Genomic DNA, 288,358 nt, shown 5'->3' on the forward strand with positions numbered 1-288,358 from the left:
AAACTAGATCTCGCGTGACTCAGCTGTAAGAGTTCCCATACTGCAGCTGAAGATCCCACACGCAGCAACAGAGACCTCTCGTGCTACAAACTAAGGCCAGCTGCAGCCCAACAAATAAATTGTTTTTAAATTCCAACTTAAAAAAAATTTTTTAAGATTTACGATGTAAAGAATCCTTGAAAATCAGTAAGAAAAGTAATACAGACTAATTTTGAAAAAAATTTACATATCATGATACGCAAATATTTTAAAAACTAAGATTTCTTTTATCTATAAGATTGGCAAAGCTTAATTTCTTAATAAAAACATCCAATGTTGGTGCAAGTACAGAGAAACAAACATTCCTATACTGCTAGTGAGAACTTAAAATTTTCTGGAGAAATTAACAGTGTATCAAAACCCTCAGAAATCCTCTCTCCAGTACTTTATCCTAAGAGAATAACCAGAGTTTTGAAAAAACTAATTATTCAACAGTATTAGGTTGCTAAAGTAAATTAGATTATTAATTTTCTGTTAAAGCAGCTACATTGCATTGGGCGTTTCATACAGCATTTCACATTTAAGCAAACAAGGCAAAGGTCAAGTAATAAGTCTGATGGCAAGACTTTTAGGGAACAAAGTTAGGGGCACAACTGAAATCCTCATACACCTAAAAATTAATATTATGCATCTTAACTATCATTGGGTTGCACCCTGAAAGCCTACAGGGCCTGTTCTTGCCCAGTTTTAAGACCAAAGAAAGAGCTCAAAGTCAGCAAAAGAGACATCAGGGGTTTGGCGATGCTTACAGGTCTGAAGCAATGTCCTAGAGCGACTCTCCAGGGTCAGCGGCGGGCAGGGCAGTATATGGCGCGGGCTATCCTTCCCTGGGGGGTGTAGGGGGAGGGGTCGCCAGTTTTAGGGGAATTAATATTAGGTGGACTCAGTTACCAGGGAAACCAGCTGAGGGGCACGCCCCTCACAGCCCCTCTTGAAAAGGAGAGTCACTAGCAGGTCTGTGAAGTGAGTAGGGTGTAGGTGAAGCAGACACTGGTCTGGCAGGGGGTGCACAAAGAGCAAGAGAACAGTCATCCTTTTGTTGTTGTTGGTTTAAAATATGTATTTATTTGGCTGCGTTGGATTTTAATTGCCATTGGAGAGATCTTTCCTTGCAGCGCAGGGACTCGGCTCCAGAGCAATCACTCGCATTCAGTTGTAGCGGTGCTCTGGCCTCGTTGCTCTGTGGCAGGTGGGATCTTGGTTCCCCAATGAAGGATCAAACCTGCATCCCCTGCATTGCAAGGCAGATTCTTAACCACTGGACCACCAGGGAAGTTCCTAGAACAATTGTCTTGAGTGGCATGACCGTAGAACTAACAGCCTTCATTATCAAAAACAAAGCAAATTCTAACAGTGTTCCTCTGTTTACTAAGGCCCCAGATCATGCTCTTTGGTTCTGAATTCTATTTCTTCACACCATATACAGTCTTTCCTTGTACATTTCCAATAAAAACTAAATTCGTCACCCTTTTAATGTGTTTTTGTTCAAAGTTTCTATAGATATTGCCATGACCCCATATTGTGCTGTTTTATCTCTTGTACATCACTTCAGTAGCCTTCTCATTGTTCTGTTTCCCTTGCCCCTCCTTGGTGCAGCACCATACACTCAGCACTCTTAAATACTCAGCCCTTAATACGGCCTTCATGTTCAAGTGTACAAGGTTGGTCGCTCAACGCCTCTGTGAGTTTCCCCACCTCTAGCTTGAGCCTGGCACCCTTCCTTCAGCTTCTCCAGCTCACGAGGCACATGCTGTTTGCAGAAGCTGCTCCCAGCGCAGTGAATGGACTTCTCCCTGTCCTCCCCACCCACCATCATCTCCCTCCTTCTTACATTTTTTTTTTTAATCTTTCATTTCAAATCTCACTTTGCTGTTGTTTCCTCCTCAAAGAAACCTTCCATGACCTCCCCAAATATTCCAGGCTCTCCTAACCTTTCTGTCAGGGCCCCTGTTGTCCCACCTTTGTGGGAATTCAGAAATTTGTCCCTCTTCCTGATGATAGCTGGAAATAGCAGACAGAGCTCTGGCTGATGTTCAGGCATCACTCACCCATTGGTCTGCAGCTTCCAGGTGAGGCCCAACCTGTCCTTATTTAACAAGTATCACAGTTTTCACTTTTACTGGCCCAGTAAAAGTCACTTTTCATTTTACTGGCCCAGCCTCTTCTAGTCTACTCACTAGAATCTGTAAATTTCAGAAGGTCAGTGACCTTGTCTGGATTTGCTTACCATCGTATTCCCATTGTCTCACACAGTGCCTAGCTCAGAACAACCACTTAATAAGTATTTACAAATCAATGAAGGAGTCTAATCTTCCTTTTTGTCATTGTTATTATTCTCTCACCGTTTCCACTGCTGATAGTCCACACACAAAGACTACTTAAACCTATCAAGAAGACTCAAAAATTGACTTTTTACACCAAAATTACACTGGGAATAGGAGTCACTTAAGAGCCTCAAAAGAAAAAAAAAAAAAGGAAACCACCATTTCCACAAGAGATCTGCAACACGCATTGTCATTATTCAGCGTTTCATCATTTTTAACACATATTTAATTTGCATTGTCGTTTTTGCTCAGTTGCTCAGTAGTGTCCAACTCTCTGCTATCCCATGGACTGCAGCACGCCAGGCTTCCCTGTCCTTCACCTGTCTGCATTTTAAATGGTCAACGAAGAGAGAAATATTTAGAAAATGTAAGGATGAACTTGCCTGGTGGTCCAGTGGTTAGGATTTCACGCTTCCACTACAGGGGCATGGGTTCAACCCCTGGTTGGGGAACTAAGCTCCCTCATGCCCCGAGGCATGGCCAAAAAAAGAGAAGGTTTCAGTCTAGTTTGGCAAATAATTTTAAAGCATTTCTGAACTAACAAAAAAGGAATGAGGAAGATGACAACAGAAATGACTAGGTCAAAATCACACTGAGGAAGGGAAAAACCTAAAAAGTAAGATTTACCAGTCACCAGTTGTACTTAAGATTGACTAGGGTTTATAGAAAACTCAAATCCAGTCCCTCTACCCGCTTTTTTTTGGCCTCAAAACATGCAGGATCTTAGTTCCCTGACCAGGGATCAAACCCGTGTCCCCTGCACAAAGTCCTAAAACTGGAACTTGTAACTGTAACTGTAACTGCTAGGGAATTCCCTGAAATCCAGTCTTAATCTTGGCAGGTTGCAAAGAAATATCAGATTTCACTGATTTGATAAATATGAAAAAAACAACTGGATTTCAGCTTTAGACAAAGAATTAAAAGAAGACAACTACATGTCTATAATCTTTATAGATGTTTTATAATTTTCTAAACCATTTCTCAGAAATGGCACAATTATTAGTTAAGATAGGTGGAGAAAATACAAGGCAATGAACACATATCAATTTAGATAGAAAAGAAGAAAGAATGAGATTCCATGTCTTGGACTAATTGGATAAATGCAAAATTGGTATTACTGTCCTCTCCTCTTTTTCTCTTGATTTTCTAAACATAGCATATGGGTGAGTGAAAGTGTTTAGGAAGAGAGCCAGTTCATGACTAGAAGGGGAATTCTTAGTCCTTTTACTTTGAAATCCAAATCCTGTTGGAAATACAATACACCTGGGGGAAAATGGGATGCTTATAGAAAATATAATCAAAGTGGGAAGGAAAAACCCCCACTGTGTTGGCCTAAAGTCCTTTTAGATAGGTATATATTGGGAGTTCCTTGGTGGTCCAGTGGCCAAGAATCTAAGTTCCTAACGCATGGGGCCCAGGTTTAATCCCTGGTCAGTGAACTAGATCCCACATGCCACAACTAAGACTGAGAAGAGCCAAATAAATATTTTTTTAAAAAGATAGGTATATAAACTTATAAAATCAATGTCATTTAAATATTTTACATTCCCCAGTGAATGGAAAAATGTAACAGGCAACTTTTAGAGATTAATAATGAAAATGAAAATCAAGTCTTTTGACTGATTAAATAAGTTATAGCACATATTCTCAGAGAAGGCAATGGCATCCCACTCCAGTACTCTTGCCTGGAAAATCCCATGGACAGGGGAGCCTGGTAGGCTGCAGTCCATGGGGTCGCAAATAGTCGGACATGACGGAGCGACTTCATTTTGACTTTTCACTTTCATGCATTGGAGAAGGAAATGGCAACCCACTCCAGTGTTCTTGCCTGGAGAATCCCAGGGACGGGGGAGCCTGGTGGGCTGCTGTCTCTGGGGTCGCACAGAGTCGGACACGACTGAAGTGACTTAGCAGCAGCAGCAGCAGCACATACTCTATACTTTCATCATCAACTAAGATCATGTAGTAATTGATTGAGAGGGAGACAGGAGATCTTGTCGACGAGCCTTCCCTGATCTCTAGCTGGCCTGTTAAATCATTCACAGTACATGGTTTGGGTGCCTGGTTTCTGCCCCCAAAACTGTGGTGGGTGCTGGGGATTCAACAGGGAACAAATCAGAATCGCTGATCTCAAAGAACTCATGTTCTAGTTGGGAGAGGAGGGTAACGTACAAATGGAGCAATGTGTAATAGGTCAGATGGCACTGACAGAGATGGACAGTCTGTACGTATGCGTGTGCTTGCAGGCACAGGTGTGTATTTGTGTGTGAAGTAGATGTGCTAGTGAGGTGAGGGAAAGCATCTCAATAAGGGGACATTTGAGTAGAGATTGTGGTGAAGAGCGTCCCTGAGGATACATGACTGCAGAAAATTCCAGGGAGAGGGAATAGCAAACACCAAGAATCAAGTAAGAGAAAGTAGGCCAGTGTGGTTAAAGCAGCCTGAGCAAGAAAGAGGGTAGTAAAAATACAGCTGAAAGGGTAGACTCAGACCCTAGAGTCCAAGATAATCCAATGCACTTTGGATTTTATTTTGTATGAGCTGGGATACCTTAGCTTATCAGTCACTAGATCTGACAATGTTTTAAAAGAGCCACTCAAGGGAATTCCCTGGTAGTCCAGTCCAGTGGTTAGGACTCCATGCTTTCACTGCAGGGGGCAGAGATTCCATCCCTTGTCACTGAACTAAGATCCCACAAATATACACTGAGTGGGAGATTATTCTTCAACAATAGGTAACACATCTTTTGAGTAATAAAATGTGGCTTGATTAATATAAGAAAGTATAACACTCTGTTTGTATCTTAAAATATCTGGAAAATCTTCAAGTTTCTGCTGTGTAGAAAATGACAGAAAATCTGCTGAAATATAAATACTATAAATAGCATTCTTTTCTTCTTTTCATTTTAAAATTAATTATTTCATTCCACCTAGTACCAAAAACGATTTCATCCAGCTAAAATAAATGTTGTCGTTCAGTCGCTCAGTTGTGTCCAACTCTTTGCAACACATGGACTGCAGTATGCCAGGCTTCCCTGTGCTCACTACCTCCCTGAGTCTGCTCAAACTCATGTCCATTGAGTTGGTGATGCTACCTAACCATCTCATCCTCTGCTGTCCCCTTCTCCTTTTGCCTTCAATCTTTCCTAGCATCAGGGTCTTTTTCAATGAATCAGCTCTTTGCATCAGGTGGCCAAAGCATTGGAGCTTCAGCTTCAGCATCAGTCTTTCCAATGAATATTCAGGGTTGATTTCCTTTATGATTGACTGGTTTGATCTTCTTGCATTCCAAGGGACTCTCAAGAGCCTTCTCCAGCACCACAATTTGAAAGCATCAGTTCTTCGGTGTTCAGCCTTCTTTACAGTCCAACTAAAAAAATATTAATACTGTTTAATGTTTTTATGGTGCAGATGTCTATGTGAGTATCACTAAAGTGAAATTATACATATATTTGTCCAGTGAACTACTACCATTATCTCAAGGAGCTATATTTCCCCCTGATAACCAATATGTCTTTATTAAATAGATGCTAGATCCAAGTCTTTGTAATGTTTCTTTACTTTCCACAGGGAGCTTATCCCCACAGATATTCCTGTAATTGGCAACACAGATCATCTAAAGTTCTGTTTCTTATTCAGGAGCTCAGCTATTTGAAACAAACAAAACACATAGTGGCAGAATTCCCTTCCAGTCCAATGATTAGGACTTGGTGTCCTCAGTGCTGTGGCCCCGGGTTCGATCCCACACACTGCAAGGCACAGCCAAAAAAAAAATCCCATAGTGGCAAGCAATTATATTAATAGAGGATTGACTAAAGCGCAAGCAGTATATCCTGTTCTCTGGGTTGTCCTGGAGGAGGTCAGACCATGAGAAACATGTCCATATAGGGACATTACTTTTCCTTTTCTAGAACCACTGTCAACTAATCTAGATTTGGCATTGTCCCACCAGCCTAGTCAGAGGCTGCAGATGAATCCACAGATGCAATGGTTCTCTTAAGTGTTTTGAAAATAAAAACAAACAAAGGCTTGTTTTGCCTTTATCTGCTGAATGTCATGTCACTAATCATGTGTCCTACCTGTATGGACCTTTCCTAGACACAGGAGCCTATACCAGGCATGTCTGCATGCTATCTGAGCATATATAACCATCTGTCTCTCATACTATGTAGGTCAGATACTAACTTAGCTATGTGACTGCATCTCTGATTGAACAATAATAATAAAGGAGGATTGATTAATGAATCTATTCCAGCGTGGAAGAGGTCATTGATAGTACAGTTCAAAACTCCTCCTTTGCCTTGGTCTTTCGAAGAGTCACAAAAACATTGGGCTTTGTGGATTGAGGATTCTGTAAAGCTGGGAGAGATACTTAATAAAATGGAAAACAATATCAAGACTGAAAAAACATTAGGCAGTCTGAAATGCTAAGCCAAATTAAAAGATTGTATTTAATAAAAATAATACTATAGTCTCAGTTTAAGAATTAAGAACTTGGTCTCCCAAGTAAAGTGGAGGAGAAAATCAAGACATATGAAACAGACTAATATTTGTTAAAAAAAAAAAAAAAGTGAGGTGGGACTCCCTGGTGGTCCAGTGGTTAGGACATGGGCTTCAAATGCAGGGGATATGGGATGGATCCCTGGTTGGGGAACTGGAAAAAAAAAATGAGGGGGCTCTGAGTGGCATTATGTTGACTTAATATAAGTAAATAACATGACTGCAATCAAAAGCTAGAGCCACTCGTGCAAATATTAATTGAAGTTGACATTTAAATGAAAGTCAGTTAAACCTCCCTGTACTACTATAGCATTAACTTCATTGTTTTAGTTCAAAACCCTGTCTCTTAAGGACAGCATCAGGTACACATCTGGAAAAAGAATACTGAGATTGTGGAGCTCTGGAAATATAGCACCAGATGAAAGAACTGAGGCTAGCCAACGTGAAAGAACAAAAATTTCAGCCAAAGGTAGAGGGTTTTTTGAAAGGGGTGGAGGATGGATTTTTTTTTTTTTTCAGACTATTGGAGAGCTCTCTGATAGAAAAGCAGGTGACATTCTGTGCTCTTCCAAGGAGAAAAAGCAAGAGTATAAACTATTTGAGGGTGGAAACCATGTCTTCAACATTGTTGTACTAGTGGTAAGTCCAGTTACATTGGAGGTGTTTTCTGATGCTCACTGAGGTATGGAACTGATGCTCCAAAAAGGCAGATGCCTGCACTGTATAGGAAACACCTGTGCAAGACATGAAGCAACAGTCTTTCAATATATTGAGTTTCATATCATTAGAAAGGTGAGTTCAGATTAAGAACATAGGCTCTGGGATGAGGCCGACGTGAGTTTGAATTTTAGCCCTGTGAATTAGCTGTGTGACCTCATAAAATTACTTAACCTCTCAGAGTCTTGGTTTCTGCCCATAAATCATGAATAGTGGTAACTAGCTTTCAGTTTTGTTGTAATGCTTAAGTTGAGAAAATCTATGTGAAAAGTCAGGCAGTGTCAGCAACAGTAGTAAACATTTAATAAATCATAATTATTATACTGGCAGAAACTATTTTACAGTCTTCCAAGAATGTTGTGGAAGGGATTCTTGCATTAGATGGAAAGTTAAATAAATAATGTCTTGGTCTTGCTCAATTCAGAGATTCTCTAGTTCTGTGATTTCTCAGCACGATTCTTCTTTTAATATTTATTTTTTTGGCTTTACCAGGTCTTAGTTGCAGCACTCAGGATGTGGGATTTTTAGCTGCAGCATGTGAACTCTTCGCTGTGGCATATGGGATCTAGTTCTCTGACCAAGGATCGATCCTGGGTCCCCTGCATTGGGAGCGCAGACTCTTAGCGACTGAACTGCCAGGGAAATCCCACTGTTCTTTATTACATCCTTACAAATGCCTTCAGAATTGAACTCATCTCACTAAACTGAAAGCACTAAATTAAACCTAACCTCAAGTTCCTCAATAGAAAAGGCTATCTCTTGTCCATCTTCATCCAACCATCTCATCCTCTGTCATCCCCATCTCCTCCTGCCTTCAATCTTTCTCAGCATCAGGGTCTTTTCCAATGACTTAACTCTAACCTCAGCCATTTAAGAAACCAACACATACTTGTTGAGCACCCACTACGAACCAGGTGTTTTTCATATGTAGTTTCATTTAATCTGTTCATGAAGTTATGACAGAAATATTATTTTACCTACTTTGTAGATAAAGAAGGTGAGTCTCTGAGAACTTAAAAATATTCAAGTCACACAACTATGAAGTGATAAATATGGGATTTGAACCGCAGTCTGTTTAATCCAAATAATCAGCTGTCCCTTTTTAAACATTTTTAATTGCAAAGGCAACATGATACATGCTTATTTTGAAAAACTGGAGCAGTTAGAAATGCACAGACTACAATATTAAAGCCCCCTTATAGATAATTTTCCCCAACCCCATGCATTATATTAATATCCTCCAATCTATAAGAAATCATTTGTGAAGACATCCTATTAGATACTATTGTATGCATTTGAATACTTACATGATATAATATATAAACATAAAAATTTTAAGATAAATATATTAAATTTATAATATAATAATAAATATAGTATAATACAATATTAAAATGTAGCTTTAAAAATATATGGTAATTTTTTTCATTTCATGATATATCTTGAAGATCTTGCTATGTCAATACAAACAGATCCATCTAAATTGTAATGGAAACACAAAAATTTGTTAATAGCATAAATTTACATGCTATAATTTATGAAATAGTTCTACTATTGTTGGGTATTTAAGTAGCTTCAGATTTTCTTCTATTAGAAACAATACTACAATAAATAATTTTGTGCACAAATGTAAATATTTCTATAAGTTGGATTCTTAGAAGTATAGTTTTTGGGTCAGAAAACAATGAATATTTTAAATTATTAAAAGTATTTTTTAACTTGTTTTTTAGCCATAGAATAAACACGATTCTAGTTCTCTAACCAAAGATCATACCCCTGTGGAGTCCCTACCACCAGATCATCAGGGAAGTCCCTGAATATTTTTAATTTTGATAGATACCATCCTATTGTCCACCAAACCACTACACAGGTTTACATTTCCATAAACCTAAAACTTGTATATCCACATCAACACTAAATAGTATCAATTTTCAAAAAATATTGATGATCTGATGAATGATTTTTTTCACTTTATAGTATTTCATTATATTTTATTACATTATTTTATTTATATTATTTTATCATCATATTTTACCATTATTATAACTTTCACTTCCACAATTATTATAGATAAGATTTCTTCCTAATACATATTTTGCCCTTTTCGAAGGCCTCCTGGGCTTGATGATACCCTATGTTCATTTAAAAATTGTAGATTGTCTTTTTCTTATTGAATAAGAATAATAATATTTACCCTTTGTTAAATATGTGGTAAATATCTTCTCCAGGTCTATCATCTGGCTTTTCACTTTCTTCACCTATAAAATTTATTATGTAGATTAATTGGTCAAGCTATGTCATTTTAGAAAATCTTTTCACACCCAAGATTATAAAAATATTTCTCAATGACTCCAGTATGCTACAGTTTTGTGTTTCTGTTCTTATAATTTTAATCCATCTGGAATTTATTTTTGTACATGGTGTGAGAAAGGAATATGATTATTTCTTCCCAAGTGGAGACATTTTTCCAAAATTAAATCTAAAATAATCAATTATTTCCAACTGATTTGAAATACTAAATTCACTATACACTAATCTTCGTGTGTACATAGGTGGCTTTGAGTTTGTATTCTTCATCGTGCTCCACTCTTACTTTGCTATTTATATTCTATTCTTGTGCCAGTACCACACTGTATTTGTCACTGTATCTGTATAATAGTTTTGATATATGATGAGGAGTTAGGCTTCACACTATTCTTATCTTTAAAAAATTAAACTTTGGAATCAGTTATCCGGACCAGTTTAAAAAAAGAAAAGGGCCATTTTTTGATTGTCGGACGCACTACTAGGTTTGTAGGATTATTATATAAGAAGAATAAAAATAAAATTTTTACCATATATTGAGGATTTTTGTATGAGAGCATGATGTGTCTCCATTTTTCCCAAGTCTTATAAAGTATTTCAGTAAAATTTCTTTGTATCATCACATAGGTTTTACATATTTCATTGCTTATTTATTTTAGAAATGTTATGAATTTTAAAACTTTATTGAAGTATTGTTGCTTTATAATGCTGTGTTAATTCTACTATACAGCAAAGTGATTCAGCTATACATATATATGTTCTTTTTTCATACTCTTTTGTTATGATTTATCAAAGGATGGTGAATATTTTCCCCTGTGCTATACAGTAGGACCTTGTTGTTTATCCATTCTAAAGATAACAGTTTTCATTTGCTAATCCTAAACTCCCTATCTGTCCCCTGTTATGATTTTCATATAAGTAATTGGGATCGTCTATTCTTTTCATGTTTTCTGCTTGGCATAGCGACATACTGTGGGAGTCATCTACCAAGTAGTTCTCTGATTACTTGTCTGTTGCTAACGAAATCTTAATTCTATTTGAGGTCAGCAGTGGGCCCATTCCCAGAGGATGAATCATCCAGCTTCGGTCTAAGCCAGTCATGGCAATCCAAATGATTGTGACTTCTGCTACTTGCTCACATTTCCTGGCGCACTTGCTACCAAGGCTGGCCGTATTACCTAGCATTATGCGAATTATGATACTTATTCCTCCTTGACCTAAGTAAAACCCCTTTGTTTCTGCCCTCCTGTCTTCCTACTCTCACTGCCAATGAGCAGGCATGACACCTGACTGGGATAGCCGTAATGTGACCATGAGGCCCCAGACACGAAGAAAGAAAGGCAACAACTTGAGATGATGGGCAGAAAGATACAAACTGCCTAGGCTCTTGAAGGCGCTATGGGGCCGCTGAACATACCAGTCAACTGCCTTCTTCCACATTCCCTTTTCAGTTCTAGTGGTTGCTTAGTTGCTAAGTCATGTCTGACTCTGGTAAGCAAAAGTTAAACCTCGAGTATTTCAGCATCCTCTAACTGAAGCTGAATGCAACCAAACCTATTTAAATATTACTGGAACATGGGAATTTTATTGATTTCTGTGTGTTTCCCTTGTCTTCGGTGTTCTTACAAAATTCTGAGTTCTGCTAATTTTTAAGAGGTTTGTTTGAGAGTTTCTAATTTGCTTTTGCAAATAATGACAGTTTGGCCCCAATATTTCTGATACTTATTCTTACATTTCTTGAATTATTTTGAAGGTTGAGACTTTACTGAAATGTTCAGTTGTATCTATGGATAACAGATATTTTCCTTTTTAGTTCCTGACTTTAATGGGAATGCTTCTCATACTTCAGTAATAAGATATTGCTATCATTTTTGAAAAATATCCTGGTAATAATTTTAAAAAATATCCTTCAAGTCATTGAGCACTAAAAATTCAATTTTGTTTTTTTTTTAAATCAGAAATAGGTATTACATTTTATCAACTACTTGTTTAATGTCAATCAAGTTTATCACATAGTAATTCTACAGTGTTCAGTTAATGTGATGAACTATAGATATCCTGGTTTTGAACATCCTTGCTTTCTGGGGATAACCTTATTTATTTTCATTCATACGCTGTTGGATTTTTATATAAAATAATTTATAGTGACTTTTGTATCTATATTTACAGGTCGCATTCTTATTAAGTTTGGTGTATTTGGTTTTCTTTGTTGGATGGTGGGATGACAGAATAACAACATAAAGAATGAGCATAAACTGTTTCAATAGCATAGGACTTCTATTTAAAAGTTTCTGTATTTTAAAAAAATTTTCTGTGAATATCTATTACTTTACAATAAGAGTTTAAAAATAAATACATAAATATATGCATATATTTATAAAGAGGACTTATCAGTTTCTACAATGTATACTAGAATTTACCTAGTACCCTGTGATGTGGTGGAGAAGGCAATGGCACCCAGCTCCAGTACTCTTGCCTGGAAAATCCCATGGACAGAGGAGCCTGGTAGGCTGCAGTCCATGGGGCTGCTAAGAGTCAGACACACCTGAGCGACTTCACTTTCACTTTTCACTTTCATGCATTGGAGAAGGAAATGGCAACCTACTCCAGTGTTCTTGCCTGGAGAATCCCAGGGACGGGGGAGCCTGGTGGGCTGCCGTCTATGGGGTTGCACAGAGTCGGACATGACTGAAGCGACTTAGCAGCAGCAGCAGCTCTGGTGTGGGGTTTGGGATTTATTTATGTTTTCTCTTTTCCTTTGATAATTGGTTCATTTTTCTTATTTTCTTCCTCTTGAGTCAATTTTCATTATTTTGTAGATATTTGGAAAATTATCCTTTTCACTTGAGAATTTTAATTTTATGAATACAATATTTTATAGCTTTAAAATCTCCTCTATATCAATAGTTATGTCTCCTTCCTTCCCTTAATATTATATATTTGTGTTTTCTTTTTTTGACACATCTCATTTTTGTGGAGAGTTTAATGGATGTTTACTTGTTAGTTTTCATAAATTTTGCTTGAACATCAGTGTTTTCTACTTATCAAAATAATTTTTAACTCCTTCAGTTGAAAGGAGTATATTTTAAATATTTTGCTTTCCAACTACTACAGTTAATGATATTAACTTTTATTTGACTACAACTAGGGGAAGGCAATCGGAGAAGGCAATAGCGACCCACTCCAGTACTCTTGCCTGGAAAATCCCATGGACAGAGGAGCCTGGAAGGCTGCAGTCCCTGAGGTCGCTAAGAGTCGGACATGACTGAGTAACTTTACTTTCACTTTTCACTTTCATGCATTGGAGAAGGAAATGGCAACCCACTCCAGTGTTCTTGCCTGGAGAATCCCAGGGACGGGGGAGCCTGGCGGGCTGGCATCTATGAGGTCACACAGAGTCGGGCATGACGGAAGCGACTTAGCAGTAGCAGCAGCAGGTAGTATCACATAAGCTTCAATATTTAGTATTCTCTCTATTGTTCATATTTAAATAGTTTATGCTTCAGTTTGCTTTTCCCTTTGACTAAAGGTTATTTTGAAGTTTCCTACTATATAGTTTGTGTATGGTGATGTTTCCATCCTTTGGCAGTTGTTTATAGTTTTATTACTGATATATGTGTACTGCTTTCAATAGTTTTTTTTTGGGTACACCACTCAGCTTGTAATATATTAGGTCCCCAACCAAGGATGGAACCCAGGCCTCTCTGGCCGTGGAAGTGTAGAGTCCTAACCACTGGGAAACCAGGAAATTCCTGATTTCAATATTTATTGAGTTTTTAGAGCTTTTATTTTTGTGGCTGAATGAATAGCCAATTTTTGTAAATGTTCCATGAGTATTAGAAAAAGAGTATCAGGCACATTGTTCTATACATATATCTATGATGAATTTTAATGATTTTGTTATTCAGTTCTTCTATATCCTTTCATATTTGGGGGCACTTGTTGAGACATGTCAAAGAGCTACAATTATTGTTATAGTTTTGTAAACTTTCTGGTGGATATAACAGACTGCATATATTTTAAAGTTGTATTATTAGATACAAAAATGGTAATTATTCCTTTTATCAACTAAAATGTTTTTTTGGTCTGATGTTTTTGGTCTTGAATTTTATTTTGTCTGTTATCATAATCATATTTTCTCCTGCTTTCTTTGTGGTAAAACTTACCTGATTTCTGATTACTACCTGTTATCTTCAAAAATTTCTGGTCATTTACTTTTATTTATGACCTATTTAAGTAGCTGTTTACCCATTCTATTTCTAGGACTACCATGTTGCTTAACATCTAAAAACTGACATATTCTGTGAACTTCAGATTTAAGAAGGGATATAGAAGAATTATACAACCCATTTAATAAATTTGATTAAAGTTCAAGGCTACTTTGATTTATTGGTATGAGAGTTTCTATGTCTTAATAGAGAAATTTCATCCATTAAGATTTATTCTGAAAATTGACATGAGCATATTAACCAGTTTTATTTCTGACATCTTATTCTTATTCTGACATTGTATTTGTGTTTTCTCTTTTAATTTCTTCTTGTTTGTTTACATCTTTCTTCTTTTACTGCCTTGATTGTGGTTCAGACATTAAAGCATCTGCCTGCAGTGCGGGAGACCCAGGTTGGATCCCTGGGTTGGGAAGATTCCCTGGAGAAGGAAATGGCAACCCACTCCAGTACTCTTGCCTGGAAAATTCCATGGACTGAGAGGCTCCTCAGAGCCTGGTAGGCTACAGTCCATGGAGTCACAAAGAGTCAGACACGACTGAGCGACTTCACTTTTACTTTTACTTTACTTTAACGTTTATCTTCAAAAATTTCTGGTTATTTACTCTTATTTATGACCTATTTAAATAGCTGTTTACCTTATTCTATTTCTAGGACTACCATGTTGTTTAAAATCTAAAAACTGACAGATTCTGTGAACTTCAGATTTTAAAAGGGATATAGAAGAATTATACAACCCACTTAATAAATTTGATTAAAGTTCAAGGCTACTTTGATTTATTGGTATGAGAGTTTCTATATCTTAATAGAGAAATTTCATCCATTAAGATTTATTCTGAAAATTGACATGAGCATATTAACCAAACAGTTTTATTTCTGACATCTTATTCTTATTCTGACATTGTATTTGTGTTTTCTCTTTTAATTTCTTCTTGTTTGTTTACATCTTTTTTCTTTTACTGCATTGATTGAATTTTCTTCTTCCTTTTTCCTTTATGAATTTTGATTCTCTATTACTTTAGCTGACTTCGTATTGAGATGAAATAAAGTTGAACAGTGAAGGACAGTGTAAGGGATTAGATTCAGAGTCCTGAACCTAACTATATTAAGCAAAAGCTGAGAATTCTCTGGTGGTCCAGTAGGTGGGACTCTGTGATAATTGCAACAAGCACAGGTTCGATCCCTGTTTGGAAAACTAAGATTCCACATGCTTTGGGACATGGCCAAAAAAAAAAGAAAAAGAAAAAAAAAAACTGATGTAAAGTTTGAATGTGCCTATAATGTGCCACTAATGTGCCTATAATTTTGTGAAATGATAAAGCCACCATTTAGGGGCATGAGCTAAACAATATCCTATGTTCTTCTTGAGGGAATTGGGACCGAGTTATACAGAGGGAAATTTTGCTTAAGAAATTAATAATATCTAAAGAATACTGTGATCTTTTCAGTTTAAAGGAATAAATCTGAAAATAAAAGAGTAAATAAAAGCCAAGAATAAAACTGACACACATCTCCTAAGTTCAGTTCAGTTCAGTTCAGTTCAGTCGCTCAGTCGTGTCCGACTCTTTGTGACCCCATGAATTGCAGCACGCCAGGCCTCCCTGTCCATCACCAACTCCTGGAGTCCACCCAAACCCATGTCCATTGAGTCGGTGATGCCATACAGCCATCTCATCCTCTGTCGTCCCCTTCTCCTCCTGCCCTCAATCTTTCCCAGCATAAGGGTCTTTTCCAATCAGTCAGCTCTTCGCATCAGGTGGCCAAAGTATTGGAGCTTCAGCTTTAACATGAGTCCTTCCAATGAACACCCAGGACTGAGCTCCTTTAGGATGGACTGGTTGGACCTCCTTGCAGTCCAAGGGACTCTCAGGAGTCTTCTCCAACACCACAGTTCAAAAGCATCAATTCTTCAGTGCTCAGCTTTCTTTATAGTCCAACTCTCACATCCATACATGACCAGTGGAAAAACCATAGCCTTGACTAGACGGACCTTTGTTGGCAAAGTAATGTCTCTGCTTTTGAATATACTATCTAGGTTGGTCATAACTTTCCTTCCAAGGAGTAAGCGTCTTTTAATTTCATGGCTGCAGTCACCAACTGCAGTGATTTTGGAGCCCCCCAAAATAAAATCTGACACTGTTTCCACTGTTTCCCCATCTATTTGCCATGAAGTGATGGGACCAGATGCCATGATCTTCGTTTTCTGAATGTTGAGTTTTAAGCCAACTTTTTCATTCTCCTCTTTCACTTTCATCAAGAGGCTCTTTAGTTCTTCACTTTCTGCCATAAGGGTGGTGTCATTTGCATATCTGAGGTTATTAATATTTCTCCCGGCAATCTTGATTCCAGCTTGTGCTTCCTCCAGCCCAGCGTTTCTCATGATGTGCTCTGCATGTAAGTTAAATAAACAGGGTGACAATATACAACCTTGACATACTCCATTTCCTATTTGGAACTAGTCTGTCATTCCATGTCCAGTTCTAACTATTGCTTCCTGACCTGCATACAAATTTCTCAAGAGACAGGTGAGGTGGTCTGGTATGCCCATCTCTTTCAGAATTTTCCACAGTTTATTGTGATCCACACAGTCAAAGGCTTTGGCATGGTCAATAAAGCAGAAATAGATGATTTTTCTGGAACTCTCTTGCTTTTTTTAGAAAAGGCAGAAGAACCAGAGATCAAATTGCCAACAACATCTCCTAAAGTAGATAGATAAATGGAAACAGATGGATAATCTAAAACCTAATGTCACTACATACAAAATTATAGTGAGCAACAAAGGTGACCTTCCAATTAATTGGGTAAAGAAAGAATATTTTTTGAAATAGTTCTGAGACAATTTAGTTAATGATTTGGAAAACAATTACATTTAATATCTACCTCATATCACATATTAAAAATTAAATTCTATATCAATTGTAGAATTAAATTGGAAAATAAAAATCTTGGAATTAGTGAAAACACAACAAATCATGCAAAAGAATTGTTGTCCTATTACGGGGAGTGAAAACCTTTCTTATACTATACCAACTAGAGACACCATAAAGAAAATGATCAATAAACTTAAGCACACATTTTTAAACTTTTAGTTATCTAAAAGCATTATTAAAATTAAAAGTAAATAAAAACTAAGAAAAATATTTTACTACATATTAGAACAAATTAACATTTGTAATCTATAAAGTGAACACCACAAGTCAATGAAAGATACATACACAAAATATACATAAACAAAAAAAAACACATAAAAAAAAGCAAGAACAGAAACTGCAACAGGAGAAATATAGAGAAACACAGAAAATAATAATAATTCTCTCTAAGTTTTGGAACTAGATTTTAAAATTTTTTCTGTGTTTCCTACATTTGCTAAAATATGTTACTTTTATAATCAGGAAATACATCTATAAATAGAAAAAACATACTACTATGTCATATTGGGAGTTTAACACTTGACAGTGTGGAAGGATGATGCTATCTGGAATCAGAAGTCCTGAGTTCAAGTCCAAGTGTTCGTTGAATGATCTTGGGCAAAGTTACTGGACTGATTTGAGCCTTGGTTTCTCCAAACAGAAAACAGAAGAAATAATCTTCATGTCATGAATTGTTGTGAAGAACAGATTTTTAAAATGTATGTGGGAAATGCTTTGTGAGATCATTTAGAGATGTCAAAGATTGCTATTTCTGATCTAGTGCACTGGGGCTTTTCCCAGCTTTGGGCAAAATCTGTGCATCTTCTCATAAATACCGTGTCCCTTTGCTGGATGAGGGCTTATGTTTCAGGTGACAGCTCACCTGAGATGTCTTGGATTCTGTAGTCATCTCAGTGGATGGGACAGGAGCATCCACTAGATCTTCGCAATAGTCAAATGAAGCTGTAATAACAATCACTGTTGCTGTTCTTCTTCCATGTTATATGTTTTACCATTTAGCTCTAGTATCCACAGAATTAATCTGACAACCAAGTTGATACTATAATTCCAAGTTCATGACGTTTAAAAAGTCCACACTAATTTCAAATTCAGGGCACTGTTGTAAGTCAAATGAGACCACCGGCCAATCTCCTTTTCCAATGGTAGAACTAATTCACAATTCCTTTGTGAATGCTGCATGATATCGCCTGAGCACAAAACGGCCAGAACAATCAACTTTTCTTCTTTCATATGATCCTCAATAAGCAGAACAGTGCTATCTTTCTACATTTATATCTCTACGAGAAATAAAAGCAGAATTATAATTGTCCCGGTGAAAAACCTTACACCACCTTTGTCTTTTTTTTCCCCCCTCTTGGTCCGAAGCCTATAAGAACCCTTTTAGAGTGAAAGATGAAAAGAAAAAGGTGAAGGGAAATCCCTAAACATCACCAAGGAACAGCAGATGTGATCTATGGAGAACACAATTAGCTGTTCTGCTAATCCTGTGAGGTTAGAAAAAAAGGATGAAATGAATTGAAAGTCATCAAAATAATTCACAGAAAGCATTAAATTATTTATTGGTTGACTAAGCTGTTAATTACTGCTGGTTATACAGTTTCTCATGTCTGGGAAACCTTAGAAAGGAAGAGAGAGAAGGAGAAGGGTGGGAAGAAGGGATGGAAAAGTTCAATAAGCTCCAGGAAGTCTCTTTTGCTAGGAGAGATAAATTAGATGTGATGGAAATTGCCATGAAGAGGATCTGGGTAGGTCTGGATCTTTAATCACTTGGTCTGTAATCATGGGCAAATCACTTTTCCTTGAAACCATTTTCTCATCTGCAATAGATCAGTGGTTTTCAATGTGCTCCCACAAAACTGTGCTGATCCAGAAGCTAGACTAATGAACAATGGTGATCTCTATACAACTCACAGAAAAGTGAAGTAAAAGAAAATGCTCCCCATCTGCTATAGTTTACTCATTTACATTTATTATAACAATACCTGCATTGTGTGGACTTTTCTGAGCATACACAACCATTTCTTGGATTTCAGATATCAATAAAAAAATATTTTTCATGATTTTAAGATTTTTCTTTTCCACTTTCAAAAAAACTGTGACCCTACTGTCGCATGTCTGGTGGCTGAGCTTTAGCAAATGACAAAGTAACCTAATGAAAAGAAATAAATAGTGAGAGAAGAACTTAGATACAATTAATCATACTTAGGTTTTCTATTTCAAATGACTGCTGTTGATTTTTAAGATTTGTTTACAGAGTAATGAATTTCTTTCATTATGTGTTCATATTCTGCTTTTGATTTCCTGGGCTAGATAACTAACTCTTGACTCCAAATTTAAGGCTATTCACCTATGCCATCTCACATTAAAACTTTGATAACACAGTTCATATTAGCTTCCAGTTACAGATCTTCATATTCTTTACATGCATTAAAAAAATCCTCATAACTATAACATTGTAAATCAACACCAATGAAATTAATTAAAAAAAATCCTGATAGCAGTTCTATAAGTATTTAATTATACTTCTCTTACAGATGTGGAAACTGACACACAGAGCCCAGGGTTAACACTTGTAACACCAGGAGTTGGAAACCAGTGAGTAGATGTTCATTGTCAGAGCTGGATCTGTCTTTAGTATAAATATTAAATCAATAAACACTCACTTAAAATCTGCACCTTGGAAAACATCAGAAAGATACTAAAAAATAAACTTGTTCTGCATTCGAGACACTTAAAAGAACGTGTATCCAATGACTAACTTTTGTGAAATACTGTTTTTAGCACTTGCTGGGAAATTAAACCTCAACGTGGTAGACAGGAGAGAATGTGTGCAGATTCCACTTTATCCTGAAATAGCAAAGTGTATGAAATCTACAAGGGTCAGTCACCAAGTGGTGGGTGGTAGATGCAAGGTCAAGTTACCTTGGTGCTGACAGTTATCCAAAATCTGTTCTGGAAGCATGGGACTCTCCGTAAAGGCTGTTTGGGAAGCTAAATGAACGGATGCAAAAATTTCTAGGTGTGTGCATTTTAATTAATGATTAATAAACTCATATGCTAGTAAAGTAATGCTCAAAATTCTCCAAGCCAGGCTTCAGCAATATGTGAACCATGAACTTCCTGATGCTCAAGCTGCTTTTAGAAAAGGCAGAGGAACCAGAGATCAAATTGCCAACATCCGCTGAATCATGGAAAAAGCAAGGGAGTTCCAGAAAAACATCTATTTCTGCTTTATTGACTATGCCAAAGCCTTTGACTGTGTGGATCACAATAAACTGTGGTAAATTCTGAAAGAGAAGGGAATACCAGACCACCTGACCTGCCTCTTGAGAAATCTGTATGCAGGTCAGGAAGCAACAGTTAGAACTGGACATGGAACAACAGACTGGTTCCAAATAGGAAAAGGAGTAGGTCAAGGCTGTATATTGTCACCCCGCTTATTTAACTTATATGCAGAGTACATCATGAGAAATGCTAGACTGGAAGAAACACAAGCTGGAATCAAGATTGCCGGGAGAAATACCATAACATCAGATATGCAGATGACACCACCCTTATGGCAGAAAGTGAAGAAGAACTCAAAAGCCTCTTGATGAAAGCAAAAGTGGAGAGTGAAATAGTTGGCTTAAAGCTCAACATTCAGAAAACGAAGATCACGGCATCTGGTCCCATCACTTCATGGCAAATAGATGGGGAAACAGTGGAGATAGTGTCAGACTTCATTTTGGGGGGCTCCAAAATCACTGCAGATGGTGATTGCAGCCATGAAATTAAAAGACGCTTACTCCTTGGAAGAAAAGTTATGACCAACCTAGATAGCATATTGAAAAGCAGAGACTACTTTGCCAACAAAGGTCCATCTAGTCATGGCTATGGTTTTTCCAGTAGTCATGTATGGATGTGAGAGTTGGACTGTGAAGAAAGCTGAGCACCGAAGAATTGATGGTTTTGAACTGTGGTGTCGGAGAAGACTCTTGGACTGCAAGGAGATCCAACCAGTCCATTCTGAAGGAGATCAGCCCTGAGATTTCTTTGGAAGGAATGATGCTGAAGCTGAAACTCCAGTACTTTGGCCACCTCATGCAAAGAGTTGACTCATTAGATAAGAGTCTGATGCTGGGAGGGATTGGAGGCAGGAGGAGAAGGGGACGACAGAGGATGAGATGGCTGGATGGCATCACTGACTCAAAGCACGTGAGTCTGAATGAACTCCGGGAGTTGGTGATGGACAGGGAGGCCTGGCGTGCTGAGATTCATGGAGTCACAAAGAGTCGGACATGACTGAGCAACTGAACTAAACTGAACTGAAAATCATATATACGTATATTTACAAACTAGACAAACATTTGATTTTGTCAGTCTTTGTGGTAGAAGAGAAATCTGGTGGGACTTCCCTGGTGATCCAGTAGCTAAGAGTCTGCGCTCCCAGTGCAGGGGTCTCAGGTTCAATCCCTGGTTGGGGAATTAGATCTCGCATATGAAAACTAACGATCCCATGTGCTGCAACTAAGAGCTGACTCAGCCAAATCAATAAATATTTTAAAAAAGAGAGAGGGAGAGGGAGAGCAATCTTGTAAAGCTAGCAAACTTTATTTGGAAGTTCTAAAGTTTTATCTTTCTAATTGAAAAAGAGATTCATTGTACAAATGTTTAAAAATCTAAGAAGCCACAGCAGAAAATGATATATAATGTACTCATAATTACATCACCTAGAAAAAATTACATCACCTAGAAACAATTACATCACCTGGAAAAAAACTAGTTAACATTTTAATTACACTTTTCTAATAATTCTTCAATGCCTAGATATACACACATATTTACAAATATGGGGCAATGTTATTATACTGTTTCAAAATCTATTTTTCTCCTTATCAAAAATCATGTAACTATAATTTTTCATACAGAATTAATAGATATATAATTTCATACAGGGACTTATCTGGTAGTCCAGTGGTTGGGACTCAGCACTTCCCATGTAGGAAGTACAGGTTTGATCTCTGATCAGGGAACTAAGATCCCACATGCTTCGGGGTACAGCCAATAAATAAATAAATCTTCCTGTTACGTGAATGAACATAATTTAACAATCACTTGTCATTGGGTATTAATGCCATAATTAACTCCTTTGTACAAAAAATTTTGATGATAGTTATGAGTTTTCCTAGGTCAATTTTTAAAAGATAATTCCTGGGTTAAAGACCTCTATCAATAAGCTTAGATATGCAGATGACACCACCCTTATGGCAGAAAGTAAAGAGGAACTAAAAAGCCTCTTGATGAAAGTGAAAGAGGAGAGTGAAAAAGTTGGTTTAAAACTCAACATTCAGAAAACTAAGATCATGGCACCTGGTCCCATCACTTCATGGGAAATAGATGGGGAAACAGTGGAAACAGTGTGAGATTTTATTTCCTTGGACTCCAAAATCACTGCAGATGGTGACTGTAGCCATGAAATTAAAAGACGCTTACTCCTTGGAAGGAAAGTTATGACCAACCTATAGCATATTCAAAAGCAGAGACATTACTTTGCCAACAAAGGTCCATCTAGTCAAGGCTATGGTTTTTCCAGTGGTCATGTATGGATGTGAGAGTTGGACTATAAAGAAAGCTGAGCACCGAAGAATTAGTGCTTTTTGAACTGTGGTGGTAGAGAAGACCCTTGAGAGTCCCTTGGACTGCAAAGAGATCCAAACAGTCCATTCTATAGGAGATCAGTCCTGGGTGTTCATTGGAAGGACTGATGCTGAAGCTGAAGCTCCAGTAATTTGGCCACCTCATGGGAAGAGCTGACTCATTGGAAAAGACCCAGATGGGGGCAGGAGGAGAAGGGGACGACAGAGGATGAGATGGCTGGATGGCATCACTGACTCGATGGACATGAGTTTGGATGAACTCTGGGAGTTGGTGATGGACAGGGAGGCCTGGCGTACTGCGATTCACGGGGTTGCAAAGAGTCAGACATGACTGAGCACCTGAACTGAACTGAACTGAACTGAATACATCGAGAAAGATTGAAATTTTTCATATTCCTACTAACAGTGAACTAGAGGATCTATTTTTCCATATCTTCTGGAACTGGGAATTATATCCATGCTTAACAAATGGAAAATGTAAATAGACATATATATATATATACACACAGTATATATTCCAATTTTTAGATATAAAAGAGCAGCAGAGCTTTCATTCACACAACTGATAAAGTTAATCTTTTATCATATAGGTCATTAGAAAATTTCCTTTGATAATATTTGGTAATACTTTTGAGATTATATGGAAGTCTAGATTTCAAAATATAAGAGTAGAAATTGGGAGAACTGGATTTTAGCCTTCTTTACGTTATTAGGTTTCTCAAGAGGCAGGTCAGGTGGTCTGCTATTCCCATCTCTTTCAGAATTTTCCACAGTTTATTGTGATCCACAAAGTCAAAGGCTTTGGCAAAGTCAATAAAGCAGAAATAGATGTTTTTCTGGAACTCTCTTGCTTTTTCCTTGATCCAGTGGATGTTGGCAATTTGATTTCTGGTTCCTCTGCCTTTTCTAATACCAGCTTGAACATCAGGAAGTTCACGGTTCACGTATTGCTGAAGTTGGGCTTGGAGAATTTTGAGCATTACTTTACTAGTGTGTGAGATGAGTGCAGTTGTGCAGTAGTTTGAGCATTCTTTGGCATTGCCTTTCTTTGGGATTGGAATGAAAACTGACCTTTTCCAGTCCCATGGCCACTGCTGAGTTTTCCAAATTTGCTGGCATATTGAGTGCAGCACTTTCACAGCATCATCTTTCAGGATTTGAAATAACTCAACTGGAATTCCATCACCTCCACTAGCTTTGTTCGTAGTGATTCTTTCTAAGGCCCTCTTGACTTCACATTCCAGGATGTTTGGCTCTAGGTGAGTGATCACACCATCGTGATTATCTTGGTCATGAAGCTCTTTTTTGTACAGTTCTTCTGTGTATTCTTGCCACCTCTTCTTAATATTTTCTGCTCTGTTAGGTCCATACCATTTCTGTCCTTTATCAAGCCCATCTTTGCATGAAATGTTACCTTGGTATCTCTAATTTTCTTGAAGAGATCTCTAGTCTTCCCCATTCTGTTGTTTTCCACTATTTCTTTGCATTGATCGCTGAGGAAGGCTTTCTTATCTCTTCTTGCTATTCTCTGGAACTCTGCATTCAGATGCTTATATCTTTCCTTTTCTCCTTTGCTTTTTGCTTCTCTTCCTTTGACAGCAATTTGTAAGGCCTCCCCAGACAGCCATTTTGCTTTTTTGCATTTCTTTTCCATAGGGATGGTCTTGATTCCTCTCTCCTGTACAATGTCACGAACCTCAGTCCATAGTTCATCAGGCACTCTATCAGATCTAGTCCCTTAAATCTATTTCTCACTTCCACTGTATAATCATAAGGGATTTGATTTAGGTCATACCTGAATGATCTAGTGGTTTCCCCTATTTTCTTCAATTTAAGTCTGAATTTGGCAATAAGGAGTTCATGATCTGAGCCACAGTCAGCTCCTGGTCTTGTTTTTGTTGACTGTATAGAGCTTCTCCATCTCTGGCTGCAAAGAATATAATCAATCTGATTTTGGTGTTGACCATCTGGTGATGTCCATGTGTAGAATCTTCTCTTGCGTTGTTGGAAGAAGGTGTTTGCTATGACCAGCGCATTTTCTTGGCAAAACTCTATTGAGAAACCTATATGCAAGTCAGGAAGCCACAGTTAGAACTGGACATGGAACAACAGACTGGTTCCAAATAGGAAAAGGGCTGTATATTGTCACACTGCTTATTTAACTTATATGCAGTGTACATCATGAGAAACGCTGGACTGGAAGAAACACAAGCTAGAACCAAGATTGCCGGGAGAAATATCAATAACCTCAGATATGCAGATGACACCACCATTATGACAGAAAGTGAAGAGGAACTAAAAAGCCTCTTGATGTAAGTGAAAGTGGAGAGTGAAAAAGTTGGCTTAAAGCTCAACATTCAGAAAACGAAGATCATGGCATCTGGTCCCATCACTTCATGGGAAATAGATGGAGAAACAGTGGAAATAGTGTCAGACTTTATTTTGGGGGGCTCCAAAATCACTGCAGATGGTGACTGCAGCCATGAAATCAAAAGACGCTTACTCCTTGGAAGAAAAGTTATGACCAACCTAGATAGCATATTCAAAAGCAGAGACATTACTTTGCCAACAAAGGTCCATCTAGTCAAGGCTATGGTTTTTCCAGTGGTCATGTGTGGATGTGAGAGTTGGACTATGAAGAAAGCTGAGCCCCGAAGAATTGATGCTTTTGAACTGTGGTGTTGGAGAAGACTCTTGAGAGTCCCTTGAACTGCAAGGAGATCCAACCAGTCCATTCTGAAGGAGATCAGCCCTGGAATTTCTTTGGAAGGAATGATGCTAAAGCTGAAGCTCCAGTACTTTGGCCACCTCATGGGAAGAGCTGACTCGTTGGAAAAGACCCTGATGCTGGGAGGGATTGGGGGCAGGAGAAGAAGGGGATGACAGAGGATGAGATGGCTGGATGGCATCACTGACTCGATGGCCGTGAGTCTGGGTGAACTCTAGGAGTTGGTAATGGACAGGGAGGCCTGGCGTGCTGCAATTCACAGGGTCACAAAGAGTCGGAAATGACTGAGCGACTGAACTGAACTGAACTGACATTATTAGGGTTGAGAAGGTCTTAAGTTAAATCACTGGTCCTAAATTTCCTTTTATATATAAAATGTACTCAGAATACTCTCTCAAATGTTCCTATTGTCCCTGTAAAAAGCAAATTAAATTATCTTTGTGAAAACCAGATACGGCGACACTGTTCTATTAGCAGTATTAATTAGACACATTAATATTACTAGATACACGAAAATGGGTTCCACCATTTAACTTTAAAATGTTTTGAAATATTTGAACAGATAATTGATAATTCAGTTCAAACAGTAATACCATGCATGCATATGTATATATACACATATATATGTATATATGGTTTCATATTTATAGAATTTATAGAGATCATTTAGAATTTCTACAGTTTCTAAAATTTTTATAAGTCAATTTACTATTGACATCCTTTCCAGGTGATTTCTGAGTGCATGCCTTATGAAAAAATATTCAGTGATCTTAATTTTATATCTAGTTTTTTAACATGAGACCATTTTTCTGTTTAATTACAAAATCTCCATAAATAATTTTAAGCTGCTTAATACATCAGAGTGAGGATTTATTGACTAATGATTCCTCTTCTCTTAATCACAAGTTATTCTCAATTGTTTGTTTTACTGCTATCATTGTTTTTAACATAAATCTTTTCTACATTTTTGACTGTTTCCTTAGGGTAGGTTCTAAGAGATGGAATTAAGGGAATAAAAAAAGTGAACATTTTAAGACTTTAAATATGTATTGTTAAAATTGTACTGAAAAGCCTTGTGCTAATGTTTAACTCCTCTGAGAATGTGTAATGCAAAGGCTTACTCTGGGGTTATACTAGCGACCACTAGACCGTGCAATCTTTTTCTTATTTTTTAAATTATAAAAATGATTCCTGTTTGTACACCAAAAAGTAATTGAAACAGTTTCCCTTACACCTTTCTCATTCCTTACGATTAAGAGTTCGGCAGGTATACTTTTAGACTAATTTTTTCATCCAAAATCTTTTCTTTCTTTATTCTAGTTTTAATAATAAATTTCTTTTGATGTGTATTGACATTTTATATATAAATAGCCCACCAGATCTGTGATTTCATGAGTATTATTATTTTTGTATTATTTAAAGTTTATTTTAAAATGATATATGTTAAGTAAATAACAGTACAAGTAGTATGGAAGCATGTCAAAACAAAAGAAAGAAAGAAATCAAAACGATAACTTTTAGGATGCTGTGTTCCTGACCAGGTTACATCCCTTCTCTGAGCTTCAGTTTGAGTGTGAGTGGTAGGAATCTGGAAATACTGGTGTGTCTACTGGATGGGATGCCTCAAAAAATGGCCAATCTTTCAGCTGTGTCTTTTTCTTATGAATTTCAGTTAATACAATCATAGATGGTCTAACACAGCTCCTTCTTCCTAAAAAGATCTTCTCTAGTTAGAATTTCATGTTAAATAATAAGTTAAAGCAAGTCATTGGTTTTAAAATAAAATCCTCAAATTTTAACAGAATATTACTGCCTAATAACTCTGTAGTATAAACAAAAATGTTTGAATTAATGTTTCCTTATTGGCCAATGTCCTGTATTGTTTTCGAGTGAGTAAAAATCTAAAGTTCTGTATAAGTCCTCATAATGGGATTTTAAAGCCAATGGTTCCTAAAGAACATCATGCATTTAGACTTTGACTTATTGTCTCTTATTCATCTTTGTACCACTAGTATTCAGTTGAGTATGGCATATCGTAAATGCTAAACAAATATTCAATTGTTGATGGGTATTCCACCGAATGTTTCATACTACAGAACCTAGTTTGGTAGGACTGTAAATTTAACTTCTACCATTTGGGGAAAAGACTTTAAAAAAAAGAAAAATTAGAACATTGGTATTGAAACATCTTTGTTATCTACAGGTATATATGCAAAGATTCACATAGGGTAAGTTTAATATTAGTTATTGCAATTTCTCTTCCTTTGAGAGATATTCAGAATCATGAATTATCTACGTTTGTCTTCTTCCAGTCACTTCTTGCTAGGCATGGACACCAGTCAACTAGTTACATGTGTTTAGATTTGGGTTTATGAGAAAATACTGATTTTTCTGTAAGAGATCAGAAAGATGTGTTAGTGACTTCACTTATATGATATCTGAAGTCCATAGTTATCCAATTTGAAGTCTTAAAAAAAACTTTTTAAAGACTAATTTTCAACAAGAGTAAAAGATTTTGAAAATTCAAAATAAATAGCCCATTGAAAATAATAAATGCAAATAGTAAAATGACTATATTGAATTGAATGGAAAAGTAGTTTTACATAGGGCAGGAAAGAAAATACCTCCAAGTTCAAGAGGTGTGTGGTCAAACGTTTAAAGATGAAATATTGTTTTGCTAAAATCATCAGCTTGAACAGTTTTCCAGCTGAAATTTAGAAAGTGGGATTTATAAACTGGAATTTTTTTTGCATAGTTTTCAGGAAGCAGGGCTTTTTTTTTAACGATATAATGTCAGTATTGAACCAATGACATTAAAACATTTATTCACTCTTGTTTCGGTTGAAATTCTATCTTTTTAATGGAGCTTCTGGACCAACTCTTCCTTCTTTCCATGATTCCTTCCTACAGCAGATAGACATACCCTTTCCCTTCATAAACACTTTTTTTTGAGAGGTTTGGGTGCTTTCCTTTCCTAACCTTTAAAAACCAAAATGATTTATAGTTTATCTCTATCCTGCTAGGGTCGGGCAAGTAAGTGGATCATATTTGCATGGGTCACTTTGATTATAGGACTCTACTATTTCTTGAACTAAAATTGCAAGATTTATTATTCTATTAATGCTCATAAAGGCACTCTTCTGATGAGCCATAATTTCCCTTTATGAGGAGTGTGTATGCTAGTCACCCATGATAAGGGAGAAGAAGGTCCGGGCTTCCCACATATTCCTATTTCCTGGAACATAAACAGAGTCCTGAAATACCATATGACTCCAGGGGAATAATGGCATAGGGTACAGTAACAAAAGGCAAATTTCACGGAGTCAACATGTCCTCAGGAGACTTGCTTCACATTGTTGCCTGTGTACAAAATCTAAGCTTTTCCATTTTAATTAAGAATTTTATAAATTAACCCTCCTGGTGGAGGAGAGAGCCCACCAATGAGCCTTCTATTATCTTTGTGAATATTCTTAGGGAATGAAATAGCAGGAGGTGTGAACTTTCTCCTGTTTATCTTAATGGTCCGCTAATGGCAAAGCATAATTACAGTTACTTAAGCGCCAAGTCTGTCAAGGTTTTCACTAAAACCTTCAGCTTCAACACTTTACTTGAGTGACCTAGCTTTTATTTATCCAAATAACTTTCTTATCATTTGAAAGAAAACCACCCCCAATAAAAACAAGCAAGCAACAAAAAGCACATTCCCCCACCGTGTTTCTTTCTTTCATGTTAATTTCTTTCGACTATTTTTAGATGGATAGTTCAGGCACTCGTGACTTCAAAAAATGTCGAATAATTTGTGTATGGTGTCATGAATTGAATTTTTAGCCTTCTCACATTCAAAAACCAGGGTATGCAAGAGTTTTCCAGTAGCTTGCTTCACGGCTTTGGGAAGTCAATTTGCTTCTAAACCAGAAGATGGTCTTCTCAAGAGTATCCTGTATTTGGAATGGAAACTGAGCCATTGTCCCTTTCGCCCAAAGCGCCCATTTGAGAAGCCCGAAAAGCCACCTATCTCTCCATCGGTCTCTGGATCTCCTCGCTGCCTTTGTCCCTTCTAGACGTGGAGGCTTGGAGAGGAGGTTTAGTTTCCAAGGATTGGAGCGTTTGAAGGGCGGGGCCATCTCCAAGTCCATCTCCCCTTTTTGTCCTCTTCTCCTGGGACGGGAGGGAGGAGCCAGGTCCCCCCGCGGCCGGTTCGGGAGCTATCTCGGTCGCTCGAGGTGAGTCTGAAAGGGCGGCAGCCCGTTTAATTGCAGGGCAGGTTAATTTCTTGAGTTCACCGCAGTCGGTCCGCCAGCCGCTTCCCCGGTCTTTGCCAAGTGGGTTTATGAGGTCTGAGGCGTGTTGGGGCGCGCTCACGTTCTCGCGAAAGGCTCCTCCCCAGGGCTCATTCCCCGACTGCGGGAAGCCCTTTGGTGCCCCAGGAGCCCTGCGTTTCCTCTGACCTCGTCGCTTCCTCCTCTCTCCGCACCGCCGGGTTCCCCGCGCCCCTGCCCCCCTGCCCCCAGGGAAGAGCGGCCCCCATCTTAGGACTTCCGACCCAAGCCATCCCAGAAGGTACCTTCACGTCGATGAAGATTTTATCACAGCCTCCAAAACCCGACAGTGATAGGAGCTTTCAACCTGAAATACGATTGTTATTTTCCCGGTGCAGAGCTTGACAGAAAAAGTCAGCTTTTTATTAAAGACAAAGAGGTAAATTATCAGCCGGGGCAGTGGAGGGACGATGGAGACCTGGCGCGCTTCCTCTCGGTGCCACGAGGAATTTATGGGGGAGCGGCGGCCAACGCTCAGACATCCCTGGGGTCCTGTGGGGGAGGAGCTCGGGGCAGAAGGACTTCCCCAGGTCCCTCCAGGCACCTGGAAGGGGGAGTCCTCCCAAGTCTGTACAAAGCCAGGGTCACTTCACTGCCGAGTCTTCCCGTCCTCCTCTCTCCTTTCTTCTTTCTCGGATTCCCGTTTCCCTTTCGCCTCGGAGCTTTCTCCTCCAGGTTTTCCTCTCCCTACTTTTTCTCTTCCCTCTCCCTCCCCCCTCCTTTCTTCTCCACCGCACGCGTAGAGTGTCATTTATTTATTTATTTATCACCCCCGCCATCAACACCCTTTTAGGGCTCCCAAGCTTTTCAATGTGAGTGGGAGGAGAAAAGGGCAGGAAGTGTTGACTGGAAGGGGTTGAAATCGTGCCTCTGGGTGAGAGATTCTGCCCCGGAATAAACGATTGGGGAAAAGCTGGGAAAAGGAGTCAGATCTGTTTATAAAACCCCGCTATCTGGTGGGAACCAACTCCGCGCGCGTCTCCTCCTCCCCTTTATTGTATGGGCTTATGGGGATGTCTGCCCGGACTGTTGTTCGGGGGGTGGGTGGGGTCGGGGGGAAGTAGTGAGTATTACAGAGGACAGTCTTGCCTTGGATCCTCTACACCGCGCCTTCTCCACCGGATGCGCGCTCCCCAATGCAAAGGAATCCAGCAACATCCCCCAATTCAGACGCGGACAAAAGAAACTTTAATTAAGGTCTCTGCCCCTCGCGCTGCGTGTTTCTCTCTCTCTCGAGACTGTTGATGTCCAACTCGAGGATGCGAGGAATAGAAGTGGTACAAGCAGCCCATGCCCTTGAACTTCAATTGCTTCTGACTTGCTGTATTGATTTTTTTATACTGTAGGCACCACCTCCCGCCCCCTCCCGCCATCAAATTAAAGCCTTAGGAGACGTTGGACTTAGAGAGGAGGGTAAACGCACTCCTTTGCAAAATAAATAGTTCAGAACGATTTGTGGGGAAATACACGAAATAAAAATTCAAGGTGTGAAAGCTTCATCTTGGTTCTCTTGTCTTCAACACCATGACACCTTATCATTAGGAGCTCTGATTGTTACTTTCTGAGCTTTTAGATGATCAGCCAGAAAGTGCAAACAACGCCGGGCTGGAGGGTGTAAAGTTATTTAAGTAGGCTTTTCCCCCCTTTTGGTGCGCCGTCAAAACACTTAACAAGTTAGGAAAAGAAAGTGGTGGTTCCGAGGCTCAGAATGATGGGTTCTTTCGCTCCCCCAGCCCCCCTCCCATATCAGAAAAGAAATAAAATGCACAATGAGTCTTTATTTCGGAGGAGAAGACTTCAAAATACGTGCCAGTAATGGACAATTTGAGCTTTTCACTGGAGATACTCACACCGCAAGCTGGAAAGGGATTAAAAAGCCCCACGTGGTTGATCTGGGTTTAGACTTGCAACCTCTAGTTCCCCGTGTATGTTCTTTTGCAAAGATTGGCCTCTAGATGGATGCGTGTGAGGGACTCTCTGGGGCCAAGACTCGGCTCCTCGGGCAGGGCTGATGGTGGGAGCGCTATGAGCGGCCGGGCAGGGTCCTCACTGGGGGCTTCCTCTGCCGGCCGGGGCGGCCGGGTGCCTCCGGGACGCGAGCGCGCACGCCTCAGTCCGGTCGCCGCGCTCCTCGCACCGCCTTCTCCGCAGGTCTTTATTCATCTCATCTGCCTCTTCCCCTTCTCCTCCTCCTCTGCCTCCTTCTCCTCCTCTTCCTCCTCCTCCTCCACCACCTCCTCCTCCGCCGCCGCCACCGCCTCCTCTTGCATCTCACTGGCCTGGCTCTGTGTTGCTCTGAGTGACAAAGACAATGTCCCAGCCTTAACTTTGCAACCACCTTGCCTCCTTCTGGGGTTCAGCGAGGGGGAGGGGGGGACAGCAGCCGCAGCCTCAGCATCTCCTCCACCTTCTCCTTCTCCTCTTCTCCAGCTCTTGGATAATTCTTCCCGTTCCCCCCCACCTCCAGCCCTTTCCTCATTTCTTCCTTTTTTTTTCTTCTTCTTCTCTCCCGCACGTTGTTGTTGTTATTAGAAAGGCTTCGCGCACCCCCTGGTGCTCCGGCGTTTTGTGTGGCAGAAGATTGTCTGCCTTCTCTCTTTCTGTCTTGCTTTCTCTCTCCCTCTGGTTGCTCATTATTCAGAGAGAGACACAGAGGGAGGGAGGGAGAGAGAGAGCGCGCGAGGGAAAGGGAGAGGAGAGAGAAGAGGAGAGAGAGAGAGGGAGAGAGTGAGAGGGAGAGGGAGGGAGGGAGAGAGAGGGAGAGAGAGAGACGGATATCTCGGGTCATCTGCCGCTGCAGCGAGTCTGAGGAGCCGAGGAAGGCAGGGAAGATGGCGATCCTCCATTGCTGAGACCCGGCAGAAGCACATGAGACTCCCAAACAACTTCCACAACAATAACCCGAGCAGGAAGAGGAGAAAGAGAAAGAGGATAAGGAGGCGGTGGGGCTGGAGAACCCGAAACACCTCCCGGCGCCGGGACGCTTCTTCTGTAAGTTACTGCAATTAACCAGCACCTCGGGGTGGTCCGAGTGCTGCGGGGAGGAGAGCGCGGGGTGGTGGAGGCACAAACGCGCTCATTCATTCGGCCGAGGAGGGTTGGTGGAGCCGGGAGGAGAGGAAGTCCCCTGCATGGACTGGCTGTTGGAAGAGGAGAAGAAGCAAGAGAGAAGAGGGGGAGGAGGAGGAGGGAGAGAGAGCTGGAGGGGGAGGAGGAAGAGGAGGAGGAGGAGAAGCGAGGGAGGAAGAGGAGGAGAAGGTGGCGGTGGTGGCAGTGGAGGTGGCTGTGCTTTTCCTGCTGGCTGCTCCTTCTGCTGGGGGTGGGGGGGAGCGGAGCGCTGTGGCTTAATTAATTTCGTGTAGTTCTAGGGAGAGAAGAGAAAATGAAAGATGAGTGAGAAGAGAGCCGGAGGCTTAGGACGGATGCTCCGGGTGTGGGGACAGGAGTAGGGACAGAGAGGGGGGCGGAGGGCGGGAGTCGAGGAGACCTGAGCCGAGAGAGCCAGAGGGAGCGAGCGAGGGGCAGAGGAGGGAGCGCTCCCGGCCGCCCCGACCTGAGCGGGTTGACCTCTTTCTTTCTGTCCCTCTCCTTTCCCCCTCTCTGTCTGCCTGTCCCCAGCCCGATGGCAAAGCCGTGCGGATTGGCAACCCCCCTCTTCCTCAGGTATTTGGCTCTCTCTCTCTCTCTCCCCGAAGTTGGGATGCGGGGTCGGGATGTGTCGGGGGGTGGCGGCGGCGGCGGTGGTGAGCAGAGAGGCGAGGAGCGGGGGGCGCCGGCCCGGTGGCGGGGCGGTGGGAGTTGGGGGGGGGGCGCAGGTTCAGGAGCCACTGAGGAGCTGTCTCCAGGCTGGGGGTTCAGAAGCGTCTGGTGGAGGAGACAACGGTTTCTGGAGAGGAGAAGCCATTACACACGCTTGGCTCTCCTCTGAGGAAGGGAGAAAGGACCCCCAGGCAGAGGCCCGGGGGTCGCCTGACTCCTGGTGCAGTTCCCAGGGGTCTGCCCTCCTTCCAGGCGCGAGGGGAAGCCGCAGCCGCCCCCCCATTGGAGCAGCCCCTCTCTTTCCCTTTCTTTATCTCCCTGTCCTCCATTTGCAAGCTGTCTGCTTTGGTTCCAGTCCAGACTCCAAAACACAAAGCTTCTTCTCACGTTCATTCTCCAGGCTTTTCACCATTCCTGGAGGAACCCTCATTTTCTTTTCATTGTAGCTTCTAACCTACAGAGAGGGAGGGAGGCTGCCTGGAGTTCCTTTTATATTCCTCCCCTACTTTAAAAAAAAAAAAAAAGTTTCATTTTTAAGCACGCGTCTGGGATGGGAAAAGACCAACCAGTTGGGGCTTTCTCCCAGGGCTCCCGGGGGCTGTGTCTGAGTGTCTGTGTTGGCTGTTTGGTTTGCTTTGGTTTTGTTTCTGGAGGTGGCTTGCAGGATTTTTGAGGAAGTAACTAGTTTGGTTGAGAGCTGGGAACTGAGTCAGGTAAGCCCGTGTCATGTTGTAACTCCACCAGAAAATGGAGGAGAGCTGGTTTCCAGGAGACAAAGCTGAGAAGTGTTTATAAAATTATGGATGTCTCCATTTTGAAGCTCTGTTGGTGATGGCTGGTAGAGGAGGCTTGCCTGCCTTCTCCTTCTCCCTTTCTAGGGGGCGAATCTTGTGGTGGTTCCTCGCTATCTGTTCATTATGCAAGGAAATGAGGGGCTTGGAAGGGCTTCTCAGATATTTCTCCCACCCAAGGAGTACTTTCACAAGTTATGGAGGCATTTGTTTCCATTTTAAAGTAAACTTTTGGAATTTTTTTCTCCTTTTGAGTGGACCTGTAGGGTTTTGACCTCCTTTGGGAAAGGCAAGGCAAAACCTTAAACATTTTCCCACTGAGGTCCTTCACAGAACTTTTAAGCTGCTCCAGGTCTCCTGCAAGTCACCAGGAAATGTGATTTCCTCATTGTGAAGATGGTGGTGGCCCTGAGCTGAGATTTTTGGAGTTCTGAGGCTTGATTATCATCATGTTTTGATGCACTGCAAGACTTTATTGTCTGGTTGAGGTTGATGTCTGCAAAACAACAGCAGCAACAGCAAATCTTGCAAGATCTCAGAGGAACTCTTTAAGACTGGCTGACACCAGTTTCTGGAAGGTCTACATTTCTTTTCAGGATGCTCCATTTGTGTGTTAGGCCTTCTTTTCGTTCCTTTGTTTTCCCTCTTCCCTTCCATTCTGCTGTTTGGTTTTTTTTTTTTTTTCTCTTCCCTTTTCTGTGTTCTCAAGTAATATCAGATGTCTTCTTAACAATGTCACTATGGAAACAAAATTTTAAAATATTATGTCAGTTGAGAAAACCTTCTGTCCAGGTAGCTTCACCTTTCTAATTGGGAGGAATTTATTAGTCTTAGAGGAAGACATTTTGTGAGGATGATTTGAAGAAAGGACCCAAATCTACCCAGTCCACACACACACTGATTGGAGTTCTTCACGGATTAGTTCTAGAGAATGTATGTAATCAATCGCAGTAAAGAACTAAATCCTGAAATGCTTGAGGAATTTATAAAAGCCAACCATGAAGATGTTGCTTTTCCATTAGGTAAGGTAGCCATCTTGAGGATGAGGGAAGATGTTGGAAGAATATTAGATGGACTCTTGAAGATAGGCGAGAAATGCTCCACAGTGGAATGGAGGAGATTCAGAACCAGTTAATTTATTGGAAGGAGGCTGATTGGACCTTGTTTTCAACTAAGGAGGAATATAGAAAGGTACCAGCTTCAACAGAAATAAGGAACACATTGGTGAGCGACTTATACCAGCTTTTTTCTGGCTTTGCTTTCTCATTATATGTCAGATTTGTGTGTGTATATAAAGTTCTTTATGTCTACAGTATTTTTGTACAGATCGAGGTGGTTTTAGATTCCAGATGTAATTATATTCTGTTGAGTAACTGGGAGCAGTGTCATTCAGTAAATGCACCGTGCTGTATATGACAACATCACATTTTTCTAACCAAACTGTTGTGTCATTAATTGAGGGTTATTGTTCTTCTGAGAGGTGTGAAAGGAGAGAAGAAATACATGGTTCTTTAGCTGATAATTGTCCATGGCCAATGAAGTAAAATCCTGCTTTTGCAGACATAGATGTATGGTTTTCAGGATTCTCAGTTGATGTGTGTACTCATTTAAAAATACTCTTCAGAACTCTGCTTCTTTATTAATAACCTAGGGCTCTCCAAGAGCACTTAAAAAAAAAATCTTACTTGCAATTATCCCTTTAATTACTCATTTTTGAATGTTATTTTTGATATCATAACTTTTGCTCTTAAGTAGAATGTCATCAATGTTAGATTTAAATTTGCTAATGTATATATGTATATATAGGCATGCTACATGTTCAAACTCAAGTTCAAATGCGATGGGATAAAGAGAGTTATTTGGGGAAGTAATTACCAGATAATTTTGCACCTAATTAACCATATATGATTATGTAAACATAAATAAATTATTTGTTGATCTTGAAGCAAACTTCTATGATATCTTTGTTGTTGTTGTTGATACCAGGACAACCAGTTAATTACTTCTCTCAGTGGGGGGAAGAATCTGACAAACTGGTTGCCAGTCTAGCAGTTTGATTCGTATTTTTTACTTTGCAACCAAATATTTTGGTGTTTTTGTATGTAGACAGCCTTAGAGCTAAGCTTTTCTGGGGGAGAAAAATTAGGTATCTAAGAGGCATTTTGGAGTTTCCGAATGTATTCCAACCTGAGACTCATCCATCTCTGATGCTCATCAGCAAGAGAAGCACCATTATATTCGAGACATGGTATCTTGCTTCTTTCTAGATATGTACGTTCGAAATGGGACAGTTACTTTGGATAAACCACCATGAGAGAAATAAAGAAAGTGTCCAATGGAACCTTCTCATTTGATGTCAAAACTCAGAGATCCTTTTTGTTTTAGAGACACCAAGTTGATGAGGCTTGGTAGGCAAGCTGTTACCTAATTTGCTCTGATATAGTCACAGAGAGAAGTCATTCTGGAGACTGTGAATTGTGATGTACCTGCCATAAAAATATTCTTGCTGGGTCTTCGGATTCCATAATTTTCCTCATATTTGATTTATGTCCGCCTAATTCATTGATTACATTCTCCCAGGACTTGGTTTTTTCCCTTAATCTTTGGAATTGGAGATAACTTTTATCTATTTATTTATTTTTTTGGAGATAACTTTTAGATGAAAACATTATATATATACACATATATACAGTAATATAATATATATATATATACTCTTTTCTTCTAATGAGTCTTCTGTAAGACAATAGGGGAAAAAGAAATCCAGCTCTGCTAGTGGACTTTAAAGAACTTGGGGTAGTTTTCCTGAAAGGAAAGAAGGGTAACGTTGCCTTGGGAAAGAGTCCCATTTTCTGTGTGATGGAGTTTAATAAGGTCTAGTCTGTCCTGGATTCTTCCTAGTGTTGAGATTTCTTGGTTAAGGTAACCTTACTTATCTTCTCTGGTATGTGCCTTTATCAGTCTTACAGTTTACTGCCTCTTGGGACAGAACATTGACAAAGCTGCATTGAGTGTTTCGAGTTGAAGGCTAGGAAACAAGCTATTTCTCAATGCCATACTCATAAATTAGGAAATAAGAATGAACTCAAATTGCAAAGGATCTGACATGGGTGGATGATTGGATGGTTGGTACATGGAAACTAAGTAAATTGAGAGGAAATGGGGGGAAATATTTCCAGTGTCTATTACTAAAATCTAGTGAACTGAAAAAATAAAAGTTATTATCCATGAGTGTGTGTGTGTGTAAGCAAGTATCTTGTGAAGTTCACATACTTAGGAAGTTGGTGGCTTTGAGAGAAACATTAGGTGGGTGTTGGTGACCTGTTAATTGATTATGAGAAAACAGAGAGGAAAGTAGATAATGTTAGAAGAAAATTCCTCTTTTTGTGTGATATGCCAAGACATCTGGCAGATGTTATGTTGGACCCTAAGGAATGGACAGTTTAATTTTAGCGCTAGCAAGGAAATGGGAAGTTCTAAGCTCTTTTAATAGCACAAGTCTTAGTTTGGGGAAGGTTGCTTAAAAAAAGAAAGGAAAAGAGGCATTTATAAAGATAAAAGAAGGCTGGGGAACATGGGGATTAAACTGAGATTTTGGGGGTGGTGGACAAATGCATTATTTCCCAAGTAGAAATTAACACTAAAAATCATGTCAAAGCTGACTGCTTGATAACACCCTAAACAATGAATATGAAGTCAGAACTTCTCATTGAGTTGCTTTGTGCCTTAGAGAGATCTTCTCCTTCACCCCTGCCCCTCCCCCTGCATTGTAAGGAGGAGGAAACTGGCACAGAGACCTTGCACAGGTCAGAAAGTTCATTTGTAACAAAGCCAGGCCTAGAACTCAGGTCTGCTGACTCCCACCCCAGTGCCCTTTCTACTGCCTGTGAGTGTAGCAGTTTGTGAAACATCAGCTCTGCTCTCCAGAGTGCAAGGCTGTCTCAGAAACTCTGAACCATATGCTAGTGGGGCAGGAGTATTGATTTTTTTTTTTATTTTAGGTAGTCTAGCATGTTGGGGAGCCTGAGGCCGAGCGTGGTCATTCACAGGAGTAATACGCTCCAGAGGCCTGTTTTGTTCATGGGACTTGTAACTCTTGGGTTTGAAGCTGTGCCTTTCTTCTGATTGTCCTCCTCCCTGTACTTCTGTCATCCAGGGATGGGGAGTCCTTTTCAAATGCCCTTCTTTGGAAGTTTGTCTGGGTCTATTGCAGCTTCCCAAAGTGCCCACAATTGGACTCTGAGGATCTGTTTTGCAACCTGGTACAGATTTCAACTGGCTTCTTGCTGAGATGCCATTTTGTAATACTGATGAATGGCCAGGAGGGTGAAATCCAGTCTTTAGTGGTGACTGGTGGCTTCCCAGAGTTCCAGACTGATCTAAAAATGTGTCCTCCATGTATCTTGTCGAGACCCAGTTCTCTCCTGAAGACCTGTGACCAGCTATTTCCTGTGCCCCAGTAGACACAGCGTCTTCCTTAAAATGCTGTTTGAAAGGCACGTGCCACATTTAACCATGAGAGAGGGATGGGATAGTGCTTGAAGGGTGATCATGGGTTTCCATTCTCCATTCCACTTGGACAAGTGAGAGTAACTTTGTAAAGAAGAAGAGGGATGTTTGGAAGTTTCCACATTTTCTAAGCTTCTTCCAAACGAAAGCATAAATTCTTAATCCAGGAGGCAGTCTGGAGAAGGTAGGGCTGTATGTGGACTTCTGGCAGAAACACAGTTAACGCTATAAACAGTTGGACCTCAGTGTGGCACTCCTCCAGATGAGTTGACTGTCGAAAATAAAATGTTCCAGAAGAACTGGGAGAACAGGAAAGAAGTTAAAACAGCATGGTTTGCATGCCAGTACTGAAGGAAGAAAAAAAGTGTGGGGTTGGGTTGGTTGTGGGGAGGTGGGGGGGGATTGGAGAGAAGAAATTCTAAGTGGAACTGTCTCTGAGATTTATAAAAGGAGGAGAAGTTTCCAAGTGAGGGGAAAAGGCATTTTTATGAATTTAGGTTGCATTGACAGTTTATTAGGAAGCTCTTCGGAGTCTTTTGTCCCCTTGAACTTTGTATCGGGAAAACTGCACATACTGGGAATCTGGATGGATGTTTTCTGCTCTGAAATGCTGTTGTCAAATGTCTCTATTTTCTAAGGGATCCTGTCCTTATCAGTTGACCCACGCCTAGGATTTGTAGCCTTGGGCTGCGTGGCTCCAACACCAGATTGGATTTTTCAGGGCTTGGAAGGACAGGAGGTAGAGTAGTTTGGGGTGAGAGGTTCCTCGTATGGTTCACCTGCAAAAGCATTGTGTTTTTTAATTCTGGTGAGCAGATGACTTGGTGTCTTCAAAGCATTCTTGCCTAATTCCTAGCTGGAGACAGTTTTTTTCTTCTTGGGTTATTCTTGGAGAGAAGGTTTCTTTTTGTGCCAGGTCATGGGTATTTTGGTATTGATTTCCTTGCTTTCATGTATTTGCTTGTGTAGTTCACTGCATGTTGCTTCTGAATATTAAGAAAGCACTTCTGTTGGGTCTGACCACAGCTTATCCCCCTCCAACTTCATTCAGAGAGCAGAGCCTACTCCAGAGGGTAAAAGGAAGATGAGGGGAGGGACAGTACTTATTTGTCAAAAAAAAAAAAAAAAAAAAATCTTTGAAGGCTTCTTAATTCGAAAAGTGACTTGCCAGGCTTTCTAGTAGGTTTTCCCCCAAGACCGTGCAAGAAAAGATGAACATTCCACTAGCAAACCCATGGGTCCTGATGAAAATGTTTTAGGATCACTTAGTGGGAAATGAAGCATTTGTCTAAGATGAGGAGGCCAAGACTTACCTTTGGATTGAGATTGGTTTGAACACAAAAGGAGCTGGAAGCCCAGGCGAGACAACTGTGTCAGAAGTAATTAAGCCCAGGATCTGTGGAGAGGCTTAGCTGCCGCAGAGCCCAGCTGGGGAAGGCCAAACTCGCTCCCTAAGCCCTCGTCTGGCCAGTTGAACCAGAACACGAGCTAAAGCCTTCATATTTTGGAATTCTTCTCTTCCCTGTTCAGACTTAAGACTAGGAAAGTCCTTCAGTTTTGGTCCCCATCAGCTGAGCGCTCTTCTCTTGAACTGGGAAATACCAGAGGCTGGTGGGGGGCGGGGCGGGGGGAGGGCGGCGGTAGTGATCTGCTCTGAGGGAACATTCTCCCTTTTTAACGTGACAAATGTGCCTCTAACGTTGTACTTATTAGTCAGACAATAATTGTGCGGTGGCACAATGTGGGATACTTGAAAGATGTTTGCTGCACAAAGGTTCCCATACTCACCTGCAGATTAAGAAATGGGTTTCTAAACCATCTCATTTCTCTTGCTAATGAAAAGCTTTGGAAAGCACCTGTGAATCAGAACTCCAGCTGCTTTCATGGTAGGGGAAGTTAGGCCTTGAAAGGATACACGGATTAGCCCGTCAGAAAAGCAAACAGTGGCATCAGCACAAGTAGAAAATAGACAGGGTTGTTAAGCTAACAGAAAAGTAGGCTAAAGCGTTGCCGTAATTACGTGGTGGATATTTGCTGGGGAGGAGAGACTGCTTGGATAAGAGGAGGAGAAAAAGAGAGGTGGGAGAATGATTGACAAGTCAGAGGAGACAGGGCTGTCCACTGGGAAGAGCCTACAGGAAGAAAGACATTGCTTTTAAAAAAACAATAAAGCAAGTGGAAAAAGACCTTGTAATTTGGTACCTATTGCACGTGAAATATGAAGACCAGGGCTCAGATCCACATTCTTTGATCAGTCCTTATTGTAAAAAAATAGAATTGGTCTTGGGAGACAATTTATGACTTTGGGGTTAAAAATACAGCGTTGCTGGTAAAGGACAGATGGAAGGTTGATGGAGCTGGTTAAGTAGATGTTGGTGGAGATTTTCCTGGAAAAGGACTGAAGTCGAGAATAGAGCACAGCAGAAAGCAGCTGCATTATTAATGGGCAGAACATGTGATAGTCCTCGCTAAGGTTATCCATAGAGCTTCTCTACCTGCATTCTGGATGTGAGAAGACGTGAGGAACAAAGAAGTGCTTATTTCAGAGGCGAAAGGCATGGAGCATGCTGACTACCTGTGTCCAGCTTGGGATTAAGCTGTTTGCTGGAGCCAGGCATCACAGACTGGTCTGTCAATCCAATCCTGGTATTTTAACGTCCAAAACAAGGCCACCATGGTCCAGAATGTTCAGCTATTCTAATCCTTAATTACGTCATCCTCTGTGTCATGACCAGTAAGTTTGCAGCCGAGCATCAGATCAACCAACCCAGACTGTACCCGATCTGGGGGTCCTACCTGTGGGGTAAAACTTGAACACTGAGTCATAGGCTGAAGATGGCCAAAATGTAGATACCAGCTAGAGATTATGTAAAGATTTCTATAAGAAGGTACTTGTCACCCAGAAATTTTTCTCTTCAATGGTTTCTATCTTAAGTGGTCTTCTCTGAAGACTGTTAATTAGTATTTCATAATGATAACTGGGGAAGGGGTCTGAATGGAAGAGACCGTTTCCATTTGAATGTCAGAGTTCAGCTACAAGAACTTCTGGGCTGGTGGGGGTTGGGGGTGGGTGGGGGGAGGGAGGAAGCGGAGGTGGATGGGCAGTCAGGGGTTAGCAGATGTAAACTGTTCTATTTAGAATGGATAAACAACAAGGTCCTACAGTATAGCATGGGGAGCTATACCCAATCTCCTGGGAGAAACCATAATGGAAAAGAATATAAAAAAAGCAAATGTGTGTACAACTGAGTCACTTTGCTCTAAAGCAGAAATTAATACAATTACTATACTTCCATTGGAAAACAAATTTCTCCCCCTTCTGCTGTCAACTGAATATTGTCCCTTCTGATGCTGGGCAAGAAGACCTTCCAAAAGGAGATTAAATATGATTGCTTCATCAAAAATTTCGGCCAACTTCTCTGTAGAGTGGGAATATCACATCAACCGTTAACAAAACGCTCACAGTTAATATTTAATACGAGGTAACATTTGTTTAACATTGAATATGAACCAGGAGCTGTTCAAATGGTAGAGAAGGCTGAGGTTTGGGGAAGTAAAGTAATTTACGCAAGTTTCATGGAGATAGGGGGAGCCAGGATGCACACACAGGGGGACCACCTCCTGACTCTCAGCTGCTGGGAACTGGCCTTGGTTATTACTTAGTATGCTAATAGCTTATGTTCCTGATGGTTTATCTCTTACAGTTGCTTATGCCAGGAGTATATCCTGGTGTTCTGGAAGGAAATCTGAGCTTAATGGAAAATTAATTGTAATATATTAGTTGATGTGAGAGATATAACTTATTGTAATAGCTTGACAAAGTGTGTTTAACTAGAGTGCCCTCTCTTTGTTCTTCTGAGTTACAGAGGAGATGGTGGGGAAAAAAAAAAAAAAACACCAAAAAACCCAAGAGACCATGTGGGTGGAAATTTAGAGAATAAATATTTAAAAATTGTACTGTATTGAACTCAGTATTATAATGTAATTATACACCTGGCTGTTTAAAAGGTGCCCCTCCCTGTTACAAGCAGAAGGATAATGCTGTGTGACTTTTTTTTTTTTAGGAAGAGATGATGGTTTTTCCTTGTGAAGGCCCCCTTTGAAAGTTTCAGTGCCCTATGTTGGCTCTGTTTACTGGAAGCACAAGAAATGTTTTTCAAAAGCCACACAGACATATTTGAAAATTAGTTCCACTGTCTAAGAGTGATTTTTGGAAAATAATGCCGGTACTCTTCAAAGCATGGGTGCTAGTATCCTCCAAGCCTTTGGTGATCACCATGTGCTCTGCTTAGATCCTGGAGACATGATGGGTGTTTTGGTTTTATTTGCCTCTCCCTGAAACATCACAGTACAGTAAGGAAGCTGTTGTTCAGGGATGACCACAAATGCCCTTAATAGAGTAACAAGCTGTGCTAAGGGCCATGGAGCAGGTCCAAAAATCCCTCAGATATCTAGGACAGTAGCTTTTCTGTAGGACAGACAGTTGGGCATTAATTGCTGAGTAGACTCTTTAACCTCCAGGCAGCTCATGGTGGTTTTCTAAAACCTTTTTAACTTTGCCATGGATCTTTTCAGGTGATCGTCTGTCCTTAGACAGACTTCGACCCAAAACCTGGCTAGGAGGATAAGCATGTGTCCTGTTTATAAAGTGTCCCAGAGGAGTCACACAGCCATTCGTTTTTAACCTGTCATCTGTATCGTTATCTACCAAACTTTTCAGAACCATTGTTTTCTTAGATAAAAGCTTGTAATGGGAAAAAGGCTCAAAAACAACAACAACAACAACAACAACAAACCCCAAACAAAACCCCAACAGATCACAAAGTTGAAGAGACTAAAATCGACCTGTACCAAAGCATGGGATTCTCTGGGTGGAATTTCTAACGCAAGAATCACAAAGACTCTCTTTAGCCTTCACCATAGTGCCTAGATATCTAAGATGCTCCCTCACACCAGCCTGTCTCAAGGACCAGACCTTCAAATATTTCTTCAATCTTCCTCTTAATTCTTTAAACAGTCATCTCCCTAGGCTACCCTCAGGAGCATTGCAGAAAGTGTAGGTAAATTGAGTCAAGGTCTCTCTATGGGTGCAGTGACATCCACTTGGGAACAGGACATTGCATTTGAGAATACCCAAGAGCTAGGGAGGAAAGGGAGCTTTAGAATGTGTTTGAGGAAGTAAACGTATAAAGTTTATGTATTTCGGGCTGGTGGAGAAATCTTCCATTATCCTGAAAAATAAGACAAAAATCACTCATCTTAACACAGATTGCATTATAATGTGAAAAAAAAAATACACGTTGTATAGATCACATAAAATAGCACGTGCTTAAGAGAACAGACCTGCATCCTTCCACTGGTGTGAATCCCCATCATTCATTCCATCTTCTCCCATGGTCTTGCCTCTCAGTAATTTTGGGTGTGCTGAGCAGCGAAGTGGAATTGAAGAACAGATTTCAGCCGTCCCTGAATTTAGTCCCCACCCCTTGGTTGCTTCTCATGTTTGAATCCCTCATCCAGTCTCTCTGACCAGTGGCTATTGCTTGTTAATAGTGAATGAACATCACCCATAGGTCCTAAAATGAGCAAGTGTTAAATGTTATGTGATTATTAGGGGAAAAACAAGATAATATAGTCAGTGAGCTTAATTAGGTTGTGATTGCCCAATTACTGCTTCATGATAATTATATTCATAACCCCGTTTCTAGACGTCAACTACAGTTATCAAAATTGACCCCAGCTCAGGTAAGTGTTAGCAGTCTTCTCTGAAGCAGCTTCTAAAGGGTGAATTTCGGATGTTTCCAGTATTTTCCTCCTGGTCCTTTTTCCCTCGTTGCCAACTTCCCATCATCTTTTCCCCTACTTTAGTAAAGAAGTTGGTGGCATCATCATCTTGTCTGTGTGCCCGTGCATACATTATATGGCTTGAACTGATGTCTACAGAAAACTAAACTCTTCAGTTTTTAAGAGTCAAACATGGCTGAAAAACATTAATAAATCAGCACATGGGACTCTTGAAGCATAAAAAAATAAAAAAACTGGCTAGATTTTCCCCTCAGGCCATGATACCTTTTCAGTGGATTTGAAGTGATTCATTTGAATAGATCTTTTATTTTATAGGGCACAGTCTTAAAGTGAAGAAGAGAGTTATCTGTGTTTAAGATGCTGCCTTATCCACAGGATCATGAAAGTCTGAGGAGTATCGAGCAAGGGCTTTTAACTTTACAGGATCCTCCCCCTCCTTTTTTGCAAATTCATGACATTTGCTGCCAGTGTATTCCAAGAGAAAAAGAACATGTCATTGCTAGGGGACGTCCTTTACTGTTACCTCTTACATGAAGTCAATGATTTCTAGGAAATACAAACAACAACCTGTATCTGAAGTGGGTATGTCAGTGTGACACTGTGAATCACTGGGCCAGATTGTCACTTGGCAGCCTTCCCTTTCTGACATGCAGTTTTATGGGGAAGTCATGCAATTAAAATTTGCACACTATGTCTGAACTTCATTGCATTGAACTGTCTGAAGAACAAGTAGGAACTTGGCTACCATGTCTATGGGTATATGGGTGTGTGTGTGTGTGTGTGTATTAATATATAAATATGTGTAAGTATGTAGATATATTTTACATAGATAGGATACTCTTTTTGGGATAAGGTGCTTATTTTTTGCTGAAGCATCAGGAATGCAAATTTCTCAGGTTTTCTATGTGAACATGCAGTTCTCTGTGCTGGCATCTTCGTTATGAAAAGTGGTGTGTAGTGGGTGGAGCATGCTCTTTGAATCTTGCACAGTCGCAGGATAAAATGTGTCTATGTTCCTTCCTAGCTGTGTGACCTTTAATAATCACTTAACCTCTCTGTTCCTGCAATTGCCTATCCAGTAAAATGGGGATAATATTATGAATCTGTAGAACTGACATAAGGGCTATAATGTATTATGTGTGTAAGGATTCTCGTTTATAATGGGCCCTAGGAAAATGATAGTGTCTTCCTCATGGATAGAGAAACGGAGGTAGAGGTCTGCTCTGAGGGTTTTTCAGGTGTGAATTGTTTTGTCCTTGGTCTTAGACTCCATGTTTGGATTAATTTTGCACCATTTCTGTCTTATGTGATGAGTGGTCCTCATTGCTGTGGTCCATTCACAGGTAGACTTTTCCAGATTGTGAACCTCTGGTCTGGCTGGCTGTGGACCCCGCCACACTCCACATGTGCCCATGTGCTCAGTAGGGATTTTGTCAGCCACCCGAGGATGACGCCACGTCCTCTTGGAAAAGTGTACTTACTGTCTCACCTTACAGAAATATTCCCTGCAGAGTTGTGGGAACGATTTTTAATCAATGTGAACTTCTTCGAGCTTTTTAGGAGAAAGGTGTCATTCCTCTTTTTTGGCATCATTCTTGCAAAAATGATCTAAGAATACCATATTTGTTCAATGAGAATACTGGGCCGTGCTGTCTTTTATAAAGGTTGATTGCTTCTGTATGGCTTCGCTGGGGTAGGTAGCTCTGAGCCGGCTGGAGGGCTATCCTGTGGCCTTGCTTTGAATTGCTTTGGTCCTCTCTGTGCAAATGTTTATTTTAATAGCCCATGTCCACTTTGTCTTACTTATGTCCTGTAATATCAGATGCTTAGAGATCTCAGGGGTAAGGAGGCTAATTTTAGAGTGCCTTCAGGGTAGATGATATTTCAAAATGTGGAAGGGTGTTGGTAGGGCCTAATAGGACTTACCTAACCTGGTCTGCTCCAAGTCACAAGACCATTCATTGGTAGCTCCTTGGTGGCAGTCTGGTGGTGATGGTGGCAGAGATGGAGAACATGTAAGTGGTTCTTGGGTAGGTCACTTGTGATTCTTCACCTTTCAAAGTGGATTACCCATGGAGCCTTATGTATTTACTTTTACATTTTGAACATTTACAGAGACATAAAGAAATGTTTAATTCTTTAAAAAAAATTATAGTTGCTGCTTTAAAATTGTGTGCAGAGACTTTTGAGGAGGAGGAAAAAAAAAAGTGACCATTCATTACTGTTTACTGGTGTTCAGATCTTTAGGATGATCTCAAATGAGAGCTTTTTGGTCTCAAGGGGTGGACCCCCAAATTAAAGAAGTAGTGGTGACTCTGTGGGTGTAATCTTTGGTTGTAATAATGTGGAATGCCCTTAGGAAAGTAAGAAATGTGGGAAGACACAGGAGGGGTTGTAACTAGGCCTTCCTGGGCTGGCAGAAAAGCTCTGGGACTGGAACGATCTTTCCATTTTCCTGGAGACCTCAGGCAGGGATAGTTTGGGGGGGGGGGGAGGGGCGGGGGCGGGGCGGGGGTTGCGGTTTGCCACCTTCATCTGTGCCAGTTCTTTCCAAGTTGTAAGATCCTTACTCATCTGTGACAACCAAGTAGTAGAAAAGTGATGTACTTCACTTGGGTCAGGTTCCTCATTTGCTCCTGGCCTCTAGTTTATCTTTAGAGTGGAATTCCCTCTCTGGTGAAGGCTCAGAGGCATAATGTATGTAAAATACGCAACATCCTGCCAGGTACTCAGTGGACGGCCAGCCACCTCTGCAGTTCATTTGCAGTGATCAATCACTGGCCATCCACTGCCTTTGGCACAGATGGCTTGCTTCTTGCCATTTATCCGCTGCCTGGCTTTGCGCTCCTAGTTAGTAGTTGTGGGATGATGATAGAGCTGGAAAGAATTTAGTGTCTTCACTCTCATAAAATGTGTTTTATTGATGCTGTTATATTTAAGAACTACGTGCCCATTCATCTCTATTCATTCATCAGCCATTTACTGAGGGCCCTGGGAGTACCTGGCATGCCTGCAAGAGTGCCAAGGTGGTCAAACCCAGGGGAGGTGGGATCTCTTAACCAGTTGTGTTAGCTTCTTTGTTTTGGTAATTGGAGTGATTATGGTGGAGATGGCTGTCCTTAACCACATTTAACTGCACCAGAGGGTGGTAAACCCTAGGCTGGAGGCTGGATTCCTATTTAGATGTGTTTATTTCTGAATCTGTGTGTGTATGTATTTACAATATAATTTGCTAACCTTGTCGTTAATGCTGCTGGGGTGTGGAATCTGGCAGATCATTTAAATATTTACTCCAAAATATCTTGTTCTCTGTTGGTGTGAAGTCGAGTTTCCAGTTATTTTTAGGTCATTTTCATCTTAGCAACCCTGTTGGAGATGAACCAGACACACTGCTGTAAACTGTCCCCACATTTTGGTAGAATTTAATAAAGTAAAGTTGAATGGTTTGGTCCCAAGAGGCAAACAGACCATCTGGTTAGCAGAAGGGTTAGGTTGAGTATTGCATGGCTGCTGAGAGGGCCACAAAGCAGCCCTGACCGACGCACTGGTAATATGTCCAGTTGCTGAACGCATAAAGCATTGAAATGGTGCTTTCAAGTCTGCCGAGCCAGCAGTTCTGTTACCACCGCTGTGACGCAGGAGATAATTCAGCTGGGCAAGCGGCAGCATGGGGGTGGATCTACAGTACAGGATGTGTAATGTCAACATGAAGGATTGGAGCTGGCAGAAGGAAGGGAAGCACTCATTTCATGCCAGTGCAGGAAGCCTAGAGAGATGCCTCCCGCCCCCACCCCCACCTCCCCTTTGCATCTTGTCCTCTTCTGGAGCTTTCCTATGATGTGTTAAATGACTACCTTGTGTATGGTCCATGGCACAACTTCAGCTGATTTTCTGCCTCTTTTGGAATCTGTCAGCATAAACAGAGTGAAGCACATTCCACACACATGTAGGGCGGGCAGAGGCAGGAGTTCGCCACACAGCCCAGGAGGAAGAGAAAGGGCTTCATGAGGCCAGAGCATCTTTGCGCTTGAGATGGAATCCCATTGTACATCCCTTTGTGCTCAGCTTTGAGACCGGCCATCCGTTCAAAGGCTGCAACCATCTCGGAGCATCGTGCTGCAGCTGTAGTCAGGAGAAGGCTGCAGAATGGTTCCAGAATGATTCTGCAGAAGCTCGGCAATTACATAATTGCTATGTAACTGGAGAGAGCCATCAGGGTTGTCTAGTTCTTCTGGAAAAGAAAGCTTCTACAGTTCGAGGGGGAGATTGTTTTCCCTTGTGAAACCTGAAAGCTGATGAGCAAGTACAGCAAGCCACCAGGCTGGAACGGGGTCCTCTCATGGGCATGAGAGGGCACGAAACGCACAAGTGCACTTGGCTGGACACTCAGTGGACTTCGCAGCTGTGTTAAAGGAGGGGGGGGGTGAAGTCACTGACGCTTTGAAAAGTGGATTCTCATATCAGCTGAACTCGCTTCTCATATCTGGGACTCCCTTCTGTATGCATTTGAAGTATATTCCAAGCTCCCGTTCCCAGGAATGGGACCAGCAGAGTTGCACTTGATCACCAAGAGCCCTCTCAATTTCTGCTGCCTGCTTCTCAGAAGGATCTCACAGCCTCTCTTGAATGAATACTCCCAAATGCAGATCAGCAGAAGGCCTGTGAGACCTGCCTCTCATCAGCTGTTCCTAAATGCTGCAGCCCTCTTGGGTGTCAACTCCTGGTACAGCGCTCGGCAGCCTGGGGGCTGGAGCAGACCCGACAGTTTGCCTGGGAAGACCTCACAGTCAGAAATGAATTCCTTCTTTCAGCCACCTTACCACTTGTTTTCCCCTGTGGAGAAAATACTGAGGTGGAGTTACTTAGATGTAGGCTCGAGGGTTGCATTAAACCAGTCAGAAAGCCCAGGCTCCAGATTTCATCAGATACATGGAGCAGTCTCCTAAAATTAGCCACACCTCCTAACCCAAGTGTGGGTTTCATGTTTATTTATGTTAAGTAGCTCTAAATTTCACCAAACCTGCCTTTCTAGGGTCAGTTTTGTGGGGCTGGTAGAGTAGAAAGAGGGGTTGTTGGGGCACATTTTTATTAATGGCAGAAGCTAGGCCTTTCATAACTGTGATACTCATCTATAGTTTTCTATTTCAGTGTGTTTATAGTTAGAACTTCAGTGCAAGGGAAAATTGTACATTACAACTCCTTTGTGAATTAAAGAATAGCCAGCAAGCAGTATAAGGACTTGGACTTCCAACATGGTTTAGGTCCATAGATTCCTAGACCTTTTACCTTTAGACTGCTGCTTGACTCTGTACCCCCCGGGTTGAATGCTGAGGTTGACGGATGCAAAGAGTTTCTCTCAGAGGTTTGAACCCTGTGAACAATGCTGGTGGGTTTTCAAGGAGCCAGCCTGTTGCAGCACCGAGCTTTTATTTTGTAGCAGTCTGGAAGGGTATAGAATCACCCATGGTGACCCTCGTCTGCGTCATTCCTGGCAGGCCTTGGCATGCTCCAGCAGATGAGTAAGGACGAGGGCAATTGGCAGGAGGACCTGCTGAGTTCATCTTGCTTCATATCTTAGGAACTGGCCTGACCTTGTTCCATCATCAGTGTTTGGGTACTTTGAGAAACACTGGACCCTCTTTGAAGAGTCCTGGAGATTGTGTTGGGAGCAGTGTGCTCTCATCCTGGGAAGGAACATCTGACTCTAATGCAGAGATCCAGCAGAAGGGAACCCTTTGCTATCAGTGTTTGGAGGCCCCTGAAGACCTTGGCAGTGAGGGCCATGATATGTAGTGGGAAGAACTTAGGCCACAGAGCCAGTGAGTAGCTGTGTGACCTTGAGTGAATGATGTAATCTCTGATCCTCAGCTTCCTGATCTAGAAAGAAAAACTCATTTTGTAAGCTTTTTCTGGGGAATAAATAAGATCACAAATGTCAGCCTCTGCACAGCCTGATACATTGTGGGCACATAAAAATACTAATTCCCTCTTCTACCCTCAAGTTTCTATAGAACACTGATTGTAGGTTGGGCACTGTTGAACAGTGACTGATTAGGAGTCAGAACACACTTGAATCCACATGAGATCCCTGTGAAGGGGCTCCCTGAAGCTTGTCCTGGTGGGACTGATAAACATTTAGCTTCTTGGCTACAGGAGCTGAGCAGTATCTTTTATTACATGGTGACTTTTGAGAGCCAGAGTGCTCCTCAGTGAAACAGGACTCCAAAATCTGGTAAAGGGGAAGAAAAGTAACCTTAACCTTTGTTTGCACCATCTTGAGCATTCTATGTAACAGATTATTTATTAAATTCCTTTGATGAAGTTCTGGTGTTTTCGTTTTGACTGAGTCCTTGAAAAGATAAACCTGACATTTCCTAAGAAGAGCACTGATGGAAGAGATTTGGGTGTCCAGAATTCAAAAGATGGCCCAACACAGGTGACTCTTATGGGCTTCTTTTCTTTAATCTCCAGCCTAGAGTGTCATTCCTTAGGTTGGTGCTCAAGGAACCTTATTGACTGTTTCCAGGGAAAAAACCTTACTTAGTTAAAATTTAGCTGTATCAGTTCGGAAGGCCAACCACTGGTTTGTCTCATGGTCAGTTACTGAATGGAACCAGCCAGAAGCTGCAGAAGGGTAGGTGCAGGGTTTCATGTCTGTATGTCAGTGCCTTGCCGAGGGCCTGGCCAGATATAATTAGTGAGTATGGGTTGAGTTTAACCAAGTTGTTAACCAAGTCTAGCACTTTTCAAAAGGTTGTATTGCTCCTAAATGTCTTGTTCCCCAAACACATCTAGCTTTCTGAAAACAATCATTTTCTCTTAGTTGCTTTTAAGCCGTGGTGGCTACTGAAAACCTCCTAGACATCCAGCATTCAATTTTAGTAACTGGAGTTTTTTTTAAATGGAGATTTGGCATTGACATTTTAATTGAAAAGTGAGAATTAATATAAATGCTTAATCAAGGGAAACTGCCCAACTCTACGATCTGTATTAAATATGTTTTGGAAGTAAGAATGTGTAGATTGCAGTCTAGGTCAAAGAAGCCGAAGAGAGTTTGATTGTTGGTAGTTTCTGAAGACTGCTAATTTGAGCATGACGGTTTACTGGTAGGGTCTTAAATGACTCTGCAGGCCATTGTAAAGTTAGACTTCTTAGAGTTGAGCCTGAAACATTGGAGACGAAACGTTCAAACTCAGGAGTACTCAATGATTCAAGGCCAGTGGTTCTAGAGGAAATTCATTTGTTGTTTTATATGAAAAAAGAAGACAGAAATTTTCCCAAGACTTTATTTGGCTTATCAAGCCTAAGTGGATCATGGCATGTATTTCATGGAAGCTCAAGGAATATAGAAAAGTTATACAGAGAAAAGATGAGCATGCAGTGTTTCCTATTGTTTAACAGAATTGGAAGAATGAAGCAGGGGAACCAGGATAGTAGTCATGCCCCTTGAAGATGGTCAAGCAGGTTCAGAAAACATGTTTCCTCACCTTTGTCTTTGGTTCCTGGACACTTCAGTAGAATGTTTAAACCACTGGAAGTCTAGGATGTGCAGAAGCCTTCTAGGTATGAGGTGACCTTGCACCATTAGAGAAACCCATGGATCCTGTTAGTTCCAACCTCACTGAAGGACATATTCTGAAGAGCCAGCTCATTAAGCAAGCTTTTGAAGGGTGTGCGCTGCAGAGCAGTTTCCTGTTATTTGGTTAATGGTTGACCTAGTTCTATTGCCATATGCTTCCTGGAACGCATTCTAATATAAAGTATGTGTTAAAGCAAGACTAGGATAATAGCAGGAAAGTCAAAGCCTTTCTGAAGCAGAGACCCTGTGAATGTTGGCCCAGTGAAGGCAGAAGAGTGTATGAACAGAAAATGAAAAGACTTCTCTTCATGGTCTTATTTTCTGATTCTGGTTTTAATCCCCCTATTGCATCCCAGTCTGTTCTCAGGAGTTGCATTTTCCCAGGGTACCTCGTACAGAAGCTCTGCATCTGTGTCCTTAGTTATTTCCCATGCAAGTTTGATGTTGAAGTACCCTGAGAAAAGTTGTTACTTCAAGGGAAGATGTGATTTGATGTGCCTAAGGACAGTTGATTTTATTCTTGTATTCTTATTTCTGTTTCTGTATGGCCAGCAAGGGATTAGTCCATCTTTTGGTCTGAAATTTGGTTGGAATCCAGTCTAAGTCTGAGACTCCTTTGATTTTTTTTTTTTTTTTTTCATTTTACCTGGACTCAGCAGCCTTGGTTGGTTCATTTAGATGGATAAGGGAGCCCACACAACCCCGGGGGCTGCTGAGCAAACTTTGCACCAGACACAGTGTTTGTTTTAACAGCTTCAGAATGTGAAGAATCTGTGGGTCTCATGTGCTGAGTGCTGGATATTTGGGTGGTGGTGGAGGCGACTGCTGTTCTCTTCGTTGCTCAGAAAGCAAATGTTTGAGGAACCACAAATGTGGGAAATCAGGTGGGAGCGGGTGGACAGGTCCTTTTAAATTTGTTTTTTGGTTTTTGAGTCACCATAAATTGTATAGAGCGGTGATTCCTACAAACTGGGCTGATCTTCAGAATCATTTGAAGAACTTGGAAACAAAAAAGATTATTAAAAATAGATTTTCAGTTTCTACCATCGGAGAGGGATTTATAGGTCTAGGGTGGGCCCCCGGAATGTGTGTTCTTTGAAGTCAGGTTTAGGAACCACTGGTCTCAGAAATCATTATGTTGGCACGAGGAGAGAAGCAGCCCCTGGTGCTTTACAATCTCACATGCAGGATGTAGGAAAAGGAAAAGAGATGCTGTCATAACTTGGTATTTGTAGCTGCCGATAATTTGAGCTATGGAATACGCTTTCGTCTTTCCTTCCCCAGGAATTCAGTACCTCCAGGGCACCTTAAGGGTACAGTATACCAAGTGCTTTAGGTTTGGGGAAATGTCATCTTAGTGGCAGGCTACTTACTATGCTTCACCACCACTGTTATCCCCCATCCCCCTTCCCCTCCCTTCACCATGGAGGCCATGTTAGCAGAATATCTGTCATTCATCAATTAAATTGGATGGTTTTTTTTTTTCATATTAGTGTCTTTGGCAGAAACAAACGGAAGTTACATTGTGCTGATTTCTGTATACAAAGAAATTGCTGCTGAGCCATCCAATTAGCTGTGTGTGTTTCTGTTAACAATAAAGAGATGCACCTGTTGACCAAGGATTTGCTCCATATGACTGCCTGCCTGTCCTGTTCCCTCTGATATTGGGCCACAGCTCACTGACCCATTTGTGAATCCGAATGACCTTGACTACAGGATCACCCTCTAGTAATGTGCTTGATAAGTGATAGATCTTCAGTGGTTGGTTGGTGGACAAATGAATGAATGAACCAGTTAAGTAAACATTGCCCCCAACAGAGAAGAGGTAGCTTGGAGAGAAGATTCTGCTTCAAAGCAATGTGTTTGGTCAGTGTAACCCTTTCAGGGTGTTTCTTCATTAATCTCAACAAAAAGGAAGATGCTCCTGTTGCAGAATTTGACTGATCAGACACTTTGGCTTCCTGAGAAAAAGCAAGGCAATTATTTTTCTTTTTCAAAATTGTATTGAAGAGTAGCTGATTTACAATGTTGTGTTAATTTCTGCTGTACAGCAAAGTGATTCAAGTATACATATATGCATATTCTTTTTCATGTTCTTTTGCATCATGGCTTATAACAGGCTATTAAATATAGTTCCCTGTGCTAAACAGTAGGACCTTATTGTTCAAGAAAATTATTTTTTTTCTTTATAGTGTTTGTCCCCCAAATAACCATCAACATTATGGCAGAAAATCCCCCCACACTTAAAAGAGTGGCTACAGAACAAATATTTTAAAGATGTTTGATGTTCTTTCTCCATTCTTCCTCTGAACTTTGAAGGTCTTCTCGTAGGGAGTGAGAAGCAGGTTGTTTTAGAAGCAGCAGAGAAGAAACAATTGAGCAGAAAGAGAAAAGTTGAGTGTCTCTTCTTGACGGTCGTCTGTTAGGAACCGAGAACAGTGATCGTGGCCTCAGAACTCATGGTCGTGTCCTTGGCATGCTCAGAAGCTCCAAGAATGGAAGAGAGTCTCTTCAAAGTTATTTTGAGGAGTTGGACACTACCTACCAGGCTTCTAACGCTTACCCAAGTTAAGAGGTTGAAGTGCCTCCAAGGCTTTAAGTAGCAGCTGAACATGTGATCTTGTTAACCCCGAGATGTTGCTGAGCAGTGACTCAGATCACTGTGGCAAGCGATCCTGGCCCATTCCAGCTGCCCCAGCAGAAATCAGCATGAGGTCACCCTTCAGGCATATGGTACAGAGCTCATGCCCCCATCAGGACTTTAGAACCAAGACAACCTGAATTGGCTCTTCTGCACGAGGGACTGCTGTTGAGGACCGCTTGGTGCTTGGGACCCATCTGATTCCTCAGTGTTTCCAGTTCCTTCCTCCATCCCTGACCCTCTCCCCTCACACACACCACCTGAAGACACAGGGAAGATGCCAGGCAGAGTCAGGAGTCCTCACAGTGCTTTGCTCTTTGGATGTCTCCTCATCTAGCTAGACGGAGGCTTGTGTTTGCCCCGGAGAAGGTAAAGCATGTTCAAGGTCGCCTGACAAATGTGCGATGCCTGTTTGGGATCAGATAACAGCCTTGAACCGTTTGGCTTTTACTAAATACTAATCAACTCATACCCAAGGTGCTGGCGTGTTGGTCTTCTCAGGAGAGATGACTCATGGAACGTCTTCGATTTTGTACAAAAGACAGAATGGGGGGTGGGGTGGCAAGAAGGTAGCTGAGGTGGTTTACTCACCAGACCACCCTTGAAACTTTCTCTGCCTTTTCATGATGACTCCAGTATGTGTGTGTAAATCTGAAATTATTTTGAAGCTTGAAACATCTTTCTGTTGAGCCGAGTAAATGTGTGCCTGTTTCGAAAGTTGATAATGACTCAAGGGTTTCCAGCTCTCAGAATTCAAGCCACTGCATGTTGGCAGTGACATTGGATCCCAGTTTTATAAATAAAATGCTGGGGTGCCGCCTGCAGGATCCAGACATAGTCTGTGAGCACATTCTAAATCTTGACCCATGGGTACACAGCAGGTGTCAACTACAAAAAACAGGAGGAGATAGGGTCCAAAAGGGAAAAGGAGTTCCTGTCTTTCTGCCTTGAATGTCAAGTCACTGGTTATATTCAAAGGGACAACATCTCAGGCTAGAAGAGGCCCATAAAATCATTGTGGCCAACCCCCTTATTGTGCATTTCTGGAGAGGCTATGGTGATTTGTCCAAAGTCCACAATGTAAGGTTAGTTAAGAAGCCTGAGATGGAATTTCACTTTGCTGTCTAGACCATCTATGCATATTCCCCTACCATAGTGCTGCCAAAGAGCTTCTAGTTCTTGTGCCAATTTTAAATGATTGGTGGAGACCGCCTGGAGCTCCACTTGGAGGAGTCTGTGCCTTGTCTAGGCTAGTTGGGAAAGAGTGTGGAGATGAAGCAGAGAAGGAGAAGCTTGCAGGAGAGGGGAAATCCTTGGTGGGGGCACTTCCCCATAGTTGCAAGTATGTGTTTTAAAGTCACAGACTCACTCCCTCCCAAATGCCTACTCTCTCAATTCATCCCACCCTCCCCTTAGTCCTGTCTCTGTGTCTGTGTCTCTATTCCTGCCCCCGCATATAGGTTCATGAGTCCCATTTTTCTAGATGCTATATCATACTTGTGTTCAGTCTAGTCTGACTCTTTGTGACCCCATGAACTGTAGCCCGCCAGACTCTCTGTCCATGGAATTTTCCAGCCAGGAATATTAGAATGGGTTGCTATTTCCTACTGCATAGGATCTTCCAACCCAGGGGTAGAACCTGAGTGTGTTGTGTCTGTTGAATTGGCAGATGGATTTCTTTACCATTGTGCCACCAGAAAAGCCCCAGATTCCATATATCTGTGCATCAATGCTGTCTTCTTCTTTGTTCTTACATGTTGTCCACAGCTTGCCTTTCATTGCCAACCTGCTGGAAGGGACCTCCCAGAACATCTACATTAAATCCCTTCCTCTGTAGATGGTTCAGGAAAGTTGTAAACTTGTCCAGGGTCAAACAGTTAAGTTGCAGAAGACAGCCAAGCTGAGATCCCTGGGTCCTGACCATCATGGGGCCAAGATATTACCTGATAGTCTTCCTACCTGTTACATGAGATTTTGAAAGTAGGTGGAACTGTGGAGATCATTTATTTAATCTCATTTTATGCCAGAGAAAGTGAATCCAAGATTGAGCACTTGCCCAATGTAATAACTAAGTTGTTGAGAAGCACAAAAACCCTCTAGATCTTGAGGAACAAAGCCAAACCCACAGTGTACACTTTGTTTCTCTCTTTCCTTTATTTTAATGAGAAAAATGAACTGTTTATCACAGAATCCACTGGGGGTGTGATTGCCTTGCCTCATATTGGAACCTGTAGATGTTATACCATTAGAATGACCAAACTGTGGTTAAAGAGGACTTTTAGAAGTTATTCTTCGGTAATTGACCTAGTAAATTTGGAAGGAAAAACTTTGGTCATAAATTTTCTTGTGATGTGACCCCTCATGAGGTTTTAGATGTAAGTTTAGAACCCTTACTGCCAAAGATGAGCTGTCATTAGGACCAGTGGTAGGTATACATGTGCCTGGGAATTTCAAGAGCATTGTGAGTTTGTGGCTGTCAAGCCCAACTCTAGGCAGGCAGGGGAGTGGCGGTGTATGGATGCAGCTTTGTTTATCTGCAGGGTGTGGATCATCGACCACCAGAACTCTGCCATCGTTTTCCTATGTATGAACAAAGTGTGATAATTCTTTGCCCGGAACCGGGTCAGCATTTGGCAGGGAGGGAGCTCTGTTTCACAGGCAGAGCAATCTGTTAAAGTGTAATTTGAGATCACCGCTGTTGATAACAGCATAGTAAGGGCTCTGTGATTTCTCATGCAGGTGCCTCCATCGGCCCCTCTTGGCTGTCCGGAAAACAGAATTGAGGCGTTCCTATATTTCAGCATCTTCAGCGGCCAGTAGCTCCTCTTAAGCAATGCTGCTGCCAGCTGTTCCCATTGGCCATCTCACATCTATCCCTGTTCCTACCGTGTTAGCCAGTGAATAGGGAAAGTCATCCAGATCTTGATATTCAAAAGAATGTTGACTCCCAGACCTCTTGGCAAGTAGATGAGGTAGCCCACCTTGGTGCTTTTGCCCTCCGCTTTAACATTTCCTTTAGAAGCCTTGCCACTTTTAGAATCATCAATAAAAAAACGTTTCTTTAGCTCCTTCTGGAACAGCCATCTAACCTTGAGCCTTTGTTTTGGAAGATAATGGTCTAATTTCTGCACAAACCTGGGAAACAAACCACTCTTAATTTCTTTCCCTCCCAGTCAGTTGTTTCAGCAAAATGATCCCCTTTCACTTTAACAAAAAGATTCCCTTTCTAGCTTAAAATATTCCGGATATGCTTTAACTTGCCTTGGGGTCATAGCACTTGTCTTCCAGGACTGATGAGTCTTGTCAGTTGCCCCAGGGTGAGAACTTTAATAAGCAAATTGCACACACCTGGTTTTGCAAAATATTGGCCTAATGGGGCACCTAGGTGGAAGTCAGTACTTCCCCTCCCTCCATACACACCCTTCCTCCGCACCCCCTTTAAAAGAGAGGGCTCAGAAACTGAGCCTCCCTGCCATTTGTCTTGTAAAACTTGCCTGTCTCTTTGCTCCCTGTTGGGATTGTTAACAAGCTCAGGTTGCTGCCATCCCCGTTGCTGTCTTTTGGATTTGAAAGTCATGCCCATGATGGGATATGGTATGTGGAGAGGACAGTCTGGTTAAAAGGGAACAGGGCTGGTGAGCCCTTCTTCGTCAGCTTGTGTAGCCCCTGCCCTGCTCTTTGATTTGGGGTTGCCCTTGGTGCTGCTGCTGCTGCTAAGTCACTTCAGTCGTGTCCAACTCTGCAATCCCATAGATGGCAGCCCACCAGGCTCCCCTGTCCCTGGGATTCTCCAGGCAAGAACATTGGAGTGGGTTGCCATTTCCTTCTCCAATGCATGAAAGTGAAAAGTGAAAGTGAAGTCGCTCAGTCATGGCCGGCTCTAGCGACCCCATGGACTGCAGCCCACCAGGCTCCTCTGTCCATGGGATTTTCCAGGCAAAAGTACTGGAGTGGGGTGCCATTGCCTTCTCCACCCTTGGTGCTAGCATAGTCTTTCCTGGCTCAGACTCTTGGTTTGTTGAAGAAAGAAAACCTGGTAACCTGACTTTGAAGGCCAGACACCAGACTGACTTGTATTTTACTGATTCATTTTGTCATTCATTCAAGCATTTACTGAACGTTTGTGCTAACGTTGGAGATGGACAGAAAGACCAGCTCCTGTCTTCTAGAAGCTCATAATCTAGTGTTGCTATCTCCCTTAGTCAGCAGGTATAACGCATCGCCACACCTCGTAGGGTGCACTGTCATGAATTTTCTTGGGCTTCTGTGCTCTCTCCCCTTGCTGAAGATCAGCCCCCTCAATAAAGAGATTGGATGTCTTTCTTGTGATCTGTTCTTTCAGATATGTCAGGACAGCCAGGTGATCAGAATGCAGGATCCCTTTATTAAGAAGCTGCATGTGGTATTGATGTAGAGGTATATCCCTACCAGTGAGTGGACATCATTCTCTCCTTGAATGCTTTATGCTCTAGACCGATTTCTGCATTGACTGTGTTCCTTCTGCCCTCTTCTCATATGCCTGTAGGATTCTTTGTTGTTAAGCTGCTGAGTCGTGTCTGAATCTTTTGCCCCCCATGGACTGTAGCCCACCAGTAATCTTAGGCTAGGCTCTTTCTGTAGAGGGCAACCCATGTACATGTCATTGCTTGACATTGTGCTAAAAGTTGATAAAAATCTGGTGATGGCATGCAGTTCTTTAGGCAATTAAAGCCATATATAAGGCTTCCCTGGCTCTGAGTAGGCTGTGGATGACCTTCCTCTTCAAGTTTGTTGTCAGTCTGTGTTCCAGCCTTATTTGCATGTATGTACCTCAGAAATTCCAGTCATCACCCCAGCAACCCCTGAAGTACCTCTTTCAGGAACAATGGAGGTTTTTCTGGTTTCTTGCTTTGAAAGAGTTTCCCAAACATCTTTAGGAAAATTTGTCCATCTAGAGTCCCTTTTCAGGCATAGAAAAAGCTGGACACTGTATAGCACATGAAACAGTTGAGTTCAGTAATCTAGATCTATATCCCACAGTTCTCTGTGTCCACAACCACAATGGGTATACATTGTTTTATTATGTGATTATGAGAAATAGCCGAGACTTGCCTCCGCTCACGGGGCTACATTTTGGCTTACCTTCATTGTATGGGTGAGTGTCTCAGGCTGGCCCAATGTGTCCAGGTCAGAGGGCATGTGCTTTGCTATGGAATTCCAGAGGTCACTCTCTGCCTTTGTCCTCGACACCAAAGCTCATGTCACTTGCATCATGCTGTGACATGAAACAATATTGCATCGTAGGGAGTGCATAATGGGGCTGTGTTGTCCAATTATCATGAGATTACCAAATACTTTTGCCTGGAAACTTGCCAGCAAGAGTGAACAGAGAGATGCCCCAAGCCACTTTCTCATCTTTATTCCTGAAGACTAAATGGCATTCCTAATATCCTCTGTACCTTTCTAGTTAAGTAGAAGAATGAGGCCTTTTTTTGGGGGGGGGGGGTTGGGGGACAAAGAATGAGGCTAGTGCAGGAAACCAAGATTTTTTTTTTTAAGCTAATTTGATGAGAATTAGTTTAAAAAGTAAAAAAGGTGGGACAGAGAATTCACTGGCTCGAAAAGGAGATGATGGATTTCTAGGAAGTGGGAGATGGAGATAATTACCATATTGAAGAAAAGTTCTTGCTGGAATAAGAGTACTGAAGAAGTAACAAAAAGAGGCAAAAGAAAGCATTTTTTGCTAGCACACAAACTATGAAACCCATCCTTTTTGGTACTGGAAATTCTGACATTTCTTGACTTCTCCCACTTTCTTGATTTTTTAATTCTAACGTTGAATTCCCAAATCATCTTTCTTCATCTCTGTGTTTTCATCCTCCCTGAGTTATCTGTGTCCTTGGAAAGTTTAAAAACAAGTGGTATTTTTTTTTTTCCCTTTCTTTTCTCTCTTGGCGGAGACACACAATGGGCTGCCTTTCCTCTTCTCTGTGTAAGAATGGAAACAGAGTCAGCCGCCAGCGGAGCTCCATACGGATTGACATTCCTTGCTTCTGCTTTTGAAGTTAAGATGGTCACGAGAGAGAAAAATATTTTCGGTTCCAAGCCTAAGAAAAGGACATTCCTTTCCGTCTTGGCACTCTTGTTTTCATGGTGTTGATTTCTCTGCGAATCATCTTTGGTCCCGTTAATACATCACATCTGAAAATGAAATCACTTGTGTAAGTTCTTTTCCTCACCACACCCTTGATTATAGACAAGGTGATGTTTTCTTAGATTTATCTGAAGTTGCTTAAGATACATTTTCCTGGCCTTTTTTTTTTTTAAACCCTGGATCAGTTCCCATTGTTGATCAAGCACATTCAGAGTTTTCCAGAGCCCTGAGAGACCCATCCGTGAATTTTGTTCTGTTAAACAAGGAAGAAAAAGGGGGGAAAAAAAAAGTTTTCATTTTCACCTTGCTGTAGAGAAGGCAATCTCAGAGGAATCATTTTCCTTTCAGGAAAATTGGGGTTTGTAGGTTAAATTCCACATTACACAAATTCCCTGATGACAAAGAAGCCATGCGATCAACAGTCTTTCTTCAGAATGCATTTCTCTGTTGAAAGAGGAGGGGATTCCATTTGAGGCTGTTGATTAAGACATGAAGATAAGGTCTGAAATTGGTGGTGGCCCAAGGTCATTGGTAGAACGAATGGACCATTTGAAAATTATTAGCAGCTGGTTTAATAGAGTTGTAATAACTACAGCTGTGTGAGAAAATCCATGCACAAGCTATCTGGAATATCCCCTTTGAGGTCCTTTCCTATTGTTCTAGAATGATCCTGGCATCCATTTAACAAAAGCGCAGCTTCAATAGAAGATTAAGTAGCTTTATGCATGAGTATGTAATATAGGCTTTATTTGCTTTAGATTTTGGACCATCTTTGTATTTTTTTAATTTTAACTGAAAAAAAAATTCTGGCATTATTAAGCCTCTCACACAACCCCATATATCCCTGTGTCCCACACACTAAACCATGACTTCAGAGGCTCACAACATTTGAGAATTGTAATGGCTTGTCAGAGGAGTTCTCTTCCTTTTACCTAACATTTTTTATTAAAAATATTTAATTTGTGTAAAAGGATTTATGGTGTTTAATTTGCCAAGCTCCGAGGCAGTGAAGAAGACACCTGAAGAGACGCTATACTTTCTACAACCCTTTTCTTAAAACACAGTGTTGATTTCTGGTTTTATACAACCGAATAGATCTTGACCTTTGTAGCTGCAGGCAGGTGCACACACATGCATTCATGTATGTGTGCCTATATAAAAATTTGGTCTGCAGAGAAATAACACCTGTTTCCCCCCTGTGTCATCTGTACCTTGCTAACCCAGAGACTTGACAGGGAAGAGAAATACAGAGAGCATTCCACCGGCTTAGGAATTCCACAGCCATGAGTCACCCTGGCCTCAGGCTTCTTGCCTGTTGGCCTCATCCTATTCCTGTTCTCAGAGTCAGAGGTCTGGATCTCCAGTTCTTAACTCTGGAACTGGGAAAAGAGGTAGAAGATGATACAGCTGACATAAGGCTATTCCTTATCTTAGAACAAATTTCCAAAATACGCTACCAAGGCAGTGAGGTATGGAAGTCAAGTTCATGTTGCCTTGTGTGTTGATTTGCTGAACCCTTTGTCAGTGAGATCGAGGGCACAACGCTATGAAGCACATGTGCTCTCTTACCCACAAAGGTCAAGTGACTTGCCCAAAGTCACAGTTGGTGGAAAGCCAGGACAAAGTCCCAAACCTTGCCTTCTGACCAGTCCTTTCCAGGACACCATGGATGACTCACCCATGAATGACAAATGCTTTGTAGGCTTTTAAAGGAAGTTGAGGATATTCAGGAGACATCCTCTAACCTTGTGAGAATGTATCATTGTGGAAGGAAATTGCCATGCTCTTCATAGAATAGTCCTTCTTGCAGCCAGTGACTCTCTCTGATGGCTTGCTGTGGCTTATGTGGAATGGATTTTGGTGATGATTAAAGACAGGTAAAGATTTGATAAGACAGCAGATGCCCACTGAAATAGTAAACAGTCCTGTCATAACGGTTTCCCTTTGCCTTCACTCAGAAGAGGTGCACCCTAATTCATTCCCAAATTAATGTGTTTTGTTAGTTAGGCTCTGATGGAGGAGGGGAAGGGAAATGTAAGTGGTACTCAAGAGAGGCCCTATCGCTTCTAAGGGCCAGATGACCCACTCTGTTGTGTAATCTTCACCATTATTATTCAGTGGATCCTATTTAGCAGGTGAGAAAACGGAGGCTCGGAGAGGTTAAGTAATTGTCACGTGGTCACATCTGTGTTAGGTGTCAATGCAGGGAAGGTCAGCTGTGCTCTTGCCCTTGGGCAGTGCTGGTACAGACCTCTGAGATTGTTGAAAAACATGGTTCTGGTGTTTCTGGAGGATCAAGGAGTCCTTGAAAATAATGGCTAAGAATTCCTGGCGACAGACTACGTGCCCAAGTAGTTTTTATGTATTACCTCACTTGATCCTCATTTAATACTATAATTCTATGAATAGTACTGTCTTTTTTAAAACATTTCTTTTTGCAGGTGAGGAAATGGAGGCATAGAGAGATTATACAATTTACTAAGACCAGACAATAAGTAAGTGGGTACAAACTCAGGCAAGTGTGCTCTGAGCCCATGCTATAAACTGCCATGCTGGATGCTGCTGGGTAGGCCATTTGCTAGGTTCAAAACAGCCCTCGTTGGCCCAAGGTGTTTTTCAGCTGCATCAGCTCTGGGGTTGGTGCATTACAAAGCCAGCTTGACTATATAGGTAGAGAAGAGTGTGCTTTAAGGCAGATCTTTGTATCTCTATTCTTATAGAAGATGTCAAGATGTTATTTCGGTAATCCATAAAACTTAATATGACAGACTCTCCTTGAATGGAAGAGATCCCTAACTGGTTAGTCTTCAGGAAAATGTAAAGATATTGTAGGGCTGTAAGTCACGGAAGTGATGTGATTAGATTAGCATTTAAAAATCTTTTATACTCCAGATGTTCAGCTGCAGTAGAGGCTACCTCAAGGTGAATTACAGTGAAAACCCAATTGAATAAGTGCTTTGTTTTTGGACCCCCCATTGTCCAATACAGTAGCCCTGAGCTATTTTGAGCATTTGAAATGTGCCTGGTCTGAATGGAGATGTTGCTGTAAGTCTCAAATAGACTAAATTTTTGAGACTTAATGGAAGAAAAATGTAAAATATCTCACGAATGTGTTTTTGTTATATGTTGAAATAATACGTTTGGATGTATTAGGTTAAATAGACTATATTACTGAAACTAATGACACCTGTTCCTAGCTGCCAAAAAATGTAAAATTTCTATATCCGTGGCTTGCATTTATTTCTTTCTGACAGTGCTAGTCTAGGTAATTTCCTTGCTATCTTGGAAAATACATGAAAATGCCATTATCATATGTTGATGGAAAGTATTATAGCTTGATGAAGTATCTCTGAGTACCATCCAGTTAAGTATTCCACCCTAAAGACGGTTGCTTCTTAAAGTTCTTGGATGATAGTCTACACCTTCACTGGAACTGTTCTTTTTAAAAATGCAGTTAAAAAATACAATTTTTCATCAATCATTGAAGAACTAACTCTTCTTGACAATATTGAGTAAAAATCAACTGGGACCACATCTTGATAGTTACTCCAGCTGGGTCACAAAGTGTTGACCAGGTGGTTAGATCAGCCCTCAGAGCCTTAGCTTTTGTCATGTCTCCCTTCTAAATGTTGTGTAGGTTTGACCACCTTCTCCTCCCCTCCAGAACATCTTCCTGGCCAGTCCTACTTTGTCTCATCCCTGGACCATCTCAGCAGCTGCTTTAGCAGCGTGTGTCTCACCATCCTTGCTTCCTCCCCTCCTCGCTCCCCTAGGAGTCCTTCCTAGTGCTGCCAAAATAATCTTGAGAGGATGTAGCTTTCATTATATCACATTCCCCTGATTAAGGATGGTAAGAGTTCCCTGATGCTCTCCCACTGAAGGGAGGGAGGGAGGAAGGAACCTGACGTTTGAGACTCCATGGACATTATCTTATTTCATCCCTATGAGATGGATATTTTTAGTCCCATTATACAGGTGAGGAAGCAGTTGAATATCTTGCCTGAGGTCAGGTGGTAGGCAATAAAGCTAGATCCTAACTTCTAGGGCGAGATCCTTTTATCTCTCTTTGCTCATACCTGGGCGAGTTCTACTGACCCAGCTGGCTGCTTAGCTATCAAGAACATTCATTATCAAACCCATGGATCCACTGTGTCCTTTGCTTTCCCAGCTGTTCTCATCATCTTTGTACTTGGAAACTGTACCATAACAATCCATGGCTCATTATCAAGTGTTTAGAATTCTTTATTCTCTAATTTCTTTTCTGTTAGTCTTGTCCCAACTATATTTTAATTTACATGAGATGGAGCATGGCTTACACCTACCTTTTGTCTCCCCATATACCGCCTTTCATACCCCACCCCCCACATTTCTTTCTTTTTTCTCCCCAGGTCTAGAACCGTACTAGCTATCTAGGAGGCACTCAAGTGTTCAATAAATGTTTGGTGTTGGCACATGGTAGCTGGTCAATAAATGTGTTTTGGACTCAGTTGAAAATGATTTTTCTTTTAAATGAGGGCAGAGAGCTCCAGGTCAACGACTCCCTTTTCACCCGCCTAGATGTGTGATGTAATGGTCTTGGCAATGAGAAGATACTTCTAAGCCAGACTTTACTTCACTGAGTCTCAGATTTCTCACCTTATCTCAGTTGTGGGATGAAGTGGTCATGACTGGTGTCCCATGTGTCTCCAGGGGGCTGATGGATTATGTTGCCTCTAATATTTCCTGGAGGGACATTTAAGATCTACCTGTTTTGAGGTATAAGATAAAGGGTGCAGTCACTACAGTCTTTTGTCTTTCTTGGGCCTCATGGAACAAAACTGAACATTAGATGGAGTGGTTTGTTAACTGGGTTCGCTGATTGATTAAAGTTTGTGTTCCAGCTGAACCTTGCTTTCTCAAGTAGTAGAGGATGCACCTGCTCCTGTGTGAGGCTCCTGTAGAGAGCTAGCTAAGCATTGCCACTAGGCCCATCTGCTAATAGGCAGTTAACATTCTGTGGTCAGTCTTGGCTGTGCTGCTTTTGTTTACGTGCCCACATTATTATGTGGACACATATTAAGTATTTACACACCAAAGTGATCACAAACCCACATGTTCCCTAATATGTTGGACCTGGGGATTTTTTTTTTAAGGGGGACTGTTTTGCTTGTTTCTTTCTCTGAAAAACACTCAACCTTTTAAAAAATCATCTGCAGCTCGTAAAACTGACATACTAATAACAAATATACAAACATTCTAGAAGCTGGAATTCAGGGAAAGTGAAAGTCCTTTTTAACTCCACTCCCAACGAAAACTTCACTGTGGAGGCTTTGGGGAATATATTTTCTCATTGTTTTGCTATATTTATATACTAACATCATTGTTATTACCATCATTATGTAACTAGCAAGAGACAGTGCATTCTGTTGTGCAGCTAATTTTTTCATTGATTGATACCTGTGAAAATTCCTTAGAATTTCCCCCTAAGAATTCCTTAAGGAGAAGCACTGGCTTTGTAATGCAGGCCAAGGAGCTGGATGCCTGGGGTACTTAGCTTTGGAGACAAGAGAGCTTTGCCTACTCTGTACTGAACCTTGACCATCAGTGACCTCATTTCTGTTTAGTATGTGGGTCTTCAAAGACTTTTTTTTTTTTTTTTGAGAAATTCCATAGAAATAAACTGTTTGCAGACCAGTTAGTTCTTTTCAATCCTGACATTTCCCATCCCTCCAATACATCAGCTTCCTGGAATACAGCAATGTTTTATGAGTGAAAATGGTATTTTGTAAGGACACTCTTCTTTGTCTGAAATTTCATTGCCAGAGGCAGGGACAGTATAAGGAACATAGTAATGCGCACAAGGATGTGAAGGGAGGAGGATGAAGGTAGAAACGTATCAGTAAGTTTCAAAATTTCCAAAGCAGCCAGGAAGTCTTAAGACAAGGACAGCATTAAGATTAGGAAGGAGATGGCTTAAACTTGAGACTACAGAGGGAAACCAGCAGAAGGGTCCTGCTGATCTCCTGGTAGAACAGGCCCCTAATTCATGGCCATGGAGGACTGAGGCTAAAGCCCATCTCTCATTCTGATGCTCAGCTCATGCATTAACATTCCACCTGCCCCCGCCAGACACATGCCGCCCTTCAGTCCAGCCTGACGCCTTATTTTCTAGCTACTGAGACACTTGCCCCCACATTTTTACAAGAAGGATGCATGTTACAATCCAAGTTTACATTTTTTGCATGGGGTTTTCTAACCTTGAAAATCTATGTTAAAGTTTGGGGTGTTGTTTAGTCGCTAAGTCATGTCCAGTTCTTTTGGGACCAGCTGGACTGTAGCCTGCCAGGCTCCTCTGTCCATGGAATTCTCCAGGAATACTGGAGTGGGTTGCCTTCTCCAGGGGATCTTCCCAACCCAGGGTTCAAATCCATGTCTTCTGTGTTGGTAGGCAGATTCTTTACCACTGAGCCCCCAGGGAAGCCTATTAGAGTGTATCTTATAATCAGTTTGTTTTCAGCGGTAGGAAGAATAGTATGTGGGTTCCAGACACTGGCATGGGCTGAGGTTGAACCAAACAGTCCTGGCTGCCAAGGAATTTATACTGCAGTGTGAGGAGACAGGCAGTTAGGCAGACAGTGCTGTGTGGGAAATGCTTGGGAGGGTTCGGAACACCTAGGAAGGGTCTCAGCTCAGCCCTGCATGCTGGACAGGGTTTCCTGGAGAGAGTGGTTCTCAGTGGGGATGATTTCCCCCAAGTGTCTCCAGTGAGACCAGCAGAAACGCTTTGGTTGTCACTACTGGGGGTGAATGGGGGAAGGGAAGGAGATGCCACTGAAATCTATTGGGTGCAGGCCAGGGGTGATGCCAAGCATCCTTCAGTGCCCAGGCCAGCCCTCCAACAACAAAATCTGGCCCCAGATGTCAGTGATGCTGAGGTTGAGAGGCCCTGGTCCCAAGTGAGACTGAAAGATGAATTCAGTTCTGGGGGAGACAGGTAGTTCTGGGGGAGACAATTCTTCTGTATGCAGGGGAAAGAGTTATTTTAAAGGAGAAAGCAGGTTATGGTGGAGAATGGTGCAGAAGTGAAGGTTAAGTTACATAAGGAGTAGAAGTATTCTTTCATTGGTCCAAAGAAGGTCATTCCTGACCATGGTGCGTTTGTTTCTGCAGAATGATAGTTACAAATACCAGATGGAGAGGACTGAGGGAGAAGTAAGGAGCATGAAAGCAGCTTGTCTGTGAAAAGGGGGAATTCTTGGTAATTATGGCAATTACAGTTACATCTTCCTATATGCCAGCTACTATGCCAAATGCTTTGTGGTCATTATCCAGATTATTCGACACACCAACCCTATGAAATGTGGATTTCTGTGTGTGGATGAGGAAATAAAGGTTTGGAGAATTTATATATTTGTCAAGAATTCATATAGCTCATAAGGCATAGAGTTGAGATTCAACCCTAGGTGGTTTTGACTGTACTTGTGTTGTTTTCCCAGGGGAGAATATAGGTCAGAGGGACGTGGAATGTATAAGTGTGTTTGTATGTGTTTTGAGGAGGGGTGAGTTCCTCCTCGGAGAAGGCAATGGCAACCCACTCTAGTACTCTTGCCTGGAAAATCCCATGGATGGAGGAGCCTGGTAGGCTGCAGTCCATAAGGTTGCAAAGTCGGGCACGACTGAGCGACTTCACTTTCACTTTTCTCTTTCATGCATTGGAGAAGGAAATGGCAACCCACGCCAGTGTTCTTGCCTGGAGAATCCCAGAGATGAGGGAGCCTGGTGGGCTGCCGTCTGTGGGGTCGCACAGAGTCGGACACGACTGAAGCGACTTAGCAGCAGCAGCAGCAGCAGAGTTCTTCCTGGATAGGAGACTGTAAGATGGGAATGACTTAGCTGTAATCAGAGAGAAACTGAAAATGCAGACCAGGTGGGCTCCCAGGTGAGGCAGGAAAGGATTGGTCAGAGCCCAAGTCTTAGATAGAAGGGAGTGGAGCCTGCCTTTGTGGCAAGAGAGGACGGAGACGATAGGTACCCATGGGCAAGAGAAAGGGGAAGGGAGACAGAAGCTGGAAGCCCTTCCACTTCTCAGACTGTAGACTGTGGGTAAGTTTGAAACCATGAATTTGCAGGGATACCACTGCAGAGTAGGGAGACAACACTGATTCACACAGATCCAAGGCTGAGATTCTTCTAGAGGGCTATGAGGGAAAGGCATTGGTTTGGGCCTCTTAATTTGATTTCAGGAGGTCATCCTTACAGTTTTCCACCTACTTAAAATTCGTTTAAGGAGGAGATAGAGTATAGCTTCAATACATGGGTGGAGAAACCTGTTGCTTCAGACTTGATTATATGCAGATCTAATCCATTAAAAATTGTCTTTCTGACCTTAAAGCTGGAGTTCCTGAAATTACTGGATAGGGATCATCTGACATTATTGACTTAAAGAGGCATTAAAGAGTCCAATTGGGTAGACAGTGGGATGCCATGGTTGGCAGAAGAGTCAATATTCTTGGTGAACTGAGGTACAAACCACTGATAACTAACAATACCTTGCCAGCTCATGCTAGTGCTTGACATTTCATGGTGGTTTTAAATGTTTAAGTAATAACGTCTTGTTGAAAGAAAAATATGTTAAATTATTAAGTAGAAAGTGTCGTTCACTTGGGCCCACACTCAGGTGAATTATCTGGTAAATATTAGAGACTTTATCTCATTTTTTCCAATTGTTATGTCTCTGTTTTCTTGTACAAGTGCATTGGCTAGGATTTCCACGATGCTAAGTAATAGCGATGATCCTTGTCTGATTTTTTATTTGAATTTTTATAATATATTATTATTAAGCATGCTGCTGAGTTTTATATATATACATTAAAATGTTTATATATATCTTATTAAAACATTTTAATAATAAATAGTTTTGGAATTTCATTAAATGCTATCTAGTCTCTCTTTGTTGATGAAATCGCTTTTTTCTTCTTTGACTTCCTAATATGGTAGAATATAGATTTTCTTTCTTGGCTGTGCGTGGCTTCCGGGATCTTAGTTCCCCAACCAGGGGTTGAACTGTGCCCTCAGCAGTAACAGTCTTAACCACTAGACCACTGGAGAGTTCCCTAGATTTTCTTGTACTGAAATATTGCCTTCCTGTAGTGAACCCCACTGGATCATGGAGTGATATTCCTCTAATGTGCACCTGGATTTTATTGTGAATTTTTTCCCCGATGTTTATAAGTGCATTGGTCTTTTATTATTTTTATATTACTATTTATTGTTCTGGCAGTGAGCTTTGATATTTATGCTACACTGCAGTGTGTTTGGAAATAAATAGGTGAAACTCTTATGCTTTAGATTTTGGACCAATTTAAAAATCATCTGATATACTGAATTTTTGAAAACCCTTCTCTGGTTGGGTTTCTTTTCTTGGATTAATTTTGGTAGTGTATGTGTTTAGAGACAATCACCTCCGACACTTAGGTTTACAAATATTATTATGAGTTGTACATAGTAATTTTTAAATTATATTTTATTTTCATTTACATTCATGGATGTTTTCTGCTTATTATTAATTTTTTTTATATCTGTGTTTTGCCTTACCTCCTCTTATTAGGCTAGATAGTGGTTTTTATTTAATTTTGCACAGAATTGCATTTTTAAAAAATAAGTGGTTACTCAGTTTTATTGGGTTTTTCTTTGACTCCTGATTTTTTATCTTTATCTTAATTCTTTCTTGCTCTTTTTCTTTTTCTTGAGTTAGGTGTTTAATTCATTTAGTCTTACTTCTTGATTTACAAGAACTATTATTTGTTCATAATTTTCATAGAGCTATGAAATTTCCTCTAAGTACAGCTTTTCTAAATTCCACGTTTTACATAATAAGATTTTTAAAGTCACATTCTGTAGTTGAGTTTTTGTTTCTGGTTATCCTGATTGTTTAAAAGAATGTTAACGATTTTTTTCCAAGTGTTTGGAATTTCTGCTGCTGCTGCTAAGTCGCTTCAGTCCTTTCCGACTCTGTGTGACCTCACAGACAGCAGCCCACCACGCTCCCCGATCCCTGGGATTCTCCAGGCAAAAATTCCTAGTTTTCTTTTTTCCCCAGGTTTTGCTGCAGTGTAAACAGAAATGATAGACTATTTTTTTTCTATTTGTAATTTATTATCTCTTAATTCTGGCATTATAGACACTTGTAAGCCTCCATGGGCATTTGAAAACCTTTGTAAATGTGTCATGCTGCTGCTGCTGCTGCTAAATCGCTTCAGTTGTGTCCAACTCTGTGCGACCCCATAGACAGCAGCCCACCAAGCTCCCCCATCCCTGGGATTCTGCAGGCAAGAACACTGGAGTGGGCTGCCATTTCCTTCTCCAATGCATGAAAGAGAAAAGTGAAAGTGAAGTCGCTCAGTCGTGTCCGACTCTTAGCAACCCCATGGACTGCAGCCTACCAGACTCCTCCCTCCATCCATGGATTTTCCAGGCAAGAGTACTGGAGTGGGGTAAATGTGTCATACTTGTGTGAAATGAAGATGTGCTTCCTGTTTCCATGATACGGAATTTGAAATGTAGCGCAATTCAATTTTATTAATTCTGTTAATTCTATCCTTAGTTTTCTCTCTCCATTTAACATATTAAGAACTTGTATCTGTTTCTTCTTGTATCACCTTTTTTTCTTTCTCCAGTTGGTGCTGTTGGAGGCATAAATACTCATGATCAATCTTCATTGTGAGTTTTTTACATAATTTTTTACATTATTAAATATTCACATTTGGGTTTTTTTTTTTGGCCATGCCATGTGGTATGTGGGATCTTAGTTCCCTGACCAGGGATCGAACTTGTACCCCCTACAGTGAAAGGGTGAAGTTCTAACCATGAGACAGCCAGGGAATTCCCTAAATGTCCACTTTTAAACTTTTAAAAAATTTCCTTTACATTTGTTGTTATTTTATCTTTCTACTTTTGCAAAAATTTGAAGCTAAGCTGTAGGCTTTTTTATCTTGAATTTAACCATGATTAATATTTATCAATATCTCTACTTTTCTTGATATACTTTGACCATAATTTCAAAGCATTTGTGTCATTTTGCTGTATATGTGTCCTTTGTAGAAAAAATGCATTTGGAGTTTGTTTTTGAATCTAGTCTTGGAGTCTTTTCCATAGTACTTGTCCAGTTCACATTTATGGTTTATCTTCTGTACTTGATTCTAATTAATTTTTTGCAAGTGCTTGTATATTTCTATGCACTTTCTTTGCTGTTTTTAACTCCATGGGCTGTGTTTTCTTTTATCAAAAAGAAATTAAAAGCTATCTAGTCAATTTTTATTTTTATTATTAATTAAATTTTTAACTTTAATACCTCTGTTTATAAACTCTAGAAAGAATACTATCACATATTTGTATATATTCTAATGTGAGATTTGAGAATGTTCTCCCACTTCTGTTTATCTTCTAATGCCTCTTCACCCCCACATCTTTATTTTTGTTGTTATGCTTGAGGATTCCCAATTCTATATAATTTTATTGTTATTATTATATGGAATAATCTACTGTTATTATAATTGTTCCCCTGAAGGGACTGTAATTTTGTTTTGTAATTATTATAAATTGATCAGTCTTTGTTTTAAATGTAAGTGGATTCAGTGTTCACATCCTTTCCTTACTTCTAAATTCCCCGTTCTTGAGATCTTGATTTTGAACTTTCCCTTGATATACTACATCATTGAATAGAAATAGATTCTGAAGAAAACTCACCAAGTGCTACATTCTCTTACCACGCTGATTGGAAAATGTGGGTTTTTTTATTATTATTACTTTTATACATGGTTGTGAATTCAGTTGGGAAATGAATACTCTGATCATGCTCTTTCTGTGTAGACATCCACTCACTTTTTTCCATCATTGAAAGTTACTGGGAAGAACTCTGTGGCTGTCTTGACTTTTCTCCCTGCAATTGACTAAAAATCTTGACTTTATGGAAATCAGTGTTTATTCTAGAAAACTGTAACTTTATCAGAATGTCTCAATTTTGATGATTCTGTTACTTTTCTTTGGAACGTCAGATATTCCTTTATTTCAAGGAAGGTAGTTTCCATCATGGATTTGAGCATATTTTGTTTTTCTGTCTACTTCGAGAATACCTTTTATCTGTATGTTGGATCTCTGTTTTCAAGCCCTCTTATCTGTCATCTTCTTTGTTTGCTTTCATCTACTTGTCCTTTTCCTCTGCATTTTGTGCAGCGTTTTGAAGACTGTTTTCCATGTCATCAACTCTGTTTTTGGTTTGTGGATTTTGCCTCTTATTACTTTAATGTATTTGTTGGTTCTGCAGTGATATTATTTTTGTTGTCAGTTTCTTTCTTCAACTGCCAGCTTCTCTTTTATCTCATTCTGATGTTTTATCACCCTATCTTTGATATCTTCTTTTATATTATCTGTTGTTTTATATAATATTCTTCTGTGTCCTGTTCTTTCAAAATAGATTGTTCATTGGTCTTTTCCATGCCATGCTTCTTTCACTTTTTTTGACCTCAGTTCATTTTTTCCTAACTCATCTTTAATTAGGATATACCTCTGAGAACCTTCTTTTGCCTTCCAAGTAAGGAGGGTAATATCTTAAATTTCCTCCTGAAGTCCTGCTTAATTCTGCTTTCACAACCTGAATCTGGGTGTTGATGGCTTGTCTTTCTTCTGTAGCCTTCAGCAATCTACAAAGGTCCTGGTTAGATGCACTGGTACGACACAGTTGATGAACTCTGTGATTCTAAGTTTTAAATCCTGCTTTTGATTTGAGGGTCCCATAGATCTGCTGGTTTGGGGTGGGCAATTTTTTTTCTTTGTTTACATTTTCCTCTTTCTTTTCCTTTACTCTAGCCTTTGTTTGTAATTTGAGACAGTTAGCCACCATTTTTTTTCTGGAAGTCCCTTGGTCAGCTGAAAGCACATACCCTTCTTTTGAGGGATTTCCAAACACATTTATGTTTTCAAATGTTGATTCTTACAATGGATTTAACTCAGAACTGCAGCTTTAGTGTGATAATCAAATAACCACTCCAAGTTTGAAAGTGTTTTCTAATAAGATTTGTTTACTAAGAAAGCTTTCTGTTATGGAAGAGTCCAGGGTCCTCAGGATTTACCCAACTTTTTGTATTTTTTGGATGAAATACTCCAATTCTTTCCTTTGTGGATTGCCACATTCCACTTTAGAAATATTAAGGACAGCATGTCATGAACAGTTTGAAATTATTAAGCGAGATGAATACCAGTATCAGCATCGTCTTGGCCACTCTTTCACAGATATTAACACTGTCTTTTATGGGTGTGCTCGTACTAACTTCTGATGCTAGAGTCTACAACTTAGTATTTTCCCAGTTATTGCTAAATAAGAAGTGAAATATTTGCAAACATTAGTCCTCTCCTAGGCTTTTTAAAAACTGCATAGCTATTATCATATTTACTCAACAGCCCTTGTAAGTAGGATTCCCAGTGCGAAGAGAAGGAAACTCAGCATTTTAGCTGGTGGTCTCAGGGACTGGAAGGAAAAGCTGAGCTTGATCTTAAAACTGGAGTGAACATCAAAATCACCCTGAGGGCTTGTTAAAAATATGGATTGTGGGCCCTACCCCAGAGTTTCTGATTCACTGAGTCTGGAGTGGAACATGAGAAATTCCATTCTTAATGAATTCTTGGCGGATGATGATATTGCTGGTCTAGGGACCTCTCTTTGAGAATCATTTACTTAAAGGATGAAAATTATGTGGATCTTCAAAATGTCAGTGCAAGTATTCTATGGGAAGGAAAACATGGACAAACATGGAGATCTCTTTTCCATCTCAGCATCTTCCTGATTTCTAAGTCATTCTTTTCATTATGATAAGGGACCCTTTCCTAAGAGATTTTACAGGGAATATTTGAAAAGTTAAAGATGATTTCTGGCCTTTTGGATACATTTAGCTTTTTAAAAAAAATTATTTATTTTTGGCTGTTCTGAGTCTTTGTTGCTGCACATGGGCTTTCTCTATTTGCGGCGAATGGGGGCCACTCTCTAGTTGCGGTGCGCGGACCTCTCATTGCAGTGGCTTCTCTTGTTGTGGAACATGGGCTCTAGACAGAAGCCCACGGGCATCTGTAGTTGTAGCACGTGGGCTCAGTAGTTGTGGCTCCTGGGCTTAGTTGCTCCGTGGCATGTGGGCTTTTACTGGATCAGGGATCAAATCTGTGTCTCCTGCGTTGGCAGGCAGATTCTTTACCACTGAGCCAACAGGGAAGCCCACATTTAGGTTTTCATATCCAACAAATGGATAGAGAAATCTATTAGGAATATAGCTAAATCTGCATACTTAATATATATAGTATTAGTAAACATGGTGAAATATTCTAAGTTGTGGTTGGTTCTAGGACATGATAACATGATTTTGAAGTGATGGCTTTACCAATATTCTGGAATTATTGGTCTGAGACACTTACTCGTTGTGCCACAAGGAGAAAGCTTTCCTGCCAGTCGTTTGGAGGACTGACTTCTCTTCCCCTTTGTTTAAATGAACTGACCCTGATATTTCCAGATACCCGTAAGACTCATTCAGCCAGCCTCTTCAGTGACTTTGTTGGCAGAGCACATTTTCCATAAGAAACAAGACGATGTTTCTCATGGGGTAGATTTGGCGGGCATAAAGCTACTACATAACCTTGTTCTGATTCCACGAGGTTGGATTCTGAGGGAAGATAATTCAGTGTTATAGCTCACGTCCTTCTGTGTATACCTTTGTCAGCAACTTTCAGTCTTCCAAATGTGTTTCCAAAGCAGGGGCACACTGCTTGCATGCCTAAGAAGATCTTTGAACAGTCAAACTGCAGAAGATGGATTTTGCACCTTTTCAGTTAAGCTCCTGAGTATAGAATTCAGAGTGGAGGAGACACTGGGGGTTATGCTAGAATCTGCCTCCTCAGTGAAGAAACACTCCTGTTAGTGAGAATATATGGAGCAAGGACTTCAAGTGTGAATAGCCATTAATGAACTGAATAACATTTATAGAGCATTTTCACTGCTGATTTCCTTTCCCAAATTATGGAATTCAACAGATTTTTTTTCCCCTGCTCCAGAGAATATGTTCCAGAAACCTTAGGCAGACTAATTTTCCTGAGGCCTTCAGTTTCACAAGCGGAAAAATGAAAATATTGGGTCATGTTGGACTAAATGGTCTTTGAGATCGCCTCTCATAATTTATTGTTTCAGTATTTTTAGGGAAGGCAAGGAGAGAAAACTCTAAAGTTTTAGTCCACTCAGTCATGTCCAACTCTTTGGGACGCCAGGGACTATCACCCGCCAGGCTCCTCTGTTCATGAAATTATCCAGGCAAGAATACTGGAGTGGGTTGCCATTTCCTTCCTCCCAGGGGATCTTCCTGAACCAGGAATCAAACCTGGGTCTCCTGCATTGCAGGCAGATTCTTTACCCTCTGAGCCACCAGGGAAGAGCTTGAGAAAACTCTGCTTCTGTCTAATGTTGTTACATTGTTTTGGCCAAAAAGTTCATTTGGATTTTTCTGTCCCACCTTACAGAAAAATCCTGAATGATTGTTTTGACCGACACGATAGTTCCCTCTACTGAAAAGGTTTGTACAGTTTTGAGCTACAGGGGAGAATCATTCCTCCGGGTTTCCAGAATCTTTGCAAACAAGAATTGAAAGGTTTTTTGGTGGAGTGTAGGCAACAAGACTGGAGAAGGCAATGGCACCCCACTCCAGTACTCTTCCCTGGAAAATCCCATGGATGGGGGAGCCTGGTAGGCTGCAGTCCATGGGGTCGCACAGAGTCGGACACGACTGAAGCGACTTAGCAGCAGCAGCAGCAGCAGCAGCAGCAGCAGCAGGCAACCAGACAGTCTAGTGAAGACCCAGGTGATGATTCCAGATGATTCAGGGGAGCTGAGCAGTTCGAACTAATGTGGTGGAATGGTGTCACCAGAGTACCTTCTCCCTCTTGATCCTTTTTGTTTCCTTATTTGGCTGCACGGGGTCTTTGTTGCTGCATGTGGGCTTTCTCCAGTTGCGGTGAGCAGGGGCTACGCTCTAGTTGTGGTCCGCAGGCTTCTCGTTGCAGTGGCCTCTCTTGTTGCAGAGCAGACTCTAGAGCGTGAGCGCAGTAGTTGTGGCACATGGGCTTAGCTGCCCTAAGGCATGTGGAATCTTTCCAGACCAGGGATAGAACCTGTGTCCCCTGCATTGGCAGGTGGATTCTTAACCACTGGACCACCAGGGAAGTCCCTTTCCCCTCAGATAGTGAGGAAAAGTAAGTTGGCCAGTTCACATATGACGAACAAGTGGGAACTTAGAAGTCTTACTATCTCAGTCGTTAGCCAAGCGCTGTGATGTGGCTACATGAACTTTATTAGTTGACTAGGGGCAGGATCATATAGTGCTAAATTTTATTTTCCTTTTTTGGTCATGGAAGCTCTCTGGAATTGCTTAGGTTCCTAAATGTTTAGTTTGTGTTAGTACCACTGGTTTAATTTCCTCCTGGAATGCAGGCTTGCATACACTCATTCATCCCACAGATCATGTCAGGGAGGGCCAGATCTATGCTGGACCCTGGGGATATAAGAACCAGAAGGAACACAGTACTCATCCTTTGAAGAGTGATTTTGATTAGCCTGGGGCCCCGTCACTTTGAGGGAAGATAATTTTTTATGTTGGAGAAGAGAAAGTGTGCATGACATTTTTCATAGAAATTTTAGTTGGAGGCCATGTGCTAACTGTAGGACTTGACAATTTTTAATGATGTTAAGCCCTTATCCACAAAGCCCATAGGGTCATCATCAGTGCACGGGGCTTATCACTAAAGAAAGATGGACCAGTAGCATGCCTTAATGTTGGATTTTTCTTGAAACATTTATAGTAAAATGCCCAAATCAGAAAAATAAAACTAAAAAACTCATGATATCATAGGACAGGAAGGCTGCTAAAATCATTTTGAATCAGAATATTTGAGCTTGCTGATCATCTAGTCCAGAGTTTCCCAGGCCAGGACTACATGAAAGGCTTATGAAGGCAGGTGGCTTATATTCAGAAACTGAAAATAACCTCAAGACCACTCGTGACAGGGTTTCCAGCCTCCCCATTTTTGTCATTTTGGACCAGATCATTCTTTCTTACGGGGTTTGTCCTGTGCGTTGTAGGATGTTTAGCAACATCCCTGGCCTCTCCCCATTAGATGCCAGTAACACCACCTCCTCAACCAGCTGTGAGAACCAAAAATGTCTTGAAATAATCCTGGGCTGGAGTCTGTGGGGGCAAGATTGCCCCTTCTTGCGATCACTGCTCTATGACAGCATAGGATGGTAGAAGAATCTAAGTCTCACGACCAATCTTTTTATGTTCATTTGGAATCCAGTCATTCCTAAGGTCTGATTCATTCATTCATTTGTTCATTCATTCAACACATTTGCAGAGTACCCGTGGTGTGAATTGTCTCCAGTGCTGAAAACACCCATGTAAATAGACAGGCCTGGTTTCAGGGTGCCTCTCTTCTTGCAGAGGGAGACACCCACAGGTGTCCTAGCCGCAGTGAAGCAACTTACAAGGTACTTACCATGGTAGAGAGGACGTGAGTACGGTCAGGGACGTGTATGGGGACTCAGTTTCATGGGAGTAGGGAAAGCAGGCGAGTTAGATGGAGTTGTGAGGAAGCTCCTAGCACTTTGAGCCCAGAACTGCATGAGGAGCAGGCAGCCATATAAAACAGGGCATTTATTTGCCTCTGAGTATAATAAAAAGTGAAGGATGAATTAAGTCAGAAAAAAAAAATCTTTCAAACTGTGAGAAGAAAATTTCATAAAACCCTCCCATTTTACAAAAAAGGTTGACTATCATAATCTAATCTCTTTATTTAGCAAATAGTCCAAGTAAAGGCTTCCAAAGACTTGTTCAAGGTGAAGGTGGCAGGAGAGGTTGTCACACCTGCTGAGAACAAATTCTTTTACTTGGAGAAGCATTTCTGTATCCTTGTCATTTTTTTTTTTTAAGCAGCTCGATAGTGAATAAGCTGAAAAGTTGGTTGCAAAGTGAGATTTATCATTAAGGATTTATGGAATGTGGGGCTTGGTCAAGTTCCTGAGCCACTGTAGTGTTTTCACATGGTGATAAAAAAGAAAACTCTGTTGTGTTGGCAGACAAATGTCTTAACTTTCTGCTTAGAAGTTCTTGAGGTGCAGCAAGTAAACTTAGTTGCTGAGAATAGATTGAAGATTGCAAGAGAAAAGAAATTCCTTCAGTTTAGCTCAGTCGCTTAGTTGTGTCTAACTCTTTGCAACCCCATGGACTGCAGCATGCCAGGCTTCTCTGTCTATCACCAACTTCTGGAGCTTACTTGAACTCATGTCCATTAAGTTGGTGATGCCATCCAACCATCTCATCCTCTGTCGTCCCCTTCTCCTCCCACCTTCAGTCTTTCCCAGCATTGGGGTCTTTGCCAGTGAGTCAGTTCTTCGCATCAGGGTGACCAAAGTATTAGAGTTTCAGGTTCAGCATCGGTCCTTACAATGAATATTCAGGACTGATTTCCTTTAGGATAGACTGGTTGGATCTCCTTGCAGTTCAAGGGACTCTCAAAAGTTTTTTCCAACACCACAGTTCAAAAGCATCAATTCTTTGGTGCTCAGCTTTCTTTATAGTCCAACTCTCACATCCATACATGACTACTGGAAAAACCATAGCCTTGACTAGACGGACCTTTGTTGGTAAAGTAATGTCTCTGCTTTTTAATATGCTGTCTAGGTTGATCATAGCTTTCCTTCCAAGGAGCAAGCATCTTTTAAATTCATGACTGCAGTCACAATCTGCAGTGATTTTCAAGCCCCAAAATATAAAGTGTCTCACTGTTTCCATTGTTTTCCCATCTATTTAAATTCCTTAGCTATCATTAAAAATATATATATTCCTAATTCTTGGGTATCTGCCAAATCCGTACATAAACACATAGTGTGTTTTTCCTATTTTCCTGGAATAGGGGTGGGAGAACCAGTGGATCTGAATGGGCTAGTTGGTTAGTTTAATAAGAGGGAAGACAGCCTTCCAATGATTTCTAATTGAGGTGGAAACCAAGGGGAGAAAATAAAAAGTCACAATCTTCATGAACAGGAGGACTTCAGAGTGTTCACAGTTCACGATTCACACAAGCCCAGCCACTGTTTACCTTTCTAGAAAGCAATCTGCTTAAGGCTTTCATCCTGACAGGGTAGTTAGATCAGGAACTATGGTGTGATTATATTTTGTCAAATATAAGAAAGACTGGAAAGGTCATTGCCTTGCCTGAGTCAGGGCTTTGTGTACCACAGATAGAGGCATTCTTGGGGCAATTCTCATTTAAAGGAAGTGACTTGTCTGAATCTTCTGAGCGAACCATGAGCACAAAGCCATGAATAAGTCTTGCAGGGATTAAATTGGGATTTTTGTGGGCTTTTCCTCAAATACAAGAGGTTCTTCCTTATACTTCCGTATACTTTCAAAAGCCATAGATCCTTTCATTTTGTTTTCTTTTTCTCCAAAAGTAATAGGGAGCAAGGTAAGTTGTTCAAATGGTTTCTGGATTCATTCACTCTGTGTGTGTGCTCATCTCTCAGTCGTGTCTGACTCTTTGTGACCCCATGGACTGTAACCTGCCAGGCTCCTCTGTCCATGGCATTTTCCCAGCAAGAACACTGGAATGGGTTGCCATTTCCCTTTCCATTTCACTCACTGAAACTGTAGAATTTAGACTTGGTGGAGTTGGCCTGACTTCCTGGCCCAGGCACAGATCTGGCCCTGAAGACAGGCCCAAGGCCTGCGGTCACGGAGACCTTCAAACCCACAGAGGAGCTGCTCAGAGCATGGTTTGGTCTTTCACGTTGTGGAAGATGTCTTTGAATGCAGCTTGTGCTTACTCTGCGTCTTAATCAGTTCTGTAATGAAGACCCAGCAGCATATCTGCAACTTCCCTTTAATTTTACAATTTTTATAATGAGAGTTCTTGTAGTGTGCAAAGTGCCTGTGGAAATGCAGCCAGCATTCTGAAGAGTCTATGAAGGAACACCGTGATTCTCTGTCTCCGCCATTGGGGCGAGGTTTGGCTTTAGAGGAGAGAAATTGGGTCTTTCTTGGTCTCCAGGCTCAGACAAGAATGTCTTCAGAGTTTCCAAGGAACTTCCAGATGGACCCATGACATTTCAGAGAATTCATTCAATCCAGAGAATAGTTTTCTGTCATTTGGAAGAACAAAATGAGCTGGGATCTCATTTGTCATGGTTGCCTTTTGAGAATTTTAGCATGTGGAGGCGTCTTCATTTGTTTTGTTTCTTAAGGAGAATATTGTTGAGACGCTTCTCAGAACAGGATTTATCTGGCGAACTGCAGGTTCCCCTTCCCAGACAATGAAGTCTAAAGCTCCTGAGATACCACCCTGCTTCCTCCCTTTTTCTAGTCCCTTCTCTCCTCTTTTATCTTCTTGTTCAAATCACACGCTTCCTTTTCTAAGGACAGGAGAGCTGGCAGGCTGCCTATTGGCCTGTTGGCCTCAATTAGCCTTATATCATTGCAAAGGAATGCATGAATTCTCCAGAAGGTATGTACTATCTCTTTCTGTATTAGACACTCACTACCTGCTTTCATAATAGATCACTCAGAATGGCTTCTTGTTTACATATCTGATACTTTTCGGCGGGGGGGTCACTTGGATTAAATCATCTTATTTGAATAATGATCCCCAAGGTACCTGTTATGAAATATTACTCCAGCATGCTCTGTAAAACTTGAAAACTTGATTCAGGAGAACAAAGCTAAAATAAGAGAGAACCTGAAGACTAGCATCCTTGGTGGGAAGGGGGCTGGGGTTATTAACCTGCAGACTGTCTGCTTCAGACTCTGTCCTGGAGATATACCAGGCCAACCACATAAAACAGAGGCCATCCATGGGCATTGGCAGCACTCAGGGTCACCTGGTATTTCTTTGCTGCTATTTAAATTCTGTCTCATCTTGAGGGTTACATATGTGATTGCAAATTAATCCTTTCTCTTCTGAAAATTTGGTTTTGAGGAACAGCTGTGTCTCCCTTCTGAATTCCTTAATTATTTATCCTTCCTGATATGTTAAACCTTTCATTAGTGTGGTGAATTGCCAAGAGTACACAGAACTGCTTAGATCATGTAGCAAGCAGTATAAACATTGGATAGGATATTTGAAGACACCACATGGTGAGCCAGGATCTATAGTTGTACCAAATGTGGGATTGATGGAGGTAGCTTGTTGAAAGTTCTTTGTTGGTTTATTTTGCTGGCTTATTATTTGGTTAAATCACTATACCATAGGAAGAATATGTATGTCATTGGTAATTATTCAGAAGTGTTATAACAGAACTCCTGCTAAATTTGGAGGGCACATGCCCATGTCTGAGTTCAAATTAAATCAAGAAAGTTATTTTATATCTACATACACATATGTATATATGTGTGTGTAGAGAACAAGCACCCTATGATACATGTGTGTGTATGTGGGCATGCATGGGCTCTGGGGTGTGTGTGTGTGTGTGTGTCTGTGTGTGCATATTCTGTATTTACATTTGTAAGTATGATTCTATAACAACTGTTCCTTTTCCCGAAAGGAGGTTTTACCTCCATTTCTTGGAACACTCCTGGTTGGAAACATGCTTTAAATGATTTTTAAGTTATTAGCACTGCCACTTGGACTATGACAAGAGTAAATGATAAGTAGTGATACACAACACACCTTGTTGCTGAAAGTAGCAACCCACACATGCAAGTGGATTCGTGATTTTTTTCCCCTCATTTTTCAGCCTAAGCATGAAAATTCTTCTTTCTTCCCAAATCACGTTCCTGGGGCTTGACATGAAAGGTGCTAACCTCCCAAAACATCCCGCAGCTCTTTGACCTCATCATAGCAACAGTTTCTGATCTCAAATACATTTGCATTGTAGCATGATCTTTTAAGTTTCTGATTTTTCTGTCTTTCCAGCTGAACAGTTCCACAGTTTATGCATTCCACTACCTGACCTTGGGTAATTGGTTTTTCCATTCATAGAAAAGGAGAAAGTGAAAGCACAGACAACAGGTGGTCACTAAAGCCTTTTCTCAGAGTTATGATTCAGGAGAACTGGGAAGTTCAGAGTCTTATAAATGAAACTGGGTTTCTGGAGTGGACAGAGGAAAGGCATCTTACAGTGTTTCTGGTTCTATTTCTCAAAGGCTTTGAAGCATATAATTAGTTGCTCCTGAATCCCTGTGGCTGCAGTGCTTCACGGCTTTATTTCTGGTCTGCAGTCCTTCAGTCAGGGAACAGTGTAGGTCCAGACAAGGCCTGCACGTTTTCACGTGGACACTTCCTGGAGACAGTTGGGATTTTGATTGAAAATACTCATGCTGCAAGCAAGCTTGGAGAACAGTGCTCCTCTGGCTAACCTGGGTGCAGGTTGGTGGTGGCAGGATTGTGGAAGCACCCTCCAGCAACCCAGGGTGCCTCCCTTCTCCTGTTGGGTCTGGGCAGTGAGTGGGGAAGACACAGCATGAACCCTGGAATGTAACCTTTCACTTTCACAGGAGGAAAACAGAGGCATAATGGGCCCCTGGAAATTCTAAACACAGAACATGGTGGGCAGATGGTAGAAATTAAAATTGGTGATTTTAAAGAATTGAAGTATAGTTGATTTACAATGTTGTGTTACTTTCTGATATACAGAAAGTGATTCAGTTATACATATATATGTATAATATATTCCTTTTCAGATTCTTTTCCGTTAGAGTTTATTATAAGATATTGAACATATTTCCTTGTGCTGTACAGTAGGACCTTGTTATTTCATATGTAGTAATTTGCTAATCTCAAACTCCTAATTTATCCTTCCCCCCACTCCCCTTTCCCTTTTGGTAACCATAACTTTATTTACTATGTCTTTGAGTCAGTTTGTTTGGTAAATAAATTGACAATTGCTGTTTTTAAGATTGAGAAAGAGCAGCCAGTGGCCATTCTTTCCATTTCCCTGTTGTCAAGTGTATATTCCCAGCCTTTCACAAGATCTCTGGATTTTCCTTAAAAATGTCTTCAAGAGTTTATATAACATGAAAGTTAGGTTTTGGGTTTTCCATCAAAACCCCACCTCATGAAACACCCAGCCTATAAATGTAAAGTGAACAAACCAACCAGTGGTAATCAGTAGTACTGCAGAGTCATGGAAAATTGGAATAGCCTATATCATTCAGGTATGACCTAAATCAAATCCCTTATGATTATACAGTGGAAGTGAGAAATAGATTTAAGGGACTAGATCTGATAGATAGAGTACCTGATGAACTATGAATGGAGGTTCGTGACATTGTGCAGGAGACAGGGATGAAGACCATCCCCATGGAAAAGAAATGCAAAAAAGCAAAATGGCTGTCTGGGAAGGCATTACAAATAGCTGTGAAAAGAAGAGAAGCGAAAAGCAAAGGAGAAGAGGAAAGATATAAGCATCTGAGTGCAGAGTTCCAAAGAATACCAAGAAGAGATAAGAAAGCCTTCCTCAGCGATCAATGCAAAGAAATAGAGGAAAACAGCAGAATGGGAAAGGAGAAGGTAATGGCACCCCACTCTAGTACTCTTGCCTGGAAAATCCCATAGATGGAGGAGCCTGGTAGGCTGTAGTCCATGAGGTCACTAAGAGTCGGACACGACTGAGCAACTTCCCTTTCACTTTTCACTTTCATGCATTGGAGAAGGAAACAGCAACCCACTCCAGTGTTCTTGCCTGGAGAATCCCAGGGACGAGGGAGCCTGGTGGGCTGCCGTCTATGGGGTCGCACAGAGTTGGACACAACTGAAGTGACTTAGCAGCAGCAGCGGCAGCAGAGATGTCTTCAAGAAAATTAGAGATACCAAGGGAACACTTCATGCAAAGATGGGCTCGATAAAGGACAGAAATGGTATGGATGGACCTAACAGAAGCAAAAGATATTAAGAAGAGGTGACAAGAATACACAGAATAACTGTACAAAAAAGATCTTCATGACCAAGATAATCACAATGGTGTGATCACTCGCCTAGAGCCAGACATCCTGGAGTGTGAAGTCTAGTGGGCCTTAGAAAGCATCACTACAAACAAAGCTAGTGGAGGTGATGGAATTCCAGTGGAGCTATTTCAAATCCTGAAAGATGATGCTGTGAAAGTGCTGCACTCAGTATGCCAGCAAATTTGGAAAACTCACCAGTGGCCACAGGACTGGAAAAGGTCAGTTTTCATTCCAATTCCAAAGAAAGGCAATGCCAAAGAATGCTCAAACTACTGCACAACTGCACTCATCTCACATACTAGTAAAGTAATGCTCAAAATTCTCCAAGCCAGGCTTCAGCAATATGTAAACCGTGAACTTCCTGATGTTCAAGCTGGTATTAGAAAAGGCAGAGGAACCAGAGATCAAATTGCCAACATCTGCTGGCTCATGGAAAAAGCAAGAGAGTTCCAGAAAAACATCTATTTCTGCTTTATTGACTATGCCAAAGCCTTTGACTGTGTGGATTACAATAAACTGTGGAAAATTCTGAGAGAGATGGGAATACCAGACCACCTGACCTGCCTCTTGAGAAATCTGTATGCAGGTCAGGAAGCAACAGATAGAACTGGACATGGAACAACAGACTGGTTCCAAATAGGAAAAGGAGTCCGTCAAGGCTGTATATTGTCACCCTGCTTATTTAACTTCTATGCAGAGTATATCATGAGAAACGCTGGGCTGGAGGAAGCACAAGCTGGAATCAAGATTGCCGGGAGAAATATCAATCACCTCAGATATGCAGATGACACCACCCTTATGGCAGAAAGTGAAGAGGACCTTAAAAAGCCTCTTGATGAAAGTGAAAGAGGAGAGTGAAAAAGTTAGCTTAAAGCTCAACATTCAGAAAACTAAGATCATGGCATCTGGTCCTATCACTTCATGGGAAATAGATGGGGAAACAGTGGAAACAGTGTCAGACTTTATTTTTTGGTCTCCAAAATCACTGCAGATGGTGACTGCAGCCATGACATTAAAAGACGCTTACTCCTTGGAAGAAAAGTTATGACCAACCTAGATAGCATATTCAAAAGCAGAGACATTACTTTGCCAACAAAGGTCCGTCTAGTCAAAGCTGTGGTTTTTCCAGGAGTCATGTATGGTTATGAGAGTTGGACTGTGAAGAAAGCTGAGTGCCGAAGAATTGATGCTTTTGAACTGTGGTGTTAGAGAAGACTTGCGAGTCCCTTAGACTGCAAGGAGAGCCAACCAGTGCATTCTAAAGGAGATCAGTCCTGGGTGTTCTTTGGAAGGACTGATACTAAAGCTGAAACTCCAGTACTTTGGCCACCTCACGCGAAGAGTTGACTCATTGGAAAAGACGCTGATGCTGGGAGGGATTGGGGGCAGGAGGAGAAGGGGACGACAGAGGATGAGATGGCTGGATGGCATCACCGACTCTATAGACCTGAGTTTGAGTGAACTCTGGGAGTTGGTGATGGACAGGAAGGCCTGGCGTGCTGCAATTCATGGGGTTGCAAATAGTCAGACACGACTGAGCGACTGAACTGACTGACTGAACTGAGAGGTTTCACATTAGGAGGACTAATCACATTAGGTGTTAGCTTATTTGGGAACAAACCCATATTCATCTGCCTGCCAAGGCATCATCCTGGATGGTGTTGAGAGTCTAGTCTTCCGAGGCCTGTTTGACCTTGAATGGTCTGGAGATATTGTATTGGGACTAGGAGATGGGGGTGGGGGGTACTTGTTTGATTTGTAGATTTATCTCATGACCTTTTGAAATAGCATTTCTTTCTAGTTAGTTCAGAAGCTTTCTCTTCTGCTTTTGATTTTGCTGATTTGGTCAGTAGGAAAAAAAAATATTGCTAATAATCTCACTATCGCAGCTGTATTTTTAAATAAAGTAGATAGGAGATCAAGGCTGTTAACTTTAAATCATCATTTGGTAGCTATCAGTGTCTGGTTTAGCCTTTTAGGGTTGCTGTTCTTTCTGGGTTGATGAAACAGTCAAATATGCAGGAGCGTATTTCTCATCTTTGTTCCCATCTTTGTTGTTGGCTTCTCAGAGGATTACCATCTGCTGCAAAAACATCCTTGGGTTGATGAATGGGTCATCCTCAGGTCCAGCTTTCCTTGTCTCTCTCCTCCCCTCTTCCGCCTCCTCCTCCTCTCGCTTCTTGCCCATGTGTCCGTCCTCAGTCTCATAAACACATCAAGTCTCTGTGTCTTTGATTGTTGAGGCCATGCTGGCAATTTCTGTTTTCTTCTTCTGTCAACGTCTCCAGGAGCAATATGTGCACAAAGACAAAATGCCTTTCAGAGGAGGCTACATCCTCATTTCAAGACATCAAATTGAAGGCCGTTCAGCCGTACCTGACGCTGGTTCTATCGGCAGCCTGGAGATTAACCTCTTCCAAGGCTCTGCGCTATTTTTGAGGTAGAGTCTGCAACAACATTAAAGCTAGAACCCATTAGGAAATCACTTTCATCATCTCTTCTTTTTCCAAATCAGGGCCTTTTTTTTTTTTCCTGATCTCCTAACCCTTTAATCTCCTTTGTAGCAGAACAAGAAGGCTGTTGATTTGTGTTTGCATCCAGTGAAGTCTGAATCCTTGATAACAGCTTTGGAAGACACCAAGATATTAGAGACCCATGTGGAGAGATGAGTTTCATCTCTGGGTGGAGGACTTAATGCCGAAGGTGTCCTGCTTTCCTTGAGCAGAACTGTCATTTTTTGGGTGGATGTAGTGAGAATGAGGCTCAAACTTTCCAAAAGACACACAGCAGAAAGCCTTCTGTTACATTATGTCTAAAGGCTTGAAGTTTTGAAGGGAAGAGATTTTGTTTTCCTCTCGGCTACACAATGGAGCTTTCAGAGAACCTCTTTTAAAAGGAATAGCTACAGCCTTTGTGTTGAAGGGTGTGCCTGTTGGCAGGGTCTGCTGATGCAGACAGACTGGCTGGTGATTAACAAAGGTCATTAGACTTTGGAATCCGGCAAGCAGAGTCGGATGGTATGTCTTCTGTGTGTGGAAGGACGACTCCCAAGAAGCCAAGGCATTCTGGAGGTTCCCCCCCTCCAGCACACCCCCAAAGGCTGCTGGAGAACAGGGTCATGTCCAGGAACGTCCTGCAGTAACCAGGGCTGTGCTGGGATGAACGTACCAGCCCATCAATCATGGGATAAAAGAACCTTCGGGAGATCCTTGGTGAATGACATGTGAGGAGGAGAAAGGTGCTGCTTTTTCGGGAAGGAGTGAAAACAGTTCCTTCTTTGTTGAGAGGAGGAGGGCAGAGGAGGGGCCCAGACTGCTCCTCTCCTGTTTCCTCTGCCTGTCAGCCTGGCAGCATCCATCCCAGAGAAGCCATGTTGTGCTCGGAGGGGAAGCTCTGAGCTAAAATGGCCGCTCCTAAAGCTCAGAGGACTAGGGCAGCTTAGTGAGTCTTAGAGCTTCAGTGACGCAGGAGCTCCTATCTCTTGAAAGTGTGATAAACACATTCAGCAGAGCTGTGGCTTGTTTGGCTGAGATGAAAGGACTAAGCTGGGGGGATGGGGAGCGCACCCTGGATGATCCGCCTTTTTGCTGTGAAGTGTTCTAAATGCAGGAGTCGTCTGCACTATGGAAAAATTTGTTTTCAGGTCTAATGGGCTGTGCGAAAAGGAGAAGTGGGGTGGGGCGTCCCTGTCGGCTGTAATTTGATCCAGAGCTGATAGCAACCTCTTCCACACAATTTGGGTTGGTGCTGAGACAGAAAAAAGCTGGTGTGGCCTGGAACATGGAGGCTGAGTTAGCTGAAAAGAAGTCTGGTGCACAGTTCAGGGTTTATTGAAAAAGGAGAAACTGCTGGGTGAGAGAAGGTAAATAAGTGCCTCTCGCCCTACGAGCTCAGGCTGTCCAGAGCTGGACTTGCCAGGAGTTATTTTCACAGGCTATCAGCAGGAGCATTCTTTCAGAGAAAATCCTCCTGTCATAGCGCCTTTCACTACATTGACAGAGTCCTCAACTTTATTCCCCTTGCAGAAATAATTGATCTTTTACAATAAAAGTATAGGAAGGTGCTAAATACGATCAAAGTAGTGAAAGGTTTGGCTGTGGCTTTTGTGCTTGGACATCTGGTTCTAGATTTCATTGGCTTCGTAGAGTCTGCCATGAGCTCAGTGAAGTAACTCCATCATTAGGATAATAACAGGGTATCTCGATTCAGGATATACATGAAGATAGGAAGGGCATGCCTTCTAATACATTTTTAACTTCTTAATGGTGAGTCTCTCCATTGAGTTTATGGGAAGCTCTGTGTATCTTTCAGTCACACAGTAAATAGCAGGGCAAAAGTGGCCAGGGCAAGTTTTGCCTTATTCGAAATCAGCTTCCCAGCTTTTTATGCCCAAGTATGTACTTCACATTCATAAAGGGGAAAAGTGGAAAAAGAGGAGGTCCTGCCTTAGAAGCCCTTCTTCCAAACCACATGTGTTTCTGTTGCCTTAGTGTGAATTGAGGTACCAAGGTGCAACTTGAAACTAGAAACTGGATTGTCATCTAGAGTTGGTTGTTTGAGAATCTCATGAGAAATATTTTATGACCTAATTAGATTGGAGAAGCTGTTAGGTTATAATTGGTAGGTAGTAAAAAGCAAATAACCATTTAGCTCATGAAAAAAAATAAAAACCCTGTGTAGGAAAGGGAAGGAAGAAGGAGGTGTATCTTAATATCAGTTAAGATAGTAGAAGAATGAAAAGTACAGTAAAAGCTTTTTCCACTGCTACTCTGAGGTTCCACACTGTTTCACCATTGGCTGGTAAAACATTGATGTTCTTGTATTAAAACTGCTAATGAAGATTGAAGTTTACTCTTTATGGGAAGTCTCTTTACTTCTGAGAAGATTCCGGTTCAAAAAGAAAATAGGTCTCAGCCAGAATCAAAGTCAGTATTAACTTACCGAGAAATCTGAAATCAGTCAAGACATTGAGAAACTACAACAACTTTTGAAATATTAAGGGTTTTTGTGACAAATGGCATTTGAAGATATATCAAGCTAGAAAAAGTTTATCTTTTTTTTTTTCCTCCTTTCTTTGAAGTTATGATGTCAAGGACACCATTCCTATTATGTCTGATTTCCTTTCTTTGACCACTGTTGCATCTGGCAAAGTCCAGTGAGAGAAATTGGCTGATACTGGAATTCCTCCATTAGTGGACTCGTAGCCCCACCAGCTTGGGGGTATGCAATGAGTGCAGGCCTTAAGACGTTTTGTTCTGCCTTCTGCCCCAGGTTCCTAATGTGAGAGAGTAGACCCAGATGATGGAGGTGCTTCAGTGTGATGGCTGTGACTTCAGAGCCCCATCTTATGAAGATCTCAAGGCACACATCCAGGATGTCCATACGGCATTTCTGCAGCCGACGGACGTTGCTGAAGATAATGCGAATGAGTCACGATCTGGGTCCATGAATGCCAGTAACCAGACAGAGGTGGAGTTTTCATCTATAAAGGATGAATTTGCAATCGCAGAGGACTTAACAGGTAAATCTGTCCTAGGATTGATGCGTCTGGTGTATTTCACTACCCTCATCTATTTTGAGCCTATAGCTGTAGTTCTTTTTTAAAATGTTTTGACAGGAAAGTAGGGTTTACTGGTGGGCATGAGTAAGGAGGCGACAGCATCAAGACTCTAATGAGTGCAGAGCCCGCCATTTGTCCAGAGGGCCACGATAAGGGGTGTATTTGACCCCACCACCATCTGGGATGAGCCACTTTTCTGCACCATATTTCCAGATTCGTCTGCAGGAAACTTAGTAAACCCCCACTTCCTGGAGGAGTGGCTCTTCTAGTGGCCTGGGAACTTGAACTTGGCCCTGTGGAGGGCCTCAATCACATACTCCTTGTTCTACAACTTGGTATGAATGGATATTATGACTTGGCCAATGTGAACCCTGGCCACTGTGTCTTGGGGCTTTCTAAAGTCCCAGCACATACCCTGTATGGAGCCTGGCTTGGGGTTGGCATGCCAGTCAGGAATGTCCCCTGGAGGGGACTGTCCTCAAGTTCCTTAGAGCAACCTGTATAGGCAAAGGCTGTGTACCCTACTGAGGCAGCTGTAGCCATGGTTCTTGACATGCACAGCTCCTACAAAGTTTCTTGCTCCTTGTGAGCCATTTTTCTTTTTTCTTTCGCTGCACCATGCAACTTGAGGGATCTTGGTTCCCTGACCGGAGATTGAACCTGGGCCATGGCAGGGAAAGTATAGAGTCCTAAGCCCTGGAGTCCCCCTTTGTGAGCCATGTTTGTGATTTGGGCATCATGTTTCTCTTATTGAGTAGCCCAGGCAATAGTCCTTTCAGCTTCCTTATGTCTCTTCGCTTCCTTTCAACTTGGAGCATAAGGTAGTATCTTGGAAAGTTCTAGAATGAATATCGCAGTTTGTGAAACTTGCAGAGCTCTGTGGTGCATAGAGATGAGGGGAGTCTTGCACCTGAAGCCGAGCACTGCCTTCCATCCATGAGAGGCAACATGTGGATGTTCATTAACACCGTTACTACTCTTCAGGGCCTCATCTTGAGATGTTAGGCCTTTTGAATGTGATGTTTATTAATGAAGAATAATTGAAAAGCAAACTGGATTTGCATGATTGAGTTTCTTGATTTGCTTTTGCTTTGCTCTTCTCTTCCCACTTACCTTATGCTTTCTCTTTAGGTCAAAATGCAGCTGCACTGGGGACTGGAAGTTACTATGGCCATAGTCCAGGATATTACAGTCAGCATATTGCCCCTAATCCCAAACCAACAAACAAGTTTTTTCAATGCAAGTTCTGTGTACGCTACTTCAGGTCAAAAAACCTCCTCATTGAACACACTAGGAAGGTCCACGGAGCTCAAGCTGAAGGGAGTTCAGCCGGACCCCCTATTCCAGGATCCTTAAATTATAATATCATGATGCATGAGGGATTTGGAAAGGTCTTCTCTTGCCAGTTTTGCACATACAAGTCACCAAGGAGGGCAAGAATAATTAAGCATCAGAAGATGTATCACAAAAACAATTTGAAGGAGACCACTGCTCCCCCCCCTGCCCCTGCTCCAATGCCAGACCCGGTGGTCCCACCCATGTCCCTGCAGGACCCCTGCAAGGAACTGCCAGCAGAGGTTGTGGAGCGCAGCATCTTAGAATCAATGGTCAAGCCACTGACCAAGTCTCGAGGCAACTTTTGCTGCGAGTGGTGCACTTATCAGACTCCCCGCCGAGAACGCTGGTGTGACCACATGATGAAGAAGCACCGCAGCATGGTCAAGATCCTGTCCAGTCTCAGGCAGCAGCAAGAAGGGACAAACGTGCCTGAGGCGCAGAACAAGAACGACCTCAGCCCCACTTCTAACTCCACCTATTTGTCCATGAATGCTGCCAGCCGGGAGTTACCCAACACTAACGTCTCCAACTTCAGGGGCTCCATCGGCAACTCCATCATGAGACCCAATTCTTCTTCCACTTCCAAGTTTTCGCCCATGTCTTACTCTCAGATGAAGCCGAAGTCACCTCACAATTCTGGCCTCGTTAACTTGGCGGAGAGATCCCGTTACGGAATGCCCGAGATGACCAATTCTTCTGCTGACCTGGAAACTAACAGCATGCTGAATGACTCCAGTTCTGATGAAGAGTTAAATGAAATAGACAGTGAAAATGGCTTAAATGCTATGGATCACCAGACAGTAGGCATGTCTGCAGAACAGCTGATGGGCTCAGATGGCAACAAATTATTGGAGACCAAGGGGATCCCATTTAGAAGATTCATGAATAGGTTCCAGTGCCCCTTTTGTCCTTTCCTCACCATGCATCGACGTAGTATTTCCCGTCACATAGAAAACATCCACTTATCTGGAAAGACAGCCGTCTACAAATGTGATGAGTGTCCGTTTACTTGCAAGAGCTCGTTAAAACTTGGGGCTCACAAACAGTGTCACACGGGTACCACATCAGATTGGGATGCTGTGAATTCCCAGAGTGAAAGCATTTCCTCCTCGCTGAATGAAGGTGTCGTGTCTTACGAGAGCTCAAGCATCAATGGCAGAAAGTCGGGGGTCCTGTTGGATCCCTTGCAGCAGCAACAGCCGCCCCCGCCTCCGCCTCCACCGCCACCACCACCTCCGTCACAGCCGCAGCCGCCGCAGCTACAGTCACCCCATCAGGTGCCAGCCCAGCCCCAGCTGCCCCCGCCGCCTCCCCCGCCGCCCGCGCAAGCCCCACCCCTGCACCCCTACAAGTGCACCATGTGTAATTACTCCACCACGACTCTGAAAGGGCTGCGAGTTCATCAGCAACACAAACACTCTTTCTGCGACAACTTGCCAAAATTTGAGGGGCAGACCTCAAGCCTGCCATTGGACAGCGAGACAGACAGCCACCCCTCTTCCAGCAACACTGTGAAGAAAAGTCAGACCTCAATTCTTGGGTTGTCCTCCAAGAACAATTTTGTCGCCAAGGCCTCTAGGAAGCTCGCTAACGACTTTCCACTTGACTTATCGCCCGTGAAGAAGAGGACCAGAATTGACGAGATAGCAAGCAACCTGCAGAGCAAAATTAACCAAACAAAACAGCAGGAAGATGCGGTGATCAACGTGGAAGATGATGAGGAGGAAGAGGAGGACAATGAAGTGGAGATCGAGGTGGAGCTGGACAGGGAGGAAGACCCACCGGAGCCTGTCCTGGAGGTGCCCACGCCCTTTTCTGCCCAGCAGATCTGGGCGAGAGATGCCCCTGAGCCCCCGAAGGAGCCCAACTTCAGAACTGTTGCTCATGACTACAATGCCACCAATGGAGCTGAAATAGAGCTCACCCTTTCTGAAGATGAAGAGGATTATTACGGCTCCTCCACCAACATGAAAGATCACCAGGTTTCCAATACGACTCTGCTCAACACCCAGACTCCGATCTACGCAACTGAGCACAATAATGAAAATACCGACTTTAGTGACTCGGGAAGGCTTTATTATTGCAAACACTGTGACTTTAACAACAAATCTGCCCGGAGTGTCAGCACCCACTACCAGCGCATGCACCCATACATTAAGTTCAGCTTCAGGTACATCTTGGACCCCAATGATCACAGTGCAGTGTACCGGTGCCTGGAATGCTACATCGATTACACCAACTTTGAAGACCTGCAGCAGCATTACGGTGAACACCACCCAGAAGCCATGAATGTCCTCAACTTTGACCACTCGGACCTGATCTACCGGTGTCGGTTTTGTTCCTACACAAGCCCGAATGTCCGAAGCCTGATGCCACATTACCAAAGAATGCATCCCACCGTGAAGATTAACAATGCCATGATATTTTCGAGCTACGTGGTGGAGCAGCAGGAGGGGCTAGGCACAGAATCCCAGACGCTGCGGGAGATCCTGAATTCGGCTCCGAAGAACATGGCCACGTCCACTCCTGTGGCCCGTGGTGGCGGTATGCCAGCTCCGTTCCCCAAAAACACTCCTTCCAAGACCTTTCCTCCAGAATGTGAAAATCAGAAGGACCCCTCGGTCAACACCGTTGTCGTGTACGACTGTGACGTTTGCTCCTTCGCGAGCCCCAACATGCACTCTGTGTTGGTTCATTATCAGAAGAAACACCCAGAAGAAAAGGCTTCCTACTTTAGGATCCAGAAAACCATGCGAATGGTGTCTGTGGACAGGGGCTCTGCCCTTTCTCAGTTATCATTTGAGGTGGGTGCTCCAATGTCTCCCAAAATGTCCACCATGGGTTCCCCACCCCCCCCACAACCCCCGCCACCAGACCTCAGTACTGAGCTTTACTACTGCAAACACTGTTCCTACAGCAATCGGTCAGTTGTGGGAGTCCTTGTCCACTACCAGAAAAGACACCCAGAAATAAAGGTTACTGCCAAATATATCAGACAGGCTCCTCCCACAGCTGCAATGATGAGAGGGCCGGAGGGGCCCCATGGCTCCCCCCGGCCACCCGCCCCTATGCAACAGCTCAACCGGAGCAGCTCCGAGAGAGATGGCCCTCCCGTGGAAAATGAGATGTTTTTTTGCCAGCACTGTGATTATGGGAACCGGACGGTCAAAGGTGTCCTCATTCATTATCAGAAGAAGCACCGAGACTTCAAGGCCAACGCGGACGTGATCCGGCAGCACACAGCCACCATCCGAAGCCTCTGCGACCGCAACCAGAAGAAGCCTGCCAGCTGCATGCTGATCTCCCCCTCGGGTGTGGAGCGGGACAAAACAAAACTGCGAGCCCTCAAGTGTAGGCAGTGCTCGTACACCTCCCCTTACTTTTATGCCCTAAGGAAGCATATCAAGAAAGACCACCCTGCCCTGAAGGCCACGGTCACGTCCATCATGCGATGGGCATTTCTAGATGGCTTGATAGAAGCTGGCTACCACTGCGAGTGGTGCATCTATTCCCACACAGAGCCAAGTGGCTTGCTCCTGCATTACCAAAGGAGGCACCCCGAGCATTACGTGGATTATACCTACATGGCCACCAAGCTCTGGGCAGGGCCAGACCCGTCCCCTCCCTCTCTCACTATGCCAGCTGAAGCCAAAACATACAGATGCAGAGACTGTGTTTTCGAAGCCCTCTCCATCTGGGACATCACCAATCACTACCAAGCATTCCACCCTTGGGCCATGAACGGGGATGAGTCGGTGCTGCTGGATATCATCAAGGAGAAAGATGCCGTGGAGAATCCCATGTCTTCCTCTGAAGACCTGGTGGGCCCTGTGAGTTGTGAAAACAGTATGCCCGGCCCGCTCCCTGAGCAGGAAGCCGAATGCCCCGAGGATGCCAGGCTTTCCCCTGAGAAGACGATCCAGCTTGCCTCAGCGAACCCCGCCATCTCCTCCACCCCATACCAGTGTACAGTGTGTCAGTCTGAATATAACAACCTGCACGGCCTTCTGACCCACTATGGGAAGAAGCACCCAGGCATGAAGGTGAAGGCTGCCGACTTTGCCCAGGACATCGATATCAACCCCGGCGCTGTCTACAAATGCAGGCACTGCCCTTATATCAACACCCGCATCCACGGGGTCCTGACCCACTACCAGAAGCGACATCCGTCCATCAAGGTGACCGCAGAGGACTTCGTGCACGACGTGGAGCAGTCCACCGACATAGCCCAGAACGACGTAGAGGAGACGAGCAGGATCTTCAAGCAAGGGTACGGCGCCTACCGCTGCAAACTGTGTCCTTACACACACGGCACTTTGGAGAAACTCAAAATCCACTATGAGAAGTACCACAACCAGCCGGAGTTCGATGTCTTTTCCCAGTCGCCCCCGAAGCTGCCCATGTCCCTCGAGCCCGAGATAACCACTGAAGTGAGCCCCTCCCAGGTCTCGGTGTTGGAGGACGAGGTGGGAGAGGAGCCCGTGTCCACGTCTCACTTCGCTACCTCGCACCTCGTGTCCCACACTGTGTTCCGGTGCCAGCTCTGCAAGTACTTCTGCTCCACGCGGAAGGGCATCGCCCGGCACTACCGTATCAAGCACAACAACGTGCGCGCCCAGCCCGAGGGCAAGAACAACCTCTTCAAGTGCGCGCTGTGTGCCTACACCAACCCCATCCGCAAAGGGCTGGCTGCCCACTACCAGAAGCGCCACGACATCGACGCCTACTACACCCATTGCCTGGCGGCCTCCAGAACCATCAGCGACAAGCCCAACAAGGTGATCATCCCGTCCCCACCCAAGGATGACTCCCCGCCACTCAGCGAAGAGCTGCGGCGCGCCGTGGAGAAGAAGAAGTGCTCCCTGTGCGCCTTCCAGTCCTTTAGCAAGAAGGGCATCGTGTCCCATTACATGAAGCGCCACCCGGGGGTCTTTCCCAAGAAGCAGCACGCCAGCAAGCTGGGGGGCTACTTCACCGCGGTCTACGCCGACGAGCACGAGAAGCCGATGCTGCTGGAAGATTCGGAAGAGAGAGGTGGCTTCGAGAAAGCCGAGGTGGAGGGAAACGAAGGGCAGGACATCGAGTGGCTCCCGTTCCGCTGCATCAAGTGCTTCAAGCTGTCCTTTAGCACGGCTGAGCTGCTGAGCATGCACTACACGGACCACCACAGCCGGGACCTCAAGAGGGACTTCGTCATCCTGGCCGGCGGCCCCCGGCTGCAGGGCTCCGCCTACCAGTGCAAGCACTGCGAGAGCAAACTGCAGAGCACCGCCGAGCTGACCTCGCACTTGAACATTCACAATGAGGAATTCCAGAAGCGTGCCAAACGTCAGGAGAGGAGGAAACAGCTTTTGAGCAAGCAGAAATATGCAGATGGTGCTTTTGCAGATTTCAAACAAGAGAGGGTAAGGATATGTTTTGATTTCCCTTCCCCCAGGAGGCCTCTCATCACTGGTGCCCACATGCACTTCTTCGCTGCCAGCCAAACCGCTCCGGGCTTCCTAGTGACTTAGCTTGCCAGAGAGCTCAATAAGTCAATTAAACATTTCGAGCTTGATTATCTCCCCCATTCTCTGCTCACCCTTCTCCACGGCCCCGGCCCCCCTCCCTGTGGTCCCTCCCAAGGCTCCCCAGGGGAGGGTCGGGTGGTTTTCCTGTATTATCCGAGGCCTAGTTCACGACAACGGCTCGCTCTCTTAACCAAGGCAGTTGTGGGCCATCTCTCGTGTCCTTAGTGCTTCTCAGCCACGCCTTGGTTTGCAATGTCGGCTCCACGAACCAGACATCTCCAGGAGTAGATTTTTGTTTTTCTTTAATTTTTTTTGGTCAAGAAGTTCACTCATGGCATAGCTCATGCAACGTTTCACCTGCGTAGTTGAACAATGGGTTTGAAAGCCAGATAACTGGGTGGCAGTGACGATGAGGCTTCTGCACCGAGAACTTCTCTCCTTACAAGTCATCACCTATTGGGGTTCCGGAGACTTTGCGTAGTCGGCAGCGCGCCTCGCCTCTGATGAATTCATTATGTAAAAATGCTCGCATATATCTCCCTTGGTTTTTAACCTGCTAATCTGCTGTAACGTAAAATCTAGTAAGCTGCAAGAATAAATGCCGGCCATTGAGGGAGGGCTTGGAGTACTGATGGCTACCACTGTATTTTACCAGCCTTTTGGTCACTTAGAAGAGGTGCCAAAGATCAAGGAGAGGAAGGTGGTGGGCTACAAGTGTAAATTCTGTGTGGAAGTGCATCCGACGCTCCGAGCCATCTGCAACCACCTCCGCAAGCACGTCCAGTACGGCAGTGTCCCCGCTGTGTCCGCCGCCGTGAAGGTGAGCACTGGGAAGGTCTGGATGAGAAGTCTTGTGTGTGAGCCATTTGCATTCCTAATCCACGCCGCTGCTCAGAGACACTCAGGAAAGGGAGTCCCAGACGTGGGCATTCCTGAGTTACACTGGGGTCGGTCTGGCTTGTTTTGATTTCTTTACAGGATGGATCTTCCTCATCTGTGGTTGCGTTTCGATCTGGTTCCCTTCCACGCGGATAGTTCAGTGGAAACAGAAGATCCGGGCCTCAGGATACAGGAGGCTTTGGGTCATCTTTCTGTGCTGTGTTTGTCTGCGCTTCCAAGTGTTTCGAGCTCTTCAGAGGAGCCCCGTGGGTTCTCTCCCCATCCTCTTCTGCTCCTCCCACTGCCTAACTTCTTGTCTGTCTTTCTCCCATGGTAATGGTACAGAGAGCCCAGGAGAATCTGTCTTTTAACTTCTTATTCTGGGTCCTCGGAGGAGCATTAAGAAACGTTAAACCTAAAACTGAAAGCCTTCAAGTCACAGGTGGCCCTGTGAGCCCTTTGGCCTGATTTGTCCCCTTTCCCTATATGTTGCTGACAAGCGCCTCCCCTCTGCCTCCGACGTGTTATCAGGTCACCTGTTTTGAACATCACAATCTTAAATACTAGCCACTGTTGTAATAACCAAGCCGCCATCCCTGCTTTCTAGGATATTGTTAGCCACCGATCAGTTTCAAGCAGAAAAGTTAGTTCAGGGCTCTGCCCTATCTCTTTGGATACATGAATGTGTTTTTGTCTTCGGCCCTTCTCGATCTTGCGTCCTGTTTTGCCATCGTGGCCTGGAGGTAAAGCTTCCGCTTTTCCCATTGAAGACTTGGAGCCTTCCTGCTGGCGACACAGCCGTGAGTGGTGCAGGGACCAGCAGTGGCCAGGCCATCCCGGTGTGTCCCAGGATAGGACACCGCCATCGTGGTGTGTCCCAGCCTTGCGTCCCCGAATCGCTCCAGGGAGACAAAGCACCTCTTCCTGGGTAATCAGTAATCCAAGGAACCACCTCAAAACATAAGCAACTTAAACCCAGGCTTCTCCTTAATTTTTGTGTTGACTTTATAGCAGCCTTTGGTCAAGGGATGACATCACCATCTGTGGGCTGGAGTTGAGCATGGTGGCAAAGAGCTGGATCTTTCAGTTTCCTTCCTCTCCTGAGGGTGTTCCAAGCCTCCTAAATGCCCAAACCATTCTGTTTTTCCTTCTTCCTGCCTCTCTTCCTTCCTCAGAGCCATAACCCTAACCTGCTTTGTATCAGTTTCAGTAGGATCCCAATTAGAATTTTCTTTGTCAGATGGGAGATAAGGGAGTGAACTGTCTTCAAAAGTGGGAGAGCCCCTCCCTCACAGTTCTCAGACAGTAGCAACCTATGTCCAGATGTTGCCCTCATATCACCACCACCACATGAGGATGGCATGTGGCTGTGCCCTTCCTCTAGGGGGAGCCAGAGAGGCAGGGGAGGAAGCCTCGCCAGGAAATGCCGATGAGTTTGGGAGAATGAAGGGAGAGGAGGAGAGCTGGGGGCAATGATGTTGGATATTTATTTTGTTGGTGGGGCATGTGTGTGTGTGTGGTTCTCTTAGCAGGAGGCTGAAGACCCTTCCCACTTGTTCCTGGATGGACTGGAAGCAGCCACAGATGCCGCTGGCGCCCTGGTGGACCGGGTGGATGGTGAACACTGCTTGCTTGATGGAATGTTGGAGGATGAAACCCGGCCGGGGGGATACCATTGTAGTCAATGTGACAGAGTGCTGATGTCCATGCAGGGGCTGCGTTCTCACGAGAGGAGCCATCTGGCCCTGGCCATGTTCACCCGCGAGGACAAGTACAGCTGCCAGTATTGCTCCTTTGTCTCTGCTTTCAGGCACAAGTAAGTGCTCACCGAGGGTCCGCAAGTGGCAACTGGGGAGGGGCGCAGAAGGCCCGAGGGGTTGGAGGAGTCGCAAGACCCCTTTCGTGGTTCACGCCCACTGTTTAGTTGGCTGTGTTACCTTGAGCCTCAGTGACCTCATCTGTCAAATGGGGCTGAGAACAGGAAACTGTTCACTTGATACCAGACTTGGCAAAATCAAGCATTTTTTGAAAAACTGGAGTGTACTTAATTTACAAGTTTGTGTTAAGTTTCAGGTACATAGCAAAATGATTCAGTTACACACACACACACATACCCAAATAAGTACACATATTCTTTTTCAGAATAGGTTATTATTATTATAAGATACTGAGTATAGTTCCTTGTGCTATGCAATAAGTCCTCGTTTACGTATTTTATATATAATAGTGTGTACTTGTTAATCTCCCTACCCCACCCCCAACTATCCCCTTTGGTAAAAATAAGTCTGTTTTCTATGTCCATGAATCTATTTCTGTTTTGTAAAAAATTCATTTATACCATTTTTTAATATTCCACATATGAGTAATATCACATGATGTTTTTGTCTGGCTTACTTGGCTTCGTATGGCCATCTCTGGTTGCATCCATGCTGCTGCGTGTCGCCATTTCATTCTTTTTTATGGCATATGCCACATCTGCTGTATCCATTTATCTGTCAGTGGAAATCTAGGTTGCTTCTGTGTCTTGGCTGTTGTGATCATTGGGGTGCATGTATCATTTCTAATCAGAGTTTTCTAAATTGGGCATTAAAAAAAAAAAAAATGACGGTTTGGGAGGAATTGCTATGATCTGCACCAGGAAAGACCAGAGAGTACATGAATTTACTGGTGCGTCTGTCAAACATTCATCCAGGACCTAGTCATCATAAGAGGAAGTAAGTTTCCATTTGGGAAATTAAGTGGCCAGGGAGGTAAAATTAGGACTGGTAACCCATGTGACCAGAGAGTCATTGCTTGGCATTTAAAAACAAAACAAACCTGGAATGGTAAAGAAGTTTATCGATGCTGGAGAGATGCTTGAAATGCAGTGGGGTTGGGAGAGGGAGCTTTCCACTCCTTGGCACAGCTTTGAAATTGCACATTGGGTTTTTGTGTGAGGCCGTTCAGAGTGACAGGAAGAGGGATGGTTCTGAGATGCAACAACCTTTTGTTGCCTTTCTCTCACAACTGTATAAGAGAGAAATATTCAATAACATGTTCTACAGTCTTGGATGAAGGTGGCTGATTGTGAGGCTGACATGCTGTTTATTTTTATCATAATTGAAAATAACTGATGGGCTGTTTGCTTCTTCAAAAAGATAAAGTGCTAGTTAGTGGTTGTTGAAAGGCAAGAAGAGGCGATGCTTCTACGGAGGTTAGGGAGGGTTGAAATGGCTTTGATGATTAAACAGGACCTAGTAGTATCTAATCTTTGTCATCAGATTCATGCCCTGGCCTCAAACTAGTGTAGTTCTCACCTGTTGAATAAATGTTTGTTGAACAGTGACTCTCTTTTCTGACACACAGAACCTCAGTAAGTTGTTGTGAATAAATGAATATGCTCTGTTGTAAATGCTTTGGGGGGAATATAAAGATGAATAGGACATGGTCAGTGGTCTAAGGGAACTCAGGGTCTAGTTGGGTTATAAGTAAAGCAAGCATACAAATGACCTGAGGCACATGTCTTTAAAAAATGTATCAATAAAATGTACAAAGTTTCAAGGAAGAGAGATGGTACATCCACTTTTGAAGAATCAGGAAGATTTTATGGAACAGGGAGTTTGGGAGTCCAGTCTTCAAATAGGAAGGTGGGACTTGAAGAGTTTGGAAAGAACATACAGTATGAAAGGAAAGATGAGAGGCCAGGGTCCTGAGGAAGAAGGTGATGTTCAGAGGCACTCAGCTGTTGGACTTTCTTGGGTGGAGGCCACAAGATGCACAGGATCTTAGTTCCCTGACCAGGTATCAAACCCATGCCTCCTGCAGTGGAAGCATGCAGTCCTAACCACTGGACCGCCAGGGAAGTCCTTGGTTGGACTAACTTTTAAGTGATACAGTGGAAGGTACTTGAGACCATATTTGGGGTCTTTGAATGCGGAGTGCGTGCTTTGTAATTTACATTACTGGTAAAAGGAAGACTGTAATGAGTAGGACATCTTAATCACTGACATTTATCAAGCCTCACTGTGTGCCAGGCGTTGTGCTAAGTGCCTTCAAGCATTATCTCATTTTATTGTCAGAACAGCCCTATGAAGTATGGTCCCATTATTATCTCCATTTACGGACAAGAGAAGTGAGGCCTTTTAATGTAGAAAAGTTGTGTAACGTGCCCAAGGCCACTCGGCTTATGAGTAATAGCTGGTGTTTGATCCCAGGCGCTTTTGAGTTGGGAAAAAAAAATGGGGGAGACCAATTGGGAGGGTCATGATAGATAGCTGAGCCACCGGGTTAGAATGGAACTTTGGAAACAGTTAAGGGAAGGATGATCTTGATGGCTTGGAAAAATTGACTTCTTGGAGGGAAGATGGGACAGAGTACAGTACAAATGACATGAAGGTTTCCAGTCTGGTTGGCTGACAGCATGGAAGTGTTCTTTCTAAATACAAGGAAATGAAGAGAATGTGTTTTGGATTTAAAAAAAAAAACAAAACCGACACTTCTGTTTCGGGTTGGTTGAGTTTAAGATAGCTGAAGGACATCCAGAAGGAGGTGTCCTGAGGCAAGGGAAAAGTGCTGCTTGGGAGCTTGGGAGAACATTATATATTTAAATGCTAGGAAGCACCATTCCCATATGAGTCATTTAGAATGGAATCTAGTTCTCTGGGGCACTGATACAAATTAGAATGTCTTCCCATACCTTGTTTGGTAGATTTATTATTTTTTTTAACAGTAGTAATTATTATGAAATACTGGGAGTTCATTATAATAATTTCTGTATAAGTTGCTTCTGAAAGACTGGTATACAGCAAACATTGTTCTATCAGAAGGCAAGACCAGCCTTTGGATCACACAGCTTCCTGTAAACATACCTGCCCTGGGCCTCCATATTTATAAAGGCTTTGGGAACAGACAGCCCATCGCAGATAGTTCAGCTACTTCGAAAGCTCCTTGCCCTGCACAGGTGGTTCATGGTGGAGTTAAGATTTAAAAAGAAAGTCAGCCCTTTTTACATACAAAATTTCTCTAAATCTCATTTTTTGGGAGGAGGTGGGGAATAAGTTCAAGGCGTCTTTGATAGACACTCCTCACTGACTGCAGAAAACTTAAATTTGTCTGTATTTCACCTTTTGTTTTTGGATGTCCTCTTCTACTTTGCAATGCTTTAGAGAAGGGAAAATAAGTCTACCAAGACCTGTTTCCCCTGCCATGTCTCTCAATCCAAAAATATTTTTGATTTCTTCCTTCCTTTAGCTTCCCCAACTCTTGCCAATCTTTTTTTTTCCGGTTAAGTGCCATCCTTGGAAAGTAACAAAATTACTTTGAACAGCTTAGAAATGGGATTTCTGGAAAAGGGCAATGAGAAAATGTTGGATGCTGTTTTTAATCCTGTCATTTCCTTTTTTTTTTTTTCCTTCTACATCAAGTTTGGATCGCCATATGCAAACCCACCACGGACACCATAAACCATTCCGATGCAAGCTTTGCTCCTTTAAGTCCTCCTACAACAGCCGGCTGAAGACACACATCCTCAAAGCTCATGCGGGTGAGTTGTTGTTCGTTGTACACTAGTTCTCTGAATTTGAAACCCAGTAGTCTTTAGTGAGGGAAGTTTTAAGTCTCTTGCTCCCATACACACGAAAATAAGTTTTCTTTGAAATCGTCATGTATTCAGTTTTATCTCAATCTAATAAAAATTAAAGAATGGCCCAAAGGCAAAATAATACCGAGCCCCATGTCACCCATGTCATAGTCGATTGATTCAACTAATAGGTATCCACTAACAGACTTTTGCTACTCACGGGTTCTGTTTTTTTTTTTTTTAAGAGAAATTTCTAAATTCTATAGACTTTCTAATGGAAGTGCAAGAATTGGTACATCTACTAAAAGTAATTTCCAACTAAAATAAAGTTATAATCTTAGACATGTTGGAAGGGGCAGAGAGAAATCAGGATATCTGAGATTTCTCCTGAGATGCCCTTAGATGCATTTCCATGCCCCAGATAAGAAGAGACTTTGGGTCCTGAGTGTCCAGGAGCTGTGCTGATCTCTTACTCTGTCTTCTCATCGTGCTGGTTTCATGAACATCCCTTAACTGCTAGGATCTGCTCTAATAAGATGTGATATTCATCATCTGATTTAATCCTCAAAACAGCCCTAAAGGGTGGATGCTGTTGTCACTCTTCACTCTTCAGGAGACGCTACAGAGACTCAAAATTAAGTGTCCTGCTCATGTCCACCCTCGTGACTCAGATGGTAAAGAATCCACCTGCAGTGCAGGAGCCCCTGGTTTGATCCCTGGGTCAGGAAGATACCCTGGAGAAGGGAATGGCTAGCCACTCCATTATTCTTGCCTGAAGAATTCCATGGCCAGAGGAACCTGGCGGGCTATATGGTCCGTGGGGTCGCAAAGAGTCGGACACGACTGAGCGACTGACACTTAACACTTTGTCAGCCACAGAGCCCGTTCACTAAGAATTTGACTGCAGAACAAAAACCAAACATCCTTGCACTCACATGGTGCTACCTTTCTGTTTTGCTCTTCTCTATTTGGCATACGATGGAGATGCCCACAGATAGCTAATCAGAACTCAGCCGAGAGAGGAAAGAGGCCTGAGTAGGAAAGGCAGTGGCGAGGGGGCCCGGGGGCATTTCCCATGATTCCTCAGTCCTCTGAGGAGCCTGACTGTACAGTGGCCTGTGGCGCCCTCCCAGAGGTGTTGACAGCCCTTCAGGAACTTGCTTCAAACACAGAGGGAAATGGGGGAATCAAAACACTTTAGAAGAGCTACCGATACTATCAGAGATTCTTCTAGAGATCAAGACTCCTCCATGGGTTTCTTCAGCTAAGGTATTTAGAATACTAGTTGAATTCTTGGAGAAGGCAATGGCAACCCACTCCAGTACTCTTGCCTGGAAAATCCCATGGATGGAGGAGCCTGGTAGGCTACAGTCCATGAGGTAGTTGAATTCTAGTTTTATATTTTTTACTTTTTTATTGGCGTATAATTGCTTGACAATGTTGCATTAGTTTCTGCTGTACAATGAAGTGAACCAGCCCTATATAAACATATATCTCTTCCCTTTTGAACCTCCCTTCCACCCCTCCCCACCACGAATTCTAGCTTTAAATTTTTCAGTCAGCTAGAACTTTTCCGTCTCATTTATTAAATTCTATTGTATGGTTATAAAAACTCGTCTCTTCATCCCTTGTGGAAATAAGACCATCTCTCTGTTATTTCCTGAATGTTGGGTTCTGTTGAACTGTCTTAATGGAGTAAATCTGCTGAAGCCTTAAGTTCACAGCAGTTGCGGGGTGGCGTGGGGGGGTGGTCAGCAGATCAGCTGTACAGGCTCTTCTCTGTTAGTATTTTTATATCTCCCAGAACATTTTACTAAAGTCCAAGGAGTAAGAGGCTTTGGGGATCAAACCACTCTTTTCTACCTGGTGTATATTGTAAATTATTCAGCTGGGACACTATCTTCAGAAGTTTTTCCGATAGATCTCAGCCTTGTCAAAAACATTTTACCAATGGGAGTTGGGTAAGTGATTTGGCCTGTGGAAAGGACTTAAAAATAAAGTGCCAAAGGCTACACACTGACTCTAGAGCACAGAGCTGAAGCGTATATTCTTGGAGCTGACCAAGCAGACTGGCCTTCTGTGCTCACTTGTTGGCAAGAAGAAAGCGTCCAGAGAGAGTGGGAGCAATGTTATCTGGTTCTCCACACACCTTGGACCACTGGTATCTATGACACGGCTCGAGTCAAATCATTTTCCAAAAAGACTCTTGACTTGTCTGTTCTACTCAGTAGACTATTTTATTTTAAAGGGTAAAAAGTAGTGTGTACTAACTAGATACTTGGATTGGAATTCTCTCTCAAGTTATGCCACTTATGACCACCCGCCAAGGTTCATGTAGCCATCTTTGCACTGAAAAATTGAGAAGTGAAATAAGAAGAGCAGTAGTATATAAAATGACATATATACTTATTATTTTAACTGTTTATTAAAATGTTTATTTATTTGGCAGTGCCTGGTCTTAGTTGCAGCATGAGGAATCTTTAGTTGCAGCCTGTGGGATCTAGTTCTCTGACCAGGGATCAAACTTGGGCCCTACCAGGGAGGTCCCTGTATTTCTTATGTTAGTAAATATCATTGTTCATGCCGAGCATTATCCTGTAGCTCCCAGTCATGGTTTGAGGAGCGTGGAATTGTTTGGGTCCTCTGACTTCTTTGAGCTTCCCTTCTGCTTTGGGCTATAGCATGTTGCTTCATTCATGGTTTTGTGTGGGTCTCTTCAAGGCTTTCTTGGAAATGCATGCTGTGGGGTCATCAGTTGTAAAAAGGAGGCTGAATGCAGGACTTTGGATGCTGGGCTCGTCTTACATGAAACCACTCAGTAATTTTCCACTTAGTAATTAGGTGGCAGGAAGGTAACCATCACAACAGGGTGAAAGCGAGGATGGACGTTTACCTGCTCTTCCTTGCCTTGCTACAGTGAGCGTTTGTCTGTAGCATATCAGCAGCATCGTCCTCAGTTCTCATTCACAGGTCCTTTCCTCTGGATTTTACATTTTACCTTAAAAATAAATTTTAAAAATACGTGTTCATTAGAGAAAATTTGAAAATGAAAGAAGACATGCAGTAGCCATTCACAACCTATTATGTAAAGACACTGTTATTAATATTTGACAATATTTCCTTTCAGCCATTTCCTCTGTAATTATTTCTTATACTTGTGATTATAATTTAATGTATTATGCCTTTCTATTTATTTTTCTGAGTATCAGAATTTTATTTTCCTATGTATGACCAACACTTTAAGAATTAATTTTAATGAATAGTAATTTATCAAGAAGATATACCCACATTTACTTAATCATTTCCCTGGGGTTGGAGACTTAGGTTGTTTCATCCCTTTTTTAAGCATAAATAATGTATATTTCTAAATAGAGATTTCTAAGTATTAAAGGATATTTCCTTAATATAAACTCTCAGAAGTAGAATTATTGAATTTCAAGCCTGAGCTTTCTAAATTTATTGTTGTTAAAAGCAAAATTGCTTTCTGAGTTGATTGTACCAATGTTTTTCTGTCCAGTGACGTATGCATGGCCATTTTACACCCTGCAGTTCATTTAAAAGCTGGCTTAGGGCAAAAGTAAATCATATTCTCATTTAACTTGATCATATGATCTGTGCTGTATTTCAGTGGTATTAAAAACAATTAAAAGGAAAGTACTTTTAGAAAACAAACTTATGGTTACCAAGGAAAGAGGGGGGATAAATTGGAGATTGGGATTGACATACACACTACTATATTAGATAACTAATAAGAGCCTCCTACTGTTTAGTGCAGGGAGCCCTACTCAGTACCCTATAATGACCTATGTGGGAAAAGAATCTAAGAAAGAGTGTATATGTGTATATGTATAACTGATTCACTTCACTGTACAACAGAAACACAACATTGTAAATCAACTATATTCCAATTAAAATTAATTTGAATAAAGCAAAAATACTTATTTCTACTTAGGGAAGTGAAAGTCGCTCAGTTGTGTCTGACTGTTTGTAACTCCAAGGACTGTACAGTCCATAGAATTCTCCAGGCCAGAATACTGGAATGGGTCGCCTTTCCCTTCTCCAAGGGATCTTCCCAACCCAGGGATTGAACCCAGATCTCCCTTATTACAGGCAGATTCTTTACCAGTTGAGCCACAAGGGAAGCCCAAGAATACTGAAGTGGGTAGCCTATCCCTTCTCCAGTGGGTCTTCCTGACCCAGGAATTGAACCGGGGTCTCCTGCGTGGCAGGCAGATTCTTTACCAACTGAGCTATTTCTATTTAAATGCCCTTTATATTGAAAATATACAATATTTATTTTATAAAAATATAAAATAAATATAAAAATATATGAGCTGCACACAGATGCACACATATTTATATATTTATACACCTCTGTTGTTTAAGAAATCACTTTGACCCCTTTCTGTACTGTTGATCAGCTAGGGAAATAGAGTTTTGTTCTCAAGTTTGTGACCTGGTCCAAAGAAAACCCCACACATAGGATGTGTAAAATCCAGGAGGCCTAGAGTCATCGAGGAAGTGAGTTAATGAGGATGGCACAATAGTTTGCACTGAGTGACTTGGTGCTGGGAAAGCCACCCATCAATAAGCCACCCTTGGAATAAGAATGAAGTGTATTATTTTCTGTGGATGATGCAAAGGCTGAAATGAAAACTGAAAGAGTCACTGCTGTTGTACAGACAGAGGGAGAGAGAGGGGAAGACTTTCTGAAGGAGCTAGCTAAACATTTGATTTCAGGCTCTGCTGGAGAATCAATTATAGGCTCCTTGCCATAAACTGAGCATGGGATGAAGAGGGACCAGGTCACTTGATGCCGGAGGGTGGGGGTCAGGGGGTGTTGCCGAGGGGTTGGTCTGAGAGGTTCTCAGACCAGGCAGCTTGAGGCGTGCTCTCTGGAGTGAACTAACCGCGTTGTTTCCCCCCGCCTCCCCGCTTCTCCCCTGCTTCTCCTCTGCTGCCCCCGCTGTCTTCCTCCAGGTGAGCATGCCTACAAGTGTTCTTGGTGCTCCTTTTCCACCATGACAATCAGCCAGCTGAAGGAACACTCCCTCAAGGTCCACGGAAAAGCCCTGACCCTCCCCAGGCCACGGATTGTCAGTCTCCTCTCCTCGCATGCCCACCACTCCTCCCAAAAAGCCACCCCGGCCGAAGAAGTGGAAGATTCCAATGGTAAAACCGGGCTTCCAAGCGGGCATCGACCATTGGGGTGGGGGTGGACGGGGATTAACAGCCAGGCCTTCTTTTTAGAAGAAAATCGTACATGAACACGTGATGGTTCAGGTGAAGGAAGAAACGTGCAAAGGTTGGAACAGTATAGACATTGGAGGTGGAGGGTGAAGTGAACTGGGTGAGCATCTGTTTGGTTCCGAGACAAGACCTGTCTGCACGGCTGTGTGTGCGCAGCTTGTGGAGAGAGCACGTGTGTGCTGGGTTCGTGTTGAGTTCTTCCGCAGTGGTTGAGCGCAGGAAGGTGAGGAATGCTGGGCGTATTTCTTTGTTTACTTATTGGTATGTATGCTGTGAAGTGTTTGAGGGTACCAGATGTATACGTTAACACAGTTCAGAGTGGGAATGGAAAGGGTGAATGAAGGGGATGTGTTATTTCGGGGTCACCTTGTGATTTTTTTTTTTTCTTATGGCTGAAGAATGATGAGGAACCATCAGTTGAAGGGAGGGAGTAACTGCCCACTTTCGGAGCTTCAGGCTACATCCCGGAAGCCCTGGAGGGAGTTTCCTCATTAGTGGTGTAATCAAAGCTGTACGCCAGAGAGGAGAGCGAGATGGCCGATGTGGCAGAGCCGAGCAAAGGATGGTTTGTTTTGATCAGCCCAAGAAACAGAAGGGTGTTGATTGCTCACCTCAGATGACTGCAGAGTCACATGCTTAGGAGAGGAAGAAGTCTGTAGATTCTTGTTGCCGTAGGAGACCTAGGAGCCGCTCTCTTCCGTGATCTTCTGGTGTTGACTGCCTTCTGCAGCATCTCTGGTAACCAGTTATCTGCCGCCAGCCTGAATACTTCCCAGGTCAGGGAACGGGCTGTTTCCCAAGCAAGGCCTATCGTTATGTCCTTGGTAGGAGCTTAGAGGGCTGGCAAGAAAGTTCATGGGCTCTTCGGAACAAAGGCTTGGCTTTGAGTCTTACTTTGCTCAATGCCAGTTGTGTTTTCCTGGGCAATCTTAGCTTCCTACACTCAAAGGTCAAATTGGATGATGATACCTATCCCTTGATGGCCTTGAGAGATTAATGAAAAAAAGATATACATTTAATAAATGGTCATTTTATTCAGTAGTTTACATCCTTGGGTTGCAGTTTTGGTCTTTGAGGCCGAAGTATGAATTTGGGGTTATGTTTAATGTAAGGGTTTAAAAAGATAGACTTCTTAGGTTACCTGAAGATCTGACAGCCCCAGCATGTCCACGTGGTCTGACTGTCTGATTAGCAAAAGAGTAAGTGATGAACCTTCATTCACAAGGTCTGAGCAGAGAAAACTGGGAGGAAAAGGAAAGGTAAGTCCTGGGACTAAAAGCTCCCTTTGTTGAGTTGCAGAATTTGGTGGCCTTTCCTTTGCCAATCAGTAAACACCAGGTTAAACATAGTAACTCCTTGCTGGTATTCCTGTCTTAAAGGACTTCTGTTTAACAATGAAGGTTTGTTATGATGGTGGCTCCTAATGAAGTGAGCACACTTACCTCCTCTGCCGATGTGTGGCAATTTAGCCTGTTTGTTGTTGTTGTTGTTTTCCAGGAAAACTTAGAGTCTCAAAGCTAAGGGGGGTGGGGTTGGGAGATGGGTGCGGGGAACACATGTGAAACACCACAGAAAGTGTCCCCTTTGCACCTTGAGATTCTGTTCCATGGAAGATATTGGTATATTGCAACAAAGGGCAAAATAGAATTTTATGTAATTGTAAGGTCTTCACATGATTGTTAATGAGTTGCTTTTATCGGAAATGGAAGCTACGTTTGTGTAGCCATTTGGGTAAAATGGGGCTTCCCTGGTGGCTCAGGTGGTAAAGAATCTGTCTATAATGCAGGAGACCTGGGTTCAATCCCTGGGTTGAGAAGATCCCCTGAAAAAAGGAAAAGCTACCCACTCCAGTATTCTTGCCTGGAGAATTCCGTGGACTGAGGAGCCTGGTGGGCTACAATCCATGGCATCACAAAGAGTCAGACATGACTAAGCAACTAACACTTTCACACTGGGGTGAAATAGATCCATGCAAGCACCATTCCTCACAAAGGCTTTTCTTGGCACATTTGTCTCCGTGTTTTCCCTTCTTTCCCCTTTGTCCTCCTCCCTTGGAAGGTGGGTCTTAGTGTCCAGCACGTGGACATCCTACAGACCACTCAGGGCATGGCTCACCTTCCTCTGCCGCGCGCTAGCAGTCACGTCTGACTCTTTGTGACCCTATGGACTGTAGCCCACCAGGCTCCTTTGTCCATTGGATTCTTCAGGCAGGAGTCCTGGAGTGGGTTGCCATGCCTCCTCAGGGGATCTTCCCGACTCAGGGATCAAACCCGTGTCTCATTATGTTTTCTGCATGGGCAGGCGGGTTCTTACCACTAGTACCACCTGGGAAGCACTGCCATCCTCTACACAGGCTAAAAAAGAGTCAAGCTCAGTCAACTTCCTGAGCCTGTACTCTCTGCCAGGAGCTATGTGATGCACAGAAGAATCATAAATTAATACAGTGTCATTCTGAATGCCCAGAAGTTCAGAATCAAATGTTTAGAAGATATTATCAGCATGGTATTGAACTAACCGCAGCTCATAGCCTGAAGCCTCACCTTTTTGAGGGGTGATTTCTGGTTCTTGGAAGCTAGACAAGGTTAGGACCTTGGGAGAAGGGTGGTTGCAGAAACATGATGAAATGATATTGGCTAACTCTCTGTGTAACACAGGTAGTCTGTTAGCCACAGGGAGATAAGTTGCAGTATTTAAAAGTGTTTTTCTCTTTCTATAGAAGAAAGGATGATGAATGTAAACACTCTGGGTGGCCACTCTAGTGAGGCTTACACAGAACTCATCGGATCTGTGCTGATTTCAATGTATGTAAATAATCTGGATCAGTGGGTCAGGAGTGATTGTTTAAGTGGGATGAACCTAAAGGTTTAAGGTGGGGTAAACAGAAAAAAGGTTTCAAATGGGCTCTTCTCATTAATGGATAATATGGAAAGAAAAATTAACAGTTTGTCCATTCAGTCAATATTTTCTTGAATCCTTTCATATGTAGGTGTTGTGTGATTCAAAATGCCTAAGAATGACAGAAGAGGTTGAAAATGGGCAGGCTATTTGCTGGGGAACCGACTGGTGGATTCCTAGAAATGGTTACATCTGGGGGAAGAAAAAACAGCTGTGGGGCTAGACAGTAGCCTGTAAATCATGCTTTGAATGGTGTTTGAAACACGCATGTGAAATCCAATTGCACATTTTAATAGGGAGAAGCTGTGGGGCCGTTGGCTCTCAGTTAAGGTTTCCCACACTGCCAGGTCGCTCTGAACACAAGAACCAAAAATGTGTTGCAGGCTTGGGGGGAGTAGAGATCCATAAAACCAGGGAAATCACCCCTGTGTCCTTGGCTTTCTGATCCCCTAGTGAGACATGTGAATAAAATGACTTGACATGCTCGCTGCTCTTTACAGTGGTCAAATGTTTGCAGTCTTGAGAGTGAGCCAGTCTTTTCCGGCAGAAGGAAACTGGCTGAGCAAGAAGGTTCTTCCTAAGCTGCTTTGCCTCCCAATCCAGAGGGGAGCTCTACAAGGGAGAGAAGGGAGCCCTCCAAGAGAGCGAGGGAAGCCAAGAAGGCAGACGTGAGAAGGTGGGGGGTGGGGCGGGGGGCTGATCTCATTCCCCCTGCCTGGCCACACACTTGCTCTGGACATAAACAGAACTCTTAGACTCCAGGCTGTCAGTCTTGACATGTCTCACCAGCATGTGGTCTCTCTGTATTCTCCATGATGTGTGGTTGGAAAGAAAAGCAGTGCTGCTTCTGTGTGTAAGATAATGGGAAATGACACGTAATTGCTATTCTAAACAATGCATTAAGTTGAAATCATAAGGTTGTCAACAAGAGGAAGTGTTCTGCTGTGTTTGTGTTTACTGGGTTCCTCCTGCCATATAAAGTAGAGGACTGGGTTCTATCAGGCTTTTTCTTAGACTGCTTTCAGTACAGAAAAACACACATACCCATATACCTATAAAACAAGAGAGAAACTTAGTGTCGTTTCATGATGAGATTTGTTTAGGTCTGAGTAGTTCTCCAGGGCCTGGGTGGTGGATACAGAATGTGAAATTCAGCTCTATCCTTTGTAAGAGGTCAGGCCATGACATTCCATCTTTTTCCTACGTTCAGTTTCTTTCTTTGCTCCGTCCAGTTATGCTGCACAGAATGGGCTGCTTTAGGAAGCAGCTACTGCGGTGCGCTTAAAACAAAAATCAGACACTAAGACCATGTGCAAAATACATAAGGTATATGAGAATTAAGATAGTTTTTAGCGTGTGCCATAATGGCAACCTAGGGAAAACACCCAGAACTTTTGGTCATGAAATCCTTCTCCGTGTAAGACAGATCTCCATATAGTCCACCCAACAAGAGACGTCTTTGCTAGTATGAATTGGTAGAAAAACATAAGGAGCTTCATGATTTTTTTTTTTTAATAAAGCAAAGGGTTTTCTGTTACAACGTTTCAGTTGGCTTTTCGGTTGTAAACTCTAGAATGATATTTGATCAGCAGCATTTTTATCAGGGCATCTCTCCTCAAAAAACCACAGGCACTTCTTATGTCGTATCAAAATCCAAGTTGTCTGCATTGCATACAAACTTTACCACTTGGTCACACGTTCTCCATCCTGTGTGTTCTCGCCAACAAATCCTTATGTTTCCAACCATCTCTGTACTAACTGCCCCCAGCACCTGAGGTCATCATTTCCATTTCTGTGCATTCGAAGCAGCTCTGCTGGGAGCTTGGAAGAATTTCCTGTGTGCTTCTGTCTGCCAGTCTCTGACTGTAACTTCTGCTAAAGACTGACATTTACCAGCCATTGGGTACTCTGATTACTCATCCATTGATGATCTTCTTGGTGTTCAATTGTACTTGTGGATATGCTTTTGGTTCCGTCCCCTAATTTTCCAGTGGAAATAGTTAGATACTTATACTGACTTCTTTTAATTGGCTAAGGATTTCTTGTAGGCATCACAGTTTGCAATTCAGTTAATTGTACTTCTAACATGTCTGACAGACTCCACAGAACCAGGCTGTACAAGGGTAAGTTTATTTCATTTGCATTTAAGAGGCAAGTTCAAAAGATCAATGATCCAAAGATGTAACCTTAGGGATTGCTGTAACAGAAACTTTCTGACGCATCAGTCTGCCAAGAGGAAACAATCTTCCCTGACAAAGAGTATTTTCAACTTTATTGTTGTTCACTGGATAACAAGACCTTCTGTAGAAGTGGGAAACTGCAGGTTGAGACAAGTTGTAAGCCTTTCCAGTCCTCAGGAGGAGGCAGAAAGAGTGGTGGTGCTGGGGACATGGGCATTACAAGTGTAGTCCCCTGGTAGCAGAGCCCCTTAGAGCAAGCACACATAATCATTTGACCCTGGAATGGAGTAGCTTTTTTTTTCTGTGTCTTTGTCCAAAAGCATAGAGTGTTTGGTTGCAGTTAAATCCAATTCAGAGATGCTACAGAGTGAAACTAACCAACAAAACTCATAGATTAGTAAATTTTTATTCTGCTTGAAAATTTTGCCTGCCAGTCTTTTAACGTAATATATGAGTTAGAGGAGGCTTGTTTTGCTTGATTTCTACAAGCTATAAATCAAGAATTTGGCAGACTTTTTCTGTAAAGGGCCAGATAGAAAATACTTTCAAGTTTGTGGGCCACAGAGTCTCTGTTACAACCATTCAACAGTGCCATTGTAATGGGAAAGCAGCCTTAGATAATATGTAAACAAATGGACATGGCTGTGTTCCAGTAAAACTTTATATGCAAAGGCATGAGCATGGACATGGATTTGCCCTGTGGGCAGTTTGTCACTCACCCCTACCATGAAATTAATCCCATCTTTAATAAATGTCATTATAGACCTTTATAGTTAACATATAGGCTATTCCTAGAGGTCGCTTAAAATATAACTTGACCTAAATACATGCTTTGTTTCATATATGATATGTAAGACATTAAGTAGAGTTTTAAAATATTAGTGTGTGAATTACACTTAAGCTCAAAATAAAATCTTCTTTAAAAATTGTATTGAGTCTAGCGCCAAACCATCAATTCATTTAACCTTGACTGCAGCAATACTTAACACTTAAAAATTAAGATCTGAGATGCCTGCTTTTTGAAGAGAAGCTTTTCACATTTCTAAATAGGTAAGACATAAAATTCAACCTTTAAGAGGATCCAATTAGTTGCTAGGACATCAGAACCTTCCACACAGGTTCCAGTTGCAATCAGATTTCTCTTGGGGTGAAAGAAAGAAGAGGTGGTTTCTTTAAAAATGACAGTAATGTAATGGAGACTCTCCAGTGAATAATTGTGAAGTACCAAGATTTACATCATTTTTAGCACATGGGATATGAGACATAATTTTAATGGCTTGGCCATAATTTTTAATAGGTTCTGCTGGTCTCAAAATTATCTGGCCAGAGAATACTAACCTTCCATTTTTGACATCAGAATTTCTACATTAAAATGTGATCTCCAGTTTACTTTAATGCTTATTATGAAGAGTGGCATTTCTACGATAAAGACCTAAGACATCTGTAAATCCCGGGGTGCAGAGCAGTACAGGTGATTCCGCATCTTCTGTTTGATATCCAACAGTCTTTGGTGGTTAAATTATTAGACCTTGTCCCCATCAGCAAAGAGAAAGCCTCCACTGGCTTTATCACTGCCCTAAAGTTGAATATCATGTGATAGACCCTTCCCAAGAAACCCACCTGCCTGAGATTTCTGTGACTTTTTGAATTAGCCACAGTTTCATGTGCCAAGGATGGAAAAAACATTTCAAGTGAAAGCTTTCCATGTCCTGGGAACTCAGTCAACTTGCCCATCTCCCTCTTCCCATGCCAAGAAAAACATTTGTTCATCAGAAATACAAGCATATACTACCCAACTCATTCAGAGCTAGTTCCCAGCAGCTCCAGAATTTGCTGCATAATTCCGCAGCTTACTGTTGGTTGGAGATTACCTTAAGGTCCTCCAGAACCTCAGTGTGGGAAATATCTAAAAGGAAGAAGAAATTTATTCTTTGGCAGAAAATGCATTCAGTTGTTAGTCAAATCATCTGAAATTATTAATCTCAGTTCTTTTTTGAAAGAAAGAATGTTTCTTTGTCTTATCGTTGCCCACTTCAGGTTTTTCCCCCCCTGGAACCAGAGCTAAATGTTTTAGTGCAATTATATTGAATATAAAATCCCTCAAACTCTTTTGAGACTTCTTGTGATTCATAGATCCTCTCCTCTCTTCCAAATTCTGTTCTGCGCTAGAGAATTTTACACAAGTTTTGGATCTGGGAGGACGAGTATGTGTGAGCCATGATTCAAGCGGTAGAAATCCTGGGACAGCTTTGCTGGAACAGAGGGTATGTCCTGACCAAGATGGGCATGTGCAAAATAATTCTCAGAGCTGAGATGAGAAGAAGATGCCAGAAATAACCTTCTCCAAACAACTATTATGTATCTTCTAAACTGTGTGAGTTTTGATTGTATGGCCCAGCATGTCCAAATGCTGCCCATGTTTTTTCATCCATGCATAATCCTAAATAATAATATCCTATAGAAAAATCCCAGTGATGGTACTTAGAAATAGTGAGATAAAGCATGGCCAGAATGATGGGAGAGGTTCAGGTGTGAACAATTCTGCTTGCCTTTTCCTGAAGTCAGTCCCTTGCTGTTTTCGCCCAGGAAGGGCCATGTTCCTGTCCGAGGGCTCTTCTACTTTGTAACTAGTTTCAGAGTCATCAGGCTCAACCCAAAGGAGGTGTTTGGCTAAGAGAACAGAGCCCAGCTAAGGTATTATTTACCTGTTCACTGCTCTTGGAGAAGTCATTCCAGAGTGAGGCTCTCCAGCTCCTTAGGAACAGAGAATATTCTTAGGTGCCTTGTGTAAGCTACCCTCCTTGTATCTTTTATGTTCGTGTTCTGTGAGCTCTTCAGCATAGCTCCGTGATGACTACAATGAGCAAGGCAGGACCTTCCTTCTAAACCTTCTCTGTAGTCCTTGATTTTTAGCCCTGCTGGTTGTCCACTACCCGGCCCCCTCCCCCACAACCCCCCCCCCACTAGTTTTAAAGTCAACCCTTCTGGTTTTTTATAAGGATTCTGCCTGTTCCTTTGTTTTGAAGTGATAAAATTATTATAATTTTTATTCTGCTGATTGCCTTAAATTTACCATCAGATTTAATATGTCTAATGAGTCAGAGGTACAAATTATTAGTCTTATTTTATAGAGAAGGGACCTGAGACCCTGAGGGCTGAAATGATGAGTCCCAAAGTCACAAAACCCTTTTGTGGTGGACCTTGTCTGAATCCAAAGCTCATACCCTTAACCGTGCCATTTCATCAAAGACTTGCAGCAGAAACACATAGCCATAAATGAGCCAGAGCGCTGAAGATGCAACTTACGTGTCTGGGGGCGCTGGAAGTTTCCAAAGGAAGATGAAGCCAGATTTTATTGTTGATTGATATTTAGAGCCTAAGTTAATAGACACGTAGAGAAGTGTCTATTCCTTCTCTCTCCATAGAGAAGAGGAGGCATTGACAAGTCCTGGAGGGCTTCTTGACAGATGTGGGGGCTCAGGCTGAGCCTTGAAGGGTGAGTAGGAATTTTACAGCCAAATGGAAGTCCATTCTGGTAGGAGGAGTATCAGAAGCAAGCAAACTTTCAGAAGAAGGGATCCTGGGACAGCCAGGAGACCAGTCTAGCTGGAGTAGGGGCTTGTAGGGAAGTTGTTGGGTGGATAGTTGGCAAGGTGATGAGAGGTAGAACCAGACTGTAAGGGTAATTAACACCAGGAAGAGGCCTTTGAATTGTTAAGGGACAGGCTAAACAAGAAAGACCAGCATAAAGGTACTTGTCCCCTTCAAAAGTGGAGGGTACTTTTAAACTATGGGTGCTGATACCTGTAGGTATCTTCAAGAATGAGTGTGCTTTAAAAGTAGTCAGTTTATCCCTTTTTAAGTCAAATTATCCCTTTTTAAGATGCCTGCTGCTAAGTCGCTTCAGTCGTGTCCGACTCTGTGCGACCCCATAGACAGCAGCCCACCAGGCTCCCCCGTCCCTGGGGTTCTCCAGGCAAGAACACTGGAGTGGGTTGCCATTGCCTTCTCCAGTGCATGAAAGTGAAAAGTGAAAGTGAAGTCGCTCAGTTGTGTCTGGCTCTTCGCGACCCCATGGACTGCAGCCTACCAGGCTCCTTCGTCCATGGGATTTTCCAGGCAAGAGTACTGGAGTGGGGTGCCATCACCTTCATAGACTTTTTCCTGCGGATTACAAGAGTAATACCTACTAGATTAGAGAACAGCCTTATGGCAATGTATAACATGAGATGTGAGGGTCACCCATAATGCCAGCCTCTCTGTACCCAAAAGAGTCTTAATAACAGTCAGCTGTGGAATCACTTAGACATTGGTTCTTTGCATATACAAACAGGCTCTGTTTTGTTATTTTAATTCTTTTTAAAACTGATACTACAGTATACAAACTACTTTTATTTATGTTTTTGTCTTTACTTGAAAGATTCACTGTTTGACTCACTGTAGTTTTAAAATGTGAGCATCCATATCTCAAAACAAACCAACAGAAATGATTCCCCTTCAGATAATAAATACTGAGTACCTAAAGGCTTCCAGTATTTTCCCATGTATGTGATATATGTGTTTAAGATGGGAGTCTCAGAATTATATAAAGCCTCTGAGGTTTAGCCAATCAAAACTTCATTCGTCTAGTTTAAGGTTCAGTCGTCTCCTAAAAAATTACTTAAGTCTCTTTTCCTACTGCTTAAGACTCAATACATTTGAAATATTGGCAAACGGTCCATAAGTTAAATGACAATATGAAGATCACAGACTGTCTAGACTGTTCAGAGTAATGAGCTGAAAATGAGATTCTGTTAGGATATAAATATAAAACATGTTGGGTAGCTTCTGACCTTTGTATTCACTTCCATTACTAGACTTGCCAGATTATAATTGTCAGTTATCACATCTGTCTCCCCAGGTAAACTGTGTGCTCTCTGAGGTCAAGGACTATTTCAAGAGCCTTAGCGCTTGGCAGGCCATTCAATAAGTATTTCTTGATTTGAATTAGCGCAGCAAAAGGAAAATGGATGAAACTAAGAGTTTATGTGTGCAAAAGCCTGGGAATTCTAGTGACTTCAGGCTCACCTGTGTCACATGGTGTTTGGAAAAATCCAGCGGTATTGGGCTGCGTGAGTATCATGACGCTCCATCACACTTGGTTTCCTTGGGCACACTTCTCTCCTCCGGTTAACTAGCTTTGTGCCCGCCCCCCAAAATGGCAGCCTCACCTCCCTTTCAGTTCTCTGCAGCCAAAGTCACTAATCCCTTTCCTCCCAGCAGCCAAGAGGGGCAGTGAGGGCAACCCTTACTTTCTGCTACCCATTCAGAATATTTCTGCTTCTTTCACTTTTGAATGTCTGCTCTCTGCTTATTTCCTTCTCCTTCTGGAATGTTCCTTCATCTTCCTCAGTGAACTCAGCGCCAGGTTCACAACCTGCCTTTATATCCTAGCTATGAGCATCGTGCTTTGGAATTTCAATATGCTAGACTCAATGATATGACCCAGTGAATATTTAGTCTCTTCTGGTAGGGAGATTCGCTTCCTTCCCAGCTATATTCCACCACCCTTCATCTGTGGCTGGACTCACCAGGCACACTCTGCCTCCAGCATCTCAGACTCCTCCATTCTCTCTGACCATTACCCACCCCTTGTCTACCCAACCCAGACCCTAGGCTTAGCCATCTCAAAAGGACTTTGTCCTGTATCCTTGTGGCTCTGCCTCCTTTGTTCTTGTCTGGTTTCCAACCTGTCAGATCCCAACCCTGAATAGCCCTCTCACTCCTGTACTCCTCTGATTTCTGCCAGTCCTCATGGCTCTGATCTCACACTTTGCAAATCAGTTTTCAGGGTTATCTTTGTTAACCACAAGTCTGGCTTACCTTTTTTAAAATTGAAGTATAGTTGATTTACAGTGTTGTGTTCATTTCTGCTGTACAGCAAATTGATTTATACACACACACATATATACATTCTTTTTTAATGTTCTTTTTATTATGGTTTATCACAAGATATTGAATATAGTTCCCTGTGCTATGCAGTATGACCAGTTTATTCATTCTGTGTGCCATAGTTTATACCCACTAACCCCAACCTCCTGCTCCATCTGTCCCCCTCCCTCTTCCCCTGGGCAACCACAGGTTTGTTCTCTGTGTCTGTGAGTCCATTTCATAAATAAGTTCATTTGTGTCATATTTTAGATTTCACATATAAGTGATATCATACAGTATTTGTTTTTCTCTTTCTGACTTAGTATGGTAATTTACAGTTGAATCCATGTTGCTGCAAATGGCATTTTCCCATTCTTTTCTATGACTGGTAATCAGTTCAGTTCAGTTCAGTTGCTCAGCCATGTCCGATTCCTTGCGACCCCATGGGCTGCAGCAACTCCCAGTTCATTGAGTTGGCAATGCCATCCAACCATCTCATCTTCTGTCATCCCCTTTTTCCACCTTCAGTCTTTCCCAGCATCAGGGTCTTTTCCAATTAGTCAGTTTTTTGCATGAGGTGGCCAAAATATTGGAGTTTCACCTTCAACATCAGTCCTTCCAATGAACACTCAGAACTGATCTTTAGGATGCACTGGTGGAACTCCTTACAGTCCAAGGGACCCTCAAGAGTCTTCTCCAACACCACAGTTCAAAAGCATTCTTCGGCACTCAGCTTTCTTCACAGTCCAACTCTCACATCCATACATGACCACTGGAAAAACCATAGCCTTGACTAGACGGACCTTTGTTAGCAAAGTAATGTCTGCTTTTGAATATGCTATCTAGGTTGGTCATAACTTTCCTTCCAAGGAGTAAGCATCTTTTAATTTCATGGCTGCCATCGCCATCTGCAGTGATTTTGGAGCCCCCCAACATAAAGTCTGACACTGTTTCCATTGTTTCCCCATCTATTTGCCATGAACTGATGGGACCAGGGCACCCCACTCCAGTACTCTTGCCTGGAAAATCCTATGGACGGAGGAGCCTGGTACGCTGCAGTCCATGGGGTCGCAAAGAGTCGGACACGACTGAGCGACTTCACTTTCACTTTTCACTTTCATACATTGGAGAAGGAAATGGCAACCCGCTCCAGTATTCTTGCCTGGAGAATCCTAGGGACGGGGGAGCCTGGTGGGCTGCCGTCTATGAGTCGAACACGACTGAAGCGACAGCAGCAGCAGCAGATGGGACCAGATGCCATGATCTTCGTTTTTTGAATGTTGAGCTTTAAGCCAGCTTTCTCACTCTCCTCTTTCACTGTCATCAAGAGGCTTTTTAGTTCTTCACTTTCTGCCATAAGGGTGGTGTCATCTGCATATCTGAGGTTATTAATATTTCTTCTGGCAATCTTGGTTCCAGCTTGTGCTTCATCCAGCCCACCGTTTCTCATGATGTACTCTGCATACGAGTTAAAGAGGCAGGGTGACAATATACAGCCTTGACGTACTCCTTTTCTTATTTGGAACCAGTCTGTTCCACTGTTGTATATATGTGCCATGTCCTTTATTCGTCTGTTGATGGAGATTTAGGTGGCTTCCATGTCTTAGCTGTTGTGAATAGTGCTGGCTTGAGTGTAGGGGTGCATGTATCTTTTTTTGAGTTCTTGATTTACTTTTAAAAATGTTTGAGATGTATTCCTGTATAACATCAGTCTACTTGGAAGTTTTTCAGAGTACTTTTGTTGAATGAAAGAGAGAGGCTTGTGGTCAGAACCAAGGTGATAGAAGTTGCAAGTAGCCGCACTGTTTACCTAGCCTGCCCCAAAGTGAACGTGAATAAACGGAGTGAGCAGCTAGAGCGTTAGTAGCTGTGGTATCACAAATTTTTACATTGTACTTGTGAGTTGTGATTTTCCTGTTACTCAGATTTAATAGTATTTTAAAATATTGCCCATGGGTAAGTTTTTAATTAGGAATACAGAGGAAAAAAGATGAAGAAATCCACGTCTAACTTGCATGCAAGCAAGAGTAATGCCACCAACATGTCTGTTAGAAGGAACAGTTGTGATAACTCAATTAAAGGCACATAGTAAAGTCCAAACTGAGGCTTCCCAGGTGGCTCAGTGGTAGAGAATCCTGCCTGCCAATGCAGGAGAGACGGGTTCGATCCCTGGCTTGGGAAGGTCCCCTGGAGGAGGAAATAGCAGCCTGCACCAGTATTCTTGTCTGGAGAATCCCAGGGATAGAGAAGCCTGGTGGGCTACATTCCGTGGGGACATAGAGTCAGACACAGGTTAGTGCTGAGCGTGCGCACAAGCTTCCCAGCTAACACATTAAAATCCTTAGGTTCTGTATATTGTTAACAATAAAATAAGACCATTTTTGCGAATATATCTATAGTATACTTTTGTGTCTTGGTTATGTTATCTACATAATGAAAGACTAGGGGGAAAACTCCCTAAAAAATTAAGTTCAGTGTTAAAATACAAAGTGGAGGGACTTCCCTCGCAGACCAGTGGTTTAGACTGCGTGCTTCCACTACCGAGGGAACAGGTTCTAGCTCTTGATGGAGAACTATGATCCTGTATGCTGTGTGGTGTGGCCAAATATAAATAAATAAAATATAGGCTAGAAAGATTTATTTTTTCCAGTTTTGTTTTTTCCCCCAGTGGTTTCACTCTTACGTGCGTCTATCCCTGTAGCTTAACAAGTAGGTGTATAGTCCTTTTCAGTACATTTCTTCCTCTTCTAACTTTCTGGGATATTATCTAAATCACAGTATCCCTAGGGAAGAATGTTGGGTACATAGATATCCACCCACTGTATGTTGCCAGGGCAGGAAAGAGTGTCTGAGAACTACAGGATGAAGGGATGGTGGCTCTGTGGTAAGTCAAGGGCAGGTTTAATATTTTATTTACTTATTTACCATTTTCTCAATAGAGAGAAGGCAACAACAGTGTGTGAGAAAGCAGCTTTCCTATATACTGAATAAATTGGTGGTTTTTGTGCTAATCATCATCACTCAGTAAAGGGAGTGATGGTAACATAAAGCCATGGAAAGTTAAGCGATGCTGAGGCCAGCTCCATCCACAGCCCTAACTCTCCGTGTGGACCAGGTGGAGCATCTTTCATCTGGCCCCTGGGCTTCCTGTACCTGGAAGGGGTGGAAGGTGATGGACAGCAGCATGTGATTCAGAAGAGGTCCTGCTCTAGAGAGTCTGGTAGCTGTGGCCCCCGCCTTGGGCATCCGCACTCAGGGGAAGCATCCAAGGGTTCCACAGAACCTCTTGGTCAAACAAGAATGATTTTTTGTCCAGTGTAATTTTGGAGTCACGCTGCAGTACTGGCGTGGAACACAACTCATCCTGCGTGTCGCTAAGTGCATTTTGATTGAGCCGATGCCAGGAGGACCCGTTTTGACTCAAATGTAGCTAGTGAAAATGAGGAGCAAATGGTGTTTGCAAAGCCAGTTCTCCATATAGATCATCTGTCTGTAATAACCTGTGCAGGGTTGTTGGACCCCTGAGTTTAAAGTCCAAATCCAGAAAGTACCACCGGAGTTGGAGGCCAGGGATCACCTCTGCCTGGGGCAGAGGGTCTGACTGCCTCCGTCTCACACGTGTGGCTGAGATAAATCACTGACCTTCTCTTATTTCTTATACATAAGATAATGATGCCTATTTGATGGGGTTAATTTGTGGCTCAAATGAGATAACATATGAAAATGCTTTCACATTCTAAATTACTGTAGAAATCTTAGACACTATTAAAATAGCATAGTAGAAGTAAATTCCTTGTCAATTTATGGTCATTTGTCAGCAACCAGGGATGAATGAGGGTTGTTTTTTTTTCAATGGCAAAGGAAAAAGAAAACTTTCACATCTTGTCTTGGAAGCGTAATGAAATCTCTTAACATCATTAACTGTTTCTTCGGAGTTTAATCCCGAGTTTGGAAAGTGGTGCTTAAATGAGAGTCCTATTGATTTGAATTTTTTGAACTTTGTGGTTTAACTGAAACCAGCCACAGAAGAACCTCTTTGGCACTTGATGTCCTAATAGGTAGATGTAATGCATTGAGAAGACCCTACTGCTACTGCTGCTGCTAAGTCACTTCAGTCGCGTCCGACTCTGTGCGACCCCATAGACGGCAGCCCACCAGGCTCCCCCATTCCTGGGATTCTCCAGGCAAGAACACTGGAGTGGGTTGCCATTTCCTTCTCCAATGCATGAAAGTGAAAAGTGAAAGTGAAGTCCCTCAGTTGTGTCCAACCCTCAGCGACTCCATGGACTGCAGCCCACCAGGCTCCTCCGTCCATGGGATTTTCCAGGCAGGAGTACTGGAGTGGGGTGCCATTGCCTTCTCCGGAGAAGACCCTAAGTTAGACATTGTTATTATTATTATTGGCATTAATATATATTTCTTAAATTAATGATGACTATCATTTATTGCATGTCTATTAAATACTTTATGAACATTGGTTTAATGCATACAGCATTTCCATTAAACAGGAACTTCCATAACCGCCTCCTTCTGTTTTTGGAAGGAGGAAAATCATCTTAAGCATGGTCACAGTTTCCGCCTGGCAGGCTTGGGTTAAGGGTTGGGGTCGGCCTGACTCCACAGCACTGTCTACTGTGGCACATTGTGTCCCTAATGTCAGTTCTCAGATGTGTTAATTTTCCCTGGGAGACTGAAAAAAGGAGCCCCTTGAGCCCCAGGAAAGTGCTGGGGCTCTTTTACATACTAAAACCATTCTTGGATAAGACCTTCTGCAGTTTTATTCCCGCAGTTGGGATCTTAGCCTCCAAATCTCTTGAAAGAACCAATTACTCCCAACTTAGTTTTCCTCTCCATGCCTTCTTTTCTCGAACGGCTAGAATCTGTGCCTTCAGCATTTTATTGAAGCCACTCATGAAGTGACCTCCTGCTGGCTGGCTCCAGAGACTGGCCCTCTGGGAAAGAGTCATTCTTCCCTTGTTTACACCCGCTACCAGCCCCCCCGCCCCCCCCCCCCCATCCTCCCCTGGCCTCTCCGGAATCCCTTGCCATGTGACTTTGGCCCTAGCTCGTTAATGAAATGGCTTTTACAAGGATGGGCAGCGACTCCAGACAAACAAGTCCCCAGCCTCTGCCCCTGCCTCATCCTTTTTTTGTGTCCGTGGCATTTAAAACTGCTGACCTTCCTCCCCGGGAGACTCCTCCCATGGTTTGGGTCCTCCTGTATGTTTCAGGCTCTCCGCTGGCCTCTCTGATGATACTGTCTCTTTCCTCTGTTTACATCGACAGCTGCCATCACGTGGACCCCGGTCTGGTCCTCAGCCCTTTCCTCTGCCCTCTCCCCATTCACAGACACTTGTGATCGACTCTCACTTTTCTGAGGATGCCATCAAAAGCTCTGCATCCAGCCATCATCAGGTTAAGCCCCAGGCTGTCTTTTTCTATCCACTCCTCACTTTATCCACTTGGGCATCTCACTCAGCCTGTAGGAACTCATGAGCTTTCACCCAAACCTGTCCCTCTGCCAGGGCTCTTGGCACCCAGCTAGAATCTACCACGTCTCCAGGTCTCCCTGGACCAAGTCCCGTCTGTTGCCTACTCAGTCGTGTAGTTCCATCTCTTTACCTCCTCTTACACCCACCTCCTCCCTCCTGTCCCCATCTCTTACCTAAGCCGTTAGCATAGCCACCTAACCGACAGACACCTCTCATCAGTCTACTCTTAGCAAGGATCAGATCAATCTTCCTATGCAAGATTCTCCAACAGCTCTACCTGGCCTACCAAAAAAAAATTCCCACTCAGCATACCCCATGCTCACCCCCCAGCTGTCCCGCCCTCCGCTTCCACAAGCCCAGACCCTGCTCGTCCTTCAAAGCCAGGTGCACATACCTTCGCTTTCATGGTGTTTCCTATGATGCCCTGCGTGAGTCGGCTCTTCCTCCTGTGAAACCCCTCGGGTCTGTGGCCAGCCTCTCCTGCCGACAAGTGGTCCGTTCTGACACCTCTATGACAGGACAGGAAAGGGAGCTCGTCAGGGACACCAGCTGTGTCCTACCCATCTTTCTATTCGAAACACCCAGCATATTCTAAACCTCACTTTCTAGAGTAGTGAAAGTTGGTTGGGTCCTGTAAATCATCATGACGGTAGTTTAAAGTGGTAAATCAAGATCTGGATTTTTTTTTCTGACACCCGAGACACATCGTCTTCTGGCTTCTCTGCTCACAATAGATAGCAATCCCATGGGTGTTGGCCCCGTTCTTTGAGTCCGCACTCATTTTCATTTATTTCAGTCATCTTCCTGACAACTGGAGAGCGCTTGAAATTTGAGCTCTGATGGTCTTGGTATCTGTCAAATACCTAACGTATAATAGATACAATATTTGTTATGAAGAAACAAACCATTTATAAAAAGCTAATGAACCCAGAAGAATATTAAATCACTTTGTGTACTGTGTGCTAAGTCGATCAGTCATGTCCGACTCTTTGCGATTCTATGGACCGTAGCCCACCAGGCTCCTCTGTCCATAGGATTCTCCAGGCAGGAATACTGGAGTGGGTTGCTATGCCCTTCTCCAGGGGATCTTCCTGACCCAGGGATTGAACCCAAGTCTCTTACATCTCCTGCATTGTCAGGCCTGCTCTTTACCACTAGTGCCTGGGAAGCCCACTGAAACACTTTACAAAATAGCACTTTGTCTATTGAGTTGAGTCTAAATGAGTCCTTGGGTTGACACCTGGGTGCTAAAATTAAGGAGCAAAATACAGATATAGAAACATTTTGGATGTCCCTGAGACACTGTATTTGAAAAGCAGACCACAAGATCTTGGCTGATGCTTGCGCATTTTTGATGTTTGCCAATGTGTGGACATACTGCTTGGTTTCCTGTGCTGGCTTATTATTTTCTTACAGGTGACGGGTTGTTAAGGAGCAGAAAAGGTAGCCTACTTGGTTTCCAGTTTTCCTTCCCTAGGTAGGGCCATAATCGATTCCAGATGTAAATGTAACGTGTTCAGTAGAAACAGTAGGAACTGAATTTCAAATGAACAATTCCAAGCTGCTAGTAAAATCCAGAGGGGAAAAGTTAGCCCATTGGTGTTTTCTACTTGGAAAGACCAAGTGTGGAGTTACAGGCAACTTCATCAATGAGGAGCACGCTGCTTGTTGGTTTTCCCTCCCAGTGGGCATGCGTTTATGCCTAGCTGCTTTCCTCATCTGAGAGTTGGGGCAGGACTCTGGGTGCAATTTATAGACACAGAAAAGGTGAAAAAAGGCGAAGCCTTTATCTCACCTGGTTCCTGCTTCAAACCCTCCAGTGGCTGGCTGCTCTGCCTTTAGAACAGATTCCAAGCTCAGCATGGAAAGCCAGTATTTGGACCCCGTTTCTCTCAGTCACTCTCATCCATTCTCTCTGCTGTGTCCCTCACTGCAGCCGTTCTGAATGCCTTGCCTGCGTGGGATCCTGCTCTCACCCTCCAGGCCTTGCTAGCCTTTCCTGGAGTGTCCTTCTCCATTTACTTTCTCCTGACCTCGTCTTTGTTTCATTCATTTGGCTAATTCCCACTCATCCTTGAAAACTTCAATCTTGGCTTCTCCAGAAGCCTTCCTAACGCTTCTTGTATGACTGAGGGCCTCCTCACTGTTCACGTCTCTGAGCACTCTTTAGTGTCAGAGCTGATCATACTCTTGTTGTATTAATAAATGTCTGACTTTCCACCACCTTAGACCGTCCACGTGTTTTTCTCAATGTCTAGTTGATTTACAGTGTTGTATTAATTTCTTCTGTACAGTAAAGTGATCCAGTTACACGTGTATATGCATTCTTTTTCATACTTTTTTCCATTATAGTTTATTACAGCATAATTCCTGTGCCGTACAGTAGGGCCTTGTTGTTTCCCCATTCTGTATGTAATCGTTTGCATTTGCTAATCCTGCACTCCCACTCCGTCCCTCTCCCCGCGTCCTTGGCAACCACCAATCTATTCTCTGTTTCATAGAAAAGTTCATTTGTATCGTGTTTTAGATGCCACACATAAGGGCTACCTGCTTCTTGAAGGCAGAGGCCATCATTTTATTTTGAGTTCCCAGAAGGTGGCAGATTGCCTTGCACACATACGCAGGGAAGGAAATGAGCTGTGTCAGTGAATGACTCTAGTCTTGAGGGTTGACGTTCATGGTGCTGCACACTGGCCATGACCCTCTGGAGGCTGAGGTATGTAGTGGTGCGATGGTAGGGTTGCCTCTTGGTACAGACCCTTGAGTTTCTCATGTTGGGTCTTGGGCAGGTACTCTGTGCCCAGCTGAGCCAGCAGTTCCCAAGAAAGATCAGAGAGCATGGGTAATGAAATAAAATCCAAAAGTCCATGCAGGTTAAGATGTTTGAGACAAAACCCCTCAAGAGATAGTGGGGTAAGCCAACCAATCGACCAATACATACGTACTATTCATCAGATGGGAAAAAGTGCAATCAAGAGAAAGAAAACACCATTAACAGGCAGAAGAGGACAGGAGCAGCAGTGTCAGGGAGAGACGTTCATGAGACCGTCACTGATGGTGGGGATGATCACCACACCTACCGGATTCCCAAGGACCTTGCTCAGAGCTGGAGGTGAGCGACCTCCCTGGTGGTCTAGTGGCTAAGGCTCCACACTCCCAATGCGGGGGACCTGGGTTCAGTCCCTGATCAGGGAACTAGATCCTGCATGCCACACCTCATGATCCTGCATGCTGCAGCTAAGACCTAGTGCAATCAAATAAATATAAATATATATATAAAAAAAAGAAAGCTAGAAGTGATGTTAGGATGAAATAGACCCCAGAATGGTTGCCAGGAAAGCCTCTAAAGTTTGGGAATTAAATTTACTCTGATGTGCCTCTTCATAGCAATTGTGACCATCCTGTGTGCCGAGCTGTCTAACAAAATGGGGGTAACTTGGTGTGTTATTCAGGTTGAGCCCTGCCTCTGGGCTGGATCCAAGCTCCTTGGTCAGTCCCCTCCCTGTGGCAGCCATCCTCACCTACAGAATAAAGCTCTTCACGCAGGAGGGGCAGTGCAGTCAGCTTTGCCCAGAATCAGTCAGTCAGAAAGGAGCAGCTGAACACCTGCCATGTGCCCAGAGCTGGGATGAATGTCAGTTACATCTGTGTAGAGCGGTGTAAGAGATGCCTGTTCCACTCTATCCCGCAGTCCAGATAAGGAGATCAAATTCTTCTGTCTACAGAAAGCTCTCCATAAACAGCAAGAGGCAATTAATCATTTAGTGCAAAATATACCACATCAACTTTAGTTGCTATGGGACTGAGGCCCTTAAAGAGCTCCTACTTCACCCATGCCAGGCATTGTAGTTCACACCCTGCTGTCCTCTGTCCACGGCACCCTATGCAGCCGTCGGTGTCACCAGCTCCATTTTACAAATGAGGAACCGGAAGTCTGCTTAATGGAGAGTCCCCAGGGTTACGAGGAGGCGTGCGTGCACGCCCTGGGGAGCGGAGAGGTGGCCTGTTTCCCAGGTGCTCCCTTGGCTTTCCCATCTGTAAAGTGGGAAGTAACAACACGGCTTATGTTACAAGGCCATGGTACAGATCAAGGAGAGACTTTGTGAAGAAGCACCTGACAGAATTGCTGACCGAGAGCCGCGAGGCCAGTGACAGATGAGCCTGGATCTCACTGCCTGGTCCCTCTGCATCTGGGAGGCTCATGCCCTCCACTTGAGCCCAGCATCACTAGCACTTGTCCTGAAGAGGAATTTGGAGTGAGTGGAGAAGTGTGTGTCCTAATAGAGGAACTAACTGCTTTAATGATGATTAAAATATATAACTTTATCTAGAGCCAGGATTTTCTTCCCCTGCTTGGGAATAAGTGAAAAGAAAAGAAGAAAAGGGTAAGAAACCCACTGGGTGTGTTGGTTCAGAGATGCCCGCTGCTGGGAGACAATTTTAGAATAACTGTGCACTTTAAAGTGTGGCTGCTTCCTCTTGTTCTTGATCCGCTCTGGTTGTTCTCACCCAATTTCCATACCATCGCTTAGAACTCGACATGTATCTAAATATATACGCTTCTCCTCAGATGTGTTCTTCCCTCTTGATTTCACTGAGCTTTTGAGAAGTCTCTGCCTTGTTCCCTGGGCGGGCTCTCCCTGGCCTGATCGTCACAAGCTGTATGCTGTGACTGCCTCCTTGAAGTCAGTAGGTATCTTCCCTCCAGTTGAACCTTGAGGAGGAAGCACGGTGGCCTTGCCCACAGCCTGTGAGCTCTAAATACCATCTGAAGTTGCTAGCAAGCTCTGGACAGTGGCGGCCAAGTCACTGATACAAAGAGGCTTTTGTCCTCTACGTTGTTCATTGGATTTTCTGTGTGGTAAAGACATCTATACGATCTAAACGAACAGCGGGAAGCATTACTTCCTCATCACACAATTCCAAAGAGTCACAGGTGAATTATGCATTCGATATTGTGAGAGCATCTCAGTGAACAATGGCAGATGCCACCCAGAGCTTCTCCCGAAAAAATAAGAGAAAGAGGCTCCTTCGCCACGTGTTCATTTGCTTCCTGACAGATTTCCAGCCGGTTTCAAGGCGGGTTTCTCAAGAACACACGCTTTGAGTTACAAATATCACTTAGTACAGAGGAATACCTGCAATGTCTGCTAATGGATGTGGCAGAAAAAGAACATGTTTTCGAAACTGGGGCATGCAGGAGCTCTGGGTTATGTTCCTGTCTCTCCATTTACTGTCTGGGTGACATGAAACCGTCTCTGCTTTTCTGAGCTACCAGAAATCCTTCCGCAAAATAAATAACCTTACCCAACGTATCTGGGAGGAGAGTGCATCCATGGTGGAAGAGAATTGGTAAAATATTTCATGCAGTGAGGATGCACTGCTGAATGTCATCCATGAACACATCCTGGCTTGCAGAGGCGTCTATTCTCATGGCCTTAGGAACTGACGGTGGTAGCAAAGTCATGGTGCATTTAAATACATGGTACCTCTTACACCTGCGCATTTCACGAACATCTGTACCTACCACAGATCTGTTCCTGCCAGTGGGTACAAGAAAGGAGAGAGAGCTGCATGCTGATTCATCTGAAGTGGCTCCCGCATGTCCTGATACCATTTATTTCAGAGTTTAGACTTATTGCTGATTTAGGGTGAAGACCAGAAATTATGCCTGTGACTTTTTGGGATGGCCATGGATCATGAATTTCCTGCCATTCAAATTTTCAAATGTTCCAGAAGTCATTCTTCAGCTAATTAAAAAAAAAAAAGACCCAGACATATTTCAATAAAAGTGGATCACTGTTTCAGTGGACCGGCTCTATTAACTTCAGTGTTCAAAGAGAGAGTGACATTTGGTTAATTGGATTTTCCTGTTAAATCTTGGTTTTCCAGAGCAGTTTTCCCAGTTTGAACTCTTTTTGGATCTTTATACCATGTTTATTGAGCACCTCTTTTGGCTCAGGCCCTGAACTAAGCTCTGGGAGATAATGAACTTTAAAAAAATGTGATGGATGGATGGATGTGTGCATGCACAGATATCCTGCTTGCAAAGAGATCATAGTCTGCTGGAGGCAAAAATAAACTAACCTGCATGCAGCATGGAAAGGGTGAATTGAATAAGTGTATCTAGAAAGATCAAGGAAGATCTTCATAGTGATGGTAAATTTGAACTGAATTCAGTCTTGAAAAATGAATTTGCCAGGCTGAGAAGTGGAAGAAGGATATTGCAGGGATATTCAAGGAAACGGTTGAAAAGAGCACACGGAGTGAGTGTTAGAAACCTTCTATGTGGCTGAGAGTAGCACTGAGTGGGAGCAAGGTGGGTGTGGACTGAGGTAGGTCTGAGAAGATGAAGGTGGGCTGGGACACCGACGTTCAGAGGTTGGACATTTTCCTTGTAAGAAGGCATGAATACCTTGATCATACTTACTTTTAGAAAATGAAGGGATCTTAGGGGGAGAAGACGCTTGAATATAGAAAGCCAATTAGGAACATCCTGCAATGCAAGTTTACACAAGCAACCACAGGGACCTCAACCAGAAGCAGGAGCTGTGCAACCGTGAGTGGGTCACAGATAACCGGCTTTATAGGAGGTTGAACCAATAGGGCTTTCTCAGTCCTTCAATGAAAGAGAAATGAATCAAAGGTTCGTTTTGATTTGATTGGGTGGATTGTGATGCCACTGTGGAAAAATGATACAGAGACAGATTGTGTTGTCCCCCACGATAGGACCTAGTGACTTGTAAGTCCTGGAATCTTCTGTCTTAGATCAGACTTGCCTGAATTCGCTGCCAAAATATAGAGAAAATGAGAACATGAAGCTTCTTGCCAATAAGGCCTTTGAGAGACCCTTTCAGTGACCTTACGGATTATGAGATACTAAATCTCAACAAGGGACAGTGGCTCTTTTTTTTTTTTTTTTAATGCTGTTTTTGTCATTTTGAAGACTTAACTTTTTGTTTTGTTTTCCCTGATCATATTTCAAGGTTTTGTTTTTACTCATCAGAATGACAGGAAGTTTTCAGTGTGTGTTTCCTTCAAGTTTGGCCTCAACTTTATTTTCAGGATTAGACATTTGTTTTTCCGTTTGCCTCCATGACAACCAAGCCCAGAATTCCTATATATAGTCATCCAGCGCCCATTGTCCTCCTGGCCATTGTATCATAATCTTGTGCACCCAGGCCAGAGAACTCTCCTGATGACAGAAGAAGGAGGTGCCAGAGTCCTTGGCCTGGAGATTTTCAAGGCATAATCAAAAGAAGGAAATAAAGTCACATGGCTGCCTCTAGAGATTTATGTTCCCCCTTTCGATACTATCCAGGAGGAGCTGAAGTGGCTTGTGTTCCAAAGCTTAGTTTCTAATAGTTTTCCTTCAGAATGGCCCAGTCTTTTATCTGGAGAGCCTTTTTGAGAATCTTCCAAGGAAATACTTGGGAAGTTGCATTGGTGATTTGTAGTTGGTCGTGTTGTGGGTACCACGTTCTGTCCCCCGTTAACATGGAGCAAACAGCAGGTATCTTGAGAACGAAACTGAGTTTCAAACGAATTCAGATAGAACCTAAGAAATCTTAAATAAATCTTTTGAATCTGTGAATCATCTTGACAGCTGTATGTGACATACAGTTTTTTGTAACTTAGATAGACAGAGGTATAGGGTAGAATGTAAGAAAATTGCTCACAAATTCAATCCAACAAACATTTTCTTAAGTACCGTTTTTTAATGAAAGGATGGCCAGTCTCTGGCTATGAAAGCACACCAGATACTATTCCTGTCCATCTAAAATGTAAGTCCCACGAGGGCAAGGATCCTTGCTGTTTTTTTTTTTTCCACTGAAAGGTGCCCCAAGTGCCTTAGAAATAAAAGCCTCTCAATAAATATTTTCTGAATTAATATAAAATAGAGTCAAACATTGGAGAAGGAAACAGCAACCCACTTCAGTTTTCTTGCCTGAAAAACCCCAGGGACCAAGGAGCCTGGTGGGCTACAGTCTGTGGGGTCGCAAAGACTTGGATACTACTGAGCAACTGAGCATCGGGTCAAACATATGGACAGATACAGTTGAAACTTATTTGATATAATCAGACCTGGTTTCCCAGTAATATTTGAAAATTTCATAATGCAGGGAATCTTTTTGAAAATGCCTTACATGTTTTATTTTCATTTAAAAGTGCATTCATTCAGGGACTTCCTTGGCAGTCCAGTGGCTAAGACTCTGCGCTTCCGCTGCAGGGGGCGTGGATTCAATCTGGTCGGAAACTAAGATCCCGCATGTGGTTCAGCCAAAAAATAAAAAAAATTCATTCATCTGGATTGTGTTGTAGGATCAAACTTATGTCTGGGTCTTTTGATTGCATTCCCCATTTTTCTCTCTTGCATAAACCACAATCACCTATACTAGCTCTGGTTTCAAGTTTTTTTTAAGTTGAATGATAATTTAGACATTTATGAAAGAGTCTTAGAGCAGGGTCCTTCTAGACTTATGTTCTCTTTTATCTTGCCAAAATGTAATTTGACAATAATTTTTTTTAGCTACTTTCTCAAATCTTTTCAAAGCATTTAACATAGCTTTCATAGAAATGGCGATTTTTATACCCATCTTTCATCCTTTTTGGTAATATTAAGTAAATTGAACAAGCTCAGTAACAAATATAAATATAACAAGTACAAAAAATTTTAAGAGAAAATAAGACTGATTTCTGTTAGCATTAACACAACTGCTGAAAACAAAAATGGGTAGGCCTGCTAGAGGAAGTCCCAACAACCAGCCCGTTTGCCATTGCAATGGCTGCTTTAAGATCAAGGCATTGATAAATGCCCAAGTTTGTTGGTGGAGGTTGCTTAAGAGAACTTATAAGTATAAGCTGAAGTCTAATAAAATCCATGTGAGGATCACAGTGTGTGTTGGCAAAGCACAGAGGAGAGAAGGTTTCTGTCTGGGTTTGGGAGGGAAGGCATTGGGCTGGGCTTTGAAGGATGGGTAGGGGTTTACTGGGCATGAAGAAGAAGAGCCTCGGATAGCCTTTGACCACTGATTGCCAATGACGATGTATGTAGAAAGTGCAAGGAATTGGAAATTAGCTAAAAGTGAGGCTGGAAGCACCGAGCTATGTGTACCAAGGAGCAGACTTTATCCTTGAGCCCTGGGGCATCATTATCATATTCCTGTAAAAAGTGATATACATTATATCTCTGTGATATGTACATTTGCCAAAGTAGCACAGATCTAGAAGGAAGAAAGACCAGCTCATAGGGTGTTAGAGCTGCCCATATGGGTTCTGTGGACCTGAACGAACAGTGAGAAAGGAAGGCAGGGGCCTGGAGAGGAAGGTGATTGGAAGTGAGAAGTGATCTGTGTCTCTGGGAAATGTGCTACCACAAGAAATGCCTGACAGTTGGAAGGAGGAGTCCCACAATTTGGGCTTGAATGAAGCGTTGAGTCACTGCCGCACATTCAGAGCACCGGAGATGTTTGAGCAAAGATGGTGGCTGTGTGCAGCATGCTGAGTTTAAGGCGTCTGCCAGACACCATTTTTCAGCTTTAGATGAAGACTCAGGTCATGTCTAAGTTCGCCAATAAAGTAAGAAGATCCTCTTATCTCATTACCAGCAGATACCTGGGTTGCTATCATGTCCATGGAAATACTTGGACCCTCTTGTCCTTTGCCTGAGTTTCTTAGCCGTTGTATGATGGGAGCTGATGCTGTTCCAGAAGCTTCCTGGCTATTAACTGAAGTATGTCTTCAGCCTGCTCTCTTGCCATTGTTAGTGTGCCTTTGTCAGTTTTTTTTTCCAGAAACAGGATGTATTTCCAGCACATTTAGGTCCCACCCCCACGGGCTTCCCTAGTGTCTCAGATGGTAAGGAGTCTGCCTGCAGTGAAGGGAACTTGGGTTCAATCCCTGAGTTGGGAAGATCCCCTGGAGAAGGAAATGGAAACTCACTCCAGTATTCTTGCCTAGAGAATTCGATGGACAGAGAAGCCTGGAGGACTATAGTGCATGGGGTCACAGAGAGTCAGACATGACTGAGACTAATACTTGCACACTTTCCAACCTCCTAACTTTGGGCATTTACAAAATTTGTTGTTAAATTATCTGCAGGTAATATTTCTGTTTCTGTTTTCTTATACTGCCAACCTTTAGTTGCCAAATCACCTGCTTTTCTGAAGACAGTCATAATCCGTTCATCATTTTGAACACTATGCTATTTTAGGATCTGAAGACTTAATCTTCCCCTAAGCGATCTCTTTCAGCCTCCAGTGTACATAGTTTCCCACTCAGACTCATCCTCTGATCTTTATTTCTTTTCCCTGTAGGCATTACGTCCCTTTTTTCCCTGTTGTGAAAAGAATGTAGTTGTTTTAATTTCTGTTTATGACTAAAGATGGAGGTGTGGTGAGTTGAACACTTAGGTATCTCCATGTTTGGTGCTGCTTTCATTGACACAGTAGCTGATCTAGTTCCATTTATTAGTGGCAATCAAGGTTTTCTTGACATCCTCCTTCTGTCTCTCTCACTCCCAGTTTCCATCAGTCACCATGTATGGCTGATTTTGTCTTCTCCACTAGGACCATGGAGATAAGTGCTCCCTTGAGACTTTTCTGGGGATGCAGGGTGTCACCATCAATTATTTACATGTCTGCCCGAGATGGTGAGTTGCTTGAGGGCAGCGACCACATCCATCTGTTCCAGAACAGGGTCTCACATGGACTTAGATACTCAGTAAATGTTTACTGAATGAATGGGTGTCATTTAACCATCCCCTACCCTCCACGTCCACATCTAACATTTGCTTGCCTGAAATCTTCTTGTCTTTTATTTCCCCCTGGTACTTTCTCCCTGATGAAAGAGCCTCTCTTCTACGTCTGCTTGAAAATCTAGCTCAAATAAAATGTGGTTGCTGGCACCAAGGTACTTCTACCACTTTTTCACCCTCACTCACACCTTCTCTGCAGAGCTGTAGAAAATTGAGAATTGATCCTCTTGTACAGCCTCCTTTTTAGGTCACTCAGCGCATTAGGGGGCTGTCCTCCCACAATTTACTGCTCAATTGACTCTTAACTCTTCCCTGTGTCTTCCTTAATGTTGCAATAGTTAAACTCCCCTGTTACTGATCATTTGTTCTCTTTGCTTCTTTTACTCCTTTAATCAGTGGAGGAAGTGTGTTAGATGTGGAGCAGGCATGTATTTTCATAACAGCCAGCTGCTCTGTGTCTCTAGATCTGGGCTTCTAGAAGGCATCTCTAGTGCTTTTTTCTTTTTTTTGGCTGTGCCTCATGACTGGTGGGATCCCCTGACCGGATATCAAACCCCCACCCCCTGTGCCTTGACCACGTGGTTTGTGGGATCCCCTGACCAGGGATTGAACCTGGGACTCCAGCAGTAAAAGTGTGGAGTCCTAACCACTGTACCAGGGAAGTCCCACCTCACACCTTCTTTGACTTTGAGTCCCTAGAGCCTGCTCATGGCCTGGCACGAAGAGGGTGTCCACCAAGTGTTTGTAGAATCAGAATATTCAAGCGAGCTTCATTCTGTCATGGTTTATTGTTCTTCCAGAGTTCAGTAGGTTTCCAGTGATTGTTTCTGTGCTGGTGCGTTTTTGGAGAAAAAAGGAAAAAACTCTTTGGATGGATACTTAACATTGGTTTGGCCAGAATTCTGGGGAGCTGGAATGAGAGTCAGAACTTTCCCATTTCTCCAGGAACCTGACTGAATGAGAGTGGCAGGAGGTCTCATCTGGAACTTAGCGCTTTCTCTGGTTTGAAGTCCTGAGCTGTCCAAGAGCCACAGAAGCACCCGTCTCCCATTGGTATTCGGATACCTTTCTTTCCCAGTGAGGTTCCCCCGAAGGCATGTTAGAGCGTTATTATTTGAGGGCAGTTTATGCGGCATCTAATCGAAGCATGACATGTGGGCCAGCACATCTCCAGTTCTGGGTGCTTGACCGTGCTTACCTGTGCAGCACGTGTATGCAAATACCTGCTGGGTTTTTGTGTTTTTATAAAGCATTTTGAAATGTTGGATATTCTTTTTCTTTCCCAGGAATCTTACCTTGTTGATTCTTTTCTTTCCCATGTGCTCTGAAATGCTCATTTTAGTGTTCTCTTGGTATTCAGTTGAATGTTATTTTCTCTCTAATTTCTATCCATTTGGATGTTAACTTTCTGTCTTTCTGCCACCTTCTCTTTCTCCTCTCTGCTATGAGTGTGTTGCTAATGGAACACTCAGGTGTTCCTTGGTGTTCTTCTGACTTGCATCGTGGGACCCCAGAGGTCAACCTGTTGAGTACAGATGTGTAATAGACAAGACTCATATTTTAAAGTCAGACAGATCTTTGTTCAAATCCTACCTCTGCCTCTCGGTAGCTGTGTAGCCAACCATTCTCAGCTCCAGACACCTCATCGATGAAACTGGGATGAGAACCTATGCCATACGCAGTAGTTGTGGGAATCCAGTGCTGGCTCTTGGTAACTTTCAAACCCACACCTAGAAACGCTGTGGCTGTCCATGCTAAAGTTCTAGTGTGAGCCTGCTTTTACAAAATCATTTTCCTATTATAGACAGCTTACAGAATGAATAGCTCTATATAACTTAGTTAAATTTATTTTATAACTGCAATTATAAATCATAATTTAATTTCCTAAACTCTGTGTATCAGTTCAGTTCAGTTACTCAGTTGTGTCCGACTCTGCGACCCAATGGACTGCAGCACACCAGGCTTCTCTGTCCGTCACCAACTCTCAGAACTTGCTCAAACTCATGTCCATCGAGTCAGTGATGCTATCCAACCATCTCATCCTCTGTCGTTTCCTTCTACTCCTGCCTTCAACCTCTCCCAGCATCAGGGTCTTTTCCAAAGAGTCAGCTCTTTGCATCAGGTGACCCTAAGTATTGGAGCTTCAGCTTCAGCATCAGTCCTTCCAGTGAATATTCAGGTCTGATTTCCTTTAGGATTCACTGGTTTGATCTCTTTGCAGTCAGTCCAAGGGACTTTCAAGAGTCTTCTCCAACACTGCAGTTCAAAAGCATCAATTCTTTGGCACTAAGCTTTCTTTATAGTCCAACTGTCACATCCATACATGACTATTGGAAAAACCATGGCTTTGACTAGATGGTCCTTTGTTGGCAAAGTAATGTCTCTGATTTTTAATGTGCTATCTAGGTTGGTCATAGCTTTTCTTCTAAGGAGCAAGCGTCTTAATTTCATGGCTGCAGTCACCATCTGCAGTGATTTTGGAGCCCCAAAAAATAAAGTCTCACGGTTTCCATTGTTTCCCCATCTATTTGCGATGAAGTGTTGGGACCAGAAGCCATGATCTTCGTTTTTTAAATGTTGAATTTTAAGCCAGCTTTTTCACTCTTCTCTTTGACTTTCATCGAGGCTCTTTAGTTCCTCTTCTCTTTCTGCCATAAGGGTGGTGTCATCTGCATATCTGAGGTTATTGATATTTCTCCCAGCAATCTTGATTCCAGCTTGTGCTTTATCCAGCCCAGCATTTCACATGATGTACTCTGCATATAAGTTAAATAAGCAGGGTGATAATATGCAGCCTTGATGTACTCCTTTTCCTATTTGGAACCAGTCCTTTGTTCCATGTCCAGTTTGAACTGTTGCTTCCTGACCTGTGTACAGATTTCTCAGGAGGCAGGTAAGGTGGTCTGGTATTCCCATCTCTTGCAGAATTTTCCACAGTTTGTTGTGATCCACACAGTCAAAGGCTTTGGTGTAATCAGTGAAGCAGAAGTAGATGTTTTTCTTGAATTCTCTTGTTTTTTCTGTGATCCAGTGGATGTTGGTAATTTGATCTCTGGTTCCTCTTCTAAGTCCACCTTGAACATCTGGAAGTTCTCTGTTCACATACTGATGAAGCCTGGCTTGGAGAATTTTGAGCATTACTTCGCCGGCTTGTGAGATGAGTGCAATTGTATCTTAGTTTGAACATTCTTTGTCATTGCCTTTCTTTGGGATTAGAATGAAAATTGACCTTTTCCAGTCCTGTGGCCACTGCTAAGTTTCCAAATTTGCTGGCATATTGAGTGCAGCACTTTCACAGCATCATCTTTTAGGATTTGAAAGAGCTCTACTGGAATTCCATCACCTCCACTGGCTTTGTTCATAGTGATGTCTTAGGAAGCTAAGATCCACTTGACTTCGCATTCCAGGATGTCTGGCTCTAGATGAGTGATCACACCATCGTGGTTATCTGGGTCATGAAGATCCTTTTGTATAGTTCTTCTGTATATTCTTGCCACCTCTTCTTAATATTTTGTGCTTCTGTTAGGTCCATACCATTTCCGTCCTTAATTGTACCCATCCTTGCATGAAATGTTCCCTTGGTATCTCTGATTTTCTTGAAGAGATCTCTAGTATTTCCCATTCTGTTGTTTTCCTCTATTTCTTTACATTGATCACACAGGAAGGCTTCCTTATCTCTCCTTGCTAATCTTTGGAACTCTGCATTCAAATGGATATATCTTTTCTTTTCTCCTTTGCCTTTGGCTTCCTTTCTTTTCTCAGCTACTTGTAAGACCTCAAAAAGGCAAAATGGTCATCTGCGGAGGCCTTACAGACTCTGTGTATAGGTGGTCCCAAGTCAGAGACCAACATTCTTTGCTGAACTGCCCATCTCAGGGTTGGATTAAGGATGGATGGACTGACACCCTCTTGGCTGTTGGTTCCACTGTAGATACATCTGGCCCTGCCCGGGGTAAAGAGGGAGCTTGTGTGGCCGGCAGTGGGGTACAGGGCTTTTCTCTGGATTCACTCTCCTGTACTTCACCTGCCATATGTCCCCGTGACCACAAGTCGGGCCCTCGACCAAGCACAGGGTTTCTTTTTTTACTTTCCTTTCTTAAGCTTGGAATGAAAGAAAATAGCCTTGATGATTTTTAACTTATGTGACATACCCTTCACTGCTAACAATCTGTTTGTCTTTCTAACTGGGCACAATACCACCCTCTTCTGCTCTTCTAGCCGGGCCTTGCAAACAAACTGGGATTTTATGTAGCTCAGCGGGTAGACTTTTTTGGGATAAGTGAAATCAGATATACTCACATCTTTGTCACTTTAGTGCCTGAAGTGTTAAAGTTTGTATTATTCACAAACTCCAGGTGAGAGCGAGGAAGAGTGTGTCTTGGCACGATAGAGGACAATAAAGCTCTCAGGAGACCCAAAAATTGTTACCTTGGCATTCTTTCAAACATATCCCAAGTGGTGGGATCTGCGTATTTTTGTAAGTAAACCTGTCCACCTGATTCTAACCAGGAAAGAAGGATTTTATGACACAGAGTACGTAGAGTTGTTCTTTTCACACCGCCACTTGAGACAGGTGATGAATTTCCTCTCTTGGAATGCTTTCTCCACGACTTCTTGCATTTTTATTTCTCCAAGTTTCATATCATAGAAGTACCGGTGTGAAAATCGAAGAATTTGGTTTTTTGCGATGGAGTAGTTAATGTGCCTTAGACCCTAGAAACGAGAAAAAATGTATTGTCAAATACCTTCCCCTTGGGAAAGTTTACCCAGGAGAGTTGCGTGTGCTAGACTAGGGGTGGTGGAAGGTAGGGGAGACAGATTGACCTGGTTTATCATCACATTAGGAGCCCCTTTGTGATTTTGGTATAAAGGGATTGAAGCTGTCCAGTGTCTTGCATCCGAGGTGAATGCCAGCATCCGTGCTAGCTTGCGGGCCTCACTCAAGCGGGTGCTGAGTCTTGGAAGCAGTTATTGTTTAGGCGCTCAGTCGTATCCAACTCTCTGTAACCCCATGAACGCACCAGGCTCCTCCGTCTATGGGATTCTCCAGGAATACTGGAGCGGGTTGCCATTTCCTTCTCCAGGGGATCTTCCCCACCCAGGGATAGAGCCCAATTCTCCTGCATCTCCTGCATTGACAGGCAGAACTTTTACCACTGAGCCACCTGGGAAGCCCACCTTGGAGGCAGTGGTGGCTGCTTACTGAGAAATGGACGACTCCTTTGATTTGGTCTCTAGGTAGATTTGTGAATGGTTGACAGCTCAGGGCAGTTGGACCTGACTTTGGCCTTGTCAGTTGCAGAATTTCTTTCCTACAGAACTGAGGGCAAGCCAGAACCGGTGCTGCCCCGATGTTAGGGCTGACCAGGGTCCTGGGGTGGTGGTGCTTACCCAGGAGCTCACGTTCCTGTTAACAAGAGAGGCGGGCAGACAGTGCCTTTTGCTTCATTGTGTGTGTGTGTTAAACAGAAACTAGTGTTGAGAGCTTAAATAGAAAACATCTCAAACAATCCATGAAATGGTAAACAAACCTGCTATTGAGGGAAAGAAAGAGGAGTTGACAATTGCATTATTCTCATCCTGAGTGGGTTCATCAGCTAGGGTCGAGAAATAAAGAAAAAGGAGATAAAAAGAATCGGGTGAAATGAATTCAGTTGTGTCATTTCTTTCTTCCTTTGTCTTTGGTTTACACCTGGTAATGAACCCATGGAGGCTCGGAGATATTGTTCAAGTTTCCTTTTGTTTTATTTGTGTGTGTGTATGGCAGGTTTGTTTACAATTTCCAAAGGGTTTTTTTTTTTTTTTCTTTTCCTCAATCCGGAGGAATACAAATTGAGGAGGGGGAGGAGAAAACAAGAAGGGGAGGTATTTTAGTATTTTGAAGACAGGAGGTGGCCCCACAATACAGGAAGCTGCTGTTTTTGTTTTTCCTTTCAAAGAGGCCGACGGGATGGATGGTACCAGTTTCATCAAATGTGGGTTTTTACAGAGCCCCCACGTGTCCCACCTGGGGGAGTCACACTTTGGAAAATTAAGTGTCCATCAAATCAGGAGGAGGCTGGTACAGTTTCTGTCCCATTTCACCCCTGCTTTTTTGAAAAGCATTAAGAAAGGAGCCCTTTGTTTCCTTTTCATGGAAAGTCACACTGAAATTCATCTGTATGGGATTCACAGAGCCCATTTGGTCATTCATGGGTAGCCATAGTTATACAGGACAATGTTGATGATGGTGCTGGTGAATTCCTGACCCCAACGTCAGATCGGTGTGGTGGGAAAAGGCTGAAGACCTTTTATTTTTCACTTTCTTTCTCTTTTTAAAACTTAAAAAAAAAAATTATTTAAAGAGGAAACTGAGATTTTTCTCACCTACCTTTTACATCAGATTTCCCCACCGCATGCCAGTAGAGCTTCACAGGCTTAAGATTTGTGCCTGTCACTTCCGACATTTTCTTCCGAATTGCAAAACTTTCAAATACCTTTCAGGGAGACTTGTTTGGAATTTCATTTTAATGGGATTTATGAATAAATCTCCATCTTAATGCTGACTAAGCTTTAAACATCCATTCCTGGAGAACACTATTGGATTTTTATATTTTAAAATTTAAATCGCTTGACAGTGAAGGCATAAAACATTTTTATATTTGTGAGTGCCATGTGCTTGAGCATTTCTGTTGAAGACCCTTTTTTTTTTCTTTTTTTTTTCCGGTTGGCTTGAATAATTCTGTTCTGCAGAGTTGGAGATACTGCACCCCCTACTTTCCTTTCTCGTGAGGATGCCTGTGTACATTATGCGGGTTCATTTATCTCACCTACAGGGACGGGTATTCTGTGGCAGCCTGTTGCCACACTGCAATTTCCTTTAAAAAACAGTTTACTTTCTTCCTTCACTTTGAAACCTTTAACCTCAGAATTTTATTTTTAAATGCCATGAACCCTCAAAGTCAGATTAAAAGAAGTGACGCTTCCTCCCTTCCTGCCTTTCCCCAGAGATGCGTTGTAGAATGTAAATGAAGATGAAAGCTGGGATCACAGTCAGCCCCCTGAAAAGAAAAAGGACTCAAAACTTCTTTCAGGGGTTTTCAAGTATCAGACCTCCACTGTGTTCTCTGTGTCTGGTGTCATTTTCCCCTGTCTGTCCACAGACTCATCCTACTCTGAGCCTCCAGATGTTCAGCAGCAGTTGAACCACTATCAGTCCGCTGCTCTGGCGAGAAACAACAGCCGTGTGAGCCCCGTGCCTCTTTCTGGGACCGCGGGGGGCGCTGAGCAGAAAACGGAAGCCATTCTCCACTGCGAATTCTGTGAATTCTCCTCTGGCTATATCCAGAGCATCAGGCGCCATTACAGGGACAAGCACGGTGGGAAGAAGCTCTTCAAGTGCAAAGACTGCTCCTTTTACACAGGCTTTAAGTAAGTGATGTAAAGAACTGCCTTGAGAAACAAGGTGGCTGCTCCTGCTCCACCCCTCACTACACGCTTCCCTTACACTCCTCTATCTGGAGCTCAAGGGAGGCCTGCCCAAGGGATGATGAACAGGTGGGGTCCAGTCTTCACAAAAGGAGGCTAATTCCAGAGACTGCTTTTAGGTTTGGGGAAGGGGTGAAGAGCTATGTGAGAACAAATGAGTTTAAAAATCAGAGCAAATGGGTGCCCAAGAAGTGTAAAGGATTTCCCTGACCCAGTGCGTGAAGCAGTGAGTGTTTTCCCTTTTGGAAATCTATGCCCTCCACCTCCCCACTTTTTATTTTGTCTTTGGGGAAAAATAGTCTTCTCAGAAGCAGAGTCAAAGTCAAGAGAGACATCCAGCGATGGTGCACTCTGCTACCCTTGTAAAGAATTCTTATTTCTTAAGATCATATTATTGAAAGAGAACCAAGACTTCACACTGGGAAGACTAAACTTGAACAATCACAGAAAGATTGTCCCCACATAGAAAAAGATAATCTACAGTCATTTTTGCTCCTGAGTATGACAAAGATTGGAGTCCTTCCTCTCATTTAATCTAAGCTCCTGTGATTTCATCTCATCCTGGGGGATTCCACTTAGGCTGATAGTTAGGAGTGTAGAATATGGAGCCTGGCTGCCTGGGTTTGAACCCTAGCTTTGCCACTTACTGATGGTGTGACTTTGGACAAGTTACTAAACCTGTCTGTGTCTCTGGTTCCATATCTGTAAAATAAAGATAATAATAGTACCTACCTGATAGGACTCTTGTGAGGAGTAAAATAATAATAAGTGAAGCCATAAAGTGCTTAGCATAGTGCTTGGCACAAAGGAAACACAAAGGAAATGCAAAATGTTACTGTATCATAGAAAGCTATTATAATGAGATTAGATGCTGTATTACAGGTGTGAAGCTATTATTATCTGCTCCTGTTGCAGTCAGGGCCTGGGCTTTAGATCACTCCAATATTTCAATACATACTCCACAAGGAGAGGCTGGCGAGGGTGGGCTTCATAACCCCTCCAAACTTGAATTGATAGGAAAACAAGTCTCTTTTCCAGCAACATCTTAGTCACTGGGATTTGATGGAAAATGTATAACATCTCTGACTGTTAATGTGGTTCAGTTGTTTTATAGATAAATATGTATGTGACCTTAGAACTGAGAGAAGTCGAGAAGGACTCAGATAACAAGGGCCCATTGACAGGTGTACATGTTTCCCCAGAGAGAGGCACTCGGGTTAACAAGAAGAGGACTTTGCCCATTAAACTTTGGGTTTCATCCATTTTTATGAGACATTTAAGGCTTTGTAAAAGTTGAAGTTTTGAAAAGGATGGAGCGAGGGAGGGAGTGGTACCCTCTACATTCGAGCTGGTACAACAGCTCTGAGCATCTTTACGTGGTCATCAACCTTCCTGCTTTCCCAACCAACCCGCCCTCCCTCCTTCCCTGGGAAGAGTCACCGAGGCAGCAGATGAATCATCCCAGCTTCTCCTTCCGAGTGTGATGAGAAATCCATTCTCATAGGGATTTTGTTTTATATTTTTAACAGGCAACTGCTCATTTTCAAAAATAAAATGGGGAGTCTGTTTCTTTTTTTTTTTTAACTTGCCCTGAGCCCAGCCAAGTAGCAGAATTTCCCCCAAAGAAGTTAGCACTGCAGAAGAGTGCTCAGTCATTGCCTGAATAACTGAGGAACTTATGCTCAGCGAGCACGATGAGCCACTGTAGTTTTGGGTAACCCACCCCCGCAGCAGGGTGTCTCCATAGGACTGCTGGCAAGGGGAGTGAGTGTGATGCTTCTGGGTCCCACTCATCGCCTCTCTCCCCGCTCCCTTCCAGATCTGCTTTTACTATGCACGTGGAAGCCGGGCATTCGGCGGTCCCCGAGGAGGGCCCCAAAGATCTCCGCTGTCCTCTCTGCCTCTATCACACCAAATACAAACGCAACATGATCGACCACATTGTGCTGCACCGAGGTAACCTTCTGAGCTTGGTATTCTTGGGATGCAGGGGGTGTGGGGAGGGTGGCTCGGGTGGCATTAGAGGGAAGCTGTCTCAAGGTGGCAGCAACACCTTTGCCCCGGTCCCTTGTTCATCCCCTTATCTCCCCAAAAGAAATCACAGCGGTCACCCCAGTGACAGCCAGCAGGGTAAGAGCATCTGCCTGCTGAGAGAATTTCCTCCACCTGGAGGGAGGCAAAGGTGATGGAGTCCGCAGTGAACACTTCTGCGGGGCTTCCCCGTGAGAGAGAGATTTTGCACCCCGAGTCTTCTGCTGTCACGACCTTGCTAAGCAGGGAGTGAATGAGAAGCAGAGTGGGTGGGTGAACTCATGGTGAAAGGTGAAGATCCCTGTGGTTGAGGGAAGACCAAAATGATGATCTCCGAAGCAGAACGTGGGATTTCCCTTGTCGTGGATGGAGAACATTCTTAAAACTTACAGTAGCCTGATACATGTTGATTTTTATTTTTTTTAATATTTTGTGCCGCACAGCATGTGGCATCTTCGTTTCCCAGCCAGAGGCTAAACCCACATCCCCTGCATTGGAAGTGCAGAGTCTTAACCCCTGGACTGCCAGGAGATCCCAGCCTGATACATATTAAATGCCACAGACCGTGGGTTTACATTCTGGTTTTAAAGCCTCTTGTGTTTTACCTCTTCCCCATAAAGAGGTGATGATTATGCCTCCGAGCTGGCATGTTGCGTGTCTGGTGTCTTCCATGTGGATGCATCTTGGCTGTTTGTAAACACTGATTCCTTTGGTACACTGGGATACTTTTAGTGATGTATTGGGATACTTCTTTTTGGTTTTTTCTTTGAACTGAGTTTACTGCTGGCCAATTAAAATGCCATTAGACAACATACGCCCTCTGCATTGGAAGGAAAAATATGTAACAACTATACTTTGTCCGGAAGAGATTCCAGCCAGAGGTGGATGGAAAAAGATGACTAGAGTACCCGTTACTATTTCCACCTACTGACCTTTCTGTCTCTCCCTCCCTCCTCCCTCCCTACTTTCCTTCCTCTTCCTGCCTGTCTTCCTTCCTTTGCCTCTAACCTGGGAATGCTTTTCAGTATTTGCCACCTGTGACTCAAATGCATTAAGTGTCTTCCGCTGCTGCGGAGATGTTACTCTGAAATGCTGGGTATTCAGGGGGCATTTCCAGTGTTTGCAGCATTTCCCCAGAGCCACTGCCTTTGGCCGGTGCCTTTTGTGGCATGTCATCCATGTCTGCTGCCGACCCCACAGAAGATCAACCTTCAGCACCCTTAGGTCTCCTTTCTCGCCAGGCAGACTCGAGACGTGAGATGCCTGCTGGCGAGGACGTCCGCCTGCAAGCCGTGCAGGGACGCTTAGGCAGGAACCCCTGGGATCCCTTGTGGTGTGCTCCCTCAGTCACCTGGCTTTTGGTCCCTGGGCCCATGTATCTGTCAATGGCTCCATGTCCTCCATTGCTTGGAACAAGGCCATGAGTCATGCTACTGTGGAGCAGACAGGAGCAGTAAGACCCCACCTCAGTGGTGGAGTATCGTTTCCATTTGCTGCCTGCTGGAATCAAGCTTCCAAGGTGGCGCTAGTGGTAAAGAACCTGTTAGCCAGTGCAGCAGATGCAGGAGACTCGAGTTTGATTCCTGGGTTGGAAAGATCCCCTGGAGGAGGACATAGCAATCCACTCCAATATTCTTGCCTAGAGAATCCCATGGACAGAGAAGCCTGGTGGGCTACGGTCTGTGGGGTCACAAAGAATTGGACGTGACTGCGGACATGACTGAGCGACTTCCCTTTCACTTTTCACTTGCATGTATTGGAAAAGGAAATGGCAACCCACTCCAGTGTTCTTGCCTGGAGAATCCCAGGGACGAGGGAGCCTGGTGGGCTGTCGTCTGTGGGGTTGCACAGTCAGACACGACTGAAGCGACTTAGCAGCAGCAGCAGCAGAGACTTACACCCATACATGCCTGCTGGGATCAGAGTCTTGATGGCTAATGCAAGCTCGCTGATTTTGCTTCCCTGAGCTAAGAGTCCAGGAAACGAGAAGGCAGAGAGAAACACTTACTGCCTGGAGCACGCCACACCTGACCCAGTGCTTCTCACACGTGGTCACTTCATCATCCAGCCACACTGGGAGGGACGATACTTTGACCTGTAGTCCTGTTTTATGTATGTGAGGCTTGAAGCTGGCAAAAACTGTTTTTTCTTTGTTTTAGTGTAGTGTTTTGTCATTTCACAAAGAATTGAAGATATGTTAAAGATAGTTGTGCAGAACTGTAGGATTAAAAACAAGAGAGGAGATTGGGGCAATTGCAGAATAAGGAAAAAGCAGTTAAAAGTTCACGTGAAGGTATGAGAACACTCACCTAGAGTTTTGGTGTCTGCCGCAGGATCCTGTGCACTTGTTAGCAGCGGGCTACTGTCTCAGCCCTGGGACTCCAGCCCACTGTGGGGGAGACGATAACAGAATCAATTTGATTTGGGGTGTTCATTAGACTTTTGAATGTTCAAGAATCTGAGGTGCTGAAACCTGAAAGGAGTTTCTCCAGGGGGGTTCTCCTGAGGGGGCCGCTGTGTATGAAGTAGTGCATGCTGCCCCCAGCCAGAAAACAGTGGTGAACTCCCCCCAGCCCCTCGCTGGACCCGTGAGGGTAGAAGTAGTTCAACCAGAGTCACTCAACCAGTGAGCAGGGAAGCTGTGTGTCAACCCCAGTTTTCTGATCCCATGATCCATCCATCGTATTGCCTGTCAGTGGTTATTTAGAGTCTTTTCTGTTTATTTATAGACATAATTTATATTAGAAGAAGCATCAGCATGTGTAGAGTTTGTCCTCATTGGGGTCAGAAAGGGCACAATCTGGAATGAACGTGAGTATTTGAGGACTGTTGTAATAGTGACAACATCCACAGCAATAGTTACTGTTACTGAGGACTTTTTAGGTAGCAGGTGCTGTGCTGAGTGCTCTCCAATGAGTCATTTCATGGAATTTTCACGAAACCCTAAGTGGTAGGTGTTAACTGTTATCCCTGATAACAAGGGAGAAAACAGGTTCAGAAAGATTGAACATCTTACCCAAGGTCAAATGACTAATAAGTGACCCAGCTGGGATCTGATCCCAGGCCTGCCTCACCCCCGGTCCACGCCACCAGGCATCACTGCCTCACCCTTGGGAAGGTGGTTGGCGTCACCCCGTTGAGCATTGCAGTGGCTGTGGTATCTGGGTCTCGGGATAGAGTTGTCTGAAGGTTGGGGGTCAGATGGGGACCACTGAGCCGCAGGTAGGCAGGGCACTTTGGGGTAGCATGTCTGCCATCTGCATCCTGGCCTGGCTTTGGGGTCCATCTCAGTCAAGATGGCGGCTCAGTGGGAGCTAGTCTTGACAAAGAAGACAGGGTTGGGTGGGTGTCTGCCTGGCAGTTTTGAGCTGGGGCTGATCTCAGAGTAACAAGACGTGGCTTTCTCTGCACCTGTGCTCTCCTTACTCTGTGGATGAATAAACATCTTTGGTCTCTGGGGCCTGCAGTAAGAGATCTTTCTGAGACTTTGGTTAATTAAAATACTTGGAATGAATGGCAAGAAAAACAACTTCTGAACTGGCCCTGAGAATAAGCTGCTGTTTGTAGGAATACAGTCTCCTTAGCTTTTTGTCCAGACAAATTGCTGTATTTGAATAGGGAGGAAGGAAAAAGGAATTCATTCCACTCCTGGGTGATCTGAATGAGAAATAACTGTGGAATCACATTGGCTGCTACAAAAGAGAGCGTTCTGTTGGTCCATGCGTTCAGTAGACATGTATTATTTGCTTGTTCCTTGCTGTACCGTGCTGGGTTCTTTGGGTTAAGATGGGATACCTGAGAGCCAGTCTGCTGTCCTCAAAAAGATGAACTGTGTGCATAAGTATGTTTAAGATAGTGAGTGATAAGTACCTAGGAGATTGACAGTGGCAGATGTATTTCTGTTTGGAGTAGAAAGAGGTGGTGGTAGGGGGGTGGCTTTCAAACTGATCCATGATAACGTTTCAGCAGTCAGAGAGGACTTGAGGTGGGTGTATTCGTTATGTAGGGGACTTAACAGAAATGGATCTTTTTTTTCCATTTTGGAGCCTAGAAGTCTGAAATGCAGTTGTTTGTAAGGCTGTGTTCCCCCTGAAGACTCTAGGAGAGAATCCTTCGTAGATTCTTCCCAGCTTCTCCTGGCTCCGACTTTGCTTGGCATCCCTTGCCTTATAGCTATATCACTCCAGTCTCTCCCTCCCTTTGCACATGGCCTTCTTTGTGTGTGTGTGTGTGTGTGTGTGTGTGTGTGTGTGTGTCTGTTCTCTCTTCTTCTTACCCTGACTTTAGAGTGCACCCCAATCCCATACGATCTTATCTTCACTAACATGTGAAGACCTCAGGTCTCAATAAGGTTGCATTCTAAGGGGCCAGGTGGACATAAATTTCTGGGGACTCCATTTGACTCATTACAGAGTGTAAGGAAAATTTTAACAAACCACTCAGGTGAGTAGAGGGAAGATGTGTTTACAGAGTGAAATTAGAAGGTACTAGGAGGCAAGGCTTAGAGAAGGCAATGGCACCCCGCTTCAGTACTCGTGCCTGGAAAATCCCATGGATGGAGGAGCCTGGTGGGCTACAGTCCATGGGGTTGCTAAGAGTCGGACATGACTGAGCGACTTCACTTTCACTTTTCACTCTCATGCATTGGAGAAGGCAATGGCAACCCACTCCAATGTTCTTGCCTTGAGAATCCCAGGGACGGGGGAGCCTGGTGGGCTGCCGTCTATGGGGTCGCACAGAGTCCGACACGACTAAAGTGACTTAGCAGCAATAGCAGCAGCTGGAGGCAAGGCTAGAAAGGTATATTCCGGTCAAATGAAAGAGGGCTTGGATCCCATCGCAGGAGTAGAATGCTACTCTCTAGACAGATGGGAAGCTGGGGTACTGATGAGATACCTGGTGAGTTCTAATTTAGCAGAGACTAAAGCCAAGGATTACAGACCCATCTCTTTGAGGAACCATGCACTTAGGTCAGATCAACATTTGATGAGGTTCACCATGATGGGACCAGTGTAACCAGGGAAAAATTAAACCTGAGTCTTCTGGTTCAAGGAGAAAGTGGTATGATGTTGGATGGGTTTTCATTCATGTTACAAATGAACACCCACCACATGCTAGCATTGCTTTAAGCTCTAGGGATACTGCCAGGAAGAGTCAGGCAAGGTTTGGGCACTGAAGGAGCGTGAACTTTAGTAAGAAGAGGGACAGTGAACAAGGGAAGAAATAGTTTCAGAGTACATGAATGCTTTTGGTTGCTCGGTCGTGTCCAACTCTTTGCAGCCCCATGGACTGTAGCCCACCAGGGCCCTCTGTCCGTGGGATCTCTCCAGGCAAGTGTGGGTTGCCATTTCCTTCTCTAGGAGATCTTCCCAGCCCAGGGATCAAACCCAGGTTTCCTGCATTGTAGGCAGATTCTTTACCATCTGAGCCACCAGGGAAGCCAGAGTGCATTTCTCCTGAGTTCTTATAACCGTTGGAAGCACAATGGATGCCTCACGCATTGCTTGGCCTGGATGTCCCTTATATACCTATAGCGGACCTGAGAAATTGGGCAAAAATTGAATTATAGGCATGAAACAGTTTCATCAAATATTTATAATTACAGAGCTGTGTAATCATTGAGATGGGTCTCCATTTGGCTTATAAACTTACAGTTTCTGTTTTGCAGCCTGTAATCTCTATACACACATAAATGCTAAATATAACTGAACCCTGCAGGTGGGTATGTTTTTGGAACAAAACTAATCTCCCCTAATTTATCTGATCAGTATCATTTTTTCTTGAGGGAGGAAAAAAAAGATACTACAGTGAGATTGTCAGTCTTTCATCTTACTCAGTGAAATTACATGTTCCCTTCGTCCCCATCACATACTTCTTCCTGTTAAAGGTACAGTTCCCAGCTCTTGTCTGGCTTGAAGAGGGTAGCTTGGCTAATGTCAAAACTTAACTTTTTACAGGAACTGTTGTGCTTATGTTTACATGTGTCTCTTTATGGTTGTATTTGGGGATGGTGGCTTTCTGGTCCTCAGCATTTGTCCCTGGTTTGTGAGTTAGAGTAACAGATGGATCTTTGGTTTGGGTCAGCGGGGGTCTCGGCCTTCTACCATGACGATCTACGTTCAGAGTTGGTTGGAGTGAGTGACTTTCAAATCCCCACCCACCTCACCCACCCCTCAGCCCCCACCCCCCGCTACCCCTGGCCTGGCACATTGTGGGGAGGAAACCCACATGTGTTGTGGGCTGCCTTTCAGGAAGAATTGTTACTTGGTGATTCTGGGCTCCATGGTGATGTGATTTTTTTTTTACTGTTTTGAGTAGAAGTGACCCCCTCTCCCCCGACCCCCCTTTAGTAGTGGCGATTTTACAGATTATTTGCCCACCCGGCAGATACTTCTGGGCTCTTGATGAACCGCAGCACTCAATATCTTTTAAGTATGAGTCTCTGATGGCATCCCGCTCCAGTCCTCTTGCCTGGAAAATCCCATGGACGGAGGAAGCTGGTAGGCTACAGTCCATGGGGTCACAAAGAGTCGGACACGACTGAGCAACTTCACTTCACTTCAGATGAGAGACATGATCTGTCTTGTAGTCAAAACTGGTGAAGTCATAGTATTATTGCAGTCAGTGCTGGAAGCTGAGTCACAGCGAGTGTGATTCAGGCCTTGATTTCTTACCCAAGGTAATTTTGAGACGTGTGAAGTCAAGAAAAGACCCACAGTTGTCGCTGCCCCCTGTAGGAAAAGCCCCAAGTGGCTGAGCTTCCATAGCCAAAACAGGGCTCAGGCCCTACCTGGAAACAGTCCAGTCTCCCGGCTTATGTTCTTCACTGGCCTCCACCATGAATAACCTCATTCAGAAAACGCTGTCGGTCCTTTGCCCGCCTTTCAGAGTCTGTCTTGTTTTTTTATCTTGGTCCTGTTAGCCATGTTTGTAGAAAGAGGGGTGGGGAAAAGGTAACTTTGTTTTCTAAAATTAATACCCATAACCCATTATAACTAAGAGACTTGGGAGTTATTACAGTTAATGTTTTAGTTTGGAAATGAGGAAGTCATACCTTTCAGAATAAGTCATCAGGGAAATGACCTTTTATGAAATCCAGGAGATACTTGAAAGAAATTCAGATAAAAATGGTTGCCTTAGACACTGAGAGCTTTTGCGATTTTGAACTCTTAGGAATAAAAGGCTGAGAAGTGCACGGCATACAGATTGGACGTGACTGGAGAGTTCTTTATAGGAGAGACGGAGGAGGGTGCATGCAGGCAAAGGTCAGCAGACCCGGGCTCCCAGGCCACAACTTTGTGCTGAATTAGAGCACTGACTTTGAGGAAGTAGCTCAACTGAGCCGTTCTCAGTTTCCACTGAAGACTCTCAAAACTGACTTTGCAGGGTGTTGTGCGAATAAAAAGTAGCCAAGAGAGTCCAACACATAACCATGCTTAAAACCTAGTGAGCTCTTAATAAGTGGGAGTGGCTGTTTCCATTCAGTGTTAGAGTTTCACCTCCAAGGTATTATTCTGAACGCTCCCGACTGTGCAAAATGCACTGAGACACACATAGTGAAATTGAAACTGCGAAGAAAACTAACCAAAGGAATTGAGAAAGGAGACCTATAAGAAAAAACAAGTTTGAAAGAAGCAATTATTTACAGCGGAGAAGGGAAGGCTGGAGAGCAATGACTGTCTTCAAGGTGTTGGAGGCATCGTTACGCGGAAACTTATAGCCAGCTGTTCTCCGTCTCCACCGAGGCGGACAGAACCAGGGCAGGCGGGACAGGCCAGAGCCAAAGAAAGAGCAGGGAAGCAGTAGAAATGCCAAAATTGTATAAATCAGGAACAAACACAGAGCAGTGGAGGGAGGGTGCAAGTCTCAAAGAAGGTGCCAGAAAAGTTCACATCAATAGTTCGCCATGACCTCCTGAGGTGTTGGGTGTGGGGGCCGATCTCCTGGCTTCAGCCTGGACCCCCATCTCTTGCCATGGGCGCCAGCCTGCTCCAGTCTACAAGTCCGGGGTGGCTGGACTGAATACTTGGCCCTTGACTTGGACCAGTGTCTGAACCAGGGTCCATCTTATCTTGCCTTCTCATGATGCAGCTGTCTAGAGCCATCTTCTGTTGTCACGATGAGGAGGAGGGGGCACTCCTGGCTTTGGTGGGCAGGGGCCTGGGGTGCTGATACACATCCTACAATGCATAGGAAACCTCGCAGAGGAAAGAATTATCTGGCATCAAAACATCAGTAGCGTTGCGATTGAGAAATCCTGGATTAGAGGCATAGAACAACCATCATAGCCCTGGCTTCCTTCAGGCTCATTAGTTTAAACCAAAGCATTTTTTTTTCCTCCCATTTACACCAAACCATGGAACTAACTGAATGGTTAGAAGACTGTTACAACATTTGCTATTCTAAGAAAATGTGTGGATTCCATTATAATCATGTGTTTCTTAGCTGTCTGCGCGACTTTGGTTTAAAAATATTTATATTTCTAAATAAGCGACTGACTCTTTGTATAGGGAAAATAACATATGCATTAGAGCTCCTGGGAGTATGGTGCAGACACCAACCTTCCACGCTTCCTCTGCCCACATTCTCGCTGGCCAATTAATCGCTGCATTCAGGGACTCCCAAGGCAGGGACTGCCCTGCAAGGAGCATGTGCTGGTTAAGAGGCAGGCAGGCCTTTGGGTGGGAGAAACTCCCCAAGGGGCAGACACAGGCCAGCCCAAGAGGGAGGGCTCCCAGAGCGAGCTACTTCAGCACACAGCATCCTGATGCTCTGTGAATGTTGCTCCTGGTGACCGAGGATATAGCGCGCCTTCCTGACTTAATAATACATTGCTGTTTCTAAATAATATAAGTGTATGTTGTGTGCGTCCATTTGTAAACTTTCAGAGTCTTCTGAAATCCAGACACAGCATGAAAACACATGCTATATTTGATCCTTGCATAAATAGCACAGATTTTAATTTTATCCCAGTTATGGATATCTGGCGCGTGTGCCGATACTCTGGGCAGACTGGTGTGAAATTTAATTTGAGCAGTTAAACACAAGGGTGAGAGAGTACAAAATAAACAAGCACACACACACACACACACACACTTCCAGCCCTACAGCATTTGGTATGTTAACGGGAAAAGCACCCAAATCCTCTCTCTTTTATTTTCTCCCTTGGTGACAATCACATTACAGATTGTCTGAAAAGGCACAAATCCTCCACATCTCCCACGCCACCCCCACCCCACCTCTCCTGGAAGATTGCCTGCAGACATTTCATCTGCCAGAGCTCTTCCTGAGTTGGGGTTGGAGTTTCAGTGAATGAAAGTGTCCAGGATTCTTTGTTTTCAGATTTGATCTTAGAGATTCTTTTGGTTTCAAGAAAAGGCAAACAGTCTCCTTGAGAACTTCTTGGAAGGGGAAACAGGAATGGAATTAGAAATGATGGAAGAGAGCCGATTTGCGGTTCGGTAGGCAGACATGGGTGGGGTCCCAGGTTAGGCAGTTTCAGCGTCTGTGACCTTGGGAGACGGCCTTGAAAGCTCAGTTCCTTGTTTTACCTCTTTGTAGAAATGGGACTAACTTCGGCCTAACAGTTGCTAGGGAGGTATACAATGGTGGCGCATAGGCGCTCCAAGAATGTCATTATCCTTCCCCCTTACGGACATCTTGCTGTTGTTGTTGTTTAGTTGCTAAGTCATATCCAACTCTTTTATGACCCCGCAGACTGTATTTAACCCTCCAGGCACCTCTGTCCATGGCATTTCCCAGGCAAGAACACAGGAGTGGTTAAGGACATCTCTGTAAGCCTAAATGCCACTTGCTGGGGAAGTAAGATGCGCTGGTGGTTGCTGTTGATAATCATTCATGTTAGTGAAACTTCTATTCTTGTCTCCTCCTTTAATCACCTCCATTCAGAAATCCGCAGCACCTTTCAGCCCGCCCACTCCTATTTATAGGTCTTTCTGGGTATCAAGTACACAGAGCTTTTGGCCTGAGAAGCACCCACGTGTCCCAGTGGGCTGTGGACTTGGGGGGTTGGGAGGAGGGACAGTGGCATGTGTGCACGGTTCACAGACCTGCAGCCATGAGAAGTTTCCACAGTAGATGGGGGAATTTTTCCTTATGCTCCCGAGAAAGACCGTCTGCTTTCCATCAGTAAAAGTTCCCATCTTTGTATTCAATTTGTTTCCACAGAAGAGCGGGTTGTCCCCATTGAAGTGTGCCGATCCAAACTGTCCAAATACTTGCAGGGAGTAGTTTTCCGCTGTGATAAGTGTACCTTCACCTGCTCCAGTGACGAGAGCCTCCAGCAACACATAGAAAAGCACAATGAACTGAAACCTTACAAATGCCAGCTCTGCTACTATGAGACCAAGCACACGGAAGAACTGGACAGCCACCTTCGGGATGAGCATAAGGTAGGGGCCTGGCCTCCCCGTTCCCACCCTCGGCACAGCGTTGGGAGGGCCGGGCCGAATCTAGCTGTACTGCTCTGTGCAGGACAGACGCACGTGCTAAAATAATGTTTGAAGTGAGGTTCAGTTTATTCTATTGTCAGTGAACTGTAAGGTCATTTTAGAAAATTGGAGCACAGATGAGGGAAAGAAAGCCATCCGTAATGCCACCCCCCGACATCTGACTGCTTAATGGTTTTGGTCTCTTCTGTACCCACTTTGCTTTGTTTTATTTCATTCTGAGTATATGTGATCCCTTCTATGAAAGAGTGTATCTTCTCTTTCTTGTTTTCATCTTACCCTAACTAGAGTACTTTACCATATTATTTTAAATGTATTATCACTAACTTGATAATTTTTTTCTGTAAAGGGCTAGGTAGAAAATATTTTAGGCTTTGCAGGCCAGATGGTCTCAGTGGCAACAATTCAGCTCTGCCCTTGTAGCAAGAAAGGAGCCCTAGAGAAGACATCAATGAATGGACATGGCTGTGTTTCAAAAAAAATTTTATTTATAAAATTAGGCAACAGGCTGTGGACCCATAGTTACTGGCCCCCTTTTCTCTCTGCTGGCTCTGCCAGCAAGTGTGCCTCAATCGTGTAGGTTGTTTCCCAGTATATTGCTGGCTACAGAAATTTCCCACGGCATTGCTATTCATGTCTAAGCATTAATTATAAGGACTGTAAAATGTGTGTTATATTTGTGGGAGGGAACAAATTGGTACAAGAGACAAAATATGGGATTTATGAAAAAAATTCTCTTCCAAAAGTCTCCTGATCAGAGGGTAAGATATCCCAGGCGGCTTCCTCACTTCTCGGAGGATAGCATAGCACGGATTAAGACCATTGTTTCTGGTTTTGTATATTGTCCAGAGTTCGGGGAGTGTGTGTGTGTGTGTGTGTGTGTGTGGAAGCAGGGCGGGGCGTATGATTAGTATAGTATTTGTTTCATGAAAAGAGCCTGTTGAAATGTTTTGTAATTAACCAACAAATCCCAAACATCTAGCGAATGTTTACTTAAGGCACAATGAGAAGCGCTTTTGGTATTGTTTCCTTTTTCTTGCTGTGTACTGTCTGTGGAAATACAGTTCCTCTTTTCTGGACTTACAAACCCAAGTTAGAAAGATTCCTGTCTGAGTCATCTGCACCCAAGGGTTAGAATTTTTCTGTAGGGTGTTGAGAGAAGGCTGAACTTTATCACCCACTTACCATATAATGGCATTATTGCTAACTTCTCTGCTTTGGAATGCATTCATTTTCTAATGTGTCTCCCCAAAATGAAAGCAGAGAAAAGCCTGAATTACCTCACTTAAAAGCTTTTAATACCAGAAAAAAAAAAAAAACAAATTTTAATGCCCTTTCATATTCAAACTTCCTTGGCATTTCTGCCCCCACACTGAAAGGAAAGTCACTCATCTATGTCAAGCTAAGCTGTTTACATTTATGTGCTTGTGTCTTATTTATGTTACCACCTCAGGTCTTTTTATTACAGTGTTGAAGCCGTCAGACTAGTATTTTGGGACAGAGCAAACCTGGAAAGTAGATTCTTCCCCAGTGGTTGCATGGTAGCTGTGAGTCACTGGGGAACTCCAGACAAGACTAGAAACCATACCAGATATGGAAGCAGGTGGGACTGTGCGGGCTTTAGAATAAGCATCGGGCAAATAGGTTACTCAGGAAACTAGGAGCCCAGTTAAGAACTTCTGGAGCCAAACAGACCTAGGATTGAATTCTGTCTTCACCGCTTAACTATAACTGCTTCAGCAAGTTACTTCAATTTCTTGTATCTGTTTCCTGATCTGTAAATGGGAATTGCATATCCTTGCATACTTTACTCAGAAATTTTGTAAGGTTAAACGAAGTCCTGGTATCTCCCACACTTTGAGAACCATGTCTCAGTCCGTCTGTGAGTTGAACTGTGCTCAGGTTTGAGAACCACCCATCAGAAAGGTAGTTACAGTTCCTAAAGACCTAAAATAGACTATAAAATCACCGACTATACTTTGCATTTTAGACATGGGCTTTGATATGTTGTACTTTCACTGCGCTGTGCTTGGTTCTTTAATCTTACTCTCTCATGGTTGACCAGCTTATTAAGTCCAATGAGCACCTAATTGAGGCTAAAGAATCGCCACTCTCAGCATGCCTAATGATCTCCATCTTTGTCTCAGTTGTTGTTAAGTGTGTGAGACTTGTGCTTATTAATGATTCCTTCTTTTCTAAATGATGAATACAAAATGCAGTTTGAATTTTTGAAATAATTACCCAAACACTGTTTTATAAACAAAGACAGCTGCTGAAAGTGAATTTTTGACTGATAGACAGTGACATTATGCATTACTTAAAAATGGTCATTCCTTGGGGTAAAGGATATACAGACCTGATTTCAGCATCCCTGAAAAGGCTATAAGAGTGTCAATATACAGTGTACTAAAGTCAAGAACCATAAGGTAAGAATGAGAAATTAAAGCCAAAGAATTGGAAAGGAAGAAATAAAACTGTTTTTGTTCACAATGTGATCTTTGTAGGTAGAAAATCCTAAATAATCCATTTAAAAAGATACTAGAATATTCATGAGTTTATCAAAATTGCAGGATACAATCAATAATAAATTTCTATACACTAGTAATGGACAATCTGAAAATGAAATTTTAAGATCAATTTCATTTATAATGTCAAAAAGAATAAAATGCTTAAGAATAAGCGAAACTGTGAAAGCTATCTGCTGAAAACTACAAATGCTATTGAGAAACAAAAGAACTAAATTAATGTGATATATACCATACTCATGGATTAGAAGCCTCAATATTGGGAATGCTTCCCAAACTGATCTACAGATTCAGTGTAGTCTATCAGAATCTCAGTAGGCTTTTTTCTTTGGTAGAAATTGATAAACTCACACAAACATGTATATAGAAATGCAAAGGACCTAGAATAGCATAAGCAGTATGAAAAAAGAACAAAATTGGAAGACTCATCCTTCCTGATTGCAACTTTTACTGTAAAGCTACAGCGATCCAGAAAGTATGGTATTGATATAAGGACAGATATATGATCAGTGGTGCAGAAGAAAAAGTTCAGTAATAAATCCTGATATATGTGGACAGTTGATGTTTATCAGAGGTGCCAAGGTAATAAGGAAACGATAGTTTTTCAACAAGTAGTGTTGTTCCAGTTGGATTTCCATGTGGAAAATAGAGATTGTTGACCCTTATGTCACTCAATGGACATAAATTTGAGCGAACTTCAGGAGATAATGAAGGACAGGGAAGCTTGGTGTGCTGCAGTCCATGGGGTCGCAAAGCGTCATACACCACTTAGAAACCGAACAAGAAACACAATGTCGCTCAAATTTCTCTTGGGGAAAAATTCTTAGATATGATATAATAGCTGTGATCATTAAAAAAATCAATAAATCAGGTGTCATCAAAATTAAATTGGTGCTCTTCAGAAGACACCATTAAGCAAATGAAAAGGCAAGCAACAGATTGGAGGCAAATATTTGCAAAAATAACTGTCTAACAAAAGATTTCAACCAAAATATATATAAAGAACTTTTGCAACTCAGTAATAAGAAGATTAACAGTTCAATTAAAAATGAGGGAAAGTTCTGAATAGGCACTTTATGTAGGAGGATATGCAAATAAGCTCATGAAAAGATGCTTAATAAGACTCACCATTAATAAGACCCATCCACTAGAACGGCTAAAACTAAGAAGACCGACAGCACCAAGTGTTGATGAGGATGTGAAGAGACTACTGAAAATCTCACACATGGCTGAACGGAATGTTATCTGGCACATCTGCTTTGGAGCATTTTGTCAATTTGTTTAAAAGTGAAACCCTATGGACACCTTATCTTTGACAAAGGAGGCAAGAATATACAATGGAGTAAAGACAATCTCTTTAACAAGTGGTGCTGGGAAAACTGGTCAACCACTTGTAAAAGAATGAAACTAGATCACTTTCTAACACCGCACACAAAAATAAACTCAAAATGGATTAAAGATCTAAATGTAAGATCAGAAACTATGAAACTCCTAGAGGAGAACATAGGCAAAACACTCTCAGACATAAATCACAGCAGGATCCTCTATGATCCACCTCCCAGAATTCTGGAAAAAAAAGCAAAAATAAACAAATGGGATCTAATTAAAATTGAAAGCTTCTGCACAACAAAGGAAAATATAAGCAAGGTGAAAAGACAGCCTTCAGAATGGGAGAAAATAATAGCGAATGAAGCAACTGACAAACAACTAATCTCAAAAATATACAAGCAACTTATGCAGCTCAATTCCAGAAAAATAAACGACCCAATCAAAAAATGGGCCAAAGAACTAAATAGACATTTCTCCAAAGAAGACATACGGATGGCTAACAAACACATGAAAAGATGCTCAACATCACTCATTATTAGAGAAATGCAAATCAAAACCACAATGAGGTACCACTTCACACCAGTCAGAATGGCTGCAATCCAAAAATCTGCAAGCAATAAATGCTGGAGAGGGTGTGGAGAAAAGGGAACCCTCCTACACTGTTGGTGGGAATGCAAACTAGTACAGCCACTATGGAGAACAGTGTGGAGATTCCTTAAAAAATTGCAAATAGAACTACCTTATGACCCAGCAATCCCACTGCTGGGCATACACACCGAGGAAACCAGAATTGAAAGAGACACATGTACCCCAATGTTCATCGCAGCACTGTTTATAATAGCCAGGACATGGAAACAACCTAGATGTCTATCAGCAGATGAATGGATAAGAAAGCTGTGGTACATATACACAATGGAGTATTACTCAGCCGTTAAAAAGAATTCATTTGAATCAGTTCTGATGAGATGGATGAAACTGGAGCCAATTATACAGAGTGAAGTAAGCCAGAAAGAAAAGCACCAGTACAGTATACTAACACATATATATGGAATTTAGGAAGATGGCAATGACGACCCTGTATGCAAGACAGGAAAAAGGACACAGATGTGTATAACGGACTTTTGGACTCAGAGGGAGAGGGAGAGGGTGGGATGATTTGGGAGAATGGCATTCTAACATGTATACTATCATGTAAGAATTGAATCGCCAGTCTATGTCTGACGCAGGGTGCAGCATGCTTGGGGCTGGTGCATGGGGATGACCCAGAGAGATGCTGTGGGGAGGGAGGTGGGAGGGGGGTTCATGTTTGGGAACGCATGTAAGAATTAAAGATTTTAAAATTTAAAAAATTAAAAATAAATTAAAAATAAAGTAAAATAAAATCTATCACTGTTAAAAAAAAAAAGAAAGAAAGAAAGAAAAGAAAAGAAAAAACCATAGCTTTGACTAGACAGACCTTTGTTGGCAAAGTAATGTCCCTGCTTTTTAATATGCTGTCTAGGTTGGTCATAGCTTTTCTTCCAAGGAGCAAGCATCTTTTAATTTCTTGGCTTCAGTCACCATCTGTAGTGATATTGTAATCAATAATAATAATAATAATAATAAAGCCTGTCATGGTGTCAAAAAAAAATAAAAGTGAAACCCACACTTTACCATCTGATCCAGCAAGTCTGCTGTCACATAAAGTGGCTGCATAAACAAAATGTGCTGTATCCGGACAGTGGAATACTACTGATCAATGAAAGAAATGAGCTATTGACACATGTAACAGTGTGGCTAAATCTCAGAATCATCACGTTTCAACGGACAAAGTGAAAGTCATTCAGTCGTGTCTGACTCTTTGCGACCCCCATGAACTGTAGCCTGCCAGGCTCCTCTGTCCATGGGATTCTCCAAGCCAGAATACTGGAGTGGGTAGCCGTTCCCTTCTCCAGCGGATCTTCCCAACCCAGGGAAGGAATCCAGGTCTCCCACATTGCAGGCAGATTCTTTACCATCTGAGCCACCACAGAAGCCCAAAGCCAGACACAAAATACTAGATGTGCAATTTCTAGAAAAGGCAGAATTAAGGAGACAAAGCAGATCAGAAGCTGTTTGGGACTGGAGGTTTGGAGCAGAGATCGATGGCAGATGGTTTGAGGGAGCTTCTTAGAGTCATAGAAGATGGTGGAGAGTTGTACCAATGCATACATTTACTAAAACTCATGGAAATGTTCATTTGAAATAGGTTAATTTTATGGTAATTATACCTAAAAGATGCAAGTTCCCCATGAACTGACACATGGTCAGCCTTCAGTACATGTTAATTTTCTGCAGTCTTCTTACAAGGTGGATCTTGAGAACAGATAGATGTATAAAGATACAGAGATCCAGATGAATGTGTATACTGTCAAAAATAAAACGTGCAAAAGACGTAGCAATTGGTTCTAAACTGAGGTTTACTTGCTTTTCTAGTAAAATGATGTGTTGAGTGTGTTGCTCATTACATTCTTCCACGAGTAGCTTTAGGTGATTTTGTGTGGTGGAGAGAATATATACAAGAAACTAAAAGACTATGGGATGTATTTTCAGTCACAGAAGTTCATTAAACAAAACTGGACTCCTAAATTCTGCCTGCAAAGCTTGTAAACTTCAGGAATGTCTCTGAAGATGTCAGACTGTTATCATTTCATGGACTGGACAGAATACTAGTTCAGCAGAAAGGATCCCTAAAATCAAATAAACCATTCCACTGAAGAACGAAACTCTCAAGTGCCCTGGATTTACACTGCTGTGTTTATCCTCAGAATGTGAAGGTGAAATAGAAAAGGAGTGACATCAATACTTTCATTTTTTCTCTTTTTATTTGTTTTAGCACCTTCATTTTTCAGGTGTCACAGAATCTTGTCTTCCTCGATCTTTTTCTTTGCACCAGTGAACAAAGAATCTTACTTAGAATCTCTTGGAATCTAAAGTAAACAGTAGAGGCTATTTGGAATTTTAGTTTTTCATCCTTCAACTCCCCCTTTTTTTTTTTCTATCTCATAAAGTCTTCTCGAGGTGGACTATTCTGTCCTTTCAATCTCTCTCTATGTTCCTCCCTCTCTCTCACACACACACACACGAATGAAATTATGTGTCAGTAATGCCGTCTATTAGCAATGCTGGTGCAAGATGAAGATGTAGCATTTCTAGGAACCTTGAAGTTGTGAAAAAAGCCAAACCTCACACTTCTCACATTTGGAAAACCACACATATATTTTTTCTTTGAAGAAAGTTTAAGTATCTGCAATACCTTGTTAGTGTTCTTTATGATTCTGAAGTCTCTTTGCTAGTTTAAGGAACATAAAAATATATTATCTCTAACATGGTTTGCTCGTAAAATTGTCATGTTAGCTATATTAAATTTAGAAGGATAGTCTATTCAGGCAATACACATTCACTAATTGAATTTACTTTGAAATGTTTTTAATTTTTTATACAAATGGAGCCTCAGGCGGCTGAACTCTAAGGAACTCGTATCTCTTACTTTTTGTCATTTTGAAGGAAGCGGCAGAACATTCAGCTTAGGAGGAATAGCCAATGTTTTACTTATTCCAGTAAAATTGTTCCACTCTCTGGACCAGTGAAATCCATGATGGCAAAAAAAAGTTACATCGAATATTTGTTTCCAGCAAAGGAAATAAGAAATAAAAGAAGAACCTTCGCTGACTCCAAACCATAAAATACACTTTAGGCCATGCTTTTTTGGACTGGGTTTACTTTCTGAACTAAGTACTAGCATTCTAGCTTTATCACCTCCATGGGTTCCTGCAAGCTGAAGTCTTTTCAAAAGATTGTCATTTCATCTCTGCTCTCCCTCGTGTTAGTTGCTTCTGAATTTGTCAACTCTAGACCTGCTTCTTTCATGTATTTTAGAAGACCAAAAATATCAGAGGTAGATGAGCAAAAGGTGTGGTAATTTTTCAGAGGGATGTGCCTGGCAGAACCATAGATGGTATTTCTCAAGTAGGTATTTGGAAATGTTCTTAGCCTGTAACCTTTGGAATAGTCCACTAAAGTCTCCTGCCAGTGGGACTTCCCTAATGATCCAGTGGTTAAGACTTGACCTTCCAATGTAAGGGGTAAGGGTTTGATCCTTGATCCTTGAGCTAAGATACCACATGCCTTATGACCAAAAAAGTAGAATATAAACACCAGAAACCATATTGTAACAAATTCAAGAAAGACTTTAAAAATGGGACACATCAAAAAAAAAAATCTTAAAAATGCATACATTTGTTGCTGTTCAGTCTCCCAGTCATGTCTGACTCTTTGCAACCCCATGGACTGCAGCACACCAGACCTCCCTGTCCCTCACCATCTCCCAAAGGTTGCCCAAGTTCTTGTCCATTGCCTCGGTGACGCCATCCAGCCATCTCATCCTCTGATGCCCTCTTCTCCTTCTGCCCTCAATCTTTCCCAGTCATCAGGGACTTTTCCAATGAGTCAGCTGTTCTCATCAGATGACCAAAATATTGGAGCTTCAGCTTCAGTCCTCCCAATGAGTATTCAGGGTTCATTTCCTTTCGTATTGACTGGTTTGATCTCCTTGCTGTCCAAGGGACTCAGTCTTTCCTGCAACACAGTTCGAAGGGAATGGCAAACCACCCCAGTATACTTGCCATGAGAACCTCATTAACTGTATAAAACACAAAAAGATAAGCACCGAAAGATGAGTTTCCCAGGTTGGACGGTGTCCAATATGCTATTGGGGATGAGCAGAGGACAATATACTTACATACGTACATAAAAAATAAAGTATCCAGCCAAAATGAATGGCCTCTGCTTCCAAACTTGCGTAGAACTTTCCTTCTTCGTCTATTCAGGCATGTGTTCATGCAGCCTCAGCTTGTAATTAACTCTTAACATGATTCTGTCTTGCCACTGGGTGCAACATTCTTAAAATGAAAGCCACAGTGTTTACGTCTCTTTCCTTCTCAAATCTCACCATGGTGCCCTGCATATAATTAAGTCTCCACTAGCTGGTTGCTAAATAAATCAATAAGTGAAATCACTTTTCAGATGAGAAATTTGAAGTATCCTGTTTGTCCAAATAACCAGAACATGGCAGCAGCAGCATCTTGGCCTCTGGATTTCGAGTTCTGGAGATTGGCAACAGCTCAGTTGGCCAACAACAAAGTTCTTTGACTTTTAACGATGCCTTTCACTTGGCTTTCTTGAGTGCTTGTGACTGGGGTTGTGCTGAGACTCTCAAAATGATTGATTTCGTCTGAACTTTTGCTAAGTCAGGTCTGGCAACAGCGTGTTTTCTGTTCTAACTCAATGATCGCAAAAGAAAGTAGGTACTCTCCTTGACGTCTATGCGCCATACCCTTCCGGTCCTTTACCAGCCTTCATTCTTACTGTCCTTGTCCTTAAAATGGTTTTTACTTTTGAAGAAAATATTCTCAAAAGATTCTTCCTGCTTCATCCCATCAAACTTTGGAATGAACATTATTGTCGCAGTACTTTTTTCTCCCTTATTCTTGTGTTCAGCCAGTGTCCCATGGATAATTTGTACATGTTTTGTAAGCAGTTTTGCATTTCAACAGATGATCTGTATTCTAATGGGGAAAGCGGGAGCTGTGTCACCTGAAGGTGTGAGTTCAAACCTGGCCTATCACTTAACTCATTTTGTGTTCTGTTTGCCTCATCTACAAATATGGAAGATGACACATAGCTTGCAGAATGATCATAAGGGTTACGTGATATGTGTAAAAATGACTGTATTAATTTTTAGCATACAATTATTTGGTAAGGATTAGAATACAGCCCTGGGGTTTCTTTGGAAGGAATGATGCTAAAGCTGAAACTCCAGTACTTTGGCCACCTCATGCGAAGAGTTGACTCATTGGAAAAGACTCTGATGCTGGGAGGGATTGGGGGCAGGAAGAGAAGGGGACGACAGAGGATGAGATGGCTGGATGGCATCACCGACTCGATGGACGTGAGTCTGAGTAAACTCTGGGAGTTGGTGATGGACAGGGAGGCCTGGCATGCTGCAATTCATGGGGTCGCAAAGAGTCGGACACGACTGAGCGACTGAACTAAACTGAGAACAAAATCTTTTAGAAAAATGTCCAGTTTTATTAGCAAGCAAATTTATACCTTGGCATACAATATTATGAAGTCCTTTATACTTTATACTTTATGATTGCCTCTGGTAAATTCAGTAACATGTGTCAACTAGATGACTGGCCTTATACTCTGCACTGAGCCTATAAAACTAAATAAGAAATGGTTGCTACCCTGGAAGAGTTTATAAGCAAGCAAGTGAGATGAGCTTAAACAGAGTCACAGCCAGCATGGTAAGTACTGGATAAAAGTTTCTATCAAATAGAAGGGCAGCATACTTGCTTAGCAAGTGTGCCATGACTCATCTTTCATAGAACCTTAATATACCAGGCTGCTTTCTAGAAGCTTTTCCAAGAGCTCTGATTGAAAGGCTCATTGAGAATTCACGACTTTTACCTGCGTCTTTGACCATCTCCTGGTAAGATTCGTAGAGACAACACTTTGCTGAACCTTTGTCCCACTGCTTCCTTTCCCTCATTCCCATTCTGACTTTCAGAGACAGGCAAAGAAGATCCACTGGGGAAGCCACCTGAAAGCCTAAGTCAGGGGTGGGCGAACGCTGGCCCGTGGACCAAAATCAGAACCACTGCCTATTTATATGGTCTGACAGCCAAGAATGGTTTTGATATTTTTTAATAGGTTGACAAAAATCAAAAGAGTAATATTTCGTGACATGTGAAATTACATGAAATTCAAATTTCAATGTCCCTAAGTACAGTTTCCTGGGAACACAGTCACGCTCATCCATTTCCGTATTATCTGTGACTGCTTTCAAGATAGAGGATAATTGAGTAGTTGTGACAAGGCTGTGTGGTCCAGAAAGCCTAAGAAGACTTGCTCAACTGGCCTTTGGCAGAAAAATTTTCTGGCCTGGGCCATAAGTCCTTTAAAGTCTTTGTAACTACATATTCTCAGTTTGTGACTGACATGGTCATTTCTGATGTCAGAGGCAGTTTTTCCATGTTCTCTGCTGTCACTTCTTCTAGAAGTAAGAAGTTCGCTTGGCCTTTCTCCTTAACATGAGCACGCACCGTTAGGTAATGTGCGCACCCTGCTCGGGTGTCTCTTTTTCAATGTACAAGTGTTAAAAGTCGCTAGGAGGGGGCCTCTGGCAAGGTTAAGTAGATTTTTCTTCATCATCATCTCCTCCACTTGATGTCTGCTAGGCAACCTGTAGATGAGAGCGCCCAGTGTCATTCTTCCCTTTACAAGCAAGTTTATATCAGTCTTTCCTGCAAAACTGGTTTGTCCCCCAGGACAGTATGAAAATGCACGTGCAACTTGGTTATATTTGTAAATCGCATAACACTCCTCTCCTCTTAGAAGTAAGAACTCAAATTCTTAGAAGAATTCTTAGAAGTAAGAATTAGTATGGAAATTCCTCTGCTAAGGACAGATCAAAACCATTTTGCTGACTGGCTAACAAGCAACTAACAGACAAATGTAGTGCTGCAGCTTGAGCATCCAGCGTGAGCGTGGAAGGGTGTGCAGTGTCCCCACTTCAGTGTGAAGGGGAACAGGTTTTGCTGCTCATTGGCACTTCATCTCACTTCCTTACTAGACAAGTTTTCACACAGTTCTGCGTGAGTAGCCCTCACAGGTGACTTTGGGTTCATGGACATTCACAAATCCCTTTACTGTCTTGAGTGATTATGTATTTGAACAGTCTACCCTTCAAAAGCGTGGATAGCTTCTTCTGCCTTCAGAAGGCTCCAAGCAGCCAGGTTCTAGAACGCACACTCAGCCTTGCTCTCTTTCTCCCTCTGTTGTGGCCCTTTTGGGAAACAAGGTGATAAATTGCTTCTCATCTCCAAAGAAAAAAAGTGAATGTCCCTCCATAGGTCTTCTGGCCCATTAAGAAGTTGGTCAGATACCCACTAGTTTTTGGGTCCAGAAAGTACTGATCATGTACCAGTATGAACGTTTTAGAAGCCAACTTAGAAATATATTGGAACTGTAATACAAAATCTATATATCATTTGACTTTGACACAATTTCATGTCTAAGAATTTAGCCTATAAAATCTAAACATGAAAGAAACGTTTATATACTGTAAGTCTTACTACTGTGTTTTTTTTAGATTAATCTATTTTTTAAAAATTTATATTGGAGTGTAGTTGAATTACAATGTATTAATTTCAGGTGTATAGCAGAGTGGTTCAAATATATATATATATATATACACACATATATACATATATATCCATTATTTTTCAGATTATTTCCCCACATAGGTTATTACAGAATATCCCCTGTGATATACAGTAGGTCCTTATTAGTTATCTGCTTTCTATATAGTAGTGTGTATATATCAATCCCAATCTCCCCATTATCCCTACCCCTCTCCCCCCCATTACTGAAGTTTGTATTATACATCTATAACCCTATTTCTGTTTTGTAAATATGTTCATTTGTGCCATTTTTTTAAGATTCCACATATAAGCGATACCGTATGATAAATGTCTTCCTCTGACTTACTTCACTGAGTGTGATGATTTGTGGGTCCATCCATGTTGTTACAAATGGCATTTTCCTTCATTTTTCTATGGCTAAGTAGTACATGGTGGTTTAGTTGCTAAGTCGTGTCCTACTCTAGTGACCCCATGGACTGTAGCCTGCCAGGCTCCCCTGTCCGTGGGATTCTCCAGGCAAGAATACTGAAGTGGGTTGCCATTTCCTTCTCCAGGGGATCTTCCCAACCCAGGAATTGATCCTGGGTCTCCATCATTGCAGGCAAATACTTTACCGACTGAGCTATGAGGGAAGCCCAAGTAGTATATATGTATCGCATATTCTGTGTTCATTTCTCTGTCAGTGGACATTTAGCCTGCTTCCATTTCTTGGTTATTGTAAACAGTACTGCACTGAACGTTGAGGTACATGTATCTTTTCAAATTATGATTTTCTTCAGATTTATGCCCAGGAGTGGGGTTGCTGAGTCATTTTTAGCTTTAAGGAACCTCTATAGTGTTCTCTTCTGTTAGGTCTATACCATTTAATAGTATGAACCTAACAGAAGCAGAAGATATTAAGAAATACACAGAAAAACTATACAAAAAGATCTTCATGACCCAGATAACCACAATGGTGTGATCACTTTCCTAGAACCAGACATCCTGGAATGCAGAGTCAAGTGGGCCTTAGGAAGCATCACTCTGAACAAAGCTAGTGTAGGTGATGGAATTCCAGTTGAGCTATTTTCAAATCCTAAAAGATGATGCTGTGAAAGTGCTGCATTCAACATGCCAGCAAATTTGGTAAACTCAGCAGTGGGCACAGGACTGGAAAAGGTCAGTTTTCATTCCAATCCCAAAGAAGGGCAATGACAAAGACTATTCAAACTATCACACAACAATCGCACTCATCTCACATGCTAGAAAAGTAATGCTTAAAATTCTCCAAGCCAGGCTTCAACTGTACGTGAACCATGAATTTCCAGGAGTTCAAGCTGGAATTAGAAAAGACAGAGGAACCAGAGATCAAATTGCCAACATCCACTGGATCATAGAAAAAGCAAGAGAGTTCCAGAAAAACATCTACTTCTGCTTTATTGATTACACCAAAGCCTTTGACTGTGTAGATCACAACAAACTGTGGAAAATTCTGAAAGAGATCGGAATACCAGACCACCTTACCTGCCTCCTGAGAAATCTGTATTCAGGTCAAGAAGCAACAGTTAGAATTGGACATGGAACAACAGATTGGTTCCAAATCGGGAAAGGAGTACGTCAAGGCTGTATATTGTCACCCTGCTTGTTTAACTTATATGCCGAGTGCATCATGTGAAATGCTGGGCTGGATGAAGCACAAAATGAAATCAGGATTGCCGGGAGAAACATCAATAACCTCAGATATGCAGATGACACCACCCTTATGGCAGAAAGTGAAGAGGAACTGGAGAGCCTCTTGATGAAAGTGACAGAGGAGAGTGAAAAAGATGGCTTAAAACTCAGCATTCAAAAAACTAAGATCATGGCATCTGGTCCCATCACTTCATGGCATGTAGATGGGGAAACACTGGAAATAGTGACAGACTTTATTTGCTTGGGCTCCAAAATCACTGCAGATAGTGAGTGCAGCCATGAGATTAAAAGACACTTGCTCCTTGGAAGGAAAGTTGTGATCAACCTCGACAGCATATTCAAAAGCAAAGACATTACTTTGCTGACAGATGTCCGTCTAGTCAAAGCTATGGTTTTTCCAGTAGTCATGTATGGATGTGAAAGTGGACTATAAAGAAAGCTGAACGCTGAAGAATTAATGCTTTTGAACTGTGGTGTTGGAGAAGACTCCTGAGTCCCTTGGACTTACAAGGAGATCCAACCAGTCCATCCTAAAGGAAATCAGTCCTAAATATTCATTGGAAAGACTGATGCTGAAACTGGAGCTCCAATACTTTGGACACCTGATGCGAAGAACTGACTCACTGGCAAAGACCCTGATGCTGGGAAAGATAGAAGGCAGAAGGAGAATGGGACCACAGAGGATGAGATGGTTGAATGGCATCACCAACTCGATGGACATGAGTTTGAGCAAGCTTCAGGAGCTGGTGGTGGACAGGGAAGCCTGGTGTGCTTGCAGTCCATAGGGTGGCAAAGAGTTGGATACGACTGAGCGACTGAACTGAACTGACTGATATTGTTCTCTATAGTGGTTGTACCAATTTACATCCTCACCAACAGTGTAGGAAGTTTCCCTTTTCTCTACTCCTTCTCCCGCACATGTTGTTTATAGACATTTTTGGTGGGAGCCCACACCATGCAGCATGTGAGATCTTAGTTTCCCAACCAGAGCTCAAACCTGTGTCTCCTACTGTGGAAACTTAGGGAGTCTTAACCACCAGACTGCCAGGGAAGTCCCGACTTGTAAACTCTTTAATGATGACCATTCTGACCAGTATGAAGTGATACATAATTATTGTTACAATTTGCATTTCTCTAATAATTAGCAATGTTGAGCATCTTCTAATATATTTATTGGCCATATGTCTTCTTTGGAGAAATGTCTATTTAGATCTTGTGTCCACTTGGGTTTTTTGGTTTCTTGATATTGAGCTGTATGAGCTGTTTATATATTTTAGGCATTACTCCCTCATTGGTCACATCGTTTTCAAATATTTTCTCCCATTCTGTGGGTTGTCTTTTCATATCATTGATGATTTCCTTTGCTGTACAAAACATTTTGAGTTTCATTAGGTCCCTTTTTTTTTTTAATTTCCCTTGGATAGAAAAATACTGCTGTGATTTATGTCGAAGAGTATTTTGCCTATGTTTTAATCTTAGAGTTTTATAGTATCCAGTCTTATATTTAGGTTTTTAATCCATTTTGAGTTTAAGAGTTGACTCATTGGAAAAGACTCTGATGCTGGGAGGGATTGGGGGCAGAAGGAGAAGGGGATGACCGAGGATGAGGTGGCTGGATGGCATCACAGACTCGATGGACGTGAGTCTGAGTGAACTCCAGGAGATGGTGATGAACAGGGAGGCCTGGTGTGCTGTGATTCATGGGGTCTCAAAGAGTCAGACACGACTGAGCGACTGAACTGAACTGAGTTTATTTTTGTGTATGATGTTAGAGAATGTTCTAATTTCATTCTTTTACGTATAGCTGTCCAGTTTTCCCAGTACTACTTATTGACTCAGTTCAGTTCAGTCCCTTAGTCATGTCCAGCTCTTTGCGATCCCATGGACTGCAAGCACACCAGGCTTCCCTGTCCATCACCAGCTCCCAGAGCTCGCTCAAACTCATGTCCATCGAGTTGGTGAGGCCATCCAACCACCTCATCCTCTGTCATACCCTTCTGCTCCTGCCTTCTATCTTTCCCAGCATCAGGGTCTTTGCCAGTGAGTCAGTTCTTCACATCAGGTGGCCAAAGTACTGGAGTTTCAGCTTCAGCATCAGTCCTTCCAGTGAATATTCTGGACTGATCTCCTGTAGCATTGACTGGTTTGATCTCCTTGAAGTCCAAGGGACTCTCAAGAGTCTTCTCCAACACCACAGTTCAAAAGCATCAATTCTTCTGTGCTCAGCTTTCTTCACAGTCCAACTCTCACATCCATACATGACTATTGGAAAAATCATAGCTTTGACTGGATGGACCTTTGTCAGCAAAGCAATGTCTCTGATTTTTAGTACACTGTCTTGGTTGGTCATAGGTTTTCTTCCAAGGAGCTAGCATCTTTTAATTTTATGGCGGCACTCACCACCTGCAGTGATTTTGGAGCCTCCTCCCCCAAATAAAGTCTCTTACTATTTCTATTGTTTTCCCATCTATTTGCCATGAAGTGATGGGACCAGATGCCATGAACGTAGTTTTCTGAATGTTGAGTTTTAAGCCAACTTTTTCCTCTCTTCTTTCACTTTCATCAAGAGGCCCTTCAGTTCTTATTCACTTTCTGTCTTAAAAGTGGTATCGCCTGCGTATCTGAAGTTACTGATATTTCTCCTGGCAGTCTTCATTCCAGCTTCTGCTCCATCAAGCCCAGCATTTCTCATGATATACTCTGCATATAAGTTAAATAATCAGGGTGAAAATATACCACCTTGATGTACTCCTTTCCCGATTTGGAAACAGTCTGTTGTTCCATGTCCCATTCTTACTGTTGCTTCTTGACCTGCATACAGGTTTCTCAGGAGGCAGATAAATTTTCCAATTTGTTGTGATCCATACAATCAAAGGTTTTCGTGTAGTCAGTAAAGCAGAAGTACTTGCTTTACTTCATGCTTTTTCTTTCAGAACTCTCTTCCTCTTTTGATGATCCAACGGATGTTGGCAATTTGATCTCTGGTTCTTCTGCCTTTTCTAAATCCTGCTTTAACATCTGGGAGTTCACAGTTCATGTACTGTTGAAGCCTGGCTTGGAGAATTTTGAGCATTACTTTGCTAGCATGTGAGATGAGTGCAATTGTTGTGTGATAGTTTGAACATTCTTTGTCGTTGCCTTTCTTTGGGATTGGAATAAAAACTGACCTTTTCTAGTCCTGTGCCCACTGCTGAGTTTTCCAAATTTGCTGGCATATTGAGTGCAGCACTTTCACAGCATCATCTTTTAGGATTTGAAATAGCTCAACTGGAATTCCATCACCTCCACAAGCTTTGTTCGTAGTGATGCTTCCTAAGGCCCACTTGACTTCGGATTCCAGGATGTCCGTTTCTAGGAAAGTGATCACACCATTGTGGTTATCTGGGTCATGAAGATCTTTTTGTATAGTTTTTCTGTGTATTCTTGCCACCTCTTGTTAGTATCTTTTACTTCTGTTAGGTCCATACCATTTCTGTCCTTTATTGTGCCTGTCTTTGCATGAAAAGTTCTCTTGGTATCACTGATTTTCTTGAAGAAATTTCTAGTCTTTCTGATTCTGTTGTTATCTCTCCCTGCTATTCTTTGGAGCTGTGCATTCAAATGATTGTATCTTTCCTCTTCTCCATTGCCTTTCACTTCTCTTCTATTTTCAGCTATTTGTAAGGCCTCCTCAGACAACCATTTTGCCTTTTTGCATTTCTTTTCTTGGGAATGGTCTTGATCACTGCCTCCTGTACAGTGTTACAAACCTCCATCCATAGTTCTTCAGCCACTCTGTCAAATCTAATCCTTTGAATCTATTTTTCACTTCCATTGCATAATTATAAGGGATTTGATTTAGGTCATACCTGAATACTCTAGTGGTTTTCCTACTTTCTTCAATTTAAGTCTCAATTTGGTAATAAGGAGTTCATGATCTGAGCCACAGTCAGCTCCTCTGTTTTTGCTGACTATCCAGAGCTTCTCCATCTTTGGCTGCAAAGAATATAATCAGTCTGATTTCAGTATTGACCGTCTGGTGATGTCCATGTGGAGAGTCTTCTCTTGTGTTGTTGGAAGAGGGTGTTTCCTATAACCAGTGCATTCTCTTGGCAAAACTCTGTTAGTCTTTGCCCTGCTTCTTTTGTGCTCCAAGGCCAAATTTGCCTGTTACCTCAGGTATCTCTTGATTTGCTACTTTTGCGTTTCAGTCCCCTGTAATGAAAAGGACATCTTTTTTGGGTGTTTGTTAGTTCTAGAAGGTCTTCTAGATCTTCATAGAATTGTTCAACTTCAGCTTCTTCAGCTACTGGTCGGGGTATAGACCTGGATTACCGTGATATTGAATGATCATCTGTGAATAGAGAACAGAGATACAGAAATATGACAGCTTCTTCACAGGTACTATGTATAGGTTGTTGGATTTTAAATGAGTTTTTTTCTGTTTGCTAATTTTTCATTGTATATATTTATGGGAAAGAAAACTATATTAAATGAAAATGCAGACACCTAGTAATTAGGAGGTGAGAACCGTGCCCACTTCAGTCTGGACACCTCGCTGGCCAGTGCAGATCTGGCTCAGCCGCGGGGTGTCTGTCTTCATGGAGTTTGTTCTGTTGGGGAGACAGGCCAGAAGATGTTAATTACTGAGTTTATTTTTAATTGAAATGTAGTTAATTTACAACATTGTGTTAGTTTCAGATGTACAGCAAAGTGATTCAGTTACACATATATATATTCTTTGCTATCATAGGTTATTACAGGATACTGACTACAGTTCCCTGGGCTATGTAAAAGGGGAGGGTAGGGGAGGCTGTTGTGGAAGCCTTGAGCAAGGATATTTAACCAAGGAGGAATTGAGGGAATGTCCACCAGATGCAGTGACCTTGGAGCGAGACTGGTATGTTAGGCTGAGGAGGAACCACATCAGGGAGGCAGGCTGGACAGAGTTTCACCCGGAAGTTACGGCCTGTGTAGAAAGAGGCCCAAAATCAAGAGATTGGCCTGTTCCAGGAATCTCAATAAGTTTGGGATTGTGGGAGCAAAGGGGAGTCAGCTTAAGAGAGAGGGTGGGCCAGAATGTAAGATGATAATCAGACACATAAACCATAATAAGAAATTGGGGGTTTATCCTCAGGGCAAGCAGAGATTGACATGAGCAGGTTTAATTAAAAAAAAAAAAAAATTCTCCATTCAACCGCACTGGACGGATAGATATAAGAGGTGGTAAGAATGTACACAGGGAATCTGGCAGGAGGGAGGGAAGGGACAGAGGCTCAGAAATGCAGCCGGAAGGCTTCCTTTTGTATGAAGATGAATCCTAGATTGCTAGTTTGGAGATTAAAGGTATAGTAAGAACTCAACCCTATAAAGAATTTTTAATTTAAAATCTTCTAATTACATAGCAAAAAAAAATCATTTTTATTTTTAAACAAAGATTTTAGAAATCTTTAGGACAAATACATCCTAGGTGAGCCCCTTGGGTGAATGTTATACCGTGAAAATGTCACGCACTCCTAAAATTGTGCAAAATCCAAAATGCTAACAGTTTTCCTGTAAAAGGAGAAGAAAGAGGAAGGCGGAAAAGAAAAAATAACATTTGGTTTGGTGACAGATCTCCTTCTGTCACTCTGAGTTCCTTGATAGGCACAGGGCCTGGCACACGGCAGGGCCGCTGGGAGTCCTGAATGAATGAATCAGTGAATGAATGAGCCCAAACTGCTGGATTAAGGAAGGCACTTGGTGATTGTTTTTGGCCTTTCTCAGTCTCATTATTGTTGTTTCCTGGCAGTGCCCACCTCTCCTGCCCATTCCACATGCCTGTAGCTGACCTGGCTGAAAGTGGGGAGAAAGTGATTGGAAAAGGCTGCCCCTTTAAGTACCAATCATTTCAAAATATTTTTTCTTTGCGTAATTCAGAATTAGGCCAGTTGGAATCTTGCCTCCTTTTCCTAAAAAAAAAAAACTGGCAACCCAGAAAACTTTTATTCAGATATTTGTCATAAATGCTATTTGATTAAAATGTAGACTTTGTGGTAAAACATAACTTCATAAATATGCATTTATGATGCTTCTTATACACATTTCCAAAAGCCAGAATTGGAAAAGGCCACATTCCCAGAAAGGGAAAGGGAAACCACAATTTGGTGAACTGTTGTGTTTCGGATACTATGCTGACCCTCTTTATCGACACAGACAAGGACACTGAGGCCATGTATGTTCAGAGTCCTGTGGTTCATGGCAAACCCTAAACTTGAACTCAGCTCTGTCTGACTTCAAAGCTCCTGCTCCTTGTGCCCTCCCTTTTTGCTTGTTATAAAAATAAATATTTTAAAAATCTATATAGGTCTGTAGGCATGAGGACAGTAGATAAAACCCTAATTAGAAAGGCAATCTAAGCAAAAGTCCTTTGCTTGACTGGTACCGTGAACTCTTAGAGGGAAGGAAGAGGAAGAAAGATTCTAACTGGGCTTCCTCCTCTTCACCATACTCTTCACCGTAGTCTGTTCAATTGCTCAGTCGTGTCTGACTCTTTGCGACCCCGTGAACTGCAGCACGCCAGGTTTCCCTGCCCTTTACTATCTCCTGGAGTTTGCTCAAACTCATGTCCATTGAGTCAGTGATGCCGTTCAATCTTAATCTAATCATTTTTAAAACTTTTTTTCATGAGCAAACAGGAATTTGCCTTCCCTCAGGGTTTCGTGCTGTGATCAGTGAAGACCTCTTTTCCACCCTCATGCTGAGCTGTTTTCCAAGTCAACTGATTTCATTCTTAGAGTTGTATCAGTGGATTGTTTCTCTAAGAGAGCTTTATATCTCGAGTTTTCTTCCTCGTTTGCAACGCTGCCGACCCGACCCCCACCCTCACCCCCCGCGCACACGCATGGCGTTGTGGGGACACGTATTACGCTTTCTCACAGGACTGTCTGCCGGCCCTTATACTCTGAGGCTCTCTGTCGGGCATTTGTCCCAGTTGATGATGTTTCCATCTGCCAGGCATATGGAATTGGTGGTGCTCAGCACATCTTTGTTCCAGGCTGGTCCCAGGGAACATTTTGGAACCGTCTTGTAAATTCTCCTTATCATCTCCTGCACCCTCATTACGTGCTATCTCGACTGTAGCAGCTATGGAAATCTGCCTTGGAGTCTAATTAATGAAGTCTGTCTTCCCTCTTCAACTCAAAACTCTATGCCTCTGGAGGCCAGAAGTGGGTCTCATTTATCTTCATGGGCCCCTCCCTTGGCCCCCACCAGGGAAAGCATGGAACCCATCACCGTGCTGGTCTGAGTCATCTTGTTGGCTTGGCTTCTGTGCATGCAACTGAAGAAGTTTGGAAAACAGATTAATTGAAGAGGGGGACTTTGTGTGCTACCATTGTTATGAGAACCCCAAATAGAATATCCCCACGGAGTTTTCACGGGGTGAGTTTTTATTTCTCTTGGATGATATTTTTGAAGCCAGTTTGGAGTCCCACATTATTCTAACCGCATTTTATGTAAACACAAATCAGCCACAGTTAACACTTTAAAAGAGTTTTTAGGGATTTGTCATCTAGATTTTTCTCAGATAATGCCAGCTGTGATGAACAGGCTGTGGTCAGCCTCAGAAACAGTAGAACACTAAATAATAACAATACTGTCTGACACTTAAACTGGAGTTAGGAATTGAGCAACTGTCATTTGGTCAAAGCTGGGACAGCCCCACAGCCCTCCAGGTTGTGGTGGAAATGTTGGGACTCTCCCTGCCGGTTTTCAGGTTACTTACAGAGCCACTTTCCGTCTAGATATATTTGAAATTTGGGCTTCCCTGGTGGCTCTGATGGTAAAGAATCTGTCTGCCTGTGCAGGACACATGAGTTCACTCACTGGGTCAGGAAGATCTCCTGGAGGAGGAGATGGCAACCCATGCCTGTATTTTGACCTGGAGAATTCCATGGACAGAGGAGCCTGGCAGGTCACAGTCCGTGGGGGTCACAGAGAGTCAGACACGACTGAGCAACTCACACACACACATGAAAGGTACATCCTTGAAATAAAGCCAAAAAACGTTTATTGGACATCTATTCTATACCTCAGGCTTCATGAGACTTGATTTCCGGCTAACTACACTTCACATTTCTAACTAAATTTGGTCAGGAAGGTCCAGTATTGACAGTGCCAGTGAAAATGAACATGGGAGCAGAAGACAGATGTGCCTGTAAGAGGGTCAAAATGAAGATAAGGACCACTTAGGCACTGGTGTAATTTGGTCCTGGTTCTAAAAACACAGCCATAGGAAAAGGACACTGGACAGCTCTGTCCTCCAGGGAGAATGGCGTTCGGTTGAGGTTTGTGATTCCACTGTTTCTGGGTCTTTTTCAGGTAAGCCGAAACTTTGAGCTGGTTGGACGGGTTAACTTGGATCAGCTGGAGCAGATGAAGGAGAAGATGGAGAGCTCTAGCAGTGACGATGAAGACAAGGAAGAAGAGATGAACAGCAAGGCTGATGACAGAGGTTGGTCCCGTCCCTGCCCCCTGAGCCCCAGATGGCATCCAGCCTGGCCGTGGGGAGACAGAAGGGAGGCAGAAGGTTGTTGGAGGAGGAACAGAAGGAATGATCCTTCTTCGTTAAGTAGCAGAACAGACTGGCTGCAACACGTCAGGGGCCATGTCTTTGTAAACTATTACCAGCTAGAGAAACTCCAAGGAAAACAGACGTTTTCTCTTTAACTGTAGATATACATTTGTTAAAAAATACATGGCGATGATTTGTTTTTATTCAGGAAAACTGTTATCTGGGGAATCTGCAGAGTAAGGACAGACAGCAAGATGGATGGCCCTGTAAAAGCTATCGAGGAATGTAAATGAATTTCCAGTTGAATGCATATTTAAAATTGCTGCTGCTGGGGTGGATTTTGCTGGGGATGGGGGGAGGGAGCCACAGACGGCTTGAGCCTGAGGTCCGAACCCCTCCACGTGTCCTTCTGCATGGCCTTCCTCTTAACCCTCTGGCTTCCTGCTTTTGCTTTGTAAAGAGAGAGAGAGGAGACCGGTGGCATTTGACAGTCTTTACAGGGGATAGTAGGCAAAGTTTTGAGGGACTTTTCGTACTTTTTTCAACTTTCTGTGATTCCATAATTATTTTCAAAATGAAGTTTTTTGAAGTATATTTAGTTGTAGACATACATTTACATGATCTAGAGTTGGTATTCTGTATTGTTGAACATAGAATATTGTGGAAAAACCAAGATGCTACATAAAGAATATAGGTTGGGCTATCTTACTGTAGTTATTGCAGACCTGTCAAAAGCACATGGATAACCTAAACCTGAGAAATAAATACGATGTCATCCCACTGAAGAGGAGAATGGTATCAGTTGCCATTGCGGAACATCATTATGGGCCAAGCCCAGTGTCAGCGGCTTTTATTTAATCTTATATACGGTTAGAGGGCTCTGCAGTTGGTCTCTATGGATTTGGCTCCCAGTTCTGCTGCTTTTTAGTTATATGACTTTGGGTAAATTATTTTATTTCCTGCCCATTCATCATCCTAATAATAACAACTTCCTAGGGTCACTTCCTTAGGGTCACGTAAATCTTAAATGAGATGGCACACAAATATTATTAGTCCAGTTACTGGAACACAGTCACCGCTTAATGATAAAACCCTGCAGTGTAGATGGCATTAATTGACATTTTACAAGTAGGGAAGTAGAAGCTCAGAATATGTAAGAGCGTGTTCAAAGTTAAAACGAAAACACTGGAGGTTGGGTTTAAGTCTTCTGGCTCCAAAGGAAAATGTCTTTACATACTATACCACGTCCCCTACCCTTTGTGGATATTCTTCACTGATGGGAACCTGGCCCTGAATTCTGTCAATTCAGTGGTCTTTGGAGCCTCATTGTAAGGCTTCCTTTTGTGGAATTTCTTGGTTTTTCTTCCTAGTTAGTCTGCCAGCCTAGAAAGCCGACTTGGTCATTTTCTTCCAAGGTTCTCCCTCTTCGTTTTCCTGATGTTTCCTGACTTCCACCCCATCCCTCCATGTTTTATCTCTGCTATAGCAGGAAACCACAGCTAAGTGATGATCCAGTTTGGCTTCTGAACCCCCGTGCCTGTGGTCAATGGGTAAATAGAGCACCCACACCATATAGACTGATTGCCCTTGTAAAGTTATGACTTTTATTAGTAGGGGGCACAGTGATCTATTTCTTACAACGGCTGTGATTCAAGAAGCATGGGTTTTAAATTTTCTCTTCCTTCTTTCTTAAAAAGCATTTCACAAGTATGTCCTTAGTGATGAATGCTTTAGCGTCGTCTGTGCACTGTTACCGGAGTTCTCAAAGAGGAAGCACGTGGCAGAGGGCGCATGGGCTCCTTGTCTCCACAGGGCTCTGTGCCCCATCATTCCTCCCCAGGAAATGAATTATCCCTCATTGGAGACCATGACTTTTTAATCTCTAGAACCAAGCATGCATGGTTTTACAGGTTATAAGCATTGCAGAGGCAAGAAGCCCTGTTAGTCCTCCCCTTCCCAGTGCCACGTCCAAAATAATAGCATAGACGATGAGAAGGAAGAGAGGGCACCTAAATGTGCATGGCACCAGCCACGTTTCCTTGGCCGCCCAGCTGCCCCCTCGCACGGGCACTGTGGCATCAGACCAGCTCAGCTCAGTTTGCCTGAGAAGAACTTCATGGTGTCTGATCGCTTCTCCCTAGAAAGCACAGCCTCCACATTCATGAGCCTTAACCGCATGGGGAGAAAAGACTGGGGGGTGGAGAAGCCCGTGTTCCTCTCTGAGGGTGGGGGATTTACATGAGTAACTTCCAGTCACGTTACTGGGGGAAACCTTCCCGACCCCCTCGTCGATTCTTGAAAGAACAGCCTCCTTTGTCTCATGGCCTTGGAATCAGTTTTCCACCATCTAGGTGTATTCTTGCCAACAAGAAGAAACGGCACACAGTAGCCTCGGGGTGTTTTTGCCAGACGTTCTGTCTTCCAGGAGTAGAGAGAGCGGGAGGTGGCGTTAGCACAGCTCTGGGGCTAATGGAAGCCGTTTGCTGTGTGACAGGTAATGATTGGCCTCCTCCTTTGAGGATGAAACAGCATGAGCCGTTGGAGAGAATAGATGGTTGGTTTCATGTTTCCTCAGGGTAAGCAAGTGAGTGTGCCAGGAGCAGGCCCCCTCGTTGGCAGCAGAGACCCTCGTCAGGCGCTCCGTTCCGGGGGCTCATGTCCTTGGGGCTACCCCGTTGCCAGCGTGCCTTCCCAACACAGGAAGGCCTGGTCAAGCCTGACCAAGGCCACACGGCAGGTCCTGCTTCAGAAGGCAGCTCGGAGGGACTTTGAAAGGGAGGAATCCAGGCCTGAAGAAATCAAAATGCGCCCAAGCAGTGTCCTCCCCACCCCCTCTCATTATGCAGTTGGGAGGAGTCAGGAAGGCATTCTGTTGATTTCTTGCCCAAGATAATCCCTGCTAAGGAATTAATGCGCAGAGCAGATGGTGCTGTCTCATTTCCAATGAAAAGAATCAAGGAAGATAGTCTGTGCAATTATTTTTAATGGCTTGTGTGGTGATCTTCTTAATTTGTGAGAAAATGTTTCATCTTTTGTTCGAACTGGCCCCATTCACAGTGCTTTTTGTGCTGCAGATGAAGGCAGCTCAGAGACACCTAGCCTGTTAACATCATCCTGAGGATTTTATTTTTCTATTAGATGGAATATTTCAACCAGGAGACACCTTCCTGTAACACCTCGTGAGTCCAGGCACATGGTGATCAGAGGGGCAGAGATGAGCAGCGTTTGTCTGTGAGCCCTCACTCTTCAGCATGGCTGCAGAGCCGTCTAGGTCCTGCTGTTTATTACCCACGTGAAGATCTGGCCCTCTGTGCTATAATGAAAGACATATGGGCTTGGGACCCAGGATAACACAAAGGCCATATAAGCTCTCCTCTTTGAGGTTGCCAGGAGGCGGGGCCTCCAAACAATTAGCCAGTCAGTCCCCATTTAGCAGGCCCCTCAGGGCCGTGAGGAAGTAAAATGATAGTCGGCACTTGGTTACAACAGACCTGTCCAGAAAGGCGTCTGCACATCCCCATGTTCAAGAATACACCGATGGAGGGCAGCTGGCCAGAACCCCTTACTAGCTGAGGACGTGCTTTCACATTCCCGTCTCCCCGTCGTCCGGGATCCGCGTTCCTGCTTTTGGGTGTCATTTAGTGCTTGCAGCCACCCTGGGAGGTGCAGATTAAGATATCCATGGCAGAGGGCCACAAGTGGTGAGCCCTCGGCTTTCCCTGGAATGTGTGGAAACCTTGAGGTCTTCCTACAACGTGACCTGGCCTTGGGGCTTTCAGGAGCCTATGTTCTTATTAGTGAGTGGAGAAAAACTGTGTTAAATAGGAAATGAATAGGTGCTAAACTGTGAGGCACCAAGACAGCGCCACAGGAGGGAGAGGTGTGATAGAAGAAAACGCTCAGACGCCATTGCAATGAACAGAAGGGGTTCTTAAGACAAACTCGGGTTATTGGTGAAACAGTTTGAAACAGTTGAGAGGTGAACAGAGGTGGGGGTGCCTAGGGCGTGGGAACAGTTCTCGAGAGTTTCAAGAAACAATCCTTTGGTGAAAGGCCAGCAGGAGAAAGAGTAAGGAATCTGGAAATGGGAGGAGGCTCCTAATGAACGTTGACGTCTCTTCTGCCCCTCCAGCTCACAGGTAATACGCCTGCTTTCTCCTCACAGATCTCTTGAGATTTTCTGACCACGGGGCTGCTATCAACACTGAGAAGCGTTTTCCGTGTGAATTTTGCGGACGGGCGTTTTCCCAGGGCTCTGAGTGGGAAAGGCACGTGCTGAGACACGGCATGTAAGTCCCGTGAAGGCCTTCGCTCATCGTGCGAGGTGGCGGTGGCTCCCGACAATGCGTAGACCCCTCTGTGTCACACTTCCGGGTCCGGGAGGAGAGGCAGTTGGTCACGAACTGGGTTTCTCCCTTTCCGCTGGTTTTTAAAATGGTCACCCAGACACGAGTCACAGGAGGAGAGATCGTCTTTACGAATGACAGATCCTGCTCAAGCCCTCGTGTAGAAGTATAGCGCTCTCTCCAGCCCGTGTCCCTTCAGCTTTCGTTAGCATGACGTTCTCTGTAGAGCGTGGACCGGGGTCCAGAGATCTGGCTTCTGTTCCTGCCTCTGTGATGACTCACTCCCCGAGTGGCCTTGAACCTTCCCACGCACCTCTTGGTGCCTTCAATGCTCTGCCTCGGGGACAGAGCCCGCTTCTGCCTGCCTCCCAGGTAGGTGGGAGCACACCTGCAGAACACTCCTAAGACCCTTGAACATAACACTGTCCCCTAGACAAGGCACTTCCAGGCCAGCAGACGCTGGGATAGCCTAGGAGTTGGTCCCTTAAGCAGAAAATGCCCCAGAAATAGGTAGTATCTAAACTTCAGAGAATGTAACTAAGCTTCCCAGAATATAACGAGGATGAGACATGGGTCTCATCTTCAGGTTCTTGCTTTTTGTTCATTTCTGTGGGTCTTTCCGTTACCTCTTTAATCCCCGAGTTGCGCTTTTAGTCCTGATAGGTATAGCAAATCTGCATTTTCTAGGTTCCTCTGATAGATCTGAGCATAAGACAGTTCTTGCCATGACCACTTACGACTGTATTGTTCCCAGTATAGGAGGGAACTTAAGATCATTATGTTGCTCTAGAAGCAAAGAATGATGTAATCAAAACATGGTATAATAATGGATAGGGCTTCCCTGCTGGCTCAGATGTTAAAGAATCCTCTGTCTGCAATGCAGGAGACCCAGGTTTGATCCCTGGGTTGGGAAGATCCCCTGGAGAAGGAAATGGCAACCCACTCCAGTACTCTTGCCTGGAGAATCCCATGGACAGAGGAGCCTGGCAGGCTACAGTCCACGAGGTCGCAGAGAGTCAGACATGACTAAGCGACCAACGTTTTCACTTTCTTTTCATTTTTATAGGTTCAGATTTTTAATAAGATACCAGAAATATATGAGCTGAATATAACAGATAGCAGGGATAAGTCACTCACAGTCCAGTCAATTTGTCTGTGGCACTTGTAAGACCCCCAAGACCTTTTTAGGATCAGAGATATAGGAATATAAAAAAATAATTTTTTTTAGCTAGGAAAAAATACATATACTCACCTGTCACTCCCATGAATGTTTTCCCAGGGCATTGAATGACACCAAGCAGGTGAGCCGAGAAGAAACCCACCTGAAGGGTAACATGGAGGACAGTATTAAGATGCCCTCTATAGAGGAAAAGGAAGATGATGGAACAATCGGGATAGACTTTTCCTTAAAGAACGAACCAGTAGCCATCTGTGTCGTAGCTGCTGACAAATCTCTCCTGGAGAATGCAGAGGCCAAAAAAGAATAAGCATTTGGTGAAATTCTTAATCACCCCTTACTTGAACCATGATGAAAAAGAAAAGTGGGAGGGCCAGCTTGGGCTGAGAAGGGGGGGACAGAAAAGAGAAGACAGAACAAAGCTGCTTTTTAGGACTGAACAATCTATTTTCAAAGCACTGGTACCTGTGTGAGTGAGTATGTAAATTAAAGTTATTTAAATGGTTGGAATATGTGGCTCCTTTTCCATCACTACATCTTTCCTTCCGGATCTTCATCGTGGAAGTTTCGTTTGTTTTGGAAGCACCGGAAGCACCTCCCTTGCACACCTGTGCACTATGGTGGTCTTGGACAGTATGTGGAAGCAGAAGCTCCGTGACAGTAGAAGACTTCTCTTAGGGGAACAACTTTTTGACGCACAAGTTTTGGTGCGTTTTTATAGTTTTAATACCTTAAGCTTTTTCAAGACCTAACTGCAGCCGCTTTGGGAAAAAACAAACAGAAAAAAACAAAAACAAAAAAAAAAAACAGAAAACAAAAAAAAAACTGCTTTGCATAAAACAGTCACCTGTTTCCTAGTACCTCAAACTTAACCAAGGGAATTCTCTGCATTTGTACGTACTACCTGTCGTCATTGTGGTTAAATGTAGAGAGAACTGCTGGGCAAGATGGTGAATGGAGAAAAAAAAAAAAAAGAGTTTTAAAGAAAGGAACACAAATTGTGCTTAAAATCCCCACGTGGGTTTTATTTCTTAAAATACTGTGATTTTTTTAATTATTTTAGTAAAAAACAAGACAAAAAAAAAGAAACAGACTTTAATTATTAGATAAATGTTTGTGAATTGTCATCCTTTATTCCAGGTAAGCTGTTTATTAGTGTTCCACTATAATTTAGACTTTGGTAGATTTCATGTGAGCTAATTTTAAGGTGACTTTGGAGTTTTGTTTGCCACATGTTTATTTTCTATCAGTTTGAGTGTTACAAACACAGCACAATTCAGTTTTCATATCAATTGGTTTTTGTGTGTGTGTTGTTATTGTTGTTTTGATTGGGGGGCAAGGGAGATTTAGTTTTTTGTGAATAGGAATGTTTTTATTTTAAACATGGAAATAACAAAGAAGTTAACGTTTTTTTAATTTAACTAAAGAACCAAACTCTTCGGCACCTCTATGCAGCTTGTGGGCCAGACGAGGAAGTCCTCTTCACCCTTTTGTTGCTGTCCAATTTACACATTTTCCGTCTCACACAAATAATCTCTGTTAGGATGGGCTGGCTTTTGTGTGCGATTTCTAAATCTGTGTTCTGTTTTTGTTGGCATCGTGGGGTTTTTTTGGGGGGGTGGGAGGGAGGATTCTCATTTATTTTTCAGGACAAGGGGATGTGTCAAATTCCATCCCTTTGGTGAGAGTGTTCAAGAAATACTTATATCCTACAAGGAGCCTGGAGAACTACTTTTTTTTTTTTAATCTAGCTGCCAGCTGCTCTGTTTCCCCATATTAGCTTTTTCAGGAGGGAGCAGCTTAGACTAAATCTCAGTCTACATTTATAATACGTTCTGATTGTGAACAAAGGGTTTTGTTCCAAAAAAGTAGAACTTTCCTTGAATCCTAGGTTTTAGAAGCCTGTGTGTGAGAGAGCTTGGATGTGTGTATGTGGACATGTGTGTGTGTGTGTGTGTGTGTGTGTGTGTGTGTGTGAGTCCTTTGGTTTTCATGGGTTTTTTTGTTTGTTTGTTTTTTTAACTTGGAAGGGTTGGGGGAGGGGGGAGAAAGGGAAGGGAATTGCTGAGATGACAGTGTCCCACACAGCTTCAAATAAAATCCATGGAAAGATACTGCATTTGTGGAATAAGTGCTTACTTGAAAAGCATGTTCTTCTTTTATTTTCTTGCTGTTAAGAATTTTTCTTTGTGGGTGTTTGTTTTAATTTTTTTTTTTTTTAGGGATGGGGGCCATCATGTGGAAACCAGAATATGGGAAAGTGTGAACTATCTAGACAAAGATTCATTTTGTGTCCATATTTGTTTTTAATTGGCCTCATTTCAAATGTGCTAAACAGTTCCATACCTGGATTGGGTGTTTGTAATGGTTACCAAAAAAGCAAAAAAAAAAAAAAAAAAAAAAAAGGAAGAAAAAAGGAAAGAAAAAAGGAAAAAAAGAAAATAATTGTGACATGCTTTTATCACTACTTTATTTTTCAAATAACATGTAAATATTGTAATCCATTGGATTTTGTTTTGCTAACCTGTTAATAAAAATATGGGACCATTATCCTTTTAACAAGGCTAGAATGTCATTTTTTTTTCTTTTTTTCAAACATATACCTGATATTTTGTGGCCGCACATTTTGGATGCATTATTATAATTCTGTTGACTGTAATGACATAGAATTTACAACATTTTTTTTGTTTAATTTATACAGAGGACATTTTTTTTTCAGAGCTTGAGAGAAGAAAATAAATAGCAAATGATAACCTATTGACTCCGATAATCAGTGTTTCCCAAAACTTGATAAAAGATAGGGAGATCCTGAGTTCTTGAAGCCAAGGGTTTAAAAAAAATAAAAAAAAAAAAAACCAACAAAAAACACACAAGTAGGTTATTCAAGTTGTTTGCAACATACATTTTGTAATGAAATGTGAGAAATTAATAAAGAATTTTTTTCACATGTGTCTATGTGCATCTGTTGGAAATCATTTACAGATATGACTACACATATGAAATGTAGAAATTATACAGCATTGCTTTTCCAATACATGTGCATGAGAGCTATTTCAAACCATTGAATCAAAACCATTATGAAAAGCAAAGGTGACTTTAAGGTGAGGTATGAGCTGGGATTTTTAAGTGTTAAGATTTCTGCATCAGATATTTATAACCAACTGGGGGAATTTTATGAAGGGGATGTTTTCTGTCAAAAATGGGAATCAGGGACTTCCCTGGCAGTCCAGCGATAAAGACTCCAAGCTCCCAATGCGGGGGCCGTGGGCACATGGGTTTGATCCCTGATTGAGGAGCTAAGAGCCCACAAACTGCACGGCATGGCCAAAAAGAAAAGTGTGAATCAAAGTGGTGTATGACTGGCAACCCACTCCAGTGTTCTTGCCTGGAGAATCCCAGGGACGGAGGAGCCTGATGGGCTGCCGCCTATGGGGTCGCACAGAGTCGGACACGACTGAAGCAACTTAGCAGCAGCAGCAGCAGCAGCATGAACTTTCAGGAGGAGGAAATGCCAGTGACTGAACATCATCTGGGGACCCTGAACCCGTGAGCACAGTTATTTTCCTCTAACTGCAAGTCACAACCATTGCCACAAACTATCTTACTATGCATCCCGCACCAGTAATTATCATCATTAACTTATTCTTTGAACTACCCTGTTATAAATCAAAGGAAAAATTAATAGTCATGAAACCTAGAAGAGTAAATTAAAATCAACAGCACTGATTTCTAATCTCAAAGCTGTTGTACACCGTCTGCCCTCATCAGTGTTAAGAATGGCTTACATCCAGAGCCCATTGTAAACGTCTGATTTTCACCCTTCCTTCTTTATCATCTTCACAAAGATTTTAGGAGACTTACAAGAGAGCATAAAACCCAGTTAGAGAAAACAAAGTTAGGTAAATCAAGACCCACAGGGGAAATGACTGAATAGCAAAACCATGTAGAGAATTGGCAAAAATGCACTCCATGAGACCATACATATGCTATGTACTTGGCTCTGAGCTTCCTGGGAGGCATGGCATAAAAGGCTAATCCAGAAGCAATTTTAGTAACATTGAATGTTCAAGAAACAATTCAACCTTTTCTAGGATTTCAGGTAAAAAAGTTTCTTCTATGTGTTTTCCTACAGGAGAGAAAGTGATCTAATGGACTTGTTCGTTGTAAAATATAGTTATTCCTTTTGTGAAAGTGAAAGTCACATCCGACTCTTTGTGACCCCACAGACTGTACAGTCCCTGGAATTCTCCAGGCCCAAATACTGGAGTGGGTAGCCTTTCCCTTCTCCAGGGGATCTTCCCAACCCAGGGATCAAACCCAGGTCTCCCACATTGCAGGAGGATTCTTTACCAGCTGAGCCACAAGGGAAGCTCAAGAATACTGGAGTGGGTAGCCTGTCCCTTCTCCAGGAGATCTTCCAGACCCAGGAATCAAACCGGGGTCTCCTACATTACAGATGGATGCTTTACCAATTGAGCTATGAGGGAAGCCCATTCGTAGCCTCCATCAAATATTTAATGAACATTGTTTTTATTAAGTTCATGTCTAATCCATACTCCCACTTGGTTTTATGTAGAGGAAGTGGAATATACTGAAAAATTAATCATGGTAGGACCTGTAACAAGACAACTGCCTAGCTCTATAGAGTTAGTTAAGTTAGTTTTTAACACACATTTCCAGTGAGGGTCAGTGGGAATGCCTTTCCATCTAGTGTCTCAGGAATCCAAGCTCCTCCATCTGATGTTGCTGCCATCTCAACCCTTGAATCCTGGAGTCATTGCTGAGAGCTTGGAGATGGTCTACCCACTCAAATGCCTCATCCAGGAAGTAGCACCCACTTCCAGTCTTGCTTCCTGGGCTAGCCCTGGTCATGCAACTGACCCCACCTACCCAAAGGGGCTAGAAAGTGTGTGGTTTGTCTACCAACGTGCCCAGGAAAGACTCAAGCTGGCAACCTCTATAGTAATCAGGAGCTTACAGAAGCGTTCCTTTGGAAACAGAAGGGAAGATAGACACCCTCTATTTATTGAATAGAAAGTTGCTAAAGTTTACATGCCATAACTAAGACCAAGGGTGGTCAAATATTTTTTTTAAAGAAGGAAAACATGGGATGCTGGTCCCATCACCCATGCACTTCACCTGTATTTTTGAGCAAATGTTTGGTGCTAGCCACTGGGTAGCAACAAACAAAACAGAGGTGGCGCTTGTCTTCCAAGAGCTCACAAATGGTGAGGACAGAGATGCAATGTGAGAGAAATGCCTGCCACTGAAGGTGTTAGGACACGCAGGACTGTTAGGCTCCCATTGGGAAGGATTTGAGGGGAAAGATAGCCTCAACTGAATACGCTGTCTATATTCAGAAGCACACAATTTGGTTCAGGGAGGCATATAAGGAATTGGTTACTCAGTTGGCTCAGACAGTAAAGAATCTGCCTGCAATGCAGCAGACCTGGGTTCGAACCCAGGAAAGATCCCCTGGAGAAGGGAATGGCAACCCACTCCAGTATTCTTGCCTGGAGAACCATGGAGTGGAGTCTGGTGGGCTACAGTCCATGGGGTCGCAAAGTCAGACATGACTGAGTGACTAAACACACATATATTTGGTGAGTCTTCGTCCCTAGCCATAACAAAGATTCCTACAGGATATGCTGTTTCTTTGTAACTATCCAAATTTCAGGGCCAAAGGGTCTGATAGGGGACAATACTAGATGGTAGGGACTAATAATGAGACCCTTCAAAGTATTGTGCTCATCATTTCCTGGAAGTGTCAGTTTTTTCTCCAAACATCCTGCCCAGCACATAGCCTTCCCTCTGCCTTCAGTATTGAACTTTTCTTTACTGGAAATTACCTATCCCTTTATGACTCAGCCTAAGTGTAACTTCTGATGTGAAGCCTTCTCCTTCCCTGAATTCCTACAGGTCATAGACAGTCACCCTACTTATCACCTGTCCCCTGTCTTAATAAACATTTATTGGAGAGTCTTCGCCTTTTTTCCCCACCCCCAACTCTGACAAAAGTCTCAGAGACACATTGCTGTCAGATGCTAGATGCAGCTAGCCTTTTTAAATTCAAATATATTCCTGTTGATACCAAGTGTTAGCTCTCATCTGATTTGGCATCAATGTTACATTTTCCTTCAGAGCTTGAGATTGCTTTTTTAAATATCTAAGTAAAAATATGCAGCTTGGTAGATGAAAAATATCTTTGTCTGAAACTCTAGGCTCTCGCGGAGAAAGCATCAGAGAACCAACCCCAGCCCTCCAGCTCCTTAAGAGCTCACTTTGGCCATCCTCCTCCTCTCTTGTCCAGAGCTGAGTAGAAAATGGATGGGGAGGTCTACTGGGTCTGAAGGTTAGACAGCCGTGCTGGCCAGCTGGGGAATGGGGGAGCAGAAGCCAGAAGAATTGGCAGTGGTTGTGGTGGCTGCGGTGGCGATGTGTGGCTGTGGCAAGCCGGGTAGATGACTGTGTTGAGTTGCGTATGGGCGGAAGCAAGCAGGCAAGAGTGAGAATGGGAGCCGTCGAGGGAGGTTTGAGGGAAGAGTTCTTTTTGGAGTTCGAGTGATTGGGATGTGTGCGTTACACTGAGTTATGGCAGCTGCATGGGAACTGTGAAGCAAGCTCATGATGAGATCCAGGACACAGTAGAGGAAACGACTTTGCAAAGAAGAGGGGCTCTTTCTATCCCTGGGAGGAGAAAGGAAAGGAAAGGGAATGTGCTATCTGCACATGCGGGTGGGAGGCTCAGGGGCCACTGAGTTCAGCACCTGGAATCTAGGCTCGGAGGCAGAATACCGAAGTGGGGGCGGGTGGCCAGTCCACAGAGAGGTTAGGATTCGGAGCTGTATTTGAGGACCGGATAGAAGAGAACTGAGACAGGAGGAAGCTGAACGGGACTGGAAACAGTTATGTTCTCTGTATGATAGGGAAAAAGCTTACTCAGAGGATCCAAGGCCCTTACACAGAGGATCCTTAGACCTTCTGCAAGAATTTCCCTGAATACCCACCCCCGGCCCCCACGTTGTTGTTGTTTACTCGCTCAGTCACGTCCAGCTCTTTGCTACCTCATGGACTGTAGCCCACCAGACTCCTCTGTCCATGGGATTCTTAAGGCAAGAATACTAAAGTGGGTTCCATTCCCTTCTCCAGGGGATCTTCCTGATCTGGGGATCGAGCCTGCGTCTCCTGCATTGGCAGGCAGATTCTTTACTGCTGAGCCACCAGGGAGCCCCCCTGCCCCCACCCCCAGCCAACACACACACACACACACCCCTAAAGAAAGGAAAAGGAGAGAGAGAGAGTCAGCTCTTGGAATCAGAAGGGACACTTCCTTTCTCCGCCCACTCAATTATCTGGCTTTTTGAATTAGGGGTGGAAAGCAAACTTGCCTCCTTTCTATTCAGAATTTCCCTCTTGAGTTTGCTCCCATTAATGAAGCAGCTTAGTCTGGTTTAGCTAACTGCATGCATGACTTCCAAAAACCACATCACAATGCGGGAGGAATGCAGCCTCTAGCTACGCTACAGCGGCTTCACCACATTGTTTAAAGAGTGGAGCAGAGGCCGCACCAGTGCCTCTGAAATCCATTTAAGACGTGTGAAAACATGAGATCGAAATGCTGACCTCTCCTTGAAGTTGAAAGAACCTACTCCAGGGGGCTGTTTGGAGCACTGCAGCTGCAGGTCTGGGCCCCTCCGAGACTCTGCAGGCCTCCGGCTCTCAGGGGCCCGTGTAGCAAGGAAGCCCTACCTCTGTGTTCTCTGTCTCCTGCAGGACATCAGCCTGAAAGCTGCAGGGCACCTTGGAAGGGGAGGTGCTGCTGAGGGAACGGTTGCGGAGGCCAGAAGAGGAGAGGGGTCATCAAAGAGCAAAGAGAAGAGGGAAACCTGCTCTACACTGCGTGGGTCCAGGTCTGTGCCCATCCGCTGCCTTTACAGGTGCAGGTCAGGGAGGGGACTGCACCCAGATGGGCTTTTGGAGCTAATCCAGGTGCCAAAATGTTTGAGGCATCCTGGGGCAGGAGGTTGGCTATAGAACTTGGAACTTGATGAACATGACTGAATTTTTATTCTGTGACATAAAAATTCACAGAATTTCGTCATGGAAAATAGTGGATAAAGAGAGCACAGCTGGTTAAGAGTGGAGTCTCCTCCTTTTCTCACCCCCATCCCCACTTCTTAGGCTGTCTACTGGTCCTCAAACCCACCTGCCAATTTTGCCAGCAGGTCAGGTGTCATCTCTGTTTCACATACAAGGATATCAAGACCTCTACTGGGTTGGCAAAAAAAATTCATTGAGGTTTCTCCATAAGATGGTACAGAAAAAAACAGAATGAACTTTTTGGCTAAGACAGTGTTACCCTGAGTTCCCGGCTGATTTTTGCCCCACTGATTCAACTCTATTATGCTAATCATTATAAAGGCCACAACCTGAAGAGAACTTTTTCCATGTAATTGTCATCAACATCACCAAGTCCTCCTACTTGATACCCCAGGCTTAACTCTTAAGCTTTGTCAAGACCTGAACCCAGCCCCTCTAATGCCTGACCCCCCTCACCCCCAGGGTCCCCTGTTCACTCCTGTGTGAAGGCTACTGAGCAAGTTTACTCCAGAAGACCCAACCTCAGGGATGAGCCCCTGACCAATCCCAGTGCAAAATGGTTCACTGAGGGAAGCAGTTTCATACAAGAAGGGGTAAGAAAGACCAGCTATGCCACAGTCAGCATGCAGACAGTTGTTGAGTCTGGAGTTCTACCCTCTCACATTTCTGCCCCAAAGACCAAATTGATCACCTTGACCTGAGCACTCCAGTTAGGAAAGAGATTGCAAATCAATATATACACTGATTCCAAGAATGGATTCCTGGTGCTTCATGTCCATGCTGCCATATGGAAAGGAAGGGGGTTACTAATAGACAAAGAGCCCCCTACAAGACACCAGGCGGAAATTCTAGAACTCTTAGAAGTGGTTCAGCTTCCAAAGGAGGTTGCAGGGATTCACTGCAGGGGTCACCAAAGGAGCTACACATCCCTTACAAGAGGAAAAACCCTGGTCAACAAGGATGCTGAGACAACAGCCCAAGAACAGCCAGGCTGGGACTTCCCTTGGGGCTTGGCCCAGTGGCTAAGACTCCACGCTCCCAATGCAGGGGGCCCAGGTTCGATACTTGGTCAGGGAACTAGATCCCACATGCTGCAACTAAGAGTTCACATGCTGCAGTTAAAGACTCCATTTTGCACAACTAAAGAAAAAAAACAATTCTATATGCTGAAAATAAGACCCAGAGCTGTCAAATAAATAAACATATATATAAAAAGCAAGCTTTACAAGCTGCAGCTTTCAGACTCAACAGCCTACCCTCCCCAGTGATGCCATCTTACACCCTGAAGAACTCAAGTGACTTAATCATGGGGATTGGAAGAGGCCTGTCGGGGTAGCTGATAAAAGATAACAAGCTTCTCACTCCCCAGGCCAAGTAATGGAAAACGATTAAGCACTTCCACTTATCCTCCCACTAAGGGCAGGACTCTCTCTACTCAAACTGGTTTACTGAGGTGTTCTGTGTAAGGGATTGTCCCAAACTTTAAAATGTCACCAGGGCTTGCGAGCTTTGTTCCAACAGTGACTCAGGAAGCCACCCCATTCCTCCACCCCTAACTCAGCCCACACAAGAGTGGGGAACCCATCCAGGGGAAGACTGGCTGATGGACTTGACACAAACACCCCTGTGTAGCAGAGGGAAATGCCCACTGGCAACACCTACTAAACGGACATGAGTTTGAGCAAACTCTGGGCGATAGTGAAGGACAGGGAAGCCTGGTGTGCTGCAGTCCATGGGGTCACAAAGAGTCAGACATGACTTAGCAACTGATTTATAGACACCTTTACAGGGTGAAGAGCTTTCCTTCCTGGGAATGAAAAGGCAACAGAAGCATCCCAATTTCTGCTTAAAGAGATAATTTTTAATTAATTTATTTTAATTGAAAGCTAATTACTTTACAATATTGTGGTGGTTTTTGCCATACATTGACATGAATCAGGCATGGGTGTACATGTGTCCCCCATCCTGACCCCTGGTCCCACCTCCCTCCCCATCCCATCCCTCTGGGTTGTCCCAGGGCACCAGCTATGAGTGCCCTGTTTCATGGGACTAGTCATCTATTTCATATGTGGTAATATACATGTTTCAATGTTATTCTCTCAAAGCATCCCACCCTCACCTTCTCCCACAGAGTCCAAAAGTCTGTTCTTTATATCTGTGTCTCTTTTGCTGTCTCACATATAGGGTCATCATTACCATCTTTCTAAATTCCATAAAAATGCCTTAACATACTGTATTGATGTTTTTCTTTCTGACTTACTTCACTCTGTATAATAGGCTCCAGTTTTATCCACCTCATTAGAACTGATTCAAATGCATTCTTTTTAATAGCTGAGTAATATTCCATTGTGTGTATGTACCACAACTTTCTTATCCATTTGTCTGCCGATGGACATCTAGGTTGCTTCCACGCCCTAGCTATTGTAAACAGTGTTGCAATGAACATTAGGGTACACGTGTCTCTTTCAATTCTGATTTCCTCAGTGTGTATGCCCAGCAGTGGGATTGCTGGGCCATATGGCAGTTCTATCTCAAGTTTTTAAAGGACTCTCCACACTGTTCTGCCATGAAATTAAAAGATGCTTTCTCCTTGGAAGAAAAGTTATGACCAACCTAAACCTAGACAGTAAATTAAAAAGCAGAGATATTACTTTGCCAACAAAGGTCTGTCTGGTCAAGGCTATGGTTTTGGCCGGTAGTCATGTAGGGATATGAGAGTTGGACTATAAAGAAAGCTGAGCACCAAAGAATTGATGCTTTTGAAATGTGGTGTTGGAGAAGACTCTTGAGAGTCCCTTGGACTGCAAGGAGATCCAATCAGTCCATTCTAAAGAAAATCAGTCTTGAATATTCGTTGGAAGGACTGATGTTGAAGCTGAAACTCCAATCCTTTGGCCACCTGATGTGAAGAGCTGACTCATTGGAAAAGATCCTGATGCTGGGAAAGATTGAAGGCAGGAGGAGAAGGGGATGACAGAGGATGAGATGGTTGGATGGCATCACCAACTCAATGGGCATGAGTCCAAGTAAACTCCGGGAGTTGGTGATGGACAGGGAGGCCTGGTGTGCAGTCCATGGGTTCACAAAGAGTCAGACACGACTGAGCGACTGAACTGAACTGACACTGTTCTCCATAGTGGCTGTACTACTTTGCATTCCCACCAACGGTGAGTGTAAGAGGGTGCCCTTTCTCCACACCCTCTCCAGCATTTATTGTTCGTAGGCTTTTTGATGGCAGCCATTCTGAGCAGCTTGAGATGCTACCTCATTGTGGTTTTGATTTGCATCTCTGATAATGAGTGATGTTGAGCATTTAGAGAGATAATTCTGAGATGGATTACCAAATAACGTACAGGGTGATAATGGACCTTCCCTCACAGCCACGCTCACCCAAGAGCTTTCCCCAGCTCTGGGTATTAACTGCTGCCTCCACTCTTCCTGGAGGGCCCAGTCCCCAGGCATGTTAAAAGAAGCAAATCATGTTCTGAAAAGAACACTTGCTAGGTTGTGCCCAGAGACTTCAAAAAACTGGGTCTCCCTCTTTCCTCTAGCCCTTCCAAGGACCAGGATGACCCTACAGGGGATTTTAAACTTAGCCCATAAAAAATGACTACAGGAGGTTTTTCTTGACTTCAGATCTCTGATAAGGAAACCCATAAAGTGGTCTCCCACATTGCTGCTGCTGCTAAGTCGCTTCAGTCATGTCCGACTCTGTGCGACCCCATAGATGGCAGCCCACCAGGCTCCCACCGTCCCTGGGATTCTCCAGGCAAGAACACTGGAGTGGGTTGCCATTTCCTTCTCCAATGCATGAAAGTGAAAAGTGAAAGTGAAGTCGCTCAGTCACATCCGACCCTTCAGTTCAGTTGCTCAGTCGTGTCCGACTCTCTGTGACCCCATGAATCGCAGCATGCCAGGCCTCGCTGTCCATCACCAACTCCCAGACCTGAGCCAATTTCAAAGGGCCCTCGAAGAATATGGAAACAAAGTGCTGCCCACCCCTATGAAAGAAAAGGTCGAGGTCTCCATCCAGTCAGGGGACTTTGTCCTACTAAAAGCTTGGAAGAACCCGTCCCCTGAGGACCAGCTACAACCAAAATGGAAAGGACATATCGAATGTTACCAAGTGTCCAACTGCTCTTCATCTGTAGGGAATTACTAGTTGAGTGAGTGTGTGTGCACACACAAAGTCGCTTCAATTGTGCCTGAATCTTTGCGACCCCATGGACTGTAGCCCACCAGGCTCCTCTGTCCATGGGATTCTCCAGGCAAGAATACTGGAATGGATTGCCATGCCTTCCTCCAGGGGTCTTCCCAACCCAGGGATCGAACCTGCATCTCCTGTGTCTCCTGCATTGCAGTCGGATTTTTTACCCCCTGAGCCAGCTGGGAAGCCCATCTGTCTAGACTAAAACATGTGTCTTATAAGTCCCAACAAGAACAAGAAGAGACCTATGGAAGCACGAGCCCTGGGATACCTGTTCAGGGCCATAGATAAGTGACTTCATGTGACTATGATGGGTTGGCCTAGTCACCCTTGTGTTTCTCACTATCATGCTTTTTATTCTGCCACTTTTCAGAACCCCTCCTCCTGGTAAACATCTTTGTTCTGGCTGGGTCTAAGAGAAAAAATACAGTAATATGATATCCAAAGTCATGATCCTTCTAGTTGGACTTCCAACAATGGTCACAGCTCAAGGAGAATGGGAAAATAATGCTATGGCAGAAAGTGAAGAGGAACTAAAAAGCCTCTTGATGAAAGTGAAAGAGGAGAATGAGAAAGTTGGCTTAAAGCTCAACATTCAGAAAACAAAGATCATGGCATCTGGTCCCATCACTCCATGGGAAATAGATGGGGAAACAGTGTCAGACTTTATTTTGGGGGGCTCCAAAATCACTGCAGATGGTGATTGCAGCCATGAGATTAAAAGACACTTACTCCTTGGAAGGAAAGATATGAGCAACCTAGATAGTATATTCAAAAGCAGAGACATTACTTTGCCGACTAAGGTCCATCTAGTCAAGGCTATGGTTTTTCCTGTGGTCACGTATGGATGTGAGAGTTGGACTGTGAAGAAGGCTGAGTGCCGAAGAATTGATGCTTTTGAACTGTGGTGTTGGAGAAGACTGTTGAGAGTCCCTTGGACTGCAAGGAGATCCAACCAGTCCATTCTGAAGGAGATCAGCCCTGGGATTTCTTTGGAAGGAATGATGTTGAAACTCCAGTACTTTGGCCACCTCAGGCGAAGAGTTGACTCATTGGAAAAGACTCTGATGCTGGGAGGGATTAGGGGCAGGAGAAGAAGGGGACGACCGAGGGTGAGATGGCTGGATGGCATCACTGACTCGATGGACGCAAGTCTGAGTGAACTCCGGGAGTTGGTGATGGACAGGGAGGCCTGTCGTGCTGCGATTCATGGGGTCGCGGAGAGTCAGACGCAACAGAACTGAACTGAAACATAACTAAAATAGTCATCTGGGGAGAAAAACTAGTTACTTATTGGGTCTGCCGCAAAAACCCTGGCTTACAACAATCATTACAGGTACAAATAGGTACACGTAGAACCACCTCCTCACCATACAGTCAGGAGATACAACACTCCTGTTAGGCCCAATGTCTTGCCTAAGTTTAATTCTTTTTAAAATGTGACTTATGCCTTTTCCATTCATAAAGGCTAATTTTGTCATAGGGCTTCCCTGGTGGTTCACAGTAAAGAGTCTGCCTGCAATGCAGGAGACCTGAGTTCTATCCCTGGGTTGGGAAGATCCCCTGGAGAAGGAAATGGCAACCCATTCCAGTATTCTTGCCTGGAAAATCCCAAGAATGGAGGAGCCTGGCGGGCTACAGTGCAGATGACTTTTGTCATCCAGAAAACCAGTCATGCTTCCAATGCCACTGTAGCTCTAATGTTCTCTTGGCTACTGTGAGCCTCTTTGGAATAATCCCTGGCCACCTGATGGTAATATCACCATAGTATTTTGGAACCTGGCATTCCCATCATTACTTCCATTCTGTGTGCTTAGAATGAAATCCAGGTTGAGGATGCCTACAGGACAGGGATGGAATGCACTAAAAATTGGGCAAAAAATTGTTGGGCCCTATGGAAACAGAGGATGGATGAGATAGCATCATGTCCAACTCAATGAACTTGAGTTTGAGCAAACTCCAGGAGATGATGAAGGACAGGGAAGCCTAATGTGCTTCAGTCTATGGGGTCACAAAGAGTTGGACACAACTTAGCAACTAAACAACATGAAAAGGTGGGTAAAAACCCTCTGAATTCACCATTTCATCTAAGCTGAGGGCATGGAATACTCCTGGACTTAAACTATTTTGCATATATTAATGGGCTTCTGTTCCCGCATTGTTTTCTTAATTTGTTGCTTTCATGTGGCTGGACCGTTGCTTCCTTGTTAAATTCTTCTGTTCCCAGATCTCTTATTGCATCCTCAGAATGTGTCTGGATATGTGGCACTGCCTACAACAATGGTCCAAAGACAAGTGCACCCCAGCGTCATATGGCCCCTATATAAATGCTTATCCTTCTATGAATAATGTGTGGCCGGAGAGAGCCTGTCCATTAGAACATTTGGTACCATTCATGTTCATGGTACATAATAATGCCCAGGATCATTCCAGGAAGGCCGTCGGATTAATGGCAGGAATGGGAATGGCAGGGGGGTTGGCAGCTCCATGGGGAGACTTAGCCTACCACGAGGCAATCCTAGAAAATCTAACCAATACTTTAGAGAGCCTAGCCCTGACCACTGGAAATACCCTAGGCAGACTTTCCACTTCTTTAAACTCACTGGCCAATGTGATCACGGGCAACAGATTGGCCTTGGATTACTTGCTGGCCTAGCAAAGTGGTATTAGTGCAGTCATAAACAAAAAGATATATTATACCTATGTGAATAATTTGGGCCAAACTGAGAGGGACATCAAAAAGATTTATGAGTAGGCACCCATGGTTACACCCTACAACCAGGGTTCAGACCCTAATGCCATCTGGTCCTCCATTAAGAGTGCCTGCCTGGCCTTACTTGGCTCCTGTCCTCCTCAGCCTAGACATGGTCACGCTCCTCCTCCTCCTCTTAGGAGTTAGACGCGACCTCTAACTTCTTGGTAAAGCTTATGACTTCCAGGTTACAACAGTTCCATGTCAATATGATAGCTATGTAAGGATTCTAGCCTATACCACCCTGCACTCAAAACAAGAAGCTGTCCTGCCCCTGGCACCCCTAGACCAGGTAGCCAGAGATTTTCACTCTCTGAAAGGCAGTGTCCACACCTCTGCCCAGCCCTGAAGCAGCTACAGAAGATTAACCCATTGTCCCTCTGCTTCTCATGAGAACATAGGAGTGAAATCTCTGAGGAAGCATGAGACAGGGGGAAAGGGACAAAATACAGCTGCAAGATCAGTGAAGAGGGGGCACAGCTGTTGGGCTGTGATAAAAACTGGCTGAAACCAAGGTGGTTTTGAGGAGAGTCTAGTCACTGACCTTTGGCTCATTATGCCTTGATTATAATACACCATTTCACTCCCCCTTAGGCCATAGCATTTCTGAGATGGACCATAAAAGACGAGTGGCCCAATTCCTAGGAAATCCCTGCCCTTCTCCTAAATAGAAAGAATATTCCTCCCACTTGTTAGTGTATGAAATTACTCAGCCCATCAAAACCAAAAACCCCAGGCCCTGGGGCCACTCTCACTTTCTGAGCCCATCCACATTCTGCCTGTGAAGTGTGTCTCTCTCTAAATAGACTCGCTTTCCCTTTCCTTTGCCTGCTCTTGAATTCTTTCCTGCACGAAGCCAAGGACCTCATCTGGCACCTAGTCCTAAGGACTCTCTGGGTCCCAGGACATGACATTCCCTTCCCTACAACCACCATATACTTGGCATAAGGATGAAATACACAAAGCACTTAGGCCTGTGCTTCTCCATGATCTGTGCCCAGCTCAAGTAATCCATCCTTATCCTTGTCACGGTGGTTCACTAACTTCTCAGGACCTTCATTTTCCTATCTGCAGAGAAAACACTTTGTTGCTCTTAGAACGGCCTCTGATAACAGCAGGTAAGAGAGAATAGGATGTGTTTGGCCCCTGGCGGGTCCGTGATAGATGGTCACTGAACTTATACATCTACTGATCACCTTTGTGCTCGGCCCTGCAAAAAGGCAGAGGACTTGGCTTCTTCAAGTATAATGTGTAGTCACAGAAGAGATTTAGCTTCCAGTATGGGCTCTGGGGTCAAAGAAATTTGGGTTTGAGTGCCAGGTCCTCTTCTTTGCCTTACAAGCTTATACAGCTTTTTAGCCTTTCGATTCTTCATAAAACGAAGAATAGTATCTACTGTGAAAATGCAGTGAGATACAGCAGGTTGTGGACCAGAGGAGAGCCACAGAGTGTGAGATGCATGCTTCCTGGGGGAGGTTCTCTTTGGCTTCCTATGATGTTTGCATGCCTATGAGCACACGTGCCCACCATGCGTGGAAATGTGCTAAGACGCTTCAGTTGTGTCTGACTCTTAGTGACCCTATGGACTGTAGCTCCTCTGGGGTCCATGGGGTTCTCCAGGTAAGAATATTGGAGTGGGTTGCCATACCCTTCTCCAGGGGGTCTTCCTGACCCAGGGATTGAACCCACGTCTTTTACATCTCCTGCGTTGGCAGGCAGGTCCTTTACCACTAGCACCACTTGGGAAGCCTGCTCATCCTAAAAATGCTCAGTAAGTATCTGCCCCCCGATTGCCTGACACATGAGGCAGGAGAACTTCAGTATCAACTTCTGAGAAGAGGCGTGGTCCAAAGGGACCTCATGATTTCACCAGCAGCTCAGCTGGGTCAAGCTGGTGCTCATGTCCTCAAAGCCTTCATGTCAGAGGAGCAGGTATCACCCTTGTAGATATCTCTTAATTTTTTTAGCATAATACTTGAGTCTTCAAAACACAGAAGCATTGCTCTGCAAAATGCTCCTCTGCAGGTATTCAGAGGGCTCTTTTAAAGTTTTACTCATTCACCCACCTCAACACCCCCGCCACAGCCAGAAAAAAAGCACCTTCCCCAGAACTCACACAATAGCTCATCATGCTTTGGTGGAAGCGGTGTGAAGCGATGTCTGGTTTCTATTCATTACCCTAAATCAGTTATTCATTATCCTAAATCAGTTATTCATTATCCTAAGTCAGTTATTCAGTCTGGCAGAGACAGAAATATAGTGGCTGTCCTGGTTTAAACATAAGCCATACAGGACTCTGGCTTATGGACCTGGTGAAGATGCTGGAAGATCCTGACTGGCTTCCACAGCACACATGCAGAGCCCTTGGAAACAAAGGTTCCAGGTCATTAAAGAATTGAAAGCAACAGCAGTGATGATGATAATGATGTTAGTATCAACTGAACACAGACTACAGGAGAGGCACTGGGTTAAACACTTCCCACGGATAATTGTATTTAATCCTCATAACGTGTATACAATTAGAGAAAGGGCTTCTCTCTCCTCACAGTTTACTAACCAAGTGCACACTCAGCTGTCTGGTCCTTAGTCTTTAGGGAACCAATAAGCATCAGCATTTGAGAGCAAAACATTTTCTATTCCATAGCCTGCTGGCTGGAACTTTTTGAAATTTTAATCTGAGCACATCACAGGCTCACTGTATATCTCCTTTTTCTAGCAAATTCCTGCTCATCCTTCAAATCGGGGCCAATGTGCTGTCTCCTTGGGAAGCACGCTCCAGTCTTCAAGGTCAGGTGAGGTCCTCCATAGCCTTCAGAACTCACTGAGCTCATTGCACTAAGGACTCAGAATGGAAATGTCTGCTCACTGTGAGCCTCTCCCCCTCACCAACTGGCTGCATCCCCAGTGCTTGGCATTGTGTCTGGAACAAAGGAGGTTGATTCAGTCAAGACGCTTTGTGCTCCAAGTAATAGCAAATCCCAACGCAAACTCCAATGGGTGTAAAGAAAACATTGAGGAAACGTATCATTTCCCAAAATCAGAAGTCCAGACTCACAGTGGAAACAGGTGCACTCGGACCAACGGCTCAATGACATCAGGCTCAGCTCTGATTCTTTTCTCGGACCACCGTTCATGTCAGCTCCGCCTGAAAGCTGGTTCCCCTTGAGTCACGGCTCGGCTTTCAGTGCCGCATACTTCATTGTTCGCATGTAGAAGGGAAACCTCTTCCCGAGCATAGTCTGTAAGTTTCTCGTAATCTGGTTGAGTCGATGGAGCTTGGCTCACGCATAGAGTCCTGGACCCCTGCCAGGCCATCACCATCATCTGATTGTCTTAGGTTAATCGTGATTTCCATATGGAGCAGGGGTAGGGTGGGGGGAAAACCTGGGCTCAGTTAGGAAGGAGGAAAAGGAAGCTAGATGTTGGCTCTGCAAGCAGCAGTACCCCTTCCATGAAAAAGTGAAAGTATTAGTCGATCAGTCATGTCCGATCTTTATAACCCCACGGACTGTAGCCCACCAGGCTCCCCCGTCCATGGGATTTTCCAGGCAAGAATACTGGAGTGGGTTGCCATTTCCTTCTCCAGGAGATCTTCCCAACCCAGGGATCGAACCCCGGTCTCCTGCATTACAGGTAGATTCTTTACCATCTGAGCCACCAGGTGCTAAATAATAATTTGGTGGTTGATATAATAAAAATGAGAGCCTGGCCTGATGCTCCTAGGAGTTGTTCCAAGGCAGAACAAAGTCAGAGTGGCTGAGGCATCGGAATGCCCTTGGTTTGGGGAACCTTTTGCTGATCTAGGAACACCTGACTCCTGGCTCCTTTCCAGCCTGATGCTTCTACTCCTCAGCCATCCTCTTGCTCAGAGAAAATACTGGTAAACTTGTCCAGCTGCGCAAAAGCATTAAGAGTTTAGCAGGCAGTATCCACGTCTCCCCATCTTAGGCCGCCCCCTTGATTCTGGCGAGGTGCGTAGCAGACCTGCTGCCCTTATGACCCAACCTCTTCAGGCCTCATCAGTTTTCAGGAACCAGAAGCCGCTCTTTGGAGACAAAGAGTTACAGTCTTTCTTCCCCAGCCTGTATCCTATAGCCTACCCAATCCACTTCTCAGGAGAAGGTGGGGGCGGCTGGTAATAAGGGCCTTTGGGATCTGATGGGTCTGTCTTGGAACACCACCTCCACCACCAACCGAGAAGGGGATGACTGGAAGATCACTTACTCTCTCTGAGCCCTTTTTCCCTTTCCTGTGTAATAGGGTCTTATAAATAAAGTACCATCTCCCCTACCTTAAAGAATGAGCTTCTGCAAACTGCCAGAGTAGGAGAATTTGTCTATTTTTTTGTTTTGTTTGGGGGGCCATGCCATGTGGCATGAGGCATCTTATTCCCTGGCCAGGGGTTGAGCCCATGCTCCCTGCACTGGGGACATGGAGTCTTAACCACTGGACTACCAGGAAAAGTCCCCAGAGTAGCAGAATCTGGATTTGAGGCAATTAAGACATTACAGAGAATTGGAGGAAAGGAGGGGGCAACATCAGCAATAAGCCTATAAAAGGTCTCACGAATATATGTTTTAAAGTTTTCCTAAAATAGTTTTAAAGAAGGACAAAATGGCATGACATTTAACACATTAAAACACGAATAGCAAGTGCTATCCAATTAACTTCTATTTACCGTCCTTTGCTTGTAAGAACATTTTCAACATCTCCCCCCATGTCCCACTGCCCCTCCCCACCACTGCCTTATGTTTACAGGAAAGTGCTGGAATGTCAGACTGTAGGTAAGCAGATTAAGAGGAGGTTGTTGGTTGGCTTGTTCTCGCTTTCAAGGCTCCATCCATATACTCATTGTCTTTCTGTTGGTTTGCTTGGGTATTGTTTTCTCCCATTCCCCAGAGACCCAGGTTCCAGGCACTGCTGAGAACAAACCCTATGCACCCTCTGTCTACACTGGGTCTGCTCCTCCCCTGGGGCTCCCAGTCTCTGGGAAACACAGCCACTTCCCCAGCCACCCGAGGAGAAATCTGGGCACTGGCCCTGACTTCCCTCTCACCCGAGCTCCTCAGGCCCAGTCCATCCACAGCACAGCACCCCTGAGTCCATCAGCCTCTGACCACGCTCATTCCAGGTGCTATAGCTTAGCTTTCATTGCTTATCATTACTTACAGCTGCAATCTATCTGGCTTCCCCCAGGCCAGCCTAGCTATGCAAGGCAGCCAGTATGGAGACAGATCGGATTCTGTCGCTCCCTTTCTTCCAGCCGCTCAGGACTCTCTAGTTCCACTCTCCCAGGCCCCGGCCCCATAGACAGCAGTCAATGAAGAACACCCTGCAGTCCCCTAATTATTCCTCACACTCTGTGGGTGCCCCATGCTTTTCTACATGTGGATCCAATTGCTTGAAACATTTCCCTCTACCCCAATCCACCTAACCTGTCTTTGCCCTTAAATACTCAGCTCAGATGGAAGCACTCTGCCTCAGTTTTATAAAATAAGCATAATAATAGGGCCTACCTCATAGGTGGTTGGAAGGAATCAATGAGCAATAAGCATTGTGCCTGGCAGTTGGATAAATGTTAGTTACTAGTATCCTCTCCAGGTAGATCTGACCCTGGACCATACTCCCCAGATGAGGTGCTTCCACACTGCCCCACGCCTCCCTCATCACAACCCTTCCCATACTGGACTCAGGTGGAATCACTCGACTGCATTCCTTGAGAAACTTTGCACGTGTGCTAAGTCATTTCGGTCATGTCCGACTCTCTGCAACCCTATGGGCTGCAGCCCACAAGACTCCTCCGTCCATGGGATTCTCCAGACAAGAACACTGGAGTGGGTTGCCATGCCCTCCTCCAGGGGATCTTTCCCACCCAGGGACTGAACCCTCGACTCTTAGGTCTCCTGCATTGGCAGGTGGGTTCATTACCACTAGAGGCACCTGGGAAGTCCACTGGAGAGCCTAGCCAGGTCATATTTATCTCTGTGCTTGGAGTAGGGCCGGGAGCACTGAAGGGCTACAGTGAATGCTAGTTAAATGAATAAAGATTCAAGTCAAGAACTCCTTTACCACCACCTGGAAGTCATCCCAGGTGAGTCACAGAAACTTCTTCTTCTGGACTTCCCTGACCATCCAGGGGTTAGGACTCCACACTTCTGCTGCCAGGGGCGCGGGTTTGATCCCTGGTTGGGGAACCAAGATCTCGCATCTCCCCAGGCTTCTGACAAAACATCCTGAGATGTCTGGGCTTCTGCCCCAGCACTTCCTGACCAGAGGCAACCCCATCAACCCATGATATTAGTAGCCGGACAGGGTGACTCCTTTGCTTCAGAAAGGAAAGAAAGGGGACTTCCCAGGTGGTCCAGCAGTCAAGAATCCGCCTTCCCATGCAGGAGACTCGTGTTTGATCCCTGGTTGGGGAACTAAGACCCCACATGCCTTGGAGCAACTAAGCCCGCATGCCGCAACTAAGACCCAACACAGCCAAATAAATATTTTTAAAAAATTAAAAAAGAAAAACCATGAAGAGGGAAATGACACAGTCATCACTGTCAACCTTGGCAAATAAACGCTGCTATTACACACTCCAGAACTCGAGCAGCGACACGTAATTAGGCACAGTTTCAATCAGCAGCACGATGCAGTGAGGGGGGCGCGCCAGGGTATGAGTGGCTCATTTGCACTCGGAAGAGATGAGGATGTTGATTTTCATACAAACACTGTCTCTAAGATTCCCAATTAAACACACACATTAATGTGTTTAAGGCCTTACCTGGGCGAAATACTTTTTCTGAGAAAAGGAGCAGGGAGGTAGTAAGGCTATGTCTCTGAGTGGCAGAAGCAGGTTTATTAGGACTTGTTTTCTGATTATGAAAGTAATATCTTTTCATTGTAAACACCCTGGAAAGTATAGAGAACAATAAAGAAGAAAATAAAAATCTATAATAATCTTATCACACACTTGATCCTATCACCCATTTGATTCACTCTCTCTGTAGTCAGTAATTCACTCAGTAAAAGCTGGCATCTAGTAAAAGCTTGCATCTAGTCCCAGGGCTTTAAATGTTGTCTTTATGCACATGGTTCTCAAGTTAGTATCTCCAGCCTCCTCCTGTCCACCAAGTTCCAGACTAGGTGTCAAGGGATAAAGCCCTGTGGGTATTTAATAGCATCAGAAACTCACTGTGGCCACAGTAAACCTCTTGCTTTCTACCCTCTCCTCACAGAACTGTCTCCCCCTTGGATCTTCCCCAATAAACACCGCTGTTAGTCACCCAGTTACTAAACCCAAAATTAGAAGACATCATGACCTAACCTTCCCACACATTATCCATCAGCAAGTCTTAACCTTACCTCCAAAAAAATCCCAGTTTCCTATACATCCTCCATCTTTACTGCCATACCCCAAGTGAAAGAAGCCGATATCTTGCCTGGAATTGTTAAAAATAATTTTATTTGTTTTTGGCTGTGCTGGGTCTCCATTGCTGCATGGGTTTTCCTCTAGTTGTGGCGTTTGGGGGCTTCTAGTTGCAGTGGCCTCTCTTGTTATGGAGCACGGCCACTGGGACATGTGAGCTCAGTGGTTGCAGTTCCTGGGCTTTAGAGCACAAGCTCAATAGCTGTGGTGCAAGAGCTCAGTTGCTTCGTGGCATGTAGGAGCTTCCCAGCCCAGGGATCGAACCTGTGTCTCCTGCATTGGCAGGTGGATTCTTTACCACTGAGCCACCAGGGAAGCCCTGTTGCCTGGAATTTCATAAGACCATTTCCTAACCCATTTCCTGGCTTTCTCTCTTCTTTGTACAGCAGTCAGAATGATAGCTGGCTATTTTCTTAAGCCAGATACCCAAAAGTAGAATTGCAAAACACAAATAATTTAATGTCTTGATTATATGTACATGTATCCAAGTCGATTTCCAGAAATCATCTCCTAATAGCCCGTCCCAGCAGTGTCTGAGCATCTGGTTCTGAGACAGCATCCCCAGTTGCACCACACACTTGGCCAAGAGCAACCCTACATCTTTTCATCATTGGCTTACATTCCTATCTCTGCAATTGACTGAAGCAATGATTCCTTCTTTGATCTTTTCATATCTATATACGCAGCATGAATTTTCAGTCTTTGGCACAAATGAATCAAAAATATAATTAACAATATTTCCTTATAATTGAGCTTAGTATCTATCTGGAAGCCCCATGTTGTCTAATGCTAGTGGTTTAGTCACTGAAGTGTCTTGACTCTTGTGACCCCATGGACTGTAGCCTGCCAGGCTCCTCTGTCCTTGGAATTTTCCAGGCAAGCATAGTGAACTTGGCCATTCCTTTCTCCAGGGGAGCTTCCCAACCCAGGGATTGAACCTGAGGCTCCTACACAGCAGGCAGATTCTTTACCAACTGAGCCACCAGGGAAGCCCCGAACTCAAACCTATTTAATTCTAAATACACTCAATCACTTAGGGGTTTTCTCTGCTACTTCTAGTTTAAACTCAGTCAATTTGGATTTTCCCTACCCCTTCCTTCAGCTCATGACCTGAGATTTATCTAAGTTGATAGACATAGCATGATAGGAGGGACTTTATAGAATCATGGCCTCAGACAGAAAAGGGGGAGTGGGATACGGTGTACAGCTGTCATCTGTCCTGGCTGGAATCTACTGAGAATAAATTTGTGTTTTATCCTCTTTTTCAGCTGAGATGTCCCCTACCCACCAGAAACGCCAGATGTCTGTGGATCCAAGCAGCCCATGTCTGACCCCCAACAGAGGTCAAGCGTCACTGGGGCTCTTGGGGATGCAGGGAGCTTGCAGACAGTCCTCCATGGCCGTGGGGGCCACGCTCAGTCCTGTGTCCTGCTGCCATTCCACTTCCACTTCAGTCCCCGCACTGCCTCTCTGGGCTTGTGTTTGGGGAATTCTGACCAGGCCCTTACTGCAGGCTTTCCAAAACTATCCAAGCATTTGATCAGCTCCTGGCCTGGGATCAAGCTCAGAGAGGAGAGGATTAGCGTGGTAAACGTGCAGACACGCTGCAGCCCGGATCCCTTGTCATGGAAGGACCTGCAGCCCAGCTGCAGGGAGTGAGCGAGTCAGCAGATGGCCTCCAGCTGCCAGCTCCTCTGCAATGCAGACAGCCACCTCTCTCAAGGTCATGCCCTTCCCAGAGCATCTTGTGCTGAAGACTAAGGTGGAGATATCAAGGTTCAGCCATTTCACTGAACCAGAGTCCATGGGTGAGTGAGACTTGCTCCACGGCTCTGTCAGGCTTGCATCCCAGCTTACTGCCCCCTCGGCCCAGTGCTGCTTTCTCATCCTTAATTTCTTCCATGCTAATTCCACGTCAGCAATTTGCACTTCTAACTTCACCTGAGTTTGCTTGCAGAGAACCGATCCAGGAACATTGCTGAGCTGAAGCACGTTTAGGGGTCCCTCTCAGAGATACTCAGATTATTCTAGCCCTCTCAGAAATACTGCTACTCTGCTGCTTCTCCTAGGACACCTGGGTCTCCCTACATGTAGCTTGTGAAAGCTCTATAGACTGTACTCAACTAGACCATGAACTTTTAAAAATATTTTCACATTTTTTATATATCATCTTATAATCTCCCCAAATCTATTATAAACATCATAGCATATGGCTCTTGGCACAAGAAAAGCCAAGTTTTTGAAACTCAGAAACCTTTTCTATCAACCTGTTTTCTTTGCCAGGACTTTGAAAAGTCTCTTTGAAACTCAAGATTGAGAACTGATGCCTTTGTTCTCTTTGTGTGACTGTAGCCTCCCTTCCTTGAGGCAATGAGCTTAGACCTTCTGTCTGGAATGATAGAAAGTTCCCATGGTATATTAGAAATGTGGAGGTGGGTGTGTGTGGAATATGGAAAATACTTGATCTAACTCAAAATCTTATGCTAGCTTATTTGCTAAATACCCATAGCCTTTTAAATGCCACTGAAAACAACTGAAGCTCCGGTCTGTGCTGGTTCTGAAATCCAGACATGGGAGGTGAAGCTATTGAGGTGAGAGTTCCCTAAAATCATAATTGCATTACTTAAAAGCTAAATGAGGTTCTATTGAGGACTTGGAAATAACTTTTCTCCTCAAAAACAGATGGGCTCTCTTACAGCTCAGTAGATACATCCTTTAGAAGATGGACTTAGAAACGTTCAAGCTATATCAAAACAAAGAGCTCCAATAATTTTTTTTTTTTTAAAGGGGACTTCCCCGGTGATCCAGTGGCTAAGACTCTGCTTTCCCAATGCAGGAAGAACTAGATCCTGCATGCTGCAAATAAGACCCAGCACGGCCAAATAAATAAATAAAAACAAACATTAAGAAAAGAAGGGAGTCCCAGAAGCTGATGCAGACAGTCCTACTGGAAAGTCCTTACTTTTGTGTAGGTTGAGGAATGCGCAGTGTTTATTCTGTTACAGTGGTGACTCAGTGAGTCACAATCTGTTCAGTCCCTCCCTTAGAATCCAGACTGGTCCTCCGACACACATTAACCAACAGACTGCAGAGGAAGTGATGCTGTGTGGTTTGGGGGCATAAGGCTTAAGAAGACCTATCTGCTTCCACCTTTATGCTCTTGGGAACTCCGAGCCCACATGTTAGAAGACTGCCAACACTGCTGAAGAGTCTGTATCGAAAAGCCATGGAGAGAGAGGGCCTGAGATTATATGGAAAGGGAGAAGGCCCAGTCATCCCAGCATTCCAGCTGAGCTGATCCCTTGCTGACCTGCCAACTGAAAAGGGCCACATGAGTGACCTCCGGTCAGGCCAGTAGAAGAACTGTCCTGCTGAGCCCAGTTCATTTTGAAGATGTATGAGAAACAACATAACATATAACCACTTCTGTTTTAAGTTGCTAAGTTCTGTGGTTGTTATTGCCCATTCAATTCACCTTACTCCCTCTGTGCTAATTCCTGGATCACCCAACCACTTTCCAACCCATCCCTGACCCTGAGCTCCTGCCCAGCCATGCCGCTCTGACTTCAGGGAAAGAAGGCACTAGGGCAAGACTGGTGAGAACCTTCTTCCTGGCTTGCAGAGGGCTGACTTCCCACTATGTCCTCGCAAGGCCTTTCCTCAATGTGTGCGTGCAGAGAGAGCACATGCTCTCTGATGTCGCTTCTCGTAAGGACACTAATCCTATCGGATTAGGGCCCTGCTTTACAATCTCAGTCATCTGCTTATAGGCCCTGTCTCCAGATACGCTGACACTGGGGGCTCTGGCTTCTCCACATACAACTTTTGGGGAGACAGGAACATTCAGTCCATAACAACAGGCAAAGATACACATCAGTTAGAAAGCAACAGGGAAGGAAGTGGAGGAAGTGCCTGTCTAGTGGCTGTTTACTTTCTGTGACCTAGGATACAAGATCATCTGTTGATAATGAGTGGGATATGGAGATAGTGGAGACCAGAGGAAAAGCACAAAGCTTTAGAAAAGAGTAAAGGAAGGAGGAGACAGGACAGTGGAAACCTTGGCGTGGAGGATTGAAAGCCCTATTACAGGTGAAGGCATGGATGTGAAATGAAGCTAACCCAGAGCATGGGGAAGCATTTTAATTTGAGAGCCATCAGGGGTTCAGGAACAGGAACACAGAGGGGGAAAAAAAGCAGTGGATTTATCCCAGGTAGGAGAAAAGGAAGGAGAGGAGAGGAGAGAAGGGGTGTGGGTAGATATGTGGGTGTGGGTGTGTGAATGTCTGGAGTTGGGGATGGAATGAGGGGGTTAAATGTTCATGGGCTCCAGGCTAGGTTAGGAAAGGAGCAAAAATGAGATGGAATCAGAAAATCTGGGATCAAAGTAAAGAGAGGGCTTAGGAGTATCTGAAAAATAGCCTCTCATTTCCCTAGGACTCAGGAAGGTTAATGATTCTATTTGCGTCTAAACCTGCAAAGCTGGGTTTGGTAGCGGTTTGGTTACCTTTCAGGCTTGGTGTCTTTCTTTCCTAGGATGGACTGCCTCGCTCGCACATTCATCCGCTGGATCATTTTTGTTACAAACCCATAGAGATGATGGGAAATTTGTATGAAATTGTATTTATAAAGACAGGTGCCTCAAGAAAGAATAATTGAGAATTTCACCGACTGAAAAAGACACATTTCCTTAGAAGAGAGAGATGATTACTTGAGGTATCTGTGATATGACTCTCATACGTCAGTGGTGGGAGAAATCTCCCTAATGGTCCCCAGTCATGTCCATAGCCCTCGCATAGCGTTGGGGCCACTAGCTCAGCCCCTCCTAGCTATGTGACCTAGGGCATTTGAATCAACTTTCCTGAGCCTATTTCCTAACCTTGAAAATGACTTCCCTTCCAGGGCTGTCGTGTGGGCAGAATGAGACAACGGATATGAAATCTTGCAAGGGTTAGTCACTAATTACTTGGTGGAAGTAAGTGTCCTACCATTCCAGATTACTTGAAGGCTGATTTTTTTTTAAAGAGCAGACTTCCCTGGAGGATGATCTGGGAGAGGCTTACTCACTGCTCTAAAGGAAGTTCCTTCAGGTCCCATTCAGGTCTACTGAGGAAAACTGAAGTACAGTGGAGTCCACGAAGCTTGCTGCCCATGTCGGAAGCAGCTCCTGGGTCGGTGGCCATGGTTCTCAAGCTTACCAGGCTTCACAGGCACCTGGAAGGCTGGTTAAGCAAGATGGCCACGTTCCTCCTCCAGAATTTCTCAATCAGTACCCAGGGTGGAGCTCAAGAATTTCCACAGATAGCAAGTTGCCAGGTGCTGCTGCTTTGGTTCAGGAGCTCATACTTTGAGAATCATCACTGATCAAAAATAATCACAGCCCTGATGCCAGGTGTGGCTCCCCACGTGGCCTCTCTTGCAGAGACACCAGCTCTGCTCCTTGCTAGCAGAGGAAGACAGTCTGCGTTTCAGAGATTAGTAAGGACCCTTCGCCCTTCTTTCCCAATCAGTGGTCAGAAGTGAAAGTCACTGGCTCTTAGTGATTCAGCTTGAGAGCTGGCTTGGCCAGTGGTCCAGGGAAGAGGGTTTAACCACACACCTAAATGAATGGGTTTGATCAATAATTAAATGAGCTGTTTCTAGCATGATTGTGATGGTGAAGCCGTGGTCAGGCCGCCCAGTGAAGGAGGCAGTTAGGAGCGGTTTTGCTTGTTCATGCTGGGTTCAAAAGGGCTTCAGGGAGTCAGAAACTGGGCCAGACAGAATAAAAATAATTTTTAAAGAAGGAAACCAGCCCTACTGAGAGGTAATGGTGAGGGACTATAAAGTGTTGCTAAGGGTTGGTTTCTAAACCTCCTTCTCATACTTGGGAGTTGCCAGACTTATAAACTTGAGTCCAACTCCCACAAAAGAGACGGAAACTGCCAGGCACTTGCCTCCTGGCCCTTCCTGGCATTTACGGGACCTGATGGAGACTCTGTCCTGGTGTGCACTAACTTCAGACTCCCCTAGAAGTTAAGGACCCAAGAAGCAGGCATCACCAAGAATCCACCTGCCAATAGGCAGGACAACAACACTGAGTTTCTAGAAGCATCTGGGGCAGCAGTCCAAGAAACCTCACAAGGATACAGGTGGTTTCAGGTATGTGAACCGTGGTACCCAATACCTAGGGAAGGCTGCACTGGTGCCTCTGCCAGGCCAGTGCTGTGCCTGCTGGCTGCAGCCTGGTGTCAGAGGGATGGCGGGGGGTGGGGACATCTTGTCTGTTTTTATTTTATAACTTTTGCTCCCAGTTAAGAACCCTGTGCAACTCAGAGTATGTTCCAAATTAACTCTTAAATCAAAAAAACTAACTTTGAGTTCTGCTCTTTCATTTTTTAGTCACTTTGAACAAATCTCTTAGCCTCTCCAAGCCATGAGCTCTTAAACTGAAAATGTTTAGTAGATAAATCATTTCTTTTGCCACCCCATGGACTGTAGCCGCGAGGCTCCTTTGTCCATGGAATTTCCCTGGCAAGAACACTGGAGTGAGTTGCCATTTCCTTCTCTAGGACATCTTCCTGACCCAGGGATCGAACTTGAGTCTCCTGCATTGGCAGATAGATTCTTTACCACCGAGCCACCAGAGAAGCCCAAGCTGAAAACAGAGAAGGGTAATTTCTACATAAAGGAGGAAGGGGAGTAAAATGAAATAAATATGTGAAAATGCTTTGAAAACCATATTGTATTATAAAAATGTGAATTACTACATTTATATAAATACAGGCTAACACCCATGCCCTCTCAATGACAAAGGCTATATTTTGGCCCTTCCTCCAAATTAGTGAGCCTTTTTCTCCTCTGTGCTTATCAGTAACTCAAAGCGTATCCGCTTAAAGTATTTTCACAATGAATTTTAATTAGCTGTTTACTAATCTATCCCACTGGATTATGAGTTCCTCAAGGGTAGAATAATTAGACTTTTTATTTTCCTCTGATGTCTACTGGTACATAGTAGGTTCATAGTCATTGTCAGTTGCCTGAAAAAAATTAAAATTTTCTGGGGCCTCCATGAGTATACTAGGAAGCTTACAGCTCAGATGCAACTCTCACTTTCTTCCTCTGAAGCACTTTTTGAATCTGTAGCAAAACACCACAATGGACAAAGGGAGCAACTGGATGGAATACGCTCCTGGCGAAGCTCCTACGGGTACAAGTGATGGACACAGAGGAGGAAGTGCGTCTTAATTGGTAGCGTGAAAAACATTTCCCAGGTGCTCGACTGGGTTGTAAGTGCCATCTGTCCTGCCACAGAGGATTAGAGGGAAGAACACCTTGCTCTGGGTTCTGGGGATGGTGTAGGCATCGAGGTGAGTGTTGACATTAACTTGTCTGTGCTCTGCCTGGATAATTGCAGGCGAGGGAATCTGTCTAGGGTTTCTTGTCTTGAAATCAAATGGATGAGGCAGCGGCAGGTTTCCCGTTCCCAGGTGTTCAGCTGCATTTGCTACAGGGCATTCTGGGAAGAATTGGAATTCAACAATTTCTGGCCTATTCTGGAAGGTTCTGGGTCAATATGTGTGCTCAGTTGCTCAGTTGTGTCCAAATGTTTGTGACCCCCATGGCCCACCAGGCTCCTCGGTCCATGGGATTTCCCAGGCAAGAATCCTGGAGTGGGTCTCCACTTCCTTCTCCAGGGGATCTCCCCGACCCAGGGATGGAACACGAGTCTCTTTCCTCTCCTGCACTGGCAGTGGATTTCCCACCCCTGCGCCACCTGGGAAGCCCTCTGGGTCAATACAGTCCGTGTTATTTGATGTCTGATCTTTCAAGGGAATGAGAAATAAAGTTTACTTCTTCATTCTGGCCGTCTTCTCTTAGACATCCTCTTTCACTTGTTTATTAACTCCATAATTACCGAGTTCCCATGAAGGGGCCAAGCTCTGTGTTGGGTCCTGGGGACACGAAGGAAGAGATGACATTTTTTTTCTGAACTCAGGAAGCTCACTTTCTTGGATGGGAGGTGGGGAGGGCATCAGACATGTAAACAAAATACAACGCAATGTAATAAGCGGATATAATAGATATACAAAGAATCCTGGGGAGAGAAAGAGAGGGATATATATATGCATTCATATATGATATCTGATGGCATTACTAGCTAAAAGATTCCTGGAACTTTCAGCTACTTTGGCCAATAAATCTTTCTGTGTAAGCTAGTTTGCTCTCAGTTTTAGGCATTTCCAATAATGCCGGAATCATAGGAGAGCTGGGTGCACCAGAGAGTATGTTGCACGCAACGCCGTGAAAGAACAAGGCCTGTCTTTGGAATGTTGAGATAATTGATACAATTGCACTTGCATCATACTGTCCAGATGATTCTAAACATGCACAAGAATCCCTGCTTTAAAGAGTACCCATCTATTGGTATCTGACAAATCCCAATGTTGATCCTTCATTGAAGCAGATTTTTTCAAAAACTTTATACAGTGACTCATCACACTCACCCTATGGAAATAAGCTTAAGAAACTTTAATCCTATATCCTTTGCTTTCAATACCAATATGCTTCTTGAAAGGAGGACTAAACAATTTATCTAAGTATTCTTTCTAAAATAAGGGAATGCCTTTCTTTAAACAAATGATGGCACCTGGGTTGGGATAATGTTTCTCCTTGGCACCCACAAATGAAGAATCGATGGGTAAGGAATACATATACATCAATATTACTGCTTAGAGTATTCTGGGGAGGGCAGCATTATACACATTGATGAATATTAAGATGTTAATGCCCCTTTGCCTAATTCATGTGTAAACCTATGTCTTGTACTGCATAAAGTAATACTTGAGACTTCTCTGGTGGTCCAGTGGTTAAGACTCCACACTCCCGGTGCAGGGGGTATGGATTGATCCCTGGTTGGGGAACTAAGATCCCACATGCCAAATAATGCAGCCCAAAAATAAAAGAGGTTTTTTTTTTTTTTAAAGTAAAACTCAGTGAGGAGCAGCAGTCCTGTGTTCAGTAAAACAGTAATAAAAGAATGGCATTCACTTACTACGTAACTTCTCTGTGTCCAGCTCTGTGTGGTTATATGCTTGACCCAATTCTGTTGTTAAAACAACCCTGTGGTAATTATAGTCATCCCATTTTAGAGATGAAAAAACTGAGGCCCCAGGGTATTTAAATAATTTGCCTGCAGCTAGCAGAAGTCAGGATGGGAATCCAGGTGTTACCTTTCCGCTACACTCATCTCTCTGTCTCTCCAATTCCCTTATTAGTAGTTCCAAATCCACCCTCAGTGTTTGCTTCCGGGCAAGTGAGCTTCTGGCTCTTTCAGTGTCTACAGTAGAAGGTGATCTTTCAGCAAAGAAGTCTGAAAGAAGAGAGGGAATAGCCGTTTGGAAGGTTGCCCCAGTGAGCCACATGGGACAAGGCTGAAGATACTGGGTGCATTTACTCCTGAGGGGAGAAAGGGCATGATGACTCTTCCCCAAACATCCCAAGTCCCTCACTTGAGTACTTTAGAACAGTGGTCCCCAACCTCTTTGGCACCAGGAACCGGTTTTGTGGAAGAAAGATCTTCCACAGACCAGGGGGTGAGAGGTGGCTTCAGGATGATTCAAGTGCATTACAGTTACTGCGCACTTTGTTTCTATTAATATTACATCAGTTCCACCTCAGATCACCAGGCATTAGATCCTGGGGGCTGCGGACCCCTGCTTTAGGAGGTAAACTTAGGACAGCGGTGGAGAATTCAATAAGAATCTTCTAAGACCAGTGATCAAGAGAATGGGCTCAACAGCAAGCTGGTGATCTAAGGAGTTCGGATCCAGGTGGCAGTTCGTGGGGAAGAGGAAGTGCTCTGGTCTCAGACAGACTGGGGTTGGTCCAACTCTGCCACATCTGAGCTCTGCAGCCTAGGACAGATGATTTACACTTCCTGTCTCCGTCCTCATTATATATTAATATCTTAATAATACCTATTCTGCAGGCTTGTGAGAATTAGAGGTTAATACATATTCAGAGCTGCCACAGAGCAATGGAAATAATACTATGATAATGGTTGCCATAGATTGGACATCTTTCTTAGCTGTTTTAGATTCAAGAATCCAACAGCAAGAGTGGAGCCCTGAAATATATTACCTGTAGAGATCCCTGCAGGGTAAAGAGAGCTTTTGTAATCATCACTTCCCAAAATGTGGAGAGAGCGCCGCACTGATGGGAGGACAGGGGAAGTATTCCACAGGAAGTTTTTTTTCTTGCTGCGTGCTGTGTTGTGGGAGGGGCCGGAGAGGTTCCTCTATCATGTATATTTCATCTCCAATAAGAGATCAGTTTGCTCTGACGTAACCGCAGGGAGCCCGTTATTTACCCTAGATCCCTGTAAAATTCTCACTACTGAGTTTACAGTTGATTGATTGTTCATTTCACATTCTATAATTGCTTCATTAGAGGCTTCAGATGGTTCATTGTGTTGGCAACTTCCTGTAAAATTGTCTGCACAATCAGGGCCAGACACATGCCACTTGAGTCATCAGGAACTGAAGCATTTGTTTGTTTGTTTGTGTGTATGTGTGTGTGTTTGCAAAAGGCAGCATATTACAGGGGGTTTAATCCTGAGGCTGGGTACTATCCTGCCAGCTGGGGGGCAGCACAGGGGCAAACAGATCTCATGATCTCAATCACTGCAGGGCCAAAATTACCATCCTTTTTTTTGACGGTACCACATGTCATCTGGAACGTTACTTCCCTGGCCAGGGATGGAACCCATATCCCCTGCACTGGAAGTGTGGAGTCTTATCCACTAGCCCACCAGGGAAATACCAGAATCCATTTGTTAATGACTCCTGATTTACAGCTCCAGCCCTACGTGTCTCAGGAACTTCGGAACGAGATAGCCAAACACCTCAAGGTAGCCGCCACCCTTGCTTGGCTTGCTCCATGAGCATCTCCAACCAGTATTAGTCCCTGATACTAAATTTCCAATCCCCACTGCATCCACACCCCAGACCTGTCCTCTCCTCTCCCCATCTCAGTAGACACCACCATCCAGGCAGCCACAGAGCCTCTGGTCATCGTCCACATGGCCTCTAATTCCCTCATGCTTACACCCAATCACCAAGCTCGATCAATTCCTCCTTCTGCTCCTTTTTTTTGTCAGTGGGTGCTCCCTCATTTCCATGGTCACCTCTTGGTCTACACTTCCATTATTTCTTCCATGGATATAGCAATAGCCTCTTCTATTTGAGCTCCCTCCAGGCCACAGGAGCAGAGCCATCTATTAAAAACTCAAGCCTGATACCATCAGCGCCATATTGAAAACCCTTCAAAAACTTTCCAGGAGGCTTCCCTGGTGGCTCAGTGGCAAAGAATGCACCTGCCAATGCAGGAGACACGGGAACGGTCGCTGGTCCCAGAAGATCCCACATGCCCAGGAGCATCGAAGCCTGTGTGCCACAATTGTTTGGACCTGTGCTCTAGAGCCTGGGAGCCAAAACTGCTGAAGCCGTCAGGCCCCAGAACCTGAGCTCTGCAACGAGAGACACCACTGCAGTGAGAAGCCCTCAGCCTGAGACTAGAGAGCAGCCTCTGCTCGCCACAGCCAGAGAAAAAGCCCAGGCAGCCCGCTCGGTCCAAAATAAATAAACAAAACTTCCCAGTGTCCTCAGGGGAAAATTCTTAACTGACCGTGTTACACCTGGTTATACCTTTTTCTTAGCACCTTGTATTCCTTCCTCTTCTTTTTCAAACAAAATTCCTTATTCTTCAGAACCCTCCTTACTCCCTGATGCCAGAAGCTGTTGTCTTTCTTGTTCACCGCTGATTAACCCCATGATTATCCGGCTGCCAACAACAGAGAGACAGACATGGCTAGGGACTGCACAGCAACCCCAACCCCAGAGAAGGAGCTGAGGAACTATCCACTGAGCTGGGACGCGAAAGAACAAGAAGGCGTTTCTGTTAGCTGGCTGTTCACCCCTTTTCCCTTTCACCCCTTGAGGGGTGGAGAGAGGAACACTTCAAAAGCCAAATGGCAAAACTTAACAAATCCTGTCACCCTGAGGATGGGATGTAAGGCCCCTCACAATTGTGCTTCTGCAGGCTCAGCTCCCCCCAAATCCTACACTCTTCACCCACATCCACCACTGTGCTCAGTACCAGGAATTTTCCTTGCTCCCCAAACACCCCATCTTGTTCAAGACCACCAATGCTTTTCATCCCATCATGAGGGCCCCACCCCTACCCTACCTGCACGTTTTACTATGTAATCCTTATAATGGCTATGAATATCTAGCACTTGCTATAGACTTCATATTCTTTATTTCATTTAATTTTCACACTGTACCAAGAGGGTGGTACTTTTGTCCCCATTTTAGGAATGAAAAAAAAAAAAAACAGTTTCCAAGTGCCCAAAACTATAGGTGACCTCAAGCCTGGAACTGGGGCTGCTGACCCCGCAGCTAGGATTTAACCACTCTCCCATACTGCCTAGACCACCACTTGGTGAATGTTTCTGTATAGGGACTGATAGACAATATTTTGAACTCCCTGGGCCTTACCTTCTCTGTCATAACTATTTAGCCCTGCCACTGTATGCAAAAGCAAGCAGCCACAGACAGTACATACATGAATAGATACAGCTTGATTTATGGACTCCAGAATCTGAATTTCATATAGTTTTCAACGTGTCACAAAATGTTCTCCTCCTGATTTTTCTTTCCAACCACTTAAAAATGTAAAAACCATTCCAAGCTCACAGGCTGCACAATAACACCTCGTTTGCTGATCCCTGGCCTAAACAACTGCAACTTCAATAGTAAATATTTGTTCGAGATATTTCACTTCTCCAATACCTCCTGTCCCATAATTGTCATTCCATGTCTCCAACAGCCTTCTTAACATTTCCCACTGGTCTATTAACCCGTTATTCCCTGGCCTGGAACGTGCGTCCTCCATAGAGCAACAGGGCTTCTTCCTCAGGTCGCTTCCCAAATGAGGCTTTGTCAGCGAGCACATCCCTGGCTGTCACAGCTGCGAAGCTGTCACAGCTTCATCACTCCTTTCCTCCTTCATCCTGCTTCATCTTTCTCCTTAGCACTCACTACCCTCCATCCAACCACACACCTTCCCCACTTACCCTGTTTACTCTCTTACCTCCATTAGAATGTGAGCTACAAGCAGGCAGGGCCTTCTGTTCTGTTCACAAATGGAAGCCCAGAACCTAGAAGGATATGTATCCTGCTCCTAAGTCGCTTCAGTCGTGTCCAACCCCGTGCGACCCCATAGATGGCAGCCCACCAGGCTCCGCCGCCCCTGGGATTCTCCAGGCAAGAACACTGGAGTGGGTTGCCATTTCCTTCTCCAATGCATGAAGGTGAAAAGTGAAAGTGAAGTCACTCAGTCGTATCCGACTCTTAGTGACCCCGTGGACGGCAGCCTACTAGGCTCCTCCGTCCATGGAATTTTCCAGGCAAGAGTACTGGAGTGGGCTGCCTTTGCCTTCTCCCATATGTATCCTAGTAAGAGCTAAATAAGTATTTTATCAATCTATTCATGCACCTCTTGCACCTATCCATGTTCTTTCATTCAGTCATCCATGAACATCTAGCACAGAGGAGAGTCTCAAAAATAAGAGCCTAGGGACATCCTCGGTCGCCCAGTGGTTAAGACCCTGTGCCTCCAATGCAGGGGGCACACTTTGATCCTTGTTCAGGGAATTAAGGTCCCATATGACCCGTGGCAGAGCCAAAAAAAAAAAAAAAAAAGCTTGGACAAATAGAGAAGATATGTATCCAGTTTCTCCTGAGATCTTCCATTTTAGGGTTTGTGGAAAAATCTCATTTCTCATGGAGTTTGCACAGGATGAAAACAGGCCTTTGCTTTTCCCTCTGGCCTCCCTGTGAGGCACTGATCTGTGGTGAGATTTCTTTGAGGCGTGAACTCCTGACCCTGTTCCTTCTGGAATGCCAAACTGGAGGCTCTTGGGGAGGAGGCAGGACGTGGCTGGGGCCTGGGCATCAGCCCCAGACGGGAGCAGCAGATGGAGCCTGGGACAGCTTGGTAAGGGAGGCACAGAATCCTGGCAGAGGAGGGGCAAGGTGAGTGCCAGGGCTCCTGGGCAGGCTGGCAGAGGAGGACGGGCTTCTTGTTAAGTTAATTGCGGTAATTTTTGCTGCCACCTCTTGTATGGTGACAAAATTCTCCTTCTTCCAGTGACTGACCGCATCTCTGACTCCTGCCTCGTTCCATTGTGCAGAGATAGTGGTCTAATTTAGCTCCATTTATTTAGCTATTCCTTAAAACTTTGTCACTTGAAAAATAATTATAGGATTTCTCTGACAGACTCTGTAATACGTGGAGTGCACCAAATTACAGGTGTAATTTGGAGGTCCAACTGGGATCGCCAAATAAAATTGATAGCAGTGGCCTAATTCCAGAGTCATCCATGTGGCCACTGGAGAGACTGTGTTCCTTAGACTCCTCTGTTTAAACTGCACGTTAAGCTGAGAGGGTGAAGGAATGAAAAGAAATGAAAAGAAGTGGTCTCTGGCCCCAGGTATGGATCCTGGGAAAAGTTCAGTCTTCCTTCTGCTTGGCAGAGCTGGGAAGACCACCCAGGCTCCCAGAAAGTCAGACACGCTTCCCGCAAGTGCAGAGGAAGCCAGGCTGAGCCCCTGCTCTGTCTATCCACCCAGAGAAGAGCCTGACATAGGTGACCTCTGGGAGAGGGCTTTTATTCTTCTCCTAAAAAAAAAATAAAAATAAAAAAATTATCTTGGATTTTCTGTGACTGTAAACTGCAGAATCCAAAGTCAGTCTCCCAAGGGAAAAATGATGCCCAGGAGGAAAAGAATGGGTCCCTCTGGGGAGTGAAGACCCCGCTCAGTGGAGTCTGGTGGGCATAAAAGCCAGGGGAGATCAGTAATTCTGTTTTCGATTCATTCTACAAATGGTACTTCGTTCCCACTTTGGTACCATCCCTGGGGACCTGCGGCAAAACAGTGGAACAAGGGTGATCTATTCAGCCTAAAACCTCACCGAAGAGCCCGGGAAGCGCAAAGAGGGCCCAGGGAGTAGTGTTTGAGTAGTAGCTGAGCCAAGAGGATGGCGCTGCCCTGCTGGTGAGCGGTGATGTCTGCGGATTTTAATCACACTCTCCACAGGCGGTTCCTCTTGGCTTCCCAGGGCGCACTAAAGGGTTCTCTGATCATATATCTTTCCCTAGGGTGCTGGGTGGAGGCTAGGGTCCAGGGCCGTAACTAACCCTTCCAAGGTTCACCCTGGCACAACTGTGGGCTCAGAGCGCCTTCAGCCCAAAGACCCAGCTGGTCCACGTGGAAGGGATTGCCTTGGCTCTTCACTCCAAGCTCTGTATTTGTCAGAGTCATTGACTCAAGCCCAGAGCAAGGTAAGTGACTTGTCTCAGACCACAGAGCAAAGCTGAGGCCACGTTGTGGTAAGGAACCAGGTCTCCGTGTCTCAGTCCAGGGCTTCCAAGTGTCAAGCCACTCCTGGGCCAGTGGGAAGAGCACTGGCTTTGGAGCTAGACGTTCTTAGACTGGAATCCAGACCCTGCCACAGAGGCACGTGTAGGTCTCAGTGCTGCTGTTTGCCCATCTGTGAAGTGGGGATGCTCATCTCCGCCGGGCCTCCTGCCCTGTGCAGTTAGCAGAATCAAATGCTCCAACCCCAGGGAAAGTGCGCTGTAAACGGCAGAGCGCCAGGTGAATACTGCTCACGCTGACAGTTTCTCATCTGTGATTCTCATCCCAAAGGGGCCCATCCTGCCGCTTCAGTGCCCAGCAGGACAGCATGTATGGACAGGAGTGGTGACCGGGGAGAGGGGAGGCCCAAATGTCTCTTTAAAAAAAATTTTTTTAAATTTATTAAAAAAATTGTTGACGTGTACACACTGCTGTGTTTATTTACTTATGGCTGTGCTGGCTCTTTGTTGTTGCACGTGGGCTTCCTCTAGTTGCAGTGCAAACGGTTTCTCGTTGCGGTGGCTTCTTTTGTTGCGAGGCACAGGGGTTTAATAGTTGGGGCATTCAGGCTTAGTTGCTCTGAGGCAGTGGAATTTTCCCAGACCAGGGATCAAACCCATGGCCCCTGTGCTGGCAGGTGGGTTCTTATCCACTGCGTCACCAGCACATGCGTGCTAAGTTGCTTCAGTCACGTCTGACTCTTTGCGACCCTGCGGACTGTAGCCTGCCAGGCTCTTCTGTCCGCGGGATTCTCCAGGCAAGAATACTGGAGTGGGTTGCCATGCCCTCCTCCAGAGTACCTTCCCCGCCTAGGGGATCGAACCCATGTCTGTCTCCTGCACTAGCAGGCAGGTTCTTTACCATCAGCACCAGGGAAGTCCCCAAATGCCTCTTGATCACGTCCACCTGACTGTGCCACCTCAAATATGGCAGCAGGTCCATAACAGGACGCAGCATCTTCATCTCTGGAAAGGATCGTTCATGGGTCACTGAAGGCATGCACCTGGTGGTGCGTAGAGTGAGGCTACATTCCCCAAATCCTCCTGGGTCCTGATCTTTCCAAGCTGTAGAGATTCTAGCTTCTAAATCTCCAAGAAGCACCCAGCTCTCCCTCTGCTTGGCCACGTCCCAGTTCTCCTCCCGTCAGGGCTCTGCCAACGTTACTGCGGTGTCTTCCTGACCAGGTTCTCATCCACCCAACTCACCCTCCGCCCAGAGCCATTCAATCAGGCCATCCCACTTCCCTACTAAAAACCCATTAAGTATTTCCCTCTGACCTTCAGCACCAAATCCCAGCCTTTTATCTCCCTCCCAGAGCACTTCTTGAGGGGCCAGACTTCACTTTCCAGCCTCCTCTCCTGCAGCTGCCCACCCAGCAGCCCTATCTATGCTCCAGGCACTTAGGTCTGCACTCAGTTCTGGGAAACCTTCTGAGTGTTTTCATGTCTTTGTACTGCTCTTCCCTCTGGCAGGGAGACTATCCCCTCTACGTTTATCCTTTAAGTCTCCCTTGAGAGGCACTTCCCCCAGAAGCCCTGTCCGCCCAACTGGCTTCAGGTGGGTGCCCCCCGCCCCTGCCATGGCTCGTGCCCACCTCTTTCCCAGCACTGACCACCAGTCCTGGACCATTACTGCCTGGTTTCCTCTCCTACCAGAATACAAGCAGCATCTCGTCTCCTCCAACTTCCACTCTCCAGGGCCCAGAACAGTGCCCATGGTCCTTAATCAGTGTCTGTGGACTGATATGGTAAAAGTAATAACACACACCAAACATTTACTGAGGACTTAGACAGCCAGGCACCATGCTAGGTATGCACATTACATCATTTAACCCATACAACAACCCTAGGTAGTAACTAATTCATATTCCCATTTTATAGGTAAGGAAACTGATGCATGGGAATGTGAAGGGTCAAATGTTTCATCAGTGGGGAATAGAGCTCACAGCTAATTCACGAATGAAGCAATGAATGAGGAAATTGTGAATCCAGGAGGCAGAGTGACTCAAGCTTCTACCCAGAATTATAATGGGACTACGTTCCAGTGGCAACAGGGACCATGTGATTCTGAGCAAAAGTTGCAGGAAATGAACTCTGAATTCACCACGGGAACTGGAAGACCACCAGGGCTCATGACAAGTGAAGAATGTCCCTGTAATGCAGGGATCCATGTTTAATCCCTGGCTCAGGAAGATCCCCTGCAGGAGGAAATGGCAACCCACTCCAGTATTTCTGCCTGGAGAATTCCATGGAGAGAGGAGCCTGGTGGGCTACGGTCCATGGGGTTGCAGAGTCAGACACAACTAACACTTTGATTTCACAACTCTTTGAAACTAACCAGCCATCCCACAATTCTGGAGGCCTGAAGTCACCATATTCCTGACGAAAATGAGGGGAGAGAGGTTTTCCTCATTTGTTTTCCTTTCCACCTGCCCCGTTCCATCCTCTTCAGCACCCGCCCTCACCCCCCACCCCTAGTCCACTGAGCGATTCCCAGCAGCACGAGCCTCCCTGGCAGCCGGAAGAACCACAAACCCCACCCCTCCATTCAATTACCGCCCCCCACCCCCAACCCCACTCAGATCCCAGGCTATGCCAAGCACACATAGGGCAGAAAATGCTTTGAAATCTGTATGCGGCAGAGGTTGGGAAGGTTGGAGAGAGCAATTTTTGTTTCACATCATTCCTTTGTATAATGTTGTATCCTTCTGACAAGTCCGCATAATACGGCTGAACTTCACCAATTGGTGCCTTAAGAGAAAACAGTGAAGACCTATCTTTAATGTCAAACGAACAATGGGCAACCTTCCAGAGGAGGAAAATGACTTGCTTTGAAAGAGTTGGAGAAGAAAAGTGCAAAATGTTCCCAGCTTAACGGGAGGGGAGGGGGAGAAAGTCAGCAGCTGTGTGTCGGCACGTTGGCTCCCCGGCTGCAAGCCCAGGGTGGCCTCTGCCAGCCTCCCCTGGCAGGCGGGCCCACAGGCTGAGCAGGGAGCCTCTGAGCTGGGGTGGGGACACTGGTTGTTTGTTCCTGGGGAACCCTGAGCCAGCTGCCTTCAGCCCAGGTGTGTCTGTGGGTAATTATACACTTGGATGTAGAGCTCTCCCTCGAAGACAAGGGACCCTGAAAGTGTGTGTGGAACCTCCTGGAACCTCAGCCACTGGTTCTCCATCTTCTGCTGGAGCTTTCTGTTTGCGCCTCATAGCTTCCCAGGTGGTGCTAGTGGTAAAGAACCCACCTGCCAATGCAGGCGACCTAAGAGACGTGGGTTCTACCCCTGGACGGGGAAGATCCCCTGGAGGAGGAAATGGCAACCCACTCCAGTGTTCTTACCTGGAGAATCCCACGGACAGAGGAGCCTGACAGACTGCAGTCCATGGGGTTGCAAAGAGTCGGACACAACCGAAGTGACTTAACACACTCTCTGTGAGTAGCCGCTTTCACTAGGCACTGAGAGTTTGACCAACATTGCCACCAAGGCTTGGCACACTGAACACTCTTTCTTTCTGCTATTATGTTTCTGATTTATTTTTAAAATTTGTTTAAATTTATTTTTAATTGGAGGATAATGGCTTTATAATGCTGTGTTGGTTTCTGCTGTACCACAAAGTGAATCATTTCCCTGTAGGACATTATCCTGTAGGAAATTTATCAATTTATATGATTTTCCCTCTATTAGGTGATGATTGTCTCAGGGGCAGGGACTTTGTCTTGTTCATGTACACATGCAGATAGATATATACACATATACATATGAATTGACGTGAACATGGACCTAGTTCAGGGACTGGCATATACTAAGTGTTCAATAAATGCTCATAGATTAGAGGGTCTTAAACTCAGAGTACTGGAGCGGGTTGTTGTTTCCTTCTCCAGGGAATCTCCCCAACCCAGGGATCGAACCCAGGTCTCCCACATTGTAGACAGATGCTTTACCATCTGAGCCACCAGGGAAGTCCCTGAGAAATTCTAGCAAACTAGAATTACCCAAGGAATTAAAAATAAAACAAGACAAAACAATGACAGCATCCACATCACCTTGGAACTCCAGACCAACTCAGACCCAGAATGAGACCCAGACTCAGAGTCAGACACTCTGGGAGGTGGGGTTCAGCCACTGGGGCTTTCATGAGCCCTCTGGGTCAGGGGTCTCCAGCCTCCTGGTGGAGCCCCTCATCACTAAGCATCACTGTCTGAACAACCCCCCATACCACGTGAATTACTGCCTGACCTACTCTCCACTCCTCCACCCCCACCCACCCTCCTGGAAAAACTGTCTTTCATGAAGCTGGTCTCTGGCTCTAAAGAAGGCTGGGGACTGACGCCCTGCGCTATGCCATGCTTAGTCGCTCAGTCGTGTCCAATTCTTGTGTGACCCCATGGACTGTAGCCCACCAGGCTCCTCTGTTCACGGGGATTTTCCAGGCAAGAATCCTGGAGTGGGTTGTCACGCCCTCCTGCAGGGGATCTTCCCAACCTAGGGATCAAACCCAGGTCTCCCACACTGCAGGAAGATTCTTTACTGTCTGAGCCACCAGGGAAGCCCGTGAAAACTGGAATGGGTAGCCTATCCCTTCTCCAGGGAATCTTCCTGACCCAGGAATCGAACCTGGGGTCTCCTGCATTGCAGGCAGATTCTTTACCAGCTGAGCCACCAGGGAAGCCCACTGCTGCCCTCAGTGATACCATTATAAGTTGTTTCCTTTGTCTAGAAACTCAAGGCTAAATGACATGTTAAATCCCCACCCGCACCCCAACACATCATACATGGTGGTGAAGAAAGAACAAGAGAGTTGCAATGAAGAGCTCCCTCTTAGAAAAACAGAGAGTGGGGAGCAGTATCTTCTGATCATGAGGTGGAGCATTAACACTAACACATGTATGGATGGGGATAACAGGACAGTGGGCAGAGATAACCGGGACACTTCCACCCTGTGATGGAGGCTGACCAGCCTGGCCTCCCCTGGTTCTCCCCAAACAGACTTGTCTGTTGACCCTGCAGCCATTGCTAAGAGGCCCACTGGGTGCTCTGCCCTCCTCAGGGCTGTTCATTTCTTCCTAGAGTTCATGGGGCTGGACATGCCCTCAATCGCTTTTTTGCAGATAATCATTTGTCAGGCTTTGTGTTTTTCAGGCATTACAATTTTCTAAAACCTTAATAAGCTCTTGGTTGATTTGCAGCCAGTCAAATCCAAAGTCGGAATTATGGGTTCTTGAATCTAGACCACTGTCTAAAGGCTCCAGTCTCTTAGCAGCAGGCCTTCCAATTCTATCCATCTTCCTGATGGTACACTGGGATGGGTGTGGGGAGGGGCAAGGCTAAAATTCCTTTTGCTTCCTGGCTGCATCCCAGAGGATAACTTTCTAGGCTGTGAAAGAAAGAAGATGTTGTAAAGTGTGTGAATATCATTCTACCTCTAGGTTCCAATCTTTTCTCTCTCTCTGTCTTGAGCTTCCCTCACCTCACTTCAGCTAAGTTTAGCTTGGAATAGAGAGTTCAGCTTTGCCAAACCACCACACTCCTCTCTGTCGGCCTGGACAGCTGACCGAGACAGGGTGGGCTCTGTCTCCTTCCCACTTAGCTTGCTTCATCCTTATAGGATGTTACTTAAGGCCTTACGAAGCAGCCAATCCTCTCCAATATATTTCCTTTTTCTATCTCTAAAACACAGTTCGAGTCTCAAGATAGTGCATGTGACAGTTCAACCCAGCTGCTATGTGAGACATTACTGGGATTTCCAACTTCCCAGCCAAGAACAGAGGAATTCTTGGTGCTCTGCATGCCACTATGATTCAGCCAGTTCTAGTTTTTAGGATGTCACTTATAAAGCCCCACTTCCAAAAGCTGCTGTTGTTATCATTTAAGACCTACTCTATGGCAAATGAAAGAAACCCACCTTAAGAGGGCTTAAGCAAACAGGGGGAATACACTGGCTCACCCAAATGGGTAGTTCATGGTTTCTCCTTTCTTTAGATGTGCTTGTATCTAAGGCGTGAAATTGTACCATCAGCCTACTCTCTCTTGCTCTCTCAAAAATCTCAGCTCTGTCTTCCTTTGTATTGATCTCACTGTCAGGAGCCCCAGCAAAAAGAAAGTACCACTTTTCTAATAGTTCCGGAGTCCTACTGCTGACTCTCGTTAGCCCAAAGTGGGTCACAGTCCCATCCCTAAACCAATCACCATGGCTAGAGAGGATGTGATGCAATGATTGAGCACGTGCCCACACTTAGAGCCAACAAGTGAAAATTAAACCTAAAACACAAAATCTGAGCTTCAGAAAGATGTTTCTCCCAAGAGAAAAGACTGATTCTGTTAGCAGAAGAGATGGTAGCTGGGCAAACCATAGAAGTTCACTCTAACAATCATGACTGTTTGTGCTGAATGGTGTGGCCCCGGAGCTAAGTCCAATGCCTGCCACATAGGGCATGCTCTATCACTGTGTTGAATGAGTGAGTAAATAAGTGAATGAACTGAGATTATCTATTCCAATCACTCTATGGGGAAGCCCAATGGAAAGATGAACTCTTCAAAGGCTTCCCTGAGGGACTTCCCTGGTGGGCTAGTGGTTAAGAATCCACCTTGCAGTGCAGGGGATGTAGGTTTGATCCCTGGCTGGGGAAGCCCATGGGCATCACAACTAGCGAGTTTGTGTTCCACAATAAAAGGTCCCGTATAGTGCAACAAAGATCCCAAGTGCTGCAACTGAGACCTAATGCAGCAAAAACAAAAAAAAAACAAAAAACAAACCAAAAAAAAAACCCAAACCTTTCCTGAGATTTTATTTTACAGCCTAATTTTACTGACCCTTGGATTTGCCTAATTGGAGCTATAACCCTCTTCTCCTCACAGTGATCCTTCTTCCCAACATTGTCACCAGAAGGGAAATCCGGCAATATTTTTTCCAAATGAAAACACAACAAATTTCTCTGAAGCAGCAAAGCTATATATTCATTCTTTCTTTAAGTCATTCATTCTACAAGCATTTCTCAAGCACCTCTTCAATATCAGATACTGTGCTATGTACTAGGAAATAGGTATAAGATGCTTAAGATGCTTAAGCCTATGGAGAGACCAACAAGTGATTTAAAAAAAAAAATGAAGGCAGCTTGTGGAGAAAGAGATCCTGAGGTTTGGAGTCTGACCCGGCACCAGCACTGAATTCTGGTTCCACCTCTTAATTACCATACAAATATCAAGAGTGTTATTAATCTTCTCAGGCCTCTTTTTCCCTTATCAGTGAAATTAGCTATAATAATATCACCAACCTCATCGAGAGGTTGTGTGAATTAAATGATAACATATATGAACAGCACATAGCTAGAGCCTGGCACAAATGGTAGCAATTCTGTTTGAGACTGTCAAAGATCAGAGGAAAAAACCAATTCATTCTTTAGAAGTCAAAAAAGTTCTGATGGAAGAGATGAGAATGGAGCCAGTTCTTGGGGATGAGCGGGAGATCACAGTGTAGCCAGTCTAAGAGGAGAGCATTCTGACAGAGGGAACAGTTTATTCAGAGCTTTGAAAACCCAGAGAAAACTGGTACACTTACAGAGCGGCACATATGTCTAGATGCCTGGCATGTGGGTGGAACAGCGCTGGGAGAATAAAGGTATGAAATGCCAACATTCAGGGAAAGAACAAGGATCCTAGGACTTCTCTGTCCAATGGCAGTACAGGGCAACTGGGAAACCCTGCCCAGTAACCATAAATCACTGGCGCCCCAGGTAAGTGGGTGTCAGAAGAGCCATTATCTCTCCTGTACACACGTTAAGATGGTGTCTTTCAGGTGGACCTCAGAGGTTGAGGGTCCGTTTACAGTTCTTTTCAAATGACTCTCAATAAATCATAGCATTTATTATTCACAATCTGGTTTGAACAGAGCAGAGATGTTGAGTCGGGGGTGGGGGGTGAAGGGTGTGTCTGGACTCCGAGGGGAAAGGTTGGGGGATTTAATGAGATAATATCCATAAAGCACTTTGGTCTCCCAGAGGTGATATGCTGCTGCTCCTGCTCGGGGACTGGGAGATCCGGGGAGATAATGTTTCTAAGTAGAGACGCTAGACTGAGGAATGGAGGGGAAAGACTTGCTCCTTAAGTAGTTTCTTTATCAGCATCACAGCCAGAACCATCCATTACAGCAGGAACAAAGAAATGCCGGTTAGGGGAGTAAGATCCAGACACTCAGGCTTCCACGGCACCAGGGAAGAACCCACGGTTCCCACCATGACCCACAACACACCAGCCACGTGGGTTCTGGACCCTGCACACAGCCTTGGTCCTGAACCTTTCTCTCTCACTGAGCTACTGCCCAATTTTCCAACCTAACTCAGACTGCCAGTTGTGACAGAGGCAAAGAGGATCAGGATCCAGAGTTCCAAATTCCTGAGTATCTGCTTATAGGCCCCTCATGGGCGCACACCACAGAAAGAATATCCATCCTTTGCTAGCAACAGGATGGGCTTCCCTGGTAGCTCAGCTGGTAGAGACTCTGTCTGCAGTGCAGTGAGATCCTGGTTCGACTTCTGGGTCAGGAAGATCCCTTGGAGAAGGGATAGGCCACGCATTCCAGTATTCTTGGGCTTCCCTCGTGGCACAGACGGTAAAGAATTTCCCACAATGCGGAAGCCCTGGGTTCAGTCCCTAGGTTGGGAAGATCCCCTGGAGGAGGGCATGGCAACTTACTCCAGTATTCTTGCCTGGAGAATCCCCATGGAGCCTGGTGGGCTACAGTCCATGGGGTCGCAAAGAGTTGGACATGACTGAGCAACTAAGCACAGCACCAACAGGATGGTGGCGGGGGCGGGGGGGGCGGTGAGGACTGGGCTACATATGTGAGAGGTGAGTGCATCATTCACCCCTCTCACCCTGCTCAGCGCCTCCTCTTCCTGGATCACTTTCTTATTCCTAGCCATCAATACACACAGACACAGGAGAAGCTCCGGTCCCATGAATGAAGCATTCTGGAGAGCATCCAAAAGGGTGAAACAGTAAAGGAAAGCATCCATAAAGAAGAGGGAACTTTAATTCTCCTTATCCCCTCCCCCAAAGCCTGCACCCCTTCCCAGGGACCCACTTTTATGTCCCTGATGACTATTTGAACATAATCCATCTTAGAATTCCTTCCCCTATATATTAGTTAGGATGAAATTAACTGCTGTAACAGAAGAACTCCAAAATTTCAGAGGCTCAACTTTGAAAAAAAGTTGATTTAAAAAATTTGTGATCAATGTGTATGTTTTTCTTCAGTCATGGAGAGTGGGGCAGGGGGTGTGGAGAGAGTGCTCTGGACCCAATGTTTGTGTCCCCCTCCCCTAGATTCACATGCTGAAGCTCTAATCTCCAGTGTGATGTATTGGGAGGTGGACTTTGGGGAGGCGGTTAGGTCATGAGGGTGGAGCCCTCGAGAATCATATCAGTACCTTTAGAAAAGAAGCGGTAAAGAACTCACCTGCACTGCAGGAGACATAAGATATATGGGTTTGATCCCTGGGTGGGGAAGATCCCCTGCAGGAGGGTATGGCCACCCTCTCCAGTACTGTTGCCTGGAGAATGCAATGGACAGAGGAGCCTGGTGGGCCACATGCAATCCATGGGGTCACAAAGAGTTGGACATGACTGAAGTGACCAACATGGGCTCATTAGAAAAGAGATGGTCTCTCTCTTCATCACTTGAGGACACAGCAATGGAGGCATCAGTCTGCCAACCAGGAAGAAGGCCCTCACCAGGAACTGAACTGGCCAGCACCTTCATCTTGGATTTCCCAGAACCATGAGTAGTGAATTTCTGTTGTGTAATTCACAGGTCTACGGTATCTGTGTTACAGCTGCCCCAGCTAAGATAAAGCAGCTTGTGTTCCCTCCAGGAATTCAAGGCGACAGGCTCTGCCATCTTCATCAGGCACCTTTCAGTCTCACCCTGGGGTTCAGCATCCAGTCTGCAAAGTGGGGAAGATCATGAGGAATCAAGTGTGAGAGACTGTTGGGGGCCAGGCCCTGAAGGAAATCCCTGATGAGAATCTGGTCCTGAGGTCCCAGGTAAAAGTGAGGAAGGTAGGGATGTGGTGCTTCAGCAGCAGGCATGGGAGTCACTAGCTTTGCTGAGCAGCTCCTCAGTTGCCATGATATGGGTCTTCGAGGTCCAGATCGTGGAAGGTTCTGTGAGAGGCAGAGGGGAGGCGTTGGAGGAGGCCAGTAGCACCTGCAGAGCCCAGTGAAACCAGTGGAAAACCACCCGGTGAGGGAGACTGACGCTCTGGCTCTGGAAACGCTGCCGGCCGGACCCATATGAGCTGGTGAGCTGGACATGGGGCTGAGGCCGCAGAGGCCCAGGGCAGCGGTGACAGCTCTGGGCAGAAATGGCCGTCGGGAAGGCCCACCACACAGACAGCGGGACGAGCTTCGAGATAAAGCCAGGAATTTACTTAGCTCCTTTTGGCCTATTTCTAAGTCTTTGAGGAAGACAACAGACATGTGGGAGGAGAAGAGGTCTGTGAACGAGATACAAAAATCCTCTGTGAGTGAGGGGAAGTGGCATGGAGGCTGGTTAAGTACCATCACCGGGGGTAGGGAAAGAGAAGCAGGATTGCCTTGAGGAAGGAGGAGGTGCAGAAGGAAAGAGAGAAAGATGATTTTCTGGACAGGTGAGTGGGAGGCAGGAGGGGCTGACCCCCACAGCTGGGCCTGAGGAGGAGGGTGTGAGAGGGCCCTGACGGGCACAGAGGGTTGGTGCGACCCGATCCCAGCTCAGGTGAAGTGGCGGAGGGCGCACAGCAGGGAAGCCTGGAGGGTGGAAAGGAGTCTTCTAGAGATGCCCAGGGCAGAGGGGCCAGGGCTGACCTGGGTGGGGCTTTGAGAAAACGGGAGAGGGCAGCTGATCGGAGGGACCGTGGGGGGGGGAAGAGAACCCCCTGTTATGATCAGTGCATTTCACAGTACGTAAATCATACCCACATTTATTAAAAAATGGAATGAACCCCATAGGGGCAAATGATGTAAATTACACAGAAAAATATCAACCATCTCAGGCAAAGGAAGAGATTTGTGTCACATATACATTTTTTAAGGCATGGAGTAGGAAGAAGATAAAATCACTTTTTAAAATGGACATATGGGGACTTCCCTGGTGGTCCAGGGTTAAGACTTGGGGTTCCCAATGCAGGGGGCCTGGGCTGAATCCCTGGTCAGGGAAGTAGATCCCACACACCATAACTAAGACCTGGCCTGGCCAAAAAAAATTAATACATTTTTAAAATGTTTATAAAATTGGACATAAATGGCTAATACACGAGCAATAATGACTATTTAAGAAATACCAAAACTCAATGGAACAAATGATCCCACTGTTGTTTCACTCACATTAGGCTTATCTGAGCTGGTGACTGTCTCAGCTCAGGTTGGAAATGCCTGACAGAGAAGTAGAAAATTCATTTCATTGGGAAAAGAAAAGGATAGATTCCACTTTAAAGGTTAAATTTCGATCTGGGAGCTGTAACAGCACTGTCAAATAATGATTATTGTTATTTTTACAAATCTATTTCACTTTAAAACAAGTTGGGAAATTTCTGACTTCATTTAAATGAGACCTCCATTCTCCCAAGCCTGATCAGCCACCTGAGGCAGAGTCTCCTGCTGAAAAAGTGCTGTGCTGAGTCATTCAAATGGCAGCTCCCACTGAGAGAAATAACGGAGCCAGATTCTCACAGCAGAGCTGCTCAACAGTAGCGGGAGGGAGGCGAGGAGGAAAGCTAATTTTTCCAGGCAGATCTGAATGCTTCTTTTTCACAGGCACTCTTAGTCAATATTTATCTAGCAATTCAAAGAGTTATAACTAATCATTTATCTCTTTTTCCTTTTTGTCATATTTCTCTGCCTCTTCGGGGTACACTGAACGTGGACCGCAGAAGGAAGTCTCAGCCCTTTCACTGCAGATCTCAAGATATCAGAAATAAAACCTCTGGCTGAAGGATGACCAAATTGTGAACCTCAGACAGTTGGTGCAAGATCTGTGAAAAATGAGGCTTATGCCCCCTTCTTTTGGGTGTTGATTTAAAGAGGAATTAGAGTTGGACCATGAAGAAGGCTGAGCACGAAAGAATTGATGTTTTCAAACTGTGGTGCTGGAGAAGACTCTTGAGAGTCCCTTGGACAGCAAGGAGATCAAACCAGTCAATCCTAAAGCAAATCAACCCTGAATATCCATTGGAAAGACTGATGCTGAAGCTGAAGCTGAATCTGTAATACTTTGGCTACCTGAGTCGAAGAGCTGAGTCATTGAAAATGACCCTGATGCTGGGAAAGATTGAGGTCACCAGGAGAAGGGGATGACAGAGGATGAGATGGTCAGATGACATCACCAACTCAATGGACATGAGTTTGAGCAAACTCTGAGAAGGACAGGAAAGCCTGGCTTGATGCAGTCCTGGGGTTGCAAAGAGTTGGACACCACTGAGCAACTGAACAACAACAACGGACCTTCATGAGTTATGACTTAGTCTCCTAAGAGTCTTTGTTATTTTTTCCCATGGTATCGTTTTCAGTGATTACTAACCTAGTCCTTCTCTGACCTACAACTTTCTCTGACTTTGGGCATTAGAATAGCTTCCCTGGGGGAAAAAAAAATTCTTGTCTGCTGTTTTGAAGTGTGGTGGGACACACAGTGGATGCTGCGTTTAGAGGAATCAGTTCCACCCTGCATGTCTGTAATAATTATTGAGTAAGAACCATGGAGGAGCCAAGCCCTTGCATCGAGCCCTCAATGGAGTTGTCATGCCATGCCTGACTGAAGTCCCTGGAGGACAAGAAGCCAGGGGATAAGAAGTCAAAAGTCAAGTTCTCCAGGCAACATTCAGATAAGGCAGCTTGTGTGCTCTGTTTTCTCGGGAAGGAAGTGAAGGAAGCAGGATTGGGTAGAAGACCACAGGGAATATGACCTGGGACGCAGTTCCTGTGGGTCCCAGGGGAGCTCTGAAGCTGAGGTGACTCTTCATAGAGGTCCAAGGCAGAGCTGGTGGGGCTGGGCCTTTGCATCCCACACTGAACAGTGATTGGATGGAGGCTGTCCTTGGGGAGGAGCTACCTAGGGAGGCGAAGATAGCACCCCCTCCCCCAACCCCATCAGCCCATCCTCCCCCCGCCCCCCCCCCAGCCCTGCCCCCGCAGTGGAAGCATGGCATTTTAACCCCCAGACTGCCAGGGAAGTCCCTCAACCTCATTTCATAAACGGAGGAACTGAGGCCAAGAAAGGAGGAATAATTTACTCCAGGCAGTAAAGTGCAGTCATGGCAGAGCTAGAACTGGAACCCTGGGCTTCTCACTTCCAACACCCATCTTTTCCCACTGTCTATACCTGCTGCCTTTGCCTCCATTTTATTCTCACCGTGGCCCTAAAGCACGGGCAGGAAAAGTATCAGATGTGATAGGTAGACAACGTGACAGCAAAACTCACCAAGCCAGAAAGTAGAAGTATTCCAATCCAGGTCGGCTTGAGGACAAAAAGGGTGCTGCGCCAGCCACGCCACCCTGGGGGCAAGGGTCCCACCGCGATTCAGTTCAGCTCGGTGATCATTTACTGAGCATCTGGCCACTGTGCTAGGCCCTGGTGATACAAAGATTGGACACTATACCAACTTTCAGCGAGCTCACCCTGCTGCGGCTGCTGCTGCTGCTAAGTCGCTTGAGTCGTATCCGACTCTGTGCGACCCCATAGATGGCAGCCCACCAGGCTCCCCCATCCCTGGGATTCTCCAGGCAAGAACACTGGAGTGGATTGCCATTTCCTTCTCCAATGAGCTCACCCTACTTAAAAAAAAAACACACACACACACAGAAAATATAGATCAGTTCAGTGTCGCTCTGTAAATGTTCTGATACAACTAAACAATGCCATTAGGGTACGAATGAGAACCCCCAACTCAGCCTGAGGGCTTCCTGGAGGAGGCAAACGTGTTCACATTTGAACAAGAGCCCCTCATTCTCCCTGCACACCCTCACCTGATCTTCCCTAGCTGGGGGTAGGGGAGTGGCTCCATCATCCACTTAGTGCCTGGAGCTGGGCACATAGAAGAGGGGGCCAAGGCCAGACTTTCCTCCTTCATCCCACCTCCAGCAACCCACCTGTCCCTGGGGAGTCACTAGGCTTCCTCACCTCTCCCCTAGTCCCGCTCTGCCTTGGTTTTTATATCATGACTTATTAAGCAGATGTGTAAAACCACTTCCTGCCTGCCTCTCTGCCACAATCTGTTCCCTGCCCTTTCTGCCTGTGCCATCTTTATATTGGGCAAATATGCCTCTGCTTTTCCCTGTTAAAAATCCTCCTGTGACTTCACACAGCTTTTTCCTGATATGAAGGTCTTGATACTTCTATGGCTTTAGAAGTATCTTGATACTTCTATGGCACTTCACGTGCCTGGAAAAGTAGGCATTAGTGGAATCCTCTTCTTTCCCTTGCAAACGTCTACTCTTTCTTTGAAACTTAGCTCAGACACCCATCTCCTCCAGGAAGCCCTCCCTGATGTGCTGCTCTGATGGACATATCCCCACTGCATGCTGTGAGCCCTTACCGTTCTGTACTCAGTGCTCCAGCTGCATGTCTTTCTCACTAGTCTGTAAGCTTCTAGAAGGGAGGAGTCTATTTGCTCTGAATTCCAAGCACCTGGCACATGGAGGCCGTCTAGTAATTGAGAGAGGCAATTTCAGGTAGCAGAAATAGGTTGCGTAACAGCATGATGGAGTGCAACAATGGTGCACTGGGGGGTTCTGAATGGCAGAAAGTATTGTGACAGTGTAAAGAGGGGACATCATACTTTCCCTGAAAAGAATCAGATAGTAAATATTTTAGGCTTTGCTGGCCAAGAGGCAAAACTGAAGATAGTGTGTTAGAACTTTTAATCTTTACTCTTTTAATAAACACCTGTTTAGAAATACAAAAACCATTCTAAGCCTGTGGTCTCATCTGTGAGAGGCAGATCTAGCTCATGGATTGTAGTTGTCAGCCGCTGCCGCAAAAGCTAAGTGGGTGAGGACCACTGTGGGTGAAAGGCTGATGAGGTAGGCAGATTGCCTGATATTCAGGTGGAGGATTTCGGACTTGATTCTGTAATCAAAGGTGAACCATCAAAGGGTTTCAGGCAAGGGAGTGAGATGATCTAATCTGTGCCTTATAAAGGTTAATTGGCTGCAGTGGAGGGGACTCTCTTCAACCGGGCAAACCCACCTAGCCAGTCACCATCTTCTGACTTTGACATGCAAGATTCTTCTCAGATGAATCTCGAACACCATCTCTTTTCTCAAGTGAGGAATTCCTGGAAAGAGATGTTTCCCCTCCCCCCACCCTCAAGACTACTATCTCATATTTTCCTGCATGAATTAGGGGACTTGAGTTAGGTGGAACATTCCCAGGGACAACTTTTCTCCTCCCTTCCAAGACAAATGAATCAGATCATTTAGAACCAACAGGACAGGGCCCACCAAGAGCATTCCCTGTGGATCTGCAGACCCATTTCTGCCTGGGTTTCTTCATGACAATGGTTATTTATCTGACCTTGACTTCCACATTGGTCCAACTCCCACACTTAGTTCCAAAACAGATCTTAAATCACTCAAGAGACAAGCCAAGCCAGGCTGAAAGAGGAAGTAACCTTGGCAGGGTCTGTGTTCCAGCACACTCTACAGACATCAAAACAAAGAATCACTCTCCAACAATGAAAGCAAGATGTTGGCATCATCTTCAGGGACTGGCCCAAATTAAGACTGTAATGTCTGTGGATAAGACAGGCAACTGAGTCAGAAGGCATTCCATGGGGAGATCTTAGTAGCTAAACCAGACGATGACAATTACTGGGCATTACAAATTTATACACGAATTAAATGAGTTTTGATTTTGAATGTCTACTTTGACCCAGGAGGCCACCTTCAGAGTGATTCACTATCTTAACACAGGCCTCTAGAGCAACCACACCCACTGTTACTGCCTATATTAACTTTTCTCTACACATTTCCCTCCCAGAAAGCAATCTTGAACCTGACTCTACTGATCAGCTGAGGTTCCTGGTAAGTATACTTCTCCATTGTCTTTCTGGTTCTACATTCTTACTCAATTTCCTTGGAGAGGAAATGTGTTTTAGTGCTGGTGTGAGATCCAAATTGTTAGCTCCAGGCTATAATGAAACCAAATTAGTCATTTAAGTGCGGAGTCTTCCAGTACAACAACTCTGCTCCTCCCATACCGCTACATTTTATTCAGGTAAAGTGGCTTCCTTAGGTTCTGCAAAAATCCTCTGCAGATGATGTTACTAAGGGAGGCCATAGGTCAGACTTCTCCAAGGTCACCTATTTATAGCTTTTGATTTTATGAGTTCTTTTTAGAATTAAGCCTCATATGGATCAAATAACTTGAGACTGGACAACTCCAAAGGTTTTAAAATTATCTTAGGAAAGCCATCATGAGAAGTACTTCTAATTCCCTCAGAATAACATGTTCAGTATTCTGATGGCCTAATATTTTAGTTGAAAAATCACAAGTTGCCGAGTCCCTAAGGATCTTACAGTCTAGGACCTCATATTTTAACATCCTAATAGCAAACTTTAAAATGACTATCCTGGGGTGGAGAATGTGATTGAGACTTTGAATAAAATGGAATCTGTGTAAGACACTGTGACTATAGCTAATTATCTAGCTAGTAACCCTTGGCTACTTTGTGACCTATAGAGGATTCATTTACTTTCTGCTATAGCAAGAATCCTTTTGTTCATCTTTAAGGAAGGGACCTTGGCTGACAGGACATGTTTATTTGGGTAGTCCTCGGAATCACAAGGCTCCAGGAGTTAGAGGTATTATAGGACATTTGTAAAGGATTATTTCTGAATTGCTAAACCACTTATTGACCTACTTTGAGATTATCCGGTTAAGACCAGGACACTACCTGATAGAAGAAAGCTCCAGGAATAACAGTAACCCAGACACTCCCACCAGCACCACCACCAACCTCTCAAACCTTCTGAGAGCTGGTGAAGGCCTAGCATTTGAATTCTGCCTATTAGACCATATATTATAACCTGCCTTCACAAAATATTAGGGCTTCCCTGATAGCTCAGTTGGTGAAGAATCCTCCTGCAATGCAGGAGACCCCGGTCTGATTCCTGGGTCAGGAAGATCCACTGGAGAAGGGATAGGCTACCAACTCCAGTATTCCTTCACAAAATTCTGCCAAGTCCTTATTGTCTACAGAGAGGTCAGCTTTGAGGGCCTGGAGTTATGTTGCATTAGGGCAAAGATGAAGAGGAGTGGGAGGGGCAGGAAGGAGAAGGTGGGATGAAAGGAAGCATACACACCATCATGCATAAAATAGATTCCCAAAGGGAATTTGCTGTATGACTCAGGGGACTCAAACTAGGGCTCTGTAACAACCTAGAGGGGTGGGACAAAACGGGAGGTGGGAGGAAGGTTCAAGAAGAAGGGGACATATGTATACCTATGGCTGATTCATGTTGATGTGTGGCAGAAACCAACACAATATTATAAAGCAATTATTTACATTTTTTTTTAAATAAAGAGGGAAGTCTACAACTCTATCAAAGGACTTCATATATGAGAGACCAGGTACCCAATTCACAGATCAGAACTCTTCAATAGGCAATAAGAGTTCAAATAAGCAATCATACACAAGTTTGCGGAATATGTGTAGAGTGTCACTTGTACGACAGTTTGAAGTGAGGACTAGGTTGGTCCACCTGTTCCAAGATGAGCCAAGAAACTCCAGCTTGCACATTTACTGGCCGTGGCAGCAAGGAGCCAACACGCAGGAAATACATCAGTGTTGACAATCTCTTTGCCCACTGTGCCAAGCTTAGTTTACCATCCAAAGTCACCTAGGTTATAGGAGAGAGATCATTATTTGTGGCTTCTCCACCAGAACTTGCCAAATGAAGGGGAAATTCTGAAATGAACTTACTGTGAGAAGGTCTGAACCTAGCAGAAGTCCAATTAAACTTCAAAGTGGAGATTGTGCATGGGCCGTTCCTGTGCCCTAAATGAGCTAAGTGGCAGATATCTCAAGTTCCTCTTGCTGAGTTCCTGGCTTCTGCTTGGCAGACTCAGTTGTGTTGGGCTATCTGGGGGCAGGCGGCTGTCCTAACCAGCTCTCTGGACAATCTGTTTCACAGACTTGCCACTCGTTGCATGTACTTTGAACACATGCAAGGGTTCGGGAGTGGTCCTCCAGTGGTCAGCTCTTCTGTGCTTCCTGTGTAACCCTTAGCTCTGCAGGGCATTAGTTCCCCTTCTGGGGGCTCTTGGTGCCTTAGCTTGGGATCATAACCTGAATGAGAGTCACAAGCAAGAGCTCTGCTAGACTAGAACATTGATCACAACCCAGCAACTGGCCAGGGCAGAAGAGTCCTTTGTGTGAGTGGGGTCATCACTGAGCTTTGTAACTTTGCCTTTCCATTGAATGAGAGCCATCAACATCCAGTCTATGATCCTAGACCTTGCATCACAAAAATCTAGTCAATCCTTGAGGGTATCTTCCAGCTATACCACCACACGCTCTTAACTTCCAGAGCTTCTTGGTGTGGGAAAGAAGCTAAGTTTTACAGTTGAACAGGTTCACTCAAGTGCCCTTGAGCTCAAGGCAGAGGGGTGGACTCACCTTGGAAACATTATTAACAAAAGAGTGTAGGCAGAGAGCAGGAAGTTCTGCTGGCTTAAAATAATGGCAAATACTGGTCAAGGATTGACCACATGGCACAAAGTGTCTAAGCACTTTGAAAGGGGGATGAAGTCATTTAAGCCTGCCAGCAATGAGACAAGCCCGTACTGTTTTTGTTTTTAATTTATATATAATAAAAGTGAATCACAAAGAGCTGAAGGAATTTGCACATAGTAAGTGGCCCACCTGGAGAATTGACCCCAGGCTACTGACTCTTACGCCCCTTCTTCTGGATACACCCCCGGCTAGAACTACATTTCGCATTCTCTCATCTAACGTTCCTAGATACCCTAGAGCTTTTCTAGTCCCGTTTCATAAATAAGTAAGTGAGTTTCAGGGAGGTTAAGTAATTTCCAAAAATCACATGGTAGCCAAATAGGCATTTCAGTCACTGTCTCTAAGGCCTCCACTTCCCCCCATACAGTACACTCAATTGGTTCACTTTTCCAGAAGTTTTGAAACCCATGAGGAAGAGAAACAAAGGGAGGAGGTGGGAAAGAAGCTCAGAGGGAGAAAAGAAAATGGATATTTAGGGAACAATGGAATTAACGGAATATTTATTTTCCACATGTGTGATGGATCTGAAGTTATACCATGTAGGAGTCAGAACATAAAAATACAGAGTGTGTTACTTGGTTGCAAACAAAATGTCCATGCCTCCGTCATTTAATGACATGAAAGCCTAAAAAGGACTCAAACAAACTGGGACAATTAAGAAATAAACAAAAATAGGGCCCTTAGGGGATTTTTTAAAAAGTAAGAGCATGTTTTCCGCCAATTAAAAAAAAAATTATCATGGTTTCTCATCTTTGGTTTTATAGGGCTCCACAGCAGTCGCACACAATTAGCAGTTGACCATTCAGGAGAAAGTATTTTGGTGTAAGTGGGCAGCCTCTCTGCCTCACCCACAAAGGGGGTGGGAGGCACACTCCAGAGAGCAGCTGCCATTCATCCACCAGGCTTTTAGACTCGGCTTTTAGAGCCACCCCACGGGGAAGGTCAATTGTTCCTCGTCGTCCCAAGGGAAGACATCAGTTTGGCTGTGACAGTCCCAGAATCACACGCACAATTGTTCCAGGGGAAGTATTATAGGACCAACAAAAAGAAATCTGTGCTGTATTATTTTGTAGGTTCCAACTGGTTGGATATAAAACAAAACAAAAAAGAAATTACATACTCGATGTGAAATTAGAGCATTTAACATTTCTATTTCTTTTAGACATTTCAATCTATTCCTCCATGAGGATAGCTAATGACTGTCTAAAAAGCTCTTGCCACTTTTCTAGTGCATTTTAAGATGCCTATTTTCTTGCGCTGGTCCTTCCAACAAAACCATATTCATTTTGTTCTTAGGATTTATTTCCAAGGATACAGTTCTTAGAGTAATTGAGGAATTATCCAAAGAATTATTAAAGGATTTAAGAGTCTTAATATAGCAGTATTAGTTTATTCTAAGGGGTCTTTCAAGAAAAAATTTTGAATGTCTGGTGGTGAGAAAAATCTTAGAAAGAACATCGAAGCAAAGGGCTTCAAAATGATTCATAATGAAAGAGGTGGAGAGAGGTAATGAAATTGTTATAAGGTAAGTTTTCTCATATATAAATGTATACAGAGGCATGTTACATTTACATCAGGCAAATCCCCTTAATGGCGGTACGCTAATATTTTTCCTCAAATGCAGTATATTTTCCCATCATCACGAAGAGGTCCATGATGTGTAAGCTAATCTGTCAGGAGGGATAACGTGTTTGTTTGTGAGCACCTTTTCTATTTACAGTTCTAGTCCTAAAGCTAATGAAGTTCTCCTTTGATCTCAGGCTTAATAAGAAGAACCCTTTGGGTTTCAAAAGTTATATTTAATATCAGAAAACCAGTCCTTGAAGTGTTTCCTTGTGTTAGCTACTGCTGAATGAGCCAGAAGGTCTTAATCAAACAGTCAACCTTGAGCAGAGAAGAGTACACCAAAGCACAACCAGTGACTTTGGGGGTGCTTCTTCCTACTCCCCATTACATAACACTGTGTTTTCATCCAGAACATATGAGGTGCATCATCTTCTTTAGTCACATATCACCCCAATGATGAGTGAAAAACAGAAATTCTCCATAGAGCATTTCCATACTTCATGGGAATGTGTGGTGACCTCTACGTATTCAAGAGTAAGAGAACAGGGGTCATGCTCAAGTGTAGAAGGGGGTTCCCGACTTGCCTTGTAAGCTGGTGGGTCTGTGAACTGGCCAGCCTGTTCTTTCACTGAGCTCCAGGGTGTCGTTTGGAAACAGCATGTGGTGCAGCGCTGACCTATGGGGAAAGGGAAAGGACGGTGACCAGCCCATTGGTACAGCGGGATAGAAAAGTAGGACTCCTTGTGGTTGGGCAATCGACAAGGAACTGAGGAACAGGGAGATAGGTGAACTTGGGATTCCAAGCCCAAGGTGGTTTCATGTGGGGTGCAATCCCGCTCTGTTCCTTACACAATCTCCAGTCCACATCACTCACAAATGCTACTGTACAAATTAATCCCATGGGGGGTGCATGGCAGAGAACAAGGAAGACCTGGTGTCCTGGTTATATTCTCAATACAAGTAGTGACACCAGCCCCCAAATCCACAGGCTTACAAATGAGTGAAAAATTGTGAATGATGTGCTGCTTTCCAGAGGTGAATGACAGAGAACTGACACCAAATTCCTCCCTATGCAACTCAAGAGAAAGATCTATTTCACAGTGAAAGTGTTAGAAGAAAAATATAAATAAAATGATAAATTTGTGTTGGACCATAAAGAAGGCTGAGCACCAAAGAATCGATGCTTCTGAATTGTGGGGCTGAAGAAGACTATTGAGAGTCCCTTGAACATCAAGGAGATTAAACCAGTCCATCCTAAAGGAAAGCAACCGTGAATATTCATTGGAAGGACTGATGCTGAAGCTGAAGCTCCAATACTTTGGCCACCTGATGCAAAGAGCCAGCTCCTTGGAAAGGACCCTAATGCTGGGAAAGATTGAAGGCAGGAGAAGAGGGCAACAAAGGATGAGATAGTTGGATGGCATCATCGACTCAATGGACATGAGTTTGAGCAAACTCCGGTAGATAATGAAGAACAGGTAAGCCTGGCGTGTTGCAGTCCATGGGGTTGCAAAGAGCTGGACATGACTTGGTGACTGAAGAACAACAAACAGTGTTAAAAAGCTGTAACAGCACCAATTGAATGCCTCCCATTTCAAGAAGACAGACGCATTATCATCAAGTGGTTCGGCTGTTCCTTCAAAGGAAAGAAACAGTTTGGAGTTGTGGAAAGAATATATTTTTGGAGTTGGATGAATGAGACTTAGGAAGTTTATAGCTCAAAAGGGCAATAAGATACAAATTTGCTATTCACTCAAAAATCTATTATAAGGAAGAATGATGCAACATCAATCTGAGACATAGAAAATACCCCTGTGTGTGATGATAGGTCCAGAAAAGAGGGGCACTGCAGTGAATTTCTGGGGCATAGGGTGGGTAGAGAGATCCATTCAGCCCAGGAAAGATGGGAGGAAAATCTAGGACCTGTTAAAGTCTGCAGAGCCCATTTATTCTGTGCTAACCAGAGTCATTAAACACTGTGCTGAATCTTCAGTTTGGATTTTCCAGGTACTGGGGAGACATCATAGGTTTCTGAGCAGGAGAGCAACACAATCAGAGCCCAGCTCTGGGTAGAATATCGTGGTGGTTGTGTTTATTATGAGTTGGAAGAGGAAAAGTGTGGAAGCAGGGAGAGCAATTGGAAATGTGTGGTTAAATCAATTATATTTTCTAAAGTGGCAACTAGAAAATTGTCTCCAATTCTTTGGAGATTTAATTACACATGAAGTTCAGAATCCATTAAGTTCACAGAGCAAGAGAGAGCCTTCGAAAATGCAATTAGAACAAAGAAGCATGTCCCTGCCAACTGCCTCCATTATCCGTCTTCCTATCACCCTAAATAATAATCAGTGAACGTCAGAGAAGCTGGTGATTCATTTTACCATTTTCCCTTTTGAAAAAAAATTATTTACTAATGTTTTGCATTGCTTTAAAGTCCATCCTAAAGGAGATCAGTCCTGGGTGTTCACTGGAAGAACTGATGCTGAAGCTGAAACTCCAATACTTTGGCCACCTCATGTGAGCAGTTGACTCATTGGAAAAGACCCTGATGCTGGGAGGGATTGGGAGCAGGAGGAGAAGGGGACGACCGAGGATGAGATGGCTGGATGGCATCACCGACTCGATGGACATGAGTTTGGGTAAACTCTGGGAGTTGATGATGGACAGGGAGGCCTGGCGTGCTGCAATTCATGGGGTTGCAAAGAGTTGGACACAACTGAGCGACTGAGCTGAATTGAACTGAACTGAAAGTTAACAACATGTAATAGGCACAAATATTTGGGAGATTAACTTATGAATGAGGCCCTGATTTCTAGCTACAGAAAGAATTACTATAGACACATTGAGATTAACTGTGTACATACCACCAACAAGTTGACTTTGATGAACCTTAGTCATTTCTCTCTAAAAGAGAGATCATCTACCCAGTATCAGCAACCCTTTTATTTTTGCATCTGGGCCACTTGAGGGGAAAAAAAGTACATGTAAATTTTCTGTAAGTCAAAATGAAAAAAAGCTTTATTGATTTATATGGAGAAATGTGTATTCTAATAATTTATCTACTTATTAAATAGAAAAACGCTAATGAAAAATTTGGCACTGCTTTTCAGTCACTAAAATGTTAATTTTTTGCATATTGGAGAAACTGCAGCAAGGAAACAGCTTCCTAGATTTTAACTTCATGCTTAAATTAGATCAAAGATGATATTATTTATCATAAATTAACACATAAATTAGATTCTGTGTGTAACGAGGTAAGCCATGTGCATTCTTCAGGCTGAGGGTTGTTCATTGCTGACTTAGAAAGAGCGCTATCTTGGACTTCCCTAGTGGCTCAATGGTAAAGAATCCTCCTGCCAATGCACAAGATGTGGGTTTGATCCCTGGATCAGGAAGATGCCCTGAAGAAGGAAGTGGCAACCACTCCAGTATTCTTGCCTGGAAAATCCTATGGACAGAGAAGTTTGGCAGGCCATAGTCCATGTGGTCGCAAAGAGTCGGACACGACTTAGTGACTTACACGACTTAGTGACTTAACAACAAACAAAAAAAAACAACTATCTTGGACACATAGAAAATGAGTACCAGAAACGTGAAGTGATCTGGCTGTGGTCATATGCGTAATCACATTACTGAATTCTACCAAAGATCATTCATTTGGGATCCTGCATATTTATCGCCTTCATATTGTTTGGTCAACAAATATTTATGGAGCATGAACTAAACACCAGACACTTTCAAAGTGCTGGAAAAGTAAAGAAGACGAACTCTCTCCCCTAAATCCTAATGGGGGGGGGGGAGATAAATAAACCAGATAATGGTAACGATAAGAATAAAAATAGCCATTCATTCAGTGGTGAAAGGTATGTAAGAAAATGAAGCAGGGTAAAGGTACAGGCTGCTCTTGCAGAGAGAGAGTTTATTTTTTAGAGCAGTTTTAGGTTCATAACAAAACTGAACAGAAGGTGCAGAGATTTCTCATTTACCTCCTGCCCCCAACATCATGGCTGCCCCCACTATCAACATCCCCCACCAGAATGGCAGATCTGATGAATCTACACTGATGAATCATTATTACCCAGAAAGCATAGTTTACATTAGGGCTCACTCTCAGTGTTGTACATTCTATGGGTTTGTTGTTGTTCAGTTCCTAAGTCGTATCTGACTCTTTGCGATCCCATGGACTGCAGCATGCCAGGCCTCCCTGTCTCTCGCTATCTCCCAAATTGCCCAAGTTCATGTCCATTGATTTGGTGATGGTGTCCAATCACCTAGCCCTTAATTCTGTCTCCTGTCACCTATTAAAGAAGGACTGTGAATCAGAGTGGTAAGATCCCTCCCTCTCCTCCCCACCCCTTAATGAGACCAGTGCATCCCAGGAACACTCAGTAAAGACTGGCTTCATCAGCCCATCCTCCTTAGCAAATTCATTTGGTAGCCAGGAAAGGTGAAGGGGAATCTCCTTCTTGGCACCTATATTAGTTTCCTGTGGCTGTTGTCAAGTGGGCCTTAGAAAGCATCATTATGAACAAGGCTAGTGGAGGTGATGGAATTCCAGTGGAGCTATTTCAAATCCTGAAAGATGATGCTGTGAAAGTGCTGCACTCAATATGCCAGTAAATTTGGAAAACTCAGCAGTGGGCACCAGAGTGGCCACAGGAAAAGTCAGTTTTCATTCCAATCCCAAAGAAAGGCAATGCCAGAGAACGCTCAAACTACCACATGATTGCACTCATCTCACATGCTAGTAAAGTGATGCTTAAAATTCTCCAAGCCAGGCTTCAGCAATACATGAACCGTGAACTTCTAGATGTTCAAGCTGGTTTTAAAAAAGGCAGAGGAACCAGAGATCAAATTGCCAACATCCAATGGATCATCAAAAAAGCAAGAGAGTTCCAGAAAACCATCTCTTTCTGCTTTATTGACAATGCCAAAGGCTTTGACTGTGTGGATCACAATAAACTGGAAAATTCTTCAAGAGATGGGCATGCCAGACGACCTGACCTGCCCCTTGAGAAACCTATATGCAGGTCAGGAAGCAACAGTTAGAACTGGACATGGACCAACAGACTGACTCCAAATTGCGAAAGATGTACATCAAGGCACGTATTGTCACCCTGCTTATTGAACTTCTATGCAGAGTACATCATGAGAAACACTAGGCTGGATGAAGCACAAGCTGGAATCAAGATTGCCGGGAGAAATATCAATAACCTCAGATATGCAGATGCCACCGCCCTTATGGCAGAAAGTGAAGAACTAAAGAGCCTCTTGATGAAAGTGAAAGCGGAGAGTAAAAATGTTGGCTTAAAGCTCAACATTCAGAAAACGAAGATCATGACATCCGGTCCCATCACTTCATGGCAAATAGATGGGGAAACAGTGGAAACAGTGGCTGATTTTATTTTTCTGGGCTCCAAAATCACTGTGCATGGTGATTGCAGCCAAGAAATTAAAATACACTTACTCCTTGGAAGGAGAGTTATGACCAACCTAGACAGCATATTCAAAAGCAGATTCATTACTTTGTTAACCAAGCTAGGTGGCTTTAAAAAATAGTAATGTACTCTTTTATAGTTCAGAAGGCCAAAAGTCCAAAATCAAGCTGTTTACATGCTCTGTGTGAAGGCTGTAGGGGATCCTTCCTTGCCTCGCCTGGTTTTTGGTGGCTGCCATCCATCCTTAGCATTCCTCGTCTTGTAGACGCATGGCTGCACCCCTCCCTCTTCACAGGGCATGCTCCCTACAAACCTCCTGTCTCAGTGTCTCTTCTTTTTTATAAGGACACCGGTCATATTGGATTAAAACTAATCATCTTAACTTGATTACATCTGCAGTGACCCTATTTCCAAATAAGTTCACGTTCCCAGGTACTAGGGGTTAGGACTTGAATATCTCTTTTGGGGCAGGGGGAGGACAGTCTTCAACCCACAACAGCATCCAAAGCCCTCTGTGTACAGCTTACTAGAAAATTACATAACATCATCGTCCACACACTGCGGAGAAGATTAAACTTCTTTCCCTCCTCTCTCCAGCAGAGACAACTGTAACCCCAAAACCCCCAAAGAAGAAACAATGATTCCTTTGAAAAAAATAGTTGAGCTATGATTTTTTAATTGTGGTAAAACATATATAACATAAAATTTACTCTCTCAACCATCTGCTTAGTGTACGGGTCAGCGGCATTAGTACATTCACACCACTGTGTGACCATCACCACCATCCACCTTCAGAACTCCTGTTCTGCAAAACTAAAACTTTGTACCCATTAAACACTAACCCTCCTTTCCCTTCCCCTTGACGGCTCTTTTAAATATGGAATTTATCATGAATGGATAATAATTGAGTTGTTCTAAACCAAAGTTTTTATTTTATTTTGTATTCAGTTCAGTTCAGTTCAGTCGCTCAGTTGTGTCTGACTCTTTGGAACCCCATGAATCGCAGCACGCCAGGCCTCCCTGTCCATCACCAACTCCCGGAGTTCACTCACGCTCACGTCCATCGAGTCGGTGATGCCATCTAGCCATGTCATCCTCTGTCATCCCCTTTTCCTCCTGCCCCCAATCCCTCCCAGCATCAGAGTCTTTTCCAATGAGTCCGCTCTTCATGTGAGGTGGCCAAAGTACTGCAGTTTCAGCTTTAGCATCATTCTTTCCAAAGAACACCCAGGACTGATCTCCTATTTTGTATTATATACATACTTATATATGTGTCTATGTATGCATATGTATACACACATATGTTGATCAGAACTGAAAGCAATGATTCTGGTGAGAAAGTCTCTATTGTGGAAAGGCATAATAAGTAGTCTGGTGCAACTGAGAAAAGTTTTACACTGCTTGTCCCAGAATGTGACCCAATTCCCTCATTTGACTGATGAAATTATTGCCTAAGCAAAAGTGACTTGGGCCCCTTGAGGATATTTGTTGTAAACCCTCATGGGAAGGTGATACTGGCCCCATTTAAAAGTGGATTCAAATCAACGCTACAAATATTTGTTCATAGCTCTTAGCTGTGTTAGACACTACTCAAAGCACTGGGGCACGGAAATAAATAACACATCCCAGCTCTCAAAAGCTCAGGTCCATAGTTTAATAGCAGGAAATATCTGGTATTTAAAAAAAAATGCATCCTGCCTTTCTACGCTTAAAATATATATATTTTTAAAGATGCTGCAATCTTTCAACCTTCCTCTTCTTTACTCCTCCACTTAGTCTGTCTCTGATCCCTGGTATTCTACCTTTTAAACATTTTTTTTTTGAGAGTCATCTTTGCAAGGAAGGATGAAGTGCTCATGGGTGTCAAAGAAACACTAGAAAAAAGTCCAGGGGAGTTCTGTGTTGGAAAGACAGTTTGCGAGCAATTAGCTGACAGTGGCACAGAACATCTGGCGACTATCATTCCCCAGGAGAGCCGCATCTGGTGCTTCGGCAGCTCATCCTGGTTGAGGAGTAATTGTATTCCTTCATCGAAGTATATTGCCCAGAAGAATGTAGGGCACTCTTTTCTAGGAAGCTCCTGGACATCCTGAATTTACTCTTTTTCTGCCTGTTCTTAAATGTCGATATTCTGTTCTGGGTCTTTTCCATGATCACTTTATATTATCTCCTTGGACCATCTCATATAATCCTGTGACTTTAATTATCATTTACAAAAACCTGATGACTCCAACATTTAAGTTACCAACACAGGCTTCATTCCTCAACTTCAGAAGCACAGATCCAACTGCCTTACAGACATTTTCACCTAGATATTCTGCTGGCATATTCCTTGAGCATGTCTAAAAGTTACCTATCTCCCACTGGCCAAACCTCTTCATACCATAAGGCATGTGTGTATGTGTGTGTGTGTGTGTGTGTGTGTGTGTGTTGTTTTATCTTAGTGAATTGCACTAACATCCATCCATTTTTTCTCTATCACTGTGACATGGCGGGGAGAGCAACATACATAAAAGCCACAACATTCTCAATGGTTTTGGAATAAGATTATCTGAAATTAAGGGATAGGTAAGAATACATCACTGGGAGTTGGTGATGGACAGGGAAGCCTGGCGTGCTGCAGTCCATGGGGTCGCAAAGAATCAGACATGCCTGAGCGATTGAACTGAAGAACACATAAAGATTAATGGTCCAATCTCCAATTCCTATGCCCTTTATACTGCGTTCCTATGTTTATGTTGTGTTTAGTAGTGCATCAAAAGTCGGCAAGATGGAGATGTATATAGACTACCAAGAATAGGCACATTAGGAAAAATTAAACCGGATCAAGATTCCATACTCCAAACCTAGTGAATCAGTGATTTGTAGTCCTTAGTTTAACTAATGGTTTTTGCAACTCTCTATATCCTTAGTGGCTTAGACAGTAAAGAACCTGCCTGCAATGCAGGAGGCCCAGGTTCCATTCCTGGGTCAGGAAGATCCCCTGGAGAAGGGAATGGCAACCCCCTCCAGTATTCTTGCCTGGAAGATTCCATGGACAGAGGAGCCAGGAAGGCTACATTAGTTTCACGTGGTCACAGAAAAGTCAAACACGACTGAGCGACTAACATAGCTAATGAGAGAGAGAGAAAAAAAATTGTCTTTATGGCCTGTGGGATTTTATCAAAGACTATTTGCTGCATAACAGATCGAATGTAAGAGAGAAGGGAGAAGAAAGGGAGGGAGCAAGGGGGGAAAGAGTGATGAAACAAAGGAAGGAAGACTGTTAAGTCATATCTAGGTTCAATTGGACCAGAATTCTGCGGTCAATTAGCAATGTCTGCCGTGAAGGTTGAACAATAACAAAGGTGTCACAAAGGCAGTGGTATGCTGATAAAGGTCTAATAACTAGTTCTGGGAATTGGAGCTAGGGCTGGTATCCAGATTTGTAGCATTTACCAATTTACATGATGTAAACATTTCCCACCGTGGCCAATTTCAAGCAATCAGTAAGCTGTGAACTAAAATAAATGACCTGTATTTGCTGTCCATGAGATAATCCTACACTTGCCTTTTAAGGGGAGAGAACCTGAAATCCAGAGAAGAAAAAAACAAAACTGGATCAACAGAGACCAGTTCCTTGGCTAAACGCTGTCTTTCTTTGTGAAGACCTTCAGATGCTGGCAAGAGGGTAGCATCACAAGTCTCTGTCTTGAGAAGGTTTATTAAGAGCTGAGAGGTTATGTAGCAAAGACTTCTGGCAAGGGCCCAAGAGATGACACACTCCTTGTTTGCCAGAAGTTTGGCCAGGCAGTGAGGTTTTTCAAACACTTGCATTTTGCTTGGGGAACAACACTCTGCTGTAAACCGTCAGCTTCTTTTTCTTGAACTCAAGTTGCTTCTTCAGGCTACGTGGATATGAATAAAAGGGCTAAGGAGCCAATCAGCTATCAAGTCAACTTTTATATCTCAAGGAGTTAAGCTTAGGGACATTCTTAAAATTTGGTGTATGTTACTCAAAACAGAATTTAATTCAAAATTTAAAAGAACATCTAGGGGGACTTCCCTGGTGGTGCAGTGGTGAAGAATCTGCCTTGCAACGCAGGGGATACAGGTTCGATTCATGGTCAGGAAATTAGATCCCACATGCCTGCAACAAAAGACCCCACATGCCACAAAAGACCCCGCATGCTGCAGCTGGGACCTGGCGCAGGCAAATAAAATAAATAAATACAAAAAAGAACACATACAGAGAAACAAAAAGCAAAATTCACCCCTTGCAACTGCAGTCTTCGTCAAGCTACACCTCCTTCTATGATAACACTGAACATGCTGTGTTTGTTTCCTAGGGATATTCCTGCAGTGGACTGATTGCTCTTTGAGAGCAGGAAAATTTCCTTACTCCTCTTTCTTTCCCCAAGTCAAGTTTCCAAAACATCCCAGACATGTCTCACAGAGCTTAGCTGACTAATTTGCTGAACTGAGAAACATAGAACCCTATAACCAAGTAGAAGCAAGGAGGAGATGGAAGACCCGGGGGTTCATCCTAGCTCTCTCACCAGTTGCTAGGTCATTAGACAAACCATTTCCTCTCTTAGAACCTCAGTGTTCTCATCTAGAAAATGAGGCAATTGGACTACAGAATCACCAAAGTCTCTCTTGTCCTTAAAAATCTGAGTATTGAACAGTTTTCAGACTGCTTTGTTGCAGGGATGCATGCTCTAATTCTATAAAAACTAGTGTCTGATAGCTATGGTTGTTACATTTTTAATTAATATTTTTTTTCCCTGAAACTTGAAGTCATTGACTAAATTTTTTGTCTTAACTTTTTCCTAAAAGCAAAATAAGTGAGATATTTCAGAATACATCCCTGTTTACATCTGTAAAACTAAGTTAATAACCACTGTGTAATTGAAAGCATATGGTCTTTGAAGCCAGGTAGAATTGTGCTTTTAATCCCGCCTCTCTCCATACTAGCTATGTAACACTGAGCAGATTATTTCACGTCTCTGAGCTCTGCATCCCTCATTTGAAAGAGAGACTATGAACCTCTTTATGGGGTTGTTGGAGGTATCAAGGGGGAAAGATGGGTGAAGTGCCCAGCACCTAGAGGCAGTCCACAAATCATTATGTCTTTGCTGCTTTCCTCTTTTTATCTACATCCAGTTTCAGGATATACAAAAGCAAAAGAGACAATATTTCTGAACTATTTTTGAGTAAATACACTTAACATGTGAATTGGATTTGCTTAAAATAAAAGTTAGTGCTCTTTGCACCCAATGAGCTTTGTCTGTAAGGTGAAAATGTTCATAGATTTAGAAGAAATAGGAGGAGGAAGATTGGAGGAGGAGATAATGGAGAATGAGGAGGAAGAGCAGAAGAAGAGGAAGGAGAAGGAGAAGACAGAGACTTGGCTGTGCATGGCTGCACCTGCCCTTTGAATTAGGGTGATATGCGGGGAAACATGCAGAGTAGGAGGGATCTAAGTCAACGTCATTAGCTTGAGCGGACTCTGGCCACTTGTGCAATTTACTTCAAGATCAGCTATTAACGACTTCATCTAGCACCAGAGTGGTTTATCTTTTCAAGGTTCTGTTGCATGCACTTTTTAAATTGTTATAGAACTCACCATTATGAACTATAGAAAAAATAAGAAAAGAGAGAAGAAAACACAAACAAAACATCATATTCTCTTATAATGTTGTTTGCTTAACAAATCATATTTGCTTGTAATTTTTGTTATGTATTCACGTAGAATTACATTTACATCAATGGGATTAAACTAGACATCATGCTTAAAAGCTTGCTTATTCCCACATAATTATGAACAACTTTCCTTTATCAGTTGACATCAAGACCATTATCATTCTGGGGGCTGCATATTATTATGTTGTATGGGTGTACAAACAGTCAACTAATCCCATTATTCGGCACTTTGGTGTTTTCAGTACTGTGCAAACCACAGAATCACTTTGAAATTAGCCTGATCCTAAAAAGATAGACCTTAAACAAGTGAAAAGAACAGATTACAGCTGAAGTAAGCTTTGGAACTTCATTCCTCCAAGCTTATGGCACTCTTTCTAATTGCAGCGTAAGCACAAGAAGGGCTAAGGGAATTTCTGCAGCTGCCAAACATTTTGCAAGACTTTTCTTCTTTTTAAGGCCATAGACCAAGGGTCAGCCAAATCCAGCTCCCCACCTGTTTCTGTAAGGTCTAAGAGCTAAGAATGGCTTTACATTTTTAAATAATTGAAAAAAATCAGAAGATTTCATGACACGTGTAAATCATATGAAATTCAAATTTCAGTGTCTATAAATAAAGTTTTTTTCCACCTCACATAGTTACCAAAGTTTTATTGGAGCACAGCCATGCTCATTCATTTATGTATTGCCTATGGCTCTTTTTGTGCTATGCTGGTAGGGCTGAGTAGTTGCAACAAATATCTTGCAGCCCATAGTGCCTAAAATGGCTAAATAGATATGACTGTGAACATAAGAAATTCTAGCTTTGAGCCCTTGGAGGGCATTGGCAAATTATGTAGAGGGCCATATTTTAGGCATATTTCCTCCCGTAAACTTTCAACCACTCCAATCTATTGGAAGAGAATTTTCTGAAAGTGCAGTCATAAGATGGAGCTGAGATACAATCACAGTTCAGAGACTGTTTCATTTAATGAAGAGGAGCTATCACACACCTCTTTTTCATAAAAGTTTCAGATCTTCGTGACTTTCTGACTTCATAACCACTAATTGAGCTCCTGCTATTACGCACATATGTGGCTTGAGGTATGTTGTGTCTAGGGGGAAATCCTAGTGTGAATTCAAAGACTAAAGTTGCTAAAACTTCTTCAGCTCTTGTACCCAAATGGGGCTTCTTCGTGGATACCGGGTTGACTTTCTCTCTTAGCCCACTGGGCTGACCTTTTCTAGACTTCTCAGGCACAGGAAACCAAGATTCTTTGAGACCATGCATGTATCTTTACGATTTTTATTTATTTCTTGGTTGCGCTGAGTTTTCACTGATGCTCATGGGCTTTCTCTAATTACAACAAGCGGGGGCTTCTCCCTAGTGGCAGTGCATGGGTTTGCTATGGCAGCGGCTTCTGTTGCGGAGCGCAGGCTCTAGGTGTTCAGGCTTCAGTAGTCGTGGCACACGGGCTCACTAGTTGCGGCTCCTGGGCCTTAGAACACGTGGGCTCCAATAGTTGTGACGTGTGGGCTTTAGTTGCTCCACGGCATGCGGAGTCTTCCCAGAACAGGGATCGAACCCATGTCCCTGGCACTGGCAGGCAGATTGTTATCCACTGTACCACCAGGGAACTCACTAAAATTAATGTGATAATAATACTATAATAGCAAACATCCATGAACATTATTGAACATCTATGTTCTAAGCTCTGTGACAAATATGTTACAGGCATTTCATATTTAATCTTCATAATAAGCCCAACTTAAATGTTACTAGTTCGTTTTCCAACAAAGAAACCCAGGCTCAAGGAACCTAAGTAGCTTGCTCAAAGTCAGAAAATCAGCTTGAGATACACAAGACCTAGAAGCCAGATCTGTCTGGCTCTGACGTCCTTGTTTATAATATAAGGCTGTATCACAGTTTTACTACTCATTTTCCTTTAAATGCATACCTCCCAATTTCTTTGAATTATGTCTGCTTTCCACAATTTGATTCCATTTAATTCAACTAATATTCAGGTTTCTATTCTAGGTTACAGTACACAGCCCCACTCTCATTACTTTGAACAGTTTTCTGCTAATCCTGTTTATGTTCATGTGTTGATTAAAAACAGCTAGTTTGAAACAGCCACACAGAAGATCTCCTCTTAATTCTAATCTAGTGTCCACATCCACCAACTGTCCCTCAGAGGCTCTCTTAACTTAGCTCTATCTGCAAAGCTTAGCACAAGTGTACTCAACAAGGAAACCACAGGGACAGTCATATCCTTGAGCCCTTCCTGATGGCTCCTGGACCTTCCACAGCCCCTGCTGGGGTTCAGCCTGAAGCAATTATGTTCTATGATATGATCCTCTCACTTTTATCTATTTACTTATTTTGACTTAATGGAAATCACTCCTCACTGTTCTGGGCTTCCCTGATAACTCAGCTGGTAAAAAATCCACCTGAAATGCATAAGACCTGGGTTTGATCCCTGGGTTGGGAAGATCCTCTGGAGAAGGGAGCAACTACCCACTCCTGGTAGTATTCTGGCCTGGAGAATTCCGTGGACTATTCCATGGGGTTGCAAAGAGTCGGACTCGACTGAATGACTTTCACTTTCACTTTTCACAGTTCTGGAGGCAGAAAAAGTCTGGTATCAAGGGACTAACCAATTTAGTTCCTGGTGAGAATCCTCTTCCTGGTTTTCAGATAGCAGTCTTCTTGCTATATCCTCACATGGCAAACAGAAAGATCATCTTCCTTATGTCTCTATGATCATCTCTCTCTTCGAGCTTGACATATGAAAAGCCAATCCATGCCAACAATTTATGAGTTCGTCTAGTTGCCAAAACAGGGACAAACATTGCTAATCAGAGCCTGAAAAAATTCAAAGCAGGAAATGCAAAGAGATTCACCCAACTGGCAAAAGAAGCTAAAGCTAAAAAGTTCCAAAGAACTAAAGTACTAGGTGCCATGAATGGGGCCAAGGTATGAATGGAACAAATAAATGAGGTGGAAGGAGACATGCAGAGCAAGGGGTTACAGAGTTTGCAGGTAGAAGCAATTGCCCAGATGTACGTGGGCCAGACAAATAATGACAGCAATGATCCTTGCAGCCTAGAATTCTCAATGAGCTTCCAGACAGTTTCCATGTTGGAAACAGTTCTTGATTTCCTGTGAGTCTTTTTTGTCATATGTATGTTTTCATTGAATTTACATTTCTGGAAGTAGCTTAAGTCAGTTACGATACTTTGGAACCCCAGGAGACTAAGAAACACAGGAAACATAAAAAACTATTGGTTGACAGGCTGTCTGTGAATGATGGGCCTTCAGTAGTTATCTGTAGTTCCTTATATTGGTCTTTGTAGGGACATGGATTTTTTTTTTTTTTCCTAGCTGAATGTGTAATTGGCACTACAACCCTTGGGCATCAGACAAACTAAAAAGCTTGTGTGTTAGGGGCCTTCCAGCATGAACCATCTGCAGTTCTGCAATAAGATCACCAAGGGCCTTACATGCCAGGCTAAGGAGCTCAGATTCTATCCTGTTACCATAGCAGATGCAAAGAAGAAAATAAAGATCTGCTGGAAAAATGGAGTCATGATACCAGCAACTTCTTTATTAACAATTATTGTGCTGAGGCCTCTTCCCAGGCTTGCTGTGTCAAACTGTGGCCCTTATTACTGCCATTTCCTGGTATGACAGAAAGGCAAGACTGATACCATTTCAGCAAAACATCAATCTCAAAATAAGGATGAACCTCTGTCAGTTGCAGTTGTCCTCAGGGGGTTGATGTCCTTGCAGCTGGGCAAGGTTTCATTTCCCTAGTTGTGTGCTTGTTCTTATTAAAAGCTAGCAAATAATTGCTCCAAGGTTTTACAGTATCATCCATCCCTCACTGCTTGTGCTGGAAACTTGCGAAATAGGAGGTGAATCACCTTTGTGAGGGCTGATAGAAATCTGTAAAATGAGGGTTTATCACCAGAGAACCCTAAGAACAGCTCTACTCTAAGAATAGGTTACTTCATGTGATCCTTTCAGAGTCTCCAGCAGGGATGGCTAATGGAGTTTATCTGTTATGTTGACTCTACTGGTAACAATTTGCCCTCCTTCCCTGAAAACATGTGTAGAAAACTGTTAACTTTTGACCATGCTCAGTGGAGAGAGGGCTACTTTCAATTAATAATGTCTGACAAGTACATAGGAGGGGAAAGAGGCAACATATGTGCCATGAACTAGAGTCAAGCATAGGTTCCTACAATGGATAATCAGTTTCTGCCCCTGTGATCATATAAAAGTGAGTCATCTAAAGATAAAATGTTTGAGTCTTTCAAGGACAGTTTAGGGATGGGAAGAAGAAGTTAGAGAAAAGGATTATTTTTCCTATATCTAGTTAAGGTACAGTAATGCTTTGACCTTGTAAGAAATAATTGAGTTTCTTCCTATCTACAGTGTCAACATTTTCCATTTTCTGGCCCTGTAACCTTCATAAAATCATAAGATGTTGAACTTGGACTATACTTTAGACCAGATGAATCTAATAGCCATATATTAAAACATTCCACTCAACAGCAGCAGAATAAACATTCTTCTTAAGTGCACACAGAACATTCTTCAGGATAGATCATATGATAGGTCACACAACAAGTCTTAGCAAATTTAAGACTTAAATCATACCAAGTATCTTTTCTGACCACAATAGTATGAAACTAGAGATAAAAAAAAAAAAAACAGAAATAAAGCTGGAAAATTTACAAATATGGAAACTAAACAATACATTCTGAACAAGCAATGTGTCAAAAAGCAAATCAAAAAAGAAATAAAAATATCTTGAAACAAATGAAAATGGAAATGCATAAATAAAAACCTATGGGATGCTTCAAAAACAGTCTTGAGAAAGAGGTTTACAGCAATAAGTGCCTACAATTTAAAAAAATCAAATAAAAAACCTCACTTTATACTCAAAGAACTGAAAAATAAGAACATACTAAGCCTAAAATTAGCAGAAGAAAGGAAATAGCAAGGATTAGAGTATTTTAAGAAGACTCAAATAAATGAAAATATAGCCAGAGTTCATAGATCAGAAGACTCATTATTGTTATAATCTCCATACTACTGAAAGCCATCTATAAATTCTATGCATTCCTACCAAAACTCAAAGGGCATTTTTTTTAACAGAAATAGGAACAATCCTGATATGTGTACGGAACCACAAAAGATGCCAAATAGCCAAAGCAATCCTGATAATAAAAAACAAAGCCCGAGATTCCACACTTCCTGATTTCAAACTGTACTACAAAGCTATAGTAATCAACTGTATAGTATTGGCATAAAAATAGACACATCACCAACAGAACAGATTCAAGAGCCCAGAAATAAACCTTCATGTATACAGCCAACTAATATTTGACAAGGAAGTCCAGAATATTATATTCAATGGGTAAAGAATAATCTCTTCAATAAATAGTGCTAGGAAGAGAGGATTACCACATGCATAAGAATAAAATTGGACCCTATTTACACTACTTAAAAAACTAACCTGAATTGGATTAGTGACTTAAATGTAAGACTGTATATATCAAAAAAGCTCCTTGACATTAGTCTTAGCGAGTATTTTTTTGGATATGACACCAAAAACAAAAGTAAACAAAGATAGAAAATTTTTAGGAAACAAAATGGGAAAATCTTCATAATGTAGAGCTAGACAAAGCTCTTAGATATGACACCAAAAGCACAATCCGTAGAGAGAAAAGTGATTCAGTTGAACTTCGTCAAAATTAAAAATTTGCTCTGTAAAAGATTCAGTTAGGATGAAAGCATAAGAATAAACTTGCAAATCACATATCTGACAAAGGGCTAGTATCCAGAAGAATACTTAAGACAATATTAGAAGAACAAATCATCAATTAGAAAATTGGCAAGGTACATGAAGAGACATTTTACAGGAGAGGATAGACAGAAAATAAGCACATGAAAAGATGTTCAACATTTTTAGCCACTGGGGAAGTACAAATGAAAGCTACAGTGTGATATCATTGCATACCTATCAGAATGGCTAACACAAAAGATTAGCAACAACACCAAGAATATGGAGAATTGCTGGTGTGAATGTAAAGTGGTATAGCCACTGTGGATACGTTTCTTAAAACAGTTAAGTTTCTCTCACAGTTTCTTAAAACAACAATACCTGTAACTGCCATATGACCCAATAATTATCCTCATGAGCATTTGTCCCAGAGAAATGAAGACTTACATCAACACAAAAGCCACTCGTGAATGTTTATTTTTATTAATTTATTTTTCTTGTTTGTGTACTGTGTTTATTTAACAATCTTTTTAATTTCAGAGATTAAGAAGTAATTTGGGGTTTTTTTAGTCACCCTTTTTCTTCTTTTATCTCAGTGTACTTCTTTTTTTTAATTTAAATTTATTTAATTGGAGGCTAATTACTTTACAATATTGTATTGGTTCTGCCACACATCAACATGAATCCCCCACGGGTGCACACGTGTTCCCCATCCAGAACCCCCCTCCCACCTCCCTCCCTGTACCATCACTCGTGAATGTTTAGAGCAGTTTTATTCGTAATAGCCCAAAGCCAGAAATGACCTAGATGTCCTTCAATGGTTGAATGAGTAAGTGAATTATAGTATATTCATACTGTGGAATATTGTTCAAAAATAACTTTTTTAAAAAACTGTCAATACATGCTACAGTCTTGATAAGTCTCCAGACAATTATGCTAAATTATGGAAAAGCCAACTTAAAAGGTTATATATTGTACGATTTCACTTACATAGTATTCCTGAAATGACAAAATTATAGAAACAGAAAACAGATCAGTGTTTTCTAGGAGTCAGGGCTGATTGAGAAAGATGTGTGCATCTCTATAATAGGGCAACATGAGAGATTCATGTGGTGATGGAAATATTCCACATCTTGACTAAACTAATGTGAATATCCTTGTTATAATATTCTACTATAGTTCAATAGGTTTTATTATTGGAGGAAATTAGAGAAAAAGTACACAGAATCTTTCTGTATTTTCTTTTTTTTTTATTTTTTTATTCTTTAAATTTTTTTTTTTTTTTTAATTTTAAAATCTTTAATTCTTACATGCGTTCCCAAACATGAACCCCCCTCCCACCTCCCAACCGTACCTGACCACAATTATGTCAAAATTGAAAGCTTAACTTAAAAAAAAAAAAAAAGAAAGCTGAAGAGCTCCTTCAGTCCAACTCAATAATTTCACAGTTCAAGAAACCAAGGCTCTGAAGGGGGTCATGACTGAACTCTGTTCTTTGGCCAACCACTGGCCAATTTTTACTCAGGAATGGGAAACACTTTCTCAAGATTCAGCTTGGTCATCAGATTGGTAGGATGCCTACCAAGTACCAGATCATCAGACCCTCCTTTGCACCAAGGCTCCCAAAGAAAGTGGTGGGTGCTGAGAACCACAGGGACTGTGGGATATGTCCTGAATAGACTCTCCATAGAACAGAACAATAAGGCGGTCAGGACAGAAGACAGTTTGAGAAGGAACATGGCTCCAAACAGGTCAGTCTAAATGCAAAGGAAAAAATAGAGGAATCCACAGGAATTCATTGGAGACAATTTCTGTAGCTGAAAGGTTTAGAAAGCGGTACTTGAATGATGGGAGGAAGGGAACTCAAGTCCTATTCCAATTTCTCTGCTGCAAGAAAGAAGACCTGGCACAGACTTCTTGGACACTAAAGTCTCCAGAGCAAAGAGAAGTTTCAACCTCATTCTTTATTAAGGCAAGAAGAGCCCACAGGATGGCACTCAAATCAGTGACTACAAAGCTTTGAGAGAGCTCCAGGAAGACTTCCCTGGACACATAACTGGACAAGGCCTGGCTGCCATCAGCTCCTTCCTGACCTTTCCAAGGACTGCCAACTCCTGTTCATAGTGCCTTCACCACTCTACTGCAAGTTCTACAAGACAGATACTGTTTGGTCTTCTTCACCCTATATCACTGGTTCAGTTCAGTTCAGTTCAGTTCAGTTCAATTCATTCGCTCAGTCGTGTCTGACTCTTTGCAACCCCATGAATTGGAGCACGCCAGGCCTCCCTGTCCATCACCAACTCCCAGAGTTCACTCACACTCACGTCCATCGAGTCAGTGATGCCATCCAGCCATCTCATCCTCTGTCGTCCCCTTCTCCTCCTGCCCCCAGTCCCTCCCAGCATCAGAGTCTTTTCCAATGAGTCAACTTCTTCACATGAGGTGGCCAAAGTACTGGAGTTTCAGCTTTAGCATCATTCCTTTCAAAGAAACCCCAGGGTTGATCTCCTTCAGAATGGGCTGGTTGGATCTCCTTGCAATCCATGGGACTCTCAAGAGTCTTCTCCAACACCACAGTTCAAAAGCATCAATTCTTCGGTGCTCAGCCTTCTTCACAGTCCAACTCTCACATCCGTACATGACCACTGGAAAAACCATAGCCTTAACTAGACGACCTTAGTCGGCAAAGTAATGTCTCTGCTTTTGAATATACTATCTAGGTTGGTCATAACTTTTCTTCCAAGGAGTAAGCGTCTTTTAATTTCATGGCTGCAGTCACCATCTGCAGTGATTTTGGGGCCCCCCAAAATAAAGTCTGACACTGTTTCCACTGTTTCCCCATCTATTTCCTATGAAGTGATGGGACCAGATGCCATGATCTTAGTTTTCTGAATGTTGAGCTTTAAGCCAACTTTTTTGCTCTGCTCTTTCACTTTCATCAAGAGGCTTTTTAGCTCCTCTTCACTTTCTGCCATAAGGGTGGTGTCATCTGCATATCTGAGGTTATTGATATTTCTCCCGGCAATCTTGACTCCAGCTTGTGTTTCTTCCAGTCCAGCATTTCTCATGATGTTCTCTGCATATAAGTTAAATAAGCAGGAGGACAATATACAGCCTTGACGTACTCCTTTTCCTATTTGGGACCAGTCTGTTGTTCCATGTCCAGTTCTAATTGCTGCTTCCTGACCTGTGTACAGATTTCTCAAGAGGCAGGTCAGGTGGTCTGGTATTCCCATCTCTTTCAGAATTTTCCACAGTTTATTGTGATCCACACAGTCAAAGGCTTTGGCAAAGTCAATAAAGCAGGAATAGATATTTTTCTGGAACTCTTGCTTTTTCCATGATCCAGCAGATGTTGGCGATTTGATCTCTAGTTCCTCTGCCTTTTCTAAAACCAGCTTGAGCATCAGGAAGAGAAGACTCTACACATGGACATCACCAGATGGTCAACACTGAAATCAGATTGATTATATTCTTTGCAGCCAAAGATGGAGAAGCTCTATAGAGTCAGCAAAAACAAGACCAGGAGCTGACTGTGGCTCAGATCATGAACTCGTTATTACCAAATTCAGACTCAAATTGAAGAAAGTAGGGAAAACCACTAGAACATTCAGGTATGACCTAAAAATCAAATCCCTTATGATATACAATGGAAGTGAGAAATAGATTTAAGGGCCTAGATCTGATAGATAGAGTGCCTGATGAACTATGGAATGAGGTTCGTGACATTGTACAGGAGACAGGGATCAAGACCATCCCCATGGGAAAGAAATGCAAAAAAGCAAAATGGCTGTCTGGAGAGGCCTTACAAATAGCTGTGAAAAGAAGAGAGGCGAAAACCAAAGGAGAAAAGGAAAGATATAAGCATCTGAATGCAGAGTTCCAAAGAAAAGCAAGAAGAGATAAGAAAGCCTTCTTCAGCGATCAATGCAAAGAAATAGAGGAAAAGAACAGAATGGGAAAGACTAGAGAGCTCTTCAAGAAAATTAGAGATACCAAGGGAACATTTCATGCAAAGATGGGCTCGATAAAGGACAGAAATGGTATGGACCTAACAGAAGCAGAAGATATTAAGAAGAGGTGGCAAGAATACACAGAAGAACTGTACAAAAAAGATCTTCATGACCCAGATAATCATGATGGTGTGATCACTCATCTAGAGCCAGACATCTTGGAATGTGAAGTCAAGTGGGACTTGGAAAGCATCGCTACGAACAAAGCTAGTGGAGGTGATGGAATTCCAGTTGAGCTGTTTCAAATCGTGAAAGATGATGCTGTGAAAGTGCTGCACTCAATATGCCAGCAAATTTGGAAAACTCAGCAGTGGCCACAGGACTGGAAAAGGTCAGTTTTCATTCCAATCCCAAAGAAAGGCAATGCCAAAAATGTTCAAACTACCACACAATTGCACTCATCTCACATGCTAGTAAAGTAATGCTCAAAATTCTCCAAGCCAGATACTGAGCATGAATCCTGGTGCTTCATAGAAGTCCAATAAATATCTGTGAAGTGGATGAATGGACATTTGGCCATCTACTCTACAGATACAGAACCTGAGCACCAGAGAGGCACTGACCCAGAGTTCAGCTGAGCATCAGTCCCAGAGCCAAGACCAGGAATAATGAAGATGATGAGAAGGCACGGACACTTTACTAAGCTCCTGGCACTGTGCTAAGTACTAGCCATCCGTTATCTAGGTCAGTCCTCATCAGATGACGATGAGGCAGCTCCAAAAACCGGGTGCCATCCTGGATTCCCTCTTTCCTGCTCTCTCTCAGCTAATCCTTAAATTCTACCAGCACTACCCACAAAATCATCTGAATCTGACATCATCTCTTTATCTCCACCATAATCTAAATCAGAGCAACTGATTACCCAGACTCCTGCAACAGCACAAGCTGATCTTCCACTTCTACTCTTGCCCCTGCCTCACCAACTTATTCTCCACCAGCTGTCAGAGGGATATTGCTACTGCTGGAGAGGCCATGCCATTCATTTGCTTAAAACCCTCTAGTTTTCCATCATGCGGTAATGAGATATATGTTCCTTACCGCAGCCTGTGAGATCCCCCAAAGATTTGGCCCCTGCTTACTTTCTGACCTCCTCTACCACTTTCCCCATTTCTTGTTTCTCTCAGCACACTGGGCATCTTTCAGACCTCTAGCTCCCTGAGTTGATCAAACATGTACCTACTTCTGAGCCTTTGCCAAGACTGTCCCATCCGCCTGAAGTTCTACCCTCTCACTGCCCAACTTCAGGTGCTGGCATAGCCGTTCATGCTTGTCATTCAGATGTCACTCAGATGTCACCTTTTCAGACAGGTCATTCCTAACTCACCCCAATCTAAAGTAGCCCCCTTAGTCATCACATTATACTATATTTTTCCTTTAGGATACTCAAAACTACATAAAAATTTCTTGTATAATTCTTTTTACAAAAACGTTCCTGGAGTATAGTTGCTTTACATGTTGTGTTATTTTCTGCTATACAGCAAAGTGAATCAGCTGTACATATACATATACTCCCTATTTTTCAGATTTCCTTCCCATTTAAGTCACCACAGGCACTGAGTAGAGTACCCTGAGCCATACAGTAGGTTCTCATTAGTTAGCTGTTTTAGGCATAGCAGTGTATATATGTCCATTCTAACCTCCCAGTTCATTCCACCCCCATCTTTCCCCACTTGGTGTCCATACACTTGTTCTCTACCTCTGTGTCTCTATTTCTGCTTTGCAAATAGGTTCATCTGTACCATTTTCCTAGATTCCACCTATATGTGTTAATATATGATGTTAGTGTGTCTCTTTCTGACTTCGCTTTGTATGACAGGCTCTAAGTCCATCCACATCTCTGCAAATGACACAATTTTGTTCCTTTTTATGGCTGAGTAATCCCCTGCTGTATACACAGGCCACATCTCCTTTGTTAGCCATCTGTTTCCTTCACTGTCTCATTGGTCCCCAGAGTTATCATCAGCCTCTAAGACCTCGTCTATCTCATTTACCACCGTACCCCTCATATCTAGAACAGTACTTGCTCACTGCTTAGTACAAACTTTTTGGATTCATGAGTCATTACCCACTTTTCAGATGAGAAAATCGAGGCTCAGGGAAATCAAGTGAGTTGCCTAAGATCACACATTTATGAAACGGCAGAACTGGGATTCCACCGCATGTAGCCTCTCTCCAGAAACTTCACTTCAGTCCAAATTTTCTAGACCTGAGCACAGTGCCCCACTCCCTCTACCATTCTGGGATTCTTAGAAAGAAGGGACTGTGTGTTTTTTCCCTCTAGGGTGGCTGAGATCCCCAGATAACTCAGGCTTAAAGAAACCATCCTTCTCACCAGAACCTTGGGGAAGCATGGCACCAGGGCTCTATCGGCCCCTCCCCACTGCCCAACTCACATGTGAAGACATTTTGGCAGTGCCCACTCTGCCATTTAGGGAAATAGTCCTCATACAACCCCACTCCTGGGCCTTAGGTGGTAAAAACCAATTCTTTCAAAAAGTGGTATATCCTGTCTGCCTTTTGGAGTTTAGCAGAAGATTCTAGCATGATCTAGTTAGTGCAGGCCACTCATCCTGGAGCAGTGTAGTACGACTGTGGTCTTGAAAAGACATGACGGTGAGACATCAGAAACCACAGGACCACACTCAGAGGACCCCAGATCCATGGTGGGCCATCACCCATGGGTCAGCCTTGTCCATATTTGGAGAAGTCTCGGAAGTCAAAGGACCACAGTCCAGAAAGCATCTGAAGAAGGACAGCTTTGTCACAAAGCCAAAAGACCCAGTGCCTGGGCTGTGAGAGAGCGAGGTTGACGGAGGGAGCCAGTTCTGCTCATGCACAGGTGGAAGGGCTGGGCTCACGTCTTGTCTGCCCACCCCCTGCCTGCCACTGCATCTGAAGGTGGCACCTACGAGCCCCGCAGCGAGTGCTCTGTGCACGTCGCGAGGCCCAGCACACAGTTGCCCCTGACCTCCTCATGCTGGCAACCACGTCTCGTGCTGTTTAACAGCAGTGAGAGGAGCCGTGGCCTACCCTGGGGAGTGTCTGTGGAGAGAGAGCAGGCACGGAATTGATTTTCAAGATTAACTGTCATCCCTGGCTGGGAAGCAGCCCGCCCAGGAACTGAGCAATCTTCCTGGGTTTTCCTCTGCTTCAGAAATCACTTTCTCTGCCAGGTGCCTGGCAAGGCTGGAATGGTGGGTCCTAGGAGAGGTGTTCCTGGCCACTGAAGGATGACGCCTTCCAGGGAGCAGGCATGAGGAGGCATCAGGAGAACCTTTGGTAAGAAGCGCTCACCCTGTGCATGTGGAGTTTCACCTTCTTTGCTGTGTGGTCCCAGGCAAATTGCTTAACCTCTCTGATCCTTTCACTCCTCATCGACTGTGAACATCTATTTTATCATATGCTTGTGAAAATTGGAGGTAATGTGTATAAGGTGAAAGTGAAAGTTGCTCAGTCCTGTTGGACTCTTTGTGACCCCATGGACTGTATTATATAGTCCATGAAACTCTTTAGGCCAGAATACTAGAGTGGGTAGCCTTTCCCTTCTCCAAGGGATCTTCCCAACCCAGGGATCGAACACAGGTCTCCCACATTGCAAGCGGATTCTTTGCCAGCTAAGCCACAAGGGAATCCCAAGAATACTGGAGTGGGTAGTCAATCCCTTCTCCAACGGATCTTCCCAACCCAGGAGTCGAACCGGGGTGTCCTGCATTGCAGGTGGATTCTTTACCAACTGAGCTATCAGGGAAGCCCCAATGTGTATAAAGGCACTGGATAAAAGGAATAGTGGTGGTTACTCAATTCCCACCTCTCCGGTAACTGATATCACCTAAGGCTATTCTCCCAAACTAGGTTGATATTTTCAACAGGAACTATACAAAATAATAAGGGAGGTCAAAAAGGAAATGAACAAAGAACTATCTTTTTTGACATAGAAAACTGTTACGTTTCCAGACCTTGGTAGCTGAGATCACCTTCTTTCCCACCAAGCTTACCTGCTCATTTCACCTCTAGGTAGTCCATAGACCATTCTGGTCTTCAGAATAGAACTAGAGATTTAGCGTATCCTGAGATTGGGGCCAAAGCTTTTATTATTTTTGACCCATTCCCTTTGGAATCTTCCACACCACAGGAATGCTTCTTTTGGCATAAGATACCTGGTTCCCACCTTACTTGTAAGACTATTGGGTCCATCTACTGAGATCCAGTGAATTGCCTGGGTTATTAGTCATGCCTGCTTTAATGTCATCTTGTGCCCTCTCCTTTGAGAATCCAGTTCCCTGCCGCAGTTTCTAACCCAGAATTCAGTGTTTCTCATCTAAATCGTGATCAGATTGGATGCTTGTTAAAGACGCAGGGTCCTGGGCCACATCTATGCCTACCAAGCAGACTCTCTCAGGGTGACGTTAGGAATCTGCCCAAATAGAAACCCTAATTCATTATTATTCCCACAAAAGTTTAAGAACCACTCAAGTATAGTAACAGGAAGGATTCTTAAAATGTCTTAGTCCCTTCTGTTTTATCTGTTGGAAAGAAGATATAAACATCTGAGTGAGGCAATCCACCATGTGGAAGCATTTACTATCTATGAGCGCCCTCATGTTCAGAGAATTATGATGAGGAATGGTAGGGCAAAAGACCAGTTCCATATTCAGCTGATGAAAGTGAAAGAGGAGAGTGAAAACATTGGCTTAAACTCAACATTCAGAAAACTAAGATCATGGCACCCGGTCCCATCACTTCGTGGCAAATAGATGGGGAAACAATGGAAACAGTGTCAGACCATTTTGGGGGCTCCAAAATCACTGCAGATGGTGACTGCAGCCTTGAAATTAAAAGACACTTGCTCCTTGGAAGAAAAGTTAGACAGCATCTTAAAAAGCAGAGACATTACTTTACCAGCAAAGGTCCATCTAATCAAAGCTATGGTTTTTCCAGTAGTCATGCATGGATGTGAGAGTTGGACTATAAAGAAAGCTAAGCACTGAAGAATTGATGCTTTTGAATTGTGGTGTTGGAGAAGACTCTTGACAGTCCCTTGGACTGCGAGGAGATCCAACCAGTTCATCCTAAAGGAAATCAGTCCTGAATATTCATTGGAAGGACTGATGCTGAAGCTGAAACTCCAGTACTCTGGCCACCTGATGTGAAGAACTGACTCATTGGAAAAGACCCTGATGCTGGGAAAGACTGAAGGTGGGAGAAGGGGAGGGCAGAGGATGAGATGGTTGGATGGTATCACTGATGTGATGGACCTGAGTTTGAGTAATGGGAGTTGGTAATGGACAGGGAAGACTGGCCTGCTGCAGTCCATGGGGTCACAAAGAGTCAGATACGACTGAGTGACTGAACTAACAGAGCTGGCCAGCAGAACATGTGAAATGAATACTGAGTTTATGTCAACCTCCATGTGATGGGCAGAGGGTATCAGTTCAGTTCAGTTCAGTCGCTCAGTCGTGTCTGACTCTTTGCGACCCCATGAATCGCAGCACACCAGGCCTCCCTGTCCATCACCAACTCCCGGAGTTCACTCAGACTCACATCCATTGAGTCCGTGATGCCATCCAGCCATTTCATCCTCTGTCGTCCCCTTCTCCTCCTATATGCTATCTAGGTTAGTCATAACTTTTCTTCCAAGGAGTAAGCATATAGAAGTATTTAATTTATTTATTTTACTGAATTTTATTTATGACTGTGCTGGGTCTTCATTGCTGTGCGTGGGCTTTCTCTAGCTGCAGAGAGCAGCGGCTACTCCCCAGCTGTGGTGACTTCTCTTGTTGGAGAGCAGAGGCTCTAAAGCTTGGGCTCAGTAGTTGTGGCACACAAGGATTAGAGGCCCCAAAGCATGTGGAATCTTCCCAGAGCAGGAAATCAAACCTGTGTCCCCTGCATGGGCAGGCAGATTCTTAACCACTGGACTACCAGGGAAGTCCAGAAGCATTTTATTTTTATTTGAGTGTTGCCAATATGAATTTAGTTTTTTAAAATATAGATTGCATGTATGTACTAAGTTGCTCAGTCTTGTCTGACTCTTTGTGACCCTATGGACTGTAAACGGGTAGCCTCCTCTGTCCGTGTAATTCTGGAATTCTGAATTCTGGATAGAGTTGTATTTCTTCCTCCAGGGGATCTTCCCAACCCAGAGATCAAACCTGCATCTCTTATGTCTCCTGCACTGGCAGCTGGGTGCTATCACTAGCACCACCTGGGAGGCGCAATATTATAGATTACTTGATATCAAAGGAAAAAGAATTTGTGTACTCACACATATTTGGCTAGCAAAATAAGGACATATTCTCTCTAATTTATGGTGAAAAGAAGTAATATTGAGGGCCTACTACGTGTCCAGCATTTTAATATAATTATATAGTGATTTTAATTGCCTTCAGTTCAGTTCAGTTGCTCAGTTATGTCCGACTCTTTGTGACTCCATGAATCACAGCACACCAAGCCTCCCTGTCCATTGCCAACTCCTGGAGTTCACTCAAACTCACGTCCGTCGAGTCTGTGATGCCATCCAGCCATTTCATCCTCTGTCGTCCCCTTCTCCTCCTGCCCCCAACTCCTCCCAGCATCAGAGTCTTTTCCAACGAGTCAGTTCTTCACATGAGGTGGCCAAAGTATTGCAGTTTCAGCTTTAGCATCAGTCCTTCCAATGAACACCTGGGACTGATCTCCTTTAGGATGGACTAGTTGGATCTCCTTGCAGTCCATGGGACTCTCAAGAGTCTTCTCCAACACCACAGTTCAAAACCATCAATTCTCTGGTGCTCAGCTTTCTTCATGGTCCAACTCTCACATCCATACATGACTACTGGAAATACCATAGCCTTGACTAGATGGACCTTTGTTGGCAAAGTAATGTCTCTGCTTTTCAATATGCTATCTAGGTTGGTCATAACTTTCCTTCCAAGGAGTAAGCATCTTTTAATTTCATGGCTGCAATCACCATCTGCAGTGATTTTGGAGCCCCTCAAAATAAAGTCTGACACTGTTTCCACTGCCTTAGGTAGGTATTATTAAGCCCAACTTCAGATAAACATTGTGGCACAGAGTTTAATAATTTTCCTTATTTCCCTTACTTATTAAGTAGCACAGCTCATCTTCAAACTAGAGTCTGGCTGATTTAAAACCTGAACCTTTTATCTTTATTCTTTGTTTCTCTCTTAATTTAGGTTTGTGTGGCTCTTCATATGAAGCAAAGCTTGTCTAAGGAGACCAGGGCCTGCTAGGGAATATAAAGGAAATCGACAAAAATCCATATTGGACATTGACCTGGATTTGAAGAGAGATGCAACATTACAGGGGTTCTGAGGGGGTTGCATTTGCATCTCACTGTAAGCATTTGGGATTGGCCTGGAAGGATGGGAAACCTTGCTCTAGGAGAGAGAGAGAGGGTATATCATCTGGGAGGAACATGATGAGCAATTGTGCAGAGGTGGAAATAGCAAGGGGCTTCCTTGGTGGCTCAAATGGTAAAGAATCTGCCTGTCATGCAGGAAATCCCGGTTCAGTCCCTGGGCACTTAGACTGACTGGAAGCCAAGGCCCCAGAAAGAAAGCAAGCATAGACCTAGAATATGGCTGCTGAATATTAATATATCTTTCCAGCAATACTTTGCAGCCTTGGAGATTAGGGGCAAAAAAAAAAAACAGCACCAGGGCTTGTTTAGGTAGAAACAGCCACATGTCAATTCATAAGGGTGGGCAGGAAGGGTCCTACTCTTGGAAAAGCTGGCTCAGGAGCCCAGCTGGGCTATAGTGCAAGAGGAATGGTAGGGGGAAATTGAAATGGGCCATGGGAATTTGAAGAATTGATAATTAAGAGGAGGGGCCCACGATGAGAGGTTTAGCAATTTGGATGCCCTCAGCTGAGAGGAACAGAACAGCCTAAATCAAATTAGCTTAAATGGTGAGAAATATGTGAGTTAACCCACCACGTAACGAGAAGTCCAGAGGTAGAGTATCACCAGAGGAAAGCTGAGAGGGCGCTCTTACACCCCAGGGGCTCTGCCCTATACGATCCATATTGGCGTTATCCTCCAGCTGGCAGCAAAATGGCTGCAGGGATTACAGAGGCCACCCTCAAAGAGCACCTTATCCAGAGGAAAACAGGGGCTCTCTCCTTCTTAGGTCTCTCATTCGGAGAAAGGAAACCTTTCCCACAAGCCTTCTCAACAGACTTCCCCTCATGCATCAGCCAGAATTAGGTCACTTACCCATGCTTAAACCAGACACAGCAGAAGGTAAGTGTTCTCACAACTGACATCATCTAGCGTGGAATAATTTCGAGGACTCAACTAAGTGGCCACCGCAAGCAGAAAAGGAAGGAACTCGCACGTTCTTTCTAAGACCCTGGGTGTTTCTCTACCATCCTCTCTTTCATTCTCTCATCCACACTCATCCAGGTATGTGCTATTACCCTCTCTGTACTGCGAAGAAAACAGAGGCTCTGCCCAGGGCCCCATATACGTACTGTGCTCCGAAGCCCCTGCTCTTTTTATTACTGGGCCCTGCAGACTCGGAGTGCAGTGGAAAGACAGAAGCTGTGCCCAGAGAGAGGATTTGCAGTGTTAAATATCTTGTGGCAACATTTCTTCTGAAGTGTTACATGCTTGGTTGGTTTCAATGAAGACCTCTAGGACTGAGGACCGTGAGAGCAACAGTTGAAAGCATCAAAAAAAAAAAAAAAAAAAAAAAGAGAGAGAGAGAGAGTCCTCAAACAGGTAGGGTCCTCTGGGGAATAATTTTGGAAATAGCCAGTTTGATTGGGGAGGGTGGGTCAGGTACCAGACGCTGAGGGGCCCCAGGACAAACCACACAGGGTAAACAGCTGGTCAGGGTGGCTGGGTAAGGAGCCAGCCTGCCCGGGTAAGTTGGCTCAGACATCATTATTTTCTTTGCTTCCTCCTTACATCACACCAAATATGGAAACAGATACCTGCCTGCCATCTGTCCCCAAAGAGCGAGAGCTCTGCAAGTCATTCTCTGGAAGGTGGGAGCCAGATGGGGTGATGTTTTCCTTTTTTTCCCGAGCATTCATAGAATGGGAAATCTATGAGCTGGAAGCAATATGAGTGATCAGCTAGTCATTCTGAAGTGAAGAAAAATCCAGGGCAGCCAAGTTACTTGCCCTGGGATGGGAGGAGAGCTAGCCTTGAAGTAAGCTTCTCGTCTCCCAGACCAGTGCTCCTCTCACCCTTTTTTAGGCTGTACCAGGGGGCATGTGGGATCTTATTTCCCCACAGGAATTGAACCCGTGCCCCCTGCATTGGGCATAGAGTCTTAACCACTGGACCACCAGGGAAGTCCCAGAGACCAGCACCCTTTCTGCTGAACTGTGCTGCTTCCCATCATCCAGTTGACAGTAAAACTGACCCCCTTCCCAAGAGAACCCCGGCCCTCATGGGTCTGTTGTCTTAGCCTAGGTGAGCACCCTCTTGTGTCCCCACTGAGCTGACTTTTCTCAGGCAGATTGTGCCAGAACAGTCTCTGTCTCTCTGGGTCAGCCTTAGCGTATACAGTCTGCAAGGACTGTATTTCACATTCCACTCCTCAGCGACTCCTGTTTTGTGCCAAGTGTCCCCTCCCCTCTAGGAACTTAATGCAGTTTTTCTCTTTGGCCATTTAATCCACACTCCAAATAACTGATGCTTTCAAACTGTGGTGCTGGAGAAGACCCTTGTGAGTCCCTTGAAGAGCAAGGAGATCAAACCTGTCGATCCTAAAAGAAATCTAAGCTGAATATTCATTGGAAGGACTGATGCTCAAGCTCCAATACTTTGGTCACCTGATGCAAAGAGCTGACTCATTGGGGAAAAAACAAAAAAACAAAAAAACTAACCTGATGCTGGGAAAGACTGAAGGCAAAAGGAGAAGGGGATGACAGAGGATGAGATGGTCTGATGACATCATCAACTCAATGGACAGGAGTTTGAGCAAACTCCGGGAGATGGTGACGGACAGGGAAGCCAGGTGTGCTGCAGTTCATGGGGCTGCAAAGAGTCGGACACAACTTAGCAACTGAACGACAACCATAGTAATAATAGAAGGCCAAACCATTAGGAATTACTGGAGTTGAAGACGTGGAGGCAGAGGTGACCTGGAGTGACAGCTCCTCTTTATTTAGGATAAACTTGTTTATAATTCCTAAAGAGCAGATGACACCACCCTTATGGCTGAAAGTGAAGAAGAACTAAAGAACCTCTTGATGAAAGTGAAAGAGGAGAGTGAAAGAGTTGGCTTAAAGCTCAACATTCAGAAAACTAAGATCATGGCATCTGGCCCCATCAATTCATGGCAAATAGATGGGGAAACAGTGGCTGACTTTATATTTTTGGGCTCAAAAATCACTGCAGATGGTGATTGCAGCCATGAAATTAAAAAATGCTTACTCCTTGGAAGGAAAGTTATGACCAAATTAGACAGCATATTAAAAAGCAGAGACATTACATTGTCAGCAAAGGTCCGTCTAGTCAAGGCTATGGTTTTTCCAGTGGTCATGTATGGATGTGAGAGCTGGACTATAAAGAAAACTGAGCGCTGAAGAATTGATGCTTTTGAACTGTGGTGTTGGAAAAGACTCTTGAGAGTCCCTTGGACTGCAAGGAGATCCAACCAGTCCATTCTAAAGGAGATCAGTCCTGAGTGTTCACTGGAAGGACTGATGTTGAAGCTAAAACTCCAATACTCTGGCCACCTGATGCGAAGAGCTGACTCATTGGAAAAGACCCTGATGCTGGAAAAGATTGAAGGCGGGAGGAGAAGGGGACGACAGAGGATGAGATGGTTGGATGGCATCACCGACTCAATGGACATGAGTTTGGGTAAACTCTGGGAGTTGGTGACAGACAGGCAGGCCTGGAGTGCTGCGGTTCATGGGGTCGCAAAGAGTCAGGCATGACTAAGCGACTGAACTGTGTGTGAACTGTGAAAGAGCAATGGACTAGATTTTGAACTCACAGAGTCCAAGTCAAAAGAATGGGGAGATCTGAAGGATCCCCAGTCTTGGATTCTAAAACTTAGAAAAATATAGGGGCTGCTCCACCATCCTACTCTCACCTCACTCAGTTGAACAGTTATCTAGCTTGACTTTGAATCCTGGATCTTGGTGATACAAGATGAACCTATATCTAATACTCATTTTTTTGGCTGCACTGGGTCTCAGCTGTAGCACGTGGGATCGTCAATCTTTGTTGCAGCACGCAGGATCGTTAGTCACAGCATGTGAACTCTTAACTGTGGCATGTGGGGTCTAGTTCCCTGACCAGGGATTGAATCTAGGTCCCCTGCATTGGGAGCGCAGAATCTCAGCCACTGGACCACGAGGGAAGTCTCCAAGATGAATCTATACTGCAGGAGTTTCTAGGCCTAGTGTACCAGAGGTTGGTACCCAGACAACAGGAAAAAGTCAGTGGAAGTAGTCAACACCCACCACTTATTTGAGGAGACTTGCAAAATGCTTTTAGGAATGCAAACTGCTGATTGTGATTGAAAGGGTGACAGAAGGACATGGATGTCATCAGGACTTGTCTCCAACAGGAACACTGATGACGTGCAATACTCCTGTAGTTGCAGTGTAGGAGTATGTGGTGTAGGCACTCATGCAACGCCCTATGTGAGTGGTCAGTTGGAACTTTGTCCAGTCCTCTCTCCTCCCCATAGTTCATCACATTTTAAGGGTGCAGATCCAAGTTATGTTCATCCTTCAGTCCCCGGTAGCTCCCTCCAAGGCCCGGACTAGGGTGAGAGAGCCAGGCATCTAGGGCACAAAATTTAAGGAAGCACTTACTCTGAGTTAAATTCTAGGCACCTGATATGCCTCACCCTATGTCCTACACCATCGCCCCCCTTAATATCTGACAAGCAGGAGGTGAGTGATGAGTATTTGTCTGAATGATGTTCACTCCACTACTTGAATTCCTCAAATTGTCTTCCCGTTACCTGTGAGCCCAGACTCTTGAATGTGGCCACACGGCCCTCTGTGAACTGGCTCCTGTCCTCACCCTGAGTATCAGAGACCCCCTGCTCTTTGCCTTAGTTTGTGTGCATACACGCTCAGTCACTTCAGGCGTGTCTGACTCTTTGCAACCCTATGGATTGTGGCCCACCAGGCTCCTCTGTCCATGGGGATTCTCCAGGCAAGAATACTGCAGTGGGTTGCCGTGCCTGCCTCCAGGGCATCTTCCCAACCCAGGGATTAAACAAGAGTCTCCTGCATTGCAAGCAGATTCTTTACCACTGAGCCACCAGGGAAGTCCTCTTGCCTTAGTTTACACTCTAGCAATCCTCAACTCCTTGAGGTCATGACTTCCCATGACCTCTAGAACAGATTTGGTGCCCAGTGAAAGATGGCCAAATGAATAAACGTGAGACCTGAAACACTATGAATACGCTGATGGCAGATGACAGGGGGCTAGAAAGTCTAAGGAAGACGTGAGGCGGTGACCAAGAGCACAAGCCCTGGGTGCGATCCTGCTCCATCAGGAGCTGTGTCCATGGATAACCGATTTTCCCTCAGCTTCCCTGAAAAAGAAAAGTGAAAAAAGCACCTATTTTATCTGCTGCTGTGCAGATTTTTAAAAAATGCTTCACATAAATCCTTAGCACAGTGGCTGACCCCTATAAGTGCTCAATAAGTGGTCGTTAATGTTATTACAAATTAGAAACAAAATCTCATCTCAGAGAAGTATTTATAAATCAACCGACTGCTACTGAATTTCAAGAGGTGACAGCCACATAAAGCTAGCATTTAGATGCAGCCAGTCATCCTGAGAAGTCCAAGTTCTCTCTTTGACACGTGCCTGCCAAGACAGGGACTGAGATACATCTTCCCAGGCTTGTGCTGGGGAGGAGCCACAGAAGAATAAAGAAACAGAGTCTGGGTTTCCATGTATCAGTAGCAAGACCCTGCACCAGAATTTGTTACTTCATTACTTAGTGTCTGAGCCTTGAAGAAAACATGTAAATTATGCAGAAAGGCACCATATTGTTGGAGGCAAATGAGACCTTCATTATCCCTGTGTGAGCAGGGCTTAGCCAACAGGGCAGAGAGAAACAGTAAACCCATCGAGGTCTGGCAGCACAGATGGGCGCTCAAAAAGGTTCCAGGGACCCTCAGAGCAGGGCCAAACGCTGTTGTTACTCAAGCAGTTAACACATGGCTAGGCACGTGGTGTCCCTAATGATCTGCTTCTCTGCAGCCTTCTCCAGGGGCGTCTGTTCATCTGTTCATGATTGTTACCACCATGCCCTTAAAACACACAGATCACACAACCCAGGTGGTTAGTATTCTCCTCATCCCCCAGAGACATTTATCGGAATTTCTATTTCCATGTGGTTCAAAGACATGTGTCTCCACAAGTCACAATGATACCATTGCATAGACTATGCCCTATGCTATATGTCTCCTATATCCACCTCTCTCACACACTGACTATTTTCAAATTTATCACCTGTGCCTACTGGGTGTCCAGTGCCTGGCATGAAGCAGACCCTCACTATGCAGATTTGGTGTCTGTTGGCATTGGTTCACAGCCTCACTCTCCACCCCCACCCTTGCCACCATTTCAGATGCCCTCAAGAGGCGTAAAGCACCTCATCTTCCAAAGTCTTGTTTTACCTGTTTCCATACCCTTCTCTTCCATTCCAGGAGCTTACCTTTATGACTTGCCAACATCTACCTCTGGGTTTCCCTGGTGGCTCAGCAGTAAAGAACCTGCCTGCCAATGCAGGAGATGTGGGTTGGATCCCTGGGTCAGGAAGATCCTCTGGAGAAGGAAATGGCAACCCACTCGATTATTCTTGCCTGGGAAATCCCATGGACAGAGGAGCCTGGCAGACTACAGCCCATGAGATCGCAAAAGAGTCAGACATGACTTAGTGACTAAACAGCAAAGAACAACATCTACCTCTAAAATCCTGGCCTTGAAAAACCACCCATCTGACCTCAATGTTTATTCCTTCCCCTCTTCCGTTCTTCACAAACTTCATCCAAACCACCAACCCCTCAAGTCCTCTCCTACATCCATTCTCACACTATCCCAAGCATCTCTTACTTCCCAAAGTAAAGGCCACCACATATAAATTCCCCCAGATTCCTTCCAGCCACTTCCAAAATTAACTGTATTTTCTCCTATTGTAATTTCCTCTCTTGTTGTCACCTAGGAAGGGAAGCGTCTTTTCAAAGCGAATCCCTCTATGCTTGCATCCTATCATTATCTTCTTGAAACAGTGCACATTTCGCAACCTCTTTCTTCTGTCACTCCACCGCCGAAGTCACCACCTATTTGTCAAACCCAATGAACTTTTAGTTCTTAACCTTAGTTGATCTACCCAAAGCGTTTGATGAGGCTGACCACATTCTTCTTAGAATCCTCTTCTTGGTCATCTGAACCAGCATTCATCCATCTTGGCTTTTTGTCTCACTGGTTACATTCACCCATGCTGGCAGCTTTCTCTGGAAGCTTTGCCTTTGCCCACTCTTTCAGTCCTCATGTTCCTGGGGAATTCATCATGGATTTCCTTCTCTTCTCACTGTGGACCCTCTTCTTGGGTTATGGACCTGCTCACATGGCTTCTATTATATCTGTACCCATATCATGACTTGCAAATCAGTATCTCCCTCGAGCTTCAGACCCAAATATCCAACTCTGCATGGAGACCTCCACCTGGATGTCTCTCAGAACCTCAACAGACTCATGACTCCGCTGTCTCTTCCGCCATCACACTCATCGAACCCGCTCTGCTCCTGAATTCCCCATCTCACTTAGTGGTCCCATCACCCCTCTGGCCAAGGCTCAGACATGTGAGTGTCTAGCCCATGATCTGGTCTAGTGTTTTTCTTTCTCTCACTGAGACTGGATAAGAAAAGGCTGGGCCCACCATGGAGTGACTGCAACAGTTAGCTTTGACCTGAAAAAGGAAGCACTTTCTGCCAGGATAGAAGAGAGGTTGTTACACCCAAGTGTCCATCGATAGATGAATGGATAAAGAAGACGTGGTGCACATATACAACAGAATGCCACTCAGCCAGAAAAAAGAATGAAGTAACGCCATTCGCAGCAACATGAATGGGCTTAGAAACTATCATACTGAATGAAGCAAGCTAGACAGAGAAAGACAAATATCATATCATATTATTTATGTGTGGAATCTAAGAAAAAGGATACAAAGAAATGTATGTACAAAACAGAAACAGACTCACAGGCCTAGAAAACAAATTTATGGTTACTGAAGGGGAGGGGGGAGAGGGATCAATTAGGAGTTTGAGATTAACATATACACACTACTGTATATAAAGTAGATAACTAACAAAGACCTACTATATAGCACAGAGAACTAAACTCGACATCTTATAATAACCTATAATAGAAGAGAATGTTCAATTCAGTTCAGTCGCTCAGTCGTGTCCGACTCTTTGCGACCCCATGAATCGCAGCACGCACGCCAGGCCTCCCTGTCCATCACCAACTCCCGGAGTTCACTCAGACTCACGGCCATTGAGCCCATGATGCCATCCAGCCATCTCATCCTCGGTCGTCCCCTTCTCCTCCTGCCCCCAATCCCTCCCAGCATCAGAGTCTTTTCCAATGAGTCAACTAAATGTTAAAAAAGAACTTATATATATAATAGGAAGATACCATGGAGAAGGGAATGGCAACCCACTCCAGTATTCTCACTTGGAGAATCCCATGGACAGGGAAGCCTGACAGGCTACAGTCCATGAGATTGCAAAGAGTTGGACATGACTGAGTGACTAATATGTATGTATGTATAACTGTACTAACTATATTCAGTTATACATATGTACGTATGTATATTTTACTGTATACCTGAAACTAACACAACACTGTAAATCAGCTATACTTTAATACAAATTAAAAAAAGAAAGGGCTTCTCTGGTGGCTCAGTGGTAAAGGATCTGTCCGCCCATGTGGGAGACACAGGTTCAATCCCTGATCCGGGAAGCTCCCACATGCCTCAGAGCAGCTAAGCCTATGAGCCACATCTACTGAGCCTATCTTCTAGAGTCCAGGAGCTGCAACTGCTGGAGCTCTCGCACCCCAGAGTCTGTTCTCTGCAACAAGAGAAGTCATCGCAATGAGAAGCCCGCACACCACCGCTAGAGAGTAGCCCCTGCTTGCTGAAACTAGAGAAAAGCCTGCCCAGCCACGAGGACCCATAACACCTCAATAAATAAATAAACACAACTATTTTTAAAAAAGAAAAGAGGTTGTTACTAAGAAATTGACTAGGAGGTAGGGATTTCTGGGATCTTGAAGAGAGAAAGAAAGATAAACTGTGAAATGATCTCTGGCATTTAACCAAGGGGAGGCTCTTGGAGTTGATCGACACTGCTGAAGATGTTCCCTCAGTGTGCTCTCTTTCCCTGACACTTTAACCATCTCTCCTGGTAAGGAATCTGCCTGCTATGCAGGAGACCCGGGTTTGATCTCTGGGTTGGGAAGATTCCTTGAAGAAGGAAATGGCTACCTACTCCAGTATTCTTGGAGAATTCCATGAACAAAAGGAGCCTGGCATTCTTACAGTCCACGGGGTCGCAAAGAGTTGGACATGACTGAGTAACTAACACTAATGCTACAGTGACCCTTACCTCATCCTTCCTTGTACTATGGGATTTATGCAGAAGCCTTAGGTCCTCCAGTACAATACCGGCTCCAGAATGGTATGGCCATATCTGATTCATAGCCTGGCACCCAAGAAGACGTACAAGAAATGTTTGTGGAATAGAAGGATAAACATATAGATGGGCAAATGAATGGATGGAAGAGGAAAGGAAGGACTGAGTGGATGAACTTATGGACTGAATTGAAAATGAGAACCCATTGTTGATGGGAAAGTGAAAGTGAAGTAGCTCAGTGGTGTCCGACCCTTTGCAACTCCATGGACTGTACAGCCTTCCAGGCTCCTCCGTCCATGGAGTTTTCCAGGCAAGAGTATTGGAGTGGTTTGCTATGTCCTTCTCTAAGAGATCTTCCCCACACACGGATCGAACCTGGGTCTCCCGCCTTACAGGCAAAGGGACGCTTTACCATCTGAGCCACCAGGGAAGCTTTGTTGATGGGAGGAACCCCAAATAGCCATTACAGGCAGTGCTGAGATACTATTCACTACAAAGCCTGATAAAGAGAAGAAAAATGCTGAGACTGACATGATGCTGAAATGCAAATACAGCCCCAGGTCTGGGAACTGGAAAAAAATACTCTTCAGGTCTCAACAACCCCATATTATAAGACCAACAACTTTGGCTTCTCTGCATGTGGATGTAGGTACTAGTTTTCCGGAACTGTTCGCTTTAACGAGGCCCTGACTCTTCTTCCTGATCATTAATAAACAGTCGCAATCAAACAATGCAGTAATGGAGAATAATTCTGTTGTACTCACAGTGTGCCGTGCATTCTTCAAGTATCTCATTTAATTCTCACAACTATAATAGGAGACAAGTATTGACCCCATTTTAAGATGAGGAAAATAAAACTTAGAAAAGTGAAACAATTCTCTTAAGGTCACTCATCTTCCAAATGGCAGAGTTGGAATTCAAACCCATGTCATCTGACTTCAGAGCCATCCCTCTTAATCACTCCCATCAGGTTTTCCAGCAACACATTCCCATGGCTGACTCCGAAAACAAGTTTCCATTCATTAAGCACTTGCTGTGTGATGCACCAAACACTCCTGGACGTTGAATCCACAGTAAGCTTGTGCCCAAGGTGTCCTCTTGATCCTCATTTTATAAACAAGATGCTAAAGCTCACGTGACCAAGTGACACTACTAGAAAGTCACAAAGTTGGAACGTGAAACTGAGTTGGCTTATTCCAAAACTCATGCTCTTTACCATAATATGCTATAACCTAGCCGCAGTGCTCAGAGCTTCTCTCTTGTTCAACAGATGGTCGTGGGGTCAGACAAAGAGCCCTGCATCGGAAATCAGATTATTTGTGTTCTAGTCTTGTTTATTCCACATAGGTCTACCCCTTGGGCAAGTCATTTCACATTTCTGGACCTTTTTCCTCTTCCATAAAATAGTGCCAATCATACCCTTTGTAGAATGACTGTGAGGGTTCAATGAGGAGTTGGTGCTGACAAAAATGCTGTGCAAGCCTTTATTTTTGTGAAGAAGAAAGGGATCAATAGATGTGATTGCGCTTGTCCTAGGAGTGGATGAAATGAGTCTTGTAAAGATCGGGTGTCTGGTCTACCAATCTCACGGAGAATCCATTCATCAGACCAGGAATAAAGCCCAGATGTCCCTGGGCAGAAGTCCGTGTGTCTCCTGCAAGGCGGCCAGGGATGTTATGTTGCCAGGGCAAGGTTCTGCCAGCCCCACGGTCCTTCTTCAGTTTCAATGGGCATCATTTCTTCCCCGTTCCATGCCATCCAGCTCTTTGGAGGTCCCTTTGCATTCAAGGCAAAAGCAGTTTTCCATTTTTCCTTGGCTCAACTGTTGGATTAAGTGGCCCTGTGCTGTGAGAGTTCCTCTGAGAATGAGCAGTTGGAGAGGAGGTGGCATGAGCCTGGCCAGGCATATTTGTCAAGAGCTTGAGACCCTCTGCTAATGAACATTGTTCTGGAGCTGCTTGGGATTAAGCCATTATCTGTGTGTGCTTCACCTGACCCTTTAGGGGCCAAGATCCATTCACTGCATTTCCATGCTTAACTAGGAAGGCTTTACAACTCCCTTCTCCCCTGGTATCATGTCCCTTTAATCTCCAGGGCCCATTATGCAGCAATTTTGCTTTCTCCAATTTCATTTTCACTTTCAAAGTGAATGTCATTTGTCAGGCAAACCACATATTCTTTGGATTCCTATCTGTTCAATTATTTCTGGACTTGACTTTTTGGGGCCCCATTCTGGCTGACATAAATTCTTCTGTCTTCTACCATTTCCCACTTCTCTCTGAAGGCAGCCATTTGTGGCTTCACTGCCTAAAGAAGCTGTTTCTGGACACACTTATCTGTTACTCCAGTTGGAAAGCTATCATTCCTATCTAAATTAGCTACTGTGATCTTTCATCTGAACTCCAGGCCGATCTGATCCTTTGTATGAGAACTCTCCATCAGACTTCAGACCCATCCACAGCATCATTCTCAGATGATTCTCTTTGGAACTAAGATCCAAATGTTTTCAATGCAAAGATCATGTCTTTTAGCCACTTTTTCTAAAGAATATGGAAACAGTGACAGATTTTATTTTGGGGGGCTCTAAAATCACTGCAGATGGTGATTGCAGCCATGAAATTAAAAGAGCCTTGCTCCTTGGAAGAAAAGTTATAACCAACCTAGACAGCATATTAAAAACCAGAGACATTACTTTGTCAACAAAGGTCCATGTAGTCAAAGCTATGGTTTTTCCAGTAGTCATATATGGATGTGAGAGTTGGACTATAAAGAAAGCTGAGAGCTGAAGAACTGATGCTTTTGAACTGTGGTGTTGGAGAAGACTCTTGAGAATCCCTTGGACTGCAAGGAGATCTGACCAGTTCATCCTAAAAGAAATCAGCCCAGACTATTCATTGGAAGGACTGATGTTGAAGCCAAATTTGGCCACCTGATTTGAAGAACTGACTTATTGGAAAAGACCCTGATGCTGGGAAAGATTGAAGGCAGGAGGAGAAGGGGACGACAGAGGATGAGATGGTTGGATGGCATCACCCACTCGATGGACATGAGTTTGGGTGAACTCTGGGAGTTGGTGATGGACAGGGAGGCCTGGTGTGCTGCAATTCATGCAGTTGCAAAGAGTCGGACACAACTGAGGGACTGAATTATATCATGCTTGCAGAGAAGATTCTTGGAACCCCAATCAAGCCATCTCTTGCCCCCAGCCATCGCAGAGGAAATGTCCTGCAAGGACCCCCTGGTTTTTTCTGCCCTAGTGTTGCCAACTGCAGAGAGAATGCAGGATGAGGGGCTGGGGTCAGAGACAGCCTCAGGGTAGCAAGGAATGGTTTCATACAATTCACCTTTAAGAGCAACAGCAAAGAGATTTTGCAATGAAACTGTCAGTTAACACATCTCAAAACTGATCTCATAGTAAGGCTGGTGGTCCTGCTCCACCCCAGGTTGGACAGACAATGGGTGGAATGTTGAGATGGGTTTGAAGTAATCTAGTTCCAGAAGACTGGATACATGTATACTCCACAGAGAACAAGCAGGCTTGTGAAGAGACCAAACTGTGTGAAAGAAGGTTAAAAGAACTGGCATGTTTAGCCTGGAAAGGAGACCTGTAGCAGGGTAAGCAGGGTGGAAAATTCTATCTCAGACTCCTGTTTTAAAAATTAGAAACCTGAGACTTGGAGAGTACAGACCTATGGAATAAGCAGAGTGAACTTTTTAAAGAACAAATGAGATCATTTTGCTTTACTGCTTAAAACCCACCAATGACTCTCTCACTGCTGTTAGAATAAAGGGCCAACCACAAACCATAGCCTCCAAGACCCCACATAACGGTGCTGGCCCCCTGGTACTACATAGCAGGGCACCTAAGAAGCTACAATCTAGAGACCCCTAATACAATGGCTTAGACAAGGTAGGAGTTCATTTCTTTAACCTATTATAAATAGCACTACAAGTTGCAGACCAGCCCAGGCTTCAGTAGGAGCCAGTTAGCAAAAGCTATCGGCTGAATCTCTAGGAACATATCCATGAATGGAAAAAAAAAAAAAAAAAAAAAGATGCCTACTTTGCCTACCTGGAGAAGAGAAACGAGAGGAGACTGAACCAGAAATTGGAGGGTTGCAAACGGCTGGAGTGAGGATGCAGCTCATCTTACAGGGAGCAAGAATAATGCTAATTAATGCATGAAGTGATGTGTGATACATTTTGAAGACTGTTAAATTTTGAGACTTCCCTGGTGGTCCAGCGGTTAAGACTGCCCCCTGCAATGCAGGGGGCCCAGGTTTGAGCCCTGGTCAGAGAACTAAATCCTGTATGCCACAGCTAAGAGCCCACATGCTGAAACTAAGGCCCGGTGCGGCCAGATAAACAGCTTTTTTTTTTTTTTTTAAGATTGTTAAATTTTGTTATAAATAAAAACTTTAAAGGACGAAAAAAAGTCAGAGATGAGCAGCCAAGGGCAGGCTGGGAGGCTCTGTCATCCTTTAAGTGGAGTTTCTGTATCTGGGAGCAGGGGGCTGCCCTTAGGAGCCTTCACCTTTCAGTGTCTGCTTAAATGTCAGCTCCCTGGGGAGGCATTCCCTGCCCACCCTATCTAGAGGCACTTGCCCATCACATCTCAGCCCAACCCCCTGCTTGCTTCTTTCACAGCCCTTACCACGAATTACACTTATTCACTTGATTTGATTCCTTTGTCTATTCTTCTTCAGCCCCACTTCACTAGATTGTTATCTCCATGATGGTAGGGGTAAGGATCTCTATGTCCTGGTTGCTACATTATTAGCTCTCTGCTACTGCTTAGCAAAGTGCCCCCAAACAGCGTAGTTTAAAATAATCAACAATGATTATCCAGCTTCTGTGGGTTAGGAACTCAGAAGCAGCTCTGACAGATGATTCTGGACAAAAGTCCTTCTCTACATGATTTTTTTTTAACATTTGTATCTATTTATCTGGCCATCACATGTAGCTTTCGGGAGATCCCTGACCACCAATTGAACCCTGGTTGCAGCAGTGAAAGCCCAGAATCTTAACGGTTTGGATTGCCAGGGAATTCCCCAGAAGTCTTTCTTGATGTTTCAAGAAATATGTCAGGTGGGCTGCAGTTATGAAGGCTTGGTTGGGGCTGATAGATCTATTCCACACTGGCTGACTCACATGGTGCTGCTTATTGGGAGAAGGCCTCAGGTCCTTCCTACAAGGGCCTCTCCAAGCCCCGCTGAGCATCCTCACGACATGATGGCCGGCTTCCCCAGTATGGGAATTCCAAGAGAAAGCAAAGCAGAAATCACTGTGCCTTTTATGACCTAGTCATGGGAATCATGGATTGTCATTTCTACATTATCTTATTGGTTACACAGATAAGCTATTCATTGCGGGAGAGTGATATTCACAAGAATGTGAATATCAGAAGACAGGGATTGTTGTGGGCCATCTTGAAGGCTGGCTACAACTACCCTATCCCTCAGCAGCCAGTACAGTATTGGCCAGTAGTAGGCACTTAATGTATGTTTGTTCAAAGAATGAACAAAGGGTGAGAGCTCGGGTAAACTTAGAATTATCAGGATTAGGAACCTAACTCAGTCTTGAAATCAAATCTTCAGTCTCCTGCCAAGTGCTCTTTCCTTACATTACAAGACCTTCTTTATGACCCAGCCTACCACGGTTCTGCCTTTTCCATACACACAACCACCTCTCCCAGCCCAGACCAGCCTGTAACCAACCCTCATGAAGGCCTTTCCAGAAAAGAAATGCCCTGCTGGGATATGTCTTTACTTTGAAGTGAAGTGAATTCGCTCAGTCGTGTCCGACTCTTTGCGACCCCACGGACTATAGCCCACCAGGCTCCTCCCTCCATGGGATTCTCCAGGTAAGAGTATTGGAGTGGGTTGCCATTTCCTTCTCCAGGAGATCTTTCCGACCCAGGGATCAAACCCAGGTCTCCTGCATTCCAGGCAGACGCTTTAACCTCTGAGCCACCAGGGAAGCCTTGCCGACAAAGGTTGGTATAGTCAAGGCTATGGGCTTTCCAGTAGTATGGATGTGAGAACTAGACAATAAAGAAGGCAAGGCACTGAAGAATTGATGCTTTCAAACTGTGGTGCTAGAGATAACTCTTGAGAGTCCCTTAGACAGCAAGGAGATCAAACCAGTCAATCCAAAAGGGAAATCAACCCTGAGTATTCTGGAAGGACTAATGCTGAAGCTGAAGCTCTAATACTTTGGCCACCTGATGCAAACAGCTGACTCATTGGAAAAGACCCTGATGCTGGGAAACATTGAAGGCAGAAGGAGAAGAGGGCGACAGAGGATGAGATGGCTGGATGGCATCACCAATTCAATGGACATGAACTTGGGCAAACTCCGGGATATGGTGAGGGACAGGGAAGCCTGGTGTGCTGCAGTCCACAGGGGAGTGAAGAATGGGACACGATTTGGTGATTGAACACCAACAGCAAGAAGAGAGCAGAAACGCTGGGGGGCTGAGGGGATGTGAAGGCCCAATAGATCCATAAGCAGCATTTGACAGTCCAAGACCAAGGTCTGGAAACTTCAGTGTGCAGAAGAATCAGCCAGGGAGTGGCACCTAGGGCTCTTCAGTCAGGTGGGCTGGAGAGAAGTTCTATTTGTCAATGGTTATAAGACAGGTACTCCCGTTGCTCTGAATCCTTGGCACCACTAAGCATATTCTTCCTAAGGGCATCCATAGAGAGGTGGGTGGGCTTGGGATGAGGAAGCCCAGCCATAAAGCTACCAAAGTAAGAGAATTTATACAAACTCACCAGGAAAATTAAGGCTGGGGAAGGAGAGCAAGAAGCCAAGAGGTTCCTTAGCAGCTTCTCTGTTATGGAACACGTGTGTTGGGTGGTTGTGTTTTATAGAGTTCTTTGCAGGGGCTGTGTGTGTGTGTTTAAGTCAGCTTCCTCTGCTATCCAACTGGGAGTCTGATTCATTTAACTTGTTCAGAGTCAGTTGCAATAAACCAGGTGGTTTTGCATTGCTCATGCAAATCACTTTCTCCTCGCACATGGCTATAGTCCCAGCTGCCAAAATGTTGTCATGTTCTTGTCTCCAGAGCCTTAATAAGAAGAAAAAATACAGTTTGTCGCCTATATGTTTTTAACATGCTCCCTGGTTATCAGTGAGCCTGTGTGGTCACTGCTACCACTGTCAACAGGCCAGTTCAAGCCAGGAGAAGAGGTGGATGGATGCCAGTGGGGCTGAAGGGCCAGGGCGCTGGCTCCTTGGGCCACCAGTTCAGCTCACCTACTCAGAGTGTCCCTTATTAGAGCCAAAAGGACCTTAGGATATGGAGAGTAAAATCCCAGGTTCCACCTGTTCAATGCTCTCTGGTGACCTAAATGGGAAAGAAATCTAAAAACGAGGGGATATATATATATATAAATATAGATATACACACACTCCAGGAAAAATTAATCAAAAATATCTCAAATTCCAATCCTGTCTTTGTGTTAACAGCATTCTCGTGCCCTGGTTCTTACGAGAATTAATAATCAATCAAGGTCAAGATTTTCAATTGTTTTTACTTCATGGTGTAGAAAAGGATCCAAGCAGTCCATCCTAAAGGAGATCAGTCCTGGGTGTTCTTTGGAAGGAATGATGCTAAAGCTGAAGCTCCAGTACTTTGGCCACCTCATGCAAAGAGTTGACTCATTGGAAAAGACTCTGATGCTGGGAGGGATTGGGGGCAGGAGGAGAAGGGGATGACAGAGGATGAGATGACTGGATGGCATCACCGACTCAATGGACATGAGGTTGAGTGAACTCCGGGAGATGGTGATGGACAGGGAGGCCTGGCATGCTATGATTCATGGGGTCGCAAAGAGTCGGACACGACTGAGCGACTGAACTGAACTGAACTGTAGAAAAGGATATTTGAACAGGACTCTGGGGGTAAACAGGGAAGGTTGGTTGTGCCCAAAGATATCTCTAGAGCGTTTTGATTAACCCAGCTTCTGTCCATACACCGTCTGGCTAAGGGATCAATGTCTCATGGTAAATTGACTGACTGTTCCCTCAAATTAGTAGCTCTCCTAGCAAAAGGATTATGTTACTTATTCACCTTGGGGACTCATAATGGACATGCATCTTGCTTTGGCCGATGAAATGTGGGCAGAAATGACGTGTCACTTCCAAGCTACGCCTTTAAGAGCCAGTGTATACTCTGCCTCGCGCTTTCCTTCTATCACAGTGGCCAGCAATGTTCAGATCATCCTGGACACCAAAGACTGTATGCTACAAAGCCACTGAACCAGAGCCATAGCCAGCTCACAGTGACCATGGAGCACGAACAAGGGATGACCCTCTATTGTTTTAGGAGATTTGGGAGTTATTTGTTACTGCAGCAAAACTTCTGATATCCTGACCATGCCATGACATACCCAATGGGACCATTTGATCTCAAGGAAACCTCTAATTAATTGGAGAGTGCATTGTTAATCATTCACACACACAAGCACCACAGGAGTATAAATAATTTTTTTTCCCGT

At 43.6% G+C, this 288,358-nt stretch overlaps 1 protein-coding gene across 1 annotated transcript; it reads left to right on the forward strand.

The window, feature by feature from the left end:
- On the forward strand, positions 32,417 to 185,000 carry ZNF462 (zinc finger protein 462). The gene is made up of 13 exons (XM_018052556.1): positions 32,417 to 32,713; positions 90,210 to 90,459; positions 91,630 to 97,241; positions 98,002 to 98,166; positions 99,938 to 100,041; positions 103,628 to 103,746; positions 108,763 to 108,954; positions 143,408 to 143,675; positions 145,552 to 145,688; positions 155,952 to 156,175; positions 178,326 to 178,458; positions 182,684 to 182,807; positions 184,144 to 185,000. The coding sequence occupies exons 2-13, from the start codon at positions 90,237 to 90,239 to the stop codon at positions 184,349 to 184,351; spliced, it is 7,509 nt and encodes a 2,502-aa protein (XP_017908045.1). The 5' UTR covers positions 32,417 to 32,713; positions 90,210 to 90,236; the 3' UTR covers positions 184,352 to 185,000.

The sequence above is a fragment of the Capra hircus genome, chromosome 8, assembly GCF_001704415.2.
Source record: "Capra hircus breed San Clemente chromosome 8, ASM170441v1, whole genome shotgun sequence".
Taxonomy (NCBI): domain Eukaryota; kingdom Metazoa; phylum Chordata; class Mammalia; order Artiodactyla; family Bovidae; genus Capra; species Capra hircus.

Excerpts from the sequence above, each read along its gene's own strand:
- ZNF462 (XM_018052556.1), top strand. The coding sequence starts at position 90,237 with ATGATGGAGGTGCTTCAGTGTGATGGCTGTGACTTCAGAGCCCCATCT. Across the intron at positions 90,460-91,629 it reads AATCGCAGAGGACTTAACAG|GTCAAAATGCAGCTGCACTG; the intron begins GTAAATCTGTCC and ends CTTTCTCTTTAG. Across the intron at positions 178,459-182,683 it reads CAGCAAGGCTGATGACAGAG|ATCTCTTGAGATTTTCTGAC; the intron begins GTTGGTCCCGTC and ends TTCTCCTCACAG.